The 279,611-nt window shown below is 49.9% G+C and overlaps 2 protein-coding genes across 14 annotated transcripts; both read right to left on the bottom strand.

The window, feature by feature from the left end:
- Window positions 1-20,938: 20,938 nt before the first annotated feature.
- Window positions 20,939-34,059, bottom strand: AAR2 (AAR2 splicing factor). 2 transcript variants are annotated; one of them, XM_037915841.2, is made up of 4 exons: window positions 33,919-34,059; window positions 32,531-33,333; window positions 28,446-28,675; window positions 20,939-22,998 (listed from the first exon to the last, which is right to left on the bottom strand). In XM_037915841.2, exons 2-4 carry the CDS (start codon window positions 33,285-33,287, stop codon window positions 22,831-22,833), a joined length of 1,155 nt encoding a protein of 384 aa, XP_037771769.1. In that variant the 5' UTR covers window positions 33,288-33,333; window positions 33,919-34,059; the 3' UTR covers window positions 20,939-22,830. The 2 variants fall into 2 exon arrangements, with proteins under 2 accessions (XP_037771769.1, XP_007057229.2); XM_007057167.4 differs by lacking the exon at window positions 33,919-34,059 and adding an exon at window positions 33,662-33,814.
- A 2,406-nt stretch (window positions 34,060-36,465) lies between these two features.
- On the bottom strand, window positions 36,466-190,714 carry EPB41L1 (erythrocyte membrane protein band 4.1 like 1). Of its 12 annotated transcripts, none has more exons than XM_043527453.1 (25): window positions 190,619-190,714; window positions 189,882-190,002; window positions 176,094-176,150; window positions 96,670-96,878; window positions 91,912-92,076; window positions 82,387-82,491; window positions 82,229-82,271; window positions 80,531-80,606; window positions 79,680-79,898; window positions 79,330-79,417; window positions 76,925-77,077; window positions 76,193-76,290; window positions 73,053-73,228; window positions 70,520-70,674; window positions 68,495-68,530; window positions 66,146-66,337; window positions 63,718-63,816; window positions 50,678-51,076; window positions 48,679-48,789; window positions 47,551-47,631; window positions 47,196-47,258; window positions 45,584-45,679; window positions 44,519-44,599; window positions 42,759-42,875; window positions 36,466-39,979 (listed from the first exon to the last, which is right to left on the bottom strand). In XM_043527453.1, the coding sequence occupies exons 4-25, from the start codon at window positions 96,856-96,858 to the stop codon at window positions 39,971-39,973; spliced, it is 2,751 nt and encodes a 916-aa protein (XP_043383388.1). In that variant the 5' UTR covers window positions 96,859-96,878; window positions 176,094-176,150; window positions 189,882-190,002; window positions 190,619-190,714; the 3' UTR covers window positions 36,466-39,970. The 12 variants fall into 12 exon arrangements, with proteins under 12 accessions (XP_043383388.1, XP_043383386.1, XP_043383387.1 ...); XM_043527451.1 differs by lacking the exon at window positions 190,619-190,714 and adding an exon at window positions 52,366-52,473 and having other exon boundaries at window positions 176,094-176,154; window positions 189,890-190,088; XM_043527452.1 differs by lacking the exon at window positions 190,619-190,714 and having other exon boundaries at window positions 189,882-190,084.
- Window positions 190,715-279,611: the final 88,897 nt, after the last annotated feature.

Here is a 279,611-nt window from a genome sequence, read left to right as displayed (position 1 = left end):
TCCATAGGCCCTTCAGCACCAAAAGCCCAGACTTCTCGAGCCCATGGAGTTACTCCCTGAGCCAGTAGCAGTAGTAGACTGTTCTCTGTTATATGGATTAGCCATTGCAAACACTATGCAAATGTGTTACTCTGGCACAAAGTGGCCAGACTGCAGCCACAATGGTGTCAGGCAGCCTAATAAAATTTCAAACACATGGTGCTCAGGGACCTTGCAGACAAGCCAGGGAATGGGAGTAGGCAAATGTATGTGGTGTATGGGCTAAAATGGAAATGCACAAGAAGGGTCAGGCCTTCAACTGGTGCCAGTTTGATCTGGCCTCTGCTCTTGGTACTTTGTCTCTGTAGGGTTTGTGTGTTTTATTTTTCACCAGACTTATTAAAGATACTGCTCGAACTCTCTAGCCACATGCACCTGCTACAGCAGTACCCAGAGATATGAGGACACGTCTTCCTTGGGAGATCATGGACAACACAGGCAGAGGGAAGGCAATGGATCGTTCAGCATGTACTCCCCTTGCAAACCACAGTCCCGGGTCAGCGTGTACATCCATAGGACCAGCCACGCTCGGTACCGAAGGGGTGCGAGACAGAACTTCCGCCATGACGCACAGCTCAGATTTAGATTTTAATAGTTTGGAACGGCAGTGGTGCCTGTGGGAGTAAAGCCAGGCACACATGCAAGTACAGGCTTCCTGCTGCTGCAAGCCCCAGCAGACTGCTCCTCCCTTGTGAAGCTCCAGCACCAGACTGCCTTCCAGCAATGGAGAGGGGAGGGGATTCATGTCCCATAAACTCCACTGCATTGTAGCCCAAGAGCAAAAGGAGGAAGGGTGCACACTCCACATTCAGAACTGGGCGAGATCAGGCCTCCCTAAGCAGGCACCGCTAGCGTGTGGTCCTGCTGTCATCAATGGAGACTTTGCCACTGACTTCAGTGGGAGCAGCCCAGCCCTGTCCAGTCAGCCTGGACCTCACCCCAGAGCTACCTCCCTGCTAGCCAATCACTGGTTTGAGATCTCAGTTCCATGCCACTGAACATGCTAGTCCCTTCCCAGGCCCAGGGAGGAAGGACTGCCCTTTTACCCCAAGGGAAGGCTACCACTTCACAGAGAGAGCATGGAGGGGTAGGATGGACCAGATGAGATTCACACCAGCTGAGGATCTGCCCCCCCTCAGTGCATTTCCATTTTGCCTCCCACCTAAAGCCCCCGAACTGATCCATGTGGTGTTTGTTGCTAATTCTGTCTGTAAATTGCAGGACAATAATGTTACCTGATTTTGCACAGGCTCCCAGATCACTTGGTCCACCGCTTAAAAACTGTTGCTTCTGGGATGGAACATGCCATCTTTAAGTGCTGCTGCATTCGACCCCAGAGATGGCCGCATCTCAGTCCTGGGATGTCAATCAGTAATGAATGACGTATCCATTCACTCAGCCATCATTTGTCAAGTCACAGTGAAAGGTTACAGAGAAGCTTGGAAGGGTCTCTATCATGATATTTCCTGTCCTAAAATTAACAGGGAAGAAAACAAGCCTCCCAGTTGCAGACAGATGCTGGGCAGATTTGTAACCCCAACGGTACACCTTTTCCTCTTGCTGATAAAGCCCCTGGTCTAGCCTCCCTTGTAAAAGTCAAATCAGCAGGAAAATGCCATGCATGTCTTTTTTGCAGAGAACCTTCTGAAATTAACTTGCAGAACACATTTTAAGTGCAAGGTGGGAGTGGGCGGCTCAGAAGCCTTTACCAGAGAAAAACAGGAGACTTACAGCGATAGGAGAAACTATTTTGGAAACTGAGACTTCCCCCATGCCCTGACACACACACTTCCTGCAGAATAATGAATGGTGTCCCCTACAGTTTGGAGTCTGAGTCCTTCAACAGCAAGCCAAACCAAGCTCCCAAATCATGCGCTATGCAAACACAGCAGGGCACCCGCTACTTCTCCAGTTCTTTTACTCCAAATTTAACAGACAACAGCAGCTAAGAGCAGCAGGAGAGCCACAGGGACACTTCCCTTTCCTACCATAGGAACACCCAATCTCCTTTAAAGAGAGGACCTGCTGGCAAGCCGCCCTGCTTAAGATCCTATGGTAAGTAAGTAGCTAAATGGGCCTATTAGATGGTTTGGTGGCTAGGGCTCCAGACTGGGACTCAAGAGAACTTGGGTCTGCTTTCAGCTGTGCTATTTACTCACAGCTCAGCTTTGTCCAAATTGTTGTGCCTCAGTTTCCCAGTCTGCACAATACAGAGGGCGATGCTTAGCCCACCTTTGCATGGGGCTTTGCACTCCACAGGTGAAGAGTGTGACGCAAACATTGCTATTCACAGCAAACCCATCTCCCCGGAAACCAGGCAGAATCCCAAGAACAAAACAGATCGAAGTTGACGATGCTGTTTGCTAGTCTGCCAACTACCACACTCAGGATTCCCCTGTCAGAGCTGACAACGACGCAGATGCACCAAAATCCGAAGAAAAAGTTCCTTCCTCTGCTTTAGGCTTTGGAGTTCTCATCAGCGACAGGGAGAGATCCGCAGGACGTCAGCCCGAGCAGGTTCTCCTCTCTGGGAAGCTCTGACTAGGTTTAGAAATGACCATCCTGGGTCCTGGGCACCCCAAGAGCAGCCAAACCTTCCATCTCCTCCCCTGGTGACAAAGCCTGTTAGACCTCACATGCTCATGTGGTTGCACATCATATTGCAAGCGGAGTTTCCTCAACTGATCTCAGGGGGATCTGAGCACCCACTCCCCACCCCCGCCCTCCCCCGGCAACAACTCAGCATGGACTCCACACAAGCTGCAGGCACTTTGCAATGTCCAGACCAGGCCCCTAATCAGCCCAGTACCCATGCAACGCACATGCAGTGACGGTGCTTGGACACTAGCTGTCATGAAGGTAAAATGAAGATGTTCACCTGGGCCCTGCAAAGCAATAAGCCTCCCGCACAGCACGAAGCGAACAGCAGAGCGACTGGCCCCGGGAGGGTGCAGGCAGTGTCATCTGCCGGCCCAGAACAGCCAGGTGATTACAGGGGTGTGATGAGACCGTTACAGACTCAGGCCATCGCTAAAAACACACATCCTGTCTTTTCACAGTTCCCTAGGTAGACCTGGGGAAAGGCCCAGCCATGCTGTCCGAAGCAGGCACAGCTCCCGCTGAAGTCAGGGGAACATTCGCCTGCGTGTAGAATGCATGATAAGGGCCTAACATGGGCCTGACTGTAGCAATCTAGGAGGATCTTCAGGTTTACTCAGAGACTGTAAAATGCGCAGGGACCATCAAGGCCATTTAGTCTGACCTCCTGTGTAACACAGACCAGAGAACGCCCCCATGCAGGTATTTGTGGTCCTTCCGCTGTGAGCTCTTTGCAGCAGGGACCCTCTGTGTTTGTGCAGCACCTAGCACACTGGGGCCCTGATCCATGACTGGGGCTCTTAGGCGCTAGGTAATATTACTGCTACTAATACGGATTGAATTGAAGGGGGTGGGGGAGGGAAGATGATTCCATGTATGACTATCATCACTGCCCCCTACCAAGGCAAGGCTGGACACAAGCAAGTGAAGGAACTGCCCTAAGCTGCCGCAGGGACTGAGTGCGTGATGTGTACGTGGTGGAGTTAAGTCCTGCCATCATTGCTAATGAGATAGATGCAATATCTCCTGGGCCTGATTGACCTTGCTAGGAGCAACCCATCACTTGCCCTCTGTCTGTCCAGTAAGGAAGAAAAATCTGCGGAAATAGAAACAGCAGGAGAGGAGGGAAGAGCTGGGGTGTGAGAGCAGCCTGGGATGCATCAGCACCTGTTCCACGTACTCACCTGGTTCAGCGGCTGAGAAGGAAGGCAGGATTGGTCCATGCTACCAGCTCAGCGGGATTTGAGAGCGAGATGGGGGAGCAGGGTATGTGTGCGCGCGAGGGAAAGATCACAATAACTAGAGCAGGTTACAGTCTCTTGCCGCTTTTTTCTTTCCTTCCTTCCTGCCGTCCCTGCTAAATCCCTGCCCTCAGCATGCCATCTAAGGCCTCCTGTGCCTTCCTCAGGAAACTGAGATAATTAAATTCCAATACTGGGAAAGCTGACATTCAGCAGACCTGACAGGCCCCAGCCTCCTTCTCCAGAAGGAGTCATTCATCATTTGCAGAAGAGTGTGAATTTAACCCCCACTCTGCTGTGGCGTCAGCTGGCTGGGAGGCTGTTATCAAGGCAGGTGCTTGCCCCGGCACTTCTAATGGGAGAGGCTGAATTTAATGATGGCGCTGTAAAAATGCCTGGCCATCTCTGAGCATCCCCATTTGCTTGTGCAAAGCCCCAGTCTGCAAAGGGGAGTGATGCTGTGCTTTTATAAAGCATCTTCCATCCAAGGGTCCCAAAGCACTGGGAAAGGTGGGATCCTTGGAAGTGAACAGTGGGGCACGCAAGTGCAGAGAGCTTAGGAGGCTGGCCCAAGGTCACACAGTGAGTCCCTGACACAGAGCTGAGGTTTCCCGACTTGCAATCCACAGCCCTTTCTACCAGACCTCACACACCTTTGCAAGAGGGCTTTAAGGTCTACAGTGGTAAGTACTACTGTCTATTACTCAGGCTGTTCCAAAGTGCTTTACAGACACAGATTTTGGCTGCAATCATGCTGTCAAACACAGCAGCTACAGGACCCCGGGATTCTATTTTTGGCCCTTAAGGGGCACCAATCCATATTGAGCCTACTCCCCACTGCTGGGGGACCTTAGCCGTGCAGGTGAGAGCCTAAGGGCATGTCTACACTGCAGTAAAAGCCCCAGGGCTGGCCAACTCAGTCTTGCTGGGCTCAGACTGCAGGGCTACAAAATTGCAGTGTAGACATTCGGGCTCGGGAGGAGGAGGGAGGGAGAAGAGCTGTTTTCTTCCTTGCTCCACACAGGGTTGTGTGTGCTCCCAGCTGATGATGTGCTGGGACTCTGCACTACAAGGTACTTATTTATCCAACATTCAAACAGTTAACACTTTGTGTTGTTCTGGCAAAGACAGAAGGAAAAATGTTGTCTCTACCCCATGTAGGGGCCTATGGTACTGGAACTGAATTCTGCCAAGCACAGAATATATCGGGTACAAGTTGGACATGAGCCCACATGCTGCTCCAAAATTAGATCCAACTCTGATCTGCCCCTAAAATAGAGGGAAGTTTAGACCTTGTGTTCCAGTTTGGGCACCATCTTTAGTCTCAGAGAGAAGAAAAGCAGCTAGCAGGTCCTCAGACGCTTGAGCCAAGTCTAATCAACATGACAGCAGAACAGTTCTTGGGAAAGCCATCTCTCTCTCCCCTTTTCCTCTCTCTTTCAAGTGCTGGATCCCATGCTTGCTTGGGCCAAGGCTCAGTACCTCACCACCGCTCAGTGACATGCTAACTGCTTGTGGGACAACAGAGGCCAGTGAGAAAAAGCCAGCACAACTTACATTTGCTGAATGGAAAGTTTTTGGAACTTCTACAGAAATTCCACTCACAACAGCTCTCCAGCAAGAAGTCGAGCGACAACGCTCTCACCCAGCAAAACACCATGTTAGAGCATCGCCACCATCCAAAGAGGCTTCCATGGGAGGGAGAGATAGCTCAGTGGTTTGAGCATTAGCCTGCTAAACCCAGAGTGGTGAGCTCATTGCTTGAGGGGGCGATTTAGGGATCTGGGGCAAAAATTGGGGCTTGGTCCTACTTTAAGCAGGGGGTTGGACTAGATGACCTCCTGAGGTCCCTTCCAACCCTGACATTCTATGATGTTTCCAGTGCCTTTGGAAAGCTGCCCTGGATAGTCCTGACACAGGTATTGCATGTTCCAGCCTGCAGGGGAGAGGCTATTTTGCTGCCCTGCCTATGGTGGTGATGCTATGAGACCTTACAAGTGCCACCAGGCTTCCAGGAAGGCAGTTAGAGAGGTGGATTGCAGTCACTTGAACATGTACAAATGTACAGGTCCTTTTACAGGGATAGCTGCTCCTGGGCATAGTGACTACATATTGGGCAGATCCAGCTAGTGAAGCGGGTTAATGCACTGGCCTGTGTTTGCTGGGGTCTAGCGCTCAAATGAGCTCACGAGTGCAAGTGAGTCAAGTGGGTTGCAGCCTATTTATCCATGTAAATGACTCTCTCACACAATTACTCACCCTCTGCTCAGTGTGCGATTGCTGATCTTTGCCCAGTGCTGCAGTGTCATGGCACCACGGGGTCCCAGTAGACCACCATCCCCCTCCCGTTCTTCTGTGTATTTATTACGAGAAGCTGTTTCCCCTCCAGTGCATTTACAGTCCATCCCAGGTGGGAAAGGCCGGAAGCTAGTTGGGACACGCAGCGTGAAAAAGGAACCTGACAGAAGTCAAATCACTTCCAAAAAGCTCTTTGGTGTTTATTTCTCAAATCTGAATTTCAGACACACTGTTAACCTCCTCCTCAGCCCCCCTCCAGGGGGTTATAACAAGGCCCCACTGTTAGTTAGCGTAAATAATGAAGTGTTATGTAGCTGGGATACAGGATGCAACAACTTTCTACCACAGATAACGGAGCCTTACAGAGATGGGAAGCTGGGTTTTCAGAAGCACGTTAGTGGGCGCCCAGACTACAGGCTTCCAGGAACACACGTAGCAGATCAGGTTCCACAATCAGCGGGATCTGCTGCCACCTGGCTATCCTTCGTGGTTACTTCATGGGGCTTGAACATGCAGACAGAGCTTTGCACTGTCCTCTTCCTGCACCGGCAGCACAGGGAGTTGGAAGGACTCAGTGGGCTGCAGACCCTGCCAGATGACCCACGAGAGTATGAAGGGAGACGCTATTAGTATCCCAGGCTCTATTAACCCTGGGAAAGACCAATACACTGCCATTGAGAAACACGGGGCCCCCGCCTTGCCCTCCCAGCGAAATAAAGACCAACGTGGAGGTGGACAGCACAGCTCTTAGCTGGGCTGGCTTAGGACATACCTGCTACATGCACTGTTTGGGTCAGGCACCCCCTCCTGCACCCCTCATACTGGGGCAGTGGTTTGTGGGACAGGGGCTGCAGATTGGGTAGACGGAGACTCTTCAGCTTCAAACCCCCTTGCCCCAAGCATGGCACAGACCTGCTCTCCTTTCATGTGCTACCAGTGACACCCACCTTTACACCTCTCTCATCTCACATGAACACCCCCACCTCCACAGGGAGGCACTGTGGCCTACTGAATAGTGCTGGACTGGGACTCAGGAGACCGGGAGTCTATTCCTGGCTCAGCCACTGGCCCGCTAGTGTCCTTGGGCAAGTCCCTGCCCCTCTCAGTGCCGCAGTTTCCCTATCTGTAAAATGGGCACGTACCTATTGGGTTCCAGGAAGTGAGTGGGCAGAGGCCCGCCCGCTGCTGAAGGACCCCCCTGCAGCCTAAGGGGAGGATCTACAGGACCTGGAAACTAAATGAGTCCGGGGGACAACTAATGAAATAACAGGGACAGGAGTGCGGTCAAAGGGTCAAAAGAAGGGAGCCTGACGGGGACATTGAGGTAAAATGGGCATGTAGTGGTGCAGTTGCCCCACTCTATGAGAAAAAGGGCTGGAACAGGCCAGAAAGGCTGCGCAGACCAGCAGCCTATCAGCAAAGGCCTGAGGAGAGCCAATCAGGGCAAAGGAAGAGGCAGCCAATCAGGGCCAGGCTGGGCCCTATATAAAGGCTGCCTAGTAAAGATGAGGGCAGTCTCTCCCTGACTAGCAAGGGAGGAGGACTGGCTCCTGAGGTAAGGAGGTAACACCTTGGGGAGAGCTCTGGCCCAGTTACCTCCCAGGCTGTGGCCCCTGCTAAAAGTGTCAAGAAGGTGCCCGGGGCCCAAGGGGAAGTGGCCCAGGGAAGGTATGTGGACAAGAGGGGCGTGAAGGAGGGTAGAGAGAGGCTGCTGCTAGAGGGTCCCTGGGTCAGGACCCAGAGTAGCGGGTGGACCTGGATCCCTCCCTTACCCAGCACCTGGCCATAGAGGAGTGTGGCCGAGACAGACTGCAACTTGCCCTGAGGTGAGGGGCTAGACTTTGGGGTTGTGGTTGGCCACTGAGGCAGGTGCAAGCCAAAGGACTGTAATTACCCCTTCTCTCCTTCTTGCCCCCTGCCCCTGGAAGGGGGCAAGAATGGAGTAGTGGGTGCTGCTAGAGGGCAATGTCCTGAAGCAGAACCGATGAGCGGGGAGCAAGGCGGTTTTCAAATCAGCAGAGCAGACAATAGGCGAGACACCATGTGCAGAGGGTGCTCCGCAGCTGATGAGCTAATTCCTGGTGCAACCAACAGGAGGTGCCAGTGGTGGTGAGTCATGACCCCGTTACAGGGCATAATGCCACTCTCCTCCTTTGTAGAGTGCTTTGCTATCTACTGCTGCAGTGTGCTAGATGAGCACTAGGTATTGTTGTTTTGTGCTGTCTGTGTGCGTGGGATGACCTTCCAACTTCTCCTCTGTGCTCCTCCACTCTTACCTCATTCCAGTTACTTCTAAAACCACCTTCCCACAGCACCCCCTCCCAAACAGCATACTTTTGGCTGTACAGAAGCACCAGCATACATAGATATCCCTTAACAGGACATACACGCAGACTAAGCTATTAGAAGAGGCATTTTCAAAACTCTGCTGACGTAATGCTGCTCCTTACAAAGGTCAATGGGAGGTTGAGAGCTACGCCGCAGCAGCTTTCAAAAACCCCACCCTAGGTTTGTTTCAAACCATCAAGACTATTGTACAGCTCTGAAGAACCACATAATCCTGTAATCAGCGTCCTTCCTTGTCCACCCTCCTTGTTATGTAGAATCATAGAATATCAGGGTTGGAAGGGACCTCAGGAGGTCATCTAGTCCAACCCCCTGCTCAAAGCAGAACCGATCCCCAACTAAATCATCCCAGCCAGGGCTTTGTCAAGCCTGACCTTAAAAACTTCTAAGGAAGGAGATTCCACCACCTCCCTCGGTAACGCATTCCAGTGTTTCACCACCCTCCTAGTGAAAGTTTTTCCTAATATCCAACCTAAATCTCCCCCACTGCAACTTGAGACCATTACTCCTTGTTCTGTCATCTGCTACCACTGAGAACAGTCTAGAGCCATCCTCTTTGGAATCCCCTTTCAGGTAGTTGAAAGCAGCTATCAAATCCCCCCTCATTCTTCTCTTCTGCAGACTAAACATCCCCAGTTCCCTCAGCCTCTCCTCATAACTTGTGTTCCAGTCCCCTGGTCATTTTTGTTGCCCTCCGCTGGACTCTTTCCAATTTTTCCACATCCTTCTTGTAGCGTGGGGCCCAAAATTGGACACAGTACTCCAGATGAGGCCTCACCAATGTCGAATAAAGGGGAATGATCACGTCCCTCAATCTGCTGGCAATGCCCCTACGTATACATCCCAAAATGCCATTGGCCTTCTTGGCAACAAGGGCACACTGTTGACTCATATCCAGCTTCTCGTCCACTGTAACCCCCAGGTCCTTTTCTGCAGAGCCATTCGGTCCCTAGTCTGTAGCGGTGCATTGGATTCTTCCGTCCTAAGTGCAGGACTCTGCACTTGTCCTTGTTGAATCCCATCAGATTTCTTTTGGCCCAATCCTCCAATTTGTCTAGGTCCCTCTGTATCCTAGCCCTACCCTCCAGCGTATCTACCTCTCCTCCCAGTTTAGTGTCATCTGCAAACTTGCTGAGGGTGCAATCCACACCATCCTCCAGATCCTCCCCTACCACTTACCCCCTTTACTTAGCTTGTCAGCTCTTGTCTTATTTGTATTACTGTAGCAATGAGATGTTCTGGCCATGACCAGGACCCCATTCTGTTCAGGGGTGGGCAGACACCTAGTGAGAGAGCCCCTGCCCTGAAGAGCTTACACTGCCATTCTACCAGATACACAGAGTAGCAAAGGGGGTGCACAGCTGTGCACCTAACTTGCCTAGGGTCACCCAGCAGGTGACTGGCAGAGCCAGGAATAGAAGCCAGATGTCCAGAATCCCAGTCCACTGGACCATGCCACCTCTCGTAGGCATTGGCCTGAAGTGCCTAGTATGCTTACAGGCATGATAAAATGAGTTTATCAGTTCCTGAGGTTGGAAGGGTACGTTGCTAAGATGCAAGCCAACATCCAAACCAAGATGGTGTCCAAAAATCTGCCTTGATATTCACTTAACAGAATGTGTATTGGCTGGTCAATGTAGCAGTCAAAGCATGGTCCTTAAATGGAGGGCGGGGAGGGACAGCTGCTCATGAGAAGCCTAACGCTTTTGATAACTGAGCCACTGGCCAGGGGAGGGGACTCCTGACTGCCTGGGAAACCAGAGTAATAAATGCAAGGAGCTCCAGGCACTCCTCCATCTATTCTCAGTCATTGATTAGGGGAACAGATTGGTACAGGGGAAGGGGGAATAAACCACAAAGACCTGCCATTTCCTTGGGGCTGGAGACCAGACAGTTCTACACAGCAGTGGACGGGGAAAAACTCAAACAGGCTAGGCCTGAATGGTGCCTGTAGCACAATCCTTGGATGCTAATATCTAAACTGTATTCTTAAATTTATTTACCTAAATTTGGGTTATTGCTGATTATGTACTATATGTACCATATGACTTTTAAAAACAAACTTTATTTGTGGATAATCCAAGCACTGTACCCAGATGTACAGACACACTTTTCTCAACCTGTGTATTATAGAATTTTAACATTAGACTCCTGGGTTCTGTTCCCAGTTAGTCCATTCACACTGGGTAAGCTAAGGACTGGTCTATACATGTAGTGTTTTGCACCAGTGTAACTCAGCAGATTTAGTTTCACTGATGCAAGCCCCTGACACAGATGTGCATAAACCAGTTTAAAAGTCACACTGAAGCTGGTGATTTACCATGTAAGCTACATCAGGACAGGAGCAGGTCTGTGTTAGGGGTTCATATGTGACTAACCAGATTGAATTCAAATCACTCGAGTTCTGGTGCAAGTTTTCTAATACAGACAAAGCTTGGGCACGCTGGGCCTGAGTCGCTATTGTCCTTCACCTCATGCAGCATTAAACACCAGTGCAAGGGCATATAAACCACTACTAATCAGCTTTAGTAGCACGAGGTGCAGCATTCTGGAGAATCAGGGCCAATGTCTCTACAACATCTGCAAACTGGCAGGAGTGGTTTCCCACCCCACAGCTCCTTGAGAATATCTACCTACACTAGACTACCCTTGACATGAATTAAAACCACTGGGATTATTGCCCCCACACAACATTGAGGCAACTGGCCAGGAAGGAGAAGCAATCAGTCTAGCAGTGTTAGGACTGTGGGACCACAAGCATCACACCACTTGGAAACTTCAGACTGTCTCCCTTAGTCCACATGTTTGGCCACCTGGCAGTGTGCCCTCTCAAGGCACATATGTGGGCACTGCTGTTGTCTATGAGATGGAACGTCAGATCCACTCCAGTATTTGAGACTGATTTGAGCTCTAGGGTGGGATTTTCACAAGTGTTCAGTGTTGGTTCAACTTTGCTTTCATTGATGAACACTTCAAAATCCTGCTCCTAGTGGCTGGAGCGAGTAAATGTTCTAATATGTAATTACATGGAAATTCTCCAGTATGTCAAATAGTAAATGACCTGAATATCTAAAGCTGAAAATCAAATCTCTACTCCACAAATTGTTAAATTAACACCCCTCCCTCCCCCAGTATCTGGGCATGTAGGTGACTGTAGAGCATCACCGCTTCACTCTACACATAAAGGTGGCCAGTTACCAAACGGGAAACATTTCCTGACACATGTAATTCCTCAAATCACCATTAAAACCAGGTGAAAGGATGTTTGCTGTGTGGTAACCAGAGCAGTGTATGGAAAAGAAATTATTCAAAATTTACAAGGGAAAATATTGGTGTGAAAATACTACAGTCAAATCTTTGACTCATAAGGGGATAAACACTTGGAGGATCCCCAGAGTTTGACCTGTCTTGAGAATCATGTCACTTCAGTGGAGAAGATCCTTCAGATTTTAAAGTATTTTGAATTCCCTTCTAAGAACCCACAACACTATTTAAGTAGGACCTACAAGGCCCAGTATTTTGTTATTGTGCCAAGTCAGCTGAGGAGATACAAGTTCCCTAACAAACCTCGTTCCTCAACTTGTATTGCAGATGATGCTGGTGCATATATAGGGCCAGATACTCCGCTGGCGAAATGTCACGCCTATTTATCCCAGGTAATCATCTGGCCCATAACTGCTTGCTCCTTGTAAGGGTCTGCAGGCTATCAACTGCACAGAGAACATACAGGAATACTTCCACCACCACGGACGCGCAATCGTTAGAGTGCTGCAACACGCCAAAACAATTTAGAGCTAAAAGTGAGGAAGAATTCAGTAGGCAAGGGAAATGGCAGCATTAGGGAGACAGGATGTAATGAGCCACATTAAGGTTTGGGTATGGGACGGACACACAAAAAGCAGGTCAGCTTCACCTCTGTTGAAAGTCACACAGAAGAAGCAGCAGCAATATTTTGCCAAATGAAAAGAACTGACAAAGATCAACAATGAAAGAATTTCCTTGTTACATTTAGAAGGGTGTCTTGCAGAGAACAGCAGAGAATAAGGAAGGCAGAACATGAAATATAGGAGCTATTGACCTGCCTACTTCTGTCAAGGAGGAGTGAATAAAACCCCCATAAGGAACATCACATCATAATGGTTATTAGCCTCGTTAAGAGAATAAGCCCGTTAAACGAACACCTCTAGTTGGCATGAACATCTATATGATCTACGCTGAGCGCCTCTCTCAAGTGGATGTCCGCTAATGAAGGAAACCTATTAAAGGCCCCAAATGAGCCTGCATCATGGCTGGGTAATATGTTCAACAGATCCCTGCTGGATTGCAAATTGAAAGGCTTTTAAATGTTTGTAAGGCTCACGCTGATGCTCCACAGTAGAGTTAAAAAATCATAACTTCAGATAGAATGGCTGTTCAAAAAAAAAAGCCACACAAACAGATTTTGCTTAGTCCACAAGCAGGAGTTGCACAGAGCAACTTTTCCTCCTGAAGCAGTCATCCTTGCTGGCTGGTGGCCCTGTCAAATCCTACCCAGAGACCAAAGCCACCAGAGAAGTCACACCTTTGGGGATACGTACCTAACACTAGAATGCCCTGATCTTGCAAAGACTTGTGTGTTAACTTAAACATGTGCCTGTCCAGTCCCTGGACCACACACCCAATTAGGGAGAGTTGGTGCTGAAGTCATCACCAGGTAAGGATCGGGCCCATTGACTTAAATGATACTACTCATGGGGCATAAAGTTAAGCACCTGATCACAATCTGAAGAATCAGGGCCTGAGGCTGCTTCTAGATTAATTTACTAGAGAATGACTGGATGGCATGGCCTGGCCACACTGTCTCCCAGCTCCACTCACCTCTAGAATCTCTCAGAACATATCTTGGTCCATAGCCGGGAGGAGTACTTTGCCAGCCATACATGCACATCTCAGCTGTCTCTGCACCTTTAGGCATCAATCAGCTTAATCATCATAAAAAAGGATGTCTTACAATTCTGGCCTGTCCTTTCACTAAGATAAAACTTGCCACTAAACCCATAAATAAGCAGATCACATTTAAGTATGTAATTAATGGCACACAGTACAAGGTTGCACATGCAAATTTAACTATTTGATTGCTTAACTGTGCAACCTGCTCTTGAAGTTTTTAAATGGCATTTCTTAGGGTTAATAGAAAAACTCTTATCTGGATCTACAAGGCTAGACAAGACCAAGAAATCTAAGGCCTCTGCCTTATTCATTGTGCACAGAACAACTCTCTTATAAAGATAGGTTTATACTAGTGTAGATGGTGGATTCTCTGTAACAATCTTTAAATCATGTTTTGAGGACTTCAGTAACTCAGCCAGAGGTTATGGGTCTATTACTGCAGTGGGTGGGTGAGGTTCTGTGGCCTGCAATGCACAGGAGGTCAGACTAGATGATCATGATGGTCCCTTCTGGCTTTAAAGTCTATGGGATTGTTTCCCTTACAAGGGCCATGATTCAAGTGGTCAAAATAACAAACAGTGCAGAGAAGGCAGATCAGGCTCTTCTATTGATCCTCTCCCATAACACAAGAGTAACAGCCAATGGAATTGAAAGAGCAAATTCAGAACTGATAAGACATACTTTTGCATACAATCTCACTGTGGAACACACTGCCACAAGACATCACATCACTGAGACCAAGAACCCAGCAGGATTCAAACCTGTATTTATGTAGCACACACGCACAAATTGCAATATTCAAATCAAAGCCAGTTTTCACCAGAAAGCTCAAAGGCATTTCTCCCTCAATGAGAGCTACTTTCTAGCCCCAAACATTTTGGTGCAAGGCTGGTTATAATAAAATTTGATTAAAACAGAAATTTGTAAAGTTATGAGTGACTCTATTAAAACCCTCTTGGGGTTTTTCAAACACTTAGGCAACCCTTGCTGTTCCTAGCTCTCCAACTATAGTATTAGCTTTGTATACCCAGCAAACATTCCTACAAAATAATAAAGAAGGATGCCCATCAGAGCCGCAGTGAAGAAATACATGCTCTTGCAGGGATGAAAACCTGCAACCAGCTCACTTACCGGTTCCCAGAGGAGCTCTCTGCTACTGGGAGATCAATTCCAACCCAGGCACCGCTGCTTTCTTCTGCCCAGGAGCTTATTAAATCATTATTGAAGAACTCATCCCTCCTATTTCCAATAAGAAGAAATGACTGTCTTACAGGATTTCACGCTGTAGCTGACACATGCATACAAGAGCAGGATGGCTCTTTCCTTCTAACTGATATGGAATCTCTGTTCCAGACCAAGTTTTCCATTAATAATGTACTTATTTTCTTAGTAAGACCCACCTGCTCCCAGTCAATATACACAGAACCCTCCCACCAGCTGGGGCCATGTCTAATCAGTGAACTAAATGTGCAAGTGTTTTCCCATACAACTTATTTACACTGCTAAGTAGGTCTAGAGTGATTAAAACTGATTTTAAAAATAAATTTTGTTTTCTTTAAATCAGCTTTTTAAATACATTTTATTTTTTAAAATAAACCTGTTTAAAATTAAATTTTAAACTAGCAATGTATGTTGAGGCCTAAACCTCCTATACTCCATTTAAATAAATAAATAAAATATGGTGCACCAATGATCTCTCCTCAAATTTTAATTACATAGAGAATCAGGGGAAAGCATTTAACTTCTGAGGTCAACTCAAGATTTATAAATGTTAGTGTTACTGCATTAAGTATATGATTTTGGAGCAAATACTGGTATTTACACTTTTCCAAATGGAAGTTATTTCAGAGTTTGTTGCTTCTGCAGCAAAGCTTTTGCTTTTAATTATTTTAGGTTTCAGTTTAGCTACTAGGTGCAAAAGTAGCATTTTCTTCATTTGGATTAGTTCACTCAAAGCTAAGAAACTGACTGGGAACTGAAAAAGCAGGAAAGCTCATTTTCCTCTCAGCTGGTGCCATTCATAGATTGAAAGAGAAGATTTGATCTACCAATTCTAAAAACTTAAAGGACATGAGGCCAGATTTGCAAAGGTATTTAGGCTCCTAAAGATGCTGATAGGTGCATATTAGGGTTTTTAAAAGTGCCTAACTCCCACAGGTTTCAATAGGAGTTAGGCACCTAGCTTGTTCAAGCACTTTTGAAAATTCCACCAGGTTCCTATCTGCATCTGAATAACTTTGAAATTCTGGCCTAGGCTGACCTGAAACAATCCATCAATTTACTAACTACAGTTAATACTTCCTTTGTTTAATAAATCAGTTTGAAATGCAAAACATGTTTTTTAAACTTACTTTCTTATGTATCCAGCACATTTACTGTAGTTTTATCTAATAAAATTTAAAATGCTGGTTTTGCACATTTTGACTTCCAATTTCCATCTAAATGCAGCTTGACATAAATTCTAAGTAAAAAAAAAATCATCTAGTAAATGAAGACTGAGTTATTCACCATTTTCTAACATAACAAAAAATGTCAACTTTAAGAATCTCAGTAAGGTATGTGAACCTATATAATTGGTTAAATAAACAGGGTAGCCTCCTGGTTAGCAAAAAGAAGTACCAGATGTACTGTAAAGGCTATATTTAGCTGCAAATCAAATGGTTATATCAACCATTGAGAATGAACTTTTCTTTAGGAAAACTACTAAAAAGTACAAATGCAAAACAAAATTAAAATCGATTATTTAACTCAGTTTCCTACTTACTGATTTAAATCAAATCACCTTAACTCATTCTAATTCTAAACTGGCCCACCCATTCCCCTACTCAAACAATCTCCCTTCACATCATGCCTTTTTAGAGAATTCTGGTGCTTGGGAATTGGAAGCAGCTATGGACAGTAATGTTCCCTAATTTCTTTCTTTAGCCCCTACCTTTTCTTGTATGGGAAAGAAAAGGGCATTACCCAGAGGCAGCAAACTTCACTAGGTGTAAAGGTGGTGGTGGGGCAATGTGAGTCCCGAATAGAGCCCCTGCCATTCCACTTATTAGCATACTGTATGGTTTATAGACCAGGTAAGAGCCTTTGTGGGGAGAGGTCCAGGGAGACAGTGCTGTGGAGATAACTGCCGCCCCCCATTCTATACAGGACTGGAGAGATCAACACATGGCGCACCCTCCCCATATGAAGTTCCATGCGCCCAATACTGATCTCCACCTCCTTGTTTTTAAATGCTTAAGTTTTGTAGCTGACATGATAAATGACTTCACTGCTCTGTGACACATTTTAATCAAGTTGAAAGATTGTCTAGTGGTTAGGGCTCTTACCTTAGATATGGGAGGCCTAGGTCCAATTCTTGGATCTGTTTTTTCTGACCTTGGGCAAGTCCCTTAGCATCTAGCACTTTAGTTTCCTATCTGTACAATAGGGACAATAGCACTGCCCTACCTCTGAGGGGTGTCCTGAGGATAAGAATACTAAGGTTGTGAAGCACTTTGAGATCTACTGCTGAAAAGTGCTGTATAAGAAATAAGCTTTATTTATTAACTGGTTTATTAAATTACTCTTTTGTGGGGCAATTTTTACAGGATGGGCACACCATGGCCCAGAGGCCCAGCTCCTCAGAGGTATTCAGGAACGTAACTCCATTAAAATCAGTGGGAGATAGACACCTAAATGTCTTTAAAAACCTAGCCCACAGAGACTAAAGTTACTCTCCAAGTCAGAGGCAGAGCTGCAAATGGAACTTAGGAGTCCTGGCCTAACCCTATATTCCTACCACAAGACCATCATTCCACATCACCGTTCAATGGAGCAAAGCCCTAACTTCCCACCACTGGATTGAAATACCAACCCCGTAGCCATGAAAGCATGTGGGGTATGAAAACCCTCCAACTGTTCCAGCTTTGCATTTGCAATCTTGGAAACTTTTAAGTACTTGAGAAAAATGTAACTCTGAACTCAGTTTGTGTGTGAGGGATTGTTTATAGACCACAGTACAGGAATTACTATCTTTAAATAAAAAGAAAAGGAGGACTTGTGGCACCTTAGAGACTAACACATTTATTTGAGCATAAGCTTTCGTGAGCTACAGCTCACTTCATCGGATGTAGCTCACGAAAGCTTATGCTCAAATAAATGTGTTAGTCTCTAAGGTGCCACAAGTCCTCCTTTTCTTTTTGCAAATACAGACTAACACGGCTGCTACTCTGAAACCTATCTTTAAATACGTCTATTGAAAAGGCTGCCAGGATTGTAGAGAGAGGTTTTCTTGGATGTTACCCCTCTGTCAGACTCGCCTTCCACCCCCAACCTGCTTCCTGGCTCCACAAATTTGAGACCTGTCAGCAGCCAATTCAACTTACAAAGATGCTGTGACAAATGCGAGCCCAGCCTCTTTGTTTCATATCCCTGGAGGATCACAAAGCCCTTCAAGCTGAAGTTGATGAACACCTCTGCAAACCAGAGATAAGCTCCGCTGGGAAGCGAGCAATGCTCAGCCCTGGCACCTGATTGGCAAAGCTTCAGCAGCATGGCCTATTTCTGCAACTGCAGAGCTTTGGTGGCAGCTTCCCCCCCCTCACGTAAATGCAAAACCCTCCAAGCAAGTTACCACAGAGGTAGGTGATAGAGCAAGCTAAATTGATGGATTCAAAGCATCAGCTTGGGACTGTGTGTGTGTGTGTATATATATATATATATGAATGAATGAGAGAGAGAGAGAGAGAGATTTGTCATATTGATTACTCTAACTCATTTGGATTGTTTGGTAAGGTTGCCTTGCGGCTTATTTACTGTCTCTTAATGAGACCCCTAAGGTGACAGGAGTCAATGTGACTCATACATTAATTACACGCTGCAGAATGATCATGCTGTATTTGCCTTCTCCCAAACATGCTCCAATTCCACTGTATAGTCTTTTACAATACATGCCTCAGCAGGCCAGAGCACTGATTGCAAGGCTACTGCACAGAGTCAAAGGCCAGTATTGTAATGAATACCGTAATGAATACAGAATGCAGTAAGAGAGCCTTGTAGTGAGGGGATCTGTATAGGGCACCAAGCATCCCTCAAGAAGGAGGAAAACTAGCTTTGAAATTCCAGCAGTTCACCTCACATTGGAACATCCCTCCACAGCACATATACTTTAAAGCAAGTCAAGGGGGTTAGCTTCCACAGTGTAGAGGGCAGTTGAATAAGTTGGTCCATAACAACACTTGGAAAGTTTCTTTTCCCTTCCTCCAAAGGAGGAAAGGACAAGACACGGATCTCCACTTTCCTAAAACTCTATGCTAGCCCTCCCTCAAAAGAATCAGATGCAGGCTTTATTCAGTGCTACTCCAAATATTTGCCATAAGAGGAGAGAAAGAATTTACTCTAGAAAGGTATGTGGATATAAATATAGATGTTTTTTCTTGCCATCAGCTAAGCCACTGAGAGACTAAGGAAGGGGTTGTCAAAGGCACAAATGGTAGTCATGTGCTTAACTGCCATTTGTGCTTTTGAAAACTTCTCCCTCAGCCTAAATATTTTTTAAAATTGGGTAAAAGAGACAAAGTGTAAATATTTAATAGAAAAGACAAAACAAAGGACAGGCTAAGGTTAACTTTAACAAACAAAGAATATGGATGAACTGAAAAGGCTGAAGAAAATAGAAAGAGGCTACCATTAAATATAAGCAGGAAAAAGACAAGGATTAAAAGATTTCTGAAGTTTAAAGAGAGGTTAAGTATTCAGAGAGACTTTTAAAAATATGGATCTTCCTTCTGACTTCTTTGCTTGTGTTTTACAACTAGTCCCCTCTCCCCTCATCCCACTGTTTAGATTACAAACTCTTTTGGACAGGAGCAGTCTCTTTTTGTGTGTTTGTACAGCATCCAGCACAATGGGATCACAATGCTGTTCAAGTTCTTTGGGCACTACTGTACTACAAATGCCCATGCTGCTTAGAAAGGAAGCTGCCTTATAAAACAGCTTGTTCAGACAGGCTAAATGGATGGATCACTGGTCATCACTGGCACAAATCCACCTGAAAATACAGAGACAAATGGACTTTGCTTTTCAGGCAGATGGAGAGGAGATGGAAATCACAAAGGAAGCCTCATGCACACAGACAAGCTGAGATGTGCAATTTTTGTCACTGTTCAATTACACCTGTCTAAGGAAACCAATTGACTTGAAGAGCGACAGGCAAAATGAAAATTAAGCGTCACTGTTGCAAACTCCTCATCTCCTATGCTTCATTAGTTTCCCATAATGTATGCGCATAATGATGATCTAAGAGAGAGCAAGACTGCTACCAATCAAGCTTATCTGTAGCAGAAATGACTACAAAAAAGGGGGTGGCAGTTAATTTTTCTACCAGTAATTGAGAAAATAAAATGTTTATCTAATTTCTAAGATGTAAAGAATAAAATAAAAATCATTTTTAAAGTTATTACCAGCCTGTAGAATAAAATCACATTAAAACTAACATCAAGCATACAAAGTATAAAGTTTTGACATGATCTACAGAAACAGAATATTGTACAGCCTTAGGTTGTTCTGTATCCCTTGGGAAGGAGACACTACAGCGAACTCTCCTTCCCCACCCCCGCACAAGGCACCATATTGAGCCTGCCTTCCAGACGAGGAGGGACTGGAGCTCAATGCTGCTCTGGATGAGGCATAGCAGTCCCTGCAGAGCAATGTAAGACATTGCTTTAGCACTGAGCCAAGCATGCTGTTTCTGCAGCACTCACAGGTCAGTGCGGATGGAGAAATCAGATATGGTTCTTTGGCTTGGTACTGCAGAGCCCTATCAGGCCAGTGAAAACAAAAATAAAGTTATTTATGATGAAAGCATTGAAACACCAATTATGGGTAATTTGACCAAACAATAGCTGCCGGGGTATAAATACAAGTATAAATAGCTGCTGTGGTATAAATACAACTTGCAAATACAAGTACCTGAAGGGTATAAATATGCGAAGGAGGAGGGGGGGCGGGGAGGTATAAGAAATAGCACTTGCATTAACTAGATGAAATTGAGCAAAGGAAGATCTAGGCAGTAAAACTTTGCTAATGGTGTTACCTGTTAGACTGAAATGGTCTCCCGAGAACCCTCATTACTCAACTCATTTAAACGAGACAGAACAAAAACACTAGATAAATATACACTAGAGAACAATCCTACAATGGCTGAAGATAGTGGATGAGAGTGCACGTAACCACGGTGGATTGATTTAAATCACGCATTTTAATCAACTTTTCCATTGCTACTTCCATTATTTTCGAAAGAAAGGTGCATTCTCATTGGTGATATAACAATTATTTATTTGAGCAATTATATAGCTTAATATTTTCAGATTCTTAACTATACATTTTTAGCATGTTAGAAAATGCTTATTTACTAGGTAATTAACTTTTTTGCATCATTTGTGTCAAGCTGCATTAGGATGATTGCTGTTTTGTGAGTTTCATTAAATTCCAGTTTTTAATTTTTTTAAAAACAAAATAACCTCAAATGCTTTAGATGCATAAACTTCTTATCAAGATGATTCACATTTATAACTGAATGATTTATTAAACAGAGGGATTAACTGTAGCCAGTGAATTAAACTGATTATTTCAGGTCAGCCTGGGAAATTTTTCAAATATGCTTCAGTGAAAGTAACTGCAGCTTAAGTTCCTACTCGCCTAAGTCTCTTGAAAATGACAGTCTCCTAAGTTACTTGGGCTATGTGCCATATTTATAAAACTTGACTTCAAAAGTTAGAATCAGGGGGAAAACATCTTTCTTTATGCAGAAAAGCAGTCTTTAAATCAAAGTATTTGATAGAGGCTTATGGATTCAGCATATTTATTTCAATTATTTAAGAAATAATAAATTTAGTCCTTAATATTTTGTATTACAGTGATTTCATTTTAAACAAGTTTATTTTTAAAAAAGAAAAGCCATTGATTTTTAACAGAATTTTTCCTATCTTATTTCTGTGACTGGTACGTGGTTATTCAAAGGCACAGTATCACGTCTCCTCTCACAGACAACACACCGGATTTTGCATTATACTATGCTAGTTTACCTCCTCAGTCTGAGCTGTCCTTGGATGAGAGAAAAATCATTGATACTTTACTTCAAGGTGACGAGTACAATAACATTGACACTGCTGTGGTAAGGCTGGAACAATAATAGACTAACATACAACTTAGCTAAAATAATTCACACACAAAAGACTGTAGGGGTATTTTTGTAGGAAAGTAACACAGGAAGATTTATTTTGAACTACTATTGTGAAAGACTAATAAGTAGGTTATTGTGTTGGGCACGTATACAACAAATTCCTGAAGGAGTCTAACTATCTAGAAAGAAACATGAAAATTGAACACAGCCTAATCCCTACAACAGTAGGGATTCTTGTTTAAAAACAAACACAAAAAAAACCACACTGTCTTACACAGAGTAAGAATTACAGGATAACAATGATAAGAATTCAGTTCTGAATGAACACCAGAGTCCTCACATGATTATTAATGAGAGATAATTAGTGAGAAGCAAAGAACAATTACAGGAAGAGTTCCAGAGATCTCAAACCACAAGGACAGTCAGTGAAAAATCTGACCTTATATGTCATGGCTGGCTTTTTGTTTTGAATACCAGGTGACTACTGCCCAAAAATTCAACTTCTGGTTACCAAACTGTTCAGATTCTCTTACACCAGGCTAAGCAGATTCAGTCTCTCTGCCACTGCAATTATATAGCGTTGCCAGTGTTTATGTAAAGGTGTTATCCTACTACTCTGATCTGGTTATTTTAGTGTCAGAGCTATGGAATAGGAGGAGGATTTAGTAAAGGATTTTTTTTTTCCATCACAGCATGCTATTGCAGAAGTACAATCAACATGGGCTGGGGCTGGAGAAGGATGTAGTGATCACATGGTAGTTCAACCTACCTCCTAATTCTAAAGGCATCAAGCTAGAGTACAGGCTCCAGAAGGCAAAGGGTTTCACGTGGGGCTTCTTCAACATAAGATGGCTACGGCCATCCAACAGGTGGTTATGTCCATGAACCAGAAGTTGCAGGAGAGCTAAGGAAATAAAAATTGCCCAAGTACTCAAAGTGACCCTGGATGCACGGCATCGTGTGGGTATACTCTGTCCCAATGGCTCGTAGAACAATGCCCAAGCCCACAACGAAAGAGCTCTGGCCTGGAGACCGAATATGCAATGTTTCTGGGCTTCCCAGATCTGCTTCTATAGCAGGAATCGGCTGGGGATCACCAAGTTCATTTCAGAGGACAAGATACAGAATTAAGAAAGCTGGCAAATTCAGGAAGAGGGGAAGAAAAATAAGCTAAATAAAAAAAACCAAACAGTGCTTGGTTCCAAGACAGCATTTCATTCAGTCCAATAGCACTCCTTCTGGCAGCTCCACTACCACGGGGGCACAGTCATCTGGCTCAGCCTCAAAGTCCCATTTGAATTTCTTAGTTAGGTGGGCTTTAAATTTTTCTGCCTTTTTCCTCAGTGTCCTGTCAACGGTGGTGCTGCAGGTGTAGGAAAAAAACACCTAAAAGAATACATTAGAAGTCAGTAAGATAATCACAGAGGTGGCATAAATGCACGTTTTCCCTGCCTTGACTGGGGTCAAAGAGCCTATCTATGTGGTGGGCAGATTTCAGTTTCAGGGTAGTCTGGCTTGAGAGGAACTTTAGTTGAAGGGTTTCAAAAATGGCCATGGGGCTACAGGCAGCTCCTTAACAAGGCACTGCAGTCTCCATCTTCACTCTATAGCCAAGATAAACACTGCCTTCGTTCCACAAACTCAGCGAGGGTCAGGGCTATTTTAACCTTTGAAAACAGAGGAATGAGTGGAGTCTTGTTTCAAGTATGGATATGCACAGAGTTAAACATACACTCTTTTGGAAGCCCCGCCATATAAGTGAAGCCACTGAAAGTGAATTAAACCTTTACTCTTAAGTCACTTATTTATGAACTTCTCAATGTCCCATCCACAAAAGACAACAGCAGTGGAAGAAAAGGCCAGCTCAATGACTAGAGGTTGAAAACCAAAGGGCAGCCACGAGACATTTTGTCTAAATACACTTGATGCAGCTTTAAACAGCAATGATACAGGCACTACTGCAGAGTTCTAGGTAGGCATTAGACGTTGGGACTGTGAACCTTGGAGACTTGAGCCTTTGTTTTGTTTTAAGGGCAAAGTCAAAGACTTGGTCTTGTTTATTCTCTTGAGACCAAGTTTCCTGCAGGTAATGGTTTATAGCTGCTAAACAGAAGGAAGTGGACAGCAGAAAGGCTTAGAAGTACCAATCTCCTTCCCTCTAGAGAATGGGATTCAAATAAGATGACCGCCTATGAAAACAGCATGCCCTTCGCAGCAGTTGCCCATACCATACCATCTCTGAGCAGCTGGCACTGTCAGCTGAGGAGAGACCTAGGCCCAGACTGAGGTGCACTGATGAGGCTTTTTTCTGATGGGAGGAGGGAGTGTGCTACAGTAGTGTCCCCTTTGGCCCAGCAGTTTTAGTTTCTCACCGTAACAAACGCTTAAAAACAAACCCCAGATATTTTAGGCAGATGAAACCAAATCCAAATTAGAACTAGCTGTTGCATGATTGAGAGCTCATAGCATGATTCATAACAATGCATCCTGACCTGGGGGGCAGGACCACCTTCCCTTTCTTTATGGCTAGATATGGAGCAGATCCCCACAGTTTTGTCTGCTGTAACATGTGACCACAATATGGTTCTCCAGCATTTCCAGTGTCTTAGAGGACAGGCAGGGATCTCCTGTAGAAACTGCCCTGGAGACTGGAGAAATAGAGGGCGTCCCCTAGAACACCTGTTTGAAAATTCAAATTTCTAATCATCATGCACATTACGGACATCCCCTGAAGATCCTTGAACACAGGTAGCTGCAACCTGAAAAGACCCTAAAGGAGGGATTTTCTAATGTCTCACTTACACATAAATCCATTAACTTTTCACACACTAGTTTTTCTGTGGCACTTCAGACAGTTATTGCAGTGTCTGACTAAACAGGATTTTCAGCCTCAGAGCCCCTCTCTCCTCCTGCTTGAATTTGTGACACAGAACTCATTTCCACAGCAAATTGATGCTCTAAGCTAAAGAATTTCATTGCAGGATCAAGCTGAAGGTAAATTCCCTTTGGGAAGAATGCTGTTATTCAAAAGAGATCTATAGACAGCAGGAGAAAACACTGAAAATGAATGGCAAAGTTCATTGCTTTGAGTATAACTGTTTGCTTTTTCCTTGTTCATCCTACTGTGAAACTGCCTCTTCACGGGGAAACATTAAGAAAACTCTCCTATAAAATGAGGCCAGTATTAAAAAAGGAACTAACAGTGAGATCCTGGGGTTCTACATTTATCCCGCTCAAGAAGTTACACATCAAATTTGTTCTTATAGAAGCCAAAAAAATATTTTTTTTTAAACTTCAAGTGCTGCAAAAACTCAATCTAGGCCTAGGGTATGAAAATCAAGCTGTGTTTTTTCTGCCTCTTCAACTACCGCCAGGAATAAGGATTCTGCAATTGAAGCTTAGGGGAAGGTTCCATGCAAGAGGTGGAATACAGTCCAGCTCCCATTCCCATGGTTTCAATGACTCTAAAGTGCTAGCAGGAATAAACTTGATCAGTGAAATGAGCGGACAGGTTCTGTAAGAAGCAGACAATTTTACCATGTCACTTTTCTGATTACAATTACCCTTTAAGATTGTTCTCTGGTGCCAACAGTGCTGTGTGTTTTACCCAGGCATGTGTGGTAAGAGGTGAGTTCACTATGTATCTACATCAAACACATCACCAGCCACCGACAGTACCAGGAGGTGTGAGCCGGTACGACATCGTGCATCAACTATGAGAAAGGGACCGAGAGACTTTTTCCATCGGACCATATGAACTGGAACCATAAACTCACTGAACATTAAATCTCACCAAATGAAAATCCATCCTCATCATCATATCCACTCGTACTCCACACCTGAACATAGCCATTATATGAACAACATACCCCCATATCTCAATGTCTGTACTTTGACCCATTAACCTTTTACCCCCAATCAGGGAGACTGCAGATTATGTATTCCTTACGCCACCCGTTCCTAAACCGAATTTCACACCCCTTGATAATCTGTACCTTATTCTCTGATAACCAGAAATTTCTATGCTTAAACTCTGTACCGTTTTTTTTATTTTAACATCTTAATAAAATTATTAAATCTGTTCTTTTCCTTGTGTTCCCCTGCCTGTCTATTGTATACCCATCTTATTCTTAGAATGTAAGCTCTTTTTGTTCTGTCTTTGTACAGCAGCTAGCACAATAGGGCCCTGATCCATGACTGGGGCATCTAGGCACTCCTAGAATACAAATAATTAATCACAGTACTCCCACCGGCGCCAAGAACCAGACAGCAGTAATGTCAGTAAAGAACCTTTAGTGACAAAAAGCTGGCTTTAACCCAAACCCATTTTTCTTTTGTGCAGTTATGAGTGCAATGACCACCAGCAGTGAGCACTGAACCCAAGACCTCTCACATAATAGCATCAGTTCTTTAGCTTCAGCAGTATAGGCTAAAGCTGGGCTTTCAAAAAGGCCTAATGGAGGTAGGTACCCAAATCCCATTGACAGTCATCAGGATTTGGCTTCAAGCCGCTCCTCTAAAAATCCCACTCCAAGTCCACTAGCTGAAAGCAGTAGCAGGCTAATATTTTTGTACGTGGTCCACCACTAGAGACGACAAAGACATACTTTGCCAATGGATTACATGAGGAGCTGGGCAGGGAACGGTTTTCCTGTCCCCCAAGAATGAGATTTCAGAAAGTTTTCCCTCACAAATTGGAACAAAAAGCTGAAATCTCAAAATTTGTGTGAACTGAAAATCCAAAAAAGTTTCAGATCAGATCAGCAGAACTGTTTTGTTTCGATAATTTCAAAATGTTTAATGTGTTTTGACCCTTTAAGATTTTAAATTTTTTCACATTTTTACTGTATATTAACTTACATTTCTAAATGCAAATGGTTTTGAAGTGGAAAAAATTGAACTTTTCACTTCAAAAATGTCAAAACAGAATGTTTCAATTTCGAAACGAAATTTAATTTTTTTTTTCAAAAACAGAAAATGTATCAAAACTGACACTTTCGGACCAACAGTTTCAATTCTGATGAATCAGCATTTTCTGGTAAACAACTTTTCATAAAAAAATTCCCAGCCAGCTTTAGTTACATGAATATTTCCTACAATTGGCAACTGTTGAGGACGTGTATCCTTAAATCAAAGCTTTTGCTCATTAAAAGTATATCTACATTGCAAAGAACCCCGAGGCAGCGAGTCTCAAAGCCCAGGTCAACCTCTGAGAATTGTGGCCACAGGGGTGGTTGTTTTTTTTAAAAGCAGTGTAGAAGTGCCTTAACATTCTAAAACAGCTAAGCAATGCTCAGCCCATCAGACCACAGAGTTAATTGCATACGTTGAACCTAAGAGCTGGAATGGAGGGACATGTTGCAGGTTGGCTAATTTTCATTTTACTGTTTTATTGAGTGTAAAAATAATGTTCGTTTTAATACAACTGATTATGTTAATTACCGGCTTCATAATGTTTTTATAGCAGTAGAAGGAAGCTTTTAGGAAGTTACTTTCAGTTTGCGGGGAACAGGTCTATCCTGCATTGTGACACTGATCAAAACTGCTCGTAAGTGAGAGTCATTAGGGGCCGATGGAGGAACTCACTACACTGAAAACAGCACCTCTTAGTTTCTAGCCAATTAAGATATTGAAATATTCTATAGCAGCAGCAAATAGTCACAGATACAGAAATGTGACCAATCTGACAAGGGAGGAGGTGGTTGGTACACAAGGCCTACAAATCATCTACAGTACATCTTGAACAATTATTGCCAAAAATAAAAATCTTCACTGCTAAACACGCATGTATGTTTCTTTGGGTTGTTGTTTTTTTAAAGAGGAAAACTTAGAGGCAGAAAATGGAATTTTCTTTATCTATTAAATCTTTATGAATATTTACAAAGATGTTAGCATGATTAAATGAAGGGGAGGTATTTTATAGGCTCGTCCTTCAGATCTTGCTGTGCTGGATTATAAAGCCTTGCTGTGGCTGCCTCAGCATCAATGCAGACTTTTTTGCACTCTGGGCAATTCTCTCTAAATTCCCACTGGATAACAGTCTGATTCAAGGCAAACAAATAACACAAAGCCCAAGACAAGGGGGATGGGGAAGGGTCCTCTTTGATACTGTCAGTGCTCTAAGTTCAAAAAGGGCTTCACTCCAACTTCTTCATGAACAGAATCATCTGACAATTTAAACCAATCTGAATCAGTGTCAGTGGACTTTTAAACTGCTACAAAGGAAAATTTCAATTACAATGTGTCAAATTCAGAAAGTTAGATCCCCTTGCACTCACTCAAACCCCCCTACTAATGTTTAGTGTAAGGGAGTCTAAAGCCTTGCCTACGTTAAGAAAATGTGTACTTCTTCAACTACATTGATTTACTCACACAGGCAGATACCCCTAATATAGATATACTGCATCAGAATGGACTGGAGCTTAACTCTCACTTAAGATACATAAGGCCAGTGTTAATTGCCTAGAAGGCACAAAAGATTTAGTGTCCCCGCCCCCAGGCCTCCTCCGGTTAGCTGCTTTTCTTATTACACTGCTCTGCTGGTCCTGCTATATGTGGGTTAACTCCATTTACGCTTCCTAAGACTCCCATACACACAGTCTCAATGGGTCAAATTCAAAGGTGATGTGTAAGTGGGTTGTGTGTGTAAGCCACGTGTAACACAAAATTTTCTGGGGGTGGGGGGAGAGGGGAAAGAATGTATCTTACACAAGGTTATGTTCCCCCAGACTCCCCTCTGAATTTGGTTGAGTCTGGCTTTGTATGCCCACTCATTTCTCATGAGAATCCTCATACATCTGTTTCCCAAACCACCTGCACAGCTGGTAACTTACCTGTAAGGTGCTGGTTAAAAAGTTGTCTTGGGAGACTATGTCCACAAAGAAGTCAGCTGGGATTTCACTGAGCTGGTGGTACAGGACAGAAATAAGGTTGGTGTAGAGGACCTGATGCTTCCCTATGGCATCCTCTGATCTGCACAAAACATTCAGAAGTTTTTTCCAGTGCTCAAATGCATCATACACGTTCCCAATCAGGAAGCAGATGAAAGCAAACTGCAGCTCAGCTGGAAACACCCAGTCAAGGGAGGGCATGGAAAAAAAGAGACAGGGAAGAACTTTAGTCATTCAACCCTAAGTGGAACAGAGGATTATATTACTCTTGTGGACAATGTCAATTTTTGCATACATTCGCTGGGTTTGTCTTGCTGTCATACAAATAGCTTTCTGTACTCCTCATGACTATATTAACAGTCATCAGTCCTCCAAGCACTGACCACTCTCCACCCCCTTGACTATATGACTGAGAAGCAAGCATAGCACAATCAAAGAGGATATGTTATAGCAATGACCATTAACCTCATCATGAGCATTCATAAATGGAGTCTGAAAACAATCTCACTACCAAGAGATTTCCAGAGACTGTGCTGTGGTGTTTGGGTTGTCAAAAACATTATTTCTACCTATTACTGAAATATTACAACACAAAGCCAAGACACCACATCAAGATTTTGTGGTCTCCTGTGACTCCATTTAAACACAATCTTGCCTCATAGCTTCTAGGAGGGAATAGTGATCGCTCTCTGGCTCTCCGTGCCTTTCCTGAGCCCACATGTCCAAAAAGAGGCAGCAAGGAAATTGCTGCTGCCATCATAACTAGACAGTGGTGTGGGTACCACAGCACGGACACAAGGAGACAGACAACAAGAGCAATCTATGATACAATGTGGTATTGCCGTTACAGCAGCTCTGCTTTCCTAGGCCTGGTCCATGCTTAAAAGTTAGGTTGACATCGCTATGGTGCTTGGGGTATGAACAATCCACACCCCTGAGAGCTGTAGATATGCCGTCCTAACCCCAGATTATGCTAAACTGATGGAAGAATTCCACTATTGATGCTCGAAGAGGTGGATTACCAACAGCAATGGAAAAATCCCTTCCAACACTGTAGGGAGCATCTACACTATGGCACTGCAGTGCATAGCCCTTAGTATAGATGTGGCCTTATTTTGCCAGGCAGGGCTCAGAATTACCAGATATTTAGACACTCACTTTGCCAATAGTGTCTCCTCATACTTCTTGCAGAGCACTAGGAAATGGTAGCTAGCTGGGAAGGACATTAGCTATTTTTACCTCCTAGAACATTTCAGAATAGAGTTCTGCTTTTTTAGAAGGGAGAGAGTTAACAGATAAAATGATGAGGACATGAGAAGAATTTCTAGTAAATACCAAACATCCAGGGTTTATCTTGAGGGTAACAGTGTCATCTCATCTTGGTTTCAGAGTCCTCAATAGAGCTGGCATTAACTTGTAGCAGACATTGCCATTGTTTCCAATGGAGTTAGCAGGTAATTACAGCAATTCTATTGAGGGCCACCAGCTGGTAACTTCTGATATGTCAGTAAATAATGCATGTCACATTCTTCGGTACAATGAGCACAGTCTTTGTTCAAAGCTTTTCCTCACAACAATCCCCAAATCCTACCAGAAGGCGTCACCAGCGGTGCACGAGAGAAGGTTTCAACTTCCTATACTTGCTTCTTCCCTGTCTTTATGCCACTGCTGCTCTAATATGGGAGGAGTGGGGGAGAGAAAAGCTTACCATGTTCAAGATTCCCTGCTGCTTAGTTATTTTAATGAAAACTGGAATTTACCTGTAGCCATTTTTTGTTAAAGTGCTGTAGCAGCCAAAACCAACTGACCAATTTCTGCATGTCACAGTGATGTCCTATTTGTCGCACTTTCCTATTTCTAGGATAACCCATTTTCTCTATTCCTAAATTGAACAATTGTGTTGACACCCCTCTAGGGTGACCAGATAGCAAATGTGAAAAATCGGGACAGGAAGTGTGAGGTAATAGGGGCCTATGTAAGAAAAAGCCCCAAATATCGGGACTGTCCCTATAAAATCAGGACATCTGGTCACCCTATACCCATCATGCTGCAATTAATGATTTCAGTGCACTGTTGGAGACCCCAGGGCATGGCCACTAGTTAAGTAGAGGGGATGGAAGGCCATAAGGGTTGAGGAAGTCTCCCTGCTGAAGGCCTAAGGGCTTTTTCTTAACCCCCCTTAATAGGATTCAGGCCTGGCTGGTTTGAGTAAGCTCTTTTGCTCTTAAAACAATGTTGCAGCCGCAGATAATGCCTTATAGTGTAAGGTTTGCTGACGCCAAGTTAAAGATAATAGGAGATAGTTACGAGGCCAGACAGAACGTGCTGGTTGTTTAAGTTGCTAGGAATGCTTGTTAGAGGTTGCAGGAAATAAATATTGTTGTAACCCATATAAGGAAGGCAGAGTATTTGTGCAAAGTTTTAATTGGCTGATGTGTAGTGCAGTAGCATTAAGGAATATAAAAGTGTATGCGTATAAAATGTGTAATGACCTGCTGTGTGTGCAGGATTTGAGATTCTATTCTCCCTGTACCTTGTTTGCAGCTGCAAATAAACTTTTCTGCTTCTCCACCCCGTTGTGATTATTGAGTGAAACACATTGGGTAACGAACCCCTGCTGTTGTTTTGCCTCTCGGCACTGGGTGCCGGCAACAACACTGTAACTACACCATCCAGCCTGTTCCCAGTGATCACCTTTTTCAATTAAAATATGTATAGATAAACATAAGGGTGGTGGTTTACTTCCTTTTAAAAAGCGGCATTTTTGTTTATTTAGTTAATTGACAGGTTGCCAGGAGAGGTGGAACCAAACAATGTACAATGGAGGAGAAGACCCCAGAGACCTTTGTGAAAGGAACATTAGGGGAAAAGAGACACACCCATAGCAATACTAACATTCCACACACTGCTCTGAAAATTCATGCATAGTAAGTTGCACTGAAAAGCACTTTTAATTTAAGGATCTCAAAATGCTTTACAAACATTAAGCCTCAAAACACCCTGTGAGACAGGGAAATGTATTATCCTTGCTAATTGGAGGCACAGAGAGGCTAAGAGACTTGCCAAAAATCCAAATGCTAATTTATAGGCAAGAGTGGAACTAGAACCTAAGTGTTCTGATTCCCACTTTCATACTATAGACCGGGGTGGGCAAACTTTTTGGCCCGAGGGCCACATCTGGGTGGGGAAATTGCATGCAGGGCCATGAATGTAGAGCTGGGGCAGGGGGTTGGGTTGCGGGAGGGAGTGCGGGGTGTGGGAGGTGGTGTGGTGTACAGGAAGGGGCTCAGGGCAAGAGGTTGCGGCAGCAGAGGGTTGCACGGGGGGGCTCAGGGAAGGGGGTTGGGGTGCAGGAGGGGGTGAACAGTGCGGGAGGGGGCTCAGGGCAGTGGTGCAGGGAGGGGTGTGGAGTGCAGCAGCTGGCTCACGGCAGAGGGTTGGGGTGCAGCAGGAGGCTCAGGGCAGGGAGTTGGGGTGCAGGATCCAGGAGGGGTTCGGGCTCCAGCCCGGAGCTGCTTACCTGGAGCGGCTCAGGGGTGGCAGCAGCGCACACTGGGGCCAGGGCAGGCTCCGTGCCTGCCTACCTGCCCTGACCCCGCACAGCTCCGGGAAGCGGCCGGCACCATGTCCCTGCGGCCCCAAGGGGGTGGGGGGGCTCCGCACATTGCCCTTCACTGTGGGTACCTCCCACAAAGCTCCTGGCCAGTGGGAACTGCTGGGGGCGGTGCCTGGATGTAAGGGCAGTGCACAGAGCCCTCCCCTCCCCCCCCCCCCCCCCCCCCGTGTCTCCCAGGGGCCACAGGGACGTGGTGCCGGCCGCTTCCTGGAGTGGCACGGGGCCCGCGGCACCATGGGGGTGGCAATCCCACAGGCCAGATCCAAAGCCCTGAGGGTCCAGATTCGGCCCACAGGCCGTAGTTTGCCCACCCCTGCTATAGACTATAATGATTGCTGGACACCATTCTTGCTGTTAAGTGTTCAAGGCTGTTTGCGATTACTCTGTTTCTGGGGACAGCCTTTATACTCACCGAGCACATCCTGGGGCTGGCTGGAGTACTGCTTGTTAATCACTGTTTCCAGAGCATAGCTAAGGTCCATGCTATGCCTGGTTATTTCCTCAGGAGTAGCACCATCAGGGTACATCTGCTTTGGCATCTCTGTGAACCGGATCTCAGTACCAGCCTTCAGCTTCATTTTGGGCAGTCGGGCCAGGCCTTCTGCGTAGCTCTTACATTCTGAGTCATATCGGGGCAGGTTCTGTTCAGCTCTGTCTTTGGTGTGCTTCCCAGCCAGAACCGGCAGAACCTCCGAAAAGGCACAGATCTGTCCACTCTCTGGCTGCAGCTTCTTCATCACTGGTTCACTGATGAAGTTAGTGAGGGAGATCCATTTCTTGAGGGTCTCATATGGGTATGGCCCAAGAAACTTGTCCATCTCCTGGAGGTTTGACCTCATTATTTCAATCTCTTCTTCAGATGCTGGGGTGAGGTCCACTTCCTCATTCGATGAGTTCCAGTGCAGAATCTGCAAGTCTCGCTGCTGCAGGCTTAAGAAGAAGCCAGTACGGGGACCTGTCTCTTTGGTGTTACACCTGTTGACAGAGCTATAGTGGAAGAAATGGATACCTGGAGGGATCATCTTGACTCCCCGGAATCTGGGGCCCACACGCCAAGTGTTGTAATCAATGCCGAACTCTGTCCCCTCAGGCATGTTCAAAATGACAACTGTGGCACCCTCAAAAAAGAGTCTCTTGGCCAGGTCTGGATCTATCTGCATCTCTGCCATCTTGTCAGCTGCTCCTTCGGTTACGTCAGGCCTCTCTACCAGGAATCTAGGATAGGGCAAGCACATTGCACGTGTACTGCATAAACACACAGATGCGTCCATCCAGCATATTTTATTAAAACCTTTGCAAGTTAACATAGCCTGATGCTGTGCTTCTGGACTACCCTCCCTGAGGCAGGGCCGTTTTGATGTCTGTACCTCACACAGTAACGAGAGCAGCTAGTGCTTAATAAATAACAGGCCATAGGTGCCGAGGCCGGCAGCCTTGTGACCCCAGCCCCTGAGTTCAGAGCAGCACCTCACTGCACTGAGAGGAGGGAAAGCTAGAGCAGAACCATGATATTCGGCAGCTAGGCAAAGTCCTAAAAACTTACCAGCGAAAGCACAAGATCTACGCACAGCCCTTCCAGTGCGGATCGTGGGAAGCATCACAGCCTAGAGCCCCGTGATACGCCGCTCGCCGCAGCGCGTGTCAGTAAATGAGAAGATTTTACAAGGCGTAGTTATAAAAATACTCAGCAGATAACGCCCCCCCCCCCCCCCCGGCTTCCCCCTCCCGGTCGGTCGGTCGGCCGGCCTGCCTGCCGGCCTGCCCCCGCCCCGCCCCGGTGAACCCTTCCCGGGTACAAACCTCCGTTGCTCAGTCAGGGCCTTAAATCCTCCGGCCCCGGGCGCTGCGGGGGGGAGGGGGGCAGGTGTCAGCCGCGCTGCGCACCTGGGTCCCGCTCCGCGCCTCACAGTCAGCGCGCGAGCGCCGGACCCGGAAGAGCGCCTACTTCCGCCAGCCCAGCGGGTCCCACCGCGAAAGCAGCCCGGGCAGCCCCCTTGCCCCCGCCGAAAAGGCCCCGCCCCGCTCCAGCCCTGAGAGACAGGGAGCCCCCCCCACGCTCCAGGGCTGGCGTTACCAAGGTGACTGAGTGAGGGAGGCCGCACGTGTCAGGGGCCCTGACTCCATCCACCATGTTCTTAGCGCCGGTGGAGGGTGTCTAGCTAACGACCCGGCCGCTGGTACCTTTCCACAGCAGCGACAACCACATCTGGTCCAGGGCCACTGACTTGGGCTGGAGCTGGAGCCTGGGTTCTGGGCCCTTCCGCGCTCCCGGGGGTTCCTACCTGAAGGAGACTGAACCTCCGCCTGCTCCTTGTGAGAGTGGTCCCTGAGGAGGGAAATAAATTGGAGCGTTTATCCCGTTTCCGCAGCGCTTAGTACCCAGTGGTCTGAGGTGATCCGGGCCAAGCACTGCGGAAGTGGGAAAGGTGGTGTGCAAATATGGGGAAAATGAAATCTGGCATCCTGGGAACCTTCAAAAGGCCTGTTTAGCACCCCTGGGTGTCTAGATGGGGCAGGCATTGATACAGAGGCAGGAGGAGGAGAAGGTCTACCTCTGTAATCCCTACTCTTCTTTCTCTGCAGGTCCTGCTAAGGAGCCAGGACAAAGTACCAGTGCTGTGGGCAGAAGTGCTTTCTGGATGGGCCTGGAGTGTACAATCCAAAAGACTTTAGAGTTGCCCTACAGATCTTTAAGTAATGAAGCTTGGAGTCAGTTTACTCCAAAAACAGAAAAGACCCTTCAAAGAGCTGATCCTGTAAAGTCTGTTGGACCTCTTGCAGAAGCCCCAAGGATTGCAGCCAAGAGCTCATGTGCAAGGCCACTGCAGAAGCCATTGAGTTAACCTGCAGGGAAGAAGAGCTCACTACACATTTCCACTCATGGATTAACTCTGAGAACTCCTGCCTAGTTTCCTCTGGCAGCATATCTCTAAACTTTAAAAAGGAGTCCCACACATTAAAATCATACCCGAGGGAGTTTGGGGGCTGCTGGGCCCTTTATACTGGCATGCAGTGACGTGCAGCTGCAGAGGGCCCTGGAGCCACCCCAGTGGGTACCACTGAGGAGAAAATTTCCAACAACTGCACGGGCTGCATGCACACCGAGGGTGGAATCAAGACGTCCACTCACTTGAAGAACTACCTTGAACAAAGACTGTAGCTTGTAAAGTTAGATCTGAGCCATTAGAAAGCAAATTTTAACTTTTGTTTGCTTGTTAGCCTCGTACTGGTCTGGGTTGGATTCCAAAACGTCATATCCACACAGCATTAAAAATACACCCTGACCATGAAACATCTCCAAAATAATGTTTCAACATAAATATTGTTAATAATTGCATGTCATTGACTTGACTAGTAGAAATCCACTTGTGGCTTTCTGTCATGCCATCCATCTTAGTCCAGGGAAGAAACAAAGACAAAACTTGTCCTTCTCCTACAAAGAAACTCTTCAGGGACAGGTTTCAGAGTAGCAGCCTTGTTACTCTGTATCCGCAAAAAGAAAAGGAGGACTCGTGGCATCTTAGAGACTAACAAATTTATTTGAGCATAAGCTTTCGTGAGCTACAGCTCACTTCATTGGATGCACCTTCCAGCCCACTCCTAATTCCCAAATGGATGGCAATTTTACCCATCTTGCTCTAAGTTTCAATCTACCTACTATATCCCATCCAACCTCTTGGTCCCAGCTTGCACCATCTCCAGGCTTGGATTCAGTTGGTACGCAATGGTTCAGTGTACTAGCACCTCTATCAAACTGCTACCTCATTCTCCAGAATTTCAGCTTTCAGAATTTCAGCTTTCAGAAAACTATTTTATTCCTTATGTAAGAAAGAAGGAGGTTCACAGATCTACACAATTTACTGTATTGTCTCATTCTGGTGCCACAAGTGGTCGGTATTTGGTATTATAAGCCCACAGGCCCCCCTTCCAACCCAATTAAATAGGAGCCTGACCCAAGAAGCCTAAGAAAGCCCATGGACATATTCAAGCCACACCAAGGGGGAACCACCAGCCCAATGGAGCTCAGAGAGCACGCACCTTCATATTTTGAACATTGTAGAATGTAGTGTGAGCAGCATCTCATTCTGGTGACTTGTGTGGATGGAGCTTAGTTTGTGTGTGAAGCTTGGAAGAAAATTAAGAACCCCACCCCATTTAACCTCTGCATTAAATAGACCCCTGAATTGTCCCCATTCTGCCCAGTCCTGTACCAAGATACGGAAGGTCCTGCTCTCACTCAGTGCTGCCCCCAGGCATACTTTCAACCTGTAAAGCACCTGGGTCTAGAGCTCCTCTTCTAATTCTCCACCGTCCAGATCAGAGAAAAGTCAGTTTCAGGCCACAAGCTGGTTGAGCATCAAACACATTTATTTCACTTTTATTGAATACAAGAACAGTGAGCACACACGCATACACCACCAAGCACTGAAAAAGAATATGACTGAAAGGGCCAAGGGGGAGAAGAGGAACAGGGGAAGAGGAAAGGGGAGTTAGTGAAGGAACGACAGAGCATTGCAGTTGGTTGGTAAGGTGCTTTTCAAATAAAAATCATGTTTATTATTATCATCACTCATGCAACTGCAGGCAAGTTTTGAAATGAATTTGCAGATTGAGGGACAAACAGGCACTCGTGTCTCCCACCCACTTCAATGGAAAGGCCCCCAGAAAAAAGAAAAATAGTGATCAACTATCTGAAATGTCAGCAACAGTGATGAAGAAGGTGGGAGGAAGCCAAGGCCTTAGAGTGATGTACGGCTTCAACACCATCACAAACAATATAGATATATAACAAATATATAAAGAAAAAAGCTTGAGTCTATTGCTCACCTGGCAAGGTGTGGATTATATATATCTATAAAACCCACATCTTGCCAGGTGAGCAAAAGACTCATGCTCTCCCCCCCCACCCCCATTGTCACTCACTGTGAGGAATCCAGAGAAATGGGTCCACTGTTTTTTAGCTTTGAACCTGCAGGGTCTGTTTCTAATCTCGCTTCCACTGATTTTGCAGCAGTGCAACTCCACTGTTGTTAATGGAATGACTCCAGATTTTACACTAGCATGAGCGAGATCAGAATCAGTTTCAAAGTAGCCTCCAATTCAATTTCAATGGCATCAAGTTTCTACCAGGTTTTTTTTTTTGTTTGAAATTCAAAATGTGTCAAACAGTGTGATGCATGGGGGGATTTACTCCCTCTGATAGCAGAACAGACAGGCTCACTGCCGTACACAGCTCTTGGGAACAGGTCCTCTGAGTTGGGCTTTTCGTCCTGAAAGCATATGTGTTTTTTACAGCTGACTTGAGTATGTTTAAAAAAAAAAAAAAGACTTTGTGTAATTGCTGACACTCCTTTTGGTTTTGGTGGGTGTTGTCCCTAAAGCAGCAGCAGGTTATGGGTGGCTGTGAACTTTCAGGTAGAATCCAGGGAGAACACAACACATTTGGATTCATCAGAAGCCTGAAATGACCCTCACAGGCACTAGCACAAGAATGAGTGCTCTTGTCAGGGAACCAGTGCTCATCCCTTTAATGCTTACATGAGAAACCCATGTGCGAAAAGGAGAACAGACTTCATGGAGACACAATAGAAGACAACTGGAAAGACCAAGGCCCACCAGAGACTCAGGAGTCCCTGCTATGGTAGGAAATTGATCATATGGGGTATGCCCACTGGATTCTAAATATTCAAGTTGTCCATTTTCAGTAGGATTCCCAGATCTCATCATGGGGACTAGTTAGAGGTGCTTCCTCTCCAGGCATTAAGTGTATGTGGGGGGGGGGGAGCGGGGTGTGTGTGGATATAAAGATAAAGATGGTGCAATGTTTGTGGACCCTTATGTAGCTTCAGGAGCTAGTCACAATTCCATCTAGAAATCAGTTCATTTTCTTTTCTTTTCTTTTTTTTTTTTTGGTTCTAAGTCTGCCCTAACTGCCTGTCTCACACAGTGCCTCAGGTCCCAGCCTCCACTCCAAAGGCAGCAGCAGAGGAAGACTTTATCTAAGTGCCAAGTTCTGTCCAGTTGTGGGGAAAGCAGCCTCTCTGCGTTCCTGCTGCCTTATCAGCATCTGCCCTCTAAGTTCTGGATGACTGGGCAATGCTATCCAGCCCTGTAAACCTGCTATTCTCTGCATGTTTGTCACATGGTATATTCCTCATCAACTGTCGGTGGACAGGAGTCAACCCTAAGCCAGAGTATCAGTGGACAGTACCATGGAGGAAATGGATGAGGGAGCTGCCATTCACCTATTCCCGCCAGGACAGCTGTTGCACCACCTACAGCCACCCTGGCAAAATGCAATCATACAGCTTCCTGTGGAGAGGTACTTGCTTACCTCAAACATTTCACTTCAAAAGCTCTCGAGCTGGGGTGAGGTTCAGAAATGAAGCTAACACAAGTGACTAGACCAGTTGGGGGGATCACTGTATGGATCCCTAACTCAGCCCAGGTGCCTGGTTTTCAAGAACCTGCTGACAAGTGTGATATGATACCTCTACTGCTGCTAGGGCTCCAGATCTGAGGAGTCAAAGACTCCTAGATGCTGGAAGCCTGGGAATCAAACAGTCTAACCTCGAGGCTCCAAACAACCTCAACATTTTTGGATTTGGGGAATGGGGAGACATTTCTGTCTGGCACATTTTGGTAATAGTAAATGGATGCAGTCCATTCCTTCTTTCCCAGTCCCCCACCCCTCCAGGTTGCTGAGCACTCCCTTACCACCAACCAACCAATTACAAACACCATACACTGTGTCACTACACCAACCCCTCCTGCCGCAGTGCATCAACTCCGTGGCAAACATCCCATTCCACCCTCTGAAAGAGCAGCAGCTAATGAAATGTTCCCTGTTCTCTTCTTGTGGGATATCAGTGTGAGCTAAGATTCTCATAGTATATCAACCACAGTCAACCAAACAATTATAATTTAAAAATGTCATCAGCAAACTTACCAGCACGGTTTAATTAGTTTAATATCGTTTCCCACCCGCCACTCCACACCCCCAGTTATATATAATATACATAACTTAAAAGCACATTCATATGAAACCCCTACAGACTGCATTTTTATAAATGAGAAACCATATACATATAGTTTTGTTTTAAATGAGATCTGTTCTTAATTACCTTCAGCAGAACAAGAGACCGGACAAGTGGAGAGAGGAAAGAGTAGGAAGGACAAGTGGGTGGGTAAGAACAGAATCAAAAAATGATGTAACAGAACTAGCATGGAATGGGGAAGAGGGCTGATCACCACACATCCTGAAGCAGAAAATAATTACAAAGTAATCAAACAATTCAATGGTTCTCTCTCTTCTTTCCTTAGGTGGTGAATAGTTTTGCATCTGCTTGTGGGTTGTTGGAGTTTTTTTGTTTGCTGCTTTGTTGCAAAGCACGTTTCCTTTCCATTCAGTGTGCAACAAATGAACCCATGAGTTGTGTGTCCTTTAAATGTAACATGCAAAATGGCGGTTTATTGTATGTTAATAATATTATTATTATCATGATTTGTTGTTTGTTTTTCTGATAAATCCAGTCAATTCTTCAATTTGTCTGCAAAGACTAAAGTAGGCGGTTGGTTTTGTGTGTTATTGTTGATGTTGCTGTTTGCAATTCACCTCCAGCATATAGCAGCAGTGCAAGGATGCATTTTGTTTCCTGTATATATATATATATAATATATATATATATATATTATATATTTGCTATTCCTTTTTTAAAAAATTTTGTCTCTCGCCATTAATGTTGCAGCCAGGACGTCTAGGTCTCATTGAGGAATCCAGCAGGAAGGCCCCTTCTTCATTGTTCTCCAAGTTGGGTTTGAATAGAGATGCCAACTTCTGTAAACACGGCAGTCAAGATTCCTGCACAGGGCAGATGAAAATGATTGTTCATGGAGCATTTCCTTTCTCATTTGGTTAATATTATTTATTGGTTTATAAAGAGCTTTTTGCTTGTATTAAGGCACCAGACAATCAAGCTGCAAACAGAAGGGGATATATTCTACTCTCGTTATGGTGGTGCAATGTAACTGATTTAAATGCAGTTGCACTGTTTTAAGGGTCCAATCCTGCAAGGTCTCATTGAAGTCACTGGTAGAGTCCCCATTACTTGAAGTCATTACATAAAGACTGGATATCTTTCTAGAAGGTGTACTAATTACTGGGTGGGTTCTCTGGTATTGTGTGTTACACAGGATCAAATGATCATAGTCTTCAGCCTTATAATCTATTAAAGTAATTGGAATTGATGGCAAACTGCACCTTGCAGGATTGGGCCATGACTAAGGCTACATTTTAGTCATGGGTATTTTTAGTAAAAGTCATGGACAGGACATGGACAGTAAACAAAAATTCACCGCCTGTGACCCGTCCACGAGTTGTATTATATACCCTTGACTAAATTGGGGGGAAGGGGGAGGAGGGGAGCTGGAACGGCCTGGGGGCACTGTGGGTGCTCAGAGAGGGGGTAGCCCAGGGGGTACCCCGGGTGCGGCCCAGGACCCCCGCTGGTGCTGGGGAAAGGGGAGGTTGGCGGGGCTGGCAGGCTCCCTACCTGGCTCTGCGCCTCCCCAGAAGCGGCAGCATCCCTCAGCTCCTAGGCAAAGGTGTGGCCAGGCATCTCTTCATGCTGCCTCCACCCCAAGCGCTGGCTCCGCATCTCCCATTGGCTGGGAACTGCGGCCAATGGGAGCTGCGGGGGTGGTGCCTGCAGGTGGAGGCAGGGCGCAGAGTCCCCTAGCCGTGCCACGCTTCCACCTAGGAGTGGAGGGATGTCGCTGTTTCCAAGGTACCCCCGAGGTAAACGCCACCCAGAGCCCTCACCCCCTCCTGTGCCCCAAAACCCTCCCATGCCCAAACTCCTGCTGCTGCTGTGGGCGGGGGCACAGTAGCCTGAGAATGCCCCAGAAGCAGGCAGTGCAACTGGCCCAGGGGCTTCCTGAGCTGCTCAGGCGGCCCCCGGGCCAGGTGCACTGGCCGCTGCAGAAGTCACGGAGGTCATGGAAAGTCACAGAATCTGTGACTTCCGTGCCCTCCATGACAAACTTGCAGCCTTAGCCATGACTGAGGAGATTTTAGCCCCACATTTTACTGCAGTGACCAAGCTTTCACAGTCTTCCTTTATTTTAGACTCCCATTTGCCTTTCTTTATTGTCGATATAATGGTGATGCATCCCCTTGCTGTTTTTCCCTTGTTTGAGGTCCCTGTGCTGCCTTATTAGCTCACTGTTGCTTTTTCCTCATTTATCTATTGTGATGAAAGCTTACGTGCTGCTTAGGTGCAAAAACAAACAAAACCCAAACATTTTAAACTTGACAGATCTTGTTTCCAGCTATCTGTGGTAACTGTGCCAATGTATCTGGACATCTGGCCAAATTCATCTGAGATACATGTCCTCTGAAGCTGACAGAGTCACATTAGGGTTGCATTTGGCCCATTGTATCTAAGTAAAATAGCGTCTTTTCATTTTATGAGCTCAGGATGCCTGTTTAATGGATGACTAAACACAGGAAATGGGATACTAATAATATCCATTTTTCAAAATTCCAACCTCCAGCCCTGAAATTTAAAGCAAGACTATCTAGATCAATCAGAAATAGAAAGAAAAACAAAAAGCAGAGCCATGTTTTCAAGAGGGCTCCAGAAACGCCTGGAGTTTGTGAGAGTGCACTGGGTCTGCGCATGCAAAATACATGCTTTGGCACTGGCACATGGACATTTACAAGGAGGCAACTGGTGAACCTAGTACTGGTGAGTGGTAGCAGGCTAGCAGAACCTGAAGACTGAAGTCCTCACTTTAGCCACAGAACAGGCACTTGCAATGCAGCGCTCAGTCACCCTCTGCTGAGACAGACAACAAGGAGGACAATGGTAGTGGTGGATTTGGTCATGTGGTCACAGCAATCAGATGGTAAAAGCTCTCTGGGTCATTCCCAGTCCTCTGGACAGGACCGTCCAGTCTCCTGGAGCATACATAGTTATCCCTCTCCAGTTGCAAATGTGGGTTCTTAGAATGTGCAAATGGGCTCAGTCACAAACATGGCCATTTTTGGAAGCCCTTTGCAAACCTGTCCCATAGTGTCTCAGAAGGAAGATGAGTGAAACACCACACACTGGGGAAACAATTAAGAGAACTGACAGAGGGTTCCTAGGAAGGAAATCTGAGGCTATTTGGAAGTAAGGAGGGGCTGTGCAAGAAATAAACACTGGGCCCTGAGATATGTCCTTTGGAACAGTCATTGTGACAACCCTAGATAAAGAACACTGAGCACATGGTGCTGCCCACAGAACTGCTTTGCAAGTAGCCAGGTAATTGGGCAGCAAAGCAGTCCCCATAGCACGTCTCAGAGGCTGCTCTAGGAGCAGCCTTTTAAAAAATTATTCATGGCTCTGATCTACACTATTTCCTACTGTAACTACAATATGAGAGAGGCTCTGCCTGTATCATCACCTAGACATCATAGCTGTGAGGGGTTCCCTGCCTGCACTGTTGTCAATGAATTACATCTGTGAAGGACTCCCTGCTTGTACCATTTATCAATACTAGTATATTGCACCTATGGAGGATGCCCTGCCTGCACTGTAACCTATATATATATTGTACCCGTGAGAGAGGCTCTACCTTGTAACTTCTATACATACCTGCGGTTTCTTGTCTCTTTCCTCTGGAGATGGTTCTGTTTCTCTATATACCACAGCTTTGGTTACCAGCATGTCAGGGTGCTGTAGTTTTGCCTCTTTGATTGCCAAAGCTAATGCCTGTAAACCAGAACAATGTCAGAGTATTTACCACAATGTCAGTTACATCTTTTGTTAATAGCCAAGATTAGCCCTGCTTCCTGAGCAAGCCACAAGGATGTCAGAAAATGGGCCCAGGGCATGTGAAACTACTCATGGCTAAGGTTGGTCACGTAAGGAACTGGGTTTGGATTGAATTCTCAAGAAGTTTAACCATCCCTGCAAACCCAAAGAGAGAGATTCAAAGCTGAATCTCTGGGTAATGACCTGACAGTACAACTTGCCTACTAGCTGACCAACGATTTGTAAAATCCTAGGATGTCCTATTCATCATTCTTTGCTGGACTTATTTTCTGTAGAATCATAGTGAATAGAAGGGACCAAGGGTCATCTAGTCTAACTCTCTGCCAAGACGCAGGATTTGTTGTGTCTAAACCATCCAAGACAGATGGCTACCCAGCCTCCTTTTGAAAACCTTCAGTGAAAGAGCTTCCAGAACCTCCCCAGACAGTCTGTTCCATTGTCCTACTGTTCTTACAGTTAGGAAGGTTTTCCTGAGATTTAATCTAAGTCTGCTACGCTGTAGTTTGAACCCATTGCCTCTTATCCTGCTCTCTGTGGTAAGAAAAAACAACTTTTCTCTACCTTTTTTATGGCAGCCTTTCAAGCCTTTGAATCACAGAATATCAGGGTTGGAAGGGACCTCAGGAGGTCATCTAGTCCAACCCCCTGCTCGAAGCAGGACCAATCCCCAGTTTTTGCCCCAGATCCCTAAATGGCCCCCTCAAGGATTGAACTCACAACCCTGGGTTTAGCAGGCCAATGCTCAAACCACTAAGAGTGTCTACAGTGCAGCCGCAGGTATGCTTTATAGCTTGTGTAGATATACCCCTGCTAGGTGTACTCTAGCTAGCTTGCTAAACACAGCAGCGAGGATGCGGAGGCGCAGGCCCAACTGATCCCCCTTGATATGTACTTGCTTGTACAACCAGCACTGAAGCCCATGCGGTCACATCCTCACTGCTATATTCAGTGAGCTAGCTAGAGTACAGCTAGGGCAGGTACCATTTGCACCCGCGGCTGCAGTGTGGACGTACCCTTCGCGGACTGGCTCCTGGTTTGAATTTAATCCTTGTTTTGGATTTCTTTTCTATTGTGCTTGTCTTATGTGTTCAATCCACTCCCTCCTTTTGTGGTTAGAGTCTATTCTCAATTACAGCTATGCCACCCCAGCGGCCAGCCTCTGTTCACTGTCCAAACAGCTAGCTACACCCGAGAAGAGCAAGCATGTGCCGTTTCCTCGTTACTTAAAGCAACACTGGTGGGAGGCTCTAGACTGGAAGATGCTACTGGTCAGCATAAATCAAACGACCATGTTGTTTTGATTGTAGGCCCAAATGGGTAGCCCTTTCACGTCATTTGCTCAGGGCACAGATAGGCTTTTCTGTGAGTGCAGAGTTTGCTGTACCCATATAGCACCTCCACCCCAGTTGATCCCCTCTTCCACACCCTGGAGAGAATGATCCATTCAGGGAAGCAAGCACTGCCCAGTGGTAGCTGGGCTGTGGATGGACCCGCTTTCACAGCAGAGTAGGAAACAAGTGCAAGAAAGAGTCACTGTTGAAGGCCCTAACAGAATGGCCTCCCACAGGTTTCCCTCCTACCTGGTCTTGATCCACATCTTCATCTCCCGTAATAATGATCCGCTTCTCTATTCTGGTCTCTGCAAACCCTCCTTTCACAGTCTGGAATGGAAAAGGGGGCAGGATGAGTCCACAGAGTGGATGATTCTCACGCACTAGACAGGTGGCTGCCTTGGAGGCTGCTCAAGCTTCAGCTCGTGGAGAACAGAGCAGTCTAATTGCTTTGTGGGGCGGGCCAAAGGGAACATATTGCGCCAGTGCTCCACAGACTGCTCTGGCTTCCTGTTCACTTGGGGATGCAGTTCAAGGTGCTGAAGTTGATCCTTAAAGCCCTACATGGTTTGGGTCCTACATTAGCTGCTGAATTTGAGATTCCACCTCTTCCTGTGTGTCACCCCAAGAGCTTAGATCAGCTGATGTGTTTTTGCCTCAGTATCGGGCACCTGTGTGGGTGGCTCTCCCTGGAGGGCTCTTGGGTTTGGAAATGGCTCTCTTCATTGGTTTGGCATTAGGTGTCGTGGGTGGGATTTTCAAAAGTGCTCAGCACCGACCTAACTCTGCTCCGAATTAAATCAGGGGGAGCTGGGGCAATGCCGAGCACTTTAGAAATCCAACCTGACTCAGAACATTTCTCTCTGCCTCACTGGCAAAATCCCCCCCTTTCCTAGTAGATCTGATTTGGTACTGGTATGTATAAATATATGACACGCGCACTGCGAACTGCCTGTACTCCTGAAATGTAGGACACAGCCAAAAATGGCAGAAACACATTGGCCCAAATTCCACCCCCCACCCATGCTACTGGCCCCAGTGAAGCTGAACCCACTTATACCAGGGCTGAATGTGCCCCATTTACTTTAAATGGTAAAGGACTCTTGCATGCTCAGTTGCTATGTAAATGGCGTCAGTCCTGGGCCACTGTGGGATGACGCATTTGTTGTTTCCAATTAGTGTACATTACAATCTGGTGCACAAGTCCTTCCTCTCCCAATGGAAGCTGTTTTCTTTAGGAACCCACAGCCTGCCCCCGAGGTGTTATGTTTCGGCGATGTCCCACTCCTGACTTTGTGCCTTCGTCATTCTTACCTTGGTAACGTGGGTAGTGGTGGAGGTGGAGAGGGTTTCTGCAGTGGCACCAAATATGCTGGTGAGAACTTCCTTCCCAGCAGAGCTGCTAGAGATCTACAGAACACGCAAGGAACATCTGTCATCAGGACCAATGGAGCCCTTGTCAGTAACGCCACTTCCCCTAGTGCTATAAGTGTGGGGCCTGCGAGGATGCCAGAATGCTTACATCCTCACGGTTCCCAGGACAGATCATTCAAACCTCCCTATTCTTTCTTCATTCCTTTTCTCTCTTGCACTGTCTTCCAGACCTGCTCCTAGGTTGGCTTTGTGCTATGGCTTGGATCACCCACCACCATGGCCTTTCTGCTTCTCATGGTCCTTCCACAAGGAGAGAGTGCAACCAGAGGGAGAGCTGTGCTAGCAGGGGCTGGCTGAGTCCAGCCCTGCCCTTCCTGTATGAGACTGGGAGCCAGCCCATGATGGGAGAGTAAGATAAAAAAGGAGTGGAGAGAGAGAAGTGGGACTCAGAGAGCCAAGACTATTACTCAGCCTGTCAGCCTGTGAACAGCTGCTTGGCTGCCAAACTATCTGTGTGCCCTGCAGAGGGGTGAAGAGTTTGCAAGGCAAGAGAGGCTTACAACCGGTCTAAGCATTTTTGTGGGGACAGGCTGTCATCTCCAGAGCAACCACAACAGCTGATGGAGCAGCAGAGACGGCCCTTCCCAATGGGGAACACAATTCCATTCTATTGCGTTTCTTTGGGGTCCTTTGTTTTACATCCAACTCCAAACAAAGAAGAGTTAAGGACAGATACGATTTTCCTCTCAGTGTATGGCCGGGATGCGCGTACCCCCTTCTCTGCTGCAGGCAGCCCAAGTGTCTGTGATTCTTTGGGACGTAGGCCCTGCTAAGTGACCGACCTGGAACAGGGGGCGGCATTGGGGCAGGCTTCACCCTGCCTAGCAGTAATCAAAGGGGGAAAGCATTAAAAAAGAACGTGCTGCTCTAAGGGCCTGATCCTGCAGGTTGCTGAGTGCGCCCTGCAAATTGCTGACCATGGACATCGATGGAAGCCGAGTATCACCCCACAGGGTTGAGCCCGAGAAGAGGGATCTGCAGCTGGTATATGACATTGACCTCTTATGGCTCCAAGTCCTTAGTGATATTGGACCAACCCCTGCATGCTGCTGCTCAAGCAGAGCTCCCCTGGAGTCAATGAGACCTTTGCCTGAATGAGGAGTTAGCTCAGGGAGCTCTCCGGTCCCAATCTGTGTTTAATGTGTGCTTGTTCTGGACAGTAGAGAGTCGCCAAGCGGAAGATTCCTGGCCCTGCCTTGCACTGCATTCCTTAGGCAAGTGGGATGGCCAGCCTGTCCTCCCCTCCTGCTCCACAGAAATCTCTCAGCCCAAGGAGCTGGTGCTCTCCGTCCCCATGCTAGAGGAGGGTGTCTGCGCCCAGGAAAAGATAATGCAGCAGGTGCATGAGCCACCAACTGAGGACAGCCTAAACCCTGAGCCAGGGGCCAGCTCCAAGGGGAGGCATTTCACAGCCAGACAGCATCCCTGCAGCACCCCCAGGGCCTCTGTCCAGCACAGAAACCTGGGAAGTGGAAGCACCTTCTCAACTCACCGGAGATATGGAGCGAAGTTCAGTAGCGGGGCTCATTCCTTTCCCAGGCTTGGTACTGTGATCCTGGAGGAACGACATTACACTGGAGCATTGGCATGGACAAAAGCAGGACAAACAGCTGGGAGGGGAGCATCAGAGACACGGCAGGTCTGTAGGCCTCTCCCTTCATTTGCTGGCATCTTCAAATGGCCAGGGACAAAGCACCCTTCTGTCCCTGTCCCCAATGGAACAGCGTCCCCCGCCAAGTCCCTCACCCAGCACCCAGGGATCAATCAATGAGGGAGGACACAATTAGATGCCACCACCTGGGGACCCCAGGAGAAGACAGCCTGGCTCTGCAGAGCCACATGCTTACTGAGGTCACTGATATGCTTTCTGTGGTGACGATGTGGGACGTGGCTGTTGTCTCTTTTCCACCCGTGGTGCCTCTGTCAACCTGCCAAGGGAAGGGGAGACCCGGTGAGTCTGTGAGGATACACGGGGAGTTAGCCAGCTGGAAAGGAGCGCTTGGTCTGCTTTGTCAGCACTTGCTGACAAAACGTTAGTGCCACGGAGCAGTGATGCACTCGGGGTAGGAAAGCCGTAGACAGGTCTTGAAGCCACAGATGTGCAGTAACTAGTCTGGTGCGATGTGTTTAATGAACAGGAATGCAAACCACAGGTCTCTGTTATATGCCCCCCACCCAGGCAGCCTCCTGGGGTAGGGCACAGCAGCCAGAGAACAATGCACAGCAATGCTGCACACCAATTTAGGAGAGGACGTGAATCCTATATTCAAGTGATGCATGCGGACGGGGGTGCGTGTGCGAGAAAAGTGCTGTGGGTTCTTTAACAGCCAGGAGTGGGATGGGGCCTTGATTTGACGTCTCTAGATAAGAAGAGGGCTTGTCAGTCTTTGCTCCGTCTAGTCTGTGGTCTCTGCAGAGGAAGGCCTAGCATTTTAAAGGATGAAAAAGAAACCCTGCAAAACTGACCAGTACATTTTAAGCCTCACCTGATCTAAGGGTATGTCTACGCTACCGCGGCTAAACTATGGTGCTGCAGCTGGGTCCCTGTAGCACTGTAGCGTAGATGCTACATCAACAGAAGAGGTTGTTCCATTAGTGCAGTAAATCCACCTCTCCAAAAGGTGGTAGCAAAGTCTAGCCATGTCTGTACCAGGGGTTAGGTTGACCTAACTACGTCCCACAGGGCATTTCACAGCCCTGAACAATGTAGCTAGGGTTTTAGGTGTAGATCTGGCCCCAGAAATGAATCCCATTTGTGTGGTCAGGGGTCTCCAACCCCCAAGGGGTGAGAGGAAGAACCCGCATGGTTTGCTTTTATTTCCCCCGCAGTCTGTGGATTTTGCAGGGGATTTTGCAAACTCCAGAATGAGGCTCCATAGAAAGCACGGTGGTGCAAAGCTGCTGGCTCTCACACTTTTTGAATGGCAGTGCCGTGCCGCGGAGTAAACCTCAGCAAGTGCAAAGGAGCAAGTCACCTGTGTTGTTTCCACCGTGGTGACTCTGTGGTGCACGGAGACCTCTGGTTCCGCCTTCTTTGTGCCAGCCACCGAGCTGACAGTCGCAGCCTCTGGTTTCAGAATGGATGACTGCAGAGGGAACACAGCAAGTCAGCAACAGACTGCGTGAAATTGGTTTCTGGAGTTCCGTTAAAAATGCAACAGCATCTTAGTATGTACTGACCTGCTCCTCTTTCCCTAAGCTGCATACGTTACTGCCCCCCTCCTGCAGTCCATGGACCACAGGGACACTTGCTGGGAAGAGCTGTGGGTGCTAGGAGGCCTGCATTGCATTTGCAAGGTCATGCTCTTGGATAGCTGTAGGCCTCTTTACACTGAGAAACAAACAGCACAGACCAGCATCGCCCATAACGCACCCAGGCACTGTGCAGGCTTCCCCACACAATTAGCCAGTACACCCCCAATTCAGGGCTGACGCTCCTGCAGCAGGCCTTCTCCTGAGCAGGCTTCAAACAGCCACTTGAGATTGGAATGAGACCCAACAAACTCATTGCACTGGTGGCCTAGGGAAGATTTGTAATGATGGATTAGGTTCACCCATGTGGGTGCGTGGAGCCAGCCTGACCCTCAGGGATGCAGGGTACAGGAGGACTAACACTGAGGGGCAAAGACATGTGGCCACCACCTGCCCATCCAGCTGGAACCCTGCTAGCGAAGGTTGCTCAGGGGATGTGCTGATCTAGCACTCACTCATTTGCCCTGGCCATGCCCCTTCCCTCACTTTATGGGCTGTGCTGGTCTCTGCAGCCATCCTGGCAGAGGGGAGGTTGCAGCCACTTCCCCACCTCTGCCGGCTGTATCCCGGTGCAGTACTGGGGCGAATTCGAGGCCCAGGTCTCCAGGATGTATTCTTCCCACGGCACCCATGTTTAGAGGATACTCTCTGAGCACAGGCTTGAGCTCAAACACCCTGAGGATGCATGTGGGGATTCTGGTTAAATTTCTTGGCCTTGACCCTTCTTGAGTTTGGTCCTAACGTTTGGCTCTGCAGGGACCTGGTGTGAATTTCCTTGTGGGGAAGGGCTTGAGGGGGGCGCCACATGTCCATTACACACCAAATTGGAGCCTGGGCCCGGGTGGTGAAAAACAGCAACTCTATCAGGATGCTATTCTAGGGGGACAGGGGCATTGGCCGAGGGGACAGACCTCCCCTGACTTGAAAGGCAGGGATTTTGGTTCTCTGGATATCAGTGCCCATCTGCACAGAGTAAAATGTACAACTCTGCAGAAGACAGGAGGGACTTGGGAACACTGAAGGCCGGAAGACACAATCCATTGTAAGGAATTGAGGACTTGGACCCAGTTTCAGAAGTGCAGAGAGCACAGTGCTTCATTCACTGCGGTTCCAGCTCTGCCCTGTTCTCTTTGGCATTTGGACACTTTTCATTTCTCCAACAACTCCATGTGCAGTTTGTTTAGCCTGATCATATTATAACTATTCCCCTCACAGGAATAATCACAGACCTTTTTGCCATGTCCCACCAGCCCTTATGTAAGTTGCTCATCCCCTTTACGACCACAGGTTAGTTGGCAGTACATGTTACTTCAACACGCAGGCTATTTGTTAAATTCATGCAACACACAGGAACAGAGATTTGGGTTAAGAGAAACACACCACTCACCCATGCATGCTGCTACAGTACAGGCATGGGGTAGCCAGCCAAACATGGTGAGTTAAGATGATGACGGCTTTTTCGGTTAGGATATGCATGGACACACTTACACGATATAATCATGCACCTGGAGGAGTCGAAAACAGCCATGCAAAACAGAGACAACATTCATTTGGGGAAAACAAAGACACTCCAGAGGATCTCTGGGTTGTCTGAAAGCTGGCATGCTCTTCCAAACAGATGCAAGGGGCATGCTGGTCAAGCAATACCAGATGCCAAGACAGATAACTCTGTGAGATGACGACACTGAAACACAAGTCTTGGGGCATGGCTCCCCATTGTACCTCAAAGTGGGACACTTCTGGGATATGGTGGGAGCCCTGCTCCCCTTCCTTGGCATCTTCTTCTTGGCCAGGAGCTGCTTTGTCAGCATCCTGGGAGGAAATCACACCTTCAGCTTCCCTCTCACTCATGTCTTTATCAAGCTCAGGCAGACTTCTGGAGAAGTCTTCAAAGGCTGTTCCATGGAAGTCGCCGATCATAGTGAAGTCCACCTCGGCTTCCAGGCTGGAGGTCGAGCTGACCGTGATGCTCGAGCACTTTCGCTCGATGGCCAAGTGGTTGTCCTTCAGAAAGACTGAATCCCTCTCCTGGTCTTGCTCCTCATCCCCAGTGTCGCTCTCAGGAGCCCTGTGCCGAGGTGGCTTCGCTTTCTCCTCTGCTCCCTCCTTTGCTCCCGCTCTCTGAATGAGACACAATGGCGGAGAGAGGCTAAGACTGTAAATACCGAAGGGCAGGCTAGAGCCAGCTAAGCCAACAGGAAAGAGGGAGGAGGCGGCTGGGGAAATGTCACAGAGGGGGATTCAAACACAACTCAAGCATGAAAACTGAAACGTTTGACAGCAGCAACTTTGCAGGGGGAATTTATTTGGTCTGATTTGCAGAGAGGAATTAGAAAAGAAATAATAATAATAAAAAAAAGAAAAACAGTCCCAAAGAAATTCTCAGGCATGTTGTTGAGCCTGATGGAAGCAGATATGTGCAAAACAACAGGTATGTTAAGAGACATTTATAAACGGCTCAGACTGCAATTGTGTGTCAGTAAGTTTGGCACCAAAACAAACACGGAAGGGAAAGGGGGAGAGGATAAGAGTTTTGAATGAAAGAAAAGAAAAAAGCTCCATCAGCTGCATATATTCAAGGAGAAGTGAAGGGGCTTGTCAATTTCACTGAGATCACCCCATAAGAGTTTTACACTCACTATGTTGGAGCATCACTCTAGGTTTTTATTAATCAGATGTATGGGAGGAATGGTCAATGTTCACCCATGGAGGCCCTGTGAATGGGACAGGGCAGGGCATCACCCTGCAGGGGATCCTGCTGGAAGCTGAACAGAGCACTTGTGTGAGAACGAGCCCGGACTCTGTAATGCTTCTCAAAAGCTTTCTGCACAACCGGAGCGGACCCATTCAAGTTTAATCAGCTGTGTGTTTAATCAGTGTAATTGACAACGGGATCAGAGCAAAGAGACAGCCTTCCTCTGCTGGCTCCTCTCGAATGACATACATACCTCTCAACTGTCCCAGCACAGGGTAAATTTCACCCCACCCTGCTTGCCACCTGGTTACAGCTCAGGAATCAGAAATTATTCATTATTTTTGTTTTAAGATTTGCTTTTTGCTCAAGAAACAGTTTCACTCCTCTATAAAGGCTGAACCAAAGCCCAGTGATGTCAATGGAAAGCCTTCCAGTGACCTCAGTGTTCTCAGGATCAGGCCCTCACAAAGTCAGAGATATCCCCCACTTTGTTCGGACCCATTCCAATTCAACTGTCTTTTGTCCAGATGACTGGTGGGTCGAGAGGTATGAGACATGGGGGTCTCCAACAAACTCGAGAGGAGCATATACATATACATATATATATATATGCTGCTCTGCAATTGGGGAAAGAGTCAAAAGCATACACTCCTCAGCTGGTTAAGGTGAGCTTTCATACTACAGTAAGAAGCAGTTAGTAAAACAGCGCTGAGACCTGGGAGACCACTGGAATAGCAGTCCTTAAACCCTCTTCTTTCGGGGCGGCTTTTACTGATGGATCAGATAAATCCTTTTCTTCCCAAATTGGTTCCTGAGATTTGCTCTGGATTAGAGAAACGGGTTAGTCTTTAGCAATGAACTCCAAAAGGAACTGAGCCAGTGCCTTACAAGAGCAGCAGAAAGCTATTTCACCCTCCAGTCACCCGCCTGCCAAAGTGGGGTGGGGGAGGGGGGTGAAAGGGACTCACAAGCCAAGCAAGAGGGGACAACAAATTAAGAAGTGCAAGGGAGAAGCCGGAAGCGTGGGAATTTTGCTGCTAGGTGTGCGTGTGTGTGTGTGTGATATAAAAGCTCTCTGATCCACACCCCCACGCCCCCTTCTTGCTCCTGGGCATGAAGCTCGTGTGCTCAGTTTCACATTAGCAGTTGGCATTCTCCAGGGGGCCAAACTGTCAGGAGTTCACAAAACAAAAGCTGATGGACCGACTGGCCAGCGGGTCTGCATTCAGCTTAGGAGCCAGGCCACATACACATACATAAAGGACAGGGAATGCAAAGCGGCCGTTCTCAGTCAATGGATGTGTGAGGTGCCATTGAACATGATCATAAATAAAAGAGCCACGCAACATGCTTATGAACTTTCCATTGGGACAGTTCATGGGAGGAGTTACCACAGCTTCTGTCAGGGTGATTTCATAGCCGGAATCGGGGGAAGCAAGCCCGGTGTCGTCTTCTCCTCTGTGCTCTGAATCGGTGGAAACACCTTCCTTCAAAGACGGAGGCTGGGAAGACTCTCTTGTGGCTGCCCATTGCGCAGTGGTTAGGTATCCCACACCAGACACTTCCCCAGCATGCCTGGCTCTGTCATCTGAGGCAACCGAGGGTGTGGGAGACATGACTAGGCCCGTGGCCCGTGGCGGTTCTATCTGCGCCTCTGTTGGTTTAGATGGTCTCCTGGTTTCACTCTCTCGTGGCCGCTCTTGGGCTGCTCTTTTTCGTTCATCAGAGACTGGGCCACAAGCACCACCTTGTTCAAACAGCTTAATTTTAGAAGCCACAGAGGCTTTTTCATACATCTCGCTGTCATGCCCCAGTGAGCCCTGCCAGCCAGTGGTGTGGGAGGGTGAAGCCAGCTCCACGGGTGCCTCCTCAGGCTCCTGAGACACGACTTCCACCCCACCTGCAATGGACTTCAAAGGCCCAGACTCTGGCTTTTGTTTCCTGTTGGTAGGTTTCCTGCCTTCAGCCGTGGCAACAACAAGCTGTGACAATTCCTTGTCCCCATGAGGTGATCCTCTTACAGGAGAGTGTGTAGAGAAGGCTTCAGCTTCTTCTCCTGAAGGAGGTTTATCCTGCAGTGGCTCGTCCATGGCAGATCCTTTGTCCTGGGGCGGCTCGCCGGCCGCGGGGCCTGTGTCCTGGGGCGGCTCGCCGGCCGCGGGGCCTGTGTCCTGGGGCGGCTCGCCGGCCGCGGGGCCTGTGTCCTGGGGGGGCTCGCCGGCCGCGGGGCCTGTGTCCTGGGGCGGCGCCCCGGCCGCGGGGCCTGTGTCCTGGGGCGGCGCCCCGGCCGCGGGGCCTGTGTCCTGGGGCGGCGCCCCGGCCGCGGGGCCTGTGTCCTGGGGCGGCGCCCCGGCCGCGGGGCCTGTGTCCTGGGGCGGCTCGCCGGCCGCGGGGCCTGTGTCCTGGGGCGGCTCGCCGGCCGCGGGGCCTGTGTCCTGGGGGGGCTCGCCGGCCGCGGGGCCTGTGTCCTGGGGCGGCTCGCCGGCCGCGGGGCCTGTGTCCTGGGGGGGCTCGCCGGCCGCGGGGCCTGTGTCCTGGGGCGGCGCCCCGGCCGCGGGGCCTGTGTCCTGGGGCGGCGCCCCGGCCGCGGGGCCTGTGTCCTGGGGCGGCGCCCCGGCCGCGGGGCCTGTGTCCTGGGGCGGCGCCCCGGCCGCGGGGCCTGTGTCCTGGGGCGGCGCCCCGGCCGCGGGGCCTGTGTCCTGGGGCGGCGCCCCGGCCGCGGGGCCTGTGTCCTGGGGCGGCGCCCCGGCCGCGGGGCCTGTGTCCTGGGGCGGCGCCCCGGCCGCGGGGCCTGTGTCCTGGGGCGGCTCGCCGGCCGCGGGGCCTGTGTCCTGGGGCGGCTCGCCGGCCGCGGGGCCTGTGTCCTGGGGGGGCTCGCCGGCCGCGGGGCCTGTGTCCTGGGGCGGCTCGCCGGCCGCGGGGCCTGTGTCCTGGGGGGGCTCGCCGGCCGCGGGGCCTGTGTCCTGGGGGGGCTCGCCGGCCGCGGGGCCTGTGTCCTGGGGCGGCTCGCCGGCCGCGGGGCCTGTGTCCTGGGGCGGCGCGCCGGCCGCGGGGCCTGTGTCCTGGGGCGGCGCGCCGGCCGCGGGGCCTGTGTCCTGGGGCGGCGCGCCGGCCGCGGGGCCTGTGTCCTGGGGCGGCGCGCCGGCCGCGGGGCCTGTGTCCTGGGGCGGCGCGCCGGCCGCGGGGCCTGTGTCCTGGGGCGGCGCGCCGGCCGCGGGGCCTGTGTCCTGGGGCGGCGCGCCGGCCGCGGGGCCTGTGTCCTGGGGCGGCGCGCCGGCCGCGGGGCCTGTGTCCTGGGGCGGTGCACCGGCCGTGGGGCCTGTGTCCTGGGGCAGCCCACCCACGGTGGGCTGGCTTAGTTTCTCTTCCTCTGGACTTTCTGTCGTGCTGGGAGGATGCTGCCAGGGGGGACTCATGGGGGTTGGTTTAATCTCTATGGCTTCCATCTGAAGAACCATTTTTGACATTTCTCTTTCTCCCAGCTCAGCTGTTTCCCTTCCAGTCCCTGACACATTTGAAGTCGCTTCCCCTTTCCACGTGTCCTGTTTTTCTGACCCTTTCAGGCCTTCTGCCAGGATGGAGCTTTGTGCTGCACTGTACCTCTTGTCCCGCTGCTGAGAGAGCTCAGTCTCTCCACCTTCCCTGGGGAGGGAACCGAGCTTTAATTCTGCCATTGGTTCTTGTGGGTCCTTGTCCCTCGATTCCTTTGCTGCAGAGCGTGACTCGGATTCACTTCCACCTTTCGATTCACTGCCAATTGACCCAGCAGACTCCTCTTCCTCTGGTGCATATGCCCCCTTCTCTGCAGTACAATGTCCTAGGGGGCGTGTCTTTTTGCTAAGCTCTAGGACCTTCTCAGCTTGGTTAGATTCTATAGCTGGTTCATCTGTCTCTGATTTTCCTTGGTCACCTGCTGAGGAAGTGGGTTGGAACTTGTCCTTTCCCATTATAGCTGTTGGGTCAGATGCTGGTTCAAGCTCAGGGCTCTTCCCTTTTTCAACTGAAAGGTCTGTTTTGGGCTCCAGTCCCTCTTTTTCAGCAGAACAAGACTTTTCTTCCTCTTCGAGTCTGAGATGGATTTTACTCTCCTTTTTGTCTCCTTCTGTAGCTCCTAAGTAGAAGATCCTCTCTGCAGCAGAAGACATTGTCTCATCATCACTAAACTCCACATTAGCTTTAACACCCTCAGAGGTTGGGCTAGGTATTATTGACTCTTCCTTATCTGAAGAGGGTGAGACAGACCCAGGCTCTTGCACGGTAGCCTTGCTTTCTTTCTTTGGAGCTTCTGGCCCAGAAGGCTCAGACCTTGGTCTTTCATCTGCTTGAGAATCTTCAGGTTGTTGATTTTGCTCGGCTTGGCCTTCCAAAGAGCCAGCTGGTTGCTCAGGTTCATTAGTTATCACCTCTTCTTTTCCCTCCTTGGACTTCTGCTCTTTGCCACTCTCAGATGGCTGGCCTTCTGCCTCCAAATGGGGGTCTTCTCTGATTTCGCTCTCAGACATTTCATCCTCCCAAACAGACTCAAAATCCTCTGGACTAGCAATCATTTTGTCTCTTGCATGAGTGTCCAGTTTCACACTTGCTGGTTCCTCTTTTGCTGCTGTTTTTTTGGCTTTCCCTACTGCAATGTCCACTTTTGATAAGCTCACACTTGTTTGCTCCTCTGAAGTACCTGCACGTGCGTCTTCTTTCTTGGTTCCAATAGCTTTCTCTAGAGCACGCTCTTCCAGCCTAGAAGTTTCTCTCTCTACAAACACCCAATGCTCTGAACCCTGTATTGCAATTTGAGCAAGAAGAGTTAGCATCAAACATACTTTACCTAAATAGCTGATCACTGTTTAGTTAAGTAACAGAAGGCTGCATTGACTAAACCATTATTACTCATGCAACAACTGATGCAGATGTGTGTACAAAGGAGCTGGCAAGTAACCAACTGATAGCAGGTATTGAAATCTAGGGGCCTGATCTTGTGTAACTGGTGCTGAAGTCAATGGAAGAGAGGGTGCTTAACTTTTTAATGAGTTGGACCCTGAGCCCTTTTTGAATGCTCGGGACCAAATTCTACTCTCAGCTACAGCTGATCAATTGTTTTTTTCAAAATTTGCAATTTCACTGGGGGGGGGGGGGGAAGGGTCTAACTTATCCGCTGATATATTAGTGAAACGATCACCATGTTTTTTGAACGGCTGTAGAACAGAACTGGTTGAAAGATGCTGAAATTCGAAATTTCAGCATTTTTCACTGACATTTTGAATTTGGATGAAAAACAGGATGAAATTTTCTAGAAAATGTTCATGAAAATTTTGCCCCATTTTTCAAGCAGCTGACCTATGCCCACGCACTCTGACTGCAACGGAGTCATGTCAGATTGACACAGGGGTAAGCAAGGAGACAATCTGACCCATACTCAGCTCTGTCAGCATTCTACAGCTCTGACTAGTTCCAAAGCCAATCAAAGCTTCGTAGAACCTCACAGGGGATTTTCAAAGGAGAATTAGGTACAGTCCTTTATGTATAGTGAGAATGTTTTTAACAATGCTAGAAATCTCTGATTTCCTCTCAATCCCTGATTTTTGCCACAGCTGTTTGCTAGAAAGCATCACATCTGTTCAAGAGCATTTGTGTCTCTGCTAATTCATCTGTCTATAGAGCCCCTTCTCCTCTGAGATCGAGCCCGCCACCCAGTTAGCACAGGTCTGCAACCCTGAGTCAGTTCCCAAATTGGTGGTCCCATGATATCACCACTTCTTAGACATCCTTGACACCCGTGGAGAGTTTGGCATTGGCACACCAAGTCACATGAGCATGGACTGCAGTTAGATCTTCCCCTAATTTCCCAGCTCTCCAGACAAACCTGATCAGAGGGAACAATTTATCTGAGTTTCCAGCAATTCAGGAAGGGGCCCATCACAAAATAACAATCTAGAAAAACAAGGATTCAGGTCACAACAGCTGGTATAGCTACCAACACTGCAGCAAGGACCAAGAAAAGCAGTACAACAAGCTACAGTATACTGCAAAAAGGCAGCATCCTGCAGCAGGGACATGGAAAGATATTTGCTATTCAACCCCATGCATCTAGGCTGTAGAGATCTGTTGCTACACAGTGGAGTGGGCTGCCAGATCATTATTAATTATTAATATAATTAGCATACAGGCACCACATTTTACACTTTTCATGTCACAGGACAGCTAAAAACTTTACAAGCTATATACACACAGCATTGCTGGAGTTCAGCCATTGCTAGGGTGGAAGGTGGGAAATCATAGGATCATAGAATCCTAGGACTGGAAGAGACCTTGAGAGGTATTCTAGTCCAGTCCTCTGCACTCAAGGCAGGAGTAAGTATTATCTAGACCATTCCTGACAGGTGTTTGTCGAACCTGCTCTTAAAAATAACCCACTGGAACGCAACAGCAAGAGGATGGGAATTTTCTTCAACAGGAAAGTCAAGCGAACTGTCTACTCCGATGTCATGGGATTTGTACTGCTCGCACAGAGCAGCCAGGACTTCAGGGTGTGTTTATTTAAAGCTCTCACTTGGTATGTAGTCTCTAATGACACTAGAATACTGCTTTGCTGGAGCACATCAGAACAGAGAGTGGATTGAGTTGCAACTGAATCAAAACTGCAGCATCGTCATGCAGCAACTGGTTTGCTAGGGCTCAGTGTAGCGTGCTGCAGGGAGCCCGTGCAGGGATATGGATTGTACTGCAGTATATTCCCAGCACAGTACACTGTGGGGCAGAGAGACAGCATACCCTAGGGCGGCCTGCTGTAGAAGACGGTGTCTCTGGAGGCTGACCATGCTGATTTTCTGCAGCGCAAAACAGCAAATTTCAGCACCAAAGGATTTGCAGTTGGCTGCACTGCTCCTCTTCCAATAGAGAAAAGAGTGAGTTGGAAAGAGACCTGAACTAAAATGAGCAGAAACTACTGTATCCACCAAAGCCCTGGGTACCGGCGGGCACTGATGGGGGCGGGGGAGTTAGCACTGTGTGTTCGTGTTGAACTGTGCACAGCTTAGTCATGTGGTGTCATTCAGAGCAGAAGGTGGAAACACCAGTCCCAAATACTAACTGCAGAGAGAGTGAAAGAGAGAGAGAAGAAAACTGCCAAAGGGGAGAGAGAAAAAAAGGAAGGAGAAAGGAAGAAAATGCTGTACAACGAAAAAGCTGCCATGGGGACGGGGGAGAGAATAAGAGAGGACTGTTAAATTCAGGGATAATTGAAATGACCAGTGAAAACCCCCAATCCAATGTCCCAGCCCTCTCCCCCAACCTATACATATAAATGACAGGACCCAAAAGAAAAAGGCCTTGGGGATTCTGACAGAGAGAGCTCATTTCTCCCCCTTTATTTGCACCAGTTGGGGCAGTTATACTCCTAGTGAGTTGCCCCCAGAAGTGGGGGGTGGTTTGTGCACTAGAACTCTCCCTTGGGTGTTCTGTCAGAGGAGGCCAGCTTTAAACAGTGGCCGGCCCTAGCTAGAAGAACTGCCTACCTGGAGGATGCCCTGGGGTGTGTCTCCTGGGCACACGCTCCTCTGCCCTGCTGCCTGGCTGGTGTTGGGACTTTCAGGAAGCTCCTCCTGCAAGCAGTCCAAGGCAGAGAAGTCAGCCTCGACTGGGCCATGTAGCAGGAGGCAGCTGGGGCCAGACGTGGACTAGTTAGAAGGTCACTCAACCGTCTCATTAGGAGAGAAGCACATGATGTTAGAGGAGATACCAGCAGTCAGGGGAGAGAGAACTGGAGCTGGCAAGTCCAAAGTAGCTTTAACAATGGATCTTCTTTCAGTGGCAGGTGCTGCCACTCTTGGCATGAGTGGCAGAAGGATTTTGCAGCTGTGCTTTGGTCACCATGAATTCCTCAGTGAAGACAGATCTGGCTAGAAAGGAGGTAAAACAACAACCCCCAGTGGAGAGCCTTGGGCCCCATGAGCCAACCTGTGTGAAGACTATCAATGGCTCCCCTCTGGCTACAGATAAGGCTGCCAGATACCTCCGTGGCCCCCTTCTGTGGCGACTGGGAAGGTGGCATGAGAAGCGGAGGGATCTGGTCAGACCAGGTTGCACAACCTCACCAACTCAGTGTACAAAAGGACCCGCTTGTTCTTTTCCCCTCAGTCATCTCCAGCGTGTCTGCCATCTGCCTAGGCCCAACTGGACTGAGAGAAAAGAGCTAGGCTGACCAGCGCTCTGGAAAGCTGAGGGGAGAACAAGTCGCTCATTCTCATTCCTGAGACAACCTGCGGTGTTGCTTTGCGGGCCTACTGGCATCCCCATTTAGCTGGAGATGAAGCCTTGCCAATCAGACCATGTTTAGTTGCCTGGCTGTTGCCTCAGACCCCAGCACCACAGAGAAAGTGGCATCTGGCCCCTGAAGTGTTCCTTACAAAACAGCATGAACCCCAAGAATTACATCCTGTAAAAGGGGACTTGGTGGTGGTGGGGGGATTGTGGGAGGAAGAGAATCTAGTTTCAACTGGCCTTAAAATTGAAGGGTCCCAATGATTTCCCTGAATACACGATGGACTTGGACATTTGACTCCACAGAGGGAAGGAGAGGGGGGACAGTATGGAGCACTATGGCGGTGGGCCTCCATCCATTTCTTAAACACACTCCAAACTAAAGAACTCGGTGTTACCCATTAAGAGCTTGGATTGCACAAGGACAAAGCCGCAGCAGCCATACATCAAACCCTCAACTCACAGCCATAAACACTTGGAATTAAATAGAAAACAAAACTTGAAATCAATCCAGCTCTGCACTGGAGTGTTTCAAATCACCAAATGCTTCCAACAATCAGAGTGAAAGATTACAGTGCTAAATGCACTCCATGCTTTTATGGCCCCCCATTCGTGCTCGGTTTTTTATTTTTTTCAAAATAAACTCTATGATGGAGGTTTTGCTTCCAAGCTCCATTTCCATGCTAGGAGTGCACAGAGCTAGCAAGAGTGGACACATTTCATAAAAAAGCCAACCCACAGCATGGGGATGCAGAGGAACACATCTCAGATGGGGGAAAGCTGCCGTGCAGCCTGTATCATAATCTGACCAGCCTCTCCTGGGGTGATCAGACCATTTCAGTGCAAACCTGCTTGAACGATAACGATTCTGGCCCTGATTCCCCATGGTGTAACTCCACTGGTTACGTCACTGGTAACATATGCTGGTAACGTCACTGAAATAAAAGGTGCCAAACTGGAGTAAGGCAGTGGCAGATCAGGTCCTTTTGCTAATAAAAGCCACTGGCCCACTGCGTTCCAACAGCTTTCTATTAGCTAGCTATTGTTCAAACAGCCACCAAATCCAGACGTGAAGCCCACGTTCCCAAAGGACTGCACTTGCCTCTTTGCCAGTGCATCCTTTTGGCATATTGAACCCCCTGCACTTGCCTGGCCAGAGCTACCTGCTTTGCACAAATTCACCATGTACAGTTAGCAAGGTCTTTGGAAGGCGTTGCCCCTGTGGTTTACTGGACAGCCAGTGCCAGGATTTTAAGGAGCTGTTTCCAGTGGGCCGTTGTGATGAGTCCTATATTGCAGACCTCTGCCTTGGTGTGCTGTTCTGAGTGAGCAGGGATGGGGGAACTCTTGACTTTAATGCTTTTGCAGTTGGTGAGCTGGATACAGACACAATTATGTACAAGTCTGCGGAGCAGGGTGGGGGAAAATCTGGAGCATTGTTCGGATAATCAGATGCAGGACTAACTGGCGTGAGGCATCCAACTGTCCTATCAAAGAGTCCCCAGGGCTCCTGAGAGCACCAGAAATTCAGCCCCTTTCCTCTCCAAAACAGGGCTGTCTAATTACAGTATCTTCCATCCTACCCTTCTGGGGGCCTCTGCAACTGCACTTTGTTACATCAGACCCTGCTTTCGGCTCTGTCCTCACCCTGGCTCGAACTGCGCGAGAAACAATCCGATTTAGAAAGAGCTGGCAAGCATTGGGCTCCCAACGTATTTTTCCAACACAGTTGTTCACAGAGGATAAGACGTTTTACCAGCCATGCTGGCCCATGGGGGGCTAATCTAGGGTGCACTTTCTCAGCAGGCTTATTGGTAACCACGTTAGGGGTGGATGCAAAGCAGGCTGCAACTGTGCTAGGTTGTAGTAGGGTTTGCAAACAATCCCCAAAGCAGTCACAAGCTGCCAGGTCCACCAGGAGGTAACTGAGTTAAGGGATAGCATCCCAAGGCTCCCTGTCGCACAACCATATCTTAACAGGGTGCAAAGGCCCCAGGCTCCCCTCTCCATCTCCTGGCTCCAAGCACTGACAGCCTCACATCTTCCCCCCTCATCGAGGTAGGTTAATCAGAACATATCTCTCAGCTCCCCTTTGGATCCATCTAGGTGGCAGAAATCACCATGTTTAAGCACGGCTCTGCCCCAACCAAGCTAGAATCTAATTCACTCTCCCCTGTGTAGACAGAGCAAACTCACATTAGGGGAACCAGGTTGAAGCCTAGTTTTCTTCCGCCTAGTGGAAAGTTGCAAGGTAATATTCCCCCCCACGCACATCCCACCTCGCCATACCAAGAAATCGATACCACGAGAAACATAAAGAGCAAAGGCACCGACAGACTCATTTCCCTCCCAGAAGGGCAAACACCTGAGAGCGAGGGCATACTGGATTCCACAGAGGCACTCACTCCACTGCGTGTGGGGAGGGGGCTCTTTTATGAGGGTTTAATATGGGTATAAACCAAATATTTCAGAAGCATCCACTGATTTGCGGGTGAAAGGCCATTGGCTTGATTATGCACTGTGCCGAGAGGCAGCAGCTCCATTTAAGGTGAAGAGGCAGGAGCTCTGGTCCTCTGGAAATCAGGCCCCAATATGGGGAGGACAGCAGGCTCTACCTCACAGGGGTGTTGTGAGGGTAACTATCTAGGTGATGGAGGCCATCTAACTACCTAAGACAGACAGTAACTGCTCTGAGTTGTATTCTGTTCTATACCACGCCCATCACCATGGTATCTGAGCTCCTAAACTGTGAGGCACTCCAAATTAATTGACCCTTGAAGAATGATGGGCATAGCCGCATACGTTCCTACAAGACCCTTCATCCAGAAGGGTCCCACTGTGCTTCACAAATGGTAGGTCAAACCCTCAGATTTTACTCTGGCAAACCCCCTTTTCTGGAATGGAAGCTTTGCCTGAGTGAGGACTGCGAAAAAACAGCGTCCGCAAGTGTCTGCCCACGATACATCACCCAACTGGACCTATCTTCAGGGAGCAGGGCAGCAGCTGGTTAAAAGCACGTAGCAACAACCCTACCTAACCATTTAGGATAGGAGGTGAAGAAAGTCATCACAACCAAATGCAAATGCAGCGGAGCTTTAAGTGGGTAGAATGTCCCGTAATTACCCAAAATGGACTTTGGCCAGCACACCAGGATTAGCACCTCCTCTATTGAGAAAAACACTCAGGGATCATCAGGGAAAAATGGTCTGCACCTCAGATTTACATCTCTGAGGAGACAGAGCAGCTCCAGCATAGCACCTAGCTCTGTCTACCTTTATACTGACTTAAAGAGAACCATCTCCTGATTGAATTACCAGCACCACCTCCTGCTGCACCTTGGTTTTCCTTGGAGGGCTCGGCTCCCAGCCAAGAACTGACTAGACCCAACCCTGCTTAGATTACCAGCTTCAACACCACAGCTCTAGGTGGTATAATGGAAGAAGTGCTCAGCCTCGCTGCTTGGTTTCTCTCACCAACACCGCAGCCAAACCAGTATTCTCTAAGACAACGTAAAGAGGCTCCCAGATCGGTATTGATGACTAACACTGCTCCAGAGATCAGTGCTGGACCTGTCTATGCCTTTAATCCTCCACACACTTGGTTACCATGGGAGAACCAGCTCAGAATATGCCCCGTTAGCAGTTGACTGGCTGCCCATGCATGGCTGGTGCATTGGCAGGAAATCTTCCCAGGGGTCCTGAGGTGAATTACGCAAGGGGCTACAAACAGAGACAGCCTGGCAATGGCTGTCCAGTAAACAAACGGAGACAAAGAGTGGGTGGGGCAAAGAGAGAGAAATGGAAAGGCTGATGATAACCTCAGGAGAAGAGGCAAGACTTTTCTGGGTGAAAGACTCCATGGATAAGGCAGCTCCATGCTCAGCTGAAAACTCCTCTAGGAAATCCTCTTCCATCCTCTGTTTCAGCAAGGGAAGCCCGAGCACCCACAGCCAGGGGGGAGAGAGAGAGAGAGAGAGAGAGAATGAGAACGAATGAATAAATGACCAAATGAATGAATGACGGTCATGAATATTCCAGCTCTGCAGTCCCGAACTGGGGCTTCTTTCTTTCTCCATTGGTTTAAAAATCTCATCCTTGCCCACTGCCAGTGACTGCAGACCTGCTGAGTGATGCACTCCTTCCTGCTGACCTCAGCTGCCCCGCGGCCTGCCCGCCAGCCTGAGCCCCGGCACAGGGCGATCTAGCCCAGCACCCACCAGGCAGCGTCAAGGCTGAGCGCCAGAGGGGCTGATCTGCAGGTAATTACTCCCACACCAGTGACAAGCACTCCCACCCTCACAGCTACAGAACCCTCTCCCTGACAGGTACAATGGACCAGGGTGCCTGCCCCTCTGAGGGCCAGAAGCCTGAGGCTAGGCAGCCCTCCTCACTCCTCCGATCCAGCTGAGAAGGGGAAGGGGTTTCCCTTAAAGAGCTGCGGGAAGCTGCAGGGAGAGGGGGGCTGTAGGAGAAGCCAGGCTTCTGTGGTACCCCCCAAGGAAGGGAGATACCAGGTGGAAGCTGCGGGTAGAAGGCCCCACTTGGAAGTTTTGCTTTCTGTTCATGGTGGCTTGGAGGCAAGGGATAACGACTGGGTATGGCTGATAGTTCCCCAGGCTGGCAAGGCTGCCAGTTTATTGCCCCCGTCCTCTCAGCCACCCTCACTGCTGAGCCACCCCGACGATGTGCCAAAACCCGCCCCCACACGCCCCAGTGACAGGATCAGCCGGAGATCAGCACTACGGTATGAGGAGCCCACGTCAGAGGGATCTCAGGCCATAAAACCTCCTTAGCCTGGGTTAAACGCCCGTGTCCCTTAACCCCCTGCTGCTCTACAGCCTCAGTCAGCTGAGAGTCAGCAATGGGCCTGCCTCACGGTCCTGGCAACTCCAGTATGAGGCGTGCCCCGGCAACTTGCTCAGAGAACCCTTCCGCATCTCCAGGTCAAAGGGCTGGGGACCACCAGCCCCATTATGGCTACGAGCAGTACTGATACAGCTCCACAGGTGTGCACGGCACTGTACAGACAAAGCACAAATCTGGCAGCCAATCCAAGATAAAGGGGGCCTTGCAGCCGGGGCAGGGAGCGGGACAGAGAGAGTGCCTTGCCATTTAGATGCTGCTCAGGTCTTCTGTCCTCAGCCAGGAATTGAGGGAGTCAATGCTCAAAGCTAACAGCAGGTGGCGTCCTTTACCAACAAAGCCCAGACGCCTGCTGTGGATTTTCGCCCATGTCTTGGTTGAAACAGCCAGTCTCCCGCTCCCAGCTCACCCACCCAATCCACCTCAAGCTGCTTCTCCACAGGTGAATGTCCAAGCCATTGCCCAGCAGAGCACAGTGCTCACTGATTTCACCTGCCCTTCCTCATCTCGGGCTCACAGTCCCAGTGGGGGATAGCTCAACATGCCGCGGTATCTGCTGCCCCGTTCCCCTAACGCCGCAAGGAGCTGTGTACAAGATGCCAGGACTGCAGAGCCATCTCCAGAGCTCCCCGGCAGACAGAACGGAGCATCAACCAGCAAGCACAGAGTCTGTGAGGCCTGCCACACCCCACTCCCAGCACTTCTGGAGCAGTGAGGGCCGGAAACCCTCAACATCAGCCAGAAGCAGCCAGCCTCTCCCCTGCCTACCCCAGCGAGCCCAGAGGACCCGCTTCTCAGCTCCCTGTCATGCATGGTGGACATATGGAGAATCTAGCACAGAGCTGCACTCTGGCACCACAGACAGCTCAGCCGGCATTATGCGCTCACTTCCCTCCACACTGCAAGCACGGGGAGATCGGCCATGGAGAGTCCTCAGGCCTGACTCCTCCGTAGCATCCCTGAAGCAAGCAGAGAAGCCATCACGATAGGAAGGATGAGGTAAGACACCCAACAGGGGTTCCAGATAGGAGCACTGGCTCCAGCCATGGGGTGGGCTACACAACTCACTCCCCTGTCTGGAGCAATGGAGCCATGTTGGCCAATCTCTGCATGAGATGGAGGTTGGGCTTTAGTCCTCACTCAAATGCCTGGGCGTGGCACTTCCTGTGGTGTCGGGGGGTAAGCACTGCCAAAGGCTAGGGAAGAGGTCAAATCCACAGGCCAACCCAGGGCTGCTGCCATATGCACACCCTCCACTGAACTCTTTCCTGGGTGGCACAGAGCACAGGGACCCCGGGGCACCAATTATACTCACCTCCCACCAAACCACAGACACAAATCAACAGAAAACCCCCTTCACAAAACTGACAGGACAGAACGAACCTCACTGGCCTTCTCCGGGGTCCCCTTTGGCGTCTCATCCTCATTCTTGGGTGAGGAAGAGGCTGGTGATGAAGGCAGCCTCCTGTCCCGGTCCCTGTGAACTAGCTTGCTGTTGGGCTCCTTCAGCGTCCTCTTCAGCTCGTTGATGCTGGCCTGGTGCTTTAGCAAAACATCTTCTGGTTTGTCTAAAAACTTTGGGAGGGAGACGGGAAGGTAACTAGCGAGGCAGAGATTGGATCGCTGCGGGAAAGGGAGGGCCTGCTTCATGCTGAGCCTGAATGTGGGATCTCAAGAGCCAAATGTGCCGGGAATCACCCCGCAGACTAGGGCAGCTCCAGGGAACAGCTGAAAGTGACCAGCAGAACTTACACGTACTTCTTGGTACTGATCAATGTACCCCTTTCCCATCCTAAAGCCCAGGTCCCTGGGATCCAAATGTAGGGTCAGGGTGATCCTAGATGATCCTCAGTAGTAGTAGAACGGTGGGACTCAAAGGGGAGTCACCTCCATTCCAGTCATCTATAGTCTCTACTAGATTCTACTGGCCTCTGTTGATTTCTGCTGGAGGGTCATCATGCCTCAACACCCCTGAAGCCAGTAGGCCAGATCTGTTCCAATCTATTGTACAGAGTTGCCAGCTGGAACCAGTTGAAAATGTTCTACTGGACTTTCCATAAGGCTTCCCTGGAACTGGATTCTGGCGATTGGTCCAAACTTGGATTTGGCCCTCCCGCGAGTGCTACAGTGTCTAGAGGTTTGGGTTTGGCCCATTATAAAGATAAGGGTTCAGGGGTGTTCAGGTCCATGCACTGATTCAGGCCCTATCTTTATAGCAGACCCAATCCTTTCCACGACATCGTGAGGGTTGTGAGACCCCCTATTTCTGTACTAGGGATGGGCGAACCCATTCAAAAAGAAGAAGAACCAACTCCAATTTTTGCCCCGAACTCAAACCTGTTTGGAGGTTCAAAAAGGTTCAGATAAACTTCTTTCTTGCCCTTATTTTGAGTTCCTGTAGCAGCCTGTACATTTCTGGGTTCTGTGCAGGAGCCAAGAGGCCTGAGAAAGGCCCTTCTCATGAGAAGTCCAACCAACTTTGCAGACCCAAGAGGCTTAGACAAGTTTAGGATAAGAATCCAAAACGTTATCTGCATCCTAGACCCAGCCATTCTGAGGTTCGCCGATCACTAGCACAAGGAGTTACTGGGGTGCACATGACAGCGATGGAGAATGGCACATGCAGAGAGGAATGAGGGATGAGACAGACCATGGAGGGAACAGGATCGGGCACCTGCAGGAGCTGGGAAAATAAACCAACCACCTGGGGCTGAACAGCAGATCGCTTGCCAAAGGGGCTTACCCTTGTGCAGGATACGACGGCAGAGATTTTAGTTAGAGCATCTCTTTGGGAAAAACTCCCCGTCTTGATTTAAAGACCACCACATCCCCATATAAATTGTTCCAAGGGTTAATTACCCTCACAGACCCCTAGCGAAGACTAGGCAATAGCAGCCTGGTTCTGAGCTGACACTGAACCTTGCAATAACCCTCCCTAGCAAGACCCATCTTCCAAGAGCATTATGCACTAGCCCTCATGCTCCCCATTAACTGATGGGTGAAACAGACAGAGAAAGATCTTAAGTGACTTCCTGAAGGCCAGTGCTGGAGCTGGTCCTGGAACTCAGCAGGCCACCTGACCAAAGCTGTCGCTAGGAGAGGAACCCTAGTAACGGTTCAGTTGGCACGAGGGTTTGTATCTGAAATAACGCCTAACGGGGGTGCAGCATCACTCCATGCTGCCCCACGCCTCGCCAGTGGAATTACAGAGCCCAGGTAGGAGCCGCCATGTGGAGTTCTGAGCTAGGCTGGCATGGAGATAACGCTGAAAACTGGAAGTCACGGGGCTGGGGGATGTGAGTCTTGTTCTGCTCCGTGCGAGGGAGCTGGGGCCCGCAGGAGAGGGTTGGACACAGAAGAGACATGAGGAGAAGACGTAGAGGAGTCAGTAAAGAGCTCAGTAGCCAGGACATCCCAATGGCACGATGACCCGGCTCTAGCGCCATGGGAGGGCTCTTGCTCACACACACAAGGCGAGGAGAGCTGCCTTACTTAGTGGGATAGAAGATGCTGCTTGTGCTTCGGGGAAAGCATCTGTGTGCTTGGCTACTAGGTTTATCTGACAGTTCTCCGGAGTGGAAGGCTCCCCACTGACGCTTGGGTGCATCTTGTATTCCAGTAAATAGGGTGACACATAGTATGCGGGGGGAAGAGATGGGGTGCTTGTTGTTTTAAAGGAGATGGACAATACGATGCACCAATGGGCAGTAAGATGCTCCAGAGAGAGAATACCTCCTGTTTGTGCCTGGGGGTGGTTTCCTGCTCCGGCTGGCAGCAAAGAGAAGGTGAAAGGAACCGGAATGGTCAGTCAAGGGAACTTGTCACATACATCACAGTTCAGTTTAACACAGGACTCTGGGCAATGCCAGGGGCAAAATCAGCAACATAAGCTTCCCCCCAGAGGTACCCTAGCAGTGCCAGCTGGGACTCCTGCAGTGTGAGCTTCCCCACAGCAGTGCCCTAGCAGTGCCAGACAGGACTCCTACGGTGTGAGCTTCCCACAGCGATGCCCTGCTGACACCACTAGATTTCTAGTCACAAACTGATGTGGAACTTCAGAAAACCCACCTCCCTGTTCAGTGGGAAAGGAGGGCAGGGAGGGCCAGGCCCCTGAGAAGCGGAGATAGAGAGGAGAAGCCACAGGCCTGGACGCCTCCCCTAAGACCCAACTGGTGTCACTAGGATAGCGTACTTCAGAGTGTGTGTGTGTGTGTGTGTGTGACAGCAGGTGTATTTGTAGGTGAGTATCTGGTGTCAACGGCCATCTTTGGGGATGTCTACGTGCGCAGTGTGAGTGTCTGCAAGTGTCTGTGTGCAGTGTAAGTGTGCCTGCATGTGCAGTGCAAGTGTCTGTGTGTGCTGTGCGAGTGCCTGCATGAGCAGTGCATGCATCTGTATGCCTGGGTGTGCAGTGCAAGTGCCTGAATGTTCCTGTGTATGCAGTGTGAGTGTCTGCGGTGAGCGTGCTTGTGTGTGCAGTGTAAGTGTCTTCATGTGCCTGTGCATACAGTGCAAGTGCCTGCGCATGCCTGTGTGAGCAGTGCACGTGTCTGTGTGCCTGCGTGTGCAGCGTGAGTGCCTGAGTGTGCAGTGTGAGTGCTTGTGTGTGCCTGCATATGCAGTGTCTGCAGTGATCATGCTTGTGTGTGCAGTGCGAGTGCCTGCGTGTGCAGTGCGAGTGTCTGCATGTGCCTGCGTGTGCAATGCAAGTGTCTGTGCATGCATTGCGAGTGCCTGCGTGAGCAGTGCATGCATCTGTGTGCCTGGGTGTGCAGTGCGAGTGCCTGAGTGTGCAGTGCGAGTGCCTGCATGTTCCTGCGTATGCAGTGTGAGTGTCCGTGATGAGCGTGCTTGTGTGTGCAGTGTAAGTGTCTGCATGTGCCTGTGCATACATGGCAAGTGCCTGTGTGTGCAGTGCAAGTGCCTGCGCATGCCTGCGTGAGCAGTGCGTGCATCTGTGTGCCTGGATGTGCAGCGTGAGTGCCTGAGTGTGCAGTGCAAGTGCCTGCATGTGCCTACATGTGCAGTGTGAGTGTCTGTGTGGGGAGCGGAGGAGGACTGGGAAAGCGGACAGTGCTTGGTCCGTTCCTGGGTCAGGGCTACTTGCTGCGGCTGCCATTCCCTGACCCAGACAGTCCTCTGCTCAGACAGTGGCCAACTCCGAAATGCTCTGCCTCTCCCCAAAGGCAGCTGCAAGGTGCACTGCACTCTCCAGGTATATCGGAATAGGAGCTGCTCCCTGGCCCAGCTTGAACAGTGCAACCCTGAGGCCAGCAGAACTGCTACGGAGATACCTAGGGATGGGCCTCCTTCCCTGCTGTCACCAAGGAGTCAAGCAGTGCCAGCCCTGGCTGATGCCCTGCGAGACCCCCTGGGAATCCCGCTGGGAAAGCCCTCCCTGGCCAGTTGTATGGGAGACATCTCATGGGTGAGCCCAAGGTGGATTAACAAAGGCATGAGGCAAGGAAAGGAGGAGAGTCCCCCTTCCTGACATAAGACGGGCAAGCCCGTACCTTGGAGTCCAGGGGATTGGGAGCAGGTATCTCAGGCCAGTGCCAGTGCCAGAGCCTCACAGGGAGGTCTTGGCATCTCCCAGCAGGGAAGGACACCGCTGTGTGACAGACACAGATTGTGGGAGGCAGCCCCTCCCCTCTAGCATCCTGGGCTCCTTCTCTCTCCAGGTGCAGGCTGGGGGTTGCCCTAGCCAATCCACCAGCCTCCGACACCCTCCTGGTCTCTGCCCAGCGGGTCCTGTACCTTCAGCTCCTTGATTTTCGTCGGGGTCGTCACTTCCTCAAATTCATCCTCCGCCTCGGAGCGTTGCCACCCGCTGTACTCGCTGTCCTCGTCCCGCCTCTCGGACCCCGCCCCTCCGTCGTGGTTCTCGCTGACGGAGGCCGGGCGTGAGAACTCTACAGGGTGCAGAGGGGAACACACCGATCACAGGGGTTACAGGTGGAAGAGGACGAGATGGGCCCAGCTGGCCCCACCCCTCCCCTAGCCACAGCCAACGCAGGCCTGGTCCTTACAGATATGCTCGTAGGATTACGGCCAGCCTCGCCTTAAACGTCCCAGGCAACGAGGCTTCCAGCCTTCCCTTGGGAGGCAATTCCACAGCCCTCCATGGCTGGGGTACTGCCCTGATGTCCAGGCTACATTTTCCCTCCCATTCCTCTCCCTCCTTGAGGTACAGACTCTTCACTGACGCCCATTCTCACACCGCTCCGCAGGCCTTGCCGAGCCCGTAATGGGGCTAGCTTAACTCATCAAGTGAGGTCTGCAAGCGAGGTGAGCGCGCTCAGCTGAAAAAAGCACCTTCCCCCCAGTCGAGGCAAGGCTGTAGGGCCCTTTTGCAAGCGGCCACGCCTCGCTGACTTCAGCTGGGTCTCACGGAAAGTCCGCAGAATTTAGGCACCTGAATCAGTTAGGCGTAGCAACGCTGAGCAGAGCGATGCCTAAATACCATTAAAAATCTGAGCCCGAGCTGAGTCAGGCAAACTGGACGTGGGTCTGCTACACCTGCACCTCATGTCGTCACTTACCCCCCTCTGAAATGAGTATAAAGTGGGTGCTCCCAAATCAGCGTGGGAGGGTTTTACATCCGCTCTGCGCAGGAGTAATTGACCAAGGTGCAGAGCAGAGGTGAGTCCGGCCCATTCCCCAAACACGCAATACCCCAAGCCAGCTGAACACTGGGAGGGGCGCTCAGGAATCAGACTAGTCTGAGGAGGAAAAGGCCTTTTTCAGACCCTGAGTCCACCCTCCAGCTGTGAGCTTTAGCTAAGGAATTCCCGGTGCCCTCTGCTGAACAGACACTAAACAGCCTCTGGGACTTGCCTGGCTGGGCTAGGCCAGATCCTTGCCGTGAGCAGTGTCTGGATTAAATGGTTCCTGCTGAATAGAGGTGGGGGGAAAGGCTGATGTCCTGCCTTGGTCCCTCTCCCTTTACTGCTCTCTTGCTCCCCCGCCATTCTGCAAGCCGCTCGCTCTGCAGCATAAGGGCTGCTGGGGGCGTGGAGGAGTCTGTGAGCAGCTCGTGAGCACAAAGCTCATCAAGGCCCAGGCCTGCCTCTGGCAGGGGGCTTGTCAACTTGCCAGGGCCAGCAGCTGCCTCTAGAATCCCCCCAACCTAGGGGGTCTGCAGATTCCACCCCAGACAGCCCCTGAGAGAAGCTACAGCTGCTGTCATCCATGCAGCTCACAGAGAGACAGGGGAGGGGAATCAGCATGACTGCTGGCCTGGGAGGTGTGCTGGGGATGGGGAGAGGGAGGGGAAGAGGGATGCAGTATGTCAGCATCCTCTGCCCCAGTAAGAGCCAAACACTGCCTGTGAGCGACCAAAGGAGGGGACAGGGTAAGGAGGGAGGAGCTCAGAGGAAGGGTTGGGGGAGAGAAGGCGGCAGTGCTGGTGTTTAGCCTAACTCTGCCTAGGGTGACAAGATGTCCCGATTTTATAGGGACAGTCCCAATCTTTGGATCTTTTTCTTATATAGGATCCTATTACCCCCCACCCCGTCCCGATTTTTCACATTTCCTGTCTGGTCACCCTAACTCTGCCTATCCATGGGACAGAAAGAATCCAGCACCAAGGGTCACTCGAGGATCTGAATTTAAAACATTTCCAGTGCCTTGGCAGATCTGCATGTGTAACACTGACAGATCCCGGTCACCGGGATCGAACCGGGGACCTCTGGAGCTTAGTGCAGGAGCCTCTACCGCATGAGCTAAATTAGCTAAGGCTGTAGAGCGGGGCTCATAATCTCCCTCTAAGGCGCCACTAGAGGAGACAAAACACCATGCCCAGGTGGTGTGTGGGTTACACATGCACACCTATAACTGGGGCAGCAAGCGACGCTGCAGGTCTGGGGTGAGTAGTGATGGGGACATGGGCTGGAATAATAGGGGGGAGGGGCGTGGCTTGCTGTGGGTCAGGACTGGTGTGCACAGGCAGAGCTGGGGGAGGTGCACTGGCAGATCTGTGGGGAGGGGCTGCGGATCAGGTCTGGGGAGAACTGGCAGAGCTGCGGGAGGGGCCGTGGGTCAGGACTGGGAGAACTGGCAGCGCGGTGGGGGTGACATTTGCATGATTGTGGCTGGTCAGTACCAATCTCCCAGCTTCCTGGCTAACCCCCTGACCCCCAAGAGTCGACGACAGCAGCAGCAGGGAGCTGTGAGCTTGCAGTGCCAGAGCCCAGCCGCCCCTCGCCCACACGGCCCCGTAGTCTAAGCCTGTCCTCCCGGCTCCCACCAGTGAACCAATCTCCCTCCCCCTCCCCAATTTGGGGCGTACCTCCATCGAGGCTGCGAGACATGGTGTACCGTTTGCTGGAGGAGCGCTCGAAGAAGGGCGCAGGCCGGTCGATCAGGGCACTGGCCTGGCGGGTCTGGGCCTGCGTCCGCCCACTGTAGCGGAACTTAGAGCCCATCACCAGGAAGCCCTTTGGGGGCGGCTCTGGGGACACCAGCCTGCAGGTGGAGGGGGGAGGAAAGCAGAGTGTCACTGGCAGGCCAGCTCCGTTCACACACGGGGCAGGGGGCAGGGACTGATCAACATGGAGACTGGCGGTCAGTGGGGGGGCAAAACCAGGACAAGACCAAGAGGCATCACCAAACATTGTCATTGCAGTGAGGTTGTTGTTCAGGCTGAATCCTAATGGTGGCCATTTCATTGTTTCATTGCAGATCATTTCAGCGGAAACATCCAGCTACCTGGAGGCATGGATGGAAACTATGATTGTAGATGGAGCTCAAATAAAGAGCCACTCTTCCCCCAACACCTGGGCTCTTAACCCTGCTTCCAGGAACAGGGTTGTCCTGTTAGCAGAACTCCCCAGCACTCTGCCTCCTTGCTGGTCTCTTTGCCTCCATTTCACTGGCTGTTCCCGTCCACTGTACCTCTCCCAAATGGTGAAGGTGCAAATTGCCTCACCCTACATCTCAGTGACTTCAGCATCAAATGTAGAAGGTGAGGGACTGGACATCAGTGGGGTGAAGTGAGAGCCAAAAAGGCATGTGCCTAAATCAGATGATAACGTGGGGGACATGTGCGTATAAATGAGGGGTATTCTGTGTATGGGTGGGGGGAGCAGTGGGCAGGGGAGATACAGGGACTACAGCCGGGAGACATCTTTTCAGCGACACAAACATTTTGCGAATTGGTGTTGCTTTTGTTACATCCTTCACGTCAAAACAAAAACAAAGGAAAAATTCTGAAAAAAAAAATCAAAACATTTCAATATTTTTCTTGCAAGCGACTTTTCGTTTAGAAATTTCCTTTCATATTATTTAGGAATTTTTTTTTAAATGTTAAAAAATGCTCAAAACTGAACCGAACATTCCACTGCAGGGGGAGCAGAATGGTTCCTTCACCCCAAACAGATTTTTTTTTTTCCCCCTTTGCCAAGAATTTTGGAAAAATTCATTTTTGGTTTGACCCCAAACTAACCTTTCCCTCCCCAGCACTGCCAGTGAACCAAACTGTCTCTACTAGAAGCAATCGAGAGCACCGCGGAGACCATGTGCCATGTGTGGGCATTTTTATTTTTTTTGCCCATCTAAATAAGCAAAGCTCTAAAGGGGCTGCGCTGGCCTCTTGAGGGCTGACACGGCGAATGTATCAGGGTGAAGGGTGGCGCCATATGTCTTGATGTATTAAACGCTGGTTTGTCAGCCTGAAAGCGTGTCAGATGGAGATAAAAGCAGAGACTTGTGCAGCACGAGACCTGGGAAATCCAGCATGGGCATCTCAAGACGCAGGCTCTCTTCCCCAGTCCACGTGCCATCCTGCAAGCGAACTCTTCCCTACACTCCCTGCACTGTCTGTGCAAGTATCAGGGGTCAACAGTGGCCATGAATTCTGGGAGCTCAACTTGAGAGTCCTGGGGCCAGGTCTGACCAGGCCTTGGGGTTCCTGTGGGTGCACTTTCTCTGTCAACACCTGATTTGCAGACACAATCAGGGACGGGCAGGCCCAAGTGAAAGTGACAGGGGGCCATAATTTTTGTACTCACAACCTCAGTCAGAAACGCAGAGGAGAGCTGAAAATCTGGCCCCTCGAGCCTGGTTATTAGAGGCGTCAAGAGTCACTGACCCCAGCTTGATCTGCAGCTGCTCTGAAAATCAGGCTCCAAGGGTCTCAAACTGGGCCTTCAAAATTGGTGGCCTCTTGAAAATCGAGGCCTCAGTCTTCAGTGCAGCCAGCTGCAGGGACCCTGCAGTTACTAGTCTGGAGCTGGAAGGCTTGTGGGGGGGCAGAAGGCGAGGAATCCTGGCCCCTGTGAAGCCAATGGCAAAACTCCTGCAATGAGGCCCGGGCCTCAGACGCAATGGTTGTAAAAAACAGTCTGTAGGACGGATTGTCTCTGTTTAGAATTCGAGCTCTGCAAACCATGCGGAGCACCAGCCAGGCACAGACTGGCAGGTAAAAAAGCAGAAGACTCCAGAGTGAGCATAAGCATTGCCATGGCAGAGCAGAGCAAACAGCAAAGACCTGGCCTGAGTGCAGCTGTCCCAACCCGCACAGGATGCAATTTACTGCCATGCAGAAACTGAGCCCATCAGCAGATTCTTTTACATATTAGACCCGGGAAAACTCTCCATTAACGCAAGGAAAAGATGGCCTTGTGGGTGGGGCACCAGATTGCAATTCAGGACATCAGGGCTCTATTCCTGCCGCTGCTACAGACTCACCGTGTGACCTTGGTCAAGTCACTTAACCTCCATGTGTGCCCTGGTTTCCCCATCTATGAACTAAAGATGCTGATGCTTCCCAACTGCACAGGGGTGCTGTGAGTTGCTGTGATGACAGAATATAGGTAGCTAGACAAGACCACCACACATCAGACAATGCAGAAGGTCAGGTCCCCACAGAGCTGGAAGGGAGATACGCATCTCCAGGTGGCTTTTCTTTCTCTGAAACCCTTAGTGATGACAGCATTATGGTTACAGTGTGTTCCTCACGGCAGTCTGCTTGGATTCCCCTTGTACGAAGCAGGGCAATTGGGACCCCGCTCTGCAGGGCACAGGGATCTCCCTGCTTGGGTTCAGCTGGAATATGCCACGGTTTGGTTGGGCGAAGCCAAGCCAGAGTGCGGTTTCTGTAGTTGGGCAGCTCCCAGGGATATCAGGTGGGAGGACCATGGAGCTCAGGCTGAAAGCAGGCCAGGGAGAGAGTGTTGGGAGGCCCAGAGACTACCCCTCCCCACGTGGGGCAGAGGGGAGAGAGGTATCAATAAGGCAAAGGCAGCTGAGGGGAGCACTAAGGAGACAGACCGCTGCCCTCCCTCCACGTGGATCCCCCAGGGGCATTAATGAAGAACGTCTCCCCCAGTGAAAAGCACAAGGAGGGCAGGAACAGACAGCACACCCCGCCTCCTCTCTGCGAGCCCTGCCCTGTCCTTGGCGGTTCCTTACAGGGACCTTCCTCCTCACCTGAAGAAGGTGTGGTGCTCAATGCAGACCTTCCAGAGCCTCTTGGCGGAGCGGTGGTTGGGCAGCTTGAAGCCAATGGTGCTCTCGAACTGCTCATACTGGAAGCACACGAGACAGACTCGTGTTACAGCCGGGATTCTTGCTCGGGAGCTGCCTCAGACTATGGCCCTGGGGGATGGCTCAGGCTGGCGACAGCCTCCTAGCCAAGGTCCCAGCAGGAGAATGACAGACTGGGTGTCTCTATAAACACTACCCAGCATGCTCTGGGGCCCAGGCTGGGGTGGCTATTCTGTCAGGACTCGGCTGGTGGCAGGGCAGGGTCAGAGCTCACACGGCAGCAGGATGGCATTTGTGGATGATCACATTTTCCTCAGCACTAACCAGCTTTTGGGTGGGAAGGGAATTCTCTTACGTAAGGAAAAGAAATTTCAAATGTTCCATTTCCTTTGGGGAGGAGGGGATAAACCCACTTTTGCTCCCTTTTTCAGACCCTTCCCCCCTTTTCACCCCAATGGATAAAACACATGAGAGGCTGGGTTTGGTTTGTTCTTCGCTGAAATGAATATGGGGGCCTCCCTGCTCTGGTGCGATGCAACAACAATGGATCTTTCCAGCACACGAGCACCCTTGGGAGAGAACAGACTTCCTGACACCCACCCGGGAGGTAAGGATGGACTCTGCCCTGTGTCTCCCCCAACTCCCGAGGGATGGATTCTCGCAAGAGATACCCACCTCGCCGGGGCGGATTTTGATGTAGAAGTTGCTCCTCTTGTAGGAAATCTTGAGGATCTTGGGCCAGGCAAAGCGATTTATCCTCAGCCTGTCCCTGTAGATCAGCAGGCCGTTGGCACAGACGCCTAGCATGATGTCAATGCCTTCTGAGTCCTGATGGAAGCCAGAAGGGAGGGTTAAGGACAAGGTAGGAGGGTTAGTATTTGGCCAGCAAACAGCCCTCCAGCTACCACCTGGCAGTGTGGTCTAGCAAGGTGTCCAGAGCCAGCACCACGCCAGGGGCCGTAGCCTGGCTGGTAATTTGTACCTGCAGCCAACTGTAAAATGTGGCCACTGCATTCCCTCCAGAGGATGCAGTGCCACTGGGCTGCTACCACACATCACGTGGTACCCAGGTCCCCTGATGGAGATGCCAGTGGGGAGAGGCTGGGGGGAGGGGAATGTTCCCACTCAGAATGGGGCAGGAGGTTTGGAGGAACACTGGCTGCTGTTCACAGCTGCGAGACACCTGTGCTCTTTTGTGTGGGTTTCCTGCCCTTAAAAGGCAATTGCATCTTCTCATGGCTTTGAGCTCTGGGGCAGCCTCTGGGGTGGAGAGACAGGACCACGCCCCCAGCAGCTCAGCCAGCACAATGGGGCCCTATCTACAATGTACTGACCGGGTGAGGTTTCAGAAGCACCTAAATCACTAAGGAGCCCAAGGCCCTGTCTATGCAAGGTGTCCACTGTCACTCTCAGGGTGGGAGGTGGCATCCTGGTTCAGATGGCATCAAGCTAGCCACAATAGGGGCAGGTCGTGGGGGCAGCCCCCTAGAGCTGCAGGTTCTCCACGGCCTTTCCTAGGGCAGAGTACGTATCTGTAGTCCTGTGGGAATGGCAAAGCTGCGCTCTGCATTCCTCCCCCCACAGGCTGAGGAAACCTAGGACCTGGCTCCTGGACCACACAGCAACTGGAGCCGGAGCCAGGCTTGTCCAGGTGTGTTTGTAGAGATGGCAGGGAAAGAAGCCTTTCTAAAACACACTGGAGATCTTAAATGGGGGTCCTGCTTCCCTGCACTGTGAGCCCCGGCAAGCAGAGCGGTCACTGCTGCAGCACCAGGTGCATTGTGGGCTTGTTGCTGGAGGACTGTTTATACCGGTTCAGGCACTTCGGCGTCTACACGTGCCTTGCGCCAGTAGAACTGTGCTTGCTGGCGGGGTGGGGGGGAGCTGGTTTCACTCTGCCGGCAGGAGCAGAGCGTTTTGTCAGCAGGACGCGCGGCTCAGTGCGCACAGAGGCAAGGCCATACCCAAAGAGGTAACGCTGGCCAGCTTGTTCTGCAAGCTCTGGTGCCAGAGGGCAGCACAGAGCTGTGCTGCTGGCTCAGAGGATCGGGGACAGGGGTGTAATTAGCCCCAGTTGTGATGTGGGCACTTGCCGACTGTGAACTGGACTGAGACCCACCCACTCCATTTTATAGGCTGGTGATTGCTATCAGCCATTACCAGCCTGGGCTGGATACAAACACGTCACCCTGGGGGTGAAAATGACCATGCTGCCCCTTGCCCGCTGTGTTCTTGTGAGCAGGGCAGATGCTTCCCTACCTCGTTCTTGGACAGGCCTAGTGGCTCGACATAGGACTGGCCTGCCAGCTGCTGCCTGCAGCGCGCTCTGCAATAAACAGCTAAGGGCATCCCCAAGTTGGCCCCAAACTGGCCAGCTGGCTCTGCAAGCTCTGGCGCCAGAGGTCAGCACAGAGCTGTGTTGCTGGCTCAGAGGATCGGGGGCAGGGAGTGAGCTCAGGCCCTGGCAAATGGGTCACATTTCAGGACTGACAGCATCTCCTAGATGACAGGGCAGCGAGGCCCCACACAAGTGCACCTGGGACCCTAGTTCTGCTTGTCCCGGCTTGGATGAGACGAATGGCAAACTTCTCAGTGCTGTCACCTCCTGAGAATGGAAAACCACTGGGATCCTTGGCACCGGGAGCAGAGGGGTATCATGTTGTCCAGAGACATCCACAAAGGTCAGAGGGGGAGAGACGGAGAAAGGAAACGAGGGATGTCCCCATTGCAATTGGGAGTGGGATTGCCTCACATCTAGGCATACCCCATGCTAGCGCTGATCTAGCTAGATCAAAGCCAGCTCCGGTAACAACAGCAGTGAAGCCCTGGCAGCAGCACGGGCTAGCTGCTCCGATGTGTATGGAGATTCCTGGGCAGGCGGGGCTAGCTAGACCAGCACTAGCGTGGGTCTGTCTGCATCCCCTGCAATCACACCGCCTGATGGCAGCATAGATATACCCAGAGTGTGTGTGTGAGACAGAGGGAGAAAGGGAGCGAGACGGAGGAGTGAGGAGCTCTGAGGAGAAGCACAGAGAGGGCCTCAGAGGGCTCCTGTGCCCTGACTCCGGGGGCTCAGGTACCTTGGCGTGGTGCAGGTCGACTCCGTACATGGAGAGCTTCTTGGCATTCTCCAGGAAGTGGATCTCCGCTTCGCCTGGCGTCATGCCCCTTGGAAGGAGATGGGGAGCAAAGAGAGGCTGATTAGAACCACGCCACTGCTGCCAGCTGCATCCTGCAGGCATGGGGGGATCAGGGGTCTGGTCAGCAGGAATTGCTTGGGAGATGAGCACTGGGATGCTATTAGCAGGGAACCCAGGCCAGCACCAGGGCTCCCTCCCAGCTGCTGTACAAGCAGCGCCTGGCAGGGCACAGCTGCTTGGATCCCTGCCCACTAGAAGGGAGGAATGGCGGGGCTGGAGGGGCGCCCAACCTGTAGGTCTTGTGCAGCTCCATGATGCGCTCCTCCAGCTCCCTGGTCTGGTTGGGCGCGAAGTGCAGCTCGCTGACGTAGTTGCCGACGTGCTCCTCAGCGTCGTAGTCTCCCAGCTCGGCCTGCACGGCATAGGAGCCCAGCAGGGCATGCGTGACGAAGGAGCAGGGCAGGCGGCCCGTGATGATGTCAGCCCGCAGCTGCAGACACAGGTAGTATCTGGGGGGGAAAAGGGAGGCGGCTGGTGAGATGGGGGCAAAGACAAAGGGAAACGCCCTGGTGAGCTCTCTGGGGGCCAGGCGGATTCTAAATAGCACAGGGGTCTGCCCATCGCAGGGAGATGGTCACTGGGGTGGGGTACATGTACATGGGGCAGACAGTCAACAACAGTTCAGGCTGTCACTGTGCCCCCGTGACAAGGAGCAACCCCCCGCACCACACTCAGGATGAGCGCCCCCCGTCTTGTGCCCCTGCACTCAAGACAGACTCCCTCGCCCTCTGCCAGGGATGGACCCTCCGCCCCATACCCAAGATGGACCCCATTGCCCATGGCCACAGACCTGGGTCAGACCCTCCCAGCCAGGCCCCCACACCCAGCACACCCAGAGGAACACAGTCACACCCTTCGCACGCACACCTCCTGTACTCCGCCAGACTACACACTGGGCCAGTCCCCTTCCTGACCCACCCAACGCACACAGGTGGCCATGTCCTACACACAGGTGGCCTTTCATGCACACACGTGGTCCCATCCACCGTGCCGCTGGCTCTCTGGACAGATGCTGTCTGCCAGGGAGGGGAGGAAGAGCCCTGGGGCGTGGCAGTGTACCGAGTGCCCCATGGCCCCTCACCTTGTGATGTCCTCTGTGAGTTGGGCAGGGTCAGGTGGGTAGAATTTAACAGTGAAGGCAAAGTTCCAGGGGCCACCTAGGGAGAGGAAGAGAGAGAGAATAAGGGGGAGCATGTTCCCCATGTGCCTAGGACACGTCCTCCCTGAGGGCACCCGCCCCCCAGCCTGGGCTCAGTGTAGGGAGCCCGTGCCTGTGTCCCACCCCTTCTCAATGCCCAGGGCCCCTGGGACAGGCAGAAGGAAGAGGCGACTCCCCTGGGGTTGCTACCCAAGTGCCCAGAGAGATTAACCCGCCGAGCATGGGTTGCTTTGGGGATCTACAGACTGTGCTTCCCGCAGATCCCACCACCGTCGGCCCAGCCAAGATCTGCCCAGTCTCCACCATGCAGGGACACCACCTCTTCCTGTCGCCACAGCAACAAGCCTCACATTTCCCAGCAAGGTTCCCTGAGGTCCACAGTTGGTGAGGCCCCCCTCTCCCGCTCCACAATGTCTCTGCAAGCCACTGCCCAGCCCAGCTAACCAGCCTGCTTTGCCACCCCCACTCTCGGCCAGCCCGGGATCTCCTGCTCCTCCTCCAGCTGACCAGGCCCCACCCTGCTCTGTCAGCCCGGGAACCCACTCCAGGCCAGCCCGGGCTCTCCTGATCGCTCAGCCTGGCGGAACCGGAGGCCCCTCTGAGTGTCACGTAGATCCAGCCCCTCCCCACCCATTCTCCAAGGGAGCAGGGACTGTTACAAGGACGTCTGTTAGCAGCTGGGTGGATCCTAAGGCACTGCGTTGGATGCTGGGCAGGGTCACTGCTGTAGATAAGGATGGGGATCCCCACCCAGCTAGAGAGGCTCTGCAGCCCCCCATCCCACTGTGGGTAACTCTAATGACTCATGGGCATCGTATGGTAGCCAGGAATCCCGCTGCCAAGGAGCCCCAGGGCCTGCACACCTCAGCAGAAGAAGGCAGCCACACACCCTCAGCAGAGGGAGCAGACAGCACCCCCTTCATTCACAGCACCCTCTCCCAAGCCCAGGGGCGTTGTCCCGACCCAGCCGCAAAAGACGCAGACACGAGGCCTGATTCCCCATCTCACAGCAGCTTCACGCCAGGACTTCAGGGGAGTGGCCCCTGACTGACAACGGTGGGAGTGAGGGGAGAACGCAGCCCGCAGAGCCCCACAGAGATGCCCAGCTGTGTGTTCACTGCAGGGCTAAGGACCAGCAAAGCCATCCAGCCAGTTGCCCTAAGAAAGGTCCTCCACAGGAATGGTGGCACGTGGTCCATAGGCTGCTGGAGCCCTGCTCTGGATGTCAGCCTGCCCCTTCTGCCAATGGCGCACACAGCACCAGCCAGGCATTCCCCAGCTGTCCCTGACCGGATGCCAGTGGCCTGGTTTTCAGAGGTGCTGAGCAGCATCTGCAGCTGACATCCGCCTCCAGGGGACTCCAGGCGCTTGGCAACTCTGCGAATCAGGCTCGTATTCCTGCCGCAGCCCCCACATTTCCCCTTGCTTCTCTTGCTCCCCTTGGGCTGCACCAAGGGGGTGGAGTACCCACCGGGGTAGGCAGAATGGGGAGGTAACATAACTGAGAGCAGTGGCAGCTGCTGAATTCCTTTGAAAGCCTGGCCAGCCTGAAGAGGGCACTGCCCAGAGCTAACACATGGTGGGATGGCACCTCCCCAGCACACACACTGGGCGACTTACTGCGGATCTGCTTTTTGATTTCCTTGGAGGGGTCCAGCCAGTTCTGAAACAACAAGAAATAGCACAAACAGGGGTCATGGCTGCGGCCTGGAGGGCGGGGTGGGATGGGACTGGGGCATCGAACGGGCCCGGCAAAGAGCTGGGTGCCCCAGCCTTACCTTCTGGCTGTCGGAGTCGCAGAACGTCAGGCCGAAGTAATCCTTCTCCAGGAGGTTGAGGTGCTCACACACCATGTCGAAGAGCACCTGGCCCCGGGCATGTTTCTGCAGGAGACACAGCCGGACAGGGGAGTTGGAGCCAGGATCCCCCTCCCACTTTCCAAGGCCAGTCATGCTGCAGCTGTCCATCAGAACACAGGCAAAAGCAGGACCCGGGGGATGCAGGAAGTCTCTGCCCCTTGCTTCCCCCTCCCAGCGACCAAGCGCAACCACAGCCCGTGCTTGCCTGGGCTCAGCGCTCTGGGAGTGTCCCTGTGGGCACGATTGTCACCCCGAAGGGGACAGGGAGGGCTGGGGAGAAGGGGAGGCAATGGCTCTAACAAGGGAGTAGCTGTAGGCATGCTCCCCCTGGCCCAGAAGGACAATGTGCCTTCCAGACTGTCCCCTGGGATATCCCGAGTCAGTATCCAACTCCCTGCACCCACTCTCTGCTCTTCCTGGACTTTGGCTTTACTGGGGACTCTGAAACAATAACAAAGCACAAAACTCAGCCTGAGTTCCCTCCCTGCGCTCGGCTGCCCCTGGGGTTTCCCTCTAGGACATTCCTGTCTCAGCTCCCTAATCCCCTATCCCGAGAGAGCCAGCCCCACCTCCTATAGATTCATGGGGCAGATTCATTCGATGAACTGATCCCGCAACAACCAGTTTCAGCAGCTTGGTGCAGAGTTTTAACACCGGCAAATAGGGCAGGTGCACAGAAGAGCCCTAGCACCACATTACAGGGCAGTGTAACTGTTTACCCCTCTCATGTGGGATGCAGCCAGGATCTGGGTGATGGAGACCCACCCAGCTGCTGGCACACCTTCCACTTTAAAGCAACACAGGTGCAGAGTAGCTGCTATACTGGATCTGAGCAGTGGTCCAGCCAGCCCAGGAGCCTGTCTTTGCCGAGTGCAAGATACCTGAGCGGAATGTGCAGGAAACCGCACAAGTGGGCAATTCTGCAATAACCTGCCTGCAGGGTAGTTCCTAACTGACCCGGACAGTTAGTGGCTGGCTAATGCCCTGAAGAAGGACGGTTTATACCGCTTATATTCCTATATTTATCCTGTCTAATGTAATAGTGGGTGTTCTCATTATCCAGTTAAATGTTCCATCCTCTTCTGAATCATACCAAGCATTTGGCCTTTTGCTATCTTGTGGCAGTGAGTTCCATAGGCTAATTATGTGGATAGAAGAATAATTTCCATTGACCAGCTTTACATGAGTCACTCTCCAATTTCACTGAGTGTCACCTTGTCCCTGTAATATGAGACTGGATAATTGGGGCACCTGATTTCCCTTCTCTAGACCATCCATTTTTCTATATACCTTGATCATGACCCCTCTTTTTTACCTCAATTCTAAATTAAAGTCCCAATCTTTTCAATCTCTCCTGGTAAAGAAATCTTTTTATGCCTCTAATAGGTTTAGTCTCCCATCTCTGGACCCCTTCTGTTTCTTCCTATATCTTTTTTGATATAGGAGTACTGCAGAGCTGAATTTGTTCAGGCAAGGATATTGGATTTATGTGTTTCATCCCTGCTTGTTTTTAATGGATATAAGTATTGTCTAGAATGCACAACTAAGGCAAAAATATACATACGGGGTGGGGGGGGATGAAAAGGGGAGAGAAAGAAACCACAAATACAGCACAAGCCCCCTTTTAATAAAGCAATTTCTTTTTTCCCCAAAGGAATTTTCTCTGAGCAGAGGTTCCTCGCTAGCCAGAATTACCATTTGCACAACACAAAAGATTGCAACAATCTAGGACTTTAACTTGACTCCACTGTGAATGGAATCTCATAAGATCAGAGTTCACCACCGACAGCTTCTGCTATAAACAAAACAGCAGCAGAAACAAAGGGCAATAAGATATCAGGAGATTACTGTTTCCTAAGATACATGCAGGAGTAGTATTCTGATAAGGAAACAACAAGATATGGCTTATATATCCAGTATGAGGCAGATATTTGTGGGCGCACACTTGTGTCCGTTGTTTGGTAAATATTAATCAGTCACCCGGGAAGGGTGAGGAAATCCATGTGCTGCATCAGGGCTCGGAAAAGCTCATCTCTCCTGCTTTAAGAGATCATTTCGAGATCATTTCAGTTGCTATAATGACCCATTCTATTTATTGCTTTGTGACAATGTTTCTGCCGTAAATACAAATGCAGTTATTAAAAATGACAGTTAAAGCCTGGGGCTGCTAGAGGGTTGAGATCAATGGAACAAAGCTGACTCGGATTCCTTCACCCACTCAGTCCCAGGAACAGGCTTTAATATTCCCGTTCATCTAGGGAAAACTCAAGGCCTTGGTTCTGACATGAATTAATCTCCATGCAATAGAGACCTCTCAGACCCATGATCTAAACACAGACTGATGGCTTCTCTGTCTGCTGAGCTCCTAGACCACTGACACCAGGGCTCAAAAAAAATCCAGTCACAGTCTCCCAGATGAGTGTGGGGCACTGAGGATACAATTGCGGCAGAATCTCAGTTTTTATATTGTTAAAAATAGATTTCCAGCCCTCATGGCTCTTAGACAACCTTCCAGACACAAACGAAGTGCAACTCAATTAAGTGCCATCTTCCTGAGTCTGCAGACAGGCAGCGTCAATGCCTCTACTGCTGCTCAGAGCCTTGTGGAGCAGCAGTTGAATGACATTAACAAGAGGGGTCAATTTCATGACTGCTGTCCCAAACAGGTGGGGAGCAAGGAGGGCAGCAAAAAAACCACTCAGTTTTATGTCACAATTTATGTTGCTTGGGACAGCTCCAAACAGCAGCAGAAGCAGGCAGGAAAGCTATTCACAGGGGGGCGGAAGACCCAACAAACAGAGGTTAGGGACAGGGTAGAGAAGCGGAATCACCCTATTGCAGTGCAACAACCAATATGCTTTCCACTGCATCACTCTGCTGCAGGTGAGCAGCTAACAGCACTTCTGCTGAACTATTTAAACTCAATGGACACTTAACAACCCTCCCTAGTAGTTCTGAAAACAGGAGTCAGGCACTCCACTGACAAGAACACACTTTATCTGGCCAGGAGGGCTGGTGACTAAGTGGAAACTGATGCCTGAAAATCTCACACTCTTAAAACGTTCACTTTTCTGTGAACATTTTCATATTGTTTGAAATTTTTCAGTTTTCCATCGAATCAAAGCAAAGCAAAAAATTGTGTTTTGATTTGATTTAAAATGAAAAAAAATCACTGTACAGATCTGGCAATTTCCCCCCTCCCTCCTTTTTTACTTCTTATCCCCTTTTTCCAAAGGAGGGGGAAATGGAGCAGGTGGGGGACAAAAATAAAAACATTTGAAAATTTGTCATTTCAGTTCAAATCAAAATGATTTATTTTTTTTCTAATTGACATTTTTTCGTTTCGTTTCATAAACTTCAGTGACAAATTTTCATTTCTTTCAAAAGGGCCTGGAGCGGAGCAGGGGGTGAGCCCCCGCCGGCATCTAAGAAAGATGGTGCCTATGGCTTTGTCCACGCTCTCTTCCCTGCGATGGGCTGATCACACTTCGCAGCAGAGATACTCAGCCCTCAATGGTTCAGGATGCAAATTAGTGGTCAACATAACCCAGAGGTGAAAGTAAGCCGGTATGGTCTGGTACGGCATACTGGCAAGTGCCAGTACAGTGTGCCGGACCAGACCGGCTTCCCCAGGCTGGCGCTTTAAAGGGCCCGGAGCTCCCCGCAGTGGCCAGAACCCCGGCCCTTTAAAGCGCCGCCAGAGCCCCACTGCCGGAGCCCTTGGGGTAGCGGCGGCAGGGCTCCGGTGGCGCTTTAAAGGGCCTGGGGCTCCGGCCGCTGTGGGGAGCCCCGGGCCCTTTAAAGAACTGCCCGAGCCCCGCTGCTGGAGCCCCTGGGGTAGCCCTTTAAAGCACCACCCGAGCCTCGCTGGCGGAGCCCAGAGCTCCGCTGCGGCAGCAGTCGGCTGGAGCCCAGGGCCCTTTAAATCACCCCTGAGCCCCGGGGCTCCCAGCCCCCTCTGCAGCTGGTAGCTCTGGGGCTGATTTAAAGGCCCCCAGTATTTAAAGGCCCCGCCTCTTCCAGTTGAGGCCACGCCCCCCTGCTCAAGACTCCAGAGTACCAGTAAGTCCTTTAAGTTACTTTCACCCCTGACATAATCCAAAGGAGCCACAGTAGTGACAATTCATTGTGTCATTTACTATTTTTATATACCTATCTATAGTATTATCCTCACAGCAAAATGACTGGGGGGAGGGATAGCTCAGTGGTTTAAGCATTGGCCTGCTAAACCCAGTGTTGTGAGTTCAGCCCTTGAGGGGGCCATTTAGGGATCTGGGGCAAAAATTGGGGATTGGTCCTGCTTTGAGCAAGGGGGTTGGACTAGATGACCCCCTGAGGTCCCTTCCAACCCTGAGATTCTATGATTGACTAAGTATTCTACAATTGGTTAATAGCATAGTAAACGCATCCTGACTGGTTAATAACTTAGATTGGCTAATAATGAAATCACAGTGTTTTAAAGAGCTGCTTGCGGCTCGCAAGCTTCAGTCTGAGTATCACTGCTCTGCCTGCTGCATGAACTCCCTTGCTCTCTAACAAAGCCGGCCGCTATCACAGTGACACAGGCTCACTCACTCTCTTTCTCGGTCTCTCTCACACACACACATACACACACGCCAACACTTCATTTTTGCCATGATACACAAATAGCAGGCAGCCCCCGTGCAGAAATGCATGAGTCAGACTTGCATTCTCGCTCCATTCTTGTGCGTGTGTGTATGGACGTGTGCACTTGGGGATTCGTCTGTGTCTACGTGCATGTGTATTTCTGTTAGTGATCCAGATAGCTCACGGCACCCTCGGTGCCTTACTGAGCTAACAAGCAGAAATGGCTTCTGGCAAGGGAGAGCTCTGCTCTGAAGGTGGGAAATCAGAGGATGGGGGATGAGACACGGAGCTATGCCACCGGCTTGTTCCCAAACCTGTGTGCTCATGTATCTGTGCATGCAGGTGTGCAAATGTGTGCCTTGGCATGCCTGTCTGTGCACTCATGCCTCTGAAAGTGTGGGTCTGTGTGTGTCTATCTGTGCTTACGTACACACGTGTCTGGTTGCACATGCGTCTGCCTGTCTCTGGGTGTAGGAGTGTGAACGTCCACATGTGAAAACGTGTCTCTGTGTGTGTCAGTAAATAGGGGTGGAGGGAACACTGTGATTAGATGGGGGGGACTGGGACTGGGAGCCAGTGAGGATGGGAAATGTGGGCGGGGAGAGTGTGTGACTGGAGGCAAGGGGGAAGGACAGAGACATATCACATGAGGCACTGGGAAGAGGGAAACTGGAGCTGGCTGGACAAGGAGATCGGGGCTGGGATGAGAATCCTGAGGTGTGGGAAATAAGACTGGCTAGGTGAGGAGAATGTGACTGGGACGAGGAGCCAGGGACAGGGAAGAGACAAGACTGAGACAGGGACAGGTTGGAGGGGATGGGGCAGAAGGGGTCACGCTTGGAGGGGCAGGGGAATGGGCAAAAGAGTATGCGCCCACTAGAGCCTGGAATGGAACCCAAGACTCCTGAGTCTCACCATTCCTCTGCTCTCAGCAAATACGAGAGAAACCCACTGACAAAGTGTGTGTCTCATCCCCCTCATCCCCCTCTAATGCTGGCCCATATACAGGATAACAACCTACCACTGCTATCACTTACTCTAGTAGCTCAAGTGGCTGAGGTCTCTGTGATGGAGCTAAAGGTTCTATCCCTGCTGATGGACCTATGTGGGTGTCAATTCGATACCACATGAAGGAATTTCTGTTTTTTCCAGTTTGCCTTTTGCAAAACCTAGGAAATCTACATCCAAAAAAACTATGTTCAAAGAACATTCTTAAGGTTGCAAAGTCAAGTGCTCAGAAGTTAGGAAATGCCAGAATTAAGGTGGCCTGCGACATTGTGAGCATGCATTGTGATAGTCCTCAGTTACACAATCATATATTTTGGCCACAGGACCCCTGCTCCATTCCATGGACAGGATGGACCTGAATCAAGGTTATTAGTGAAGAAGACTGTCTGTAGGGCCCATTTCATTTGTTGCAGAAATTGGAAGGCATGTCGTGAACAAGATAGGGGATTGTAGGAAGTGAAGGGATAGTCTCATAATTAAGGCAGTTGAATGCTTTCCTGGAGAACTGGATTCTATTCCTGCCTCTGCCACAGAGTTCCCGGGTAATGCTGGCCAAGTCACTTAAACCAAACTTTTCACGGGTGGACACTAATTGCATGTTCTTCATTTTCTGGATGCCTGATTGAGAGTCTGCAGTCTGATCTGCAGCAGTGCTGAGCACTCACAGCTGTCACTGGAGTTGATGGGAGCTGTGCTCTGAACACATGAAGTGCTTTGTAAGAGAAAGTTTCTTATCTTACAGTAACCGGTTACTACGATAGAGGACACCTTAGTAAAGATCCTGGGGGTGGGAGCAATGCTGAAAGGGAGCACTCTGTACTGGAAGTGTATGGAGCTGACTATGAATCTGAGAAAGCACTGAGGAGCAGGGTGAATGTCCGCGTGACAGTAGACATCCTTCATGTCAAGAGCTGTAAACCACAGGCCTTTTTCCAGGGGTGGAATTACAGATGCCAACATGACTTTACAGAACATGGAGTTTGTGCACAACGCGGTTGAGATGGTGGAGGGCGAGAATGGATCTCCAACCACCTCTCTTTTTGGGGACTAGGAAATATGTTGAGTAAACACCCCTTCCTTGGCACTGAAGAGGAACCCGTTCTCGCTCCTCGCTGTAAGAGAGATTCTGCTTCTTGTTTGAGAATGTTTTTGTGAGAGCAGCCCTCAAGGGAGGGTGAGCGAGGGGGTTTTGGAGAGGGTAGGGATGCAAACTCCATCATACAGCCGGAATGGATGATGCAGAGCACCCATCCGTCCATTGTTATGGTACTCCAGGTGTTGACAAAGAGTGCTAGACAACCACCACAGGGTGTGTAGGAGTCAGGAGGTGTTGGACTCAATGGTTTGCAGTTCTCAAGCTCCCGTCAAAAATAACATTTAGCCGAGGGCTAGAAACGCACTTCAGAGGCGTGGGGAAGTGAGTCTTTTGGGCTCTCTGCCTCTTATGGGATGGCTTATAAGGTCTCCTCTGGTGGAAGAACTGTTGAGCCATCGGTCTAGGCTTGTATTATCGCTGGTGGAATTTTCTCTTTGGGGCAGGCGTATATTCCCAGGGAGCAGATGGTGGCCCTGCAGTCCTTTAAAGTGCGTAAGGACTCATCCATCTTTGGATTGAACAAATGAATCTCTTCAAAGAGCAGGTCTTCATTGGGGTTATGAACCTCCCGGGGAAACCCCAAAGCATGGAGCCACGAGTAGCCGTTGCCCTGCAAGTTGTATCAGCTGTTGCCAGGGCACACATGCAGAACAACAGATTCTGCTTTCAAAATTCTTTGGCTCCGGGAGCATGAAGGACATGCATCCCCACGGTGGAATACAGCTAGGGACCAGCTCTAGAAGAAGAAGGCTAAATACTCTAAAAAATCAGGTCCCAGGTGCCGGAAATTGGACACCCAAAATGAGTGGGTACCTTTGACTTTAATCTCTTTATGCCTCAGTTACCCATCCATAAAATAGGGATAATCCCCCCTCGTCTTAAAGGGGAGTTGTGAAGATACATTCATTAATGTTTGTGAAGCACTCAGATACTGTAGTGATGAGCAGCATAAAAAAGCCCCTGTGGAAACTTAATTCTGGCTTCCGAGCAGGGTTGGAACAGTGGTGGTCAGTGAGGCCTGGGGCCACACATTGAAGAATGAGGAGAAAACAAACCATGGAAGAGCTGCTCACTAAGGCTACGTCTACACTTTGGGCTTATCAAACTAGCGTGAGCCTAAACAGCAGTGTAGCCTCAGGTAACGGCAGTGGAGGCATGGCTTAGCTGTGCTGGGTACATATCCACCAGTTTCAGGCAGGTTTATACGCGGCTATGCCATGCCTCGACTGCTGCTGCCGATGCTACTGCAGGTTCAGTTATTTATTCTCCCGCTAGCTCAATGAGAGCTAGTGCGACTCTGTGTACATGTGCAGGGAATTACACCCCTAGCTTGCAGTGCAGATGGCAGCCTGAGCATCCTCCGTTCTGTGCACTGGGCGAGGCAGGGGTCCTGTGGATGTGATCATGTCATTAAAGACTGTATCAGAATGCATCTGCATGAAAGGGACAAATTAAGGCTGCCTAGGTAACCTTAACTCTGGCATTTCCTGACTTCTGAATGCTTGACTTTGCAACCTTACTAATGTTCCTTTACTGTAGTTTTGTGTGTGTGTGAGCACATATAGGCGTCTGTCTACCAGTGTGAGTGACTGTGAGCATGTGTCTGCTTGCACCTGCCTGTCACACATTTCTCTTTCCCTCTTTCTCTCCTGAGTCCAGTCCCTGTTTCCATTTTATACCTCCCCTGACAGCCGCACAAGCGCCATTAATTTGTGCATCTGACATTGCAGTGTTGTGAGAGGAAGGAGGCCCCTTTACTGCGCCCTGCTGCAGCTCGGCAGTCACCTCCTTCCCAGACCACGAAGGCTGCCATGCTGCAGTGCAAGGCCTGGCACTGTTACACAGCCTGAGGAGTGGCCCAAAGCCAGGGCCTGTCTAGACCTCTCGCCTTGAGAACTGCTGCCATGTTGGAGGTGCATGGTCCTGGATTCAGCCAGCTGCTGGCCGAGAGCGGGGAGCAGCCTCCCCATCCCGCGCAGCCCCCAGTCTCCTCTCACATAGCTACGAGGTGGGGGCAGTTGCACCTGAGTCCTGCTGAGCTGACAGAGCCATTTCTCTGGTCCAAAGCAGGTTGGCCTCCCGCTATAAAACCAAGGAAGTCGCAGATTACAAAGCCAGGAAGACCTCCTGGGATCGTCTAGCCCAGGGGAGGCCAAACTTACTGAGCCACCGAGCTGCATCCAACAATCTTCAGAAGTTTGAGAGCCAGAGCACACCTGCCAGGAGTCGGGGATTCAGCCCCTTGGGAGGCACCTGCCGGGGCTTGGGGTTTCAGCCCTGCTCCTGCTGAAGCCCCAAGCCCCAGCAGGCACACCCTGTAGGGCTGAAGCTCTGAGACCCACCTCCCCGCTTGGCAGAAGCCCCTACTTCACCACCCTACTGCAAGGCAGAGATCCTGAGCTCCCCCCAAGAGCCACACTTTAACTGTAAAAGAGCCGCATGTGGTTCCCAAGGTCTAGCCTGAGCTCCTGTGTGACGCAGGCCCTAGGACTTCCCTGAATTAAATCCTGTGTGAACTAGTGCCTCTGTTTTAGAAAAATGTCCAATCTTCATTTAGAATTTGTCAGTGACAGAGAATCCCCCACAGCCCCAGGTAAACTGGTCCAGTGGTTGGTTACCTTCCTGTTAAGGGTGAGAAAGGGGACGATGGCCAAGCAGAGATAGGCTGGGAGGCGAGACGGGGTGACAGAGACAGACACACAGGGTTCAGGCAACACACCCCAGTCACTCACCTCCACTTCACACTCATACTCGGAGGCGTCGAGCAGGGTCACCCTGCAGATGGCGCTCTTGAGCTTCTTGGCAATTTTCTGGGGGGATTTCTGGGTCTTGCTGGGTGTGGTTTTCTCCGACAGCCCGTCTGTTTCGCTGTAGTCCTTCTCCTCCAAATCCATGCCCTGGAGGATGAGAAACGTGTGTTACCCTCCTGCACTCGCGTGGGGGTCCAGCCGCTGCACCCTGCCCTGTCACAAGGGAGCCATGGGGTTTGGGAGCTATCTCAGGATGAGGCATGCTGGGCCAGTGGGGAGCAGAAGGGGTGGGAGCCGCATTGTCCTCAAACTGGCTGATCCAAAGAGACCCCTCTGGCTTTGGCCTGCATTGAGGGGCATGGGGGGGGATCCCTGTGGGGAGAGAGGAGGGTGGGAAAACCAGGCAAGGGTGGAAGGAATCCCTCCCTCCTGGGGCCCCTCAGTGAAATGGGAGCTGGTGGGAGAGACCGCGAGCGACCCCTCCCTCCCTGCGCAGCACCATGGGAGTCCCTGCTGCCCTCACGGTGTTGGGCTGCGGCTCTCGTTGGCACATTCCAGAGACGAGGCATTTTCAAAGCCCAGCCTGTTCACCACCACAGCGTGTGCACCTCCCACCCCCGTGCACGGCCCCACCCTCTTTCACCAGACTGCCAGTCGCTGAACTCTCTGCAGGGTATCACCACCTAGCTCTGGGCCTGGGGGCCTGTGCTGATTGGAGGGCTGTAAAGAGGCAGGTGCTGAGCGCCATCCGGCTCTGCAGACCACCTGCCCTCACAGGAGATAAGCTAGCTGGAGCATAGCATGATAGTGCCAGCAGGTGCCAACCCAGCAGGTGCCAGCCCAGCTTCATCCTGCCTGTGCTCTGGGCCTGGGGGAGTGGAAGCACAGCCTCTGAAGGATGAATCTGGCTGTCACCTCCTGAGATCAGGGGTTGAGATCTGCCGTGGAGGGACCCTCAGTGCACAGCCTGCTCCCTGGATTTTCCAAGAGATTTCCCGTGTCTCCCTGCATACCATGGAGCATCATGGCGGGGCTGCAGGCAGCAAAGGAAGGTGGAGACCTGGGCCAGCCGGAAGTCTCTCCCATACACCAGTGTTGATCAGAATGCAGCCCTCAGCCCACTGGCACTCGATACACAATAATGCCTGCCGGCAAATCAGTGCTTCCTGGGGCTTGGGTCACGGCTGCCTGACACTCCCCCAAAGTAATGCACTGAGCAGCCCACAGAGCCCTCTGCTGAAAGGATAGGATCTGTCTGCCCCACAGCAGCTGAAAAGACACCACTCTCCCCCTGCGGGGACTCTGGGTACCAAGCTCAGGCTCAGCAGCCCGGCACACCCAGAACTCCCTACAAGGACAACATGCAGGAACGGCTTCTCCGAGCAGCTGCACAGCAGGTGACCCTGAGAGGTGAATGGCGCAGTAGTATCATGAGCTCCCATTTCTCCTTCCCAGATGGGGATTCAGGTTCCAGTCAAGTCCTTGCTGCTCACATCACGAGACGAGGGAGGAAGCCAGACCAGTGCTCTCTGCTGAACAGACTTCAAGCCCTGCTCTAGGGCAGATTTCAAACGGAAGCGAGCTTGGTGGGTTTCTCAGCCTACTCTCTCCTTGTCCACGTGGGCCAGGGAGCTTTCCTCTCACCTCCCAGTCTGGGCAAGGCAGACCGATAGGGTAGGGGTGGAGGCACTTTTGTCACCGCTGCCCATGCTGTGCCTCTGTGGCTAAGGGGGTCAGGCAAGACTCTCACACCACCCCGAGAAGAAACTTTTTCCTCCCCTGTGTTTTCCTCCCCTTCTCGGCCTTAAGCAGCTTCCAAGGCCCAGCCAACCAGCCCAGGGCAAGCAGTGAGGGCCTCGCCACATGGCCGCAGGAAGTGAGGACTGTCATGGAGCTGGCAAGGGACCACAGAAGCTCTGACAGCCCTTGCACCAGCTGTCTCTGCTCACCAGTGACCAACAGCTCTTTGCAATCACCTGCATTAGATGTTTTCTGAGCCGACAGTCAAACCCTTTTGCTGTTGATCTCGGTCATTCTAGCACAGAGAGGCTCTTGGTCACAGCCCTGTAAGTCTGGGGTGGGCTGGAGTCGGCCCAGGATGGCACCAGTGTGACCAAGAGAACAACGTGGCCTGTGGCCAAGCACAGAAGACAGGATTGTGGGGACTGATTCTCCTGTGGGTCTAAATGGCTTTTTCTTGGCAGCTGGTGCCTAGCATGCACTGTGCATCCCCTCCACCAGCTGCAATTAGCAGCTATCCTGGGTTTGCTTCAATTATTTATCGGCTTGGAAATACTGTTCACAATTTCCCCCTGAGCAGGGTATGGACTGTCCCTTTCCACTGCACCAGGAAAGGCCTTACCTCCTCTGGCGACACAACTTCCCTGGCCATGATAACTCTGACTCATCGGCCTGCTTAGATGCTGCCTCTGACAAGCTAAGACTCCCCATCCTAGCTCATAGATTCCAAGTCCCCTTGTCAGGTCATCACAGTTCCCCCTCGTCCTTTCCCCCAAGAAGTGCCCCAGGGTATGTCTATACTGCAAGGCACAGTGGGGCTGCAGCTTGGGCAGAGATACTCCCACTAGCTTTACCCGCACTAGCGCAGCTCAGCCTGGCAGGGCAGAGGCTGCGGCACAGGCTTCGGCACCATGAACAGGTCCCTAGGGTTCTGGGAGGGCTTGTACAGCGTCTCCGGGCACCGGTGGTTTGAAATCTCGCTCCTATCTCTTCGTGCATTGGCGGAGGCATGGGACTTTCTTTCTGGTCCCTTTGGGAGTTATTTTCCAGAGGCAAAGGAAAGGAGCACGGTCTGGGGACTAGAGAAGGGGTGGCGGCTCAACGTGCTGAGTTACAGGTTAACGAGCGCGGAGGGAGGCTATGCAGCACTTTCGGACACGAGGCAAAGAGGAATCCTGCAGCCAAATGAAACTGCGGGATTATTTCGGTCTCTGACGAGCCAGGCTCGATTCTTCCATCCGGAGTCTTTGTCTGGCTGACAAACAGGGTCAGAAAAGTGACCCTGGGAAATGACACCTGTGAGCTCCACATTTGTTCTCCATCACAGGCTTCCTCACTGAGCTGTCTCGCTCTGCGAGTAGGGGCATGATGGTATTGCCGGCAGTTCAGCCATGTGTGATAGAAACAGAGCTCTGCCCCGCCTGCTTCAGACATCAGCCTGGCACTGCAGATCCTTGCTTGGGGATTTGGCTGGGAGCAGGGTTGGTGGCGGGAGAGGTGGGATCATATGGAGCTCCCTCCTCCACAGCTAAACAGGCTTCACCAAGGGGTCTGAGAATTTGTTCTCAGTAAACCTCTCCCAGAGAAGCCCTCATCTGCGTGCATGAGAAGAATGGGCTTGTCTGAGGAGACACGGGGTCAGCTCCCATTTCTGGTGCTGCTCTGGCAGCTCAGAGCAGCAGGAGGGAATCCCCCAAAGACACGCAGTGAGATAGCTGCTCCACCCCACTCCCTCCTTTCCCCGCTAGTAGAGAGGTGTCTGGGGCGGGGCTGGAGAACACAGGACTTCTACAGCAGCACAGGTTAGAGCAGCCCTTAGGCAGCTTTGAGCTTGGCCAGGGACTGCATCAGTTCATTGAGGCACGTGGCTACTTGCCTCTCTCAGCCCCTGACCCTGCGGCTGGGTGGGGACCTTGGCAGCTGCTCAGTAGCACTCTGTTTCCTGCATGGTCAGGTTGCTTTGGGCTCCCAGCTTTGCTCCCCACTCTCTGCCAGGGGCTCTCAAAGCCACGACCCAGCACTGGGCAAGACCAGGTCCTGGGGGAGTCCCTCCTGCTCTGCTCAGGGGGTGGATGGAGATTGCTCTGCTACTCTAATGGGGAAGGGAACAGAGGGCAAGCTGAGTTTGTAAAGTGATGCCGATCGTGCAGAGCCCTGCAGCGCTAGCCCCTTGTGGGGTGGCCTGGGGTGGGCCCCCCACCCACTGAACAGGCCCCAGCCACTCCAGCCTGGATCTATCCCATTATAGAGCTTGGAGAGCCAAAGCAAAGGCAGCTGCTCTGGGCAGGGGCACAGACCGACTTGGCACACATCAGCTTCTGGACCACTCTCCAAACTCTCTACAGGGCAGATAAGCAAGAGGGTGTGTGGGCTATACACGCAGGGGGACCCAGTGCCACCAGCCTGCCCTGATGTGTGGGTGTCTCCTAGACATGCACTTTCTGGAGTGGGTCTGAGCCCCGGCACAATATGGCAGACAGCAGGCAGAGGCTGATGAGCGGAGATCCTGGGGGCCAGCTCCAGGCTGCATTGTATCTCTGTGCGCAATGGCTGGATGGATCCACTGGGCACTGCCCAATGGCAAATGGAGCAGCTGGCTTGTGTGAAGTTAATAATACCACTGCTCACATCCTCAGTGCCATCCTGGTGGCTGAGGTGCAGAGGGGCTCGGGGAGACAGAAAGCCCAGTGGGTCTAATCACACTCTGCAAGGAAACTGCCTTTATTGGCAAGAGGGAAGGGGCCAGATGATGCCAGCCGTGGAGACCAAAGGCCTCCACAGAACAGGAGCAACGTAGGCAGGCTTTTCCCTGCCTGCCCTGAGAGCCCCCTCTAGTGGGGAGCTCAGGCTCCATCTCCATCCCCTCCCTCTGCTGAGAGTGGCCACCGACAGGGTGGGCTCCTGCCCACTGGGACCAGGCAGCATCCTACCCAATACCAAGCGCTCAGTCCCACGGGTCCGAGCACCTGACTGGCACTCCCCGGCCCGCCACCCACTCACCGGCTCTGCACTTTTGGAGTCGGCCTGGGCTCTGGGCTTCTCGTTGGCCTCAGCTTCCCGGTTGTCGGCCGTCGGGCCGGGGCCAGTAGTCACTGTGGTTGGGCTGGCTGCCGCTGCCTCCAGCTGCTGCTGTGGGGGCTCCTCCTGGGCATTCTTCACCTCTGAGTCTGGGCCCGTCTCTGTCGTCATGGTGACTAATTATTCTGCAGCTGCATAGGTAAGGAGAGGAGAGGCGAGGAGAGAGAGGGGGAATTAAATGCCATCCTGGCCTTTGAAACAATCTCCCCAGAGTCTGTGGGGAGACACACGCCCAGCAGCGTTCCAGGCACTAATGATCGCTTGGTAACAGCCACGCAAGGGCTTCCAAACTTGATGATACTTTGCATGCTGAACGAGCCTCCTGTCTGGGCACCCCAACAGCAGCCCCGCAAGCCCCCGATCCCAATGGGCCCTGCCAGGCTCAGCCTCTCCATGGAGCTGGGCAATCACAGCCATACCCTTGATTGGTTACCGGCCCACAGTGCGGCCAGATGATCACACTCACCAGCGCACTCCCTCCTTCCTTTAGCAGCTGATCCTGGAGATCAGTTCTGCAGGGAAGGACGGGGAGACGGGGAGACCCTCAGCCAGCATGCAATGTGTAAGGGTGGGGTACATCTGACCAGTGCAGGGCCCTGCTGACTTGTTAGTCACTTGGAATAGGAAGAAGAACCTGAGCTGGAAGGGACTCTAGGACCAGACCCTGGCTCGGGGAGAACCTACGCTGGATTCCTGTGCCCTCCTGCAATGGGCTCTGGGACCAGCCCCTGGCTCGGGGAGAACCTGCGCTGGATTCCTGTGCCCTCCTGCAATGGGCTCTGGGACCAGCCCCTGGCTCGGGGAGAACCTGCGCTGGATTCCTGTGCCCTCCTGCAAAGGACTCTCCATGGCCCTGTCCACAACCAGGTTTCCGTGACATCCTCCCACATTGCTGTAGCACCGGTGCAGCTGGTGGCGCGAGCCCCTGGGGGAAGCACCCACAGAGGCTGCTGGCAGCAGCATCATTGATGGGTGTCCTGTCCAGGTGCTAGAGCGGTGGTGGGAGAATGTCACGGAGCCCTTGGGGCAGACGCAGCCAGCGGGCCCTCAGGTGGCTGAGGGAGGGGCATGAGGCACAGCCCGTATGGGACCCCCACCTGGACAGGAATAGGAGGACTTGGCCACGTGACATCCAAGCTTTCCGCTCCCCTGAGCTGGAGACAGAGAAGCCATGTGGCGATTAGCTATCAAAAGCAGGCACTGCCTGTCCCTGAGCCCTGAATTTACAGCATCAGGCCTAATGCCGCCTGTCCATTGTCAGGAAGGCTTAGCGAGATGGCAAACGCAGCTGCACACAGCGATGGGGATTAACATCTTGGAGCGTCAAGCCAGCAGCAGCCACCCAAATGATCAGTGTCGCTAACAGGTCCCCCACAGTAGGATCCTCGTCTCCAATATAGCCAGCACTGCGGGGGTCACAGCTCCAGGGGCCATCAGATCCAGCTGCCCTGCTGAGAGATGCTCCCACCCACCGTGCCTCAGATCTACCACAATACAAGGGCCCCCCAAATGAAACCACTTCCCAAGCCCACCCCCATGGATTCTTCTCTCCCTCCATCCCAAGCAACACAGCGCAACCCAGCAGGCGGGAGATGGGCAGAAATCTGCCTGAGCCCTGCTGCAGCTTCACCCTCAAGTTCCCTCCAACCCCCAGACATGGATCCCAAGGATCAAAGGACTCAGTCTTAATCTGCCATGGGCAACATTGGACTTTTCATTTAGCGAAATCAGGGGGCCAGTTTCAGGCATTTCCTGAGAACGATCCCTACAAACGGAGCCCAAACCAAGGCCCGGGGCAACTGGGCCCAAATCCTGGGCCACACAACAAGCAAGATGCCCCAGCTGGCCGGCTGCCAGTCACGTCAGCACATGGGGAGTATCTTAACTAGTGGGATTGCCTAAAAATGCCCAGAACGCCAGGACCACCTTTCTCAATGGGGGTGGCTGCAGCCCCTTCCCAAAGGGGGCTCTGACGCCCTGGGAACTAAAAGGGAAAGTCACTAGCCTGGAAGGATCAGAGGGGAGGGTGGGATTTCAAACTCAAAGCTAATAATCCAATAGATTCAGTAGGAAGCAACTTCAGCCCCACAGCTATTCGGGGCACTGACGTGGCCCAGGGTCCACTCGGTGCTGTGTTCCAACTGAGCCGGCACAGGGCATCTTCCATAGCAAATTCATATTCCCCCCAACATGCAGTAAAGAAAAGCCCCCAGGGCTGCAGTCAGTCCAACCCGGATGCATAACCACAGTGTACCTTGCGTTCACTGCTGTCTGACCTCCACCGCGAGATAGTCCCCCTGCAGCATTGGGCTCCGTGAAATGACATGCATGGGGGCACAGGGCCAGTCTATACAAGAGGCAGCTGTGTGCCCCCGTGGTCCCTCCTACTCTGGCAACAATGTAAATCACTCTGGGAGGAGGGAGAAGGCTTGCACTTATGACTCCTGTCTGCAGGACCCTGGGAGCCAGGGCCAGACACCCAGGAATGGGGTGCCTACGCTGACCATGCTTTGGCTTTGTGTTCTGGCCTCTAATCCCAGTGACAGAGAGCAGCAAGTCTCCCAGCCCCTTGGCTTTCGTTTCGCTGGTCTCCCTAAGTCACTCTACCTCCGCAGCGGAGCTGAGCAGCAAAGCACTCAACAGGAGTCTCCCTAAGGCAGCAGCGAGAGGGCCCATCTGGGCTGGCCCCCATCCAGCCTAGGGCCAGCGCTCCTCAGTGCAGCTGAGGGAGACAGAAGCAGAGATCTCCTGTACCTCTCCCAAGAGGTCGTGCAATGACAAGATTTGAATAACCAAATCATTATCTGTGTTCGTGCAACTACCTGCGGGGATCAGGAAACCACCCAGCCTTGCTCTGAAATCCAGCCCCAGCCCTACTCCTTAACAAGGTCCTGCAGGGCTGACTTCCACAGGCTGGCTACACCCTGCAGGAAAACCTGCTGCTTTTTAGCCGGCTGCCTTTTAAAGGTGACCGGAAGAAAACAAGGCCTGACCCGTTTCATGATGAGGTTTTTGATTTGGGTTGGTTTTTAATTTTGGAAAGCTCAACTCTTGTCTTTCTCCTTTTTGCTGGAGGGCTCCTTTGAAAACCGGAGAATGAGTGGGATTCCGACTTGGCCAGAGAGTGATGTTCTGAGCCAACGGGAGGGAAGGGGGAGAATTTTTAGTCAGACTGTTTAAAACTCACTTTGCTGACACCTGTTTAATTCAAACACCTGACACGCAGCTGGGAAAAGGCTCTCTTTGTGAGAGAATCGCCGGCCCCCAGCTCCTTCATCAGAGGCCTGAGGAACCTGCCACCGCTCCAGCAACAGAGAAGGACGGCAGCACACTGGTAGTTTGATCTTTCTAGGTAAATCCGGGGGAGCGGATGTCACGGAGTCCCCGGGCGATGCTCTGGAACTGCTCCCTACGAAGCCAGTCAGGACTGGAGAAGTCTCCTTTCTGTGAGCAGTCTGTCTGCAGGACACACAGCTCACGCAGGTTCCACCTTCCTGGGTCTGACCTCGGAGCATTCAGCATCCTCTGCCCCTCCGTGCGCTTCCCACAGCGAGTCCGCCCAGGCGGGGTCCTGGGGAAGCCAGAGGGTCCTGCACCCCAACTCCGCAGTCAGACGTGACTCTCAGCCAGCCAGTAAAACAGAGGTTTATTAGATGACAGGAACATGGTATAACACAGAGCTTGTAGGTGCAGAGAACAGGACCCCTCAGCTGAGTCCATTTTGGGGGACAGTGAGCCAGACAACCATGTCTGCACTTCACTCCATGTCCCCAGCCAGCCCCAAACTGCCTCCCCCTCCTGACTCTCCTCCTCTGGGCTTTGTCCCTTTCTGGGCCAGGAGGCCACCTGATTCCTTTGTTCTCCAACCCTTTAGCTCTCACCTTGCAGGGGGGAAGGGCCCAGGCCATCAGTTGCCAGGAAACAGGGTGTTGGCCATTCTCTGTGTCCAGACCCCTGCACATACCTGCCCTCTAGGGCTCTGCAACGATCATACACCCTTATCCTACCACCTAGATACTTAAGAACTGCATAGGGGAAACTGAGGCACCCCCACAATATTCAGAGGAAACATTAAGAACAGTCCTGCTTCATCACAGGGGCATCTTTAAAAGCCTCTTTCTATGGCATGAAGAAGTGAAACACAAAACAAAGAAACAAAACCAGCGCTGTGCCGCTGACCGGACTTTTAATGGCCCACTTGGAAGTGCCAACCAGAGCCGTCAGGGTCCCTTTTCGACCCGGTGTTCCTGTCGAAAACCAGATGCCTGGCAACCCTACTGGTTGTAGAGGTCGTGATGGGAGTGCCAGGTGCTGAGTTCAGCTGAGAGTCTGGCCCCCCCGTACCGTCCCTCTTAAAGAGACAACTGGTGCAAGAGGAAGGGGGAGGAGGGGGTGTTTGTATTCAGTGATTCCACCTGAGGCCACATACAAGTCCATTAATAGCAAAACTAACAATGGTGCTTTTCGCTCTCACCTGAGGATCTCAAAGTGCTTTCCAAGGCGGCTAAGCATCATCTTGCAGAGTTTGCAAATGGGAAAACTGAGGCACAGGGCAGTCTAGGGCCTGCTGCTGTTCTTATGAAACCCAATGACAAAGCCTCCCTGGACTGAAGGGGGAGCAGGACTGGGTGCTTGAAGGGCCTGGCTAAGTTCACACGACGAGTTGGTGGCAGGTCTGGTTAGGTTTCTTGACTCCTAGCCTTGCGCCAAACCACTGGGCCACAGGGCCCAAAACCATGCTTGTAACAGAAAAAGGGCTCACCCAGTGCTCCGTTATAACAATGCAGCATGATGCTACAAAGCACACGTGCATTGATAAAGTTGGAAAGGGAGCCCTGGGTGCGTACACATCCTGGTGATTGGTGAAAGCAGCAGGTGGCTGGCATGGACCCGTGGGGCTGACCCTGTCCTGTGGTTTTACTGGAAAGTGCCAAAGGCAGCCATATGTCTGGGGCACTGGGCACCATTCCAAACTCCTCATCTGTCACTCTGAAGCAGTTGCCAGCGTCTCCCAGGCTGAGGATAGGAAGATGCCACGGTTACAGCAAGGACCAGGGAAGGGAAGGTTGCATTTTAACAGTGCCTGAACCTGGAAACATTCCTTCTAGATTCCAGCTCTTCTGTAGGTTCCTAAACCCTTACTCAGCTCGGTGCAGGAAGCAGCGTTAGACTCAAATAGAGGCTAAGTGCATGGCAAGGCAGAGCAGTATGACCTGCTGCAGACAGCGTGAGCCAAGGGGAATGGAGGGCCCTTGGAGAGGATATGGGATCTATCACTAGGGCCCATGGTGGGAGATCTCCTTTAGCTCGAGTGAGAGGCTTATGCTTTTGGAGTTGAAGCCCCAGACTGCTAGTCCAAGCTCCATGTGTGTCTTATCTGCATGCAGGGGTTCATATCCCTGTTCCCTTGAAGGGGGCTCTCTGAGCCAGCCCAGGGCTCACCCTGAACTGGCTTTGCACTGGACTCTGCAGCAGCTGCTGTGCAGACAGACTGGGGCTCTAACAGGTCATTCCCATGGGGGAGCTGAGTCAAAACCCCTCAATAATTAAAAACCAAAGCAGTGATCTGAGAGCATCAGGCCAGGCCCGTGATGTAAGAGACCAAGCCATGAAACACTGATGAAACATCTGCAGGCATGACAGGTGAAATGCACTCAGCTCCATCAGCAAAGGTACATGGATCTCCAAGCACCCATTAGCCTCCCACCGGGGGGCTGAGCTTGGGGTATCCAGAGCAGGGCGCTGGTCCTCATTCTCTGAGGGGGAGCGGGACACCTTGAAACACCTACCATAGTAAATCAGATATAAATTCCATCCCCTCCCCCAGCTGTTTGGGCAAGAAACCTCCTTACACATTCCCTACTTCGACCCTGGTCTCCCCACCCCCTTCTGAGGTAGGTTGCACATGGCATGCTGGGTTAACATGCACGGTGACATGGGCCATCTGCTAACAAACCCAGCTTCTTAGCCCCAGCCAGTCCTGGACACATCCCTTCACTGCATCAGGGGGTAGCCGGTGGTACTCAGGATGAGCCCCATTGAGCCGTGCCCTAGGGGACAACTAGTGCCTCACACTTTTTGGAACACACCTACCCAGCACCATTCAGACCCTGTCTACAGTGGAACTTCGATCCCTGGCGTAGCGGCATCGGGGAAATCACGTCCACACTACGTGCTAGCAATGGTGCAGCTAAGCCAGTGTCTGCTGCCATGGCCTACAGCAGAAGCCTCAAGAGGGTCCGGTTAGGGCAAGCACTCAACTCCCAAGAAGTTCAGGCAGCAGGCAGAATTGCTTCCTATTCACCATGGTTCCATTTCTACTCAAGCCTCAAATACGGCCCAACCCATGAAAGCAGATCACTATCGCACCCAGCCCTTTCACCATCTGAGATTGGTGACATGAACTGCATGGTCTGGACCATGCTCTGTCCAAACCATCAGTGGGTGCTACCGTGCGCCATGATTGACTGTTTCTGCTCAGGAGGGATCCAGGACTGGAATAGCAGGGGGCTGCAGGGGCAGATTTGGGTGCATCAGCAGAGCTGAGTAGAGGCCCAGCTCTGGGGATGGTTAGCAATGACGTGCCTTAGCAGAGCTCCACATGCACTTGTGGGTACCCCAAGCTAGAAGAGCAGGGGAGGCGGATGGAGGGCTGGCAGAGCTGAGTGGGGAAGATTTGATCCCCACGGTGTGATAGTCAGCACAGTCCTGTCTCTTCAGCTCCAGGCTTTCCCAGCACAATCCGCAAAGTGGCTGCAGGTCAGGCCTGAGCGTGCTGTGCTGCCCCTTCTGTGTGCCACCCCATCTTCAAACCATCCTTCGCCCAAAGGCTAGATCTGTGAGCCTTTAAACCATCCTCCCCCATGAGGGAGGGAAAGGGGGAGAGGAAGGACAGGACAAAAAGACAGAGTGACTTGATCAATGCCTCCTGGCTGCCACCCCGACCAGCTGAGCTAAACTAGCCAACAACTTCTCCCTGCTACACCGAGGCCCCATTCCAGCTCCCCCAGCTCTGTGTGCTTTGGCTGTCTCTGCCCAGGGAGATGACACTGCTGCTTCTGGCAGGCTCCCGGCTATGCAAAGGGGGTTCTGGAACATACTGCGCTGCGCCCCCCATTTCCTCCATGCTCTCTCACCTTCTCTGTCAATCCCTCCTTCCAGCCCTTTGCTCTCGCTCCCTCGCTCTCCCTGGCTTTTCTTCTCCTCGCTCCCTGGGCTTCTGCCTTTCCCTGGCTCTCCCCTCTCTCCTGTCCTTCCGCCCTCCCACTTCCCACTGTCTGTTCCCTTGCCCAGAGCCCGTGCGGCTCACAGGCAAGCAGGGCTGTGTGGAGCTTTAATCACCAAAGTTCAAATGAAAGAGAATCCATGTAACAGCGTTGTCCCAGCTCATCTTCCGAGCACCCACGGGGCAGGCCCTGCCAGCGGGAGACACGGACCATTTTCTGTCTGCAGCAAAGCTGAGCCTCTAGGTTTCACCCCCTCACCGTCCAGCACATACACAGACAGACAGACAGACACCCACCAATAACAACCCTCCCTGGGCAGGAAAGACTGTGCTTATTTTTACTAAAACATTTACCATGCTCCCATCTCTGCCTCTCCAAGCTCTGCCCCACCCCAAGGATTTCTCATGCACTCCAAGGCCTGTCCTGATTTCCCTCCCTGAAATGTCCCTGTGCACCCATGTCAAATACTGACAGGCGTGATAACATGTCTGGCCTCTAAGGGCATGTCTCCACCGCAGTGACACACCCGGGGCGGGCCGGTAGCAGCTGGCTTGGGCTGTGGGGATGTAAAATTGTGGTGCAGGCCGAGCCTGAGCTCTGGGCCCCCAGAAGGGGGGAGGGTCTCAGAGCCCAGACTCCAGCACAAGCCCGAATGTCTACACTGCAATTGTACAGCACTGCGGCCCAAGCCCGAGTCAGCTTCCATGGGCCAGCCCAGGGTGTGTGTTTGCAGGGTAGACATACCCTAAGAGTACAGCCTTGAAAACGGTGACCCTTTTATGTCCAGGAAAGCTATTTTGGGTTAGGGGGGTTCTTTTGAAAACAATGATTAGTTCTATTTCATTGTGTCCCTTGCCTGTCTGGGCCGTCGATAACATTGCCCTTGGGCCTTATCTCTGGAGCGATATGAAATACAGTCCCCAAACTCCCCAAGCCCTAACTGAAATTGCTGTTCTATAATATATGCGGCACCCAGAGGACACAGGACAGGGGACGTCATAGGTTAGTATGAGTAATTGTTCGTATTCTGGTAGCACCTAGAGAACACTACACCTGACCCCTTCACTGTCCATAGTCCAGTACCCGCACTGCACAGATCATCTTCTGCAGGGAGAGCGAGGGATTTCAGGGTGCCCATTACCAGCCCACGGCAAGCACCTCTACAGTATCCCCTACTGTCCTCCTTCTACCCCTGCTGAGTCTGGAGCAGATGTGACTGCCTCTGTGGCTGGTGTTCCTGCCGCATGCCCCACAGTGACTCCTGCAGGGAGGGGCAGGTACTGCAGCTGCCGGGAGCACTCTGTGCACACCAATACGCCATTCCCGATAAGGCTGGCACATGCCAGGAGAGAGCTGAATTCTTACTCTACGTTGAACCACATCCTCTGTGCTGTTCATGCTGTGGATTCAAATTCCGTACTGACGGCTGACAGACAGCAGAGTTTATTTCTGGTCGTCAGAACTCCTGAAGCCGAGCCGTGGAACAGAGCGTGCACCTGGCCTGCTCCCCACCTGGCTGCAGGGCTGTGAGCACATTCACGTGTTTCCCACCCCCAAAGGGAACGCACTTCCTTCAGAGGCCAGTGCTACTGCAGAGGAGATCTTCGCAGGGCACAAAAGCCTGCCAACAGAGAATCGCCCAGGGCTGGCATGTCAGAGCCTTCAGAAATGGCAAACATCACAACTATTCCTGTGAAGTAAATTCTGAGCACTCCTGTGCCTGCATTCCCCCATCCCTCCTCTTCTCCCCTGCAAACCCTGCCTCCTCTCCAGCCTACCTAGCAGCTCCCCTCACAAGCTCCCAAAAAATAAAGGCTGACTGGATTGTCTGGTGAGTTTCTGTCAACGTCTGGGCCAGAGAAGCTGTGAGACAAAGCACAGTTATACAGCTCCCCCAAACCTGGCACCTCCTGGCTTGTGGCTCTGGTGGGGGGGGATCACAAAGGAGCAATAGCTATGGGGGAGCCCCCACCTACTCCAGTCCCTGCTTCTCCCAACAGGAGTCACTGGAGGAAATATCAAAGCACCCATTCAAGGCAAAATCCTCTCTCCTGCTACCTCCACACTGCAGCCCAGGCTGCCTGCCCCCTAGAATCCCCCTTGGCACCTGCTCCCAACCTTGCCCCCTTGCCTGGATTTGTCTGAGACCAGACCGATTAAATATTGATGTGACAAGGGGGGGTGGCAGAGGAAGTTGTGGTCTGTGCCGTGCAGGCTGGGTACCCCTCCATTGGCAAACACGCCACACAGAGCAGGGCTGCCGCTCCAAGCCAGCACACAACCAACCGGGGTGCCCAGAGCCAGGCTCCCCGGATCACCCCAGCATTGGAAGGCAGGAGTGGAAAGAAAGAGTGCTCATCTCCCTGAAGGGGGGAAATCTCCTCCCTACAGTCCACACGGTGCCTCTGAGCCCCTCTCCCTCCTTCCCAACATGTCCCACGAGACATCCCCTCCTTTCCCACACTCCCATCTGCCTGCCCGAGCCATGCCCCTCCCTTTCAGCGCTACCCATCCTGTGCCCCCAGCACTGTGCCCAGCCTCCTCTGCGGGCTGCAAACACTGGCGCTGTGTCCCCACCTCACAGCCATGTTGTTCATAAATAATGAGTGTCTGGCTTTTATCAGCTCCCTTCACTCCAGGCTCAGCCATAAAACATGGAGAGCCTCTGTGGCAGAGACGCCGATGGCTGGCAGAATCCAGCAAGCTGCAATCCAGGGCTCAGGCACACCCCACCCAGCACAGCGCAGCACGCTCAGGTGGTGTGGAGGGTCTCAGATAACCGGGGGATGAATCTGCACAGGGCTAGCATTGTTATCTTCTGTATTCCAGCCATGGCACGTAGCCCCGACTCCAATCACGGACCCAGGGTTCTGGGCCCTGTGTGCACACTGGTAAAGAGACAACTCCAGCCCCAGAGAGCTTGCAACTAAACAGATAAGACAGAAAGAGGATGTGACTTACCCAAGATCATACAGCAAATCTGGGAACAGAATCCAGCTTTCCTGCCTCTCAGGCTTGTGCCCTGCCCTCTAGACCCCATTGCCACTCAGAATAAATGGCCCCCTGCATGTTCTGCATGAGGCTGGACAGAGCCTGGCTTACCACATCCTAGTGGGTACAGTAATGCCAGGCAATAATCCCCACCACAGTTCCAAGCACTGAACAGCATTAGGATTAGGGCTGAGGTTAGGGTTAGACTGTTTCCTGGGTCCCTTCCTACGGCACCTCATGGCTACGTAGTTGCATCCTCTCCTCCTCTGCTCAGCAAAGCCCTTCTAGCATCAGGCAGCACATGGCACAGACATGGTGGGGCATTCAGCATGAGGGCAGCCATAGCTGTATCGACACAAACAAGACCCAGTCCTAACCTAAGGTTGCATGGCATGGCAGATGCCAATGCTTGGCAGCTGAGCGAGGTTCTTTTGGGGTTTGGCAACATGCTCTCCATGGGCATCCTCAGTAACATGTCACACTGCCATGGCCCTTCTCTCCTCTAAGTACTGACATGGCCCCATCACCGTCGGATCAGAGCACCAGGGCAGCACACTCGGTTGGTGAGGCGAGGTCATGGTTGGATCCTCCTGCCGGTGCAAACACTGCACAGGTATAAGCCAAAGCAGCCAGAGGCATCTTTAAAGTACATGCTCAGTGGTAGTGAAAATCACTGGGCAGCATGGGTGACATGGACTCTCTGTACCCGATCCCGCCTTACTCTTTGGCTCAATTTGTGCTTTTAGCTTTGGAGATGCCTGGCTCACTCCCCAGCCGGGGTTAATATGGCAGCAACCAGCACTTTCTTGCCTTCTGCTGCACAAAACACTCATATGCCATCCAGATGCTGGGAAGGGGGGAATGCCTTCGCTGGGGTTTTTGTCCTTATCAGTTCTCACTCTGTATCGTCAGATCCCAGCTTGAATAGCTGCATTTCTCTCACAACATCATTGTCTCTGCCAGGTAGCCAGGGTACATGTGCAGGGGCCGTTACTCCATGGCCGGAGTAATCTGTGCTAACACAGCTACAATGGAGCAGGCTGGGTTCCAGTCTAGCTTGGGAGTCACCAACAGTGACTTGGCTAATTTTGCAGGGCAGAGTCCTTGTTGGTGGTGAGGGAACCTGCTGGAATCTCAGACGCCAGACTTGGTTTGCAGAGCTGGAAACTCAGGGGAAAGCCCCAACCTTTCACCTGTGAAAACCAAGTAGATCTGATGTGGAGTCCCTGGGAGAGGATACAGATGAAAGCCATGCTGCCATTTTACAGAGCAGGGCCGTGCTGTGCAGCGTTTGGCTGGTCTCATGAGCTTATTCACAGAGTTCACCTTCCTGCTCCCTCCCCCCGAGACCATCCCCCTCCTCCAGCTAGATCTTTCTTCCTCCCTCTGCCCGACTCCCTGCGTGGCCCTCTCCCCACAGAGGGCCCCTTTGGTGATGCTCTGTGCTGACGTCACACAGCCATACAGTGCGTGTTTCCAAACAATCCGATAGGCAGGAATGTCCCAGCTGGAAATGATCCCAGCTTGGGTTTGGCCTGTCCAAGCAATACTACTAATATTGACGTGTCCTGGCCTAACAACGGCAACAACAAATCGGTGCGCCATGGCACGCCACCCTCGATGGTACCTGCTGGGCTGCGGGAATCTTCAGAAACACAAACGCCCTCCATGTGTTGTTCCCAAAGGGGAGGAGCTGCAGCCACCTACCTGCAAGGCCCTGAACTGAAGGAGTCTGTCTCTGGGGTGGGCCTTCACTGTACCTCTCTAGTACCCTCGTCCTTGAGTGATAGTGGAGCCCTCATGTGCTGGAGTGACAGCTGGGCCCTCCCTCTTCTCCCACTCATTCCCTGCCCCGGCAGAGTTACCCCCACCTTCTCTCCTGTCCCTTTTGGGCTCAGCTATTTCTTTTCCTTGTCAGCTTTTTTCTTTCCTGTATGGTTTGGGGGTTTTTTAATCCTGGTTTTTTTCCCCGTCTGCTGACTCCTTCGCCCCCAGACATGGGCACGGGTCTGCAGTGCAGGCAGACTAGATCCTATATATTGGATATATATATCATGGAGCTTCCTTCATCCTCAGGTCCTTCTCTGCCAGGACCCCTCCCACTCAGCTCCGCTATACCCCAGGCAGGGTAGCACAGCTCTAGTACAATGCACACCTTGCTGTAGGTGGCCGCGCCTGGCCAAGGTTCCTCTGAGCAGCCAGTGCGGAGGTTGCACCATCTATGCACATTTCTAGCTTAGCCAAATGCTTATACGAGGCGCATCAGGATGACTCTCGGCACCCCCAGCTGGCCCCAGTATGACCTGTCGGAGCAGGGAGAAGGCAGGAGCCAGGCTCACTTCCCGCAGGTGAGGATCTGGCCCCAGGTACGTGTCTGAAAGCTCTCGGCACAAGGAAGGCAGAGACAGGGCAGCACAGGTAAAGACACTCCTTCTCCAACCATATTGAATCCTCCTGGACCACCCTTCCACTAGATCCGACACCGCTCCCCTCTCCCAGCATGGGTGCAGACCCCTGACTGCAGCGCTGCTCCCCCTTGTTGGTGGTGTCCTTGGTGGTGGTGAGGGCAGGGTGCTGGGAGGCCATGCTGATGGGCGAACACTTCCCTGTCTGCTGTAAAGCAGAGTTCCAGGAGGGCGCTGTTGTGAGTGAGTCAAAGTGGGGTGTGGGAGACCCAGGCAGATTGATCAGACCCTCTCTTCTCTAGTCGCTTCCCCCCAGAGCGAGAGGCACGGCACCCCAGGGTCTGTCCTGAAGAGGAAAGAATTCCTTTCCCTCAGATGTCCGAATCCTGAACCTACTTCACCCCTGCTTTACAAGCCCTAGGATCAGACGCTGACCCTGCCCAAAAGACCCAGCACCCTAACAGACCTGAGCCGGCAGGAGCCAGTGAGGGTGTGGAGAAATGGCCGGAGGTGGGGGACACCAGTGTGGGAGGGCTACATGGTGGGTCCACCTCTGCTCTCAGTTACATCACTGTTTGGGGTCAGGGTGAATAATCAGGTGAATATGAGGCTGTGGTCAAAAGGGCTATAGCATTCTTGGATGCATAAACAGGGGAATCTCGAGCAGAAGCAGAGAGGTTATTTTATCTTTGTATTTGGCCTCTGGTGTGACCACTGCTAGAATACTGGGTCCAGTTCTGTAGCCCACAAGTCAAGAAGGATGTTGATACATTGGAGAGGGTTCAGAGAAGAGGCATGAGAATGCTTAAAGGATTGGAAAACCTGCCTTCTAGTGATACACTAAATAGATTGAACTCCTAGAGTTTAACAAAGACAAGATTAACGGGTGATGTACCTACATAGGGGACAAATATTTAATAATGGGCTCTTCAGTCTAGCAGAAGAAGCACAGCATGAGCCAATGGATAGAAGTTGAAGCTGGACAAATTCAGATTGGAAAGGAGAAGTACATTTTTAATGGTGAGAGTAATTAACCATTGAACACTTTGCCAAGGGTCATGGTGGATTCTCTAGCGCTGAAAATGTTTCAGTCAGGATTTGCTGTTTTGCAAAAACATCTGCTGTAGGAATTTGGGGCAGGTCTCTGGCCTGTGTTACACAGGTGGTCAGATTAGACGATCCAGGTCCCTTCTGGCCTTGGAATCGACAAAAAATCTGCAGTAATGAGAGGAAGGATGCTCCAGTGATAGGCACAATGGTCTAAGAATGGAGAAACCTGTGTTCAATTCCCTCCTCTACCACAGACTTCTGGTGTGACCTTGGCCTAGTCACTTAGCTTTCCTAGGCCCCAGTTCCCCATCTATACAATGGGATAATAGCACTGCCCTGCTTCCCGGGGGTGCTGGGAGAAGAGAGACATTACAAATTGCAAGATGCTCAGCTACCACAGTGACGGGGCTATGTAAGTACCACAGATTCACACCACATTGGGGTAACCCTAATGACTTCAGTGGAGTTAATGAGACCAGATTCCAGCCCCAGGGAAGCAGTGGGTTTGAAGGAGAAGGGAATGCGCCCTCAGCAAACAGGAAGAGGAAGCCTGCTATGAACACCGGGGCAGCACAGTAGATGCATCCCCATACATCGCACCAGTGACTGAGCTGGGATGGTCCCAGCCAAGGGCCAACGGAACAAAGCTCTTGGAGCTGGGGATAGCAGAAAAATGCTCATGGAGACCACAGAGGAGAAGGGACCAGGACATCCCCAGCCATGTGCTTAGAACCAGGCAAAAGAGTTTGGGGAAGGGGACCATCTCCCTGGCTCCCACCAAAGAACAAACATGGCGGTATCCTCCCAGGAGCTTTGTTACCAAAGATACCAATTCCCCAGCCGGCACACGTACGTGGCCTGCACACATGATCCCATTATGCCAAGAGGAAATCACTCTGTGACCAGCTCTACCTGCCTCCCGTGCCTGCTCCCCGAGGGCCAATTGTGCTGTTGAAGGCAGGTCACAGGGACAAGAGGAGATGCAAAGCAGAGACACAGCATTGGACTCTGAAAGCCTCTATAGCCGCTAGTCCACACAGGAGGAATCTAACCAATGTTCCACTCAGGTTACTGGGTTTGGTTTGGTTTTTCCTTTGCAAAAAACCGTGAACAAGGGCAGCCGCTGTGCTGGAGGGTGAGGCCCTGCTCCCCACCTAAGTGCCCCACATGCTGCCACTCCTCCTCTTACCAGTGCCATAGCTGCCCTATATGCCTGTCAGAATATGGGCATCTACCCATCTAACTTGGTAAGACCCCACCATGAACAGATACTGCCCCAGCTCATCCATTCTCTGCTGGGTCTGTCGGAACCAGGCCCCAGGGATCCATCCCACCAGCCCATCCATTCTCTCCTGGGTCTGTCAGAACCAGGCCCCACTTCTTTCCTCATCTGAAGCCTTGGGTTTCTCTCGCTCCAGTCTGGCCACACTTCCACTCCACTGGCTGTGCTGAAGTCTCTCCTGATTGACAGCGGTGAGAGTAAGTGAGGAAATCATGCAGCGACTCAGGCCAGCCCCCATACTTGTTCCCATGCAATAAGTTACATCTGGCTCTAAACATTGTGAAAGCCACAGTCTCCCGGGGTGGGATGACACTCAGCTGATATAGGCTGGGGAGACAGCAAGGCTGTGGCAGGCTGGGAGCGAGAAGTGTCCCAGGGAAAGGGTCACCACTGGTAAGTCTGTAACCGTGACGCCTAACTAACAATTTCCCAAGCCTCCAGGGGCATCTGCAGCAGCTGTAGCATGCCCAGTCCCACCTCCCGTCCCTCACTCTGGCCCCTGTGCCCAGCCCCGGGAGGGCCCGACTCTGCCCTGCACTGCATCAGCATGCAGCAGGAAGTGAGTCAGAGGTGGGCCACAGGTCACCCCTGCCCGGCCGCTGAGCCCAACATCTCCCTGGATCCTTGTGCTGCTTGTTCAGCCCCAGCATGTCTGAACAGCCCTGAGGCTGCCCTAACTTGCCCCTGACAGGCAGCGTGCTGTAGGAATGCCCCAGTCATGCCCCTAGCACAAGGCCTGCGTAGAGGGCTCCTGCGAGGCACAGAGCCAGCTCCTAACTGACTAATGTGGAAGGATTCAGTTAGAGGTAGAAGCATCAGGTTAGACGCCCTGGAACCAGCAGGGTTCTTCCAGGCAGCTATGCTGAGGGCCGAGAGCCCTCAGTACGGATAAAGTGCTGACAGCACGCCAGGGGCTCTATACTCAGCTGCGTGGTGAGGGCAGCTCACTCAGAGGGGGTGCTAAGCCCCACATCCTCCCTGCTCAGCCAGGTCATTAAAGATCCCAAGGAGTTTGCTGGGAAGAGCAGGGCTTTGTCCCACAATCCTCAGCCAGCCCTTCCCTGCGCTGCGCGCCCTGGGCAAACAGGGTGGGGGGATTGCCACAAATGCCTGAGGGAGCTAGTGCCCAACGCCCATTGGCTTTTGATAGAGCTGGGTGCCCAACTCCCAATGGCTTTTCAACTGCCCCTTGTGCCTTGGCAAGTCTGCCCCAGAGAAGGCTGCATTGCAGAGGTGGCAGGTACACGGGAAGAGAGTTGGAAGAGAGCCTCTCTCTTTCAGTGCAAAGGCTGGGTGGCTAGTGCTGGCTGCCACACCAAGAAGAGCAGCCATTTGCCACCCGTGGCAGCCTCCTGCTCCCCCACTGCACATGCTTTTTTGAGACAGAGGAGTTGTTGGAGCAACGTGCATTGGGCACGGCAGCCAGCAGCCCCACCCATGTGTGCAGGGCTATTAGCTGACCCTGCAGTGAAACAGCGCATCGTGGCAAGCACTGTCTGGGACCCACGTTGGCAGATCCACATTCCAGGGTCCCAGCGACAAGGGCTGCATTCAGGCCCAAGCATACTGCTGGCTGCCAGCCCCAGGCAGCCAGCGATCCTGCTGAAGGTGATCAAGGGCTCACTGTCCCTCTTCCTCCTCCTCCTCCCCCCGTGCTGAATGAGGACTGCCGCCCCAAAGGCAGAACGTGCAAAGAGCCCGCTGCAGACCAAGCCACCTGCCTGGCCTCAGCCCATCACTAAATAAAATCCAAATGGGACCGGAGAAGCACAACATGGGCACAGCTCCTGCGCAAGCACTGGGGACCAGTCTGATCTCATTCCCATCCCTGTCAATCCAGGGCAGGGACTGCCCTTAGATGCTGTACAAACAGAAAGCAAACACAATGGGAGGCCAGTCAATGGCTAGGGCTCCTGGGCACTCCCACCAGACAAGCAATAGCGATAATACTGACTTCAGCGGCTTGGCACCGGGTAAGGCTGGCTCAGCTAGGTAGGTGCATTATCCTCTGTCTGAAACAACCCGAAGGAACTGCCCCCTTCTCTCCAGCGGTCATCAGCTACTGCTAGCTGGCAAACCCACCCAGACCATAAAGGAAGATCTCCAAGCCAAGCTGTAATTCAGTGTATGGGAATTCGCTATACAGGCCACGTGCCTACGCCCCAGGAGCGAGAGCAGGTTCACTGCACGGAGGACAAGAGTGCCCGCACCACACATCGGGGTTACAGACACAAGCCCTATCATACCATAGACACCTTCACACCTGCCCCTTTGGAACAACAGCTCGTCACTCACAGCACATCTCCCAGGACTAGCTCTTCAGGCTCTGGGGATGACAGCTCAAGGCTTCTCTTCCCCACCATTACAGCCCTTGCCCACCTCCCATTCCTTCCTGGGCCAGATCCAGCGCTGACAGCACAGAGACATAGCACCAGCTTCAACCAGCATGGTCTATGGAGATACACTAGCTGGGGACAGGTTTCAGAGTAGCAGCCGTGTTAGTCTATATTTGCAAAAAGAAAAGGAGTACTTGTGGCACCTTAGAGACTAACAAATTTATTTGAGCATAAGCTCTCGTGAGCTTTTTCCAATTAATACATCCGATGAAGTGGCCTGTAGCTCACGAAAGCTTATGCTCAAATAAATTTGTTAGTCTCTAAGGTGCCACAAGTCCTCCTTTTCTTCTTACTAGCTGGGGGCGTGGCCCTTGAAGTTAACTTGCCTTCCCTAGAGAGCTCAGACCTCTCCATGCCCATGTTCGCACCATTCCTTCCCCAGCTCACCCCCTCTCTGCTTCCTCTACAGTATGCCAATTAACCCCCGTTACCCCACATACCAGCAACTGCTCAGCCTAAGAACTCTGGATGTGCATTTAGCCCCCTGTGCCCGCTGCCAGCCTGTCTTTTCCCAGGGAGCTCAGGCCCCTCGATCACACTAGTCTTTTGGCAGCGCCTGCAGCTCCCCGGGTGGCATCACTATATATTGACTCGGTCCAGTTCATCTCTAATGGCTGGGAACGAGGGAAATCCTTCATGCCCTGATGGAGGAATGATGGAGGGGAACCAAGTATATCCACGGTGGGTTATTTCTGCTATGGCTAGTGCACCGAACACCTGGGGAAAGCGTGAAGAAATAACTGGGGGCATGAATGCAGTACCGCCAACAGCGGGCCTTCTGAAAGTATGAGTCAGGCCCCCAAAGTCATACGATTCACTTAAAAATCATGAGGATTTTTTTTTAAAATAATAAACTGGGATTCTTTTATGGTTTCTGGTTCTGAGCCTTTGAGGTGCACTTGGGTCATGTTTTCCAGTTTTTGTCTGCAGCCACAAGGGCTAGAAACGCACTTCTTTTTAAACTGAAAGCTGAGATTTCACATGACTCCAGGAGCTGGGGCTTAAAAGAACACCACCTTGTGATAAAGTCATAAGTGGTGGCCACACTGGGTCTAGTACAGGACAGGATCCAGGGGTATGTGGGACCCTGGAGCAGGGGTGCTGGAACAATTTGTATAGAAATCTGAGAGCCATTGAACCAAATTGTAAATCCTGTATATGATGGAAACCACTTCAAGCCCGGGGATGCTGCAGCACCCCGAGCACCCTTAGATCCATGATGGGGTGAGCCAACTGGTTCCATGATGTACTGAGTCTATGCAGACCACAACCAGCTCTATGTTTGGTGGGGGGGGCACTGGGCCAGTTAGGCTGTCAGTTCAGCAGGCAGAGATGGTGTCTGTGGATCAGCAGTTTGCACTGTGCACCAGGACACAGACATTTTCAGTGTCTCCATGGAGTACTGATGATCACCGGAGCCCTGCAAACAGGGTCCGCGGATCACGGATCAGATGCAGATGGCTCTAATGATCACTAAAACTGAACATGAGGCCTCCTCCAACCCAAACATCACAGGTGGGAAGGTTTTTGCATCTCGGCAGGTTAGGAGATAGGAGACAAAGGTTTGAGTTGCAGGAGGGGAAGCGGAGTTAAGGCCTGGGGCCCCGACGGTGTCCACCACCGATTCCATAATTTGGGAATGTGCTGGGATATATTCCCGGGCTACGTCTAAGTAGTAAGCATAACATTTGGAGACAAATCCATCTGCAAAATGAAACATCTGGGCCAGATCCTCCATCAGAGTCATCTGGTTCAGTCAATTACAATTCACTGGGAGCCAGTGGTGCTATCCCTATTCACACTCACTCAGGATTTGACCACATAGATTATATCCAAACAACAACATCCGAAGAACATTTAAGTTGCAACGTCAAGCACTTCAAAGTCAGGAAACGCCAGAGTTAGGGTTAATGGTGCAGCCTTGATTTCGGCCCCCTTGTCCATAAGCATTATGAGAAAGCCGTTAGTTACGTGATCATAAACAGGGAGACAACATGGCCTAGTGGCTAGACCTCGGCACTGGGTCTCAGAGACCTTCGTTCTATTCTTGGCTCAGCTGCTGGGTGACCTTGGGGGAGTTACATCATCGCCTCTCTGTGCCTCAGTTTCCTCATCTGTAGGATGGGAGTGATGATAGTGACCTCCATTGTAAAGCAATCTGAGGTCTGCTCACGACTTAGAAGAGCTAGGTATTAGCACAGGAGTCAGGACCCCTGCCTCAATCAGTGCACAGGACAGATGATGCTTACTGAACGAGCAGCTCTTCAACATTCTGTTTTCGTTGGTCAAGATGTGGCCCAAGGTCTTATTTACTGCCCACTATTCAAACCCTGATTGCAAGACAAACGGATTCACTTCCTCGTGGGCTTTTCCATGGCGCCCATGACAACAATATCCAAATGCTTCACAAATATTAATGTATTTATTTCTACAGCACCCTGTTCTACAGAGACAGGGGGGTTAGTCCCATTTTACAGAGGGGTAACTCAGGCACAGAGAGATGAAGGTCAAAAGTATTCACTAATTTTGGGTGCCCAATTTGGGACACCTAGGAGGTTTTTCAGAGTACTCAGCCATTAAACCGCATTTTATACGTTCAAAGCCCAGGGCCCGCTGACTTCAGTTACAGCTGTGAGCGCTCAGCACTTCTGCAGATCAAACCCCAGGGTCTCAAGTTGGGCTCCCGGAAAATGAGGAATGCAGAGTCAGTGACCACCTGCAAAAGTTAGGTTCAAGTGACTCTCCCAGCATCATACAGGAACTCTGAGGGCAGGGACACAAGCCAGTTCTCCAGGGCAGCATTCGACTGCCTTACATGGAACCATCCTTTCTCTTCCAGCCATCCTCTGCCCCATTCACCACACACCTTCCAACTTCTGCAACAGATGGCATAGGAGTCCTACAGACAATAGCCTCCTTCATTAAACAACCCCGACAGATCTCCACAGCACAGTCAGTCCTGTGCACTGAATGTAAACAAAAATGGAACGTGACCACGTAATTATGTAATTAAACACTGTATCCTCCCAATGCATATTCACAATGGCACTGGCATCCTTACTTCTGGCATTTTCTAACTTTTGAGTGTTTGACTTTGCAACCTTAAGAATGTTCCTTTCTCATAGGTTTGGGTTTTTTGGTTTTTTTCAATATACTTTTCCTAGGTTTTTTTTAAAAAAGTCAACTGAAAACACAGAAATTCCATCATGTGCCAACATATTGACACCCACATGGGTCATCAGCAAGGTTGGAACCTTTCGATCCACCACACAGACCTCAGCCATTTGAGCTAACAGAGTAAAGGAGAGCAGTAGTAGGTTGTCATCCTGTATGTAGACCACCCCTAGAGGGGGATGAGACACACACTTTGCCAGTAGGTTACACAGATGTTTGCTGACAGCAGAGAAATGGTGAGACTCAGGAATCACAGAATCATAGGAGTGTAGGACTGGAAGGGACCTTGAGAGGTCATCTAGAATCTTGAGTTCTATTCCAGGCTCTAGAAGGAAGTGTTCTCTAGCAGTCACACACACTACAAACAATTCTGCCTCTGCCCTCCCATGCCCAGCTCCTTGCCCCCAATCCCAGGCTCCTTATCCAGCTAGTTCCAGTCCCTCCCAATCCTTACCCCACCAGCTCCCATCCTATCGGTCTTCCTTCCCTCCACAACCCCCAGGCCCAGTCTGCCTTCAGCAGGTTCCTTGCCCCAAGAGGTCCAGCTTTAGTCCCTTCTGCATCTGAGTCAGGCTGCTTCGTACTTCATGCTACCTCAGTGCCTACAGGGATAGTGCCTCTCACCCTCAGTTCCTGTGCCCGGCCCACAGAGCCCTGCAACAGCTGGGGCAACAACTGCGAGGAAAGTCCTGCTGAGCCCATGCAGCCCTGAGTTGGAGCACGCTCACTGCAAACAGAATCGTCGGAGAATTTAGCTACCAAACTCTAACAAGGCTCTATTGAGCCTGTGCACACAGATTTATCTCAAAGGCTTATAATTTGGCCAGATCTGGGCAGTTGTTCACAGGACTGTCAAAGGAGACATTTCTGCCACAAAGGCCATCCCCATGCTAAATTTAAATCCCCTATTCCACAGCATAGAGCTTCTCAGCCAAATGATTGTAATTTCCTTTTTTCTTTTCTTTTTTTAATATGGCAAAACAATGGGGCTTTCCCTCATCTCGTTCTTGGAAACAGCTGAACAGGTTTTGCAGAAAATTCAGCCTGAGACAGATACCAGGCATGGAAAATTTCAGCCCTAAGGAGTCAAGTCTGGCAAAGTTATAAGCAAATGAAAACAGGGTCTTATAATGGAAAGTGTCAGGTAACCTCAATGACGTGCAATCCTAGTGGCTCCACTTATAACCTATTACTGCTGTCTGCCTCCTTGGTTTGTTTTTTCTTCCTCTCTCCTTTGTTCACTTTCATTCCCTTTTCTCTCCATGTTTCCCAGATTCTCTCTGCACCTGTGTTTCCCCAGACAGATCTCACACCATCTCTGACAAATTTTAATTGTCTACTGTATCTATTCCCTCCAAAACCCTTTCCTTCTCCTCTTCCTTTAAGACATGGTTTCTTCTCTGATCCAGCCTTTCTATTTTTATCTTTCCTATCTCACTCCCTCACTCTCATCTGGGTTATTTTTGAATCCGTCTCTCTCTTCACTGTGCTAAATTTCTTCCTTCTCTGCTCAGCCCTCCCTCCCCCCCCCTTTCCCACACACCCATTCATGCCTGATCTAGCCTGCTTCTAGCCTCTCTCTCTCTCTCTCCCCGCCATCTCCCTTTTCTCCAACCATCTTTCCATCCTCTTCTCTAATGTAGCTTACCCACCTCTTATCTGCATCTCCTTCTCGTGTGCCCATCTTTGGGACATCTGGGCACTAGAGCTCAGTGTAAAGCCAGAGTCACAGGCAGGACTGTGTTCTCTATACCTCTCTTGTTATACAATTAAGGGGTTTGAGGAAGTGTCAGTTCCTCTCTCTTCTCTTTTGGACCCTCAAGCATTCTCCCCTTCCCCCGATCTCTCTCTCCCAGTCTCTCTGGTCCCTGAATTTCCCTCTCCCAGGCATCTGCTCCTCCTGCTAGAAGTCTGAGCACAAGTCTTTTCTGGCCAGTTAACCCTAGACACAGGATTTGGGGATCCCGTCCCTAAACTCTGCGTCTTATGTGGCTGTGCATTCTGCACATTCCTAGTGCATGGTCCTGAACAACATCATTACAATAACAAACCTGTGTCCCTTCTCCTTGCTACCTCTTAGAACCACTTGACTGCTGCCAAACGTTCCAGCTACCATCTGGGCAAAACACCTCTGCCATGCTGCCGTCTGCACTGGCTGTGTCTGTGCAGGGCACCTGTGCTGAAGTCTGGACTGGGAACATCCATGGCCCAGTGCATCTACCATGATGCCGACACACCCACCAGAGCACGTCAGCCTTGCGCCCCTGCAGTGAATACGCCGGCACCTCCCGACGTCCCCCTGGAATGCTGACGGACAGCAGCAGCATGGCAGGGACAGTGGGGGAGCCAGCAGTGAAAGGGTTTAGTTCCTTTTAGTCCCTCAGGCCTGGTCTACACTTAAAATGTAAGTCAACTTAGCTACCTTGTTTTGGGGTGTGAAGAGATTCACCCCATTGAGCACCGTTGTTAAGCCAAGCTAGGCCCAGGTGTAGACATGGCTAGGCTGACAGAAGAATTCTTCCATCTACGTAGCAACTGCTGCTTGGGGAGGGGGGCAGTGACGGAAACACCCCTTCCGTCAACGTAGCAAGTGTCTACACTACGGCACCCCAGCCTCAGAAACAACCGCTTCCCGCAGCAGCAGGCTGGCCCTTTAAGAAGCAACAGTGAGTTTGCAAGGTTACTGTTCACCGCCCTGGCAGCAGGGAATATCCCACTCGGTCCACAGCTGGGCGGCTGTGCTCAGGACCTGAGCTGAGCTGGGGAGAGGAAGGCGAGGCAGCTTAGTATGTTACCCCGCAACCACCCCGTGAGCTCCCGAGGTTGCCACCCCCCTTCACATTCACACCAGCCCTGCCCGGCTGGTAGCACAGGATGTTCCAGCCCAAGGCCTTGCAGGAGGTGCAAAGGGGAGCCCCTCACCACATGAGGCAGCTCTGAGGAATGCAAGGAAAGCTCCTTGCTCATCCAGCCGAAGGGTCTGAAACCCCCATTCCTGGAAGGTGCTGAGGAGCAGCACCCAAACCCTGCACCACAGGAGGGCACCTGGAATAATTGATGCTGAGCTCCCAGCACAAAAGTCACACAGCTCTGTGGCAGTCGGGGGAAGCTTCCTAAAGCCCCCAGCAAACCCTGAGTTGGAGTACAGTCAGCCCCGAGCCTTCCCCAGCACGAAGGCAGCCGGAGAGAGTTGCTTTGCGCTGGGCAGGACAATCTCTCTTGAGCCGCATCGGCTCTGCGGCGGGTCCCACAGCAAAACAAAGCCATGAATGTGCTCCCAGCTCCTGGACAATAACTGCAGCTGCTCCTGCCCGGGGACCAGCAGGAGCCAGCGAGCTAAACAAGCCCCGAAAGCAGAAGTGCAGCGGGAAACCTGCCTCGGCCGCTTCTGCAGCGGCAGCTCAGGGAGCTGGGTTGCACTCAAGGACTAACTGGGTACCAGGATACGCCTTCCCGTGGCAGCTCCTGGCTAACCCCAGCCCCTGCATGTGCCGGTCTGTGGGGCATGATCTTGGGAGGACAGAGCTGGTACAGCCCCAGCGCAGAGCAGCAACCGGCTGGAGAGTTCGTGCTGCCTAGAAGAAGTCCTGCATTTGCCTTTCCTCTCCCTCCCCCTCGCTCCCGTTTGCTGGGCAGCTCCTACCTTGGCAAGCGCTGTCTGTCCCCATGCCTGCAGCGTTGCTCCTCTCCCCCGGACTGGTGCTGCGTATACACCGCACTGCTTTCTGCGGAGCAGCCTCTTCTCTAACTTTAACACCCCCGCGCACTGATTGATGCCTACTGCAGTCACAGCAGACCTCACCGCACAGAGCGGGGAACTGGGCTCCCTTCCCACACTGCCACGCCAGCTTCCTCATACGAAAACCCTCAGCGTCATCCCTCCTGGGGACTGCCCTCCTCAGACAAACCAGCAGGCAACGGAAAGCTTCGCACCCAGACCAGGTACGCCTGCTTCGCGCTGCGCTGGGTATCAGCCCACTGCCCCTCCACCAGTCTCGCCTCCAAACGTCTGACTCATTACAGGCCAGTCCCCAGGGAAGGAAGGAGTGCTGATCGGATCCTAGGAGAGCATCCTCACCACACACACTGGCGGGGAAGGGAAAAGAGGGCTTTCATTACACAGCACCAGCCCGGATGTTTCAGCCACCAAGGGGCTGGTGGGCAGATCCTGCCGTAACAGGCTATTTAAGCTGGGAGTTCGCCACATTACCCACAATCTTTGCCCATGTTCTAAGGAATAAACAAATACCTCCAACCGAAAAAAGGGCCAGAGGACAGAGGACAGGAAGGGCCTGCGTCATCAAGTCCGGTCTCTGCTACCACAGGCAACCTGTTTCAGAGTAACAGCCGTGTTAGTCTGTATTCGTAAAAAGAAAAGGAGTACTTGTGGCACCTTAGAGACTAACCAGTTTATTTGAGCATGAGCTTTCGTGAGCTTCATGCATCCGATGAAGTGAGCTGTAGCTCACGAAAGCTCATGCTCAAATAAACTGGTTAGTCTCTAAGGTGCCACAAGTACTCCTTTTCTTTTTACAGGCAACCTGGTAACATCAGCCCATCCATAAATCTACCAAGCTGCATCTTAGAATTGAGTTGTTTTGCCCCCACTCCTCTGGGGGCCTGTTCCAGAGCCTCCCTCCTCAGATGCTCAGAAACCTTCTTCTCATTTCCAGCCTAAATTCCTTCAGGGCCAGTTTATCCCTATTTGTTCTCATGCCAGCATTGGCCTTCAGCTTCAATAGCTCTTCATCCTCCCTGGTGTCTACACCCTTGAAGGATCCCCAAGCATTTTACGTTCTGTATTACACAGGCTTGGCAGGATTCGATTTTGATCAGTAAATGTCAGTAAATGTCGATTTCACTGTACACACGGAAACTATTTCCATTGACGACAATCGAAATTTATACATAGGCGAAGTAAGAAAAATGCTGCTCGAGAACTTCTTTTGATTTAAGGATATTTGCTTTGCATATTTTGATGTGTAATGTTGACAATTTGTGTTTTAATGATCATAAAGCTTCAAGTTTTTGAATCTCAACCTGAGCGACATTAAGTAACTGTCTGACAACACCCCACCCCCACGGTTGTTTGACACCCCCTTCCCTCCCCCTGATTGTCTGATCCCCCCACAATTTCCCACAACTTTGAAATTTTAAATTGATAAACACTGAAAAAAGGCTTAAAATAAACATTGACAACCACTGAAATGATTAAAAAAAAACAACCTTGAATTCTGCCAAGCCTGTGTAGACAGCATATACCAGAAAGATGCAATCTGCTTTGAGATCTATCTATGAAAAGTGCTATGTAAGAGCTAAGTATTACTATTATCCTCCACTGAAATGCGGCCATCTCTGGGGTGGAGCATAGCAGCCATTATGCACCAGATTACAGTACACATCATTCCTTAGTGTATCCTTTGCTGGAGGTAATAATGTAAATCATAATTAATGGGAGTTGTGTGACTAATTCCCAGGGCAGCTGAAAATCTCAAGCAACAGCACTTACCCCCTACAGAACACCTTTAAATGGGGATTTCAGAATGCTTTCCACAGTTTATAACATTGCCCCTATTTTAAGAAATGGTTTCCAGAGGTGCTGAGCACCCACAATTCCTAATGGAGCTGAGGGTGCTGAGCAACTCTGTTTGTCACACCCTAAGGGCCAGAATCTAACCCCCTTTGCTCATGCTGGGTAGTGCCTTCCTCCACCAATACTCACCATGGAATCAACAGGGTACGAATCAACATGTGGCTGGCAGGATCTGACCCTAAGTGACTTGCCCATGAGTCAGTGACAGAGCTAGGCAGAAAACCCAGGAGTCCCCTGCACTAACCCTGAGGCAGGTTACACTCCAGTGCCCCTGCAGATTAACAGGAGCAGCAAGAATGCGCCTCTGTACCCGAGTTTTTCATGGTCCCTGAGCACTTGGGTCCCTAACACATTCTGAAGCAGCAGGGCAGGTGGCTGGCCCTTTCACGGTCCCCTCCTGTAGCAAGCCTGCTCCATCCCTGCAAACACACTGCCTGTAAGTCACTTCATAAACATGACAATGAGGTTATTTCCCAGTCACTCCTAATTACAGCATAAATGATGGCCCTTGTAATACGGCAGCACAGAAGGTTCCCAGGCAGGCGCTGGGAACTTGATGCAAACAACATGGGACCCCCGAATGACAAGGGTTGGATCCAGAGTTATAGGGTTGGATCCAGTCCTTGGTTACCTGAGGGCAAATGTGGAGTAACTGCGTTGTTACTGGCAGAGTTCCTGCCGGTGTGAATGGCGGGTGGGTCTAGCTCCTGGCCTTGCCACAAAGGCCTAAGGGATGGCAAGTCAATCCGCTCAGAGAAATAGCAGAACACTCATTCACCCTGCAGTTCTACATCTAGCACGTGCCTCGCTGAGGAACTAACGGGCTGAGCTTGCTCCCCATCGGAGCAGCTGGGCTGGAATTTCAGTCTCATGGAAGGACAGTAAACCTCATTCAATGGAAACATTTAATTTGATGCAACTTTCAGATCAGGGTCCTGGCTCCTCTTGGTCATCACAACAGAGATCCCTCCATTCACTAGAGCAGGAGTGTTAACCCCAATCCCCAACATTATTCCAATTCGACAATGACAAGTTGCTACCCTGGAATCCCTCTGGTGTTCCTTGCTTTTTGTTCTAAACTGTTTCTGTGCAGCACTAAACAGCTGTTGTGTTCTACCCCAGCAGTGATTGCATTTCAACTGCTGGTGAAATGTTTCTGTGTTTCTATACCCCACAAGTATTTAGGAGACACTTTGTTGTGTAACAAACAGAACTGCCCTCAAGCCACTGAATTACTGTGTATCTGTGGTGAACCCCTAGAACTGTGCTTTCCCAGGCCTGCACCTTTAATCTTCACCCTTTTATTTTTGCAGCCATATGAAGGTGGGGTCAGCTGCAATGTGGTGTAGCAACCACAACATAGGTACAGAGTAGACAGAACACATGATAGTGCATTTGAATGTAAAGATTTCACCAGCAACCATGTGAGATGGCCACATGACCCCCAAGCAGCACGAGTTATGCAGGTAAGTTCACACAAGAGCCAATGAAAGCTTCAAACCATTTCATGCCATTGGGAGTCCTGCAAAAACCACATGTTATATAGGAAAGCTAGTTTCGCAGTGCTCTTGAGTGTGTGAAGGGGTGTTACTGGGACTATTCTGTGTGTCCTGTAGCCCGTCAAGGTACCCTATCCTGTCACTGCAGGCACCCAGGCAGAACCTGCTGAAGCTAAAGGGCTCCTGATAGCACAAAGGTCACCCATGTGGATCTGATTGCAAGACTGGGGCCAAGTTACTAGCTGTCCAACCATGCAGGCCTCTAGAGAGAGCACGTAATTGACCAGACTTCTCAGACACAACTGTCCCACGGCTGTAAAGATCAAATAGTTCACAATGCACCAGGACCAGACCCACTGAGAATCTCCCCTTCACTCTGATTTCCAGCCCTCCAGTAGCAGAAACGAAGGGCTTGTCTACACTTGAAATGCTGCAGCTGCACCGGTGTAGCACGTCAGCATAGACATTACCTATTCCAATATTGGCGTAGGTTAGCCACCTCCCCGAGAGGCAGTAGATAGGTTGAACGAAGAATTCTTATGCTGACCTAGCACTGTCTACACTAGGGGTTAGGTCGGTATAACTGTGTCGCTCAGGGGTGTGGATTTTTCACACCCCAGAGCGATGCATCTGGATCATTCTAACTTGTTTGAAGCAGGCCGAGGGTTTGGAGGGTTAGAAATGATCTCCTTGGGGACGGGGCAGAGTGCAAGGAGCATGTACAATGCTACCTATCACATGGTTCTGCAATGTATCTGTTTAACACATGGGTATCACCCCCCTCATGCAGGCTGTGTACAAGACAAATATGCAACTTGAACGATGGTGTTGCAACCGGCTTCATCATAATCTAGAGTCTACAGAGATCTGTATCCCTCTATATTACACACACGCACACACTTGCAATACACACACCATCTGCCTCTCCTGTTTAAAAGGCAGCAGCTGGAATTAATTCCTCATCAGTTCCTGGCCGTCTCTGGCTCACCTCCGCAGTGGAGTCTGCCTCTGCACTTCTTCCTCAGTGCGGCAACGTGGCTGCACAGTCTGCGCTGATTTCCCCGTCCTTCCCTGTAGGATTTCCATGGCCTCTGGCTGGCTCACAAAGGCCCCGCTCTGTTCTGCCGCACAACACACACATCCGTATGGCAAACCCACCCCTCGGAGCCTTGCTCGGTCGACAGGAATTGCAATGCACCCAGGAGCACTGCAGTCCCAGGCACAGTGAGTGCCATTTCACGTACTGTCCGCAAAGCTCTGGCCCTCATTATCCCTCTCTGGCTCGCACTGTGCTGAACTGAGACACTGTTCATCCCAGCCTGGCATACGTGGTGCTGACAGGAGTCAACTGCATTCTTGCAGAGGGAATACTGCACATTGCCAGCATCATGAGATGATGATAACGATAATGACTTGACATGATATAAATGTGATTCACCCCCAGAGGATTTAACAGCCAGTATATATAGGGATTGCCTGACTGAAATGCAGCCACCTCTGGGGTGGACCATGGCTGCTGCCTAACAGCCACACAGCAGCATCGCCACACAGAGTTCAGGGTGGGAAGTGAAGTAGAATGCTGTATCCAACTGACACCCAAGGAAGAATTTTAGGTGCATAGACTATATGCACTCAGACTGAAATCTGGCCAGTACACAGGGGCTAAGGTTCTTGCAAAAGAGTCCTGGGATTTGTAATGGCCAGGAACTGGTGTCAGCCAACTGTAAATTGGTGGAATGACTCAACAGAAAAAAGGTCTGCCTGATGTTCTCCTCAAAGCCTTGTATCAAGAGAGCTGAAGGACATTAACGTCAGAAAGTAAACAGGAAAAATCCCCAGTCTGGAGTTGGCCCCAGTGATGTGATCCCTGGAAAGGCAGGCTCCCACCTTCCCAAAGGCTTCTCACCCCAATCTTAGAGCCTGCCCCAAAGCCCACTGGTCAATGGGAGCCTTCCCGTTAGTTAATTGGCTTTGGATCCCACCCGGAGTCTCTCCCCTGAGCAGAGCAGGAGAAGCTGAGCTGAAGTTAACACTGGGGGATCAGGTAGCACACATGGAGTTTACAGGCCAAGCCATCCCAGAGAGATGACGGGCCAGAATAGACAAGTCAATATCTTCACGCTTGAAAGCCACTGCGTTCTTTTAATCCCCACGGCCTGTGTCGCGGCTGGTGGAACTGGGGGAGCCCATCTCAGGCAGCAGAGGGACGCCAGTGCAGCTAAGCAGGTGCCCTGCTCTGTCCAAAACACCCTGCTCATTTTGGAACCAAACTTTCCAAAGCTGTTCCACCACCGCTTTGGGTCAGCCTGGGGGCGCACCAGAGGCACTGGTTTAATTTCTAGGTAGGTTAGACGTGCGTGTGGAAGGGAGGAATGTAGAATGAGACTCAATAACATGGGGCTAGTCACAACCTTGATGAGAGAGACTGACATCTCTGCCAATGATGTCCCCTCCAGAAGAGCACACGTCCCCTAATCCCATATCAGGGTACTGGGTCAGCAGGAAATGCGCCACCTACTGAATCGCCAACCCCATGACATGTGTAGGAGGTCTCCCATCCAAGTGCTGGCTGATGCCACACCTTCAGACGGTAAGATCTGACACAATCAGAAAGCCTGTATGACTGAAAAATTGTTTGAGGTTGAACAAACCCTTGCCACTGTGGCCCAGGTGAGCCGTACACTGTGGGATCCCCACCCAGTATTCCAGGGTAGAACGTATCGGAATACAATGGGAAGTCTGGTGAATAAATAGTCAACCATGTGAGCGGGAAAGGAGGAATTAACCCCTGCATGCCAGAAGGCAGTGCTTTCTTACTGGGCTTAAAGAGTCGCCCCATGCTTCTGATCCAAGGGAGAATCGAAGAAACAGATGGAATCAAAAAGGAAGAGTGGGAGACGGGTTGGGAGACAGAAAGATGCACAGAAAGAAGAGAAACTGGGGGGAAAGCACAGAGGATGCAGAAACAGAAGAGAAGTGAGAGAGACCAGACAGAGAGGGGGTAAGAGGCAAAACAAACAACAGAAAGAGTGAAAAAGAAACAAGGGAGGAAAGAAACGGAGCCAGCCAGAGACCCCGCATCTATTGCACTGGGTAGAATTGGTCTGACACCTGACGGGAGAGATGTAATTAACTATGTTGTTCATATCAACCTCCTAGCTGAGTTCAGCCCCTGCTCAGTTTCTTCTGGGAGCGATGCTCGAGGGGAGAACTAGCATTTGTTATTTCTACGCAGTAGTAGGAGGCAAGGTGCACCCCATGCAGGGGCATCATGTCCCATTAGCGCTGCCTCCGTGGGGCAGGTTCTCTGGGAATGAGACCTTCACACTGCAAGCCAGCCTCTGCCAGGGGCTAGGAGGACCAGACAGATCAATAATCCCCACAATGTGCCCCATGATTTGACCTTTCACTTTAATCAAATGAAACATCTCCAGTTTCCCTATCCTGTGCGGCTGCCATCTCTCCGGAGCAGCATCGAAAGAGGTCTCTGAACTGCCCTGGGGCTAAGGTTCTTGCCTTTGGTGATTCGGTTCCCAAGTGCAAATAGTCACCTTCTTCCCTGGGGGCCAGGGTTTCATTCATGATTGAAAGTGCTGGGCCTCCCCCAAACTCATTCCTTGTTGCTAGGGGACACTGCAGAGAGCTGAGACGGTAGGTGGGGTGGGGCCACCCTGGGATGGTCATTTGTACAGGCCTTGATCTTGCTTGGTGCTGAGCATCCTCAACTCGCAATGATTTCTAGAGGCTTCCAACCTCTCGCAGGACTGGGCCCTTCACTCACGCAGCGCTGTCACTTTAAAGATGAGCAGGAGGAGCAGCAGTGCAGCGGGGGGAGGGGAGGCCGGGGAGCAGGAGAGCACCAGGCTGTGCCTGGTGAACTCAGCTGGGTGAGAATCAGTCACCAACTGCGCCTTGAGGTGCTGCTGTCACAACAGCCCACGATGAAGGGGGCGCCAAAGCAGGGGCAGGGATTTGTCCAGGCCATCTCCGCGGGTTAGGGCTGGAAGAGTCGTGTTTTTCAGTGAGAAGACAGGGACCTTATTCTGTCCCAAGTCTGGTGCCCAAGCTTTCCTCTCCCCTCCCGAAAGGATAGGGCAATGGACGGCTTGAGTGCAGTGAGGATATGCAAAGTCATGCAGCTATGGGGGACAAATCTGAGATGACACAGAGGAGGGTTTCCAGCCCTTGGCTGGGCTGGCTAATTAACGGGGGATGATGGTCCATTTCAGCTCAAAGATCTAAGTCGCTACAGCAAAGTTCTGGGCAGGGGCAGAGGCCGAGGTGAGGGTGATACACTCAAAAGGAGAATATGGGAAATAGGGCAGATGAGAAATGGTGACGCCAAGGGGACTCTGAGGCAGAATGGCCAGGGGGGTTGGGTTTTTGTTCCGGCTGTTTTCATTGCAAGATTGGCATCCAAGGAGGACAAAGGCAAGGGGAGCGCCTGAGTCGGCCTGCTTCCCAGTGACTCAGCAATTGGCCTGACCCATCACACACCAGCTGTTTGGCAAGGAACAGGCCTGAGAAATGCAACTCTCCCCCCCAGCAGGTCAGAGCTGCCTGAGCTCTCTGTGGCTGTTTGCAATCAGGATGCTGCGTGGGGTGGGGTGGGGGGAAATAAGACTTTTCCAAATATAAAACAGCAGAAACAGTGGTGTCTGGTGCGTTCGCCCCTGTCCAGTGCGGTGTGAGTGTTGCAGAAGCATTCCAGGCTGGCCTCCCAGGCTGCAGTATGCATGCTGCATTCCCCAAACCCAGAACTGCTGAGAGGCTGGGACTGGCTCCAGTCTGAATCCTCTGCATCATTTGTTAGAGCGACTCCTGCTGGGAAAGGCTAGCACTAGAGCAGCTGAGAGCTCTGCAGCAGCCCCTGCTCCTGCGCCGCCCCTCCAGCACCATCTGCTGGCAGAGTGCGGTGCGTAAACACTACTTAACCAGCATCACATGTCTGTTCCAAACCAGGCTAAGAGACTGTTACAGAACTGCCTGCTGAGTGGCCAAAAGAGACTGTATACAGCTGAATGAAACACCCTTTATTCATGGAAACGGGGCAGGAGCAGGTTCCAGATCATAGGAGCATGTGTTGCTTGACAAGTACCAAATAATCACCTGATTAGTCGGGAGGCAGAACAGACCTAATCTATAGCGTGTCTGGCAGATCGCACCAGCTCGACCCTGGCGTGCTGAAGCCTGGCAGCAGGTAGAGTGTGCCCAGATGACTAAAAACAATGCTCCTTCCTGCCCAATGGCACCACCCGCTCTCTCCCTTCTCCCACCCCCCAGCACCTCACTGGGCTGTCAGATGACAATGGTGACATCCAGACAGTGAAGTACAGAACCTCCAAGGACATGTTCTTGGTCTCCCAACCAAAGCCACAAGACCGGGATTCGGCATGAGGGACAAAATCTCCCCTCACACTGAGATCCAGCTCAAGCCTTTCTTGGGTGAAGAGATGACTGGGGCAACCTAGAGATCTGACCAGAGCAAGAATGGGAGAAGTTCCATCCCATGCGGAACATAGGCCAGGGAAGCAGCATCTCCCTGCCAGTGGAAATGAGTTAGCTGGCTGGCAAGGCTGCCCTTGCTGTCCCCTGGCTCTGCTGATATGGCTGAACAGCAGCATAATGTGTGTCCTTGCAATCATAACCTATGCAGGAGTCGATCATTTGTATTCTCCATTGCAACCAGAAATCCTTTTCGATGAGTCAGACACTGTGAAACAGAGCCAGCTTCCTCCAGCCTACGTGGGATGCAACTTAAGCTCTCAGGCTTTTATGGAGGGTCTTAGCTGAAATTGGGTTTTGGGCTGTGTTCAACTCCAGTTACACAGTAGGGGCAGACCAAGCACACCGGCTCTGATGGCAGTGCGTTCAGCCTTCGGGGAATATCGCAAGCTACCTGGTCATTGCAGAAGACCGGGGGTGCATGGGAAGTGAGCTGGATCTGAGCGGGCAGGTGAAGAGGGAGCCAGGTGCTCTCTGTCAGTGGTTGGAGACCAACATTTCTGGGGACCTCACAATAAGAGGAAGCATCTGGCAGCTTCTGCATAACAAGCATCTGGCAGCTTCTGCTTTAACCTGCAAGCTGGACTCACGAGGTTGCATCACCACCATCATAAGCAATGGCTTCCTGGGGAGGGCTGGCAGAAAATGTTCCCTTCAAACTTTTTTTTTCCAGTGGAAAACAGCTTTCCTGGCCAGGTGGATTTTATACAAAAAAATGCCCATTTTCACACAACGTTTTTTGGGTTATTGGTCAAATGAATGGTTGGGGGAGGGGGTTGTCAGCTATTTTGATGCAAACGAGAGCTGTCGTTTTGCAGGACCAGTGCAGCAGCGCCCACAGTGAGATGGTTAGAGAAAAGATAATGGGGAGGAGACAGCCCCAGAGCAAGAACTAGCTGAAGCCTGTGTGCAAGAGAGAGATGTTGATGGGGGGAGCAGACAAGGTCACAACTAACTGATCCATCTTGTACCAAGCCCCACAGCCATGCTCATTTCAGAAAGCAGCAGGCTGCTCTCTGGCCCAGTCCAGGCACGTGAGAGCTTCCAGCTCTACATCCATTACAGAAACGACCCTGTTCAAGCAAAGAGGTTCCTGCCAAGAAGCCCCAGTGTGCTGCCCTGCGGCGCTGCCTCTGCTTCCCAGCTCCTGGTACATGGTTTATGGATTTTGGACAACCATGAACTTCACTGGGCAACTGTCACGTGACTGGAAACCTGGGAGGTTAAAGGCGACTCCACAGCCATGCCCGAGGGGAAATTGAGGCACACAGCGGAAAAGTGGTTTGTCCAGAAGAGTGAATTTCTGGCAGAGCACAAATAGCAGCCCAGGTCTCCTGAATCCCTGCCCAGTTGCCTTTCTGTAAAGGAAAGAAATGTCATCCTGCTAGCGATGTTTTCATCCCCCTGGCAGCTCTCTGGCTCATAATCTGTCTGACGATCAAGAACATGCCGTAGGAGATCAGACTGTTAGTCCATCAAAGCTGGTATCTTGCCTCCAGCACTGACCCATCCTTGACACGCCAGAGAAAGGCGAAAACCTTCCACGACACACACAGCCACCTGTGCCATGCATCGGTGGGAAGGGGAAATTCCTCTTCTTCTCATGCTGAAGTCGGAGCTGGGAGCCAGATGCCTACATTCTGGGAAATATCATTTCACCCCAGCTTGTAGTTTTCCTAGAGCAACAATCAGGACAATGATCCACACCCGCCTTCTAGATCATGGCAAGGGAGAAGCTCCTCTATACAAGAGGAAACAGGGACAGCACGTAGGCAGAGTGGCCTAGCACAGTGACTATAAACAGCTGTCAACATCAGCCAGGCTCTTTCTTCCAGAAAACCCATCAGCATATTACAGAGGCAGCGATGTCTAGTGATTAGAGCAAAGGCCTGGGAGACAGGACACCTGGCTTCCATTACCAGCTCTCCCACTAACTGGCTACATGATCTTGGGCAAGCCATCGAGCCACTCTGTGCCTCAGTTTCCCCTTATGTAAAATAGGGATAATACCTACCTCTCAGAGGGGTATATACTAGGGGAAGGGGCATGTGAGACACAGAAAGAAGTTTAAGAAATGGATGCTAGTAAAATGCTTTGAATTCCTCAGGTGAAAGGTGCTAAGCGTTATGTCTTATGGTTTGTAACCTGTAATGGTTACTGCTGACCCCCACCAGGGATTTTAAGACCAGAAGGGACCATCCAGCCCGATACAGGCCATAGAATTTCATAGAATGTAGAGATCACTACATCCAGACCATAACTGCGGGATGAGATTGGGCTTCTCTCTCAGACAGACAACCAACCTGGATTTAAAAGTCACGGCAAGCGAGCCATTAATTTGGGGTTGGTGAGAGCATGGGTGGGGAACGAAAATCAATTTCTCTCTGGCCTAACCCTTTTTCTATTCATTCCCAGGTTTAATGCTGTCCATTCTGCAATGGAAAGGAACAGGGAGGAGGGGGAACTGGGAGCCCCGCACTGAATTACTGCCACGGCAGCGACAAAAATAAAAAGAGAGCTGCCTCTTTAAAGTCTGGACTGGAGCCAGCTTGAATATATAACCACAGTAGCTATGATTCAGTGGGTTTTTCCCAGCATTCTCCTATTTGGGCTGCCAGGAGCAAAATGATTGAAAAATGCTTGAGAAAATAGCCAGAGCTATACAAACCTACGGGAGGAAAACAAAACATACAGTCGGAATGTCTCTCTCACACACAGAATGGTACACACTCAGATACACATCCACCCACCAACAGTTACACGCACAGAGAGAGAATGGTACACAAGCAGGTATACACACACTATTACACACAACACACACACAGAGAATGGTACACACACAGAGAATGGTACAAGCAGGTGTACACACATGACTTTTACACCCACAGACACCAGATGGCACGCATACAGTTATTTGTTCCTGGTTGCACTGTTTTGGTTTTTTTTTTTTAAAACCAGCTCACAACTTTGTCAGTCCATCGCCCTTCTCTAGACGGGTTTAGTGTCATCACTAGCATTCCAAACAGTGTCTGACTGCGGTGGCTCCCGTCTCCGTGTACACGCTGCCAAACAGTGATGCTCAGCTTCAAAAAGCTGTCGGCACGCAAAGAAAAGATACGGATGAGCGAGAGACCGCTCGTCTCAAAGGCTGTAGAGGTGATGCCGCAGAGAACAGTGCATCCAACCTGCATGATTTTACCTTGAGAATCCTAATATTTGGTGGTTTTTGTAAAGCTCCAGGTCCAGAAGTCCTGTTAATACATCGGAACCAGTTTTTTAAAAAAAGTAAGTAGCCCTTGTGGTGAAGAGAAATTCCTGAAAATCCGATAGGCTCATAGAATGGAAGGTGAACAAAAAGAACCAAGCATTTATTTCTTGTGGGTGAGGGAGCGGGGTCACTGCCTCCTGCTTTTGAATGCTTGAGCCTAGTCCTACAGGAGGAGTTTTCAACCCATAGGCTTGTTCTTTTCTGGACCCTCTTTTTAGTTTGGCTTTTGACTGCGAGGAACTTGCGTTCTGAAGATGGAAACAATAAAATCCCTGTGGTAGAGCCAGCCTCCCCTGTGGTGAACTCTCTGTGCTGCTATGCAGCAGATCTAGGCTCGGTTCCCATGGCCCAAGCGCTTACTTTCCCGGCTAGGAATGATGTGGGGTCCTGCTTGCTGCTGGCTAGAACTGCCTGCTCAGAGGTGAGAGAGCTGACTTTGATTCCCAGTTCCCAGGGCCAGAGTCTGCTCGCACAGCAGCTTTGCGACCCCTCTGGAGCTACTCTGGATTGGTGCTGTGCAAACTTTGGCACAGCCCAGCTCCAGTAGAGGAGGTAGAGGAAGAACAATGAAGAGGGAGAAGCAGAGCAAGACACCTGGTTGTGCCTGGTGAAGGCAACTGGTGCTTTCCAGCTGTCACATTAACAAGAGCATGATCCAGAGAGGGTGAAAGGTGACTGTCAATGAATTGTCCCACGGCCCCCAATGAGGAAGAACAGCTGTGCTGAGCAAGAGGGCTGGAAGGAGGAGCTCGGGAAGAAGGTCAAACCCTGACCACCTGTCAGCAGTCACAGCCCTCTAGATATGTCCCATTAGGGAATCAGCTGCTGTAGAAGAGCATGTGCGGATGGACCAGGGTATATGTGTGAAGCTGAGAGGTCTAGTGGTGAAAGCCTGGGACTGGAAATCACATGCTCTGTCCTTGACCCTGCCTCCTCACCTATAAGTGGGCTCGATAATGTTTCTCCACCTTTGTGGAGAGCTTGGAGATCGCTGGCCAAGAGGTGCTAAATGCAAGATGTCATGGGTGGAGACTCCAGGCTGGCTTGGGGTGACCAGCCAGCCAAAAAGGAGAAAAAAATGGTCCCCCATCAAAAAAAACTAAGTCCTTCCAAAGCCTCGATGCAGCTGCAGGAGAGCTCCGTCCTCATGGAAAGTGGCTGCCCGTTGGGCAGATCCCCATCAGTCCCTTTGAACGTGCCCTTCCAGGCTCCCGCTTGGAGCATGCATGAGGGAGTTTCTCCTCTTCCATTCTAACTGGAGAGTTCACAAAGCAACAGCAGCACAGGGCCCAGCTGAGGTCTGGCCAGGTGGGCACTGAAAGCAGGGAGACTGGAAAAGGAAAGAAGAGGAAAAGGGCAGAGAAGGAGCAGAAGAGGAGAGAGTGGTAAAGAGGAAGCCAAAAGAGAAGGGAAGAGGGAGAGGAAGAGAAGAAAGGATACAGACCGTGGGCTCTTTGGGGAAGGGACCATCTTTGCTCTGAGCTTGTACAGCACCAAGCACAGGTCCTAGTCCATGTCTGGGGCTCCAAGGTGCTACAGTAACACACGTACTAAACAACAATAAGAGCCAGGGTGATGGGAGGGGGAAAAAGAGGAGAAAAAAGGGAAATGAGTTCAAAGTTCCTGCAGCTAAGCCCTGCTCCTCCCCTCCATGGCAGCAGCTTTTAGCAGTGGGGGAGCCTGCAGCTGATCAGCTGCGACCTTCGCTCTGGGGGTCACAGCCGCCAGTGGGAAATCCTACCCAGGGACTCAGGGCATATGAGCAGATCTGGGTCAGGCCATGATGCTAATGAGAAAAACAAAGGCCTGGCTTTTCAGCTGCAGTGAATGGGAATGTGCCTGAACTCTGTAGTGCATGGTGCCTATGCTGAATCTTCCAGGCAGGAATTAGCGGAGGTGGGGATGGGAATCTGCTTTTGGTACAGTCCTGGGAAATGAAAGGGCTGACACGGCTCCCTGAGCTCCAGTGTGCCTGCACCCAAATGGTGCTTGGGACATTTTACGGGGTTAACCGAGGTGTCCGGGGTGAATCGCCATCCCCTGTTTACAGCGTGCGGAAGCCTGGTCTGGGCCCCCGGAGGAAACTCTCCCAAAGCTGCCAGCAAAACAAGCGCTGCACACTGGGCAACCGCAAGTCCAGCTCCTTCCCACCACACACTGGGGATTTACACCCCCCTGTGGTGCGCTCGACGGCCCACTCTCCTGTACACAGACCCCCCGCTGCCTCTGCACGCCCCGTTTATTGGTCCCCCTCAGTTCAGCATGCTCTTCAGCCCAGGGCACTCAGCTGAGTTCATTGTAAAACCAAACTGCAGATTATTCCACAAAGGCCGAGTTAAAGAGTCAAACAAAAGCACATAAAAGGGTTTCTTGGAATCATAAGGTTACGGGTAAAAGAAAAACATCAAATACAATCTCGGGTCTCTACTTAGTGACCAGTCACAGTCCTGGGCAATAAGGTATTTCTCACCCCATGGCCAGGCCTGAGAGCTGGGATCCACTTTTCATGAGACACTGGGGTTGGCAGTGTGGCCTCCGTGATGGATGACATCTTGTGTCCTTTCTTCTCCTGTGCACTCCCAGACATTTTGTCTCCTTTCATAATCAGGGTGTTTCATTAGCTTCAACTCAGCATGGAGAGTCCCCTATTCAGAGTCTTTTCTTGGGGTTCTTTTGCCTTCTTGTGTGCTCAGGCCTGCACCTGGTCCAGACAGGGCTGGACTCGGCTGAAAGATGTTGATTGTTCTCTCTCTGGACTGAATCAGCCAAGACCTGCCCCATGTCTCCAGCAGTTTTGAAACATACTATTTTACATTTTACACATTTCCCATACAGACATCTCACAATAACCAGGCCGATCAGCTCGTCCTTAGCTTTCGGCAGAGACCCCACACGACCCCCTTTGGCTGGACACACAGGTAACATACCTGCCTGGGCGTGTCTGTGTCACAGTGCGGCTTTGGGCTCTGCTAACAAATCGGCGGCAACGCATCGCCAGCCTAATGCCAGCAGCGGGACAGCAGGGATGCTCAAAGGGAAGGGGCATGGCGTAGCCAACGGCAACCGCCAGCTAGGCTTCTCTTGCAGCCTGTGGCCTGCAGCGACAGGCACTACGATTAGTTCAATCGTAACAGTGACTTCCATGGAAAAACCACCTTTCTGGCAGAAGGATCCCACAGTGTCCTGCCACTCACTCTCCTCCCCCTCAGCACCAGGCAGCTGTTTCCCAGGGCATCACAATGGTGCACACTCTTACGCTGTCCTATGGAGCCGCATGTGCACTAGCTCAGCATGGAAGCAGAGGATAAAGCGCCCCTTGCTGAATCACCAAATATTCAACCCTCCCTTCCTCTAGCACTGCAGGGCGCAGCCTCTGCTCTGTGCTGCAGGGCGCTCTCCCCTTCCCCTGATTTGTACAGTGTGGTGTGGTTCCTGGGAAGCCTCCCAGGACTTCCCAAGGGGACCAGGCTGCAAAGCCTCACATTCCTCATCATTTCCAGTTTTGGTTGGATGCTCAGAGGAGCGAGCAGGAGTCTTGCCATCAATGGAATCAGGCCCGTGGCACACATTCATCTGAGGGCAGATTCACGGGAACGAGCCAGCCAGAACATTACCAGCCACTACCCCAGCCTAGCAGGGGCATCCCAGCACAAAGCAGGGTTGAGAGCCAGTTGCTCCCAGGCTAGGGGTTAAACCAAGAGCTTCACTATCCCTAGCCCAGGTTGTCATTTAATCAGACCTCTCAACGACCAGGCTACAGGACACTGGGCAGCCCCTGGGCAATGTGGCGATCAGGCAAGGAATAGCCTCAGGGCCAGGAGAGAGCTCAGCCCCCGGTAGCGAGCATTCACTAGAGTGATGCCTTCTGGACACATATGGGAAGTTGCCTCTGACAGGGCAAATCTTCCTGCAGCTCTTATTCTGGGGGTGGGCATCTCTATGTGGTGGGCCGAAAAGTGGGGTTGGAGGGGAGCAAGAAGGGGCCATCTCCCCCCCAAAACACCCCCCCGTTAGAAGAGGGTTTTCATAAACGCATGCAGCCTGGGGTTCCACTGGCCTGTGTGTCATACCAGGCATTCTTCACTCTGATCCTCAGCCTGTCTCCTTTGCCTGCAAGGGTTTGTTCCCTCCTCCCCCGCACACTGTGGTTCTCAGGAGGATCTGGGATCCAATTTGTTTTTTTCCCCGGGGCCCCAGCATTCTCCAGGCTCCTGGGACATACGTTCCCCACCCACTTTTTTAGAGAGTTGTTTGTCTCACGGCTGTTTTGCATTGTGTCTCTCTCTCCCTCTTTGTGGCAGCCCAGCTCACCTGTGTATTTAAACTAGGAGCCCTGAGGGAGTGAAGGAACTGGAGGGAGGTGGACTGGTCCTTCCAGTCCCTTGCCCAGCAGGAAGTGGCAGAATGCAAATGAAAGGCCTGGCTCCCTTGAACAAGGTTTGGTGTTTCTCACTCCTCTCTAGCCGGGATTGCAGCTGGCCCACAGCGCATGCAATGGAGCTGGTGGAGATTTTGGAGGGGGGGTGGGGAGTCCCCCATACACTCGTTTCACTGTAGCACAGGCAGCAGAAGGAATCTTTCCTGCATAATATGATTTTTTAAAGAATTTTGGCCTTACTTTTCCAAAGCCTGAAATCATACGTGCTTAGGAGCCAGGGGACTGGCAGTCATGCCTAGCCCCAGCTGTGTTACCCATGTGGTCTGATGGGGACATGGTGTGGGGGCATTCCCTGATCGACAGTGGGTTAACTTCAGCTCAGGTTCCCCGAGAGGCCGCAATCTCACAAAAATTGTTTTAAATCAAGCTGGGTCACTGAGGGGCAAACTTTAAACACCATCTCATCAAAGCTGCCACTCCCAGATTATAAGAGATGCCACCGCCACTTTTCTCTGGCCATTTTAAGCACTGACTAAGCTGAATCTCTACTTGGAAAGGTTTCTGCTTTGCTGGCTTGGGGCTGTTTGTTGGTTTCTGCCCAGTCTGTTGACCAGCCTACAATGATGCTGAGCGGATCACTTAACTTCTCCGCCATGCCTCAGTTTCTCCATCAGCAAAATGAAGGCTAACAGAACGGAGTTACACAGGAATGCAACTGACCCATACCTGTAGAACACTTGGATCCTCTGGTATAAGGACGCCACAGGAGAAGAATCATCACACCTAACCCCGCTCTGTCTAAGCACAGGCACTGGCTTCTACCCCTAGCAATCAGGTCCCAGGTTACTCAGGGCTTGTCTACACACAAAAGTTGCATGGCTTTAACTATACTCGCATAGTTACAGTGGTACAGCCCCGCTGGTGTGGATGCAGTTATACAAGTATAAATGAGCTTGCACTGGTATAATTTATTCCCATATAAGATTAGGCTAGGGTGACCAGATGTCCCAATGTTATAGGGACAATCCCAATTTTTGGGTCTTTTTCTTATATAGGCTCCTATTATCCCCCACCCCCATCCTGATTTTTCACATTTGCTGTCTGGTCACCCTAGATTAGGCATATAACTATGCTGGTCTAAGACTCCTTTATACTAGGATAACGGTGTCCTCACTAGTGGTTGTCCTGGTATGTCAGTTAAAAAGACCACATCCCTAACTGACACAGTTCTACTGGTGCAAAATCAGAGTCTCCAGTTTTTCTGCGGTACAGTTCTCTTATAGTTCCCTCTCTCTCCCTGGGTCCCCTTTGCCTGTCCCCTGGTTGACTTTCAAGAACAATTAGCACTGCCTGTGTTGTTATCTGCCTTTCTTTAACTACTGTATGTGCGTATTTTATACTCAAGGCAAAAATAAAGCCACATTAATGTAGCGCTCTGACCGAACAGTCAAGTGCGCCTCAAGCCAGCAATTCAAAGATGGCTCCCAAAGTCGCTGCAACACTGCCCCCTCCGCCCCCATGAGACTGCAGCCATCTGGATTGCGGTATATGCCGTTAAATCAATGCCCTAATATCTACGTGCCATGCGGCCGAGTTATATTTACTGTGGGAAGAACAATAACTTGGAAATTTCCATGCTCTGAAACGTTCAACTGTTGGCATCCTGCACAATACACAAGCTTGGGCAAACTGAATGCACGTGCAGGGCTGTGTTATGTGTCTAGTACAGCTTGACAGCAGGCGCTTCAAAGAATGTTCCTGCCACGCAGGAGTTAGAGTGGCATGGAAGGGGTTAAATTCACACAGCTCTGGCCTAATGCATTTATTTGCATTGGATTTCCTGGACTTAAAAAACAAACGGAGGGGAGGGAAGGAGAGGGGAGTGCAAGGAGCTATGGGTAGGGCCCTACCAAATTCACAGCCCCAAAAAACTGCGTCAGGGTCCGTGAAATCATGTCTCCCCCCATGAAGTCTTGTCTCCCCCCATGAAATCTTGTCTTTTGTGTACTTTTACCCTATACTGTAGAGATTTCACAGGGGAGACCAGCATTTCTGTTTTAGTTGTAGGAGCCCTGACCAAAAAGGGAGTTGCAGGGGGTGACAAGGTTATTTTAGAGGGGTCATAGCATTGCCAGTCTTACTTCTGCACGGTCTTCAGAGCTGGGTGGCCGGAGAGCCGCAGCTGTTGGTCGGACGCCCAGCTTTGAAGGTAGCACCCCGCCAGCAGCAGCGCAGAAGTAAGGGTAGCAATATCATACCATGCCTTCAGAGCTGGGCAGCCAGAGAGTGGCAGCTTCTGACTGAGGGCCCAGCTTTGCAGACAACAGCGCAGAAGTAAGGGTGGCAATACCATACCAGGCAAGGGCGAAGGGTGGGAGGGGCCCGGAGGGTCACATGACCCTCCCCAAACATGGGGGGTGCAAGGGGCCAGCAGGGCCAGAGCTGGAAGGGAAGAGGCAGGGCCAGAGCCTCTCCTCTTCCAGCCATGCTGCCTGGTGGGGGACACTGCCTGGCAGGGTGCGGCAGCTCAGTGCAGCGGGACAAAGCCCCCCACCCCCACACGCCAGGTAACTTGGGATGGGGAAGGGACGGGGTGGGGAGAGCGTGGGGGCCCCAGGCTGGGGGTGGGGCGGGGAGTCACATGGGGGTGTCACATGATGAGGCCACGCGCCCCCCTTTGGCTGGTGCCTCCTTTGTGTCCCTCCCACCTAGTTGCCATGGATACCAGGCCATCCTTACCTCTGTGTTGGGAGCTGGGCTCCTGGCCAGCAGCCGCCGCACTCCAGCTGCCCAGTAATGAAGGCAGCGCTGCCGCCAGCAGCAGCCCAGAAGTAAGAGTCGCAGTACCGCAACCGCCCCTACAATAACCTTGTGACATCCCCCCTCACACAGCTCCCCTACAATTACAACACCCTGAAATTTCACACTTAAATAGCTGAAATCATAAAATTTACGACTTTTAAAATCCTAATGACCATGAAATTGACCAAAATGGACGTGAATTTGGTAGGGGATTCCCCTAGTGATGGGGAATCAAAATGAATGCATTATATTAATTATTTGTAATGCAATAGCTCCTAGGAACCCCACTCCTGGACCAGGCCCCTGTCGTGCTAGGCTCTGCATAAACAGAACAAAAAGACAGTCCCTGACCTGAGAACTCACCAAATGAGTACATGACACATCCACTGTGGATAGCTGTAGCCCCTCCTGTTGGAGGATCTCAACACGCTTTTCAGCACATGTGGCATAAAGAAGTATTAGTATCCCCATTTTAGAGACAGGAAAACTGGAACCATAAAGGTGGTGAAGTCACACAACAAGACAGCAAGGAATAGAACTGAGGAGGTCTGACAACCTCTAACTTACCTACCCTCACACCTCACCAATGGGGTAGGGAATTGCTACTATACCCCTTCTACTGGGGCAGACGGGGGGGATAATAGCAACTCAGGCAGAGAGAAACTTAGCCTTGTCGACATGGGGTTTAATTTGCACCGATTTTTTGAGCACTAAGTGGCATGTATTAGATGGAACGCAATCATTACATTCACATTCTCAACTGTTTTTGGATTCAACACAGATCACTGTGTCTACACAGCAGGGATGTTGTGCAGAGTAAGCGCACACCATTCTGGGCTTGCCTGAGCTCACACGTGATATCTGGCTGAGCAGGGAATTGAACCTGGCTCCCTAAACATTGGGCCGTCCTTCCTCTCTAACCCTTATGATTAGGAAGAAAACCTTCACATCATGAAACAAGCCAACTGACAGAGCAGTGTACGCAGAGCCTGTGACAATAGCTCTGAGAGAATGCAAACAGCCCTCATTCATCCAAGCTCCATCAAGGAAGAGCTAAACAGTAGCCCAGCAGATCATACATCACCATATTTGAAACATCTGCATAATCTGTGGGTCAAATCTCAAGTGGGTGGGGCTTATTTTGTGGGTGTGGCTTGGAAGAATATACCTACCTTTGTTTCCCCCCACCCACTTCGACACCGATTGTTGCTACACATCTGGCCAACGTTTTGGAAAGGCGGATAGGATAAGATAAGGAGAAGTTAGACTGCCCCTCTCAGTGAAGGACTGCCCTCATTCCAGAGGGAAATTTATATCAGTCCCACTCCCATCCTGTGCTTTCTCACTTTTGTCGCTGTGAATCATCAGACTCTGAAATGTTGAATCAGGGAGCTAAGGTTGTTGACAATGCTGCAGCTGCTAAATAAATCTTTCCCACAACTTCTTGCACTCTCATGTCCCACGCCCCTCGTTTTGTCTTTGCACCACATTGCAACTTTACCAGATCAAGGAGTACGGCCACTGCATCCTTTCAGCCTTCAGTAACAGCACCTCCCAACCCTGTTCTTACAGACCAGGGAAACTCTGATTTGAGCCGCTTCATCAGAGGCAGTCACAAAAAGAACAGCGCCAGGCGTGATATAACCATGTCCGCACTGGGACCTATGGAGTCAATCTTGGCATCCACATAGACTGCCAGGTTACAGCCAGAAAGGTCCCAGCAGCTCTAGGTCACAACACTGAACTGTGAGGTTGGCCCCATTCTTAGAGGATCGGGCTTAGGGGGCTCGGGTGGATCCCAGTGACAATGGTCACTTTACTCAGCACACTCCCCCACTGCCTGGTTTCAGGAAAGTGATGAGGAGTCCCAAAGAGATTCCTGACCTTCACAAGTGCCATTCCTGGGGCCCCAAAGAGATGTGCACGCAGCTAGAGAGTCCCAGGGCCAGTAACACTGCATAGAGCCAGTCATTAGACAGGTTTCAGAGTAGCAGCCGTGTTAGTCAGTATTCACTAAAAGAAAAGGAGTACTTGTGGCACCTCAGAGACTAACAAATTTATTTGAGCATAAGCTTTCGTGAGCTACAGCTCACTTCATCGGATGCATTCAGTGGAAAATACAGTGGGGAGATTTTTATACATAGAGAACATGAAACAATGGGAGTTACCATACACACTGTAACGAGAGTAATAACTTAAGGTGAGCTATTACCAGCAGGAGAGCGGGGCGGGGGGGGGGGGGGGAGGGAGAGGGGGAGCAGGAACCTTTTGTAGTGATAATCAAGGTGGGCCAGCATTTCCAGCAGTTGACAAGGTCGTCTGAGGAACAGTGTGGGGTGGGGGGCAGAATAAAGAAGGGGAAATAGTTTTACTTTGTGTAATGACCCATCCACTCCCAGTCTCTATTCAAGCCTAAGTTAATTGTATCCAGTTTGCAAATTAATTCCAATTCAGCAGTTTCTCGGAGTCTGTTTTTGAAGTTTTTTTGTTGAAGAATTGCGACTTTTAGATCTGTAATGGAGTGACCAAAGAGAGTGAAGTGTTCTCCGACTGGTTTTGAATGTTTTAATTCTTGACGTCTGATTTGTGTCTATTTATTCTTTTGCGTAGAGACTGTCCAGTTTGGCCAATGCACATAACAGAGGGGCATTGCTGGCACATGATGGCATATATCACATTGGTAGATGTGTAGGTGAACGAGCCTCTGATAGTGTGGCTGATGTGATTAGGCCCTATGATGGTGTCCCCTGAATAGATAGATATGTGGACACAGTTGGCAATGGGCTTTGTTGCAAGGTTAGTGGTTCTGTTGTGTGGTGTGTGGTTGCTGGTGAGTATTTGCTTCAGGTTGGGGGGCTGTCTGTAAGCAAGGACTGGCCTGTCTTCCAAGATCTGTGAGAGTGATGGGTCATCCTTCAGGATAGGTTATAGATCCTTGATGATGCATTGGAGAGATTTTAGTTGGGGGCTGAAGGTGATGAGTAGTGGCGTTCTGTTATTAGACAGTCATCAGCGTGTCCATTTCAAGTGTAATGAGTGGGCTTGTCTGTGTGCACAGTACTGCCCTCTGTTGGGCGGACCCAGAACGACTTAGCTGTGGATCATAGGCCCTATTTGGCTAGCAGCTAATGCAGGTTCTCTTTTAGCTCAAGTGGCTGGGGTCTCTTGCTTTGGAGCAGTTGGATGTCAGTTCTAGCTGCCCTGTCACTGCAGAGCTCTAGGTATCCACAGTTGCAGCACACTGACGCTAAGTAGCAGCTATGGCTGTGGTGCGGTTATACTCTCTGTAACAATGTATGCACCTCTCTGTCTAATTATCCAGCTCCCATTACCTTTAGTCCATCTCCTCATCAGTAGCCATCCTTTGAGTCTATGGTCAGTCTAAGGTAGCCATCCACCTATCAGTCTATTCACCCCACCATCCATTGTCTAGCTTCCATTATAGACAGCCCTCTAACTTCCAAAAAGTGGTTACCATTTCTTCATTCCTTCTCTCCCCTACAAACACCTCCATGTTCCAGAGCCCTCTCTGGGCCTGCATCTCTGCTGCCTTGTGGTCATTCCCACCTCTGCAAGGGAAGTGTAAAACATTCCCATTTGCGCTTGGTAGGCGTCATCAATGGATTCCCTCCCCTGTCCTCCCACCCCCCTCCCCACCCAAGTATTCTGGGAAGTATATTTTATCTCTTTCCTCTGAACATCAGGAATGGCCATGGCTGGAGATGGGCCATAGGACAGGGAGTGCCAGGGCTATGAGGTGGTCCCCAGCATTCTCCCTCTCGGGTGCTTGGCTGGCTGGTCCTTGCTCGCATGCTCAGGGTCTGTCTAACCGATTGCCACAGGTGAGTCAGGCAGAAGTTTTCCCTCAGGTCAGACTGGCAGGTGCAGGTCACTTGCCAGAATTATCTGGCCTTATCTCACGTAATCATTCCCCAGCCACTGCATGGGACTCAGATGCTGGTGCACTTCGGTTCCTTCTATTCTCTGCCTGTGACACATAGTCTAGTCTCCTGGGGGCTGTAATACTTTGGCCTCACTGCAGCTGTTGGGTTAGCGTGCAGGTGCTGGGTGGCCTGTGATATACAAGAAGGCAGACTGGATGGTCCGGTGGTCCCTTCTTGCCACAGACTTGGTAGTAACGTTTTATATCCACTCTACACACGTGAATGATGACAAGCAGCAGGGCAACAAGTAATCAGGCCCAGCAATGTATTCATCAACCTTAATCCTCTCCTCATCCTTCCATACACCTTTCCCTTTATGTGCTAGAACCATGAGAGTGCCTAATGTAACCACCTCCCCATCCATCCACTGGCTGAGCCCTTACATTAGCTGTAACCATCTAGCTATTTACCTCTTTGACCATGCACTCATCTGGGTGAATTGATTTAAACCAAAGTGATTTAAATCACCATTTTAATCATTGATTTTAAGCAACAAGCAGGAAAGCTTGATTTAAATCACTGATTTTAATCATGTTTTGCATTTGTACTTTAAAGTTATTTTCCTAAAGAAACACTGATTCTCACTGGTTGACAGCCATTAAAACATACTACTATGCAACTAAATATAGCAGTTACACTAAACTTGGTGCTTCTTTTCACTAACCAGGAAGATACACTATATTTATACACATTTATTTAAGCAAGTATAAAGCTTAATTTACATTTATTAAGATTCTTAAGGTTATATTTTTCATTATGATAGAAAATGGTGAGTGATGCATTTCTTATTTACTTAAATTATGATTAATTTTTTACTTGCAATTTATGTCAAGCTCTATTTGGATGGAAATTCAAATCCAATTAGAAATACATAAAACCTTTTTTCATTAAATAAATCTGCCTTAAATGTGCTGGATACATCAGAAGAAAGTTTTAAATGCAAAACATGTTTGATAAACCTAACTGATTTATTAAACAACGAAAGTATTATCTGTAGTTAGTGAATTGGTCAGATTGTTTCTGGTCATCATGTCCTTCAAGATTTTAGAACTAGTAGACCTCATCCTCTCGTACGTAGGCTTTATTCATTGAGTGAAAGAGGAAAACAAGCTTTCCTGCTTTTCAACTCCCAACTGGATTCTTAATTCTGAATGATCCTGTCACTGAACTAAACTAGCTGAATAAGCTGAAATAAAGAAAACATTCTCTCTGTACCTGCAGAAAAGACTATTTCTGTCAAAAAATGGTTATAGCACTTCAACAAACACTGGATTCCAGGTGCCTACCCAGTGACTTCCACCAGTTCCGTAGTTTGAGTCTCTTTAAAGCTTGGCAGCAAACATGGGGGTTTTTGTATTTAAGTTATTTTAATAGAGTACAGTAAGTTTAAACCATAACATACGTTGCCATTTTCAAATTTAATTTTAACTTAAATAAGAATCTGATTTAAATTTTTTTAATCTGATTTTTTTTCTTAATCTCTGATTTTTATCCACCCTGGCACTCATCCCTACACCCCTCTGTCCACCATAATCAGCTCTCTTCCTAACCATCTCTGAACATACTTGAAGCTCATTTCTCTTTGTCTACTTTTTAAATGGGCCTTACAGGGAGTAAGCTCTTTGCAAAGAGACAATTATCTTCATGAGTAAGACATTAGGCAGACAGTTTGGTTTCTCTTTTCCTTCTGGTGTGAACCAAAATTGGTCAGGACAGAGCACCATACATTGCACAAACACGGCCCTCTTTATTAATAGGTAAAAGGTTGCTATAAAAAGAAGGCGGTGATCAATTGTTCTGCATGCCCACCAAGGGTAGGGTGAGATGCAATCAGCTCAATTTGCAGCAAGAGAGATTTCCGTTGGATATTAGGAAAAACTCTCCAACTCTCAGGATAGTTAAGTACTGGGAACAGGTTCCCTAGGTTCAAGGCTGCGGAATCCCATCACTGGAGCTTTATAAGAACAGGTTAATCCTGCCTCAGCATTGCAGGGGGTGAGAGAAGCGGATTAGATGGGTTCTTGAAGGACCCTTCCTGCTCTATATTTCTGTGATTCTATCCTCTCTTTGTCCTTCCACCAGACTACTTTCCTCCCACCTACCAGCAGATGTGGGCCTGTAGGATCCTGCATGGAGCTGTTCTGCTGACTTGCCACACCAGCCAAGAGCAGGAGGGTCTCATCACCACCACTCATGAATATAACAGACTGAGTGACAGCAGGACTGCCCAATCTCCTGCCATGGCAGAAAGGAATTTTAGGGCAGTCCCCTGCTCCTGTGACAACAGGGAGATAGGAGCACTGTGAGAAGAGCTCAGCCCCTGGGGAGAAGGAGAGCCACCACCAGATTGACAGGTTTCAGAGTAGCAGCCATGTTAGTCTGTATTCGCAAAAAGAAAAGGAGTACTTGTGGCACCTTAGAGACTAACAAATTTATTTGAGCATAAGCTTTCGTGAGCTACAGCTCACTTCATCGGATGCATCACCAGATTGTCACTCAAAAGCAACCAACAAAACAAACTCAGGCGAGGAGCTGACAGGCTTCATGTGGAAGAGGAAGAATGGGTCAGCTTGCTTCCACCTACCCCGGCATAAGGGATGGAGGCTGGGGTGAGGGAGGTGTGCCCAGAGCATGCTGTTTGGCAATCCCTGGCCAGTGGAACAACCCCTAGACCTGACCAGAGGGCCACTCCTGCCAGCTTAGCTTAGAGCAGCCCTTAGGGAGCTCTAAATTAACCTGGCCCCATTCAGCTCCAAGACTAGGGTGGGAAGCAGAGAAGTGGCTTATTAGAGCCACCCTCTCCCTGAGACCCTGCACTGAGCACAGCTGGGTCTGGGGTGGGGATGTGGCCTGAGGTCTTGAAGGACAAATAAAGAAGAAATATCAGGATCCCAATACGGGGAAAAAAATAATGCTTGGAGCCGAAGAATGCTGGGCCAAGATCTCCAAACCTGCCTCATCCCCACAAGGGCCATGGCCAACAGCAGCAATGGCATGAGGTCAGCTGCTTCACAGCTTTGAAATCAACCCTGGCTTGTTGCTTAGGCCATGCTGGGACAACCTACACTTCTCTCATCAGGGGTCTCCTGGGAGAGAACACTGAATGCCACCCTTTGTGCAGCTCAGGGAGGGGAGGGGAGGGGATGGGATGGTGAGCGTGTGCTGGGACCATGGGCTTTTTAACCTCTTGGAATAAACTTAGCACGGCAGCGCCAACGTAATGAGATCAGAATTAATTGACACGTGTTGCCTTTGTGTTTGGGCAATTATGTATTTATATTATGTCAGCAGTTGCCAGGAGCCTGGACATCTGCTTACTCAACATGCATGAGCAATGCAGCTAGCGAACATTGGACACTGGAGCGTGAAACTATTTATCTGCACTACGTCTGAGGGAATGAAAGGAAAACCCCTTACCACACACACCCAGCATGCCAGACCCCTGCGGGCTACTGTACTGTGTTGTGGCTTCATAGCCCTGGAACATTTGGCCCTCCTGTGTTCAACCCTGGCAGCCACTGGTGTATCTGTAGCACTGTTCCAGAGGGCAGACTGCAACCTAGCTGTACTCATGGCCTGCTAGATTCCCCTCTCTCTATCTCCCTTGGAAGGGCGGAGGTAATTCCTTCAGGTAACACAAAACAGTCCATCAGGCATAAAACAGTCTGTGTGAATTCTACTGAGATGAAACAAAAGAAGTCAAAGTCCATCCCGTGCACAACTCCATCAAAGTCACCGGAGCAACAGCAAAAACGGATTTGGCCCAACAATTATTCACAGAAAACCCAGAGGAGGAAAGGGAAAGTAAAGGGGTCGCTGCATTTAAACAGCTGAGATGGAAAGGTTGGTGCATCTCCTCAAGCTAGCCTGGCACTTCAGAGGGACACCGTCATGCTGAAAATCCCATTTCTCTCTGAAGATACCTGCCCTGCTATAGTTACAGCTGACCCCTCCAGTTATAGTCAGAGAAAAAGTAGTTAACAGGAGAAAAACATTCCATTTTTCAGTTTGTTTCTTTTGTGCATTTGACAGCACTTTGTGTCTAGTCAGTCTCTATCTCCCTGTATAGTCAACTAATCACTTTCTCCTTTGCTTAAAAAAATAAAATAAAATATAGACCCTTATAAACATCAGTAAGGGAAGCAAAAATGCCACTTATCTAGATGTCTAAACATGGACTGAGAATAAGGAGCCAAACTTTGGGCAACCATTTTTAAAAATCTTGGCCATTAGCATTTAATTACAACATTCGCCTCTTTCAAATCAGTCAGTATGCAAAAGTATCATTTCTTCCTTCCTGATATCGGACACAGAGCAACACATGATTACAGCAATCAATCATCTCCAGGGCCCAAGTAGTTTAGTGCCGTTTTAAACAAATTATTTAGCTACCAACGCTTTTATCCTTTTGGGTGACATCTTCCAGCTGAATAAATAAATCGTCATGAATAAATTGCAATTCCCTTTCCTTGTAGTTCACTGGAGAACCCAAGTAACTCCTTCCACTGAACTTCATTAACATGTAAATGAAGAGTCCCTTAACTGGTAGGCCATAGGTACAGAGCACAATTCAGCTCTCTAATAAATGCACAGTTCTCAAGAGAGAAGAGGAGGAAAAAGCAGGTTGGATCAGTTCCGTTCTTGGCTCTGCCAACAACCTGCTGCAACAGCTCGCGCACAAGTCACTTTACTTCTTTGTGCCTTTGTTTCTCTTCCCACTCTCGACTGTCTGTTTGGATTGTAAGCTCTTCAAGGCATGCCTTCTCTTTCAATGCGTTTGGACAGTGCCTGGCACGCTGGGATCCCAATCTCATTGGAGGTTTCTGGGTACTACTGTAATACACACAACTATCATACTGTTGGGGCAGACGAGGGGGAGCCTGGATTGCACGGCCCATGCTTTGCCCATTCTGTGGCTAGATACAGGATTGGTCTCTAAGGCTGTTCCCCCGTCTGGTTCTTTTCTGCCAGCACAAGATATACTTTGCTGGCTTGGGTTTTTTTAACGTTCATGTGGCTTTATCGCAATCTGCAGCCCCGGAGAATGAAGGCCTCTCTGTAAAACAGGCACAGCAAGAGCAGTGACCAGGCCTACCTCCTTGCACACGTGCCAACATGCCTCAGGCCCAACATCAATGAGCTACCATTAAGGGCATGAATGGTGTTCAGTCTCTGTGTTTGCTCTGCCCCAACAAGCCTGCCAATCAGGGCCAGCAACGGTGGCAGTCTTCACGGCTTGGACACAAGCCCCTGGGAACTCGACTGACGCCAAAGCCAAATGATTTCTCAGCTGCCACTGAACTGCTGTCAGATGCCAGCATCTGGGTACTACTGAGCTGGGCTGGATTGAAGCTGTCCAGCCCAGAAATTAAAGGCTCTATGCCCCACCAAGGAATTGCCGAGCAGAACATAGGAAAGGGACCCAGACATGCCATGTTCTTTGCAGGGCACCAAGAAACCCTATTTGACATATCTGAGCTTGTATTTTTACACCCTTCCATGGGTCTCTGTGTCTTTCCATTCCTTTGCCTTACGAAGCAGCCGCCCAGTGCAGCACTGAGCAATTTCCATTGGAACGGTTGGCTATTATTCCAAAGCACTCTAATTTAAACCTGACTTCTTCATGCTTCATCTCCCCCTCCTCCTCACCCTGACTAAAGTCAGCTCCTTACCAGGGAGTGGAAATGCTTACCTGTTAGTGGTCTGGGGGAAAACAACCACCTAAAGTCACAGGCACAGCTCCCCTCCCTGTTTAACTGACGCTTTGAGCAGGAAGCACCCCCGTGTCATGATGTCCTATGCACGTCTATGCATCAGCTCCAAAGCATTTTGATAGGGCTAAAGAGGTGTCCCCATGTGACCCTCCAAACATCCTTCTTCACAGCCCTGTGGCAGACACGGAAGGCTTGCTGACGTCTGCCCTTCTTGTTTTACATGTCTGGCAACCCAGAGCCTCTGGGAACAGAAGAGACTCAGGGCTTGTCTACCCTAGGAAGTTGTAACACTTGAACTCTCAGGAAACGTGAGAGCAGAAGAATTCCCTCTTTTGCCCCCAGTGCCTGGTCTATACCAGAAAGTTCTACCAACATAACTACGTTGGTTGGGGTGTCAATTTCATGGAAATAGTTATCCTTGAAAACGCCCTAGCGTGGCTGCAGTTATATTGGTACAAGCGTGCTTAATGTTGGTACTTCCCTTCCTGTAGAGCAGCTGCTATCTCGATACCAGTATAAGGCACCTTTGTAATGGTATAACCTGTGTCCACTTTCCAGGCTGTGCAGCTGCAGACTCAGGGAGACAATACAGTACCAGCTGTGCTCAGAAAATCTGCTTTTGCAACATTTGCTTATTTAAAATTCTGCAGAAGCTGAAGAGCTCACTCTCCCCACCCCCACGGGAAAGCATCCTACCCACCCCTACTGGCAAGGGGATTGGTCGAGCCCCAGAAGCACCATTATCCTCATGCTACAGGTGGGGAACACCGAGGCACAGAGCAGGCTATATCTTGCCCACGGTCTATGGCAGAAACAGGAACAGAACACAGGCCTTCTCCGACTGGGGCCTGTGTTTTCACCACAAGATCTTCCCTCCCAAGGCAACAGACCTTTAACAGGATTTTCTCTTCTCTGGCTGCCTGTTTTCTAAAGCAGAGAGGGAAGGGCAACAGACGGTGCTTGAAGGTTTACTAAGGCTTCTTTTTGCCGAGAGAAACATTGTACAGCTCACCTCCTCTGTCATGTCAGGCAGCCCTGAGCTGCCAGGAATGTGCCAGTTTGAGGCAAACACATGCTTTTAAAAGGCATGTTTTCATCCATAGTGGAGTTCAGAGAGGGCTAGGAGCCAGCGGATGGGAGTCCTTCCACCACTGAGTGTGACAGCCAGTGCCTTCAACACCGCCAACACAAGTCAGCGCATGTATCCCATAAAGCAGCGCTGGTTCCAGGCAGTGACCCCAGGAACATCACGGGGGTTGCTTAATATTCAGCACGCAGCTTCCCAAGGAGTCACAGTGCAGTCCCAGCTGCTTCACTACACAGATGTGCTTCACTGATGGATTTGGATATTTTCAGCCCCGGGTTAATGCTAATGGTGCCACCACCCAGGAGTACTGCCCTCTTGGTACAATCCTGGGCACTTCTACCAGTGCTTGGCCTAGTTCCTTGAAGCAGTAACTCCACTCCTTCTATTATACTCTCTGCTTCTATCACAAGATCTCCAAGTCCTGTACAAATGCCAATCTGGAGGGGTGCGGAAGGGATTATACCCATTTCCCAGATTGGCAAAACAGAGGCACAGAGAAGTAAAGTCACTTACCCAAGTTCCCATAGCAAATCAGTGGCAGAGCTGGGAAGCCAGGAGCGGGGGAGGTTGGAGCGATGCAGCTCCACTCTACCAATGGGACATAGAAAGATGCCAGGGATTTAGAGGCCTTGAGACAAGGTATTTACCAGGGACAACAAACAGTCTGGGGCAGAGAAGGAATGTCACCCATCTGTCCGCAATCTCTCTCTAATCTGCTAAGAGCAGAGGGTGGCGCTTTTACTCCTTCCGCCAGCACACAAAAGCAGCCACACCCACCCACTCCAGCACAAATATCAACAGAATTCAGGTCATTCTCTAAGCAGGCAGACATGCCACTGGGGCATCACACAGCTCTGGAGAGGCTGCTGCCTTTGACAACAAGCAATCTCTACCTTCCCCCGTTGCCTGGCAACCAGCCTCCTCACAGGATATTAAGGCAACCTCTGCACCCTCCCCAGCTCTGGTCCCCTGGTGGGAGCCGCATCCTCTGGCTGGAGCCAGCCCACTCCTCTCCCAGCCGGCACCTGGCAGATCTGGCCAGGGGGGGCAAACGAATCTGAATGGACATGGACAAGGCTTGTCAGGGGAGATTACAGTCTGAGTGCCATCTTGTGAGCATAGCACAGCTGTTTGCCGGGTCCCTTGCACGGCCTCTGGATACGCTCAGTAAAACACATGCCGCGGGAGGCTCCTGGCTCTGCAGGCAGAGATGGCTCAGCCATTCTTAGGCTGGGCTTGCTGGCCTTCCCATCTCCTCTCCTTTACCACAGGACGACACCATCCTTTTGCTTGGTTTAGGGACACTGGAAACGCTCTGCTGGCACCAGCTTCATACTTTACAAGCCCAAATACCATGGTGATGGGCAGGAGATATTTAGATCAACAGGAGGCCCGCTCTGGTTCCAGTGGTCCTCTCCAGTAGCAGACGAATGCCACAGGGGGAACCAGGTGGAAGGCTGACTCCAAACCGTTCCATCGTAGAGGAGTATTGCCCCAGCATCACTCTGTCTACCCAGCTGTGAGCCCACCAACCTGTGCACTCAGGTGTTGATATTACTCCCATCACCGCAGTACTGAGCCACTTTCACAAAGCCACACTCAGGTCCACAGCCGGATCCGAATCCCTCCATCTCCCCATCCAGGGGCAGCTGGCTATTATCTAACACCTCAGTCCTTTCTCTCAACCCCCCCAGGCTATGGCACAGAAAGCACCTAGCTCCACAGGAAAGCCCCAGTAAATCCAGCCATTTGATGTTTCCCCACTTTGGAGAGCAAGCTTGCTCTTTATCCAGCACCAAAATCAAGCACCTGCTAAGCCTTCCTTTCCTCTCTTGCTGCCCCCATGGAAGGGATGAAGCTCTGACCATCATCCTCCTACCCCCTGTGTGTTTTCCATTTCTCCACTGGGCAGCATTCACACTTTCTGCTTTCTTTACTGGTTGACAAATTCCCCCATGCCCTCCCTTTTTTTCCAGGGTCCCTGTCAACTTTTAATTGGCAGTGCCTACAGCAGTAGCAAAACCTAGTCCATACAAGGTGCTTAATTTGCAATGAAAGAGGTACTTGGGCTCAAGCAATTTTTTTACATTAATAACTGATGAAGGAAGCCCAGAGGTGCCAGGGCTACGAACTGCCAGGCTTAGAGGTGCCGGGGCTCAGCCCTGGCACAAATTAAGCACTGGTCCACACTCTCCATGAAAATCCTTCCCACAAAGCTCATGCACCTGTTCCATGGAGAAAACCCAGGACATTTTTTGCTAAGAGTAAATTACAGATGTCCACCTTATTTTTCAATTGACAAAGGATCAGGGCTTGGGGTGCTCCCTCTAACTTACTGCAGACTCCTCAGCGCGGGGGAGGTTGACAGAGGGGAGGACAGATTGTAGTAACAATCACACAAAAAAGCAAAAGAGCAATACATTAAATAGGAGAAGGTTGAGTTAGGTTTGCAAAATGATTTAGCTTCTCTTCCTTCTTTTGGATGGTGGCAGCAATCTGTGCTGCATTTCAGCCCATCTCAGAACGAAGACTGAGTAGCTGGCTGGAAAAGGTGAAGCAGATTGCTGTGCTAATCATGGCAAAAAAACCGAGTACTTGTGGCACCTTAGAGACTAACAAATTTATTTGGGCATAAGCTTTCGTGGGCTAAAACCCACTTCATCAGTGTGTGTGTATATATATATATATATATATATACACATACATACATATACACACACACAGAGAACATGAAAAAATGGGTGTTGCCATACCAACTGTAATGAGACTAATCAATTAAGATGGGCTATTATCAGCAGGAGGGAAAAAAAACTTTTGTAGTGATAATCAGGATGGCCCATTTCAAATAGTTGACAAGGTGTGAGTAACAGTAGGACAAAAATTACCGTGGGGAAATAGTTTTTACTTTTTGTAATGACACATCCACTCCCAGTCTTTATTCAAGCCTAATTTAATGGTGTCCAGTTTGAAAATTAATTCCAATTCTGCAGTTTCTCATTGGAGTCTGTTTTTGAAGTTTTTTGTTGGAGAATTGCAACTTTTAGGTCTGAAATTGAGTGACCAGGGAGGTTGAATTGTTCTCCGACTGGTTTTTAAATATTATAATTCTTGACGTCTGATTTGTGTCCATTTATTCTTTTGCGTAGAGATTGTCCAGTTTGGCCAATGTACATGGCAGAGGGGCATTGCTGGCACATGATGGCATATATCACATTGGTAGATGTGCAGGTGAACGAGTCTCTTATGGTGTGGCTGATGTGATTAGGTCCTATGATGGTGTCCCCTGAATAGATATGTGGGCACAGTTGGCAACGGGCTTTGTTGCAAGGATAGGTTCCTGGGTTAGTGTTTTTGTTGTGTGGTGTGTGGTTGCTGGTGAGTATTTGCTTCAGGTTGGGGGGCTGTCTGTAAGCAAGGACTGGCCTGTCTCCCAAGATCTGTGAGAGTGATGGGTCGTCCTTCAGCATAGGTTGTAGATCCTTGATGATGCGTTGGAGAGGTTTTAGTTGGGGGCTGAAGGTGATGGCTAGTGGCATTTGTTACTTTCTTTGTTGGGCCTGTCCTGGAGGAGGTGACTTCTGGGTATTCTTCTGGCTCTGTCAATCTGTTTCTTCACTTCAGCAGGTGGGTATTGTAGCTTTAAGAACGCTTGATAGAGATCTTGTAGGTGTTTGTCTCTGTCTGAGGGACTGGAGCAAATTAGGTTCTATCGTAGAGCTTGGCTGTAGACTATGGATCCTGTGGTGTGGTCTGAATAAAAGCTTGAGGTATGTAGGTAAGTATAGCGGTCACTAGGTTTCCAGTATAGGGTGGTGTTTATGTGACCATCATTTATTAGCACTGGATATGAAACCCATTGGCTCTCCCAGTTTGCTCCTGCCACGGAAGGATAAACCAGAGGGTCGGCCTATCATTTGTACAGCGTGCACTCCAAAAATTAAAAAAGAGCAGAGTGAGTGTTTTTCCATTTGACCGGCATTAAAAAAAAAGGAGGAAAAAAGAAAAAAGAAAAAAATAGTTGTCCCTCTTGTGAAAAATTAGTGTGATCATAAGTAGTGTGAGATGGGCCCTTTTTAAACAGGGTCAGGGGGTTCAGCACTTTCTAGTTTTAAAATAAAAACACTTTATCATCATAAATTCAATCTGTGAATGGATTTCAGAGCTAAAGGAAGTAAGGTCCCAGGGAAACTAAAGGGAGCCTGGGCTGGCGTGTAAGCCTTCCTGCACAGCTGTCCCAACCTATCCTGGGGTTGACTTGCAACACCTGCGCTGGGCTGCTAGCACCGTTCTGTCAATGTACAATCTGGATCCCCAGCACCCCTGCTATTCCAGTCTTGTGCCACTAATTAGAGCTGGTTGAAAAACTGGTTCATTTTCCTCTGGAAAATTTCAAAGAAAAGGAAAAAATATATATATTTTTGTCTAAATGTTCTAAGGAAAACTTTGATTTTTCAGTCGAAGTTCAATACCAAAAAACTCTGTCCAAAACCCCAAATCTCTGTTTTCAGAAAAAATATTTCAGTTTTTCAAAGAAAAAAAAAATCTGTGAAAATCAGATACTAGTATAGCTGAAAAACCAATTTTTCATCAAGAGGCAATTTTCAAGGGAAAGTTTTCAGCCACAGAACTCCTACTTCAAGCAGCTCCCAGAAGCAGCGGCATGTCCCCCCTCCAGCTCCTGTGCAGAGGTGCAGCCAGGCAGCTCTGTGCACTGCCCCGTCCTCAGGTGCCGCCCCTGCAGCTCCCATTGGCCATGGTTCCCAGCCAAAGGGAGCTGGGGGGGCAGTGCTTGGGGCGGGGGCAGCGTGCAAAGCCCCGTGGCTGCCCCTACTCATAGGAGCCAGAGAGGGGACATGCAGCTGCTTCTGGGAGCCGTATGGAGCCACAGCACACGTGGAGTGGGGCAAGCCCTTGGCTGGAGCGCCGGAGCGGGGCAAGCCCTGGCGGCAGCTCAAGGGCCGGATTAAAACGTCTAAAGGGCCGGATGTGGCCTCCGGGCTGTAGTTTGCCCACCCCTGCTCTAGAGGTCCACTTGAAATCTCAGCAGTGTGCAACAGGGGTATGTTAAACCCCTTCAATGAGTCTCGAGATCCCTGAAATAGATTCAATCCACCACACACACGTGCATGCAGACACAGAGATTCTGATCTCACTCATGGTACTGAAATCAGGAGTAACCCCATTTACGTCAGTGGGTTTACACAGGTGTAAGAACAGTGAAAGGAGAATCAGAGCTGCCAAGCAGAAATAGCACAGAAGTTTCCTTTTCAGCATCACTTGAGAATGAATCATCATCGGCAGGGCCAACTCACTTTGAAGAGTGACATTTACCTCTTTATTATTCCGAGGAAAATGCTGAGGCAGTTATTGTCAAGGAAAAACATCTGGGGTGGAAGGAACAATAATTACCAATGTCTATACATCCAGAATCCCGTTACAGGGTCTAGTGACAACATAAAGAACTGGAGCCAGAACTCAAATCCCCAGAACCCTGCAAGGAAATCAGTGATGGAAGGGACCCATCGAGTTCCCAAATCCTTCCCCTAGTCACATGGCACGACTGTTCCAGAAGGTCTGTTTCCCAGGGTCTGTCTCAATCTAGTTTCAAACATGCCAGTTAATGAAGCTCCCCCATTTCCCTAGGGAGACTACCCACCACTCTCTGGCAGGCCTACCTGGGGAGCAGAGGGGGTGGATATTTTTGGATATTCAGAGTGGAATAGCCTTTGCTCACTTTCATCCCCTTAATGCCAAATTACAGCACCCTCGTCCAATCTAACAATTCCCCCGGTTGCTGTTTTCACCATCACCTCCAAGCTCCCCTGTAGGTGCTATTAGGCCAAAGCATATATGTTTAGCTCTGTCAGACATCCACCCTGCAATCCTCATTGTTGCTCCTCTGAATTCCCCTCCGGGATGGAGGGCAGGAATTCAGGAAGCTCAGGCAGCAGAGACTGAGGATCATCTTGCAGGAAGCACGTGATTAAACCCCATCTCCTTCCCTCCCCACCTCTCCTCCAAGAGCAGACAGGCCAGAGAGACCCAGTCCTGTACTGGAGCGATAATGGATATTCTCTCTCCTTCCAGCCAATAGGTGATCGGTTTTTAAGTGATATGGTAAAAATGCCAACCAATGTCCCTGTCTATGCTACAGCAACAGCAACGTCATAACAAAGTGGCAGGGCTTAAGCCCGGCAGAGGATCCAGAGCTCTTCTGCAGAGAAGTCCCAAACTCAGGGAGGGGGTAGGATCCTGCACAAAGACAGCAACTTCTGCTGACTCATGCTGGCAGGAGCTCTTGTTAGCTCCATCCAGGATATAAACACACTGAAAGTGATCTCTGTGGCAGAGATCATTAGAAGCTAGTATGGAGGAAGTGCTGTGGGGCAGCCCTGGGAACAGGCAGACAGAAGGGACACAGCTTAGATTGAGGGTTACGTTTGGTTATTGGAGTTATCAGTAAAGCAACTCCAGGAGGGGGATAAGTTCGGGCTATCTAGGGCGTGAATGTCACCTGCTCACACGCTTAAACATGACTATATCCAGACCAAGTGATAATATATGGGCTTTTTCCTTGACGTTATAGGCAAGACAACACACACATTATAAGCATCGATAAAAATCTGTGTTTTAGCCAAGGTGTCTGTCTCTGACGGTCAAAGCATGGTTCTTTGACATAAGAGGTCTGGTTGGCTTTAGCAACAACAGGAAAGGGAAAAACAAAACAAAACACCAAAACGCACACATCATAGGGTGGCTTAGGTCACAGTCATGTTTTTGTGGTGTAGATGGGACCGGAGAGAAGCCCCACTTACCCTACCATCTTACCTGAAGCTATTTTATGCCCAGATTGAAAATCCTTCATACTAACTTGATCCAGACACAGGTTCGGTCCAGATGAGGCTGGCACAGAGCAAGTCTGATCCCAATTTAGAGGATGTGATCTAGCCTAGGTAAAGCTCGAACCTCAATTCTCATTCATCTGAACGGTCAGTCCTGAGAAAACCTCCCCCTTTCAGGCCTCGTCTCCAGTGGGGCTGAGGGAATGAAAAAGGTGTCTCTTAGCTCGAATCAGCGAACAGGAGGTAAAATTCTAGTGACAGTGAGACAGTTTCTAATGATCACACAAGTTAGCAAGTCCAAGTACAGACTGTGGCAGAGCCTAAGGTTACTTCAATCTAACAAACCTTCTTCCGAGTGCAGACACACACCTCAACTCTGCACTACTCAAACTAAGTTAGGCTACATCTACACCACAATCAGCAGTGTCACTGCAGTGTGTGTAGTGTAACCCCACCCAGGATCCTGGGTAATTTCTTAAGCAGCTAGCCTGCACTGCAACCCCTGTGTCACGGCCATTGGTATCCCAGCTAAGTCAGAACTAGCTCGGTTATGTCTCCACATGGTGCAATCGCCCCTCTGATTGCCATGCAGACATATCCTTGGTTCAAACCAGCCTCAAGCCAGGTCGAAAGCCAGTTTGGCTAATGTGGCTGCTATAGGCCCATGCACCTGAGGCTAGAGGGGCAAAAGAAAAGATTCCAGGCAGATACATGCACGTGCACACACACACGCGCGCGCACACACACACACACACCCCCCCACAAGGAATTCTGATGCCATCGTGGTAACCATGAGAACAATGCTTGAGCGCTTCCAACAGGGCCGCAGTCGCGGCTCAGAGTGCAGCAGACCAGCCAGACACCTCTTATAATTGACAGTGATTGCTGATGGGTCACAAAAGGACACTGCCTTTACAAAACAAACCTTCCAAGAACATTAGAAAGGCCGTCAATCTCTTGCAGGTGTGAGGAAGCTGCACTCAAATGAGAAACAGCAGCAGCAGCATCCAAAATAAGGTCCCTAGCCCGAGAGATTTGCAGGGCTGAGGGGCGCCCACTGATGAGATAAAGCACTCCACTCCAGTCTGGTTGTTTGACACATATGGACAGCCACGTGTCTAGCTGACATCTCCCATGTACCAGAGGCAGCGTGTATAAACTAAGCCTAGCCTGTTTGTATCCAAAGGACTTGGGTGACCATCAAAGCTGTGACCTCATAACTGGACTGGTTGGTAGCAGTCACCAGAACTCAGATTGACAATACAGCCTTCGAACAGGTATTGGCCCAGATCTTCCAAGGGTGCGGTGGTGCATTATAGATTTTACAGATGGTGAAACTGAGGCACAGAGAGCTGAAGTACCTTGCATGAGCTCACGCAGCAGGTCAGAGGCACAGCCAGATGCCAAATCCAGAACCCCTGTCCCGTAATCACAGAACTATTCTTCCTGCCAAGTCAGATTCCTTAGTGGCGCACAAACCTTGAGAGCATGAGTATGGAGGGCAGTACACACGCAGGTCAGGTGCTTTTCAAAAATCTTGATCATGGGGGCTCCAAGGAAACTTTAAAACTATTGACTCAAGATCTGTCTTTCTGAACATGTTCATATTCATTTAGTCTCCCATCAGTTGTGCTTTCTCTTGAATCTGGAGGCTTTTGAAAGCAATTGGACAATGTATGAATAACGTACATTCTCTTGGAAGCTTGAGGGGGCTAGCTACGTGAACGAGACCTAGCTTGCAGGGATGTCAATCATTAATGTGTATATGAAAGTGCTGGGAGATCCTCGGCTGGAAGATGCCGGCATATTTCTTCAAAGCTTATTTCTTTTCACCTTTTAATATGGAATAGTTTAGGATAGCCTTAAAAAAAGGATGGATAGCTCAGTGGTTTGAGCATTGGCCTGCTAAACCCAGGGTTATGAGTTCAATCCTTGAGGGGGCCATTTACTGATCTGCGGCAAAAATTGGGGATTGGTCCTGCTTTGAGCAGGGGGTTGGACTAGATGACCTCTTGAGGTCCCTTCCAACCCTGATAGTCTATGATTCTATGCCAGAGCCATGCTGAGCCTTACCCCAGCACTGTGTGCCTGGCATCATCCTTTTACAACATGAGCTGGGATTGGGGTATTTCTTGACATCATGCTGCAAAAGATAAAGGGGCAGGGCTTCAATTCATAAAAAGAATGGCTGCAGAGCCAATCAAGTGTCTCCTAATGGTCTGAAAGCCCTGGTTACCGTAGCAAAGCAGGCAACGGTACCTTCTTGCAGGCAGCCAAGTGGTCTTGTGCAGAATAAGCCACGCTGCATCCATAATAAGATTACAACAGCCCCCCTTCCTTCCTCTCACTCCTCACATCCTTTTCATCTGCAATTGGCTATTAATAGAAAATCCTCTGGTGAGGAAAAGGAATTATTTTGGGGGAATGCTGAATTCCCCCACCCCCAGACCTGGAGCTAAGCAGCAAGTGGGGGTGGGTTTCCCTCTCCTCAGCCAAAGGGCTGTGGAGAATTTAGATCGGGGGAAGGTTTGTATATGAAAGGCAAAGAGAGGGTGTGTTTTTGGGGGGTTAACATGACTCTTCTCTAGGTACATCTACACTGCACACGTCTTTAGGCTGCATCCAGAGAACACACCCGCATAGGCCCCCTGGCCCAGGATAAAATAGCAGTGTATCCGATGAGGCACTGCTTAGTTGAATAAAGACCCGCCTGAAGGGTACGCAAGTACCCTCCAACTGGTGGCTTCAAACCACTTGCTTTCAGTCCCCCTTTCTGCGAGAGCCCCCTCACTGATGTCCCCTCCTCCCCCACCCCCAAGCTCAGGTGGCTCCCCCCATGGAAGCTGCACTCCAGGCAGCATCCATTCACAGGTCTTCCCCCAGCTAGGTCTGGATTGCTGGGCCCTGGCACCAGTGGCTATTTTCAGATGGTGAAGGGTCCAGGACAAGAAGCCAACATGGCAATTTCACAGCAGGGTCCCGGTCCAGGACTGGGGATGTTATGTGCTACGACAATACGGGTCATAACTAACAGCCAGGATTAAAAGAGGCCTCCCTTAACAGACTGCTATTTGACTGCACGCAGCACCATGCCATGCTCTGGCACTGGCCAGTGACACCAAGCACTAACCCATTTGGCATTCTGACTCAGCCACCATCAGTCCTCACTCTCGGGTTGCCAATTGTCTAATCACACAACCCAAAACACCCTTGCCCGGTCCCTGCCCTGAGGCCCTGCCCCTGCTCCGAGACCCTTCCCCGCTCACTCCATCACCCCTTCCCTCTGTCACTTGCTCTCCCGCACCCTCACTCACTTTCACCAGGTTGGGGCAGGAAGTTGGAGGGCAGGAGGGGGTGCGGGGTGCAGGCTCCGGGAGGGAGTTTGGGTACAAGAGGGGGCTCCGGGCTGAGGTAGGGGAGCTGTGGAGTCAGTGCTTGGGGCAGGGTCAGCGCGCTAAGACCCCTTGATCTCCCCCATGGGCCGCAGGGATGGGACAGCCACTTCTGGGAGTGGCACGGGGCCAGGGCAGGCAGGGAGCCTGCCTTAGCCCCACTTGACTTTTAGAGCCTAAAATCTCCTGGTTTAGTTTCAGTAGCCTCCAGGAGATAGGGCCTGATTTCAGGAGACTCCTGGTGAAACTGGGAGGGCTGGCAACCCCACCTAACTCTGGGCCCCGTGGGGTTAGCAGGCAGGAAAGAGCTACCTGTCTTAATGATGCAAAACAAGCTCTCAGCAGGGGCCAGCACACCACAGGGAGATGGAGGCAGCCAGGCCCCAGCCTCATGGGATCTTCCGCCACACAGCTCATTAGCTGGACGCAGATGAGCCTAGTGCATCCTCAGGCCCCTGAGCTCCAGCACCCAACGAATGTTGCCAGCTTGCAGAGAACACAAACACCAGTGCAGCCTGCCCTGCTTCACACTGTGAGGTGTTTATCAGCCAGGCCTTTCATCAGTGGAGGATGGGAAGTGGCCCAAGTTCTCCATTAACCTCAGCAACAGAGGAGGGGAGAGAAGAGAGAAGAGTAAACACCTCCAGGCAAGGAGAGAGGAAGCAGAGAGGGGTGTCCAGGGTCGGGGGGGTGCAGCCAGAATAGCCCCAGCCCTATTCCCTGCCTCAACTTCCAGCTAGTGAACACCCATTGGCAGCTATCCTAGTTCTGCCCACGTCAAGGGCGCGAAGAGACTGATAGTCTGCCCCCCAGTGCATTCCCCACTCCCAGGCCAATGCAGGTGGCCTCCAGGGCCTTATCCAGGCTCAGTGTCAATGATTCAAGTCAGGGGTGGCCAACCTGTGGCTCCGGAGCCACATGCGGCTCTTCAGAAGTTAATACGGGGCTCCTTGCCAACTCTGGGGCTGGAGCTACGGGCGCCAACTTTCCAATGTGTCGGGGGGTGCTCGCTGCTCAACCCCTGGCTCTGCCACAGGCCCTGCCCCCACTCCACCCCTTCCCGTCCCCTCTCCTGAACCTGCTGTGCCCTCGCTCCGCCCCACTCCCCGAAGAGCTTCCTGCATGCCACGAAACAGGTGATCAGGAGGGAGGGGGAGGTGCTGATAGGCCGGGCTGCCAGTGGGTGGGAGGTGCTGGGAGCCGGGGAGCTGATAGGGGGCTGCTGACATATTACTGTGGCTCTTTGGCAATGTATATTGGTAAATTCTGGCTCCTTCTCAGGCTCAAGTTGGCCACCCCTGACCCAAGTAATGGGGCTTCAGTAAATCACTGCCCCTAGGAGACAGCCCCACAGCCCCGGAGATCTCAATCCCAACCTGTTTTTCCTGATAGTCATAGAATCATAGAATCATAGAATCATAGAATATCAGGGTTGGAAGGGACCCCAGAAGGTCATCTAGTCCAACCCCCTGCGCAAAGCAGGACCAAGTCCCAGTTAAATCATCCCAGCCAGGGCTTTGTCAAGCCTGACCTTAAAAACCTCTAAGGAAGGAGATTCTACCACCTCCCTAGGTAACGCATTCCAGTGTTTCACCTCCCTCTTAGTGAAAAAGTTTTTCCTAATATCCAATCTAAACCTCCCCCATTGCAACTTGAGACCATTACTCCTCGTTCTGTCATCTGCTACCATTGAGAACAGTCTAGAGCCATCCTCTTTGGAACCCCCTTTCAGGTAGTTGAAAGCAGCTATCAAATCCCCCCTCATTCTTCTCTTCTGCAGACTAAACAATCCCAGCTCCCTCAGCCTCTCCTCATAAGTCATGTGCTCTAGACCCCTAATCATTTTTGTTGCCCTTCGCTGGACTCTTTCCAATTTATCCACATCCTTCTTGTAGTGTGGGGCCCAAAACTGGACACAGTACTCCAGATGAGGCCTCACCAGTGTCGAATAGAGGGGAACGATCACGTCCCTCGATCTGCTCGCTATGCCCCTACTTATACATCCCAAAATGCCATTGGCCTTCTTGGCAACAAGGGCACACTGCTGACTCATATCCAGCTTCTCGTCCACTGTCACCCCTAGGTCCTTTTCCGCAGAACTGCTGCCTAGCCATTCGGTCCCTAGTCTGTAGCGGTGCATTGGGTTCTTCCGTCCTAAGTGCAGGACCCTGCACTTATCCTTATTGAACCTCATCAGATTTCTTTTGGCCCAATCCTCCAATTTGTCTAGGTCCTTCTGTATCCTATCCCTCCCCTCCAGCGTATCTACCACTCCTCCCAGTTTAGTATCATCCGCAAATTTGCTGAGAGTGCAATCCACACCATCCTCCAGATCATTTATGAAGATATTGAACAAAACCGGCCCCAGGACCGACCCCTGGGGCACTCCACTTGACACCGGCTGCCAACTAGACATGGAGCCATTGATCACTACCCGTTGAGCCCGACAATCTAGCCAGCTTTCTACCCACCTTATAGTGCATTCATCCAGCCCATACTTCCTTAACTTGCTGACAAGAATGCTGTGGGAGACCGTGTCAAAAGCTTTGCTAAAGTCAAGAAACAAAACATCCACTGCTTTCCCTTCATCCACAGAACCAGTAATCTCATCATAAAAGGCGATTAGATTAGTCAGGCATGACCTTCCCTTGGTGAATCCATGCTGACTGTTCCTGATCACTTTCCTCTCCTCTAAGTGCTTCAGGATTGATTCTTTGAGGACCTGCTCCATGATTTTTCCAGGGACTGAGGTGAGGCTGACTGGCCTGTAGTTCCCAGGATCCTCCTTCTTCCCTTTTTTAAAGATGGGCACTACATTAGCCTTTTTCCAGTCATCCGGGACTTCCCCCGTTCGCCACGAGTTTTCAAAGATAATGGCCAAGGGCTCTGCAATCACAGCCGCCAATTCCTTCAGCACTCTCGGATGCAATTCGTCCGGCCCCATGGACTTGTGCACGTCCAGCTTTTCTAAATAGTCCCTAACCACCTCTATCTCTACAGAGGGCTGGCCATCTCTTCCCCATTTTGTGATGCCCAGCGCAGCAGTCTGGGAGCTGACCTTGTTAGTGAAAACAGAGGCAAAAAAAGCATTGAGTACATTAGCTTTTTCCACATCCTCTGTCACTAGGTTGCCTCCCTCATTCAGTAAGGGGCCCACACTTTCCTTGGCTTTCTTCTTGTTGCCAACATACCTGAAGAAAACCTTCTTGTTACTCTTGACATCTCTTGCTAGCTGCAGCTCCAGGTGCGATTTGGCCCTCCTGATATCTTTCCTACATGCCCGAGCAATATTTTTATACTCTTCCCTGGTCATACGTCCAACCTTCCACTTCTTGTAAGCTTCTTTTTTATGTTTAAGATCCGCTAGGATTTCACCATTAAGCCAAGCCGGTCGCCTGCCATATTTACTATTCTTTCGACTCATCGGGATGGTTTGTCCCTGTAACCTCAACAGGCTCGTCGGCTTACCGTTTTCCATTCCTCAGGGCCTGCTACATAAATGCAGCCACTGGACACCAGCCTGGTGGTGTCAGAGAGCAGGTGGGCTCCACATCACACATGGTGCTCCACAGGGAATTTAAAAGGACAGTGTTTTTCCACCCCACCCAGCCCTTCCAGGCTCCTTCATGCCCTACGGGAAACAGCTCATTGCAGCCCTTGCTCTCGCTGCCAATTGAGATGGAGTGTTATTGTAATGCAGGCATCTCTCTATTAGGCTGAGACTGGACAAACTCATGTCACACAGGCAAAGCCCGAGACTGGACAAGATGAAGGCAGTTATTTGTTTCATAAATACGAGAGCGTATAACACGCACACATAGGGTCAGAGAGGGATATACACTATGGACCAAAACTTGTAAGTGGGACAACAGCTCAGGTGCTCAGTCATTTCCCAAGATGGGGGCTGGTGGTCTCTGATCCTAGTCCTTAGCAGACAAGTATCCACAACCCAAAATTTGCACAATTTGCTCAGGAGAAGGCAAAACTAGCAGAGGTGCTTGCAGGTGAGGAGAGAGGTGCATTGACAAAGCTGTATGTCACCTCGGGGCTAGAGCAGCAGGAGGCGCTGCGGGTCAGGACTGAGGTGCACTGACAGCGCTGAGCCAGGTAAGGATAGAAGCATGTACAGCATCTGCCTTTACCACCTGGGCCCAGCCAGAGCGATCAGTCTCTCTGTTCTTTGTACGACAAGAGAAATCAAATGCAACTGCTTGCTTTGTGCGTTTGCAGCCATAGCACCTTGTACTGTAGTCCTGCCAGGTCTCACAAGCTAAGCAGGGTCAGGCCAGGTTGGTACTTAGACCGGAGACTTCCCAGGAGTAGGTAGGTGCTGCAGGAGCAATGGAGGCAGTTCAATAGGTGGCACTTCTTATGCTGATTGGCCAGTCTCATAATGCAAAGTTTTCAAAAGGAACAACATTATACCACTGAAATCCACATGGTCTCCTACACAGAGTTGTTCAGACAACCCCAGATTAGTCCACTGACGTGCCACCACCGGGAGCTATCAGCTGTGACAATTAGAGCTGCATGAAATTTTTCATTTGACATTTTTTTCAAATGAAAAATGTTTTTCCCCCACCAAATGGCCACGTGCGGTCTTTTGCGACTAGGCTGGGGCAAGTTTTCACTAAAACTAAACATTCTGCTTGACCAGTTGTAGTTCTTCAGTTTTTGGCTGCTGTTTGTGAGGCACTGGATTATCCCCTCCACCCTGATGGAGATTTCAGCAGCCCAACCCCCAGAGAGGCAGAGCAGGGAGGAGTGGAGTTCACACCTGCAGAAGCTACCCTGCATAGGGCCCAGCCAACACCACTGGATCGCCTGTCCGCACCAGTAGGCGCCTTCTGGGCTTCTGCTGGTGCAGGCAGAAAACAACAGGCAGCTTTGACTGCATCAAGGAAGCAGGGCTGGATCTGAAGGAGAAAGAGAGCTAAGGCAGGGCCTATCAGGAGCTCACTGGGCTTTTGTTTGGGTTGATTCAAATGCTTGGATCGGAACACCCAGTCGAAAAGGGACCCTGGTGGCTCCAGTCAGCACTGCTGACCAGGCCATTAAAAGTCCGGTCGGCAGCGCAGCAGGGCTAAGGCAGGCTCCATGCCTGCCGTGGCTCCGTGTGGCTCCCAAAGCAGCACCACTTCCCCACTCCGGCTCCTAAGTGTAGGGGCATCCAGGGGACTCTGCGTGCTGCCCCCGCAGCTCCCATTAGCCAGGAACCCATTAGCAAGAAGCTGCAGGGGCAGTTCCTGCAGAGGGGGCAGCGCACAGAGCCACCTGGCTGCACCTCCGTGTAGAAGCTGGAGGGGTGACATGCTGCTGCTTCCAGGAGCTGCTTGAGGTAAGCGCTGCCCGGAGCCTGCACCCCAAATCCTCTCCCATGCCCCAACCTCCTGCCCCAGCCCTGATCCCCCTCCAAACCCCTCAGTCCCAGCCTGAAGCACCCTCCTATACCCCCAACCCCTCAGCCCCACCCCAGAGCCCACATCCCCAGCCAGAGCCCCTCATGCACCCCCAAACACTAACCCCCTGCCCCAGCCCAGACACCCCTCCTGCACTCCAAACCCCTCAGCCCAAGCCCAGAGCCCCCTCCTGTTCTTCAAATCCCTCATCCCCGGCCCCACACCAGATCCTGCACCCACAGCCCACAGCCCATGCCTCCTCCCACACCCCAACCCCCTGCCTCAGTCCGGAGCCCCCTCGTACACCCTGAATTCCTCATTTCTGGCCCCAACCCAGAGCCTGTACCCCCAGCTGGAGCCCTCACCCCCTACCGCACCCCAACCCCCTGCCCCAGTCCAGTGCAAACGAACAAATGACTGAGGGTGGGGAGAGCAAGCGATGGGGGGGGGGTGATGGAATGAGGGGGGGGCCCTCAGAGAGGGGAAGGGTCAGGGTCAGGGCAAGGGTATTCGGTTTTGTGCGAGTAGAAAGATGACAACCCCTATCTGAAATCTAGTCAGTCTGTGTTTGGGCAAGAGCTAAACTTTAATAACCACAGTTGGAGGCAGACGCACTCTAGAGTGGGGTCAAGGAAATCGCAGAGCAACTGGCCCCTTGGTAAACCTGGGACTAACATTTCCAGGGGCAGAGAAGGGCTGATGTTTATTAGCTATCAGTCACACGCAGCCCAGCATTAGAGCAAGGCCTCAGAGAGAAGAGCTTATGAAAAAATGTCATAGACAGCCCCCCTCATCCCAAAGCCCTTTCTGAATCACACCTAGGAACCATTCTAATCCCCAGCAGAATGCAGTCACCTCTGGGGTGGGGCTCAGCAGCTGTTTGACAGGACACAGCGACACCATGTAATCGTTTAGAGTGAAGAATATTGGATCCAATAGGAATTAGAGGGGAATTTTAGGGACGCAGAATATAATATGTGCTGTAATTTGGCCAGGACATCAGGATGACCCAATCCTACTCCGCTCCTATGATATCTCTGAAGACCAGTGGGCAAACATTTGAAAGACTGATTTCCTGTGCATGAATAAAATATAGCAGGAAATAATCGTTTCTCTTAGGTATACTTATCTGGCCCTCATTCCCATAGCATGTAAGTATCTCAATCTTTAACACCTCTGTGAAATAGGGAAATTGAGGCACAGAGCAACTAAGTGAGTTGCCCAAGGCCACACAGGAAGTTTGTGGCAGAACAGGAAATTGAACCCAGGTCTCCCAAGTTCCAGATAAGCACCCTTGCCTCTGGACCATTCTCACCCCCGCCCCCCGCCTATGGCACTATCAAGTACTGTCTACTTTAGTCACAGAGTTGCTTCTGGGGAGCTTGGACCAGCGGAGCAACAGCCTTAGAAGGCCGAGGACACAGCCTCTCAGGAGCAGGCTGAGCCAGACGGCATGGAATACAGTTGCTCAGTATGATTAGGCCTCTCTAAGGACCCAGGGAATGTCTGACAAGCAGGATGGCTGGGATTGAAGGGAAGTGGGAGGAAAGCATGGGAAAGGGGTGCTTCAGACAATCTGGATCACAAAACGTTACTGAGTTTTCTCCCTCCCCTTGGCAATTGCCCTGGCCAGCTCCTCTCCCTGGTTCAGGTCATGTGACACCACTGTGACAACCCCAACAGTCTCTCACATGGAAAAGATTAGGAAAGTATGTAATGTGGTTGTAGCTGTCTTGCAATGGGACATAGCAGCTGGAGAGGAGGAGGAAAGCTAGTATGAGCCACCAGTGTGAAAAGGTGATATCCCTTTAAAAGCAAAGCAGGCTGGGAGCCATCTCCATGATATAAACATCAGAGTGTCAGAGGAATGCCAGTGGGACAGGCAGTAGTGGAGGAAACACCTACAGGAACTGCAGTAAAGGGGGCGTGGGAACCCAGTTTAGAAGAATGGGGTTTTCCCCTGTCTTTTATTTGGTTTTTATTTTGTTGTTGTGATTATTTTTTTCCACTGTCATAAAGGATTCTGCTTTGCATCCCCGAGTTTATGCTCTGGGATGTGGACAGTCCCCTGTTACAGCCAGCAAGCGTTCCACGGGCCAACGGCGGTCTTCGGGCCACAGCCTGGGAACAGCTGTGTTACGAAATCTGCCGTGCCACGCACACAGGTGCCTTGCAGGCTAAAATAACGTCCCGTGTAACCTCACAGGCAGCATCCTCAATGGAACATAACCATCACCTTAGAGAAACTCCGCCAAGGAGACCCAGTCCTTCCCTTTATCTCTGGGCCTTGTGATATACGGATGCAATAGCAAGCCCTACATGATATTCATGCGATGATAGGATATTATATTGGCCGGGCAGCAGCTGTAGAACGAACTCAGAGACAGATAACCAGCTCATCCGTATGCTAATAAACCTGCCAAGATAGGAACAGTGCTCTGCTCCTTATACAAAGGCACGGAGATCTTTCTTAAACAGGATTACAACTTCCCCAGATCATTAGCACGCACACACCTACCTACCCACAAACACACACCTCACCCGGACAGAAACCCCACCCAGTGAAAGGTGAATGAAAAGGCACTCGACCTGCCCAGACCTGAGCACAGGCCCTCAGGGCTCTGTGCTTCTCCCACAGCTGTGATCCCAGAACACTATGGTGCAGTGCGTGTTGTGGCGGTTTTCTCAGAGCTCCCTTGAGTTGATGGGTGTCAAATTAGGTCTGTTTTAACGTGTGTGTTCTCTTGAAACCATCACCGCGTTTGTGTCTCGAGGTGCCGATGAGAGCATCTTACTAATTGGAGAACAAAATGGACAGCACCCAAGTGCCACCCTGCTCGCACTGCGGTAGCATTCACCAAGAACATCAGCTGGAGCAGGGATGGGAGAGCAACCAGGGTCTACGCCAGGGTCTGATCCTGCAGACCACGTAATCTTAACTTTACTCATGGGAGTCATCCTGTTGAACTCTGTTTGATGATTCACGTAAGTAAAACTGCTCAGGTATTTGCAGCAGGGTTACCACCTGGATGGTATTTGACCAGCCTGGCTGGGTTTTTTTTTATGAATTTGCCAGTTGCATGAAAAATAATTTAATCTGCCAGGTTTTGGTTTTTTTACATGAGTCTAACGATTTGCATTATTCACAATACGCTGGGATATCTAATGTTAAAAGTTTCTGTGTCCAGCTAAAGATGCTGCAGCGTTCCCAGTTCTGCAGTTTAAGCATCAACAGATCAAAACTGTTGAAAATACAGCCGCTGTCTGTCCACCAACATGCAAGCACACCATGCACGTGAGAGAGAGAGGGTTTGAGTCACACAGGGGAACTGCAGTGGCTTTGCTGCCCTTCAGCACTCATGCACTTGCGCACGGTGAGGGAAGAGCCTAGATGTGGCCCTCAAAGTATTCCCACTGGTAGCACAATGCTGGTGGAGTAGATAGAAGCCAGCAGGAGTTTTAGCCGGGTATTTATTTGCATGTATGACTGTAGTTTAGCTTTACAGCTGAAAGGCAGCAGTGGTGAGAAATGCCACGTACTGAAAGAGACGCCTTGGCACAGACGCTATACACCCACCAAAAGTCCGTTGAGTGTCATGATGATGATGTGAGGCAAGAGCACGAGAATAAGCCAAACAACAAGAACACTGGGCCGGGATCTCCCATGCGACAGGGTAACAGTACAACTGCAGCCCATGGTATAACAGCAGGGCTGAATCCAGCCGTGATCTCACATGTGCACTGTGTGTTCCATCCCCCAGGATCTCAGAAGGCTCTGCCCAGGGAATTGATTCCCCCTCCCCTGAGGAACATAGTCGCCCGTTAGCCTCTTTCAGCAATGGGAGAGAGGAGTTTGGGACAGGAAGTGAAGAGGAATGCTCCATACAGCTGAAATAGCAGGTGGAGCTTTAGGTCAATGGACTGGTCGATGATGCCTCCATCACCCACTTATTAAATTTTCAAACAAGCAAATTCCTGCTTTCTCCCATGCTGCCCCTCACACCTGAGAGGAACTCCAGATAAACATCTGCAAAACTAGCTCCTTATCTTGCTTCAAACCCCTCCTCTGAATTCCCCTGTACCATGATGCCTATAAAAACCTTGACCACAGTGAGGCTGCTGCTGGACTGTGACCACCACCCATCACGGTGATCAACACTATCTCACCGTTTCCTTGTGCTCCCTGTCAGTCAGTCTGTACCCATCTGTAGTTGCTTGTCGTCAAGAGGGGCTGTTTTCCTAAAAGCTCTGCTCTGGGAATTATTTAGGGGCAGGTCTCTGGCCCGTGTTATACAGGAGGCCAGACAAGATGATCACAGTGGTCTCTTCCAGCTTTGGAATCTATGATTGGATGTTTCGAAAGCCTTATATTTAGATAGTAAGTTCCTTGACAGGGACCATCTTTTTGTCTGGTGTTTGTACAGTGCCTAGCACCCGAGACCCTGTCATGTTACAGTAATAAATCAAATAAGCCACAAGTGATGAGAATATCATGCTTCAGCATGGTTTTATAACTCACGAGTAAGGGCAGTACATGGAACAAACATGGCCAAGACAAGGCCAAACATGACCACCCAAGAGCCACCCCACTAGCTCCTACACCCTAGGCCTCGTTCTGCCCCATCTCTCTTCTAGAACACCCTGCCACGGGGGTCACTACACCTCAGGGTCCTCCACACTCTATGCAGGGAGGGGGCTGTTTCTCCACTGTCTCCATAGAGAGATTCATTTGGGGAGGTGCTTGTGGTTAGCAGTTGCTTTTGTAAACAGGTGAGAAAGCCACCCTGAGCAGGATTTGGACCACATGGGGACCCCTACATACAATCACAGAATTGTAGGGCTGGAAGGGAGCTCCAAAGATCATCTAGTCCAGCTCCCTGTGCTGAGGCAGGACCATGTAAACCTAGACCATCCCTGAGAGGTGTTTGTCCAACCTGCTCTTAAAACCCTCCAATGATGGGGATTCCACAACCTTCTGTGAAAGCCTATTCCAGAGCTTAACTACCCTTAAAGTCAGACAGCTTTTCCAAATATCTAACCTACATCTCCCCCACTGCAGATTAAGCCCATTGCTTCTTGTCCTACCTTCAGTGGACATGGAGAACAACTGATCCCCATCCTGTTTATAACAGCCTTTAATGTATTTGAAGACTGTTATCAGGTCCCGCCTCAGTGGTCTTCTCTCAACACTAAACATGCCCAATTTTTTTAAAACCTTTCCTCACAGGTCATGTTTTCTAACCCTTTTATCATTTTGGTTGCTCTCCTCTGGGCTCTCTCGAGTTTGTCCATATCTTTCCTAAAGTGTAACACCAGAACTGGATACAGTACTCCAGCTGAGGCGTTACCAACATTGATTGCAATGGGACAACTGCCTCTTGTATCTTACATATAACATTCCTGTTAATACACCCCAGAATGGTATTAACCTTTTTGACAACTGCTTCACACTGTTGACTCGTATCCAATGTGTGATCCACTATAACCCCACCCCAGATCCTTTTCAGCAGCACTACTGCCCAGCCAGTTATTCCCCATTTTTTACATGTGCGTTTGATTTTTCCTTCTTAAGTGAAGTACTTTGCCCTCGTCTTTACTGAATTTAATCTTGTTGAATTCAGCCCAATTCTCCAATTTGCCAAGGTCATTTTGAATTCTAATCCTGTCCTCCCAAGTGCTTGCAACCCCTCCCCACCTTGGTGTCATCCACAAATTATATAAACATACTCTCCAACCCATTATCCAAGTTCTTAATGAAATTATTGACTAGAACCAGAGCCGGGACAGACCCCTGTGGGACCCCGTTAGATACACCCTCCCAGTTGTGCACCCACCTTATAGTAATTTAATTTAGACCACACCTCCCTAATTTGCTTATGAAAATATCATGTGGGACTGTGTCAAAACCCTTAGTAAAAATCAAGCTATATCATGTCTACTGCTTCCTCCCTATCCACTAGACCATTAACCCTGTCAAAGAAGGAAATTGGGTTTGTTTGATATGATTTGTTCTTGACAAATCCATGCTGGCTATTCCTTATCCTCTAGGTGCTTACAAACTGATTGCTTAATCCTTTGTCCCAGTGTCTTTCCAGGTATTGAAGTGAGGCTGACCAGTCTATAAATCCCCAGGTCCTCTTTGTTCCCCTTTTGAAAGATAGGCAAACATCGTACCTTTCTCCAATCCTCTGGGACCTCACCCATTCACCAGGAGTTCTCAGAGATAATCGTTAACAGTTCCAGGGTTTCTTCAGCTAGTTTCTTAAGTATCCTAGGATGACTTTCATCAAGTCCTGCCAATTTGAACACATCTAACTTATCTCAATATTCTTTAATCTGTTCCTCCCCTATTTTGGCTTGTGTTCTTTCCCCCTTGTTGTTAATATTTATTGTGTTAAATATCTTATCACAATTTATTATTTTAGTGAAGACTGAAGCAAAAGAGGTTTGGAATATGTATCACATTTCCACTGACAACAGTCCCTGGGGAAATTAAGCAGGCTGTATACAGCCGTGGACACTTTCCTAAGTCTGCTGGGAAAGACAGGGTTAAGAATCAGAGTCTCACAGCTCTCATTTGTCAGCCAGAAATCTGATCAAAGTCTCTCTTCATTCCAGCTGATTTTTACTAGTCTTCTACTGGGACAACTTCCCTGTAACCTTCCCAAAGCTCAGACATGCTCAGCTATGCAGTGTGTGGTGGGGGGAGGAGGAAAGAGAAAGCGCAGTGCATTCTGGGACTTGTCACGGGGATATATGAATATGCACCAAAAGAAATTACACCATGCAGAACAAGTAGGAGACAACACGGGAGCAGAGAGGGAGACATATGCAGGAGGGAGGAAGAAAGACACACATACACACAGGGGCAGGGGGGAAAAGTCACACACACACATGGGGGAGGGGGCTTACAATTCTTGTGTGTTATAAGCAAGTCTCATGGGCTTGTTATACCTGGCGTATGGGAGAAAAGTGGACCAAAGAAAGCCAGAGAGAGCACTAGGGAGACAGCTACACTAGGGAAATGTCCCTCTCTTGCCCACAATGGCTCAGCTCCCCCAGTGTTAGCACCTTCAAGAGCCTGGTGCAGACAGGCCATGTGGGGCTTCCAGAGCCATTGGCCCAATCCCACTCAGAGCAGGCCTGACCCACACGATGGTGGCAGCAGAAAACCCATCTACACATGGGATCCACCCCCATGCTGCCAACCCCCGTGGAGGCAAATCAGTGAGTGAGAGCGCGATTTGGGGGTAGCGGTCCCAGTGTACATCTGTTTTCTTTCCCCAACACGTCCGTCCATCTGGGTCTCTCTTTCTATACCCAGCTCCACCTTCTGAGTACCTTTCCAAAAAGTTCACTTATGGGAGATGAGGCACATCACCTATTGCTAGCAACCACACAGAGCTCCCCATTCACAGCTTCCAAAGCCAGAAGGGACCATTGTGATCATCTGGTCTGACCTCCTGTATCAAAAACCACTTCTCCCTTGTCAGCTGTAACATGTGCAAGTTCAAAGCATGGCCTTTCAGCATAGGCCTTTTCACCTGGAGACCTCAGAGCAGAGGTCAGCAAGCATGATCCACATCAATGAAAAGGGAAACTGAGGCACATACAGGCCACATAGCAAATCCGTGTCAGAGCTGGGAATAGAACCTAGAGCCTCTGATTCCCAGCCTGATCCCGCCACTGAGCCATGCCACCTCCCTAACCCAGAGAAGGACTGAATGAGACTCAGCACATCTCTTTCTAGTCTCTCCCATTCTCCACCTCTTCTGTATATCCCCCTCGTGACCCGGTCACAGGTGCCTGCTGCACAGGCCAGACAGACATACTGCACCCCATGTGGCAGAAAGAGCTGCCAACCAGTACTGAACTATTACAGATGCACACGCAGACCTCCTGAAGGATGAGCTGCTTGGAATTACTGAGCAGAAATTTCTCATAAAACTTTACAGGCGGCCTTGGCTCAGAGAGAGAGAGAAAAATCCACAGCCCTGAGGGGCATGCTTGCTTTACACTTTAATCAATGACAGTGACCCACTTACAGTTCTCCTCAAAGACATGGATTCTCCCGCCTGGGTCACGTGCCCAGTAGGAATTTGCTCTGACAACGCTGCGTCTACGGCCCCATGTGCAGCGAACAAGTCCTGCACCTCGGGAGCACGCAGTTCAAACCCTGCCTGCAGGCTCCAGAGAGAGGGAGCTGCCCATGGGGCACAGCTGCACCCCACAGAGTCACATTGCCTCAGCTCAATATAGGCCGGGCTGGATTGGCAGGGAAAGCTGTAAGATGGCATTGGATTGGTGCACTGGATTGGTGGGGGACCCACCAAAGGCTGCATGTTGTCCAAAGACTTGAAGGGATGAGTATTCCGAAGAGTTGTTTTCTCTAGAGGGTGGAGGAGAGGCATTCAAAGCCCCTAATTTAATCACAGGCTGAGAACATACCATCCCCTCCCCATCTCTACCTCACCTCACCTGTATCTCGTCACACGGGGTTGCAATAACATCCTCACCATGTTCCACCAGCATAGAGAACCCTCCCAAACTGGCCACATAGAAAGTGAATTCACTCTCTGAGTCCCTGGGTGATGCTAGGGTTCCTGCTCAGAACAATACATTCATTGCACTCGAACAGAAAGGGGAACTGCGCAGCTATCCACAAAGAGACGCAATAACCCAACAACCAGCCGCAAGCACCTCATCACCCGCGGGTTAAACATTTCAGGCACCCCTGTGATTTAACAAAGAGGGTTTCTACATTCGTTCCCTCGCTCCGTTCCCAATCCCAGAGCACAGTCAGCATTCCTAGAATAAACATAAAACTAGAGGTCGAGCTAAACCATGCTTACACAGCCTGACCCGAAATCAGGGAATCCACATTCCAAGCAGCTCAACAATCAAAGACAAGGTTTCATTTCACAGAATTTAATGCCACATTCTTGCTGATCTGCACCGATTTTGCTTTCCTAAATTTCACTTTGTGCAAAATTTTGCACTGAAAACACAGAAAAATAGTTTGAATTTCTGTGTGTTTTTAAATGCAGAGCTTCAAAATAGCCTCATCCACAAGAATCAGCCCATTTTCAAGTTGATAGCTAAACGTGAATAAAAGCACACACAGAACCTTAAAAAGCACCATTTCTGAGCTTTGCATTTGACTCATAGCATTCTGCACCTCTATTTCCAGTACTCCCTTCCTGTGGGTTTTGGAGATCTAGTCATTTATCATCAGGACCCATTATTATTCACACTGCAGTAGCACCCATAAGGCCCTAATCAGGATTGGGATCCCTTCGCACCACTGAAAACCTGCTTGCTCCTAAAAGCGTGAATGTACATGTTGCCTCTGGCTAGAGAAAGAGACTCAACCATCAGGAACAACAAAAACAGACTCACCCTGTCTCCGATGGCAGCTCCTGGCTCTTTAACTTCTGTTCAGGCACCGTTCAGAACCTGGGAGAGAGAGAGAGTAAAAAAAAATCATCCGAAGGGTCTTCTCAAAAATTATCAAAATCATGTATGCTGTGAAGTGACATGAAATGAGCATCGCTCATTTCATCATGAGCTCACTGGTGTCTTAGTGATTTGAGCACTGTATTCAATTCTATAAGAATTCGTTCATTTATGCGCACTCTACTCTGAAACAGGTCTAGATGAAACAGCACCTTCTAACTGAGCAGGTCTGCTCCCTGTGTATTCAGAAACAGAACTGCTAATCTGAGTGATAAAAGCCCGCCTTTAATGCAGGCAGCCCTGCAGAACCAACACTGCTGGGAGAAAGTGAACTGGATACTTTTCTGGCTTGCACAGTGAATCATTAACCAAGTTCTAATTTCATGGCCATCTGTGCAGTGCCATTATCTTATAACCCTCAGTTTCACCTGTACAACCCCACTGAAGACAACAGAGTTGCCCAGGTGTTGCTGAGGACATTTGGTCTGCAGTTTTTATTCTAAATGATAATGCATGAGCAACAAAGAACCCAGCTGGACTCGCAGATGTCAAAGGGAGGTTTGCAGGACTGGAGAACTGAGCATGTTTGATATGAAATGCACTCACAAAACAAACAAGTTCCATAACAGCATGAGTGGTTTTTAGAGTGGTGTTCTCCAAAAAATGACTACGTTTTTTGGAAGACAAAGATCTGCAAGGTCTGAGGAGCACTTGCATCCATGTAACTGTATGACACACCAGAACAAAATCGGGATGTCCACATTACAGGCTCTGAGTAAGACTAGAGAGAAGCTTATGAGGCCCGTCTTGGGAATGCTACAGAAGAGCTGGGATAGCTCCTACTTTTGCACAAGAAAGGTCTTTTACAATAAAGGGTTAATTTTTCCAATGGGCCTCCAACACATGCATGGGTAAAATTTGTGAGTAGACTCACATGCAAGGCACTAATGCAGATCAGGTAGGATGGCACATAATCCATTGCTCCGGCCACGCAAAGTGCCATTCATATGCACAGAGCCCACAAACAGAAGCATGTGTACTAATGGGAGCCCCTTTGAAAAATCTGACCCCCAGGACCTAAGCTGCACCAGCTCCAAGTTTCATTTTGATTTAATGAGACCATTTAACTGCATCCAATGTATGCCATGCACTTTAACAACCACCTCGCAGACTGACTGAGAGCAGACTTTAGCCCGGTATCATCAGTATAAATCCACAGTTACTTCACTGAAATCAGTGGATGTATACTGGATGCAACAGAGCAGAATCTGGCCTGCTGTCTGCCTTCTGGTGTGATGCAGTCAGGGTCCCACCAAATACAGCCCCATGGAAATGTCATCAGCAACATTCTGGCTGCCACTCCACGGCCACGTTTCAGTCCCGTTCGGGCTTGGATTGTCTGGTGCCTACCCTCCAAAAACCACACATGGCAGATTCAGTAAGAGAGGATGAATCCTTCCTCCCCCCACATCAATGACCCATCAGAAGACAGCACCGCCAGCAGAGGCAGGGCTTAACATGTGTTGGGACACAGCTGACTGTGGATATGGGGCTCCATGCAGAACAAAAAATAACGCAAAAAAGCTGAGAGAGTTTTATTCAAGCTTCCAAGGAGAGAAATTCACAGATGGGCTAAGGAAAAGCCTGGAAAGTCTCAGTCCCCCAGTGTAACCTTCCCCAGCAACGTATGAGCAACGGAAAGAGAAGGGGCTGGAGCGGGAGTGAGAACTCCACCTGAACTACAGAACTCAGACAATAGTGACCCAGGCCTTTCTCCACTTCTGTGTCAGTGCAACTCCCGTGCAATCAGGAGCCCAGCAGAATGACACCAGAGTCCATCTAGAGTAAGGCAGGGGCTTGGGCCAGAGGGGGGGAAATCAGGATGGTTTTATACGCTAGGATTTTTTCAAACCCATAATTCCCATGACCGGTAGCCATGGAGTGGAGAAGGCTCAGGCGTTTACGCTGCTCCGTTGTCTAGCTGTGCTCTGAGCAGAGCTGGGCCATACGGTGTTAACAGAGAACCCCCCCACCCCACCCCCCGAGGCTTATGCTACATTATCACCAGTGTATCTGCAGTTTTGGGGAGCGAGTGGTCTGAAGAAGCCTGATGCTTGCTCGGCCAGCGCACCCACTGTACTAGCCATCCAGTCCCTTCAGCCTCCTGAGGGCATGAATGATTGCGAGAGGCAGTTCGGTACCTTGCATAACCACTGGCTCAGGATGCCCGGGCAGTTACACCAGCTACCTTCAGGAGCCAGTCTTTGGAGCGAACACCACTGACTTCATCCAGCCAGAGCGCAATGCTCCCTAGTGGGGCTCTGCCGATATGGTGACAGCCTGACCCACAGCCAGCCCAGCTACTCCTGTTATTAGGCCTCTGCAAGCACACACTGCCCTCTGCACTCAGCTGCTTGGATGTTAGTGAAGTGAACAACAGGGACGAGGCTTAGAGCTTATCAACCTCATTATCAGTGGTGACCTGAACAGGGATTTGAACTCCTGGTTCCAGTAAAAAGATCAATGCGCTACTCCCTGGACAGCAAGCACCATCCCCCAACCCCCCTTTTTTTATTTTTTAAATAAATATTTCCCCGACTGCTTCTCTGCTGCTGGATGCAGATGATCCTCACTGATTTAAATGGGAAACCTCTTAAAAAGGGCCGGACAGATAGCGTTTGCATCCAGCATCAAAAGGGATAACGTGCAACAACAGCCTCACTATGTTTATATGAGAAAGCGTCTGGGTGGAGCACTTCTAATGGGACCTCTGGCTCCTGTCTGTGCTTGGAGGAGGTGCACGCTATTGGAAACGCAGGACAACACTGGATTTCTAAGGCAGAGCTGAGCTCTCTTCAAAACTGGACCCTGGATCCTACCTCCCTGCTGGGCAGTTTTGTACCATCCTGTCCCTCCTCCCCCCCTACCCCAGAGGGCCTGCCACCCCACACCCCAAATATCTTGAGAGGGGCCAACCCTTGGTTTCTTGCTTGAGAGGTCAGGAGAATTAAGATGCGGAGACCCAAATTCATCGCCAATCAGACTGCTAAGAACCGGCCATTCAGGGCTACCCCCAGCCTCCTGGGATTAGTGGTTAGACACTGAAATTTAGGGACACCTAGATTGTTTCTAGCTTCACCACTGACCTGCTGCGTGGCTTTGGGAGTAATCAAGGCCTATACTGGCAAGAGCCTTCAATAAGTGAGGCAGCCAAAGAGCTGGGGCTGAATCAGCCTGTTTCTGATGTGCCACGTGATGCCAGCAGCACGGCCAACTGGGTGCTCAGCATCTCCAAAAAACAGGTTCTAGGTGTCTAAAAATGGGCCCCCAAGAATGGACACAGACAGAACTGGTGAATACTTGGAAATTTCAAAGTGGAGGAGGGGAACCCGCCATGCCTCAGTTTGTTCATCTGTAAAATGGAGAGGAGAATATTCTATCTACATCACAGGGGAGTCGAGGGTGAATTAACAATTAACAGCACTCCAGGAGCCTCAGGTAGAAACAATTCTTCATCATCTCCCTGTGCTTGTGCCCCGCTCCGTCAAACACTAAGCCTTTGAAATGCTGCCTAACAACGGGACAGAGACAAACCAACTCATTGCACACAGACCCCCACTCCCCAAACAGCATTCTGCTAACCAAAGCTCCCTTGTGCTTTCAATTAGACACACACATTTCCCTCCCTTCCTGCCTTATGCAGCTGTGTCAAGTTGTTATCCTGGAGGCTGGCTGAGCTAAGAGATCCCTGTGCATGACAGCTTGGGAAGTGCTTTGGGATGCTTCAGGGTGAGCGTCACTGTATCAGTTAAGACAATATAATTACGTGCCCTAGGACTTTAGCCACCTAGGAAACAAGACCCCCTGCCAGGTGCTCACTATCTTTACTGCCAAGCAGCTCCCTGGACCACTGCTGCTAGCGGTGCTAGGGAGACCCACGCCGGCAGCCGCAAACTGCTGCCATTCAGCTCTTTCCCTCCATCGTGCGGTCTCAGCCAGAGGCGAGCGTTCGCAGGCCTGCCGAGAACGTCCTCGTGTGTCACATGCTGCCATGCCACCTTAGCAAATAACCAGCCTGCCTCAGCTGCAGACAAGGGGGCTGGAACAATTTGTATAGTGGGGGTGCTGAGATCCAATGAACCAAACTGGAAACTCTGTATATAATGGAAACCACTTCAAGCCGGGGGAGGGGGGGGCGGGGGCAGCACCCCTAGTTCCAGCACCTATAGCTGGAGGAGGCATACAAGCGGATTGGTGGACCAGCCACTTAAATCCTGGCCAACGGCCACTGCTGGATGGAGAACAATTGAAGCAGGGCTCTGCGTGGCATGGCACATGCTAGGCGCCATACAACAGACATAAGCAGACCCAGGCACTCACTGAGATCTTGGCCAGTGCACTGTAGAGTAGATGTTTATCAGCTTAGCAAAGGACAGGCAGGAGGACAAGGATTTACGCCACCTCCCCTTCTATCAGCCATGGGAGTGGACAACGCAAATGATAGAGAGCAGCACCTCAGCCCCGAGGGCAGCTTGCCCAAGCATTAACCGTTCAACTGGGTCTGGGAGAGGGTCACCATTGCAGCCACCCCACATCAGGCTGTGACCACATTAGCTCTCACCCGCCCAGAGGGAACGACCCCAGACAGTGCTCAGATGGGCAGAGTCAGGGCTGAGGCAGAGCTGGTACTGTAAGAGAGAGCATCTCGCAGATAAAAGCAAAACGGAGGTCCAGACCACCACTTGGGCATTAAGGATGCAGCTTTCACAAAAGTAAGGGTGCTAATTGTGGTGTCCTGGCCAAACTGTAACTTGGGCAATTACAGGTGGCCTACCCACAACTCACTTGGCAGTTTCAACTGGACATATTCCTCACTGCTTCTCCTACATAAACCTGCTGTTTACCATTGCTGCCTTGACGATGAGTTCCACCCCAGAGTCAGCTGCATTTCACCAGCAAGTGACAGATATTACTGAAAATATGCCTAGACAAAGAAGTTATACAGACATATTATATGCTGTGCCAAATTAATTCCTGACCTCAGCGACGCTACACCAGGGATGAACTGGGGCCATGATATTTGACAGTGCTTTTCAGCCTTGGGATGAAAGACACTATACAACACAGACTTTAGACATGGAAAGATGTAGCAAGTCCTGTCTCATCCAGGTAACACCCACTCTCATTCAGGGGAGGATTGCACCTGATAGCAAGTTTTCTTTTGTTCTGTCCAGTCTAAATTTAAGAGTCCCAAGAAACGAGGCTGCTACATCATCCCTTGAAAGATGATTCCACAGCTGGATCCATCTGAAAGGCTGGAAATTTCCCCCATCCCAACATTCAGCCTAAATATCGCCCATCTCAATTCCATCCCTCACTGCCAACAACGTACCTAGTAATGCTACTGTTTATTATAATCAAACTCCAACCCTTTAACTTTGAGACCCAGCTGCTAACCAGCACCCGCTCGGTTGGCTGGGAAAAGGAAAAAGCAAAACAAAACACCACAAACATACATAAAAAAACCCCACAACTGCCCAGCTACTTCCCATGCTATCCAATATCGACAAAAGCTCCTGCCAGCAGAAACAGTGCCAGATCAATAGTGCATCTAATTAGAACATTTAATTACTTCCATTGTTCATTCGTTCATTGCTTCCCCAACCAGATCACTAGAAAAACCAGCAGCGCCCCCCTCAGTATTCCAGCCCCTTCATACTCCACCGGGATAGTGGCTCCAAGACCCCGCCAAGATATGCATGATTAGTAAACAGTCTGTGTTTCCCCCTTCCCAGCTCCAGCCTCCCTCCTGGTCTTGACATACGCTCCTTGCTTTAGACACTTTTCCGTGGGCGCACACCTGACTGCCTCTGTCAAAGCCAGAAATGCTTTCCACTAGCACTAACTGCAACAAACAAGATTAGTCAATTACAAAGGGATGTGTCATTAAAAATGCACCCTCAGCTTCCCCCCTTTGGGCATGTAATGAAGTGGCTCGCTCTCTCCCTGTCAAGATGCAGCTCCCTTCTAGACCCTGGACACAAAAAGAATCAAAGCTAAAAATACCCTCTGGTTGTCGCTACCATGGCACCTGGCACACAGTGAAATGGGGGGAGGGGAGAAGTGGGGGGTTATGAATGTGTTTCAAACCCCTACTGAAGCTTCAAAATGCTGTTTGATCACTCCTTGTTTACCTAAAATTTCAAAAGGAGAAAAAAACCAAACAAACATTCCCTTTGTGCAGCAGAGACAGACGACTCCACCCTGCGCATTTTCCTTCCTGTCTGATGCTCACTGAGATGCCAGCACATGCATCCTAGATCCCCCTGCTAGACAGCATACAGGGGAGGGGGAGGCGGAGGCGATAGGGAGAGAGGTGAGTTAAAAGAGGGCATTGGTTTACTTTTGCAAAGATTAAGGTCACAATCGGTTCAGATCTGGGATTCATTTTGTGCAAGACCTCCCTACATGCTGTGTGGTCCAAGGTTTTACAAGGTCTCCCATACCATACACAGGCATGTTAGTCTGTCCTACAAATTTTGGAGAACAGACCGTGAGACAGAAGCAGAGCAGCAAGAAAAGGCAGAGACCTGCTGGATCATGGTAGAGTCTACTGACATCCAAGGGCAGGGCACTTGCCCCGAAAGAGGATGGATCAGATATTCTATTAAACTGCCATCACATCTCATCTTAGCGGAAAGGCCAAGAGTCCTAGTAAAGCTGCTGACCTGATGAGATTTGTGGAGCTCACACTTTACATTCATTTGTCTTGTGTTTTAACACAATGGGGCCGCCGTGGTGCCCTTTATCTAGGGCTCTGGATTGCCATGCAGGGGACCTGGGGGCCATTTCCAATCCTGGTCTCTCACTCCCGAAGCAGGTCTAGGGACAAGGAGAGCTGCAGATGCAGCCCCAGGCATGGATAAGCCCCAGACAGAATCCAGTCTTGTCCTTCGTGGTCAGAAGGCTGGTGGCCTCAAAGGGAAGGGCTGCATTGGTGGGGCTCAAATGAGGCAAGTGAAATAACAGCATGAAACAGCAGAGCTAGAAGTTAGCTCTCCAGAGCTCACGGTCGCAGATGACCTGCCCTAGCTACAAGGCTCTGCCCACCATACCCCATCCTCTCTGGCCCTAAACCAGAGCACCCCTATAACATTTGCCATGCTGTAGTTAATCCTCACTAGCATGTATTATCCCCATTTTATATTGAGGGGAAACTGAGGCGTTTACAACAAGTCAGCATCAGAGCTAGGATTAGAGCTCAAGAGTTACTGGCTCTCAGGGCTGTGTTCAACCCACTGGCCCACATTCCCTGTCTGCTAAAGGCAAGTGTGCCTTGGCTCCTGGCCCAGCTGTACTATAGCTCAGCCTAAGCGCTCGTCATAGTGCGTTCCCAAGTGCCTGGGAATGCTTCACTCCCACAGATGGGACCAGAACAAAAGATGCTGGTAGAATCATAGAAGATTAGGGTTGGAAGAGACCTCAGGAGATCATCTAGCCCAACCCCCTGCTCAAAGCAGGAACAACACCAACTAGATCATCCCAGCCAGGGCTTTGTCAAGCCTGACCTTAAAAATATCTAAGGAAGGAGATTCCACCACCTCCCTAGGTAACCCATTCCAGTGCTTCACCACCCTCCTCGTGAAATACTGTTTCCTAATATCCAACCTAGACCTCCCCCACTGCAACTTCAGACCATTGCTCCTTGTTATGTCATCTGCCACCACTGAGAACAGCCGAGCTCCATCCTCTTTGGAACCCCCCTTCAGGTAGTTGAAGGCTGCTATCAAATCCCCCCTCATTCTTCTCTTCTGCAAACTAAATAAGCCCAGTTCCCTCAGCCTCTCCTTATAAGTCATGTGCCCCAGCCCCCTAATCATTTTCATTGCCCTCCGTTGGCCTCTCTCCAATTTGTCCACATCCCTTCTGTAGTGGGGGACCCAAAACTGGAAACAATACTCCAGGTGTGGCCTCACTAGTGCTGAATAGAGGGGAATAATCACTTCCCTCGATCTGCTGCCAATGCTCCTACGAATACAGCCCAATATGCTGTTGGCCTTCTTGGCAACAAGGGCACACTGCTGACTCATATCCAGCTTCTTGTCCACTGTAATCCCCAGGTCCTTTTCTGCAGAACTGCTGCTTAGCCAGTCGGTCCCCAGCCTGTAGCGGTGCATGGGATTCTCCCTTCCTAAGTGCAAGACTCTGCACTTGTCCTTGTTGAATCACACCAGATCTCTTTTGGCCCAATCCTCCAATTTGTCTAGGTCACTCTGGACCCTATCCCTACCCTCCAACGTATCTACCTCTCCCCCCAGCATAGTGTCATCTGCGAATTTGCTGACAGTGCAATTCATCCCATCATCCACATTATTAATAAAGATGTTGAACAAAACCAGCCCCAGGACCGACCCTTAGGGCACTCTGCTTGATACAGGCTGTCAAATGGACATCAAGCCGTTGATCACTACCTGTTGAGCCCGACAATCTAGCCAGCTTTCTATCCACCTGGTATCATGCTCCACCCTTGCAGACGAGACATCTGCTGCCAGACACTCAGAGGTATAGCTCCCTGGCATCCCGCTCCGCTCCCAAGGGGATGCTGTGCCAAAGCAAGGAGAGGTGCAGTAGCCCAGGTGGGAGAGCCAGCTGCTGATCCCTTTTATTGTGTGTTCTCGTGCTCAGGTCTCAGACAACGCAACAGCTCTCAGCTCAGGATTTAAAGGGGTGGGTGAGTGGGGATTTACGCCATGACTGAAACATTGTAATGCTCCCCTGCAATCACTCCCTAACACCAATAATCCGGATATAGCTACCAGCCGCCCCTGGAGTCAGCCCCAGCCCTGTCCAGCAAGGCACAGCCCTGAACAGGACAGGCTCCCAGCCATTTCCTTCCAGCACTGAAAATGCTCTTCAGGTTTCCCCTTAAAAGTCTTACACTTCTATTTTTCCCCTCCATGACTACAATGAAAACCCGCTGACTCAGAGACACCTGACTGCTCCAACGAGAACAATAGGCCGCTCGGCCGAAGCGGTCACGTTCTCTGGGGGAGCACGTTTTTAGACGTTGTATTAGAGTAGCATATTGGTAACTGTATATGTGTGTGTTCACGCAGATGAGCACGGGGAGGCTTCCCATACGATGGGGTTGAGGAATCTTCTCTGACCCATGCCTCCTTGACTGGGGAAAGGGACAGGCACTATAGCAAAACCTAATATAGAGAGATAGGCCAGCTCAACTCCCATCTTGGATCTGCTATGAAACCAAAAGTCATATTACAAGTGACAGCATTTCCATCTAAGCTCTGCCCACTCCCCAATCATTATAGTATCAGAGATCCTCACAAGCAATGAGATATTACCACTGTACAGATGGAGAAACAGAGGCACGGGGACAACACCTTCCAGGGAGCCTGTGTGGGAACCGAACCCAGCTCTCACCCAGTACCTTACCCTCAAAGCCATCCTTACTAATGTCCTAACAATTCATATTCTAGCTTGAGGAGGAGATTTCCCAAGGCACAAATGGAAGTTCGGTGCCCCAGTACCCTGAGTGCATTTGAAAACCTCCTAATGGACCAGCACACTGCAGCAACACAAATGCAAGTCGCAGCATTTGGGAATAATAGTAGGGTGACCAGATGTCCCAATTTTATAGGAACAGTCCCAATATTTGGAGCTTTTTCTTTTATAGGCACCTATTACCCACCCCCGTCCCGATTTTTCACACTTGCTATCCGGTCACCCTAAATACTAGTTTATTATTATTTTAGTCCACAGAGGACTAGAAAATGCTTGTTATTGCTACTCCGCTCACCCCAAGATATGACGGCTATTATCTCAATCAGAGAGAAATTTAAGAGGTTCAGAAAGAAAGAGATTTTCCTCTCCCTGGGCTGAAGGCCAGCAGAGTGGATCTGCAATGTCACCACACGATCGAGAACGGCACTCACAGGGAGGATCATACCTCAGCCACGACTGCAAGTGGATAGCAGATTCACAGACAAGCAGCACAGTCCACCAGCCTCTTGAGCCATGGTGTCAAACCACAGCTCCCCCAAGACAGATGTGCTCCCGCCACACTCCTAAGGAGTGGGAGCTCTGCTTTGCTATTTATGGTAATAGCTCATTTCATGCCTTCATTACCACCTGAAGTTGCTGTTAAAGCTCTAAACACAACACATTGGTTGTAAACAGAAAAGACAAATGCCCCCACTACCAGCAACTGCCCCAGTGGCAAGGGGACACAGGGGAGGCCCGTGCTAGGTGCAAAGATAAGAGGCCTTGCTGGGGCGACATAGGGGAGGCGACATTTGTAATGCTACACAGAGCTTGCATCCCGATGGGGACTAGCATGAGAGCCAGGGCATGGTGGATGGGTGGGGGGGAGAGAGAGAGAGAGAGAGAGAGAGATCTTCTGCAAGCCGTGTGTGTGTAAGGAGGGGAGAGGGAAGGGAAGCTTTGGGAGTAGGAACGTCAACAGCAAATTTGGCACATGCCATTACAATCAAGAGTTGGCACAGAGCCTGCAGCACAGTCCCTGTTCTTGCTGCTGGGGTCCAAAGTCAGCATTGGGCAGAGTCTACAAAGCATCGGTCTCATTTGAGAGCATAGGCACTCGCACCAGGAAGTTACCTATGTAAACAAACAGGCTCCAGTCCAGTGACCACATGAGATCAAGGCCTCCCTATTCAGAGAAAGTTCCCCAGTGCTAGCTCTCTCCCCTGAACCTGCCCCATTTCTCCTCAGCACACATTGATCAACCTTATCTAGTTTGAAAAGGACAAAGAAACACCACAGCGAGTGGCTAAAACAATTCCCTGCATGCACAGTCACACTACAGCCCGCGTACGAGAGGGAATGGGATCTGACAGGTACAGAGCTCTCCAGCAGGTTGCAGTGAGGCAAAACACAAAGAAATAGGTTTACATGCTCAATCCAGCATAGACGCATCACTCGTGTGTGTGGGTGTATGTATACACACACACACACACACACACACACACACACACCCCACCATGGATATGGACATTAACACATGCATAAGCAGGTGGCCACTCTGGACTACAGCTCCCTTAGATAGCTGAGAGGGGTAAAGCCACCAGAGAGAAAGAGCAATCATTTAGGGCACCCCAATGGGCATATCTCAGACTAATAATATACGTAACAGGTCTCTAGCTCTTTATAGCTTTGAAGCTGAAATACATTAAGCAAATCTAATGCGAGAAAATTGAGGAAAAGGAATATTTATGCTGAAGATCAGGGAAAAGCATCTTTATGGTGAGATTGATTAGATCATGGAACAATTTCTCCAAGGAAATGGGGAAAGCCACTCCTCTGGGGAGGTTTGAAACTAGACTGGGAAAAGGTCCAGAGAATAGACCGTAAGGAGCTAGCTCCCACCAACCACTAGATGGTCTAATAAAGCTTTTCCATCTCTAACTTCCATGATATATTGTATAAATTAAAGAGCACACTCAATCCGTTCTTTGCTCAGGAAAGAGCCCATAATTTCAAATATTGAGGGAAGCATTAGAAACGCAAGAGGGGAGAAATGTCGTGGTGGAAATAATCCATCTTGTAAATGCACCAATGGTAAAGGAAGGGGACTCGCAAAGTCCCACACCTTTGCACAATCTCCCATATAATCAGACAATTAAGAAAGTGTGAAGCTTTATTATACCTCCAGAGCCTACCTCTTGCCATCTGACGATATTCCAAAAATAACCCTGGAAATATGCAGAGATCCATTCCAAGTTGTTCCTGGCTCCCTGCACACTCTCCTCTAATGTATATTATCCTCCTGACATCAACACTCCTGCAATCAAACATTATTAAGGGCAAAACAGCAGTTCCAATTTCAGAGGAATTCCTGTGGTCAGATTTCCCCCCTAGAATTCCCTAATCTGAGCCTGATCCTAAATTCCTTAGGCACCCTGGCTTGTACTTTCCAGTGGGGCTCCAGAATCATACACATTTTTCACCCCCATTTGCAGTTTATTGTTTGGCTGTGGGATTTATTTAAACCCTCAGCTGCCAGAGACTCTGGGACTGCCAGAGACTAGCCTTAACTGTTGTGGACAGCCACATCAAAAAGAGCACTGGCTTCTCCAGAGCGTAGTGTAGAAGAATTGGTGCGGGTGCATGGGGAACTCTTCTTACAAATCAACAACTGTGAGCATAACAAAGCCTTAGAGAGATCAGAGCCTTGAGGCCCAATTCTGCTCCCATCTAAGAAGGTGGCAAAACATACCCAACTGTTTCATGGCTGCAAGATCAAACCCCCCATGTTTCAACTGCAAATGCACTGGGGGAGAGGGATCATGTCTTGCTATCCCCTGATACGTGTACATACTCCCACCCCTGTACAAAGCTGTGGGAAAATAAACTGTGTTTAAAACTTTTTGTGCACATTACAGGAAACCAATTCAGAGGCATCTAAGAAATTACAGGTGATGGCACAGAGAGTGTTCATATCACAGGAGGAGCAGAGATCTGGGCGTGGTGGCCCAGCCTTGCTCCAGACTGACAGATCTGCTAGTATTTCAGTGCCTCCCAGCTCTCTGAAGGGGAAGAGATGTCATAGCCGTCCGACCTTGGCAGAGGGGAGAGGCCCTGACAGATCATTTGCTTAGTATATATTTAAAAAAACAAAAAAAAAAACAAAAAAAAACGCCATTCCCCATGAAAGGTTTCTCTGCCTTCCTGGCTGGCTCACCACTCCCCTTTCCTCCCTGCTCCACTGGGTGTGTCACTAAGGAAACCAAATCAGGTAGGTTTGAGCTGGCCATGCCCAGAAACTTTCAGCACCAACAAGTCTTCTATGGACTGCCGTTTAGCCCACCCCAGGGGGAATTTTCCCTGATGCTTGTTCCTCCCCTTTCCTTCCCCAGTGTAGGTTCCCTCCAGCTCCTCAGTCCTCAGACAACGCCAAATACACACACACGCCTGCAGTTTGATCTCTGCTCTGACACAGAGCAAAATGTGTGTGTGTGCGCGCATGTGAGCGGCAACCAGAACAAGCTGCGTCTCCCCTTCATTTTGTTCTCTCCCAAGTGTCTTGCCCGCCACCTCCGAGCCCAGACCTGAGCGGATCCGTTCCCGGTTAGAGCATTCCCCATGATCTGGGGGAAGGGAGAGGGTAGCTATGAGAAATGTGTCAGCTACCATTTCGGCGGTGGGGGAAGGCAGGGAGTCTGAGGGGACCTGAGCCTTCAAACCAGGAGATCAGGAGGGAACGCGCCGGATCTGTGCCCCCAGGAATGGACGCCCCTCCGAACCAAGATTGCCCCTCTCTCCTTAGCGTGCAATAGCGAGTGGCAGGCTGGCGGGGGAAGAAAGGAACACACCCCTCCCCAGCGGGCACTCGGAGGGGAAAAGATGGGGAATTTTGCACAGGCAACATGCAAGGCGGGGGGGGGGGGTGTAAATGTGATGGCGAAATCACAAGCAGGCCACCTGGACGCGGCTGCACCTAGGGCATGGGGGGGGCACCGAGCAGACATTGCAAGGAGAGGGGATATTCGGAGGCAGACACACACGCTCGCACACCCCCGCACGGCCCCAGAAACACCCACCCCGCGGGTTTTGCAAGCCAGGCCACCGAGGGGCCGCAGATCCGAACGGAGGCTGCAGCCCGCGTCCGTGGGGCTAGAGCCCCGGCTGGGGCGGCGGCTGCGGTCCCAAGCGTGCAGGGCCCCGGGGAGGTGCAAGCAGGGGCCCCCCGCTCACCTGGCTGGCTGGCTGGCTGGTCCGGAGTCAGGCTGTGCAGGGAGCGGCTCAGCAGCGGCATCCCAAGCTCCGCGCCGCCTCGCTCTCCGCCCGCTTCCAGCGACGCGGCCGCTTCCCCGCCCTGCAGCGGGACAAATCGCTCGGCAAGCGGCGGCGGGGCGGGGAGGAATGGGAGGGCTGGGAGCGCAGGCTGCAGCCCGGCGGGCGAGAGGGGAGGGGCGGACCCAGCCTCCGCACGGAGGGGGGGACGCCGCCGCCGGCGGGGAAGGGGAAGAGGCTCCGGCAGCCCACCGAGAGCTAGGGCTGGCCCCTCGCCTCGCCCTGCCCGCAGCCAGGTGGGGAGCGGCGCTGCCTTGCTACAGCAAGCGGGGCTGGCGAGCCTGGGCCCCCGGGCAGATCTGCCCAGGCACCAGCGCCCCAAGGCCACATCCAACGCCGGTCACGGTCCCGCTCCCTGGCCGCAGGCACCCGCTGGACCGGCCCAGAATGGGGGCTGAGCTGTGTTGGGGTAGCGCCTGGGGGCCCAAGTGCTGCCAACATGGAAGGAGCAGCTAGCACCTGTGCAGCAGAACAAGTGGCCACCCCATCAGGCGTTGGGGTTTAATCCTCCCTAATGGAGCCGCTGTCCCTGGGACCCGCAAGCAGCAGGCTTGTCCCCGGCGCTGCTACGGCTGGGCAAGCAGCAAAGACGTGGGGGATCCAGCTTCCACATTTTGGATGGGGGCGTTTTCACACACCTCCAGTTTTCTTCGCTTCTTGCAACCCTTCGCCGCAGTGCAGTGAGTCTTCCTCCCGCACGGATTCCCGGGGAAGGCATTTCAGGCCCCCCAGCCCACATCTGTGGAAGAAACGAAATTTAAAAGGGTAGTTTGTGAAGGTTACATCACCCAGTGAGCGAATGGAAACTTTGCATGTGCCCTCGGCACCCAATCGCCAGGCTCCAACTGCACTGTCCCCCTGGATCCTCACTACAAACAATCCAGAGGCCTAGGCATGTAGGTAGGGGGAAAAAACATTGCCTTGCGTTTGTCCAGCACCTGGCACAATGCAGTCCTGAGCCATGACTAGGGACACCTAGACACTGCTGCAACACAATAACAACAGTATCAACAAAAGTGTCCAGACTGGGGAAGTGTTGCAATGTGCTAATAGCCCACTGGCAAATGCGGGGAGAGGGGAAAGGCTAATCCCACACAACAAATTCAACCAGCCTTGACCAACACCTGCTGTCAAGAGAGGGACAGGAGATTATCTGCATCACACACAAGCTACCTTTCATTTAGGATTTGGCTCTCTTTTTTTTTCCCTGTCTTTGTTTCTGTCAATAATCCTTTCTGGGCTTAGTTCTGCATTTCTATCTAGGGCTGACTTTAAGGGCCTATTCTCAGTAATCAGTTCTATCAGGATCACATTGGATTCCAGGGAGACTATTTTTCAGTGTAGCAGCCGTGTTAGTCTGTATTCGCAAAAAGAAAAGGAGTACTTGTGGCACTTTAGAGATTAACAAATTTATTTGAGCTTAAGCTTTCATGAGCTACAGCTCACTTCATCGGATGCATGCAGTGTAAAATAAAGTGGGGAGATTTTATATACACAGAGAACATGAAACAATGGGTGTTACCATACACACTGTAACGAGAGTGATCAGGTAAGGTGAGCTGTTACCAGCAGGAGAGAAAAAAAACTTTTTGTAGTGATAATCAAGGTGGGCCATTTCCAGCAGTTGACAAGAATCTGTGAGGAACAGTGCGGGGGGGCGGGGGGAATAAACATGGGGAAATAGTTTTACTTTGTGTAATGACACATCCACTCCGAGTCTTTATTCAAGCCTAATGTAGTGGTGTCCAGTTTGCAAATTAATTCCAATTCAGCAGTCTCTCGTTGGAGTCTGTTTTTGAAGGTTTTTTTGTTGAAGAACTGTGACTTTAAGTTCTGTAATCGAGTGACCAGAGAGATTGACATGTTCTCCGACTGGTTTTTAAATGTTATAATTCTTGACGTCTGATTTGTGTCCATTTATTCTTTTACGTAGAGACTGTCCAGTTTGGCCAATGTACATGGCAGAGGGGCATTGCTGGCACATGATGGCATATATCACGTTGGTAGATGTGCAGGTGAACGAGCCTCTGATAGTGTGGCTGATGTGATTTGGCCCTACGATGGTGTCCCCTGAATAGATATGTGGACACAGTTGGCATTGGGCTTTGTTGCAAGGATAGGTTCCTGGGTTAGTGTTTTTGTTGTGTGGTGTGTGGTTGCTGGTGAGTATTTGCTTCAGGTTGGGGGGCTGTCTGTAAGCAAGGACTGGCCTGTCTCCCAAGATCTGTGAAAGTGATGGGTCGTCCTTCAGCATAGGTTGTAGATTCTTGATGATGCGTTGGAGCGGTTTTAGTTGGGGGCTGAAGGTGATGGCTAGTGGCGTTGTGTTATTTTCTTTGTTGGGCCTGTCCTGGAGGAGGTGACTTCTGGGTACTCTTCTGGCTCTGTCAGTCTGTTTCTTCACTTCAGCAGGTGGGTATTGTAGTTGTAAGAACGCTCGATAGAGATCTTGTAGGTGTTTGTCTCTGTCTGAGGGGTTGGAGCAAATGCAGTTGTATCGTAGAGCTTGGCTGTAGACAATGGATCGTGCGGTGTGGTCTGGATGAAAGCTGGAGGCATGTAGGTAAGTATAGCGGTTAGTAGGTTTCTGGTATAGGGTGGTGTTTAAGCGATGGTCACATAAGCCTTCTTTCACATCTATAATTGGGGAACACAGCCCATTTGCTTGACAAAAATCAAAGAAAGGATCAAGTGTGTTTTGTTTTAAGGCAGCAGATACAAAAAGACACTTGTTGGGTTACATAATTTACGAACAAGCATTACTCTAACACCAGTTACTGGTCTTAGCTTCTTCGAGCTGGGCTGCTACCTCCACAGAGGTGAGTGACTTCCTGTAACAATGCATTATGCAATATTTGGAAGGACTATTGGTAGGCAGCAGCTATTTTATTTCTGGTGAACTCAGAGAAGAATGCTCTAACGACAGCTCAAGGGAGGTAGAGGATCAGACAAAGATTAGACCCAATTGGATGTGGTATTTAAATGTATGTCCATTTCTATACAAATCCAATGTTGGCCTCAGACTCCTGACACATTGCCAGCGTGGCACTAGGTGTCACCAAAGGAGTGGGGCCTCATCTACACCCTATTATGAATAATAGCTGCTGGGAACAGACACAGCCAGTAAGGCCCTAGCTACATTACTGGAGTAAGCTGTGCTAGCGTAAGCCTTGCTGTGGTCTCATGCAGTGTGTCTACACTAGGGCTTTGCACTGGTGTGACTTGCCTTAATGTGGACAGGGCCTAAATCAGTTCCACACAGAACTATGCAGTTTGCCCCACTGCAAACATGTGCACACCCAGAGGGAATCTGCCATTTAGCTTAACCTAGTGAACAGCCATAGAATCAGCCCCTGACTTCACATTCATGGAGCCACCAGCACACGCTTGAATGAAGCAGGCTTATTTTACTGCTATATAAAATGCCTCCCTTTATTAGTCACACTGAGGCTTTTTCTTTACAGACCACACTCCAGCAGGCAGTACCGGGAACAAAACTAAGCCACATGGTCTAGTGGTTAGAGCCAAGGACCAGGAGCCAAGAGGATACAAGGGTCTAGTCCCCTGCTGAGCTGTTGACTCATTATACAAACTTGGGCAAGTCTTTGCCTCTTTGTGCTTTGTGCCTCAGTCAAACCCAGCTGCGAAGTTGGGTAAATAGCAGAAACTTCATGGAAAGTTCAGATGCTGCATTAGAGCCAAGCCTGAAAGAGCTTTCATCTACAAATAAATTTCAGCTTGCTACTCAAAATTTCTCCCGCAGTCCCCATTGGATATGTTCTTCATTTCGAGCCCTAACCGCTCTTGTGTAGAGTTGCTGTGCACCGTTAAATAGCTGCTGTGTTTTACCCCAGGGGTGGCTGCAATTCAACAGTGAGTGAAGTGATTTGTATGTCACACTTTGCTAAGTTTGCATGAAAGAAAATACAGATTATTATAGCTGGAAGTATACGATACTGCAGCTGCATTCACCTATACTGTATTCTCATGAACTATTATTATCCTTACAATAGAATTTTTATCTGTCAGGCTCTCCAAGGAAAAAAAAATATTTTTTACGGAACTGATGTATATATGCCACACACCAGTGAAAGCTCAGGATCTGCATATGTTAGAAATCACTTTGGGATTTCAAATCAGTCAACGGGTAACCCAACTAGGACAATCACAAATGCAGATTCTTTCCTTGCTACTTTGTGACACACACCTGAGCATGAATTTCTTTAGCAAAGCCATAGATGGCAGTACTTGATGTTCAGCAGATGGAGTTTTTTCAATGATTCCTTCATTCCATTTCTTTCTTTCAAAGGAAACAGACCAAACTGGATTTTCTCTTAATCACTATGGAGTTGAGGAGAGAAGCTCCTGAACAGGTCCAAGGCAGTGTAAACGTACAACAGTGCATGTGCACACACACAGCTCTGTAACAGTCTGCCCACTGAACTGTGGGGAAAGAACTGGACTTGTAAAATAACCATCACTGGCACATGATTTATTGATTACACCCTTCATGTGATGGAATCTCTGCTAGTTATTCCGTGATAGTCACATGAGCCTTCATGCATGCTTATCAAAATACCATTGGAGTAGTGGAAGCAGTGGAGATGGCTAGCATTAGAGAGATTCCATACCAGGTATCATACAGGTGGTTGGAAAATAAGTATTTTATTTTTAAAAAAATTAAAAGAAATGAAAACTTTGGAAAATTGTTATTTCCAAAAGCAGTCCCTTTTCATCAAAACGTATTTTGGACCAAAACTACTGACCAGTTGCAACATATCCTGTAGGAGTGGTCCTCTGCTTGCAACCACTTTTGTTTGGCACCCTAGCTATAGCCTTTATCACAAGCTCCTGGGAAAGATAATTACGCTTTAACAGACGCTGCAGTTCGAATGGAAAATCTTTGCTGGGCCTGCACAATGAAGCTCCCCAGCAGCAGTCTGCAGGCCCAATGTTCATACTGCCGGCTCACCAGGACACCCCAATGAAACCCCCTCGGGGGAGTCAGGCTTTTGTGGTGCAACCAGAACGAAGAGAGTCTCTGGCCAAAGTCCCACATCCAGCAGAACTAGCTTGAAATAATGGCTGAGGAAAAGACCAATACCAATAAGAACAGACAAGTAGGGCTACAAAGCCCAGATGCCCCTCTACCTGAATCTCCAAACACGGAAGGTTTGGTCACTGAGCTCCTGCCAATTCCTCTTCAGGGCCACCATGTTCTTTACATTCCAAGAGGTCCTTCCTTTGCTGTTTGGCTATGTCGTGGTACTGATACTGACTCCCAGAGGTATAAGGCAAGGAAGGCCAGCAACTGCTTCCACCAGTAGCAACCCCTGGGTACATCTCCACATGGAAACCTGCCTGGTGCGAGGAGGCACATGCTGCAGAGAGTGGCTTTTCCTTGGCTCCACCCCCACTCACCTCTGGCCCTGGCCCGTACTGAAGCCAAGGAGCCCCAGCCAGCCATGCACAGTTAGAGCAGAGGCCTGTGTAGGATCTAGGTTAAGGTGGCAGCATGCCATGAAGCTGTGTCCCGGCCCGATTGTCCTTCTCTAGTTTGTGCCCAAGGGAGGTAAGCAGGTGGACTTGTCATGACACTGTTGCATTGGCTCATTGGTATCAGCACAGGCTTCTTGCATTAGCCAGGGCAAATCTGCACGTAGGTGTTTAAAACGGCACTCTGTGTGGCTGATTCACCTCCACTGAATCCAGTGTAACCCCCTTGCCTCCAGTGGAGTTATTCCTGATTTACACCAGCGTGAGAGGGGAGTTGAGTTGGGGGTTCTGTGAACATCCTTGTTTTTCTGACACTAGTAGTACTGTAATTATTTCCCTTTTCTCATTATGTAGCTGTAGTCCCTGGGCGTGGATAGGTCCTGGGTTAGCAGACATCAAAGACAACTGCTTCTCTGCATAGCTGTACTGACTTTCACTCAGTTCCTTCTGTCTTTTTATCATTCCTAATTTCCCCATTAAAAACAATTACCCCTACCGTTTACCATCTTTCACACAAACATTTATGAATTAGTTCTCCTGATACCCATGTTGTGGAGGCACAGCCCAGGTGTGTAATTATTGTTATGAAGCGTTCTTCAACCGAACCTGAAAAACCTCAAGGATGGGGCAGAAGTTGAACTGTGCTTTCATTCTGCTCATTTCCAGTGTGGACACGTGCGCACGGCAGGACAAGATCCTCAGCTCCTGTAAATCAGCATTGTTCCATTGAAGTGAATTCTCAACTACACCAGCTGAGAATCCAGCCCCATATTTTTATCATCATCTGTGACAATACAGGTGGGAACAATACATGCTGTGGGACACACACTAACTGCCTCACTGTACTGCAGTGGGGGTGAGGTATGCTCAGTACCCAGCTGGATTTGCGCTCTGACCAGATCGCCTCCTTTCCACCTATTGACCAGCAGTTTCTATGCTGCAGTCCATCACCGCAGTGGCTGAGCACCCAATGGACACTGATGCAGACAGCCAGCTCAGCAGACCTCGATAGTACTGCCCAGAAAGACCACAGATCCGGTTCGGTGGAGAAGGCACTTGGCCAGGTGTGTCGACGAGGCATGGTATTAGTGCCCTAATGCATGTATGCCTGTGACAATGGACTCAGCTCAGTCAGCAGCAGGTCTTTCTGCTGCCCCCTTGGCTGGACAAAGATGCCCTTTTTGTGACCCCTCTTTCATACACTGATACCCTTCTGAGGTGGTTAGTTACCACCCTACCCCTTGTATCTGTTGGTTCGAACAAAACATCTCCATCCATTATCCTGACCTTATCTTTAGGAGGGGTCAGTGTGTCCCTCCACCATCTTCGGGGAGTGTGTTTACATATAACTTTGCATCAGGGTGTTCTTGTACTACCCTTCTGGAATACCTAGTGCCTAGTACTTCTTAGGAGTGCCTGTTTTTTAACAACACCAGCAATACTGTTGCCAGGTTCATGTACCAGACAGTGAACCTGTAAGCATCTGCTTTGACACAGGGCCTGACTGGTTCACAGCATGGCTTGACTTTGGTTCAGGACATGGCCTAACTTTGTAGTCTAAGGTTTAGGCCTCAGACCCTGCACCAGGCCCAGAGCTCCAGGCTCTCTCTCCTACACATGTAATAGCGCTGGCTGCAGGGGAAACTCACAGCTACCACACACCAACCTCTCTCAGCAGGAGGCGCTGTACGGAAAGGTGCAGGAGCACTAGCTGTGGGAGAACGCACAGCTACTGCAGTCCCAGCCCCTCCCAGCAGGAGGTGCTGTAGGGAATGGTGTAATATTGCTGGCTGTGAGGCCACTCCCAGTTTATAGAAACCACCCAGAAAATCTAAGTGTGCCTGAATCCTTTATTCCCCAACAGCTCCCTGCCAGCAAACCAGGGTTTCTCAGAAAGGGACTCACAGTAGCTGCCCATTCCCACTCCTCGACCAGACAGCGGCCGATAAAGCTCAGCCTTTGAGGTTTCACGTCTGTCTGTTTGCGGCAGGCGGTTATTTTGGGAACCCAAGCCTGAGCTGCCACTAGCGTTGATGCTTTGCGATAACAACCTCTCATGCCTCTCGCTTGTTTGTGCAGGGCATGAAAAGCCTTTTTGTGCAGCTCGGTGAGCCTGTAGCCAGCTGGGAGCTGCAAGGCACTCTGTGCAGCTCAGATCCCCTTCACCCTTGGCATGCTCCCTCCCTGGCAGTTGGGTGCTAGGCTCAGCAGCCAGGCGGCTGAGAGCTGGGAAAGCTCTTTCCAGAGACATTCAGCTCCGGAGAAGGAGAAACTTGGACTCTTACTCCATGTCTGCTATTAAAGGGACATTGTTGGGATAAAAGTCGTTGTGGCCAGATGCCACTTTCTTAGATGACAGTAAATCAGGAGAAACTCCATGAATCTCAGTGTGACAGACAGGAGATATGGGCTGTTTCTGAAAACCAACCATCCATGTCAGTGTTTCTGACACATCTTAGACAATTAAAACGGCAGGAAAAAAATCAAAATTGAAATTTTCTTCAAACAACCTCCTCCCCCCACTACATTCTTCCTTTGCTTTGCCCATTTCCCTCCCTTTGGAGAATGCGAACAGACTGGTCAGTGTTTGTTTCTAGTCTGTTTCACCTTCCACATGTCAATGTTTGGTTTGCAGACAGGTAGGGAATTCTTTACATCCAAACAAAAACGTTTCCATGGGAATTTCAAACTGCTCCTAATAAACACGTTGCAGTGGGGGAGGTCTAGGTTGGATATTAGGAAACACTATTTCACTAGGAGGGTGGTGAAGCACTGGAATGGGTTACCTAGGGAGGTGGTGGAATCTCTATCCTTAGAGGTTTTTAAGGCCCGGCTTGACAAAGCCCTAGCTGGGATGATTTAGTTGGTGTTGGTCCTGCTTTGAGCAGGGGATTGGACTAGATGACCTCCTGAGGTCTCTTGCAACCCTAATCTCTATGATTCTATGAAACACATTAATATTGCTCGTTGACTCTGCACAACCTTGCTGCACAAAGGTTGCAAAGCTAAATTTGGTTGCTAAAACAAATTAGACAGGAACTCTCTGGGCAGTTGGAGTCTGATTCAAAGCCCACTGGAGTCAAAGAGCTTTGGATCAGGCCCTTCTCTTCCCCCAACTTGAGTACCTAGTGGCACTTTCGGGACGGAGGCCAGAAGGCAGTTGCTTTCCACACACGCACTTCACCCTCTCATTCACCACTCCCAAATGCTCCCAGTCCCCCATCATCCTGCTGTGATCTCACTATCTCACAGGTGTCACTATGGGTAAGTCTACATGGCAAGCAGAAACCCAGAGCAGCATGGGTCTACAGACTCGAGCTTGCGCTATGGCACTTTAAATAGCCATGTAGATGGTTGGGTTTGGGCTGGTGCTCGCACTCTGGAGCCAACCCCCCTCCATAGGCTTCAGAGCCTGATCTCCAGCCCGAGCCTGAATGGCTACCCAGCTATTTTTAGCACCAGACCTAGGCTCTGAGGCTCCCTGCTGCAGACGTACCTGAGTCACATCACCAATGGAGAATTAGGTACACAGAGGTTTTACTTTGTTTTTTTATCTTAACCTTAAGAAAAGAATGATTCACATCAGCCACATCCGCATCTTTGCAGAGACTGGAGAGCCAGGCAGGGGAAAGGGGATCAGCCTCCCAGAGCAATGTCCTGAAACCCTGAGAGAAGAGAAAGGTTAAAGAACAACACTTAGCGCTTTCCCTCTTCAAAGCCCTTATCAGCACTGTGGCCTCACCACACCCCTGTGAGATAGGGAGGGATTCATATTCCCACTTTGCAGATGGGGAAACTGAGGCACAGAGAAGCTACGTGACTTTCCCGAGGACATGCACTAGTCAGTAATGGGATTAGATCTTTAGACTGATCTTGTTTCTTCCTATGGGAGATGGTCTCCATATTGGGAAAGTGGGAGCTGCTTTAGGAGAACCTCTTAAGGAGGCAGGAACCTCTGATGGGTGACTAGTTGGGAGGGATCAAAGATCCATACAGAGAGTTATAAACAAAGCAACCAGCCAGAGGAAACACTTCTCTTTATTTCCTTCTTCACTGATTCCAAAGGCAGCAAAAATGGGACCATCAGTGTCACAGCCCAACCACAGCTGACATACCAGTGCCCTCTCCCTGCTCCCCTGGCCCTCACACAGCACCAGGGGACCACACACGGCACACATCCTGCCCAGCCGCTGGGTGGAAAGGCATGGGATGGCTTGGCTTGCTCCTCTTGCTCCTAAAATGGAGTGAGTGGACCCCACCCTAGGGCTGGAGACCCTTGGCAGTTTAGTCCTTCCCCAAGCCCTAAGTTGTAATGGTGGGTCTGCGGGGGCATTAGGGCAAAGGATGAGAGTGGTCCAGTGGGGTAGTTGTGGGTCTGCCCCCCTCACCATAGGAGAAGGAGCTCCCTGAGTGCCATGGGACAAGGCCCTTGGCTTGGTTCTAACACATACTGATTAAAGGTAAGGATCTGACAGCTTAATTAAACACCAGTCTGAGAATGCCATGCACTGAATTAAATCAGAGTCTGACAACACCCCTGCCCCACAGAGAGTGACAGCCAGTAGCCACCCCACATTGATCTCCCTGGCCCCAGAGGAGAGAGAAAGCAGGAAAGATTAGATGTGATGCATAAATCAGGAGCAGAAAGATTCCCACTTGCCTGGTTGCCATCAAGCACCATGCAGCTAAAATCTGCCAAGTCCACAGCATACCTTGACCCAAGTCCCGGTCCCCACCCAAAAGAATCCCCCTTTGAAATGGCTGCCATGCTCTTCTACTGTCTCCAGTTATGAAAGACGTTCTTTAATTGAGATCCATATTTAATTCTGTCCTAAACAGGTTTGGTTTGGGACGTGGGAGAGGAGAACATTCTATTAATTACTGTATTACAGCAGAGCTGGTGACTCATGGGACTGCCATGCTAGAAAACACTATTTCTGCTCAAGAAATTGACCTTGTGCTATTTTATGCTACCTGAACTATTAATTATCAGTGCAAACATTTTGAGACCATAAGAACTTTTCTATCCAGAATTATACAGGTGAAGGGGACAGCGCAAAAGGGGCTTAAATGCAGCACTGCCAACTCTTCTGAATAGCATGATTAATGGCTACTGTCTTTAAAGCCCCAGCTCCTGGAGTCAGGTGGTTATGTGAGAACCTCGGCTTTCATTTAAAAAAAGAGTACATTTCTAGCCCTTGTGGCTGCAGAGAAAAGTTTTAGAAATGTGGAGGCAAATAAAATGAACCCATCGATTCATAGATATCAAGGCCAGATGAGATCATGGTGATCATCTACTGTAACCTCCTGCTTAACTAAGTGACTCCTGCATCAAGCCCGTAACTTCTGTTGAGCAAGAGCGTCTCTCACTTTTCCACAGAGTGAGCCTCCTTTTCTTCTGATCAAGGCAGGAATAAAACTGAGGTAGACACTTCAGCCAAGAGAGTGAAAGAAACAACCTTGAGCAGGGCACGTTCCAGGCAGTGTTCCCAGCTGTGGGACAATGGGCCACTGCATAGAGTACAGAGAGAAAGAGACGGTGAAGAGCTCTCCAAGGTGAGCAGCAGCATGATCCAAGTTTACTACCAGCAGCTGGATGGCCAAATGAACCACACCAGCAGCATTTCAGCAGAGCATCGTGGTTCTCTCTTTATGCAGTCCCCAAAGGGGAACCCAAAGAATCATCCTCTCTTATAGGATATTACTAAGCCGATTACACCCCTGAGAGCTGAGCAGGTCAGGGGGATGAGTGTGGGGTAGGCAGATTAGATAGATAGGATTAGATCAGATAGAGCCAGAATTTTCCTTTTTTGGGGGGGTAGGGGGAGGATTTATTTCAGGCTAATCCACCCCTGCCTCGGCCGCTCCAGCAGTGTCTCTGGAACGCACCAGTCTTAGTCAGCATGACGCTCCTGGATCCACAGCCCAGGGGGCACAAGCAAGAGGGCAGGGACTGGTGTGGGGCACACTTGGGAGGTGAGTGGAGGGGGGGGGATAAAGGGGAAGCATCAGAAAGGAGACGCCTCTTTCATCTGTAAAGAGGAGACAAGGAAAGTGTCAAAAGTGCTGACAGAATCAGAGCAGTTGCCTCCAAACCCAACTGCGTGGGGCGCAGAGGCCCTTCCAGCCACCTCCTGCTGCCTCGATCCCAGGGACAGCTGGGGGCTCGGAGTTCAATAGGACTATGGCAGGAGTTACAGAGGCTGCTCTCTTCATCAGCTCGCCTAAGTCTCTCCACTGTCTGCTGATGGCATTTAGCTATCTAGGACAAAGTGGGCCCATTCTATTGCCAGGCTTCCATGCTATAGCAACACAACCAGAGGTGCAGACGTGAGGTAACAGATATTTGTCAGTATACTGTCTCCTCTGATTTCAGAGTCAGCCTGCAGCTTTCCCAGGGCACATTCCCATGTTTAAATACCCTGGGGCACGCTCTAGATACACAACCATGCAGTTAGCAAGGCAGGGGAGCGGAGGCAAGAAACAGTCGTAAGGGCGAGGGAGGCACTTTGTTTGGAGCCGCAATGCGCGGCGGTCAGCCCGGCGGGCACAGGGAGCAGTGGGCCCAGGGGGTGTCAGCAGCATATGTACTCTCTGGCCACTTGGCTGGCACGAACAGTCTGAGGCAAACTCCTCCTGGACTGCTGGGGTAAAGGTCAGGCCATGTGGCACAGGCAAGGGGATTTCCCCATAACTGCTCTCCAATGGCCCTGATGGCACAAGCGCTGAATGACTCCACTCGCTGTGCTCAGTGTACCAAGCACACCATAGGCACGGTCGGTCTGCATGCTGCCCAGTGTGCCATGGCAGTACATGCCTTCTGTGCCACCCAATGCACCCAAGCTGCTGAGCCGATCAAGCCTGTTGTGCCACCCAGCATGCCCTGTGTGCACCCGCCCCCCCTCCACAAGCCCAGGCCTGCCAGATGGAACACACCCATCACCTCACCATGGGGCCGCCCGGCAGAGTATACCCACCCTCTTGCCCCGCCAGCCCGGGGCCGCCCAGCAGAACGTACCCACCGCCTCGCCCCATTAGCCCAGGGCCGCCCAGCAGAGCGTACCCACCGCCTCGCCCCATTGGCCCGGGGCCGCCCAGCAGAGCGTACCCACCGCCTCGCCCCATTGGCCCAGGGCCGCCCAGCAGAGCGTACCCACCGCCTCGCCCCATTGGCCCGGGGCCGCCCAGCAGAGCGTACCCACCGCCTCGCCCCGTTGGCCCGGGGCCGCCCAGCAGAGCGTACCCACCGCCTCGCCCCGTTGGCCCGGGGCCGCCCAGCAGAGCGTACCCACCGCCTCGCCCCGTTGGCCCGGGGCCGCCCAGCAGAGCGTACCCGCCGCCTCGCCCCGTTGGCCCGGGGCCGCCCAGCAGAGCGTACCCGCCGCCTCGCCCCATTGGCCCGGGGCCGCCCAGCAGAGCGTACCCACCGCCTCGCCCCATTGGCCCGGGGCCGCCCAGCAGAGCGTACCCACCGCCTCGCCCCGTTGGCCCGGGGCCGCCCAGCAGAGCGTACCCACCGCCTCGCCCCGTTGGCCCGGGGCCGCCCAGCAGAGCGTACCCACCGCCTCGCCCCGTTGGCCCGGGGCCGCCCAGCAGAGCGTACCCACCGCCTCGCCCCGTTGGCCCGGGGCCGCCCAGCAGAGCGTACCCACCGCCTCGCCCCGTTGGCCCGGGGCCGCCCAGCAGAGCGTACCCACCGCCTCGCCCCGTTGGCCCGGGGCCGCCCAGCAGCCCATGCCTGCCCAGCACAGCCAGTACATCTTTAACATGCCCCTGATTCTAAGGGCTGTCAATGACTAAAGGCAGCACAGGGGGATGCTGGCTGGTAACAGCAAAGGCCTAATCTTTCTATTCCCCTTGGAAGGACTTCTGTTGCAGCAGCTCCAGGGCTCCCCCCACGAGATCAGATACTAGGGTTTCTCCCTTCATGGCCAGCACATTGAACTAGGCTGTGCTGATGTTAGTGATGTAATTACAGGAGCACACCATGTACCCACTGTGGTGGGAAACCTGCACGTGACTCTAAGCTACTGCTTCAAATCCAGCCTGGCAGGTGGGGAGTATCCAGCACTGATCCTGTTGTCTAACATCAGGGCTGTGCCCCATGGGCGCTCTCTCAGCAAGCTGACAAGTTTCCATGTCCCAGATGGCAGAAAAGGGGGCCGGGATTGGAGATGGGCCTTGTGTCATCCCCTCATAGCTGAGAAGGAAGGAAATTTAGTGGCAATGAATGAACAGGGGATTCTGCATTGAGGCTGCTGGACATAGACAGACTCTGTGGTTCTCTCCGGCTCACTAGTTCCCAACCTGCACCTTCTATTGTCACCACACAGGGCCTGCCTCAGTCCTGGCCTAAGGTGAACAGTCAGGAAAGGGGCTGCTGTTTGCCTTGCCTTGCAGGCCGGAGTTTGGATCTGGATTAAACTTCCCCATGCATGGGGAGTACCAGATTCAGTGACCTGAATAGGGCCCATCTCTCACCAGGACTGAGGGATGCTGGCGGAGTGGGGAGGGGGGGAGGTTGGACGGCAGGTACCCATTCTGCACCTCTTCTGAGGATAAACAACAATAATACCTACCTCCTATCTAGCGCTTTTCAGCCACAAAGCTCAAAGCACTTCACAGAGGAGGTCAGTATCGTGACCTCCGCTTTACAGATGGGGACAGTGAGGCATTGGGTGGAGAGCAACTTGTCCAAGGTCACCCAGCAGGCCAGAGCCGGCCTCCCAAGTCCCTGTCTGGTGTGCTAGCCCCTAAGCCAAACCAGAAGTGCACCAGCCTGCCCCAATGCCCATCTGCCACTGAAGTCACAGCCAGGTTTAAAGGAATATCAAAAGGAGGCTAAGGATGCCCAACTGGCTTTGAACTGGGCACCCCCTTGCACTGCAGTAAGATGCAGCCCCATTCACCAGTACAAGGTCACGCTGTACCACAGAGGGGCTATGTGCCAGCCAGGGAAGGCAAAAGGTTGTGTTTCCAGGGTTCATCCCAAGTGCTCCGCAATATTCCTCCATTAAGTGGGTGAAATGGCAGCTGCAGTGTTATTGGGCCAGGTGAGACTCCCTGCCTGGAAGAATCAGGACTGAAAGCCAACACGGGCACAGGGCCGGCTGGATAAGGAGGTGACAGGCCCTGCCTATGAACTGAAGTGACAGGTGTGGGGGGGATAGTTGTTGGTTAGATCACACACATGGCTGGCAGCTGCCAGATGGGAAATTGTATCCCAGTGGAAACAAGTGTCCACCACCCACCCTCCACAAGTGTAAAACAATGGGTGGGAATGTGGGAGGCATAGGGAATAAAAAAGCTGACGGAAGTAAGACAAATCCCTCTGGGGGACGATCCTATTGTGTGGCGCTGTTTGCTGAGTACTGAATGTAGCAGGTCAGGAAGGGCTCTGCGCAGACAAGGGTCAGGGCAAGCAAATCCCAAACCTGCCCCAGGAGAGCATGGAGAAGAGGAGTGAATGGACAGCAGCCAGTCCATAAGGCACGCTTTGCAGCCACAGAGCACGGGGACCCATGCCAAGTGTCTCTGCCTGCATGACCAGAACAAGCAAGGCTAGAGGATGGCTCAGCGTGGGTGATTATATGGCAATGTAAATAAAGGGTCACGTTGTCATAACTGAGGGGACTTCACTGTATGCACAAGCCAGACAGCCGTGTCCATGGCGGGGGACAGCCCCTGAATATGGGAGTGCACAAGTGATCATGCAGGTAAAGAGGTCCTAGAGAGTGATACAATATACTTGGCCATAGAGGGGATGCACAGTGATAGACATGTAAGTACCAGTTCAGCAACAGAGGAATTGCCAGCCTGGATCAGATCCAAGCTCCAGCTCGCCCAGGACCTGTCTCTGACAGCAGCTAGCACTAGCGGCTTCAGAGGAAGGCATAAGGACCCCGCGGAAGGCAGATGTGGGCAACCTGCCCCCCACAGGTCTCATTCTGATCTCCACAGCTAAGATGGGCAGAAGCCCTGCTGCAAGAGGTGTAACTAGCAGGCGCTGTAACCAGCTTGCTCTCCCAACGGGCCACAGGGGCATGCGCCTGTTGTGCAGATCCAATCCAGACCCTTCGTTCTGAATTTTTTACTCTGTTCTTTTTAAATTAGCCCATCTCCTTCCTGCTTGGCCCTCCAACTCCTCTGCTGTAGGCAGGCAAATACCACAGGGATGACCTCCCCACCCAGCTCAAAAAATGTCAGCGCTACCCACCCATCCGGATGGATTCTCCTTCCCTCCTCCTCAAAAACTCCTCTTCCTCCCAGTCCTGCGTCCTGACCCAGCTGGGGCCTGATATTCTTACTGTCGTGCTTGGGCCTCATCTGAACACAGGGCCTGAAAGATCCCGACTCTAGATCCAGCCTAGCTGGGTTCCCCAGAGCTCTAGTCTCAGCAGCCTTTGGCACCAGACGCCCTGGCTGGCATGAAACCCGACGGGCACTCTGACCCATCACCGGAGTGGCCGCACACTCCTTGGAAAAGGGAGCCCCTTGCCATCGGATGTGCTGCTCTCTCACCTCTGCTGGCAGCCCGGAGACGTTAATAAGAAAAGCTCAAGCCAGTAAGGCAACAGTCTAGTAGTCTCGCCCGCCGGGCCCGACAGCAACCCCCAGTGACAGGCCCGTTACCTGCCAGCCAGAACAACGCTGGAATCCAGGGCCAGGAGCCCAGCCCAACTCCATTTCAAACAGCCACCAGAGTGCAGGGAGGGATTCTCTCCAGAGCCCAAGTGAATGAGGTGAATCCACTCCCTGGCTGATATTAGAGCAGGTGCCCATCTGTGCTCAGTCATGCACCAGACTTCCAGCTCCACTGTCCCACACCACCAAGCGACTTGCCTTTACCTTACAGGGGAGACTTCCCTGGGATCTACCTTCCCCCTACGTTTTGGAGTCCTGAAAGCAGAAGCATGCTCTCCTCCTGAGTGGGAAGGGCCTGCTGTTCCATGTGGAGTCAGTGTCCTCTGACCTCTCCAGCTGATGCCAGAATCAGACTCAATCCAAGGCCCTGGCCACTAGCGGGCTGGGTCCTGGCTGTCGCCATCTTCCCGTACGTGTCCCATTGCTGGTGATGCTGACAGCAAAGTGTGAAACTCTCCAGGAACTGCAGCAGAGGGCCGTGGCCTAGGTGCTCACTGCCAGAAAGGAGACTAGCTCATGTCTGGGGCTTGGAAGGATGATGGTCCATCTTTCAAACAGAATTTGAGAAGCAAACAGCTTCTCGCAGCCAGAGCCCCAGTTGGGCCTGGGTCCCAGATCTATCCAAAGCCCCTGGGGCAAGTGAGTGGTAAACAGAGTCATCAAGCAGGAAGGGAAACAAAAAAAGCTCCAATAGATGAGGGAAAAGCAGCAGGGAACATCCTTCTCTTGAGACTTTTTGTCTCCTGGTACCTAGCTGGAAATGCTTTTAAAGAGGAGGACTGAAACTATGAAAAGGAGGGACAAACACCCAAGAAACCCCTCCAACCGAGCCCCCGACCGTCGCATTCATGGCACCTGAAGTGACAAGACAAAGGAAGCATTTGCTGGATTCTGGGGAGTAGGGGTTCTGACCTAAGAGGTTTGGTCAATAACACTGCTGAGAACATATGGTGAGAAACTTTGCCTGAATCTGATGTAATTTGTTAAGTTAGGCACCAGTAGCATTTTAACTTTATTTTCTTGTATCCATTTCTGACTTTCATGCCTCATTACTTGTACTCACTTAAAAGCTCTCTCTGTAGTTAATAAACTTGTTTTATTGTTTTATCTAATCCACTTAAATTGAAGTGCCCGGGAAACTCCATTTGGGTTGGCAAGTTGTGTGCATATTATTTCTAGTAAAGCAATAATGGACTTTATATAAACTTGTATTGTCCAGGAGAGGGCTGGGCAGCACAAGACATACATTCTGGGGGGAAATCTGGGACTGGGAGTGTGCTGGGCTCACCCTGGGGTAATCTTTAAAGAGCCACCGTCTGGCTGGCTGGCTGCAGCACACAGACATTGGCTGGGAGTGAATTGCCTGCTGGAGGCTGTTTGTGAGCAGTCCAGGCTGGAAGCTACAGCAGCAAGGCATTGTAAAGGGCTCCCCAGGTTACAGGGCAGAGGTGACACAGCTACAAATTAGTCTAGATTGTACCCTGGTATGTCACAGCCTCCCACCTCTACCTTCACTGAGGCAGCTGGACAATTCTGTAATGCTCTTTCCTGAGGGGGAACATTCCTTCCCTGGGACGTAGGCATGGAGCTTGGGGACTGGGTCTCTGAGCAAATGCCAACACAAGTGAGAAGAAGCAGAGTTGTGCAAGCAAATCCTATTTTGTTCTTAATTCCACCCCACCCCCACCTTGGACTCATTATGCCCTTCGCAGCAACATCTCACATGACCTCTCCCCAGGGCAAGCAGCCACAGCAGTAGGAAACGCAAAGACAGCCCAGCGCAGAGTCTTGATCTGCGTGCAGGAGGGGCTGCTGGGGAGTTTTATATTTTCTACTGTCAAAGAACTTAAAAGAAGACAGCAGCCAATTTGCTCAGCCCAGGGGTGCTGGCGGCTCACAAAGGAGCATCCCTTGTCATTATTTCTCAACATGTACGGAAGAGTTATTGGAAAACAGAGGCCCCGACCCAGCCACATGCTGTGCACCTTGACTTCCACTGAGTCCTGCAGGAGTCAAAGGTGCTCAGCACCCAACAGAAGCTTCCCAGAGCTATTTAGGATCGGGCCCAGTGTTTGTAGTGGAAACAAAGCATTTCTAAGCAGTGCCCTCCAGCTGGAGTTACCAGCCTGCAGGAAAGGCGCCTCATTGATGGCAAGCTAATTAAAAGTCACAACGCGCCCCATCCCTGCAGCTGGCTTGTAACTCCAGAGACCCAGTCAGGAGCACAGGGAAGGCATTATAATTGGACGGCCTTGTGATTAAGGCCCTGGGATTCACAGCTTTGCCACAGACTCCCAGTGTCATTTGGGGCGACGTGCATAGTGCCAGGTTGTCAAAAAATGAAGCCTCCAGTGTCTGAGCATCTTACACAGCTCTGGTCCCTTGTTTTGGGGCCTACCTGGGCGCTGAGCTCTTGTAACTCATTTCAGCACTTCAGGGCTCAGTTTGTAAAATGGGGATGACACTTCCCTCGCTCAAAGGGGTGCTGTGACCTGCTCAGATACCACGGCGATGGGCATCATGTATGAACCTGACCAGAACAGAATGGAGGTCTGGGAGAGGTCGTGGAGCTAGGGACCATGTAACGAATCGGGTGGCTAGCATTACACGTGGTGCCAATGAGAGCTCTAGCCAGCAGGCAGGCCCCAGATTTCTCTGCATCCAAATAGTCAGGGCATCTGGCTGCAGAGACAGACCTGGCTGAGGAAGCCCCCGTTAGCACAGGTGCCAGTCTGGTGCAGAACCTGGCTCCTCACTCTGCAAAGTTCCCCAGCGCTGCACCGAGCCCACCAGAGGCCACTTGCAATCGGGGACCAGTTCCCCAAAGAATTCCCTGCCTCTCAGCCGCCTCTGAGTGACACGTTACAGGGGACTGAGGCACAGAGACTTAAGCCCAGGTGATCACAGGTGTTAAGGCTCCTAAGTCCCATTAATCAATGGGAGTTAGGCACTTAAGTGCCTTTGAGGAACTGGGCTCAATGACTTGCCCAAGGTCGCATAGGGAACCTGTGGCCAAGCAGGGAATTGAATCTAGGTCGCCAGCTAGTACCCTACCCACTGGATCAGCCTTCCTCTCTTCCTGGGGATGGGTTTCCCCCCACAATCTCCTCTGGGAGGGCAGGGGTCTCTGCCAACAGCCAGCACCACCACCACAAAGGGACAGAGCTGACCAGGGAGGGGATTGATTCAGTGCAGCCCCTTGGCGACCACACCAGCAGCCGCACAGATCCCAGGATGCTGAACCGCTCTGTTCTTCCAGGAACGAATCCCCTTTGGGGCGCAGCAGCCACCTGCTGGCACACAGAGGTACAGCAATCCAGGACTGCTCCGTTCCTTCCCTCTGCAGGGCAGAGCTGTTCCCACAGCACAGGCCCTCCCTGGCAAGAGGCGTCTCCAGTCAGAGACAGGAGTATTATGAACACGGAGTTGAGAGACTGGATGCCCTGTTGTCCTGTCTAAAATCAAGGCCAGTGTGTCAGTGACCCAGCCTAGGCAGGAGAACAGCAAATGCAGAAAAGAAATGGTTTTCCCATATTAAAAAACAAGGATGCTGAATATCAGAGGCACCGAAGAGACCACCCTCCCCTCTAGCCCCCCAGGATCTGGGGCTCTCCTAACATGGCATCTTGTCCTCCAAGACACATTCTCAGAACATGGATCTCTGGGAGAAGCAAACAATTCCCAGTTGGCCTAGACAGCAGAAACCCCAGGTGAACCCCCAGGTCCTAGTTGCTGATGGAGTTTGTGTGCCGTATGCTGTGCTTTTCATTTTCCAATCCCGCCACAGGAGTTACAGCCTGGGCCAGCTGCTCAACCCAAGGCCGACATCACCCTAATGTGGCACCTGAAATCTAATCACCTTTCCCTAGGGTCTGTGTCAACTTTGTGGGCATGTGGCATCAAAGCTGAGGCCTTGTCAGACTTGTGACATGGGTGACAAATCACTGGTGTCTAGGTGAAGAGAGAACAAATAAGGCTAATGCACTTTTCTTGACTGTGCTCCCTTGTCCCCCAGTGTTCGGGGCCATCAGTCACCATGGCCGGGGTTTGTTCACAGCCGCTGTGGGCCCCATGGCAAATGTTAATTTATTTGGGCAGAGGAGAAAGGTTAAGGGCTGGTGATATGGAAAACAGCCGGCAAGCCATGTTAATGTCAAGGACTGTGCTGTCAACAGAGCTCTGAAAGTGCTGGAACAGACTGGAAGGTTCTCCCCAACCCTCTGCAAAACATGCAGGAAACAATGACACACACGCAATCAGTATCTCTCTCCAGCCCTCTGAAATGCAAACTCATGTACAGCAGTTACAATTACTCTGTCACTGGACCATGCACGCTATTACTTTGTACTATTCATGCCATTACTTTCAACCAGACATGTTATTATTCTCTCTACTTATGCTGCCAATATCTGCACGTAATAACCACACTCTGACTTGAGTGTCATTAGGACTCAGTTGAGTGCACTGTAGCCAGTGGTTTGACAGATACTGGGATCAAGCCCCAGGCTAGGACTGGGGAGCCTGCCCAAGGCTGACATTTGTGAGTGGGTGTGCTGGCAGGAGTCCCTGGGGGGATGTCCACATATGTGCTGAGAACTACTGATGAAAACCAAGACTCAGTATTTCATAGATTGGATTTGTTTTTTCTAAAAGTTACGTTCTAAAAGTCATTTTGGGGAAATTCTCTGGCCTGGGTTACACAGGAGGTGAGACTAGATCAGGGGTGGGCAAACTATGGCCAGGGGGCTGCCTCCGGCCCTTCAGACATTTTAATCTGGCCCTTGAATTCCTGCCCAGGACCTCGCTCTGGGGCTTGCTCCGCTCCGGCACTCCAGCTGGGGAGCAGGGTTGGGGGCTTGCCCCGCTCCATGCAGGCTGTGGCTCTGCACGGCTCCTGGAAGCAGCAGCATGTTCCCCCTCTGGCTCCTACGTGTAGGGGTAGCCAGTGGGCTTTGCACGCTGCCCCCGCCCCAAGCGCCGCCCCCGCAGCTCCCATTGGCTGGGAACCATGGCCAATGGGACCTTCAGAGGCAGCGCCTGTGGACCAGGCAGTGCGCAGAGCCACCTGGCAGCACCTCCGCATAGGAGCCGGAGTGGGGACATGTTGCTGCTTCTGGGAGCTGCTTGAGGTAAGCGCCACCCGGAGCCTGCACCCCTGATCGTCTCCTGCCCCAGTCCTGATCCCTCTCCAACCCTCCGAACCCTTCTGTCCCAGCCTGGAGCACCCTCCTGCACCCCCAACTCCTTATCCTCAACCCCACCCCAAAGCCTGACCCCAGCCAGAGACCTTACCCCCTTCCGCACTCCAACCCTCAATTTCATGAGCATTCATGGCCCACCATACAATTTCCATACCAGATGAGGCCCGAGGGCCAAAAAGTTTGCCCACCTCTGGACTAGATGATCACAATGGTCCCTTCTGTCCTTGGAATCTACGAATATGAATTGTATCAAAACATCAAACATATAAAACAATTGCCCACTAAAACATTAGGAATCACCATCTAGGATCAGACCCAGGGTCCATCTAGTCCAATATCTTGGGTCTGACAGTGCTCAGAACCAGATGCTTCAGAGAATGGGGCAAAAACTTTGCCTTAGGAAGATGTGGGATAATTTGCCCCCACAGTAGGTCTCATTCTAATCTCCAACAGTTAGAGACTGACTTAACCCATGAAGCACGAGGATTAATATCTCTTCCAAGATGTATGTTAGCATTAACTCTTCTAACTCTGGAGAGTCTTGTTACAGAATCATAGAAATGTGGAGCTGGAAGGGACCTTGAGAGGTCATCTAGTCCAGCCCCCTGCACTGAAGCAGGACCAAGTCAACCTAGACCATCCCTGACAGGTGTTTGTCTCCAGGGCCTAATTATCCTTATGGTGAGAAAGTTTTTCCTAATGTCTAACCTAAATCTCCCTTGCGGCAGATTAAGCCAAATGTCTAGTTCCCTTTTGGCCTTAGGGGATGGACAGCCTGCATCTTACTAGATCATTTGTAACTCAAATTGCTGTAAATATGAGATTATAATTTCAACTAAAGAACAAAGTTGGGCCCAAAACTATTACAATCCTTTAAACCCCGCTGGAAACGTTTCCATGTTTGGTTTATAAATATTCCACTGCAAGCCTTTGTGTAGAGAATAGGCATCTCGCCAGGACCTTTGTTTGCAGCCTGAACACTGCAGCTTTGCACTCAGGAAGGAGGCAGAAAATGACTATCCACCTCTGGCCAGGTTCCTCAGTAACAAGGGTGTGCAGCCCATGTTCAAACCAATGGTGCAAACACTGGCCCTCTCCGTGTACAGCTAGCAGCTATCCAGCCTCAAAACTGTCTGCAAAGTGGGCACCAGTTCTGCTTTCTACCAGGAGAAGATGATCAGAGACTGGCTGGCCTGACAAGGCACCAAGGGGTTAAAGTAAAAGTCATGTGACACCCTGTTTACCTGGAGGAAACGTCTAAATGTTAATGATTAATAGGCAGGGGGGTGGGGGAAGTGCCCTGGGAGCTATTTGTGTGGGTGTTGTGTTGGGGAGATGATAAATCATAATTAGGCAGGGAGGACTGATAGATTAGACCAGGGAGATTCAGAACCATGCAAGGCTGAGCACCCAAATGAGCTTGGAAAGGGGACAGTGGTGGATGCAAGGAGAAGCAGGCAGCTGCATTCACCACCACCACCACCCCCACCCCCCACACCGAGTTCCAACCTGCACACAAGGGCTCGATTCGCCTCTCATTTCCACACAGACTCCACCAGAGTCTCTCTGGATTGTTCCCAGCGGGAGGTCAGAATCAGGCCCTGGTGTCTGGTGGTCACAGACCGTTGATGGAGCCTAATGAAATCGGCTGTTTTTAAAACGGTGGCTAGGCTTCTTCCATGAAATGGGGATGATCATTTCCCCTGCCTCTTCATCGGGGGTGGGGTGGGGGTGTGAATGCAGGAGCTGAAGAACCCAGCCAGAGGATGCCACAACTCTGCATTACAGACAGTCTCGGGAGGGACCACACAATCAGCTGACTGACTGTGCTGTGATTCCACACCCAGCCTTAGAACACCATGGATTTAGCACAGGAGGGGAGGAGAAGGAGAAGCTCCATGGTCCCTGGATGGCCTGTTTGTCTTCAGCAATCAAACCGCAGTGCTTCCAAGAAACACGCTGACATCTGCGCCACTTGGCCTGGTGCAGGAAAATCCATTTGTAATAAGCATGATTAGTCCCCACAGCTCGGCACCATTGCGGAGAGGGGCTTCATTAGGAGAAGTGGTTCTAATTGCTGCATGTACCGTGACACCGGGATGTCTGGCTCAGAGGGCCCCTGGGCTCATTGAGCTGAGGCTGACAAGCTCCTTGGATATTGGGGCTTGGCTATGCTAGGGGAATTCACACCAGTGTAACTACAGTGAGGTAACTGCACCAGTGCACAGCCCTAATGTAGACACAAAGTGGGGTGTCTGGATCGGGTAACTTACCCGGGTATGTGACAGCAGTGCAATCCCCTTCTTAGTGCACAGTGCATCTACACCAGGGAGCTGTCCCGAGTGTAACTACATCGGGGTAGCCACATCAGTGCAAGAAACCCCCTGTCTTCGACAGGCTGGCCAGGCTGCTCCAGCAGATCCGGTATTTAAATGAAAGCTCAGTTAGAGGAGTGACAGGCCCAGAGTGATACAAAGGTGAATGGGAGATGGAAACTGACCTGAAGATGGACATGTTTTCCTACAGCTCCGCTATGCTGCAGCCAGTACTGGGAGGCACTGTATTTGCAGATGCCCTAAAGCTGGGGATGAGGGGCATGTGCTAGTCAGGGTTGGGTGCTGGAATGCTCACACCTATCTAAGGAATGGGGGTGAGGCCTTTGGAGGAAGCCATAGGGGACTAGCTCAGAGTTAAAAGGCTGATGAGATTTGCTGATGATGTCAGTAGGGAAGCATGGGTAGGAGGCAGTAGGCAGTGGAAGGTGGGAAACAGACTGCTAATTATTGTCACAATTACACACATTTATCAGGTTCCCAGCAGCAGGTTATGTGGGGGCACTTTACAGGGCTTAGACTGGATTGTTAACACTTCCAGATAAGACCAGCAAGTTTCCCCCCGCCCACCTCCAAGTCACCTGTGTGACAGTGGTGGGAGGGAGACATAGACAGTAAGCAAGAAAGGGGGCTGAGTAGTTAGGTGTGAGTTATGGAATAGGTGGGGTCCCTACAGAGGAGAGCTTGGTTAGGTGCTGGGTAGTAAGGGCAGGTGTAGTAGGCATAGGAAGCTTTATCAGCATCTTTTTGTTCTGTGTTTGTCCCGTGCCTTGCCCAGTGAGGTCCTGGTCTGTGACTGGCTTGCTAGTGCTACTGCAATACAAATAATAGCAATATTCCACATTAAAAATATCAGCCAGAAGCTTGTGGCTTCACAGCCTGACAAGACAACACTGGGCTGAGAACCACAAAGGGGCCCGGGATGGGACGTTCTATGACAGGGTGAATGAGAACCTCCACATACAGACTCTGGGCTGCTCAAGCAGACAGGCTGCTTTAGTAGTTATTTTAGTAGCCACCTGCAAGTCAGGGCAATCCATGAGGCTGCTCTAACCTGCTCTGGCCTTAGGAAGGTGTATTACCTACCCACGGCCCCACTAAAATTTCCCTGGAGGTGTTCATAAGCCAAATACTGCAGCGATGTGCTGAGATGACTAGTCCAGCCAACTTCACTGAAGTGCTGGCAGCAGGGGAGTAAACCAAAGTTTGAAAACTCTTGCAGTTTTCCCATTCTCGGGTGCCAGTAGGATCCTGGCTCAAATAAGGACATTTTGTTTTAAATGTATGATTTGTAACTGGATATTATCCCTTTCAATCTGTCCTTCCAGTGGGGCTGGATGCTAAATAGCTCAGGGCAGTTAGTGATAGGGTATGGAGCTCACTTTTAAGATGCTGGCTTCAAGCCAGGGTAGGTGGGCAGAGACTGAAAGTTGTGACTATCCTGTGGCACACATGAAATGAGTTTATTTGTCGTTTTGGGCAATCTTGGGCTCATGTCCATCCAGTCTGTTCTCAGCACATAAGAAAAAGCAGAAAAGAGCAAAAGGCAGCCAAAAAGCTCTCCCTCTCCATCCAACAACTCAAACTCTACCCAACCGAGCCCCCAGCCTGAGAGAATGGATAAGCCTTGCAACATCCCCTAGGTTTAGCAAGCTGGGGCTTTGTTCGACTATTGTGGGATATGAATTCACCTGGGGTTCCCCATAAAGAACACTCTATTCTGCTGTCGGCTACTGCATTGTAAACACAGGCAGGCAGTGGGTATCAGCTGGGTTTGAAACCACCGTGAATGAGCTCAGACCCTTTCCTCCAGCCTACTAACATTCAGATCCAGGGTGTGCTAAGGTTGATCTCAGCTGCCAGGAGAGCAGGGAGGCAGATGATTTCTAACAGAGCCAAGACCCAAACCACATTCCAAAGACCAGTGCCCTTAGCCAGCACTCATCACAAGCCACAGGCCAATCTCAGCAGAGAGATCAAGGGTGGAAGGGACCAAGCAGACTGAAGTGACCTCTCCCCTTACAGAACTAGCTATCTAAGGTATTTATATGGCCCCCATCACAATAGAATCTGAGCCCTCACCATCTTTAATGCCTTTATCCTCACACCGCCCCCAGGAGGCAGGGCAGTGCTATGATCCCCATTGTGCAGATGGGGAACTGAGTCACAGAAAGGCTAAGTGACTTACCAAAGCTCACACGAGTAGAGAATGGCAAAGGAGGGACTAGAACCGGGTCTCCCAAGTCCTTGGCTAGTGCCCTAGCCACTGGACCATCTTTCCTCTCTGAGACAGTCCTGCCAGCTCATTGGCTGGGCAGCACATGGGGCAAGACTGCAGTATCACCACTCACGCTGTATCTGCGCTGCGGATAAAATGGGGGCAGGCCTCAGTTTCCCAGGCTGTCACTGGGCACCATTCGCTGGCACTAAACACACTCTGGAGAAAAAAAACCCAGCACATCTCCTGGAGAGCAGGGAGTGCAGCGCACAAAAGTCCCAATGTCACATTGTTGGGATCCAAAGGGGAAAGGCCTGATCATCGTCCCCAGGGCAAGAGTCATAGTCACTGTCTTTCGGAGAAGGGAGGTCAGGCGTGCTGTATTCTCCATGTAACTCATGCTTAGCAAAGGCTAAAGGGCAGCAGAAGGGGCTGGGGGCACGCTGCCATGGATACTGAGTGGGCGTACTGGAATTGCTAGTGCTGCTTATGCAATTCCAATGAACGCAGGGCCCTGATGGGGACACACCAGGAAAGGTGGCTCAGAAGCCCCCACTCAGCTCCCATCCGGAAGGGAGGCAGTACAACAACTCAAATGGAAATCTCTCTCCACTGTACTAAGGAGAGAAGGGATGGGGTGGGAAGAGACTGAGAAAAAGAGAGGGGAAGGGAAAGGAGGGGTGGAGATGGAGTCGGGTGGGGGGCAGCAGAGAAAAAATGGAGAGAAAGTGAGAAAGGAGACTAGGGAGAGACAGACAAAGAGGTGGTAGAGAAGGAGCAGGAGCAGAGAAAAAGATAAGGAGAGGGATAGATAGAGAGATGGGTAGAAAAAGAAGAGTGTGTGATGAAGGGACAGAGAAAAGAGATCGGAGGGGGGAAGGAAGTGGCTGGAGACAGTGGGAGGACTGAAACGGCTGTAGGGCCCAGGGCTTGGATAATAGTGGAGTTCATTGTGCCAGCTGAAAAGGCTTTGCCTGGGCAAAATCCCCTCATTTTATGGCAAATCGGGTCGGCATTTCCTTTGCAAATGGGTGGCCACAGGAAGCACAGTATTGTGGGCTTCAGGCAGAAAGGGACTGTCACCATCTGCCCCTCTTGAGGAAGAGCCATCTCTGCCTCTCACCAGCAAAATCTGTCTTACCTTCACTGTGCATCATGCATGGCTCTCTGTGCATCTACTCCAGGTCACAGAATTATGGGATAGGTCCCACAATACTACAAACACAATGCTCTGGGCGGGTACATTGCACTGCTCTTCCAAAGCCAGGATAGCTAGCATGGGGAAACTGAAACACTGCAGGGAACCTTTCACAGCAGCCCTTATCCCCCCTGACACCACACTGGGGTAGACAGACCCTGGGCAGGAACTGCTCTAATACCTCACATCTACATTCTGCCCAACCAAAAGTCCTCCTGCAGTCTGCACTGGACACACTATTGTTTCCTACGTGTCACAGATTAAGGCCAGAAGGGACCAACCACTGTGATCATCCAGTCTGGCCTCCTGCAGAAGGCAGCGCTGAGACCCTGCCAAGTACTACTGTGCTGAGAGGGGAGACTACATTGCATCATGGAAGATGTAGTCCTGCCAGAGAGCCTGGCCCACTGGGGAGAGTGGAGGCCTAAACTACACCTCCCATGGAACATGCGCCACAATAGAGAAATGCGGGTTAATGGTGAACTGACTCAGAACAAAAATATTTAAATTTTGATTTCCTTGATAGAAAAATGGAAAGATTTTTGGTAACATTGAAATGTACCCACTGACTATCTTTGCAGAAATGGCATTTTCTGTCACAAAGTCACTTGGATGGAAAATTCCCAGCTAGCTCTAGTCAGGGTTTGGCGTGACACTCTCAATAAGGCAACATCCCAGGGAACGTTTGGGGAGGCAATGCCGGCTGGGTCCCAAACTTCTGCCATGAGAGAGGCTGGGGGATTAATAGAGTCAGTGGGACACTCACTAGCAAGTAGCATCAAAGCTGAGTGGACAGGAAGAACCACTAAAAAGCTTCTCCATGGGGGTAAGAGATTTTGGCAAAAGTCGCTCACACAGACCAGGCCTGCTGTCACCAGGCCTTTGCTGCTAGCTGAGGATAATCATCCTCTTTGCTCTGTGCACTGAGCAGATCCTGCTTCTGCAGAAGGGAAGCAGGGCACTTGCAAGCACCTCTTCAGCTGCTGTTGAATTAATGCTGAACTAGAATGGAACAGACCTCTCTACTGGCCATGCTCGTGCATCTGAGATGCTAATTCCCCCTCTGGGCATGTGGTAGAGCAGCTGGAAGGCATTGAATAGTCCATTTTTAGAGATGATGGGGGAGTGGCTAGTGACTAGAGCAGGGGACTGGGAAGCAATATTCCTGGTTTTACTACTGACTCAGCTGGGCCACCTTGGGCAAGTCACTTCCCAGCTCAATGCCTCAGTTTCTCCATCTGCCAAACAGGAATAATCATCCCTCCCTCCCTAAGCACTGGAGGAATTGACTGCCCCAGGTGTAGGGGAGGGAACAGGGATGGTAAAAGGGCAGACCCCCATGGCACAGATTCTGGACCATGACGCAACATGTAGGCAGTCCAGGAAAGCTGCCATATGCAAAAGCAGCATCCGGCCCTGCTAAAACGTATAGTGGGGCTGCACCAGCTGACAGAATCAAGGCAGCACCAAGAGTTTAGTGCCACCTTTGCCTCCCCCTCACTCTGCACATTTGGGGCTTCCTGGGAGGAGCGGAACAGAACTGGCCCCTACATTCAGAGCTGAGTTAGTGCTCAGAGCCCCACCCCATTTCAGGAGGTGCTAGGATCCAGGGCTGTGTGACTCAGGTTTATAGCTATTCTTTAATGAATGGGAGGGGGCAGGGGAAGAAGAGCCTTAAATGCAGGGCAGTGTAGGATTACAAAGTACCTTTTATCAGCTGTGACCCTGCAGCCCCCACACAGCCCGTTCCCTGACTAAGCTTGGTATGTGCCCTGCAGGACTAGGAGTAGAAACCGCTCCAAGGGGCAGGTGGAGGCTGGAGCTGATTTCTCTATTCCCTGACCCACCCCTGACTCACAGGAGAGCTTTTCCCAAGGAGCGCTGGACTCCTCAGAACAGTTGCCTTTGAGAATGCACCATCCCCTCCACAACAACAGAAAAGAAAACAGAGACACTCAAGCTAGCAATACCCACAGCTAGCCAGCAGGGAGGGCAGCCAGCACAGACCAAATAACCCTCTTAAGGCTGCAGTAGCTTGTCTCAACCACATCTAAAGGACCAGCTACCAGAAGAGCATACTGGGAAAGGTTCCTATAAGAGTAAAAGCCTTAATTCCAGGCTGGTGGCTGGTCCCTATGTGCTGCTTTGCTAATGTATCCAGGCTCCATCTGCCTTCTGGGTGTATCTCTGGTGGTTTCTGGCTGGGGAGAATGGCTCCGTGTCTTCTTGCTGCAGAAATGTTGTGTTGCAGGAAGGAGGATGTACGGCTGCCATGCACTGTATGCTGGCTCCTCTGAGCTGCTGCATGGTCCCTTGGGCCCAGATCCTCAAAGGTATCTCAGGGCAGAACTTTCATTGAAATCAGTGGGAATTAGGCACCTAAATACTTGTAAGGATCTGGGCCTTAGAGATTAATTTACACCCTGGGTAGGACATAGAAGCCTCTGGGGCTGGCCTAGCTAGAAGCTGGGAGATGCACTGTTGGGCTGCCCCAGGCTAAATGGCTGCAGCCGAGTCAGGGCCAGGGCATTCTGGAGCTCTGACTGCCTCTCCCAGGACTAGGGACGTAGGCGGGCGGTACACCAAGCTAGCACCTGCTCTTTTTGAGATGGTGATGCCCTTTTCGTGCCCACTGCGATTGCACTTCCATAACAACACTCCAGATGCTTTTCTGCCAGCACTTCCTGCTTGTGCTTGAGACTGCCACCCCCTCATCGCAGATGGGTGTCAGCTGCAAGGACTTGGGGCCATGACTCAGGAGGAAGCCCCAGCAGAGCTGCAGGCCCCTTAGCAGAAACACTGCAAGCCTCAGGATGTGGGTCTGGGCTGCTTAGGAGACTGACTGCTCATGCCCTGTCTGCCCCACTACTGGGCCCTGCAGGCCTCTTCACCCGCTCTAGAGGCAGTTGGAGTCTCTTTAATAATTGTAATTAGCTCTTTTCATCCATCCATTTCAAAGCACTTTACAAAGGAGGCCAGGGTCTTTACCCCCATCCTACACATCAGGAAACGGAGGCACACGCAGGGGAGTAGCTCAGCAGGCCAGTGGCTGGGAATAGAACCCAGGTCTCCTTGTATCTTAGCCCAACACTCTAGCCACTGGGCCACACTGCCTTGAATTTCCCCCTCCTCGCCCCATGGCATTCTCTGGAGGATCCTGCTGTGCCTTTTCTTGGCCCAAGGCCTTCTAGCTCCCACCCCTTCACTCTTCTGCCTCACTGCTGGTCCCAGCCCCCATGGGAGGCAAAGCCCTCTTGGGCTGCTGGCTTTGCCCGTCCTCCGGACTAGAACTAGCTGCATGTTTTTGTGACCGTCTAGGAGTAGCTGTGCCTGGGGCAGCTGCGGCTGAAGAAAGGATTCGAGGCTGCACTGCTCAGCCTTTGCCCTCTCCCTGGGCAGCAGCCTCTCCTAGGCTACCGCCCTCAGCGGGGAATTTATTAAAGACAACACCACACATCAGCTCCAGCCACTAGGGAGCAAGCATGATTAAAGGGCCTGGGAAAGCATGGCCCTCCCACAGCTGCTGGCATTTCTACAGGAAATTGCAGGGAGATCACGATTTATATTGCCATCCTGGGGGTGGGTCCTCTGCTTAGTACAGTGGGCTCAGCAGAGCAGCTCTCAGGGCCTGATCTCCCACTGCTTGGCACCCTACACTGGTACAACGGGGGGGAGAAAATGCTGCCAGTTTGGAAGGGTGTCTTCTGCCCATCCTGTACATGCTCAGGTGAGAGGTGCAGGGCCAGCTGTGTCACTCAAATAATGCATGCAGTCTGGGTAGATGGGGGTACAGGGTGCCCCCCTGGCTGCTCTCCCTGGAAGCGTGGATAGCAGCCTCTGCCACGCCTAGTGCACGCCCTTCCTGGTTGGAGGAACGGTTGCCATGGTAGCAGTGGATGCTAGGAATGGGAAAGATGGGGGGAGGGGAGAGAGCTTTAGAGAGAACCCCCTGTGGAAAGCTCAGAAGAAATGGTGACTCCTTACCCCAGTAGTATGGGCGTCCCAGGACAGTTGCCTTTGGTAGTAAGAGCCTTAATCCAGTTACTCCCCGGCAGAGCCTGGTCCAGCTCTAACCACGCTGTGCAATGGGGACGCTCTGGTTTGGATCTCAATCCGCACCTGAACACCACAGCTCAGGCCTGTCTCCCAGCAGCATGAATCACAGCTAGAAACAATTAGCTCCTTGGCACAATCCGATGACTCATCCCCCCCCTTGCACGCTCCTCTCACTAATTGTTGCTGCAAGCAGCTGAGTGGCATAAGGAAACAGCTATGTCTCGTGGCAGGGGACTGGGCACTGGGCTGCCCGCATTCGACCCCCAGCTCCATCAGCCCATAGTGGTGGGGCCTTGTGTATGTCCCCTGCAGGCAGATTTCCCCCCCTCCCCCCAACATAACATTCACCAAGGCCTGGGTTCTGCCATCTCTAGACTGGTGGACTCACTCAGCAGTTTGGGGGGGGGGGCAATGGGCCCCCCCAGTGCAGTTCATAGCCCTTGTTCAGGGCTCCATTTATTGTCCCACACAAGAGAACATGACATGGAGTGACGCAGAGGTCGGGGGTCCCTGGGATCTGACAATCTAGGGGTTAGGGTACCCCCTCAGCCTAGACTCACCTATGAGGCCATCCTCCACTGCACTAACTGTAGTGCAGGCTGCAGTGTTCTCCAAGCCCTCCGCTAGTTCCAGACTCCCTCATGGCACTCCCCTAGCTGGTAATCACCAGACCCACTCATCTGATGCTGCCCAGCTGGGCCTGCTACCTGCCAGACCACCCTGTTACACCTCCCTTGTTCAAGCTGGACAGTTCCCTACTCAGCCTGTTGCACCACCCAAGTCAGAGCTGCTGGAGGAGAAAGTGCTACTCACAGGAGTAAAAGAGGCAGAATCCGGCCATCAGTTTGAGTCCCTCACTGTACGGTGCCCAGTATGAGACACCTTGGGCCAGAGTTTCAAGAGTGCTCAGCACCAGTGCTGGTGCTAGGCCACTGGAGGCTCTCAGCAGGAATATTTTTGGCCCTCCCCTCCCCTCCCCAGTACTCAAACAGGCAAGTTCTGATAAGCAAATACAGGGCCCCGTGAGCGGCTCAGGGCCCTAATCAATCGTTCAGTCTGCTTACGCCTAGTGCCGGCTCTGCTCAGCACCCACACCTGGGCCAGCTTATCCAAGGAGTTCAGCACCCACCATGCTGCACCCTTTGGAAAGCCTGGCCCCAACTTGGCATGGAGCCCTCTTGAAAATTCCAGCCCATAAACCTGGTTTCTTGAGAACCCGCAGCTCTAGGAGACATGATATTCCTACCACCAGCAGCATTTTCTCACTGAACCAAATAAATTCCATGGCACAGAGCTAGTGTTTGACCTTATCCCAACCCTAGCTCTTCCACAATATTGTACGACTACATCCTCTATGAGCAACCGTCAGTGTCATAAACCCTCACACAGCCTGTAGAACTGCAAATGCAATGCTCTGCAAACCATATTGTCAGTTCTCTGCCTGGAAAACCCAGAAAGATCTCCCAGATCCAAATCCATAACATGTAAATGGCAGAGAGGATCAGAGTTAAGCCTGCCTGTGCAATGGTCAGTAAGAGGGTGTCTTTGTGACTTGGCTGTCAGGGTTGATACTGGAATTCTTTATGCAACATTAGTTTGTTTTTCTGTAGATCTGGTGTTTGGGTGACAGGTTAGTTATGGGAGGGGTGGTATGTCTTGTTTAGACCTGTATTTACCAACCTTAGCTATAAAGATTTTTGCATGGGAATTTCCCAGCTGTAAAACCTCACAAACAAGAATCTGTGAAACTCAAACCTAGTTAGGCAGCTGGTAGCTCTGCAGGGGTCTTCATGCCAAGCTCCAGCCTCTGCCCCATATGTCCTCCTGTATCCTGTTCCAGGTTCCCCCTTCTGCCACCTTTGTTCTGTCTCCTGTACCAAGACACACTCCCCTCTGCCTTAAATTTTGTTAGGAATGATACAGGTTAGGTATAAAGAACAGGAGTACTTGTGGCACCTTAGCGACTAACAAATGTATTAGAGCATAAGCTTTCATGGACTACAGCCCACTTCATCGAATGCATAAAATGGAACATATAGTAAGAAGATATACATATACATACAGAGAAGGTGGAAGTTGCCATACAAACTGTATGAGGCTAATTAATTAAGGTGAGCTATTATCAGCAGGAGAAAAAAACTTTTCTAGTGATAATCAAGGTGGCCCATTTAGACAATTGACAAGAAAGTATGAGGAGGATACTTAACATACGGAAATAGATTCAATATGCATAATGACCCGCCACTTCCAGTCTCTATTCAAACCCAAGTTAATGGTATCTCGTTTGCATGTTAATTCAAGCTCAGCAGTTTCTCGTTGGAGTCTGTTTTTGAAGCTTTTCTGTTGCAAAATTTCCACCCTTAAATCTTTTACTGAGTGGCCAGAGAGGCTGAAGTGTTCTCCTACCGGTTTTTGAATGTTATGATTCCTGATGTCAGATTTGTGTCCATTTATTCTTTTGCGTAGAGACTGTAGCAGGTAAGCAAGCTAGCTGCCGGTCCTTACTTCTAGTCTATTTGTTTTTCTAGACACCTGAGTGTATGTGCATGTACTTTATCATGTGCATTTTATGTGTGTACATGAATCAGGTGCATGTGTCCTATCCAAATAACTGATTGTGCACAAATGTAAATATCTTCCAGATCCAAGGAGTAATTTCAAGCACACTCATAAGTAAAGTTCTCCAAGATGTAGTTGCTCTGGCATGTGTAAGTGTTTCTGTTAGAGAGACATGGGATAGCCAAAAAAATAAATAAATAAAACCCGCTAGAAAAACATTAGGATGGTGGTACTTCAAGAAAGGAATGTTCGACAAGATGGCTTCTTTTCTACTGGACACATTAAATGAATTTCTATCTGTCTCTGGAATATCATCTGTGACAACTCAAGAGAACAGCTCTACCTTTGGAAGGTATGCATGTATCCAATTCAAGAGAAGGGCTCATTGGACAGGGACTCAGGTGTACTGGAAGTTCTGTTCCTGTCTTCGTCACTGACTTGGTGTGTGAGAAAGACACTTCACTGCTCTATGCGTATGTTTCCCCTCCCACCCTTTCTGTCGTGTCTACAGCACTTTAATGGGCCGTGCTTGCCTCTTACTCTGTGCTTGTACAGCACCTAGCACAATGGGGCTCTGATCTCAGCTGGAGCTTCTAGGAGCCACTGTCATACACATACTTAATAATAAAATCAGACTTATAACAAGGAGCCCATTGCAACCTCAACCATGGGAGAACTCAAAAATATTCACAAGGACATAAATGGGGTGTGTGGGGGAGGATTGCCTTCATATCAGTCTGAGTGGTGAGAATTGGTAGAGAAAGGAGTGTGTATGTGGGGGGCTGTGAGGTCATGGGAAGAAGGGACAGAATCCATCCCACCCCCCTGTTCATTGAATGCATGACAGCTGAGCTCACCTCCATTCAAACTGCCTGTGGTGAAAGAGTAGGCCTGACTCCCATTGCAATAGGAGCTGCCTCCACTTATGCCAGGGCCCAGCTGATTTTCTGAACAGGTCACCCAGCCCTAGCGTTAACACTTCCCACATCTGGAGCATCTCCTAGCCAGGGATCTCCAGTAGCTGAACGAACACTGATTAATGACATTGCACAAGCTCTCTGTGAAGCAGGGAAGTGCTGTTACTGGGGAAACTGAAGCACCAAGAGGTTACATGACGTGCCCAAAGTCACACTTCAGGTCGGTTGCAGAGGTGAGGATGGAATCCAGCTGTCCTGACTCTTAGGCCTCAGCATCCTTCTCTAGCCACTCTATAAGGCCCCTTGTATTCTGTTGCAGGAAAGGTGATGGTGGAGAACTGGCCTGGAAATGTCCTCTCTGCACGTAGCCTGTTAATTAAAATATGGGCTGCGTGACAGCAGCCCCATTAGTGCTGAGTACTAGTGACATTTGAGAATGAGGAATAGACCATTAGGGGGATCAGACTAGCCTTGAAATTGGATTCCCTCCCCCCTTCTGCAGCTCTGGTCCTAGCTTTCCTCTTTAGTTTCCATTGCTGGGCTCTGAAGGGACAGAAGGAGACCATGGTTATATCTAGGGCTGATTTCCTCATCTCTGATATGCCAAAGGCCTGATCCTGCTTTCACTGACACTAGGGCAAAAAAGCAAAATTTGACACACACCCCCCTCCCATAATCCACACCGTGTCAAGGAAGTAGCAGTCTGTATTATTCTGCCACCTATTCCAGTAGCATGTAGAGGTCTCACTGTACTGTACAGACCCAGTGAGGGACAATCCCTGCTCCAAAGAGTTTACAACCTAACTAGACAAGGCAGAGATGCACAGGGACTCACTCACTGTCATATAGCAAGTCAATGGTACAGCCATGACTGGAACCCAGGTGTGCTGACATGTAAGTTTAGTCACCCATCCACTAAACCATGCGGCTTCTATACAACAGCTCTTCATAATCCTATCTGAGTATCCTTTTGCAAAGCAAAGGCAAGTGGTCCATTTGTTCTCCAAGAGTAACTGTGATCCTGGGAGTGAGTTTGTTGTCTATTAGTTTGCTTGCCATTGAGTGCCTGCTTGATTGACATTCATAATGTGGTCTGTTGTGGGGCTGTGGGTTAAGGTGACAAATCTGAGGAATTATCCCAAATTGAAGTGTCAATAGAGGTGGTTTTGGAACAAAATCAATAAATTAACAGTAAGAAGTCACCAAGACCAGATAGTATTCATCCAAGAGTTCTGAAGAAACTCACATATGAAATTACAGAGTCACTAACTTTGGTATAAAGAAAAGGAGTACTTGTGGCACTTTAGAGACTAACAAATTTATTTGAGCATAAGCTTTCATGAGCTACAGCTCACTTCATCGGATGCATTCAGTGGATGCATTCATTTTCCACTGAATGCATCCGATGAAGTGAGCTGTAGCTCACGAAAGCTTATGATCAAATAAATTTGTTAGTCTCTAAGGTGCCACAAGTACTCCTTTTCATTTTGCGGATACAGACTAACACGGCTGCTACTCTGAAACCTAACTTTGGTATGTAACTTATTGCTTAAGTCAGCTATACCAGATAACTGGAGAATAGCTAATGTACCACCAATTTTTGAAAAAGCTCCAGAGTTGAGCCTGGCAAGTGCAGGCCAGTAAGCCTAACTTCAGTACCGGGCAAATTGGTTGACTCTGTAGGAAAGAACAGATTTATCAGACACACAGATGAACATAACTTGTTGGGGAAGAGTCAACATGGTTTTGGTAAAGGGAAATCATGCCACACCAGTCTATTAGAATTCTTTGAGGGGATCAACAAACATATGGATACGGGTGATCCAGTGGATATAGTGTAGTAGGGCTTTCAGAAAGCCTTTGACTAAGTCCCTCATCAAAGGCTCTTAAGCAAAGTAAGCAGTCATGGGATAAAGAGGGAAAGTCCTCTCATGGCTCACTAACTGGTTAAAAGATAGGAAACCAAGGAATAAATGGTAAGTTTTCAGAATGGAGAGAGGTAAATGGGGAGTCCCCCACAGATCTGTACTGGGACCAGTGCTGTTCAACATCTTCATAAATTATCTGGAAAAAAAAAGGCGTAAACAGTGAGGTGGCAAAGTCCAAAACTGACTGCAAAGAGTTAGAGGGAATCTCACAAAACTGGGCAACAAATGATGAAATTCAATGTTGATAAATGAAAAGTAATGCACACTGGAAAACAATCCCAACTATACCTACAAAATGGTGGGGTCTAAATTAGCTGTTAGCACTCAAGAAAGATCTTGGTGTCATCGTGGATAGTTCTCTGAAAAGAGCTTATTTGACTATTGCTGTACTGTGATCAGATAACATTGTTATGAACCATTAAGGGATAGATAAGACAGAAAATACCATAACACCACTATATAAATCTATGGTATGCCCACACTTTGAATGCTGCATGCAGTTCTGGTTGCCCCATCTCAAAAAAAAATGTATATATAAGAATTGGAAAAGGTATAGAGAAGGGAAACAGAAATGATTAGTGATATGAAATACTTTCCATATGAGAAAAGTTTTAAGTTTTGTTCAGCTTAGAAAAGAGAAGAGAGAGGGGGGACATAATGGTCTACAAATCATGACTGGTGTGGAGAAAATGAATAAGGAAGTGTTATTTACCCCTTCACATAACAAGAATCTGGGGGTCACCGAATGAAATGAATAGGCAGCAGGCTTAAAACATAAGGAAGTACTTCTTCACAAAACACAGTCAACCAGTAGACCTCATTGCTGGGGAATGTTGTGAAAGCCAAAAGTATAACTGTGCTTAAAAAAAAAACAAAACACCACACACACTATAAGTTCATGGAGGATGGGTCCTTCAATGATTATTAGCCAAGATGGTCAGGGATGCAAGCCCATGCTCTGGGTGTCCCTAAACCTCTGACAGAAGCTTCTTCTTTCGTATGGCTTGGGTAGGTGGCAATGACTACAAATTTATATCTAAGTTTGATAGCCAGCACATTCACCAGGTCACTGTTGCAGCAATGTCCTTCAGCCCCCTGGCAAAAGAACCAAGGAGACACTCAGATATGATGTGCTCCATCGTTTGTGCCTGGGGACCACAGCTGCATACAGGTGTTTGCCTCATTTTCCATTTAAAGAGGATTTGTCCACATCTACTATGAAATGTCCTGATGTGATTAAATTTCTGACATAAACCAAAACCAGGTGGTTCCTCAGCAGGGTCAGCGATGAGCCGTGTGTTTTGAGCGGTCAAAATGCTCCATGTGGCTCTCCATTGAGCCTCAGCATCAAAGTTGGGTGTGAGGGTCTTTATGTGGTTCCATAAACGATTGTGGGATTTTAATCTCGTCTTTGGTGCGTTTTTCAGGTCATCATGCACTGGGAGCCTCATGTTTGCATTAATATGGTTAAGAAAGCGAGATGTCTGAGCAGCTCTTCTAATCTGTGGAGGCTGGATGTGCGATAGAACCGGGAGCCAGTAGACTGGAGTCAATTTAGGCATCCCTGATGCTATGCACATAGCAATATTGAGTTGAGTGTCAAGGAGTTTAGTCTGGCTGCTGGGAGACCACACTGGTGCACAATATTCAGCTGCAGTATATACCAAGACAATTGTTGTGGTTCGTAAAGTCCACGGACTGGGCCTCATGATGTTCCAGTCAATTTTCTGATAAGCACGACATGAGACTTGAGCTTATCGTGGGTGTTCTTGAGGTGTTGTCAAAAGGTCAAACTCCGGTCCAGTGTAACTGCACCGACAGAAGCCGGGACTGGATAACAGTGGATGAATCACTGAATAATTGCCCTGTTTTGTTCATTCCCTCTGAAGCACCTGGTACCAGTCACTGTTGGAAGGCAGGATACAGGGCTAGAAGGACCATCGATCTCACCCAGCATGGCCAATCTTACATTCTTATGAACTCCTAAATGGTTAAATCTATTGGGTTTATAATTTAATAGAATTGGTTCCCTTTCCAAGGCTTTGTCAGATTTCCCAAAACATATTAGATGTCATTACTACAAGGATGAGGCATATTATCCTTTGCCCCATTGTAGCTGTGTGAATGGTACTAATGTCCATGGGTCTATAGAACCCTTGGCAAACAAGCTTGCTGTGTATTTCCACAAGGCTTAGGTTCTTACCTCTAGTGATCTGGATTCCAGTGTCACTTGGCTCACAGCTGATGTGTTTGGTGTCAATTTATACCAGTGGTTCTCAACCCATTTATCATTGTGGGTAGCATATGTTATCTGGGCTGCAGGTTGAGAACCACAGTTCCCCCCACCTAACACCCCTCCCACACACACACAAACCCCTCTGCGCAGAGACCCCTCCACAGAGTGGGGCCAGGAGCAGAGTGTTGGGCTTGGGGCAGGGACCCAGACCTGGACCGCACTGTGCAGGTCAGGGGGGCAGCCAGGATCCTTCTGCAACCCCAGACCCTGCCTTGTAGGGCCAGGAGGCAGGCAAGACCCTGACCCTGCTGTGCTGGGCCGGGCAGCAGCTGGAAGCCTGCAGCCCAACCCCGACCCTGCTGTGTAGGGGCCAGAGAGCAGCCTGGACCCCGACCCCAACTCTGGCACAACCCCAGACCCCGCCCTGCAGGGCTAGGTGTCAACTGGGACCCCAAGCCCAGACCCCAGCATAAACCTGGACCCTGTTGTGTGGCACCGGGCAGCAGCCGGGACCCCGGTCCCCGACCCTGATGCATGGCAGCTGGCAGCCCTGCCCCTGCCCTGTGGGGCTGGGTGGCAGCTGGCAGCCCAGACCCTGAGTCTGCTGCACAGCAGCTGGGACCCCGAGCAGGTAAGTCAGATCCAGCTCGCGGCCTTTAGCACGCAGCCGAGCTGGGCCGCAGCTGTGTGCTAATTGGGCCGCATGCGGCCCAAGGCTTAGAACCACCGATTTATACCCTATTGGATGGCTATCTACATCTACATCTCACAACATGGCCCAAAGCAATCTGGCATAATTGCCTGTGTGAGTCTGTTCAAGCCTTAGACAGGAATAGCAGGGCAGAGGAGAGATGCAGTTCAGAGCTGAGGTGTCTTGGCAGAGCTGAATGGCAAGGTCCTGGAAATAGAATATCAGGGATGAGGGGAAGGGGTCAGTTTAGGACAGAGCGGTGTGGGAGCCCAGGACTATAACATGCAGTAGTATGGGGTTCTGGAGGTCAGGCTAGAGGGACAGTGACAGAGCAATGTGGCAGGAGGATGCAGAAGAGGACAAATGCATGCAAACCCATTGCACCCACAAAACTGCATTTGTGCACACGAAGTGGGTAACTGAGCATGCAAGAGGCAGAATGGGGTTATTGTGTGCCTATGTGCTCGCTCATTTCCAAGTGCTTTCCTTGGAAAATTAGGGAACCTGCCTACGCTGAGCTCCAGCATGTCCTGTCCATCATTCTAACATGTGCCACAATGTAAGAGGGGTGACTAAAACACAGTGCAGATGGCATGGGAAAAACTGCTAAGCCATAGAACCCGAGGTATAGGACTCTTATGCTAATGATTTTTCATAGGGTGGGGGAGGGATGAAATAATTTTAGGACACTCCTCTCCAACCTCAGACACCAGTAAGGTTTTGGTGTGTGCAGGGAAATGCAGGATCAGATTACAGGTTTTTAAACACTGGAGACTATGCAAATTAGCACCTGACCAGCTGCTGATTATTGGGGTTGGGTTATGTACATTGCACTCTGCAGAACCAAAACCCTGAGAGCCTTGTTCTTTCCAGTGGGCTTATGTAAAGAAGATATTTCACGTATTACCTGCTTTAGCTTGAGAGCTTTCAAAGCTGCCACCAAGCAAAGAAAAAAAGAGGTGTGCGGCAGTCTAGAGAGAGGTGGAGAAGAAGAGATCAGAAGGAGAGAACACGATGGGGATACCAGCCGTCAGGTAGTTTAGTCCTTTACAACATGTAACTAGATTATACACAAGACCATTAAGATTGCAAAGCCAAGTATTCAAAAGGTAGGAAACGCCAGAATTTAGATTGCCCATGCAACCTTAATTTGGCCCCCCTTGTGCATATGCATTATGATACAACCCTTAATTGCATGATCACATGCTATTTTTTCCACAGGACCCCTGCCTCATTCACTGCACAGGATGCAGCTGCTCTAGGAGCCACTTTTCTTTCTAGCATGGAGTGCCAGAGCAGTGTTTGTTTGGTTTTTTTAAACAAGGGCAAATTATATATATATATTTCCCCCACCCCACTAGTCTCATTCTCAGAAACAGCTAAACAGTTTTTGCATCTTCACCAGCAGTAGCTATGGTGCAAATTCTGCTATAAGCAGGACTCATGTGTGCTATCTGCCAGGGGCTGCGTAAGCTTCCTAATGGTAGGTGGGCCCCCCACTGGCACCCAAACTGAAGCCTTGCCCTCGTGCAACCCCTCCCCTCCCATCACTCATCCTTATGGCTGGTAAAAAGTGGGGGGGCCTAGCCCCTGCTACCCACCCAGTCACATACTCCTGTTAAGAACAGGCCTAGACAGCATGGGCGTGCAAAAACCAGTCTCCTGGTTGCATTGCAGGCTCTATTGTTTGCTGTGACACTGGTGCAATTGCCTAGGCTGTGTCTCCACTAGAGAAACTGGAGGGGCTTGTACCACTGGGTCTCCTGCACACTTGTAACATGTCACCTGTCCATACAAGAAGTTTAGCTGTGGGGAAATAATGTGGATCAGGGGCTCTCAGATGGGTTGTGCCCCACCAGGGATAGCAAATGGATGTCATCAGGGTGCAGAAGGTTTGGGGTGGAATCCCAGGGTCCCAAGGGGGTGGGGCCCCATCACAGAAGAGGTTAAGAACCACTGCTCTAAGTGAAAGGCTCTCTGGTGGGAAAGGCAGGGGATCAGATTCTGATCTGAATTATGTATTTAGACTTAAATCTAAACATAAAAGAACCTCTTCCCCAGGCTCTGGGCATTTGTGCTGCCACTTCAAAATATATCACACACACACACACCTTATTACAAGATCACAACAGCATTGCATCCTCCCTCACACACTTACAGCCATGAGTCAGCTATAGCATATCAAAATCTTCCTAACCCCACAAGTTCCCAGACAGACCCTGCCTCAGCCCTTCCCAACTCCCTGCTCAAGGAAGGTATGCCCTGAAGGTGTCAATCCAGAGTAGCTTGACTGAAGACAATGGAATCACGTTGCACCACAGCTGACAGATTCTGGCCCAGAGAGTCCTGATGAGATAGGCAGCCTGAGTGCTGGCATGAGGTTGGGTAGATGGGAATAGCTGGGAAAGAGCTGGATGGTATTCCCAGGGACACCATGGGTATCATTAGCACTCGGATGGTGCTTTTCATCTTCAAAGCACTTTCTGAACATTGATTTATTACACTAAGCACAAGTGAGGCAGGGTCCTCAGCGGAGATCCCGTTTCTGAAGTGACCCTTGGTTAGAGCAGCTTGTGATCCCTTTTGCAGTGGGGTACGTCATGCCATTGATGTCAGTGGAGTTACTCCAGTGTCACTGAGAATCTGGCTCCAGCGCTATAGCATTAGCTTCATTCTCACCATTACATGCTACACATTTCATCTCTATCTCTGCCAGCTCTCTCCAATATCCCAAGACCAATATGGCTCAACAAGATTACAAACATATTTTCACTGATCATTGGATGCAGTGCTTTCGTTTCCACCAGACTCTTAGGGTATGTCTACACTGCAGTTAAACACCCAGCTGACTCAAGCTAAGAGCCTTGGGCTAAGGAGCTGTTTAATTGCAGTGTACTTGTTCAGACTTAGGCTGCAGCCAGAGCTCTGGGACCCTCTGACCTCACAGGGTCCTAGAGCCAGGGCTGCAGTCCAAGTGTCTATATCACAATCAAACAACCCCATAGCCTGAGCCCTGTGAGCCAGACTCAGCTGGCATGGGCCAGCCATGGGTTTTTAACTGCAGTGTAGACATAACCTTAGGGTCTGATATACTGGCTGTGTCTACACTAGCCATGTTTCCTAGGTTATGATTATATGTATTATTTTTGTTACCATAGCACCCAGGAGTCCCAGTCAGGGACTAGAACCCTGTTGTGCTAGGTGCTGTACAATCACAGAACAAAGAGACAGTCCCTGCCCCGCAGAGTTTACAACCTAAGTATCTGAGCCAGAATGCTGTACTAAACGAGTTGCACAAGGTCATGCAGTCTGTGGAAGAGCAAGGAATTGAACCTGGGTCACCAGCCAGCACCCTCAGCACTACCATCTTTCACCTTATAGTCTCCTATCGGCTGCCACCCCTAGTGTAGCTCTGCTGTAGGAGCACAAAAGTGTAGGTCAACTACTATGATGGTAAAAAGAAAAGGAGGACTTGTGGCACCTTAGAGACTAACAAGTACTCCTTTTCTTTGTGCGGCTACCGACTAACACGGCTGCTACTCTGAAACCTACTATGATGGTGTTAGCAGCTGACAAGTTGTGCTCACTTAGGGTTTAGTCTATATCCTCTCTCGAGCCAGCTAGCTTGCATTAAAAGCACCACCATGCCGTAGATAAGGGTTTTTGTGTATGGACAGGACTTGAATAAGCAGCAATACTGAGTAACTCAAGTTAACTTTGCAGTGAAGATAAGCCCTAAGAGCTGAACTAGGAAGATAACTGGGCATGGAGATTTGCATCAGATAAGATCTCAGAAAGACAATTTAACCCCGGGGGGGGGGGGGGGGGGGGGGGGGGGGAGGAGGAAAAGTGGTACAGGGGGAGGTGTTTGGGTAGAGAAAGTGGCTCACTTACCCCTCTCTATCGCCCTCCCTCCCAAGAAACAGAATTTCCGGAGGTCCAGCTAGCAAAAACAGGGTCAGGTGCCAGGGACCTGCTTTGCACTTCAATGAGCAGCTGTCAAGGAGAGATGATAGCAAGTCTGCAGGGAAATGGATTTAAAGAGTGATTTTTGGCTGACTCAGCAAAGACAGCTTGGCAAGAAGTTAAGAACAATGAAAGTAAGTGAGTCAAGTGCTTCCAAGCCTCCTGGCTGGGGGAAACAGGAAATTGATAGATAACTAAGGCCTGTAAAAGAACAGCCAAACAGCCAGAACTGTATTAAGTGAGGTGTAAAGGGGGATAATTATGCAGTTATTAAATGAGATAACAAAAGGAAAACCTGGGACGATTTTAACCAGTTGATTCTGGGAAACTTTCACAGGAGAGTGCATCAGCCACTTTGTTGGAAGCTCCTGATATGTGTTGTATGTCGAAATCTGAACAAGTTTGTTATTTCCCGTGGTGGTATGAAGCCACTGTAGCGCAACATGGTCAGTTTGCAGGTGGAAACGCCGGCCCCAAACGTATGGGCGTAGCTTTTCCAGAGCGTAGACAATAGCGTAACATTCTTTTTCACTGACTGACCAGTAGCTTTCCCTCTCAGACAGCTTCTTGCAGAGAAACACTACAGGGTGGAATTCCTGATCCGGTCCTTCCTGCACTAAAACTGCTCCCACACCACGCTCGGACGCATCTGTGGTTACTAGGAACGGTTTGTCAAAGTCTGGGGCCCTTAGCACAGGGTCAGACATGAGTGTCGCTTTAAGCTGGTTAAAGGCCTTCTGACACTCTTCGGTCCACTGAATGGCATTTGCTTGTTTCTTTTTGGTTAGGTTTGTCGGTGGGGCGGCGATTTGGCTGTATTGCGGTACAAATCGCCTGTAATAACCGGCCAAGCCTAAGAAGGATTGGACCTGTTTCTTTGACTTTGGGACAGGCCACTTTTGGATAGCATCCACTTTGGCCTGTAGAGGCTTGATAGTTCCTTGACCCACCCGGTGTCCAAGGTGGGTCACTCTGTTTAGGTCTATTTGACACTTCTTAGCCTTAACAGTTAGTCCTGCCTCCCTTTTGCGCTCGAAGACTTTTTGTAGATGTTCCAGGTGTTCTGCCCAGGAATCCAAAAATATGGCCACGTCGTCAAGGTAGGCGACTGCATATTCTCCTAATCCCGCTAGGAGACCATCTACAAGTCTTTGGAAGATGGCGGGTGCATTCCGCAGCCCGAAAGGGAGTACATTAAATTCATACAGCCCAACATGTGTGGTGAAGGCTGACCTTTCCTTGGCAGATTCATCTAGCGCTATCTGCCAGTACCCCTTGGTTAAGTCCAAGGTAGAGATGAACTGGGCCCATCCCAGTTTCTCTAATAGTTCATCTGCGTGTGGCATTGGATAGTTGTCTGGGCGAGTTACACCATTTAGCTTACAGTAGTCCATGCAAAAACGTATCTCCCCATCTCGTTTGGGAACTAGAACCACTAGAGATGCCCATGCACTGCCAGAGGGGCGGATTATACCCATCTGTAACATATCCTGGATCTCCTGTTCTATAGAAGTTTTAGCTTGAGGGGACACCCGGTAAGGTTGGACTTTAATTGGGTGAGCATTATCTGTGTCAATTGAGTGGTATGCCCGTTCAGTCAGTCCTGAGGTGGCTGAGAACCGTTGGCACGTAGCTAGTGCACAGCTCCTTGATCTGCTGTCGCTGCCTACGCCCAAGGATCATGGAGAGGTTCACCTCTTCCACGCCACCAGCACTTTTCCCTTCATAGTAGACACCTTCAGGCCACTCAGCGTCATCTGCTCCCTGGGCTGTAAACTGACAAACCTTTAATTCTTTGGAATAAAAGGGCTTTAGAGAATTAATATGGTACACCTTAGGCTTTCGGTTGGAGGTGGGGAATGCTATGAGATAATTAACAGCTCCCAGGTGTCTTGGACCGTGAATGGCCCTTCCCATGATGCTTCCATTTTATGGGCCTGGAGCGCCTTTAAGACCATGACCTGGTCCCCTACTTGGAAGGAACGCTCTCTGGCATGTTTATCATACCAGACTTTTTGTTCTTTTTGAGCATCCTGTAGGTTTTCTTTAGCAAGGGCTAAAGAGGTTCGGAGGGTGTTTTGTAGGTTGGTTACAAAGTCCAGAATGTTAGTTCCTGGAGAAGGTGTAAACTCCTCCCATTGCTGCTTCACCAACTGTAACGGCCCCTTAACCTCGCTGCCATATACAAGTTCAAATGGTGAAACCCCTAAACTGGGATGTGGTACAGCTCTGTAGGCAAAGAGCAACTGCTGCAACACTAGGTCCCAATCACTGGAGTACTCATTTACGAATTTACGTATCATGGCCCCCAAAGTTCCATTAAATTTCTCCACCAGGCCATTTGTTTGATGATGGTAAGGGGTGGCAACCAAGTGATTCACCCCATGAGCTTCCCAAAGGCTTTCCATAGTTCCTGCCAGGAAATTAGTTCCTGCATCTGTGAGGATGTCGGAGGGCCAACCTGCCCTGGCAAAAATGTCTGTTAATGCCTGGCACACACTTTTAGCCCTGGTGTTGCTTAGAGCTACTGCTTCCGGCCATCGGGTGGCAAAATCCATGAAAGTCAGTATGTACTGCTTTCCTCTGGGTGTCTTTTTCAGAAAAGGAGCCAGAATATCCACAGCTACTCGCTGAAATGGAACCTCAATGATGGGGAGTGGCTGGAGAGGGTCTTTGACCTGGTCTTGGGGTTTTCCCACTCTTTGGCATACCTCACAAGACTGGACATAGGTAGAAACATCCTTGCCCATTCGCTCCCAGTGGAATGACCTCCCCAACCGGTCTTTGGTGCTGTTCACCCCAGCATGGCCACTAGGATGATTGTGGGCTAAGCTCAAGAGCTTTACCCAGTACTTAGTTGGAACTACCAACTGTCTCGGAGGATGCTGGTCTTCCTGGTGTCCACCAGAAAGAGTTTCCTTGTATAAAAGTCCTCTTTCTACAACAAACCTGGATCGATTAGAAGAGCTGAGAGGCAGTGGGTTGCTCCGTGCCGCCGCCCAAGCTCTCTGGAGACTTTCATCTGCTTCCTGTTCGATCTGGAACTGTTCCCTTGATGCTGGAGACATCAGTTCCTCATTGGATTGTGGACCTATCGCTTGGTCCCTCTGGAAGCGATGTAGGGGATGGGGCTGTTTCCGTTGACTGTGAACTGCTCTCCACTGGTGCACTATGTTGTTGGGGTTCAGGCTCCGGCTGAGCCTCTGGTGTAGGGTTATCAGCTGCTGCCGGTTCAGGTTCAGTGGGGCCCTCTGGTGTTGGGGTTGCAAGTACTGGATTCAGTGCTGGCAATGGGTCTAGTGCTGGTTGTTCTGCCAGTTCTGGTTCTGGGACTGGTTCTGTCTGGGTCTGTGGGACTAGATCCTCTACTGCTGTTGCAGACGTTGGCATGGGGTCTGGGTTCATCACCTCTGACTGGGTCCTGGTAGAAGTTTCCAGAACAGAGCTAGGCGTGATGGCTTGCTTAGCCTGGCTGCGGGTGACCATTCCCACCCTCTTGGCTAGCTTCACATGATTGGCCAAGTATTCCCCCAACAGCATGGGGATGGGATAATCATCATAGACTGCAAAAGTCCACGTTCCTGACCAGCCCTTGTACTGGACAGGCAACTTGGCTGTAGGCAAATTGAAAGAGTTGGACTTGAAGGGTTGAACTGTCACTTGGATCTCTGGGTTGATTAAATTGGGGTCCACTAAGGAAGCATGGATAGCCGACACTTGTGCTCCAGTGTCCCTCCACACGGTGACCTTCTTCCCGCCCACACTCAGTTTCCCTCTGCTCCGAGGGTATCTGGGAGGTATCTGGGCCTGAGGACCTCTGGTGTGATTCCGGTGCAATGAACTGTAATCTGTTGAGGTTCTTGGGGCAGTTGGCCTTCACATGCCCCGGCTCATTACATTTAAAACATCGTCCAGTTAAAGGTTGGTTGCTGGAGAACGGTGTGGCAGGACGATAAGGTGTCTGGAGTATTCCTTGGTGTGCAGTTGGGGCCTTGGTCTGCCCCCGGTAGTAGGGTGTGGTCTGAGGGTGTCCCTTCTGGTATCCACTCCAACTGCGACCGGGGTTGTTCTTCTCTCCTCCCTCCACCCGTTTTGTTCCGGCTTGCCCTGCCTCTCTGGCAGTCTGGGACTGCTCGTATCGATCAGCATAAGAAGCAAGACTTTCTGCTGGGTCCATTTACTTATCCCATAAACACTGTTTTATTTCCTCCTTGGACATATTCAGGAATTGCTCCTGAGCTATCAAATCACACATTCCATCAAAGCTAGTGACACCCCTTCCTTGGACCCATTTATCTAACAGATCCTTCATCTGGTTTAGATAAGCCACATTACTTAGTCCAGGCCCTCTCTTAAGGGTTCGAAATTTTACTCTGTACGTTTCAGATGTAATTTGAAATTGCTTTAAAACCAAATCCTTGAACTTATTATAGTCAGAAGCCTCATCAATAGGCATCTTATTGAGTATGTCCAGAGCTCTTCCAGTCAATTTTGCGACCAATGTGGTCATCTTGTGAGCTTCAGGAATTTTATGGAGAGGGCACAGTCTCTCAAAGGTGAGAAAATATTCACCAATATCACTGGATTCATCATACTGTGGACATAGTCTCTCCCATTTGTGGATTGTTGGGGAAGGATGGTGAGGGTTATCCAGTAGATTCCGCTCAGCCTTTGCCTTCTCCATCTCCAGTGCATGCTTCCTCTCTTTTTCCTTCTCCGCCTCAGCAGGCTTCCTCTCTTTCTTTTTCCTCCATTTCTTTTTCCCTTGCCTCTATAGCTCTCTTGTGGGCAGCCTCTTTGGCTGTTTCTGCCTTGGTTTCTGTCATGTTTGCCTCTCTGTTTTTAACTAACTTTACACCCGAGAGTTAGAAATAAAAACAAAAAAACAAACAAACAACTTGGCTTGTCAAAAAAAAAAACAGGTTGTGCTGTCACCGGATAACTGTGTTCTCTGATAGTGATTGTCAGCCGACAGAAAAATCCTTTAAAAAAACCTAACACCTTTGTCTCCAGGCAAATAGACAGAAAAACCCTCTCATTGCTCTTAGCTTAAAAAAAAAAAAAAAAAAAAAAAAACGAACAACCACCACACAAAAACCCCCACCTCTTCAGGTCTGTGAAGAATTTGTGAATTTCCCTGCAGGAGGTTAACTACACTGCCTTTAGGCAGAGAAAACTCCAGCTCACAAAAGACAATTCCCTTTTGTCTCTGCTCTGGCCCCCAAGCAGAGACAAAAAAACCCCCTCTAACTGCTTTCAGCTGAAAACCTGCTTTCCAGCAGCCCAAAGGGAAAAAAATTCCTTTTTAAAATCTGTGCTTCTGGTTCAAAAAAATCTCAAATTGATCTCAAAATGATTTCAAGTTAATCCCACAGCTCTGCCACCATGTCAAGGTTCCTTCCCCACTCTGAACTCTAGGGTACAGACCTGCATGAAAACCCCCTAAGCTTATTTTTACCAGCTTAGGTTAAAACTTCCCCAAACTATTTTACCTTCTGTCCCTGGACCTTATTGCTGCCACTACCAAGCGTCTAACAAAAATAACAGGGAAAGAGCCCACTTGGAAACGTCTTTCCCCCCCCAAAATTCCCCCAAGCCCTACACCCCCCTTTCCTGAGGAAGGCTTGATAAAAATCCTCACCAATTTGCTTAGGTGAACATAGACCCAAATCCTTGGATCTTAAGAACAATGAAAAAGCAATCAGGTTCTTAAAAGAAGAATTTTAATAGAAGAAAAAGTAAAAGAATCACCTCTGTAAAATCAGGATAGTAAATACCTTACAGGGTAATCAGATTCAAAACATAGAGAATCCCTCTAGGCAAAACCTTAAGTTACAAAAAGACACAAAAACAGGAATATCCATTCCATTCAGCACAGCTTATTTTATCAGCCATTTAAACAAAACAGAATCTAACGCATATCTAGCTAGATTACTTATTAACTCTTTACAGGAGTTCTGACATGCATTCCTGCTCTGGTCCCGGCAAAAACATCACACAGACAGAGAGAACCTTTGTTCCCCCCCAGCTTTGAAAGTATCTTGTCTCCTCATTGGTCATTTTGGTCAGGTGCCAGCAAGGTTATCCTAGCTTCTTAACCATTTACAGGTGAAAGGGTTTTTCCTCTGGCCAGAAGGGATTTAAAGGTGTTTACCCTTCCCTTTATATTTATGACACATCCTCTACTCTGGGTTCCAGTCCAGGGCCCTACATTGAGCAAGTCAAATCTGGATCTTCACCAACCCTACTGCTCTCTTCCCTCCATTACTTTCTACCACGCTTGTTTAAGCTTCTCCTTCAGCCTTCCTAGTCAGACCACCTCTCTCTTAGGGCTATTAGGTAAACCCCTCCTCATGGGTTCCTTCCCTTTTACCTCAGGGAGAGAGACTGCAGGTTTCAACGCTTCCTTGAGTGGGCCTCCTGACTTTATAGATGATCTGTTCTTCACAGATGAGCTTCCCTCTAATTAGCATCCTCCCAGTTTTCAGCTTAATTGGCTGATTGGGCCGACCTGGCCTAATTCAACTCTCTCAGGGCCAGTGTGGGGAATAGGGCCACCACAGGGAGCATATAAATTAGTCCAGGGGGCGAGCTGCAAAATGGAACTGTATTTTGCAAGTGCTGCTAGTGTGCATACACAACCTCTTATATACAAGATAGATTCCTACTCCCACCCCAAGGTAGCACATGTTTTAGTGGGTTTTGAATGGAATCTGGACACCCAGCATTAGCAGCATATCCTCCTTTTCAGCATCAGCACAAGAATCTGAACCAGCAACCTTCCCCCCACAAAGCCAGAAACAGCCTCTAAGCCAATGGCTACCGTGTGACTTTTTTTTTCCCCTGTCAGGAATTTGTACTTTTTTACCATTCCTACTTTTTACCATCACTTCCTGTCGAACCTAGCTGTTTTTTTCCCAAACACTCATTCGATTCATCATGACCCATCCCAACTCTGCATGGCATCTGACATCCAAGGGAACCCTAGTACAGCATCATAGGGCTGCAACAGACCAATCCATTGGCTTAGGTCTTGCGTGTGCTTATTAGCCTGCCTTCCATCATTTCCTAAAGAAAGAGGTATGATGTAGCAAGTGAAGGGCATAGGCCTGGGGATGGGACTGATGGATTGCAAATTGTGGCTCAGGCATTTAAAATTGTTGATGATTAATAATCAATCATTAATAATTTTCCAATAACCAATAACTAAATAATTGATCATCAATAATTGCTACAAATGTTAACTGTGATTATATAGAGAGGAGTTCTCTCAAGTCTGGATTAATTTAACAATAACAAACCTTGGCTAAGTCAGCTTTGATTGGATTTATTGATTGAACAGTTAGTAAAGACAGCACATACGCAGAGAGAGGTACAGTTACCAGCAGCTGTGGAAGACCTTTCCCTGTAGTTCGCTGACAGCCTGCATGGTTAGTCATAATTTATTCCTTTTTGCGGTGTAATGTTATTCATTATCCCTCTTGCACACATTTAGTAGTTAATGTTACTAAAATATCTGTTGCAGCAATTTGTAAAGATTATTGATTAGGTCCTTTCTTTAGCCTGTTTAAAGTGTCAACAAAATAAATAACCTTCCCAACCCTTTGAGAAGTCTCGGGGCTTGGGTCCAATTTGAAATCTGGTTGAAGCTTCAGGCTGAGTCTTACAGATTCATAGGTTTTAGAGGCCAGAAGGGACCATCATGAACCTCTAGTCTGACCTCCTGTGACATTGCCAACCTCAGCATTCAGAAATCATGAGTCAGACCCCCCAAAATTATGGAATTGGCTTAAAAGTCATGTGGGTTTTTTATAAATAAATGTTGGGTTCTTTTTATTTCCCTGGTTGGTCTTTGAGCCTTTATGTTGCACTCATGTTTTCAAGTTTTTCTCTACAGTAAGAGCTAGAAACTTGAACTTTAAAAAGAAAAAGAAAGAAAGAAAGAAAGAAAGAGCTGAGATTCTCACACAATCTCTTCAGACCAGCATTTGAGGCTTTAAGAAATACACAAGATCTCCCCTTTGGCACCACTGCTTGGGCCCCACACAGCCATAGAATTCCAGCCACTTACGTTACCTGACCCACTTTAGGCAGTCATAATGTTGAGGTGAGGTGCACCAATGATCCACCTATCCGAGGAAGGACGGCAGGATTTGACCCCCACTCCACCCCTCCCCAATGTTCAGCAAATTTTTCAGATAAGCACTTTGAGGTGGGATAGTTTGTCAAGTAGGGCAAGAGTTTTAAAACTAAGTTATTTTGTGTCCCATCAATCTAAATAACAGATCATAATTTGCCCCTAATTACCTCCATTAGGGATGACTGTGAATTGCTCAGTCAATCACAAGGCAGTTCTATGGAGTGTGAGGAATCACTCCTTTTTCAAGAGCACTGTGGGCATCAAGGGACCTGAACAGACAGCCTAGGGTGACCAGATGTCCTGATTTTATATGGACAGGCCTGATTTTGGGGGCTTTTTCTTATATAGGCACCTATTACCCCCACCCCCATCCCTATTTTTTACACTTGCTATCTGGTCACCTTAAGACAGCCCAAAGATTGCTGTCTTTGCTTTGCTTTCTTGGGGCCCGCCGAGCTCATGGCAAAATGGTGCGTCTCGCCCCTAAACTGGGAGGGACAAAGGATGGGTGCAGAGTGCAGTTTGCATGAAGAGCTGTAGTGTGGGCATAGGGCTGGGAACTAGGGACTCTTGTGTTCTAATCTTGGCTCAGATCAGTGGCTCTGGAGAAACACCCTCCCCTTTTTATGCCTCACTGTCCCCTTATTTCACACTTCCCAGGAGGGGTGTTAGGTGATATTCAAAAACCACTTTTTAAGTGAAAATGTTCCTTAAAAGTGTTACTAACCCTTGGCCCCTTTTCTTTGACTGACAACCAGCTTGTGTTTTTGTGAGGTGGTGGAAAAGTGACTTACCAGCCCCGGGAAAGGTGTGGGGTAGCAGGTTTCTTCCCATGGTGCCTCCTGCCACTCTGGCCCTGCAATGGTCCCTTGAAAGTCTCACACCTTGCAGGGTATCAATGTCCATACAGTGTCCGACACAACTCTAATTATCAACACGGCATACCGGGCTCGTTTGCGCTCCCACTCTTCTCTCAGAGCAGCCAGTTCCCAGGCTTCCTTTCCGGCATCCTCCAACACAACAGAAAACTCCAGACAAACCAAACCCAACTGAACAACCTCTGCCCATCTGGGCTTGAGCCTTTCGTCCCACGAGGTTCTCCACAGCTCCCTGGTCCTGTTGAGATGGGACCCCAACCCCCAGGGCTACCTCCCTGTGCCCCTTTCCACCAGGGCAGCTAGGTTCTCTCCTGCAGCTTCCCTGGGGGTCCTTTCCCAGCATGAAGACACTCTAACCCTCTCCCTCCTGGGGTCTCCCTGGCTGGGGTCCCTCTCCTGGATCTACCTTGTAGCTGTCACTTTCTTCCATTACCAAGACAACCCAACTGGGTCTGACAACAAATCTAGCCTGACACCCTCCAGGTGCAGCCCGGTGCGCTAACTGAGCTCCCCATCTTCTGTTAACCCTTTGTGCATCTATGTGGTGTTCATATCCCATTGTAGAGGTGGACATTTGTCCACGAGTAATGCGCTGGGATCCCCATCCTGGCCATCTGACAGTCGTCAGACAGGACAGAGTTTCAGTTCCTGCTAGCAAAGGCCAGACAGAGCTGGTTCTAGGGGCGGGCAAGTAGGGCGGTTATCCTGGGTGGCAACTTCCAAGCACACTGTTTGTTTGTTTTTTTGCCTCTACTCTGATTGGCCAGCCATTTTTGTTCTGATGATTGGCCAGCTGTGGGGTTTGGTTTTGTTGGTTTGGGAATTTTTTGCATGGCTACTCCGGGAGCGGGCAGGCTCCAAACATGACTTCCACCCTGCCCGGCAAAATGGCTCAGGCTGCTCTTGGAGTCAGCATTGAACCTAGCAGCAACAGTCCCTCTGGCTAATCTTAAACTGTGTCCCTCGTAGCAAATACCAGAGTTTGACCACAGAGGAACTGAAGAATGGCATGTCATGTGATGCCCTGTAGAAGTGGCAGAGAAGAGGTTAACTTTGACTTAATCCCAGTCTCCAAGTATCTACATGGAGAAGAGATTTCCAACGGTAGACAGCTCTTCAGTCTAGCAGAAAAAGGCATGATGAGATCCAGTGTTGGAACCTGAAGCTAGACAAAGTCAGACTGGAAATAAGGCTCTCATTTTCCATGAGGAGGTTAATTAATCATTGAAACAACTTACCTAGGGTCATGGCGGATTCTCCGTCACTGGCAATCTTTAAATGAAGACTGGGTGTCTTTCTGAAAGATAATTAATGGTGAGATATTTTGAAGGGATATTAAACCTTGTGCTTCAGGGCTTAAATCAGTCCCAGAGATCAGGATGAGACCTGCATGGGGCAGATTATCCTACATCCACCTACTGTGGGGTTCTTGCCCCATCCTCTGAAGCATCAGCTGCTACCAGTGTGAGAGACTGGAGACTGGCCTATATGAATCAGGGGGTCTGATCCAGGCTGGCAATTCCTATGTTCCTAGGAGCCACTGTAGCTCACAGAGAATTTAGGATTTGCTGCAGGAATCACCGGGAGAGGTTCTCTGACCTGTGTGCTGCAGGAGCTCAGACCAGAGGATCATAAGGGTGTCTTCTGGCCTTAAAACCTACCAACTGTCTCCCTCTAGCTAGGGAAAGGAGGACAACTGCGTAGCCTGAGTGCAGTGATTTGCAGGGAAGCTGGACTGGGCTAGTGAACAGGAGTGAATTCCCTCCCTCTGAAAGGGACGTGCAGGGGGCAGCTTGGAGCTGAAACTGATGGGGAAGGTCAGGCGCTGAGGAGAGCAAGCAAGCCCATGTCAGTGCTCAGCCAAAGCAAAGGGGAGCCCTGTAGTATCTGTGCTTGGCCCATGCCAAAGGTGTGGGAAATCCCCCACAGCACTGAGATCCCTCCTCTGCTCTGTCAGACTAGCCAGGCTTTGACACGATGCCAGAGCTGGTTTAGATCCACCGCGAGAAGGGAGATGTTTGTACGTGCGTCTACTTGGCGGTGACGGTTACAGGCACAAGAGAGCAGCTTTCCCATTCGAAAGAGGCCTTCTGGAAAAGGCAACAAGGTTAAAACAACTCTCCATCTTCATGTCCCCGGCTGCTCAGCAGTACAACTCTGTACCCCCTGCCTGGGCAGCTGGCAGGCAATTTTCAACGCAGCTCCATTAATCTGCAAGTGGCAGGTAGCGCCGCACAGACATACCAGCACTTGACAGAGAACAGCCACTGAAAAAACAGAGTGTGAGAGGGAGAGGGAGTGAGCTAATCATTGCCACATTCATCATCCACTGGATTCCAGCCCTCAGCACAAGAAGGCCTAATCTCCAGCGTTTCCACCACGGGGCTATAATTAGCAAGCAGAGGCAGCAGGCCATGACTTTCACTAGTCCGGTTTGCACCGTACTCCAGTCTTGTTCTTCATGTTGCTGACGTCAGTCCAGGGGAAGTGTGTCAAGCACACAACTCCACTGCACAGAGGTCATTTTGTTTCTTAGACAGAAGCTGGATTGGGTAGCTCTGGTGCTGATGGCAAGTGCTGTTTGCTACAGGGATATTAAAGTGCAGTAACCCAGGCGTCATGCCACGTGATCGGGGGCCTTTTGGGGTGACTGATGACCAGTGCAATCCCAAGAAGCAATCCGATTAAATTTCAGGACAAAATGTAATGCTAGTTACAGTAACTTTCCTTATTGATTTTGTCATTCCAGGGCTGAAGGAAACAAGTCACGGTACCCAGTACGTCGACAGGATGCTGCAAAAAGAGAGTTTCGTACGGTTCTGCCAGGAAAAGTGGTTGTGTATAAATGGCAACGTCTTGCCCTACAGTTCTGTGTCACTCCCGTTAGCACCGCAGAGCCAGCACAGTGATGGGAGAGTCAGCTGGATGCTGCTCCTCCTTGTGTAGCATCAGCCAAAATGTTTCCAATATTCCAGTCCTGTGCAAGCCCACTGATGGCAAAGCAGTTTACAGGTGTCAGTGAGGGCACAATTTGAGCTACAGAGACTTTACCTCTGGGGAAGGAGGCATGAGGAAGAACAAGTTGGCTTGACTTTCAGATCCTGGAGCACCTTTGCAGAAGAAGACACTTAGACAAAACTCATTTTGACTTGTCATGGGGACATTTGATGTGGAATCAGAGAGGCATAAGATGATGCTGTTTTTACAATCACTGGCAGGAATAAACCAAGGAATCCTTCATTAGACATATTACAGTAACACTGAAAGGCCCCAAACAAGATTGCAACTCCCTTGTGCTAGGTGCTGTATAAACACATAGTGAGAGTGTCTCTACCACAAAGAGTTTACAATCCACAGAGACAAGACAGAAAGGAAGGATTCTCTTTGTTCTACAGTGGGGAACTGAGCACAGAGAGGTGAAGGGACTGGACTAAGGTCACACAGCAAGTCTGTAGCAGAGCTGGGAGCTGACCCAAGCTCTGCTGACTCAGTCCCAGCCCTAACCACAAGGCAGATCCTCTTTCCTGTCTGAACCCAGATCCCTGGAAAGCCAGTCCCCTGCTCTAATCAACTGGGTCTACTCCCTCTGAAGCAAAACCAGGGCTGCCGAGGTGAGCGGTACTCTGCCCAGTCTGGCACTGCTTTCTCTTTGTCTTTCTTGGAACATGAGGCAAAAAGGGATGAGAAAAAGCCCCTGGAAGCTTCATTTTTTATTTCGCCAGTTCGAAGCTGGAGGGATCAGGACACGGCCGTTAACAGAACAGCCAGGGAACTTCAGCAGCCTCGCTCGCACCAGCCTACTTTTAACTTTTTCCACCAAACAGCTTCCCGAAAAACTGGGCAGTTCTCTGGGGCACCGCTGCAATAAACCACTTAAGGAAGGGAATGAAAAGGAGCAGCTGGGCTGGAGATTTTACTGCACAGAGAATGGTGCAGTTGAGACTATACCATAGAATCCATTCCACTGGCCCCTGTTTGAAATGGAAGCACGGCCGGGGACTTGTTATTTATATGGCACTCAAATGTGCCAGGCCCTTTATAGAGCAAGTATGGACACAGCATGGTCCTTGCCCCAAAGATCTCACAATCGGATGTTTGACGAGCTGCAGCAAGGGACAGGAACAAACAATAAGGGCCACAGGACAAAGTGGGGACTCAGTTATGGGATGGCCCCTCTGGACGGTCCCATGGCTTTTGGTTTTAAAGTCCCATGGGTCTAGTGGAGGGAGCTGGGGTTTCCAGAGGGTTTTGAATGCCATGCAGGCAGTACTTGTGACTCAGAACAATAACAGCATCAAGAACCTCAAGAGTCAGGCCACAAAAAATCATGAGATTGTCTTAATTTCCCCGCAACAAAAAAATAAATGTTGGATTCTTTTATCTGCCTCCTGGTTCCTGAGCCTTTCGGGTGCATGTGGGTCACATTTTCCAGCTTTTCTCCACCATCACAAGCGTTAGAAAGGTCCTTCTTTATTTTAATGAAAGCTCAGAAGCACATGACTCCAGGAGTTCAGGCTTTAATAAAACACCCAAATATCACAAGACTTGCAATAGAATCACAAGAGCCGGCAACCCTGCAATAACTGAATAACACAGCTGGCCCGGCTGGCTGACATGCCCAGGCCAGCATTTTCAGAAGGCGGACTTGAGGCAGGTTGCGCACACACAAGGAGGCGTTTGGGATGCTCTATCCTGTTTCAGCAAGGGGTGGCTGGGTGAGCCAGGGGGGTTCCATGGGTCAGAGGGGTGAGATCTGGGCATGCATCAGGTGCCCACAAGGAATTTTCCCAAGAGCCCAGCTGCCTCAGGTATGGCTCACTCAGCATGAGCACATTAACACATTCACCCTCCAGCAGTTCATTGGCCAAGCACATCTTGGGAGCACAGCCCTACATGAGTGAGAGTCTCTGGTCACACCATCTTGACATGCCATTGTCACCTTATGGCACAGGATGCAAATGTTACATTCCTTTATGCTTAAATTGGCAGAGACCTACGGACCTCTGACTGGCAGGAGCCACCGCTGTGCCGTGTCACACCCAGCCTCCCGTAACCATTTCCACTAGCAGAGGTGAAGTCTGGTACCACCAGGAAATCTGTCCCTGCTCCTCCCTGTGTGGAGCATGGCGAGCAAGGCTCACCTCACTGTGTGGTTGAGGCTCAGAGCTCCTTTACATTCAGGGGCACGGCCCAGTTCTCAGCAGAGTGAGGAACGGAGTCGCTGTGGAAGATTTCCCATTAAGGCACAATCCCCCGAAATCCCAGCAAGTCCACTCAACACAATGTCAGCCTCACAGGCTATAACAATGACCCTTTGCTGCCTCTTTCTCTAGCACCTTCCAGTCAAGGATTTCAAGGCACTTCCCCTCCCCCGACCACAATATTAGTGAATTGGTAAAGCCTGGTGTGGGCAACATTTTGCTCTCAGGTCTGGCTCTCGACTCCAGTAACTGAAGGCAGGTATTGCAGTCCCCATCTGCGGAGAAGGAAACCGAGGCACAGAGGATAAGGCCCAAGTTTTCGAATGAGGCCACTCGCTTTGGATGCCCAAACTAAGAGACTTAGGGCCAGGTTTTCCAAGGTATTGAGGATCCTAAAGATACAGATGGGAATTTTCAAAGCACCTGGGCAGCTAACTCCCACTGAACGCAGTTAAATGCATGGTTTCAGAGTAACAGCCGTGTTAGTCTGTATTCGCAAAAAGAAAAGGAGGACTTGTGGCACCTTAGAGACTAACCAATTTATTTGAGCATGAGCTTTCGTGAGCTACAGCTCACTTCATCGGATGCATACTGTGGAAATTGCAGAAGACATTATTATATACACAGACACCATGAAACAATACCTCCTCCCACCCCACTCTCCTGCTGGTAATAGCTTATCTAAAGTGATCATCAAGATGGGCCATTTCCAGCACAAATCCAGGTTTTCTCACCCTCCGCCCCCCCACAGACAAACTCACTCTCTTGCTGGTAATAGCCCATCCAAAGTGACCACTCTCTTCACAATGTGTATGATAATCAAGGTGGGCCATTTCCTGCAGGAATCCAGGTTTTCTCACCCCCCCACCCCCATACACACACAAACTCACTCTCCTGCTGGTAATAACTTTGGATAGGCTATTACCAGCAGGAGAGTGAGTTTGTGTGTGTATGGGGGTGGGGCGGGGGGTGAGAAAACCTGGATTTGTGCTGGAAATGGCCCACCTTGATTTTCATGCACGTTGTAAGGAGAGTGGTCACTTTGGATAGGCTATTACCAGCAGGAGAGTGAGTTTGTGGGTGTGGTTTTTGGAGGGGGTGAGAGAACCTGGATTCCTGCAGGAAATGGCCCACCTTGATTATCATACACATTGTGAAGAAAGTGGTCACTTTGGATGGGCTATTACCAGCAAGAGAGTGAGTTTGTCTGTGAGGGGGCGGAGGGTGAGAAAACCTGGATTTGTGCTGGAAATGGCCCATCTTGATGATCACTTTAGATAAGCTATTACCAGCAGGGGAGTGGGGTGGGAGGAGGTATTGTTTCATGGTGTCTGTGTATATAATAATGTCTTCTGCAATTTCCACAGTATGCATCCGATGAAGTGAGCTGTAGCTCACGAAAGCTCATGCTCAGATAAATTGGTTAGTCTCTAAGGTGCCACAAGTACTCCTTTTCTTTTTAGTTAAATGCATGAAAGCAATGGGAGTTAGGCAGCTAATGCCCTTTGAAAATCAGGCCCCCTCGGTTCTGCTGAGCACCCATAAGTCCAGCCTTGGAACAGCAGGTGCTCAGCACCTCTGAAAGCTACTGCCTGCCGTGCCTCAGCTTGGGCCCCCAGGAACAGGGCACCTGGAATTTGACGCTAGTTTTGAAAAACTTGGACCAAAGGGACTGTCCCAAAATCCCAGTGAGAATGTATGGCAGAATAGAGCACAGAGCCCCTGTGCACCAGTACGGCACCTTTGCCCCACTGCTCACAACCTGGGGCAGCCCTAGGAACAGAACACAGAGCTCCCAGCCCTAAGACTGTTCTTCCTCGGGGGAAGCTCAGGTGGCTGTTCAGAGCGACTGATCCTTATGAAGACAAATGGCCTCTATCCTTTTATAGGCCAGAGAGAGTCCCTCTTGCAGTGACTGTGGATGGGGTCAGGGCCTTTGCAGAGCGCTGCTGGGGGCGTGGGGATCTGCAGTCGCTCTGTCAGCCAGACCCGAGCTGGCCAGCCCGCTCACCGGTACACAGAACGCCCGTTAATCTAGTGGTGGACAGAGACATATTACTGCTGCAGAGGAGGCTGTTTAGCTGCATCTGCCTTTTGTGCTTGTGCTGTTAACAGGCATCTCGTCCCCTCAGCACCGAGTTCCAGCCCATCTGCCTTAATCTCCCGTGGAGACAGCTGGGAGGGTTTCAAAAGAGAGGGACGCTTCCACTTCAGAGGAATCCAACCTGCAGTCTCCCCAGAGCGCGGCGGTCTCATTCTGCTCACTGATGTATGATCATAGGCTGGGTAGGGCAGGGTTACTCCAGCACGGCTGCTGTAATTCCCATTTACCATATCCCTCAAAGGGGTCAATTGTAAAACTCAAGTTTATCCTAGAGAGTAGGAATTTTCAACAGACATCCTGCTACGGGCAAAATTCTGCTCTCAGATCTAGGATCCCAAACCTTAGTAGATCTGCAAGCAGAATTTTGCTCTATGGATAAATTTTGCTCACATACAAACTACCAAGGGGTTTTGAACTAGAGCCCCCAAATCCTTTGAGGAGGTTTGAATTCGTGTCCTGAGCACAAACTTCACAGCTAGCTCCATCACTGTGGTAGGCCATGCCAAACCCCGGCATCCTAACACTCCCAGACTTTGAGCGAGGTCTGTCCAGGATTTAAATGGCACGACTTGGATCTGCCCCTGACATAAATGTAGGACTTCTACACCCAGCCTGCAGCAAGATTCGTTCCCCTCCAGCTGCACTTTGACACAGTGGCTTTTATTTTATTCTGTTAAGTTCATAGGTTTTTAATTATTTTAATAAAATGATGATGACGTACAAATTGAAAGAGAGCCAAGCTGGACTAGCATTCCAGGCACAACATTAATGATCCCAGGGCTCTTTTCATAGTGCTGGTCCTGGTGACGGCCCAAATCCCAGCTACACCTCCTGCTGGATAGTACTGCATACCAGTTACCTGCCATCCTCCACCCCAGAGGGAGCTGCATTTCAGTGGTACCACATGGTTGCACGTCACAAAGATGATCCTCCCCAAAAGTGAAAGCACAAAACTGGAAAATGTTTGTTTTCACAATCTACGCTCGTTTTTTTAAATAAATATTAAGTTTGGGATTTTCCTTTTTTTTTGTAATGGAAACTTTAGACCAAAATGAAAATGTTTGTTTTGGACAAAAGACAGCTGCTTGATACAAAAATGATTCAAAAGACAGTTTTCCACTGGCTCCATCCCATAGACAGAGCTCCATCCCATAGACAGAACCACTTCCCCTCCTCAGCCTTCCCCTAGGTGAAACCACAGTGACTGTTGGAAGGAAAGAGGGAGTGGTTAAAAGCAAGAGGAGAGTGAAAGCCCGGGAGGGTGGCAGGCACCAATGTGCTTTCGGGGGGGAGCAGCACGGGATGGAAGCTTTGCAAAAGCAGCATCCAGAAAAGCTGGGACCTCCTTCACCATAGCCCAGGTCTGGCTGTCTCTCAGAACTGGGCTGTTGCCAGCTGATTAGTTACAGACCATGAAGTTATTCTTCTTTCTTCTCCTTTTTAAGTTCGTTCTGCCAGCTCCCGTCAGGTCAGGTTTTCAGTGACACTGCAGCACCGAGATGGAGCCCTCTTGAGCACAGGAGGGTGACAAAGGACAAACAGGTAGCCAGACTTACGTACAACTGCTAAGTTTTGTGAAGTTCCATGTGTCACATTTTATCCAAATTACTCAACTAGCTAATTTGCATAAACACCCCTATCCCCCCAAACTGTTGGAGGTGTAGGGCATGGACCTGGAGGGGAGAATGGCTGGGTCAAGCTAGTGATAAGCCCTGTCCATACTGGATTTTTATGCACAGAAGTAGCTTCAGCAGCATAGCTCCACTATTGCAACCTCCCACTGAGGTTGCCTGGCACCAATATAAGCACCTGGTTGGTGGCACTGGTGCCAGCCCTGTTCACACTAGCACAGTGCATGTGCACGAGGGGTTTGCAGTGGTCTATCTGCAGCAATGTAGCTGCACCAGTTCAAAAACCCTAGCCTGTGTAGACAGGCCTCTTTCTGGCTGATGTAGTTACATCAGTGGAAACTTCCCTAGTGTAGACAAGCCAATAGCAACAGACAGAGTGATAGAGAGTCCAGTGCTCAAACGCTGACCCCTTTCTAGAAAATCCACATCCTGCATCTGACCATTCAGCCCAACAGGTGTCTAATAAAGAAAGGACAGTTTGACAGCTAAGGCAATGGCTTAAGGCTCAGGACACTGGCGTTCTAACTAGAGCTGCTTGGAATCGTTCTAACAGAAAACACTCCTTCTGAAATTCAGCCTTATTTCAGAACTGGGATTTTGTGGGAACCGCTCCATGTCCCCCCAGATTTGTTCCTGTTGCAATCACTCATTCCCAATGGAAGCTCTAAACACAAGCCTCTAGCCTACCAGTTGCTCTGCAGAGTGGTTTAGTTCAATTTCCCCTTCCTGCAGTCCTACTCTCTAGCTTTCCAACTGGGTACCTAGGTCACAGAGTGGATGGTCTTTTCCAAATGGAACATCCATTGGAGAAGGTGGGCTCACCGCTGGCCCACCCCCTTGTGGTTGGATGTGGCAGCTCTTTCTTCTCTAGTGGCCCCAGCTGATGGTCACCCTTTCTGGCAGTGGTCTCAGCCATCTGTCCAGCTCATGGTTTAGTTCCACGCCCCTTCCAGGGCACTCCAGTCCAGTCCCAAGTCCACAGAAAACAATACCCACAGCTCCACTCCCTGCCGCCCCTCTGCCTGGGGATCACTAAGGCGTGGTCTATATCTAAAACTTAGGTCAACCTAGCTACATCGCTCTGGACTGTGAACCATTTCACTCTCTAGGCAACATAGCAGATCAACCTGACCCCCACCGTAAACACAGCTGAGCCGATGGACGAATGGGGCCTGCCTAGGAGGTGGATTTACTACAGCAACAGAAAATCCCCTTCCATCGCTGCAATAAGTGTCAACACTACAGCAGCAAAGCTGCCGCTGTCTTGTGGAAACGCCTGGAGTGTAGACACACCCCGAGACCCAGGATGTTCAGCAGTGACCACTCACAGAAACCTCAACTGCAGTACTTCTAGTCCTCCTCAACTCCCAGTACGGTACCAAACTGTGTCTCCCCAGTCCCACCCCCTCGGTCTCAGGTCTGTACTGAGCCCTACTACAGTGAGAGTCCCCATCTCCTGTAGCTTCCCCTTTCACTGTCTGTGCTCAGGGTTTTCCCTGCCTCCAATGGCCTTCCCTGACACCCTCAGCTTCCCAGGCTCCCTTCCCCAGTCCCACCCTCCTTCTTCAGGGCTCCTTGCTGAGGCCCAGCCCAGTGACTGCAAAGTTCCTGCTTACTCTTATTTCAGAGCACTGCCTCCCTGGAATCTCCCCTCCTGGGGGTGCTACAGGAGCCCATCCCTTCCTGCAGCTCCTCTCCAACTGTCCCCAAATGTCCCTTAGGCTTTACTGTCACTGCCTTTTGGGCTTCACTACCTCCAGCTTCCACCTCGCTCAGGAGGAAATGCCTCTCCCTACAAGCGTCCCTCCCCCGGCCTCTTAGGATTCCTCCTGGCTCAGGAACCCATGTTTACTGGTTCTGGCTCCAGGCTTCAAGCTACCTTTAGCCCAAGAGAGAAATCCCCCTACACTCCCCACTACCTCTCAGCTAGATCCCCTCCCCAGCCATTCTTTCACACCCCTGTGTTCATTCCTTTATGAAGACCAAGCTCCTCCCGAGCTGGATGTGATCACTAAGCAGGCCTAAGACCCCTCCAGTACCACCCATTGTTCTAACTGGGCTCAGGCTCCTGTTATCCCATGGTTAACGAGGGTGGGGGGTATGCACCCCATCACACTGTGCACTTTGGAAATTTTCTATTGTCCGAACAGAAAGAAAAGAAACTATTTTGAACCAAATCCAGAAGAAGTAAAGCAACTTGTTACAAAACAAAATGGGATGTTTTCAAAATGCTTTCAAATGTACTGAAATTTCAGCTGATTTTTCTCTCCATTGTTCAACCAGCTCTAGATCTAAGCTCAGCTCCACCATAGACTTCCTTCTGCATGATCTTGAGCTAGTCACCTCACTCTATGCCTCAGTTTCCCCATCTGTGAAAAAGGACATTAATACCTGCCTCTCAGAGATGCTGTGAGGATCAATCTATTTAGATTTGTGGTGTGCTCTCTACTCTATTCCAGTGAGAGTTGCCACTTAAAAGCCTAGCAATAGAAAAATAAGCACCTCTTGTGCTGATCTGAGCCCCCTAAAGTAAGAGCTTGGTATCCTTTTAGGGTGCCCCCATTTGGAAATTGGGCCCAGAGGAAAAGCGAGAGCCCAGCAGCAGCCTGGATTAAGGCAGCAATCATATGACAGCAGCTCCCATTTTTGCCAGTTAATACCTCTGTCCAAACAAATTGACACACAAAAGCCCGCACAGCAAAGTGGAATCTGAGCTGAACAAAGTGAAGCAGAGATCACTGTTAGGAAAGGCAGCCATTCAGAAAACATCATTGTCAATAAACAGGCCATCAAAGGGACACATGAAATACTGGGGACTGGAGCCAGAATACAGACAACAAGAGAAATGGTTATGGACTATCATTCTAAAAGCAACTGGTAGGGGGAAAAAACACACCGTTTCCTGGAAAAGCAACTGCATATTTCTAGCATAATACACACAGTGGAGTTAAGTTTTAGTTCAGATCTTCCAGCTCTCTGGATCAGTTCCCACTTGTAATGGTGCATGGGTGCGTGGGTTTGCTTATATGGCTTTGGGTGAGATTGTTTGAGTGCAAGAAAGAATTTCACCCCTTTTCGGACAGCCATTCTGCTGCATGTAAAGGATGTTGCAGTTGCTGGGAGTGTTGTTCCCAGCTGACTATAACCTAACCGACCAACCTAATGGAGTAGGGTTACCAACCCTCCAGGATTGTCCTGAAGTCTCCAGAAATTAAAGATTAATCTTTAATTAAAGATTATGTCATATGATGAAATATCCAGGAATACATCCAACCAAAATTGGCAATCCTACAAGGGAGTAAAATGTCCGGCAGCACTGCTCCATCTCCAAGGATGGAGACTTTGCATTTGTATCTGTGCCTGATTTGGGAAGCTCCTGGTTTCTCACATGCAGCACACAGGAAGGATCTTTCAGATCTAGGGACCAAGATTTCACTGCATCTCAATGGGGAATGGTGAGATGCAAAGAATTCTGGGCAATAAGCAAGTGTCCATGTGCTTCAGGATGACCCTGTTTCAGCCTCTTGTGTTATTGCCAAGTGTGATAGGGTATGTTCCCCACACTTGCCCTGAAGGGGTTAATGGAGACCAGAGAGGCCAATTAATCTATTAGGCTGCCAGCTTGGGGAATCAAGGCACAGAGGAAAGCCCTCATAAGGGAACAAGCTCGGCTTCTATAAAGCCAGGGAGCTGAGGGCAGAAAGTGGCTTCAGGGAAGTAGTCTGTAGTCACTCCCTGGGTGAAGGGAGGTGTGTTTGGGACTATGGCATGTTGTCTACAGTTATTCGCTTGGAGAAGGGAGTTTGGGCTGGCAAACCCAAAGAGGAGGAAGCTGGAAAAGTAGGAAAGGCTCAGGAGGGAAGCAGCAAGGTATGGGACAGTTTGCCCTGAAAGAAATTGATACCCCAGAAGGGGAGTGTCATAGCAACCTGGCCAGAAGGCCAAGTCACAAAGAGGAAGCTGTAGCTCTTGTGAGAGGGCTGCAGCATGAGAGGATGATTGGTGGAGAGACTGCAGGAAGGGGTGTTGGCCTGGCAGAGCTAATCCCCAGAACGGCCAGGAGGAGGTGCGGTTGAGAGGTGAACAGAGCACCTTGTGATACAAGACTCTCTTAGAATTTTAAATGTCCCTTTGCATTGGTGGGTGGACTGAGGCCTGGCTCTGAAGAAATGGGCAGTGGTAAGTGGTGCTTGTCCTATGGAGAGCCTGCTACCCTTCCTTTGGATAGGTTCTTGTGTCTAAAGCAGTGTGTTTTACTTTTTGCCCTGTGACATACCTGAGCAAGGACCCTGAGGCAAAGGCATAATTTTCTGTATTAAAGTCTGTGCATGTCTTGAATCAGGAAGAAAAGCGCCCTTAGAGACAGGAAAGTAGTTAAGAGGGAATTAATCCAAGTGTCTAGGAAGGCAAACAACCAGTTACCCAACTGTCTCTGAAGGGTTACGCAAAATCACCAGACAGAAGCAACCACTTCAGGGGAGATTGGATCCTCTTTGATATGGAAATCTCACCACTGACGTGGGACACAAACCCCATCTCAATGGGGCTGAGGAAAAAATAAGGACACAGAGACAACTTGGAAGACAAATATCAGTGAAACAACGACAGAGGGGCAGGAAACCTATTTGTTGCTCAGAACCAAGCCACCTTACTCTACAGACAAAGGTCAGTCACCCCTGTCTATTCTCCTTAACATAAGAGAAGCAGCAAAGCTTAAAGGCTAGAGCAGGGAACTGCGACTCAGGGCTGCTGGGCTAGTTCCCCAGCTGCAACATGTGACCCAGGGCAAGTAATTTAACTGCACTGGTGCAGAATGCTCTGTGGCTCAGTTTCCTACACCGTCAAAGGGGAGAGGAATGTTTACCTACATCACCGGAGTGTTGAGTCTATAATAACTGTAGAGAACCGTGATTTCCTCGATGAAATATCCAATGGAAAGGCAACTCATTATTGATCGTCTTGGAGTATTCCTCCCAAATAAATAAAATAACATACACTGTGTGCAGGGATCACGCCATCCACCGCTGAAACACAGCAGCTGTTTAACAGCATGCAGCAGACCACACAGCAGCTGGATGGTGACCTGGCAGATTGTGGAAACACTTGTTGCATTTGCAATTGCTGCAGATTCTCCACGTGTAGACCAGTGCCTCTGGTACAGGCCAACTAGCACCATATGGTGAGACCACATCATTGTATGGATCTGGAATTACCTGCAGTGGCTCCAGAACGTCTCATGATGAAGCAGAGCTTCGTGGAGCAGTGTGAGGCGCTTACCCCAACCCTCTAGTACCAGGATACACGGACATGGGAGGCCATGGCAGTCCAGCAGTGGGTTGCTGTTGCCAGCTGAAAGCTGGCTACCCCAGATGATTACAGGTCAGTGACAAACCGCTGTGGGCAAGCCAGTTCTTGGTGCTCTGGGAGTGAAGGCTTGTGAGACTATGATCACTGTGGCTCACTCACAGGTGCTTGGCATGGCTAATGTCCTGACTTTGAGAGAATGGGCTTCCCAAACTACGCTGGAGCCATCAATGGCACTTGTGTGCCTGCCACAAGGAGCACATGAATATCAATGGGAGAGGGTAATATGTCATCCTTCCACAGGCTTTGGGTGGCAACAAAGGCAGATTCGTGAACACTGACACAGGATGCACAGGCAGGGTGCATGACACCAGGGGCTGAGGAGATCTGGCATATACCAGTATGGACAAGAAGGGAGGGACCTTATTCCCAGTCAATAATATGGAAACCAAGGGGATGTCTGTGTGCACTCTTTTAGGAAATTCAGCCTTACTGCCCTGGCTCACAAAGCCTTACCCTGATGCGAGAGCACCTGACAGAAGAAGGTTTAATTACAGGCAGAGCGACTCCAGGATGGTGGTGGAGTATCTATTTGGCTAACTGAAGGCAAGAGGACACTACCTATAAAACCCACTTGAATGCCTGTGTGACCAATGCCATTTGTGGTGTTGAGGCCTGCTGCACCCTGTACAACATCTACCAGGATAAAGATGAGAGCTTTCGCTAGGAGTGGGCTTAGAACACTGCTGGTTTGCAGGTCTAGCACAGGCAACCTGACGGTGATGTGGGTGAGGAGATGTGATGCTGTGATGGGGGCCTGTTATGCTGTGTGGTGCTGTAATCTACAGACCCATTTACTTGCCATTGGTTTTTGTCTCTATAAGAGAGGTTGAGACTTTATTAAATAACTTCCTGACCGCTGCTTCTTTCCCAGGTGCTCACATGCAAAACTATTGTACAACTAAACCAATTTATTCACAAATAATATTAAAATAACCGTGACTTGAAAAACTATTGCTGGCATCTCCGCTATCTGCAACCATACAATTTTTACAAATGCAGGAAAGTGCACAAGTTCAAAGGGGTGCAAAAGTGTGTCCTTACCTAACATGCAAGCATGACACACTCACCGGTCATGGAAGTGGATGTCAGAAATGTACCTGTTCTCCTTGCCCCAGTTGAATGGGTCAGCGTGAATAGGGAACATCTGCCCATTCCAGCCTATGGCGTGGTTCATAGCTCACTCCACCCCAGAATTCTCTAGTGGCTGTGTTGGCTGCAGGATGTGGCAGCATAGAGAAGAGTCCAGATAGTGATGATGGTGTTGGAGCTGGGGTCTTGAGCATGAACAGCGACTCATAGCTCCTTCTGCTGCTCTTCATCCTGTTCCCTCAAGCTCTGGTCATGGTCTGGGTACTGTTTGATCCTTTGGTCCTCCCTCTCTACTTTCTTCCTCTCCACATCCCGCTCCTCCTTCCTTGTCTGGTAGTGCAGGCATTGGCCTGCTTTACACACCGAGTCTCCATGCATTTCATGCAACAGATCATCCCTTAACCTTTTCCTTCCCCCAGCACTGGGTTGATAGTCCTCTCTCCAAAAGCGCTAGGTGCCTCTCTCGGTCCAGCAGAGATGGAAGTTCCTAACAACAAAGTGAAAGGGCATATAACTTTGTCCATGGACAGGAGCCAAATGGGGGAGAAAAGAACAGAATCCCCCCCTTTTATGTTCTGTGTCAATGCAAGGCCATAGGCAATTACCTAATGCCCTGGGCATTTGGCTACTCCAACATGTTAGCTGAAGCCATGCTTGTCTCAGGAATGCTCTCCCTTTGGCAGTGCTGCTGTATCCTAGGAGGGCATCAGAATGAGACACAAACTGGCTAGCACTTAATTTTCCAGAAAACTGACTGAGCTGATATTGGGAAAATGACATTTTAGAAGCTTCTTCTGACTTTACACCCAGCCTTGAAATGGGCAGGAGTTAATAAGAAACCATTTTGACATGATACAATGCAGCAGCCTATGTGATATGATGGACCATTAGGAAAAGAATAGCTGAATGGAAGGGTGTTTGAGGGCAGGTGGATTCAAGGCTGTTTCAGTATATAACAGGCTGATGGTCTTTACCTGAAAATCTCCACCCAGTTAGCCCTTTCCCAGCAGGATCAAACACCTAAGTGGCTTCTGCTGACTCACTGGTATGTCAATACTACACAGTTGATCTGGGCTCTTACCCAGGTTTTAACCTTCATCCCCATACTGTCCATGTAGATGAACCACTGACCCAAGTTTGGAGGGGCTTTGAGCCCAGGCTGGCTGACCCAGCTGGGGATGGGCTGTAAGGTTAGAACTGATGCTCTGCTTTAACTCAGACTGGAACCCACCCACTGCAGTGACGGCATTGGCTAAATCACTCGAGTGCTGATAGTCCTCCAGTGCCCTTCATACAGTTCCTGCTGAAAGACGGACATGTTCTCCTGCAACGGACAATTGACTGGGAAAGAATCCTAGAACATCTCAGCACACTCAACCATGGGATGCGCACCCTGGTGAGTGCAGAAACTCTAAGGCTACAGTAACATGGAAAGAGCTTTGCAGTGGGGATGCTGACATCTGTGCTAGACTGACTTGGGTGCTGATCACCTGGCTTAACTGTGAAGTGAAAACGTGATCACTGAGATGGGTGGCCAATCAGCCCACCTGGCTGTTAGAGAAGTAGGAAGGGCTCTCTGGAGAGCTGGGCTCTAAAGTGTGTGTTGGGCAGTCCTGATGGAGAAGACTTAGGAGCAGCCAGGTCTGGGGAGAAGGTTTGAGCTGAACTTTGTTCTATTTTTGTTAATAAAGCCAAACTCCAGCAAGGGGCTGAGTTTGGATTTTACACAGTGTAGACTATGTTTGGGAGTTGATTGGGAGAGGCACCCACGCACAGGTACAGCTGCACTTCAAACAGTGTCTCAATAGAAATATTGCAGTTTGATGTAGAGGTCTGGGAAGGTCAGGAACTGCTACAGATCTGCACATTTCGGTCTGGAGGTCTCAGAAGTTAACACTGGGCCTGATTCTCCACAGCCTTTCCCTTACATAGTCACCTGGATGTGTGCAAAGTACATGCAAAACACAGCCGCCCCAGTCAGGATGCTACTACACCTACTCAGCAGGTGTGTAAATGATTATCCCATGTGCCAGGCTGGGAAGAACCAGGCTCTGTAGGTTTAGAACCCCTTTGAGGAAAGGCAGTGCTATTTACAGAGGGGGAAACAAGACACAGAGGGTAATTGTGTGATCTTGGGCAAGTCAAGAAGCCTATGGCCAACCCAGGCATTGAACCAAGCGCAGCGGGTAAAGCGTCCCCGAAGGGAGGCTAGCTCCCTGTCCTGCCTTTTCCACCCTCAGCCCCACCCCCACTCCACCCCTGACTGACCAAGTATTATTTTATCAACTACAATTGCTTAATAACATAGTAAAAGCATCCTGATTGGTTAATAATTAAATCAATGTTTTAATATCATGTGCTGCAAAGAGCCACTTGCTCCTCATGAGCCTCAGTCTGAGTATCACTGACCTAAGCCATTCTTCCTCTCTGGCTTTCTTGTTGAAATCCTTAGCACTCACTTGGCATCCATGCAGGTTCCCAGCTTCATTGTTACAGTGACAGAGAGTCATGGAGTCATAGCTAGCGCTATATTAACAATAATATACTGATCCAATAGAAAATCCAGGGAACCTTGGAAAGGGAGAGCACAGGAACACAGTCTGAAATCACACATCAGGGAGGATTCCAGCAGGGTCTATCTAATGATTTGGGAAAAACGATAGGACTGCTCTCCATTTCCTACCCATGTGGCCCTACAGTGATTTGGGCTACCCAAGCCAGTGGGTGGTAGATGATTTCCAGAACAGGCACAGCTTGGTTCCTGCCCCCAAAGCAAACGGCGTCAGTTGAGTGGCTAGGACACTGTGCAGGAGGGCTGGGTTCTTTGCCTGACTGTGTGGTGATCCTGGATGAGTTGCTTCCCCTTTCTGGGTATGTCGGCACTGCAGCTGAGAGTGTGATTTGCGGCTTGTATAGCTATACTTGCACTAGCTGTACCCTGGCTAGCCCACTAAAAACAGACATGAGATTATGGCAGTGCCGGCTCCAGGACGGGCTGCACAAGCCCATCCGATCCCCCGGGTACGTATTCATGAGTGCGGCCTGCGCTGCTATTTTTGATGAGCTAGTTTCAGGACAGCTAGTGTAGGTATGTCTACGCAAGCCGCAAATCACCCTGCCCTAGCTGCAGCATAGCCATACCCTCTGTGCCCCCTCCCCTCCATTATGTGTCCTGTCTAGACTGTGAGCTCTTCAGGGCAGGGACTGTCTTTCATGATGTGTTTGCACAGCTCCTAGCACTTGTGGTCTTTAGGTGCACTGTAGGTTAGAGCTAGAACAGTGGTAGTAGCGATAAGGCAGAAAATTGGAGTATATCAACACGTACATACAATAACAGCCAATTAAAAGCATATGAGAGACTGTAAACCTCTGGTATATTGTTTTAAAAAAACATGTTTTCAGCTTGTCTGTCTTCAGAGAGCTCCTCACCAGTTTTACTCTGGCTGAGAAACTGCAGGCATCCTGCCCACACCATGCTAAGCCTGACATTTAAAATCATATAATTTTTAAGGAATAAAAATTTCATAACCTCTGCATGATTTATTTGTAAATGGAGCCAGCTGTGGTTCCATCTACAGCTTCTGGATAAGAAGCCTGATAAATAGCATACGTGGCTTGCTATTGCAGCTAGGTGGAAGCAGACCCACTGACAGGTTTACAATAGCTTATCTAAGTTAATGGTAAATTCAGCAAACCTGCTGTTGAAAAGGAGATTGATATTATCATTTGCACCATATGTTCATGCCAAGAATGAAATCGGTTTGAGTGGTGTATGGAAAACTGTAGTAAAAAAAAATAAATTACAAGCTGTCACTTTAAATCCTAAGGAGTTTCCTGGTCCTGCTTGCAGGCTAGGGCCTCTCTGAGGGAAGCATGAAATCTGGCACCTCTGCGGTGAGTCTGCAAAGAGCTAGCCTAGAACGCAGTAGGTTGACCTGTGCCTGGCTGCCTTTGGGAGCAGTCTGCTTTGGCTCGCTCTGTTTTGGGGTCTTGTGTGTTGGGTTACTTTATTTCTTATAATCTAGAAGCATTATACTGCAATCTCCCAGAAAGCATAAACACCCTATAAAATATCTTAACTTCTTTGTGTGTATGTGATGAACATAACAGTCTGATCCTCCGCGATCCAGACAGGGGTTCGTTGGAATGGAAGCTTTTTTTTTTTTCCGATGAAACTTGACCCACAAATTCTAGTTCCACCCCATTTCTACCCAATTCTGAGCAATGTGGAAGGGGAAGTTGTGCAGACTTGTCTATTTCTGCACCCAACTTGGAAATGTCCTGTGTGTTTATTGCCATGAGTTGTGGCTGGTGTACACCAACTCCCCTGTTTATCTGGGTCGGCCTTCTCAAGAGTGGCCTCTCATTTGTGGCTGTAATAAATTGACAGTTCAAATCAGAATATTTTTTCTCTATCCTGTTTGCACCTGCACTCAGGTGTTTGCAGACACAAGTACTTGGACTGCACCCATTTTTAGGCCTGGTCTACGGTTAAAACTTTTACCAGTATAACTATATTGGTTAGGGGTGTTATTTTATATCAGTATATACTGGCACAACCCCTAGTGTGGACACAGTCATACCGGTAGTTATTCCCCTGCCTATATAGGTATAGCTATAGTGGTCTTGACAGAGTGGGGCATGCTAGTATCCATTTATGAAAACCAGTTTCTATTGTGTTGAACACAAGTTTAAACTTACCTGAGGGAAGCCCATTGTACTGTCTTTCAAACAGCTGCCCTGCCCAGAAAAGGCACTTAACCCCTTGTTGAAGGATGATCACAGAGAAGCCATCAAGACTGAGGTCTTTGTCTCAACTGCTTGTCCACCTCCATGGAAAATGGTCTTTCTACACAGGGTCCTGGAGGGATGTGTGAGTGAGCATCATGGGGACTGAATACATGGCACAGAGGAGAGACCCTATTTAAGAGCAGACATCTGCTCTGTGCAAGGTGGGGCAACCATCACCACATGCAGGAGAGAGAGGGGGCAGAAGAGAGTCTGTCTAGCCTACAATGCTGCTGAACTTCCGACTCACAGAAGGGGTGAGATCCAATAAGGGGAGGGGACATCTTGGGATTTTTGTTGTCTTCAAAGAGCTGTAACTCCTGAATGCTTTAAGAGTAAAGAGACTGGTTAAGACATTCCTTTGAGCTTGTGTCCCTTGCCTTCCTGTCACAGAGTCCACCAAGGGATTAAATAAGAAGCACAGAGCACCCACAGCCTGTGCAGAGCTCTGGGGGAGCGTATGTAAATGACTGGCAGTGGCTGGGGGGGTCTCTCCCACACAGATTTTTGAGATCTAGAGTGGCTGGATGACTGAGTCCACATCCCAAGGAAGGGCTCAGTCAGCAGTCTGAGCCAGGAAGTGTGCCCTGCAGGCCCAGAGCTGCAAACAGTCTAGACTCTGCCTAGATCCATTTGACATGGAAGCACGTGGGATCCAGCAACTGGGTCTACTCCCAACAGACTGGTGACTGTACAGAGGGGTACTTGCCAGGCTGCACTTGCAACACTTGTAAAGCACCTTTATACCACTATAACCATGTCCACAGGTGGGGTTGCACCATTTTAGCAATACTGGTATAATTAAAGCAGTGAAGATTTCCTGTATGGGTAATACCTTCACTTATGGGAACAGCATGAGTATTTTCATCCATAATTATCTGATTGCAGGGTGTTCTCATTTGTACCCCTGATTCATTTTTCAGACTTATGGGTGCAAAATTTATGGGAGCAAATTACACCCACAGAATTTGAGGCCAGGCCAAAATGTTAGCCTAGCAGAAAAGGCAGCTTCTTGTGTGCAAATGTTGGGCAGCCTTATGAAGATCCAACCAGGGGGACCTGTATGGTAAGTGGGCAGTATGGTAGGATAGTCATTCATGATTCAGGGCCTCTTCTTTTCCTTCATTATTTAATATTGATGTTACCATAGTTCCTAGCTCTTGCAGTCAAGATTGGGGCCCCATTGTGCTAGGAACTTGCAGACACAGAGACAATTCCTGCCTCGGGCACTGATCCAAAGCCCAATGGAGTCAGCCTAACCTCAATCCCTGCCTCCAGCAGTAGGACTGAAGGGGAAACAATTCCCTGCTCAGTTTCCTCCTCAGTCCCTTCACGGGCCCCATCAATGTTGCGTTGGGTCCAACCTTTAGCAGCCTTCTTCCCCACCCCGGGGGTAGGGGGGATGGTGGTTGACCCCGGCGCTCACCACCGTGCCTTCCTTGCCTTGAGCGAGTGACAACCCTCTGACAAAGAGCCCCTCAAGGGGTTTCCCTGGTTGCAGAGGCTGGGGGGGATTGGAGGCAGGAAGCCGGGACAAAGAGATGGGAGCACGACCCTGAGAGGAAGCAGTGAGACAGTTTCTTGGGCACATTGCTCACGGGAGCGGCACTTGGGGATTTCTGAGCAAGGAAACTGCCCGCTGCCATTTGTTTCTACTGTGTTTAGGGAAACAGGACTTACAAAATGTGACACCAAGAACAGTCCTCACTCCTACCATCAATTACTCACCCAACCCTGCTGGGCCCTGAATACTGGCTAGCTGCTTCAGCCTAAGGGGATGCAGTCTGCTGATTGCACTCACTCTGTTTCCATGGCACCTGACCCAGCTGGAGCATGCGATGACTAGCCCTGTGTCTGACAGACTGTGTACAGCTGCTAGCTGGCTGTGACTTACTCCAGATGAGGCAGAGAGAAATCTGGGGGGAGCCATTGGACGAGGTGGTGCTCTGAGGGGGGCAGCTGCTGTTTGTAAAACAGATGCACAGTAGAGAGGTGTTATGAGACCCTGGATTGCTCAAGTTGGGGCTGTGGCCAAGATCATTTTTTCCCCATCTGAGCCAGATGAGAAGAATGCAGCCTCTTTATTCTGATGCAGGGACCTGGCTGCAAATATCCAGCAAAGCATAGGGCAGGACTTAGCCCACTGTTCACAATAGCACGTGGTATCTTCGGAGATAATGGAGACAGAGCAGAGCCCATCCACCCAGTCAAAGGGAAACACAGCCCACTGCAGAGGGATGAATTTCAACTTCACTGCAAATACATATGTCTAATTGTGGGCTTCAGAACTGAGCTTAGCTACTATAATTATGGGCACTTCAGAAATGCTGGTAGACAAAGAGACAGGTCAGAGCAGATTGCATCTTGTTTATGCTCTGATCTGGCTAGAAGAGAAAAATGGGGAAGAAATTCCACCATATCCACAAACGGCAAGTATCAATGGATCAGGAGAAGTAAAGGTGGCTTTATTTTTATTTCTCTTTCTTCCTTCGGAGTTTAATAGTACATAGCTATTATATAGTGCTTTCCACCATTTATAAAAAAAAAAAAAAAAAAAAAGGTGGAGGAAAGGAAAAATTACAGGCAATAATGCTGCCCACTGTTGTGATTTTATTGCAGGATTTGGATATTTGATGGTTTTCTGAAAGCCCCAGGTTCTGGAGCCATGTGATTAGGTAAGAATCTCATCTTTTTTTTAAAAAAAAAAGTTTCTATCCCTTGTGGCAACAGAGAAGCTTGGAAATGTACACCCTAAAGTCTCAGAGACCAAAAGCTGAATAAAATGAGGCCAAATGTATTATCCTTTTTAAAAATCTCATGATTTTTAAGCCAATTTCATGTTTTTGGAGGCCTGACTCATGATTTCTGAAGGCTTGGGGGGTGGCAATGCTGGGACAGTAAATACAGCGTGAAGATTAATTTAATTTCCAAAGGGAATCGTTTGTATGGCCAAGTGGAGCAAAGAGCTGGTCAGATACCATTTGCTGAATAATGTATTCATGATTAAATTCCCTGTGCAGAGAGGACTGGCACAAAGCCTAGGCCCCACTTAAATCACACTTAAACCCTAGCTGATGGCTTCTATGGGATTATAAATGGTACATGGGCCTTGCATTGGCTATCTGCACAGGGGTGAATGTCATCCTCATTAATAATGCTATTATTCTCCAAAGAGCTTAGTCAACAAATGATTCTTTGCATTACTTTCCCTGTTATATGGGTGCTCAAATAATCTCCATCTAATACCACATCATTATAACATCAAATATATTATTTGCTGCTAGTGCGGTGATACCGCTGCCTACCATGCTGACCAGTATCATCTGAGTGTTTACTTGCACTCCCCCTTCTGTCTATATCCATCTTTTTGTCTCTTGTTTTTGTGATAGTCCGGGTCTGGGTCCACCAGGGGGAAAACATGGGGAGTAGGGGTTGAAACAAAAGAATAAGCATTTGAATCAACTGATTGTATACAGTGTCATGGTGCCATAAAAATATATTGAGTAAGGTCTTTTATGAAAGCCTATAATGTTCTAAGCATGATAATAATTGAGATATGTATCCAGACTATGGTTATGAATATGTGGGTGTGATGTTATCTGATTAAAATATGACCATATAGATGATTGTTGCAACCACTGTTATATAATTGCAGCAAATCTTGTACAAAAATTGTCAAGTGAGGAGGTGTCTATGAAAAGGTTATGATTTGCTGGTTATGACTATGCTATCTGTATGCATGTAACATTTTTGTATTTGAAGCTATAAGTATTGGCTCTATACTTGAATTTCAAATGTTTGCTCCTGGGGTACCGCCCAGAAGGTAGCTAGCCAGCACATCTTGGAGAAACTATTCAAATTAAGTGGCTCATCAAGAAACAACATTTGGTTGACAAGGGACCATGGGAGATGCCCATATACTCTGAGTGGACTGTCATGTAAACATGCTGTCTGGAATGTAGGTAATGGCTTCCTGCAATGCCTAGGCGAAATGCATGAGCATGTGACTTACCCATGTGACTCCAATCTCCATCTTGTTGCTGTAATTTTCCACAGTAAGAACATTGGGTTTCCTTCCCCATGGCAGAGGATATAAAAGGCCCTGGAAACCCCTCCATTTTGCCTCTATCCTGCGCCAGCCTCTTTTTTGTCCAAGCCTCTGAACTTACACTAATGGAAGCATTCTAACCAAAGAATTGAGGACCTTCCAATGATTTGGAAGCAGCCAGAGACTTATCAAGCCAGCAGTTTATTCCATCACTGCTACAAGCCTGAACCAAGAACTTTGCAATTACTGTATGTATTTGATTCCTTTAACCAATTTTAACTCTTACCTTTCTTTCTTTTTCTTTCTTTTTATGAATAAACCTTTAGAGTTTAGATACTAAAGGATTGACCTCAGCGTGATTTTTGGGTAATATCTAAATTATATTGACCTGGGGGTATGGCTGGTCCTTTGGGATTAGAAGAACCTATTATTTGATGAGACTGGTTGTAAATAACCATTCATCTCTGAATCCAGTGTTTTTGGTACTGATATAAGAACTGGAATGCCTGAGGAAACTACCTTTATGTCTTCTTGTTAGTCAGTGTGATGAAATAGAAGTTTACTTTTGTTGCTGGTTTGGTATATCCTATGGGGGATTAGCCACCAGTCTTGGGGTGTATCTCCTCTATTTCTCAGCAGTTCATCCTGAATTTGGCATTCTCAGTTGTGACCCCCACTGAGGCATGGTTACAGTGGGTACCTAGAGAAGTGTGCTCATAATACTTCAGCTCCACCTCACAGCGGGACAGTGAGCAATCAGACCAGGAGAGGCACCTCCCAAGCCAAGTGTTGGGGAGATTTGGGACTAGAAGGGCTGTTGGGATCACCCTGCAAAGAGTAACTTGGCTGGTGCTGAGAGCCAAGGTGAGACCTTGAGCTTGTGGGTAGGCTGCTGGTGTCAGGGCTCTGAGCCATAGTAGCATGTCATTAAGGCACCTCAGGGTTACAAGGCAGGTGGTGACAACCCCTTACTGGTCTGGTTGATCCCCAAAACATGAGTCTTATTGTTAGATTGCAAGCTCCCTGGGGCAGACACCTTGGTTTTTGTTCCTTTGTAGAGAGGCGGATTAAGAAAGAGTAACCTACAGTGAATATTTCATGCAATTTAGGTACTGATTCTGAAGACATGTCTGTTAAGCAGGGATCATACAACCCAGACTGGTGCTGGCATAATCACCTCCCATCCCTAGCACACTGGGGTTCTGGTCCATGACTAGGTGCTACAGTAATACAAATAATAAATGTAATTCTGCTAATAATTTTATCCACTATCTGACCAAATCTCAAACAAAAAAAATCTAGAGGGCAGATGAAAGGTTTGTCATCCAAATATTCCTGACATGACTTGTCTGCAGCCAGCATCTGGCCCTATGGGTCTATGAAACTGTCATATTTCTAATATTGTGTAGGCTGGTTGTATCAAATGAGACACCCATTAACAAGGCAAGGAGGGTAACTCCAAGCAGACTGCACCTTGTACTGTATTCAGAGCTTGTCAGCTTCTTGTATCCCGAGCTAGTGATTAAAGGGGTATTGCCATGGTTGTTTGACCGCTGTTCGAACCCACCTTGTCTCAAATTAAAGATCTTTTCTTAAAGGATTCCAAACATGTCATTATTTTGCATCTCCAACCATAACTAGCCCAGGAAGTACCTGATTTAGTATGCAACTCACAGCAAACAACTCAATATATGCGTGACATCTCCTATTTTTAGGCCTGCCTAACTGCTTTTGACAGTGTCCCTTAAGGGGAAATATATAGGCTTACCCAGGTTTTGGACAAGAAAGTTTTAATTAGTAGGACAATCACATAGATCTTGACATACATGACAGTCCCCATTCTCTGTGTGTGTCGGGGAAAAATTAAACACAGAGGGAAAACGGTAGAGCTGGGTTATGTCATTCTGTACTCCAAAAGCTTTCAGATTGAAGGACTTTTATTGCAGATGAAATAAACCAGCAATGAGAACAAAAGTGGGGGTGTCCAGAAGAAGAGCAGTGTGTGTGCCTGTGTGTCCTTTGTAAGAAGACGGCATAGGCGCGGGAACTAGAGGTGCGGGGGGTACTGCAGCACTGCCAGGTTTTACGTGGGGCTGCTGGCCCCATGTCCAGGCCTCCACTCCCCAGCCCGGGGCTTGGGTCCCGGCCACCAGCCCTGCTCCCCAGCTGCTGGCCCTGTGCCTGGGGCTCCGTGCCGGGGCCCCAATCCCGGGACCCCGTGCCCAGGACTCTGCTCCCCGGGCCTGCACCTGGGCTCAGGTCCCGGCTGCCGGCCCCGCTTCCCCGCCGCTGGCCCCGCTCCCGGGGCCCTGTGCCCAGGGTCCTGCTCCCAGGGTCCTGACCACTGGCCCCATGCCCAGGACTCCGCTACTGGCCCCGAACATGAGGTCCCGGCTGCGTGGCTCCACTCCTGGCCCCATGCCCGCTCCCAGCCTTTGCCCCATTACTCCTGTCCAGCCACCCCCTCCCGGAGACACAGCACTGCTCCCGGCCCCAGCTGTGCGGGGACACGGACAGGGATCAGGGGGCTGGCTTTCAGCACCCCCATTATTAAAAGGGTTCCAGTGCCACTGCAAGGCTGTGGCAACTCTGAGAAGAAAATGGCAGCTCTGTCTGCATGCAGACCAAGTGCTTGTAGACCTGTAAAATGGGGATAATGAGACCAACCTCCTCTGGAAAGCATCTGGAGATCTACTGATGAAAAGCTAGGTGTTCCCATTATAATTTAAGAGCACACTGAAAAAGAGATCAATGAGGCATGTTTACCAAGGAATGCTGCTAGCCGGCCGGCTATCACGTGGTCACCAGACGCTTCGGTGCAAAGGCGACGCCTGGGAGTCAAGAAGGATCACGTGCCCCTCCCCAGATGCACAGCGGGGAGGGCGGCCCCACACCAGCAGCTCCACCAGCACGGCTGTACTGCCCCTAGCCCTGCCCCCAGCCCTTCCACACAGCTGCGTCTCCTGGGATCTGTACAGCCCCGCCAGAGGGCAGGGCTGGGGGCTCCTTTCGCCGCTGCAGTTCCCGGCACAGAGCACCCCGCCCCCCAGGTAACAGGGGATGGGGAGAGTGTGGGGGCCCAGGCTGGGGGCAGGGCAGGGAGGAGTCATGTGGTGGGTTATGTGGGTGGGTCACATGCCCCCCTTTAGCTGGTGCCCCCCTTTGTGTCTCTCCCATGAGTTGCCCATGCTTCAGTGGTGCAATAAGACAACCATTGACGGACATAGATTGAACAGCCAGCCAGTCTTACAGCCCTAGTTAGAGATTGATCTGGGTGGCGGTCCATCTGTGAGGAGACTACGGCCTGTTGGGATGCACCACAGTGCTGGTGATAACACTGAAAAGAGTCATCAGTGACACAGCTTTATGCACCATAAGCGGACATATCAAAGGGTCTGTGTTACTCAGGACAAATGCTGCCCTCCTTATTCAAAACTCCTAATGGGCTCAGGCTGAAGCCTTGCACAGCCAAACTCTCATCATCTACAAGCCAGAGGGTTTAAGTGGTACTTAAAGGCTTTGGGCCAGATTGACAAAGGTCAATCTAGGCCCAGAGGAAAAGCGGCCTTTTTTACAACTGAGGGCTTGCCTGCAAGGGGACACTGAGTTAATGGGAGTTAACGAAAGCTATGAAGTTAAAGTGCCTTTGAACCCCTTCATGGACACTCATGCAAAGGTAAGGTGGCCTTTGTATAGAGGCGGATTAAGAAGGAGTAACCTACAGTGAATATTTCATGCAATTTAGGTACCGACTCTCAAGACATGTCTGTTAGGAAGGGATCATACAACCCAGACTGGTGCTGGCATAATCACCTCTCAGCCTGGTGAACAGAGCAAGTGTTGCTAATCTTGCAGAGTGGATGAGACACTGGAAAGGAGCTGGAGACTTCACCCTGCCACATATTAACATTATTGCTCATTTTACTAATCCCTGACTACCTACCTGGCTGTGAGGATTTTCTAAGGACATCTTGATCCAACCCCCTGCAGAACTCCCAGAGCCTGTAGCCTCTCTCTAACTAGCTGGATGGGAACACAAACAGGGTGTTAAAGCAAAATGCAAAGTGAAATCCAGACAATGGGCCTGATTCTGATCTCATCTGCCCTGGTGTAAATCAGGAGTAGCTCCACTGTGTAGCCTATGGGATGGTTGAGGTTAAGAAATATGTAGAAGGTAGACTAACTTAGGCCCATAACCTAAGTGTAGAGGACTCTGGGAAACTAAAGGTGTTAGTGTGAGAAAAGTTAGAGAGAAGTTAGACAGTAAGATGGGGAAAACTGAGGTTAGCAAGGACACGACACAAGGTTCTGTTGCTGCTATGTTTTGGTTATAACTGGTCTAAGCAAGGTTAAGTGTTTTGAGAATTTTGGAATATTTTATTAAAATTCTATCTGTAGTGATAGGAGAAGGACATTGCTGCTGATGTTAATTTAAATAATGTGTAATGTAAAGAGCCAATAAGAGGTGGTAGAAATACAACAATGGCAAAGGGCAGTTTAATGTTAAGTAGTATTACAATGGAGTATAAAAGGAGTAGCCTTGCTAAACTGGGAGAGAGCTCCTATTAACATCTGAAGGGTACCATTAGATTCCAGGATTATAAGGCTGAACTTCATTCTGTAGTCAGTGGACTGATCACCCTTTGATGTTCCATTTCATCTTTGAGTGTAAGTATAATTGTAGTATTGTGCAAGGGATAATTGTATGTGTGTTTGCTTAACTAAAATTTGGTTGTCTTATGCAAAGTGTCACCTAGTGGTCTTCTACTAAATACATTTTTCTGTAACTGACCTAAAGGCTCGAACCTGAAAACTAAATTGGGTTTCATTGCACGCTTATCTTTAACAACTTAATATTAATTGGGAACATTTCAGCATAAAGATGACAAAAGGTTATAGATGAGGTCAAAGGTGTGAACAAGAAGCAGAATAAGGCCCTATATTTGCAGGAGCCTCGTTCTAAGATGCATACATGTGAAACCAACCTTAACCTTCCCTGTATCCCAAAAGAAAATATGGCAAGAGATTGAATGGCTTTAACATCTCTGAAAGACAGAAGCCCTGGGCCAAGCAGCCTGGTTTTACACAGCAACCTGTCTTACTGACCAGAATGCATATGCTCTTTGATACAAGAATGCCTCAATCTCACACTTACCTAGTTCAGTCCATTTTCAAAGAGCATCCTGAGCATTAATCCTCACAGCTGGCCCAGGAACTGCTTTTGCCCTTACATGGAGAAATAGGACCATGGACCCACTCATCTTCTTTTTTTTTTTTTTTTTAAAGTCACTTCAGTGCTAAGGAAAGGTGCCAGCCTGTTTAAACCCAGGCAGTGGAGCCCACCAGAACTCTCTTAGATGTGGGAGGGGCCACAGAACCTAGAATTTACCTGACTATGGTGGGGAAGGTACAGGTCAAAACAAGGGAACCCAGAGAGAGAAAGGAAATATTCACTCCCTCTGTATGCAGTAGATGCGATCTGAACTTGTACACAGAGGACAACACTAGGGGAGACCAGAATCCTCCCATAGGCCAGCTAGGGCCAACCCTAGACCACCACTAAGACCACAGAGATGAATATCAGATCACATGTTAGCATTCTGAACAAATCTGGTAGTTTGGGATTGGGATAAACATTTGTAGATTGCATTTTTAAGGGGGGTACGTGTATATTTGCTCATCACTCAGCCACTCAGATTAAAAGATACAGCCAAACTCCAGGTGCACTGGGGGGATGTGGGCAGTTGGAATTCAGAGAAAAGAAAAATCAGGAAAAAGACTTTGCAATGTTGTGAAATTGTAGGTGCGAGCAAATTCTGCTCCCTGTTCAGCCCTAATGTGAAATGCATGGTCACACATGGCTCTGCTTCAGCAGCAACCCCTCCCCCCTCACACACACACACCTGCGCGCACACGATGCTCTAGCTAGCACAACCCCACTCAGCAGCCCAGCCTTGCAAACTAGCTGGGGCAGACCCAGGCCCAACCTCCTCCCAGTTACCTAGCCTCACCTGCCCTCCCCCTCTGATGGAACCCTCTGCCTCTTAATAATAGTGCAACCCACAAGTCCTCTTCTCCAGTTACTAGAACCCTCCCCTGCTGTAATGACAAGCAGCTCTCACTTAGTCACTCATCTTGCCGTCAAACCCTTCATACCTAAATGTGTGAGGCAGGGTGTTGGCCAATAATTGCTGTCTAGCATATATATAAAATAATGTGTATTATCCACACCATATATTAGTAGGCATTAAGCACAAAAAGTACAGCTCTTATAGTGCCTAAAGTGGCCTATACCTTTACTCTAATCCTGATCACATATGCGAAGTATCTCATTACACCTTGCATTAGCTGAAGTAAACTTTGGCTTCAATAGATAAGAAAGCTGTCATGATCATACAATTATTTTACCATAGCAGCAGGTATGCTGTTATTCTCACAGGCCAGCACTGGACTGTCCCAAAGGAAGAGGACAAGACATATGACTCTTCTACCCTAGTACAAAACTAGGAGGGGTCTTCATGCCCTTGGGTATCTAGAATGCAGGTGTTCAGAACAAAGAGATAAGGGTACACCATGGCATCAGAAAACAACCACTCAGCTTTCTACCTTGGTGGAAGTGTAGTTTCAGATGATGTACACAGTATCTTGTACTTATAAACAGATGGCTTTAAGGGTGTAACTTTGTGAACATACCTTCTGCATAAGGTGGATGTGACATCACTGTGATGGGTTCGGTCACAGAGACCCCCTTGGGACTGTCACCTAATGTGCTGAATTTGCCTCTGAGTCCATTTTCCCTGCCAACTTGGGACTCCAGAACCCTGCCTTGTTGAGCCAGACACGCTAGCCAGCTGCAAACTCAGACCCAGGTCTGGTCCATGCCCACAAAGCTGCAGACTTTAACCAAAAACTGCTCAGCAGGTCACCTATCTCCAGCACCCAGTTCCCAATGGGATCCAAACCCCAAATATATCCGTTTTACTCTGTATAAAGCTGAGGGTAAACTCATAAATTGTCCGCCCTCTACAACACCAATAGAGGGATATGCACAGCTGTTTGCTCCCCCAGGTATTAATCACTTACGCTGGGTTAATTAATAAACAAAAGTGATATTAAGTATAAAAAGTAGGATTTAGGTGGTTCCAAGTAATAACAGACAGAACAAAGTAAGTTACCAAGCAAAATAAAACAAAACACGCAAGTCTAACCCTAATATATTAAGAAACTGAATACAGCTAAATCTCCCTCAGAGATGTTCCAATAAGCTACTTTCACAGACTAGACTCCTTCCTAGTCTGGGCCCAATCCTTTCCCCTGGTACAGTCCTTGTTAGTTCCAGCTCAGGTGATAACTAGAGGGTTTCTCATGACTGGCAGCCCCCTTTTTTCTGTTCCACCCCCTTTTATAGCTTTGACACAAGGTGGGAATCTTTTATATCTCTCTGGGTTCCCACCCCTCCTTCTAAAAGGAAAAGCACCACGTTAAAGATTAATTCCAGTATCATGTGACATGTTCACATGTCCTGTGAGACCTTCTTCTTCATTACCTAGTAGCTGGAAGACAGGTACATAGGAAGGCTGGCCAGTAAACACACCCATTCACAGGTCATTGATTCAGAAGCACCCTTAAGGCTTCCACTTAACTTGTTTACATCAGTAATACAAGTTTATATCTTATTCTCCTAACTCCAGACATAGACATAATACATGCAAACAAATACAATGACCACACTCAGTAGATCCTAAGCTTTGTAATGATACCTTACAAGAGACCTTTTGCATGAAGCATATTCCAGTTACATCATATTCACACTTATTAACATACTTCCTTAAAACATATGGAGTGCAACGTCACAATCACTGCATAAGACAGCTTCTCAGAGACTGGTACTGTATAGAACTTTTCTCCTTCACTATATTATTATGGGGTTATAGCAATATACCTGACTGACATTGGTTATTTGGTCTCTTGAGTGTGTTTTGTAACAAATCAAAGTGTGGTGGAGCAATAGACTATACAATTTATCAACAAGGGTATATAGATGTTTTCTTTCCTACAGGTCCCATGGAACCAAGAGCTGGCCCTGACCATTGTAGCTTGGGCAGCAAACGGGCAAGTATCCCTCACACTGTCCCCCACCAAGCTACTCTACCACAACCCTCACATAGGGATACCATCTCTAGGGACAAGACAGTAGATCATTCTGCATAGCCGGTTAGAATCTTGGGCTGTTTTCTGGGAGTTCTAACAATGGGACCAATTAGTGTGGTGTGATATGTGACATGAACAACTATCCACTAGACTGAGACCACAGATTTATTTCACAACTTTAACAAGCAGCCATCTGCAGTAACAACTAACGTGGGGCACATGGAAACTTGTAAGCTAGGGGCAAAAGCCCAGTCCCCATCCAAACCTACCCCTGTCCCCATCCTCCACTGAGCCACTGGTCTGAAAGCAAAGCGGATAAGGGATTTCATTTTATCAACTCCTACACCTTCCCCTGCATCATCAGTATTTCCAAACATGCTGAATGAGGACAATTCATTCGCACAAGATCCGTTTTTAAAAAATCTCACTTGTTTTGCACCCAGGTTGTGTGTTCCAGCAGTGATCTTTTCACTCTGTTTTATGGATTAATCCACCAGGGACTGGGATGACATGCAGTGTGCTTCATCTGTCTCTGCCTAATATTTGCTATAAACCCATGTATTCAACAGAGAAATAGAAAATAGGTTAGTCTCAGTGCAGCAGCTTTGATGCCTCAGCCTGCTGGCTGGCTGGAGTAATTACTTTCTTTGCAAGTGTATCAGAGCCCTTTGTCTCATGCCAATAATGGTAGGGTTCTCCGTTTCCATTTCTCATTGTGAAATTAATCCTGCAGTAGAGCAGTTTTTCTATGGCAGTCAGAGCAGCTAGTCTCTCAGCCTTTAATTACAATGGGGAGGGCTAGTCAATGCTTTTTTCTGAATGCCATGGCTGCATTTGCTTCCTTTCCATCTCAGTTTGGGAGTTGCCATTTGCTTCCATATTAATAACCAGCTTTGAAAGTGATTGGATTTTGCAGCAATTTTTTGCTGTCTTGATAAGTTACCTAAGAACATTCTGCATTTCTATAATGACTTCCCCCGCTCACCCAAAGAGGTGCGCGCATGCTGTCTGTAAAAAGGAATCGGTGCACCGACCACTGGGATAGGAGAGCAGCAGCTGGCAGACCGAAATATTACGCAGCTGTGGGGCAAAGGGAAAATATTGACACTGCAGATCTCTACTCTTAGGGAAAGTGTCATGAGATCCTGAGGGCCAAATGTTTTAGGGCCTGCTCCATCTCCATTGAAGTCAATGGGAGCTGCCATGGACTTGAATGGGAGTTGGAGCAGACTCTCAAAAAGGAGGCCTGAGATCCAATGCAGAATGATGTACCCTGATTTGAGTACTTAGCTACTGTAAATGCACGCACAGACTGGCTGCCTCATTACCCGTGTGTGTGTGTGTGTAATCACTCAAACTGCACATGCACACACAGTAAGTGCTTGTGCAAATATGGGCACGCAGAGTCTTCAGGCTGACTTTTCCTTTAAGAGTGTGGCCCTTAACAGGCACAGACAAAAGATATTTGCTTTTTAAAATCTTGACAAGAAGCGTGCTACCCCAAAAAGTTGAATTGAGCTCTAGTTATGAAGACAGGCTGCATGGGGCAGATGGGATTTGAAGCAGCAGTGCTAGCTCCAGTCCTGGAGAATGGACAGTCCAAGCACTTGGCCACCAGGCATGGTAGGAGAAGGGTGACAATCTGCACCAATGTAAGTATAATCCAGTAACTTGCTGGAGTGAACCATACTTTACATTGGTGCAGGAGATCATGGGGGTTAATTTTGGGCTTGCATAAGTGTAGTTACATCAGTGCAAATTTCCCCGATGTAGAAAGGACCTAAAAGTGACTTACAAGAAGAGAATATTGGAGTTGTGCCTTTTTTTTTCTTCTTTTTTTGGCTGCTTTACGAGGGATAAAAAGGCCAAATGATTTTGTATTTTAAAAAGGTTTATTCTCTGCTTATTTTTTACATTAGAAATTCATGTCTGCCTCATGCCTCCAGAAAGTCTCCTTGGACAACTGGAGAACTGCTAGGGCTATGGCATCACACACACCAAAGAAAAGAAAGCCAAGCAGCTGGGAGAAGGAAGCAATTTTTAGGCTTTTTCTATACTAGTACTTTGGTCAGCAAAACTTATGTCAGTCAGGGGTGTGAAAAAAAACACACCCCGACCGACATAAGTTTCACCTTTAAAAGAGTTGATGTGGACAGTGCTATATTGGTGGGAGAGCGTCTGCCACCAAAATAGCTACTGCCACTCGTTGGGGGTGGTTTAATTATGCCGGTGGGAGAGCTCTATCTTGCTGGCATAGAGTGGCTACGCAGGAGACCTTGTTAGGTCCGTAGTGCAGACATAGGGCATAGCTACACTTGCAGACGTAGAGCGCTGGGAGTTAAATCAGCCTTCGGAGACTGCAGCAGGGAAAACGCTGCTGAGTGTTTACGCTTTCAGCTGGAAGCGCACTGGTGTGGCCACATTAGCAGCTCTTGCAACGCCACAAAGAGTAGTGCATTGTGGAGCTATCCCAGCATTCAAGTGGCTGCAGTGTGCTTTCCAAATGCAGGGGGTGGGGTGGAGTGTGACACGGAGTGTGTTGTGTGTATGTGGGGGGAGAGAGAGTGGGTTTTTGGGGTGCTGAGAGTGTGTCAGCATGCTGTCTTGTAAATTCAGACCCCTCTCCCCCGCCTCTCTCTCACACACTCACAGCACGCAAATTCCACACTAATGGCTTGCTTTGTCCCAGAGCAGATAAGCATGCCGGCTGTCAGAAACGGAGATTTGAAAGGGCATATCCGCATTCCAAAACAATGACAAGAGTGGCCACTTGACTTAAGGAGATTATGGGACATTTTCAGAGGCCAATCAAAGCACAGTAATGCAACACCTCGTTCACATTGACGCTGGGGCATTTCAGCCGAGATGCAACAAGCGTTATGCTTCTCGTGGAGGTGGAATACCAGGAGCGCTCCAGCTGCAGAGTCCAGGATCTCTAAGTGCCTTGCCAGTGTGGACGGATTGGGAGTTAGGGCGCCTGGGGATGCTTTAATGCACTCTAACTTCCAAGTGTAGCCAAGCCCACAGTCAGTCTCTTTAAAGCTCTTTGTTTTCATTAACACTTACTTAACTCAAACACCCAGGAAACAGTGGAAAAGAAAGGTATCTTTGTTAAAGAGGCAGTACTCCCGCCCTCAGCGATGGGCTGAGAAATCTCCCTGGCCACTTCTTTGGTCGCCAAGGCAACGTCCAGTAAAAAATAAAAAGGGGGGAGAGAGCCTTAGACTTGGTATTGCTGATACTTGTATGTTTAAAAAAACCCCAAGCTGGTTTTGAAGGAGTAAAGCCCCCTTTTCAGGTCTTTTTAAATCTATCCTAAAGAAGCAAAGCAGGTGGCAACCCAATTTTTTAAAGCTTTTGGAAGTCACCTTTCAAAGAGACTGGGTGCGAAAGGCCCCAAAACTCTGTAGGGCAGAGGTTCCAGAAGGGGCTCTGTGTATCAGACAGACAATGCAAGATTCAGAATGTGGCACCATTGACAAGGGTACACCTGGGAACCAGAGCATCCACAGTGGCTAGGCATCCCAATGGGACATGGCAGCTGCAGCCAGGGGGAGAAAGGGGCCTTTGCTCTCATTCCTAAGCAGCTCGGTGGCAGGTGCCGCACACATCTTGGTCCCTACCCTGTTTTCTGTGGAAGACAAAAGCCCGCAACAAAGCACTAATTAAACAACCATGAGGCAAAAAGCCCAGCTAAATGCTTTTCGACTGCAGAACAAAGGCCGCTCCTCTGCCTAATTACGCAGAAAAAATGAAAAGAACTTAACAAGAATTATAAATCATCACACAAGCAAATTAAAAGGAGTGGGGGTGAGAGCTGATGGAAACTTGAATGTACATTTGAATACAGAAAAGGAGTACTTGTGGCACCTTAGAGACTAACAAATTTATTTGAGCATAAGGTTTTGTGAGCTACAGCTCACTTCATCAGATGCATTCAGTGGAAAAATACAGTGGGGAGATTTATATACACAGAGAACATGAAACAATTGTGGAAAAATACAGTGGGGAGATTTATATACATAGAGAACATGAAACAATAGGTACCTATTGTTTTATGTTCTCTATGTATATAAATCTCCCCATTGTATTTTTCCACTGAATGCATCCGATGAAGTGGGCTGTAGCTCACGAAAGCTTATGCTCAAATAAATTTGTTAGTCTCTAAGGTGCCACAAGTCCTCCTTTTCTTTTTGCGGATGCAGACGAACACGGCTGCTACTCTGAAACCCATCTGAATACAGCAACTCAGGCAGCAGCTATAAAAAGGTAAAGATAATGGAAGGTATTTACGGTGACTTCCCAGCCTCAGCCCATAAAGACAAAACTCTGCTCCTCCGACACCTTCCTCTGAGGGTCTCCAAGCATTGTGGACCTTGGAACTCATACTGAACAGGGTGTGGATCGCTTGATGATTGCCTGTTCAGTTCATTCCCTCTAAAGCACCTCACACTGGCCCCTGTCGGAAGACAGGATATTGGGCTACATGGACCATTGGTCTGACCCAGTATGGCCATTTTTATGTTCTTATGGCAGAGCGAACATAGCCTACAACCCCCAAGGAGGTCCCATAGGTCAGCACCATCATCCCCATTTAACAACTGGGCAAAATGAGGCACAGGGAAGGTAAAATGACTTACTTACCCAAGCTGGCAGGGGCAGGAAGGAGTGAGAACCCAGGAGTCCTGAGTCCCAGTTCCCTGTTGCAGTCCCAAGACAATTCTCCTGTTCCTTTCAAGTGAGCTGTGGTCCCACACACTCTGTAGGGTTGAACTGTAAGACAAATTCACC

Source organism: Chelonia mydas, chromosome 13 (genome assembly GCF_015237465.2).
Source record: "Chelonia mydas isolate rCheMyd1 chromosome 13, rCheMyd1.pri.v2, whole genome shotgun sequence".
Classification (NCBI taxonomy): domain Eukaryota; kingdom Metazoa; phylum Chordata; order Testudines; family Cheloniidae; genus Chelonia; species Chelonia mydas.
The sequence above is the reverse complement of the archived record's forward strand: the minus strand, read 5'-3'. Positions and strand labels throughout refer to the sequence as shown.

What these genes read in the sequence shown, in the direction of transcription:
- AAR2 (XM_037915841.2), bottom strand. Translation starts at nt 33,287, where the DNA reads ATGGCAGAGATGCAGATAGATCCAGACCTGGCCAAGAGACTCTTTTTT. An exon ending in CCAGCCCCAGGATGTGCTCG is followed by an intron (nt 28,676 to 32,530) that starts GTGAGTATAAAG and finishes GGGTGTTTCCAG; the next exon opens with CTGAGCTGCAGTTTGCTTTC. An exon ending in TTTTAACCAGCACCTTACAG is followed by an intron (nt 22,999 to 28,445) that starts GTAAGTTACCAG and finishes GTATTCTTTTAG; the next exon opens with GTGTTTTTTTCCTACACCTG.
- EPB41L1 (XM_043527451.1), bottom strand. Translation starts at nt 96,858, where the DNA reads ATGACGACAGAGACGGGCCCAGACTCAGAGGTGAAGAATGCCCAGGAG. An exon ending in TCAAAATCCGCCCCGGCGAG is followed by an intron (nt 76,291 to 76,924) that starts GTGGGTATCTCT and finishes GTGTGCTTCCAG; the next exon opens with TATGAGCAGTTCGAGAGCAC. An exon ending in GTCTTGCCTCTTCTCCTGAG is followed by an intron (nt 52,474 to 63,717) that starts GTTATCATCAGC and finishes TCTCTAATCCAG; the next exon opens with AGCAAATCTCAGGAACCAAT.